General features: G+C 39.4%; 2 protein-coding genes across 6 annotated transcripts in view; both read left to right on the top strand.

Annotated features, from left to right (window-relative positions):
• Positions 1-19,337: 19,337 nt before the first annotated feature.
• Positions 19,338-146,023, top strand: KCNK2 (potassium two pore domain channel subfamily K member 2). Of its 3 annotated transcripts, XM_059841052.1 has the most exons (9): positions 19,338-19,591; positions 38,852-38,926; positions 39,588-39,769; positions 71,031-71,341; positions 84,634-84,751; positions 118,303-118,463; positions 120,881-121,067; positions 129,388-129,527; positions 143,647-146,023. In XM_059841052.1, exons 3-9 carry the CDS (start codon positions 39,736-39,738, stop codon positions 143,962-143,964), a joined length of 1,269 nt encoding a protein of 422 aa, XP_059697035.1. In that variant the 5' UTR covers positions 19,338-19,591; positions 38,852-38,926; positions 39,588-39,735; the 3' UTR covers positions 143,965-146,023. The 3 variants fall into 3 exon arrangements, with proteins under 3 accessions (XP_059697035.1, XP_059697037.1, XP_059697036.1); XM_059841054.1 differs by lacking the exons at positions 19,338-19,591; positions 38,852-38,926; positions 39,588-39,769 and adding exons at positions 68,488-68,632; positions 69,247-69,304; XM_059841053.1 differs by lacking the exons at positions 19,338-19,591; positions 38,852-38,926; positions 39,588-39,769 and adding an exon at positions 68,860-69,304.
• Positions 146,024-228,611: 82,588 nt separating this feature from the next.
• Positions 228,612-252,107, top strand: part of KCTD3 (potassium channel tetramerization domain containing 3) — a 25,323-nt gene continuing 1,827 nt past the window's right edge. The window contains exons 1-17 of one of the 3 annotated variants that reach the window (XM_059841051.1): positions 228,754-228,999; positions 229,265-229,365; positions 232,495-232,548; positions 233,996-234,041; positions 234,914-234,987; positions 235,420-235,478; positions 235,631-235,750; positions 236,334-236,468; positions 237,319-237,409; positions 239,508-239,698; positions 243,490-243,605; positions 246,785-246,872; positions 246,998-247,114; positions 248,083-248,253; positions 249,407-249,562; positions 250,538-250,634; positions 251,911-252,095. In XM_059841051.1, coding sequence (XP_059697034.1) covers positions 232,520-232,548; positions 233,996-234,041; positions 234,914-234,987; positions 235,420-235,478; positions 235,631-235,750; positions 236,334-236,468; positions 237,319-237,409; positions 239,508-239,698; positions 243,490-243,605; positions 246,785-246,872; positions 246,998-247,114; positions 248,083-248,253; positions 249,407-249,562; positions 250,538-250,634; positions 251,911-252,095 — 1,675 coding nt within the window. In that variant the 5' untranslated portion in view covers positions 228,754-228,999; positions 229,265-229,365; positions 232,495-232,519. Of the gene's footprint in view, positions 229,000-229,264; positions 229,366-232,494; positions 232,549-233,995; positions 234,042-234,913; positions 234,988-235,419; positions 235,479-235,630; positions 235,751-236,333; positions 236,469-237,318; positions 237,410-239,507; positions 239,699-243,489; positions 243,606-246,784; positions 246,873-246,997; positions 247,115-248,082; positions 248,254-249,406; positions 249,563-250,537; positions 250,635-251,910; positions 252,096-252,107 lie in introns of all 3 variants that reach the window. The other 2 variants (XM_059841049.1, XM_059841050.1) reach the window with 2 other exon arrangements.

Genomic DNA, 252,107 nt, shown 5'->3' with positions numbered 1-252,107 from the left:
TAAAAGCAATGAAATGGGGAGACTTAGGGGGTGTACAACTAAGTATTTCCCACCGTTACAGAGGGCCATCTTATTTGAGCTGACTGGAAAGTTTACACTTTCAAACAATTTTTCTTATGCTTTCTTTGAGCAACTTCAAATTGAAGGAAATGAGAAATTGAAATCTACTGGGAATTTTAAGTATCCCTGTTAAGAGGCTCTGTTGATGGTGCAAACACACGTCAAGTCAAATTGAAACAGCCCTTTTGTGTGCTGTAAAGACAGGCAATGTTCTTAAGCCCATTTTTGAACAGAATCCAAGTTCTGTATTTTCTGCTGCTTTATACAGATCTCATTTGCTGCAACATTCAGCAAATTGCTTGATCCAAGTTTTCAGCGTTTCAGAGTTTCAACATTTCCTATATACGAGCACAGATCTATCTAGCAAAAATTGCCTGCTTTTGAAAATCTTTCCAAACTCAGAGGACTATTGTACTTCTAATACATTTATATTTTGTTTCTACATATGAGGAAAGACCTCCAGGAAACCAGGACCCAAGAAGGAATAATAAAGAACAGTGACAAGCCTCTCAACAGTGACTCTTTTTTATTTCCAACTTTAGAATGACTTTCCTAGCAATTTATTATAGCTCTGGATGTGTACTTGTGTGATGACTAATTTACCTAGTTTCCACTGATTGAATTGCAAGAGATTACCTCTGCAGATGATGTCTGGAGAATACATCATGTCTAGAGGTATAATGTCATACCATAAATCCAGTTGTAGCCGTGTTAAAGTTTGACCGATACACAATGACAGTGATAAAACATGTATTTTCCATGTACTGAAAACCAAAAATAGGCTTCTGAAAAACAGGAGGTGATTTAGCTTCTCACCAGACTGCTGATTCAAAGCCACTGCTCTTTTCTTCTTACTGGGGTAGAAGTCTGTTCTCTGTAACATGTCAATTATTTTACCCTTTAAAGACTAACATAACTGCAGACCTGCTATACTGAAAGGAGCTTATACCACTGCTAACTGTTAATTCCTACAGGTGGGAATATGGACTTGGAGAAGGTGCAGTGGAACAGCATTTCTGAAAAGGGAAGTTTAAGGCAGAACAGCTCTCCAGCAGTTCTTCCACAGGTGCTTGGCAAACATCCTGGACAGGAATGCTGTTTGTCTAAATTAAGACAGTGAGATATAGAGCAGATACTAGAAGGACTTATCTACTTTACATTATTTCAATAATAAAATATGTATTTTTAATAGTGTCATAATATTTTAGCTGCTATTCCAAAATCGGAGCACTTAGTCACTTTTCAAGTAATAATGTGAATACTTATGGCTACTTTTGAGACCCATGTGTACTCTGAAAGGTCTCATCAAGGAGTATGTAGGCACCATGGTTATCTGGGACTCTTGGCAAGGAAGGAAAATGTATTGGTTATGTATTAATGAAAACATTATGAATTATGATTATCTTTCTGCAGGTCCTTATGGGAATAACTGAAGAATTGTCTCCTGGCCAGAATGCCACATTGCAACTGATACAGGTATGGATAAGCTGGAACTTTGGAATTTACTTTCCCTGCCAGATTTCTTCTGTTTGCTTTAATCCCTCTCAGCTAATAGGACCCTTTAGACCAGATCCTTTGAGAGAAAATTCTCTGTTACAACAGCATTAGCAGGGCAATTTTCTACAGGCCACAGAAATGAGCCATGGCATTGTGCAAAGGTCACATATTTTGCAATCCGAAAGATCATCTCTGCTAAACATCTTCAAGGCAAAAGAAGGAGCAGCTCAGTCTGTTACTGTGCTGCATGTGCCCAAGGGAAGCAGTGAGGAAAAAAGCACAGCAGTGAAGATTTTCTACAGATACTCCACAAAATAGTATAGGCTCAGGTCACAAAAGCCAGACCCAACATAGCAAAGAAAAGCCAGACCCAACACAGCAAAAAAGCAAACAAGTCCCGCTCATTTTGAATTAAGGATGGGTTGCAAGAACACAAATTCTACATACACAGAATTCCACCTACTTTATGAAGAAATCTTGCACTGCTGACTGATGAATTTATCTCAGACAAGTAGCAGGGTAAATTTTACAGCTAACAGGTAAAATTTAACAGCTGAAAGGGCCAAGTCCCAATTTCCAAAGCCGCATAAGTTCACAGGAACCAGACTGACACAGACTCATAGGAAATCCAGAAGATTTCAGTCCCTACATGTCCAGTGGTATGGTTTTCAACCCAACAACGTTTCTAACTCCCACTACAATCAAGGAAAAGCCGGTACCTTAATTTGCAAGTCTGATCATGGAGACTAAACTTCAGTCCTCATTTTTAACTTGCTTTCATCTTAGTGAAACTATTTGTCTAGATGTAAAAGTTCCAGCAATAATTTTAACTCTAATTTAAATAGACTGTCTTCAGTTTAAAGGCTGATTTTGATTCATCTTAAACCTACTCCTTGTTAATGTGAAGTAAGCCAGTAGCACTGCAGTGTGCATACATAATCTTCTCCACCAGATAAATCTTATCACTTTAAACCCACACATAAAATTCCATGCTTCCTAAGCAGATAAGTCAACTGCCATACAGGAACCTTATGCTCAGTAGCTTTATACTCCAAAGGGTTGTCTGGCAGCAGAAGTTGCTTAATTGTGAGCTTGGATTCACCTGATTTGATTTGACAGTTGTAAAGGAAATATCTCCTTAGAGATGATCCTGAATGTCAAAGGACACACCAAGTGTCATCGGAACCGGAAAAATCAATACCATTCTTTCTTTGGTTTCAAGGCAATGTTGTAATTTTGGGGAGGAACCAGGGGTGTCTGTCTCTTAAACAATGAAACCTTTTATTTTGTCCTCATATACATATTTCAGAATACCTTTGGTTTCAAAGGCATTGCTGCAAGTTCACAAACCATGTGTTTACACCTTTAAGCAAAATCTAAAAGCAGAGAATTTAATCGGGTTTTAGACCTTTTTTGATGACATCTGAAAAAGAGGCTGTTTCTTTCTGAGATTGCACTTTCAACTGGTTCTGAAATTCAGGGCTCACACTGGGAGCTTAGTTTTTAACAAAATCACCTGTCTGGAATGGTCTTCTTAAAGATAAAAGGATGCAGGTAACAGAGAGCATTAGGCAGTGTTCTGAGAAAACAAAGGCTGGAAAGATTATAAGCAGTGGGGTTTTTTTTCTTTTTTTTTCCTATCAGATTCTCTGCCACCTTAGACATAAAATAAAAATGCTATTAAATAAATGAGAGCAGAGTAAACTTAATTACTTTTCCTCTATACTCATATTTCTAATTGTCATGGGTCCCTAAGTTAATAAAATCATCAAAAGGTCAGTTTTTTGGTTTTTTTTTTTTTTTTTTGTCTTTTGAAAACATCCTTCTGTAGTCACAACAGGATATGGGCAAAGGAAGTTACTGCTCTCAAATCCAAGGTAACACATCAAAATATTTGAGGTTTTTTAATGCTATTTATTTAGTTGTATTCCTTAAGTATTTTTAGCAATGTTTTGGAAAATAGTGGAACTTAATCATGGCTTCATATATACTCGCTAAAGATTTAAAAACAAATTAATCTAGCTGCATCTCATATATTGCTAATAATAATTTTGATTCTTTATTTTGAAATATAAATTATGTCTGGCTTAATCTTCACTTCTTTTGGCTTTCTTTTTAATGTCAAATATCTTTGAAAAGCATGGAAGATAGAAGGATATTCTATTGAAAAGAGGTCTTATCCATGTCCAACTTTAGGACAAAGTAATTCTTTATCTTTTTGTGCCCAATCCTACCACTTCAACTCTACAATTATTTGAAGCGGAAAAACATCAGTGGGAAACTGCTCTGAGTGAGGACAGATAAAATGGAAGAAGCATGTATAAAAAATTGTAACTCTTTGGCAAAAGTACCTTTAATTTAATAAGTGCATGCTACACATAACCCATGATTCAGGCACTAAACAGATGTTGTGATTGAACAAAGTCACAGTAATGGCAGACCTTTAATTAACAAGTCCCTTACAGGAGCATTTTCAGCAGTTGACTCATAGCAGAATGTTACTGCTGTTGTTTGAACTCTGGTGACTTCCTGAAGGCTCAATCAGATCACTGTCCCAGGCTCTGTACAAACAGTCAGGCACTCATTAACAGACCCAAGAAGTTTATAACTGAAGTTTGCAAACAAGATAAATAGCAGTTAGGGGGAAGAATACTTCTTCTACAAGAAAAAGTATTGTCTTTGTTGTGGCTGTGTTGGAGGCTGAAAAAGCTGGTTTTGTTCATTGTAATGAGATGAAAAGATTTAATGGCAAAGAAATGCAACTTGATTTTTTGTGTATCAGACCTGTGAATAAACCTCAGGACATCTACTTTTAACTTTGTTGAAATATGCAGAATTTTCATTCTAATGAGAAGAAACACTGCATAGATTTTGTAGCTGCAGCCACGTCTGATTTAGGGAGCCCTACAATCTCCAAGGAATGGTGTGTTTCCCAATAGAATGCCATGAAAAAAAGGAAATTGTTTTGGCAAGAAGTATTTTGAAAACTGATCAGACGATAGTTCAGGTTCTGAAGATTCACTGGGATGATCAACACCACACAGTGAGGCAGAGTGAAGGCAAGGTGATGCCACTGGCAACATCCTCCAGTTAACTGCAAGATCAGGCCTTGAAGGATGAACACCCTTTTCCAGAGCAAAATGTCTGATAGTGTAACAAGGGAACTGTCTGGTAGAGTTTCTGAATGTGAAAGCTTCAGTCTCTTAACAACAGTTATTTGTTAATGTTCCTTGCAAGCCAAAGTCCTGTGGGCTTTACACACAGACTTTTTAAAACCATGCCTTAGCATTATCTTTATCTATTCAGATGCTATTATTTCTGCCTTCTCCTAGAATGAAAAGAAGTAGTCTGCAGCATTTGAAAAGATGGTGTTAATTTTTATGAAGTTTTTAATTTGAGCCATAGCAGACTGAGATAGAGCAAAGCTTCTACCTCACCTCTGCTTAAAATTAGGTACAGCAACAGAAAATGTTGTGTTTTGGGATAGTTTCAGAATGGAGGAATTTTTTAATCTATCATGATCACCTCTGTTAAATCTGTGTAAGGCATAGTAGGGAATCTATACCACACACTCACTTCTTACTTACCCAACTATAAATTAAGTCCTGATCTTTGTAGTCATTAGGTGAGGGAACAAGACCCAGATATAGCAGGGGCTCATTTCTATTTAATGGTTTGTTTTGTTGTCAACACAGTCTCTTCAATTTCTTTGTGTTTTCTGCATGTCTGTAACACCTTAATCTGTCTCCCTACAGAAACACTGCAGCAGTAACTTTCATTTGTGCCAAACTACTTTAATTTTACTGGATTATAATAAATCAGTGTAATTGGTTAGCATTATACTTTGCTATTTTACATCCATGCACAGTTCTTTCAAGAGGAGACACAGACTGTAAATTACATATGAGAAAAATCAGGTCTTTTTGTAGCAGACAGATAGATGCTAAAATGCTTTAACTATTGGTTTGTATTCTACAGCAATCATACCTATTGAATATAAACCACATCACACCTAAAAAGGTGACAGTAAAAGTGCTGCATGGAAGTTAGAAGAAAAAGAGATGCTTTTTTTCCACATTTTCAATAATTACAATGCACAGATAAGAAATGACCTTGCTATTGGTATTCACAGAAAACATAAGACCAACTCTTCCTGAATATTTTAAATGCTCTACAATGAAATAGATTCAAACATACAGCTAAGGATTTGCTGCTGTGAGAGGATCATTCTCCAAAACCAAGGGATTTGATTCTGAAGCTTTGTACTAGTCTCCAGTAAGCTGCTGAGCAGCATCAGCTCCTGGATTTGAGGGCTCTGTGTGTTGAAAAATTTGGCTCTCAGTACAAAAGTTAGTGACAAGTGAGGTTTTGAAGAACGTTCCAAACATCACTCTAGTCTCCTGTGTGCTATTATCCTCTACTGACAAAATATCCTCTTTCACATAGTCATATTTTAGGATTCATCTCCACATACTACAGTGGGCTAGAAATTTGGGCATATATGAGGCCATTCCAATTGATGAGAATGTGGAAAGTTTAGAATAGTTCTGAAACAGAAACAAATTTGATCATACCTATTAAGCAATGGCATTTATGCTTGAAATCAGGGTTTTCTATTGATAGAGAAAGTTAGGGTAAAAAGGAGTGGACCTTTATCTGCAGGAATGCAGAGCTACAATGTCTAAGATATGCATTTGGCATTCAGACCTGACTAATAGACATGCATTATTTTTCTTCATCCTAAACCCCACATTAATTTCCTAGTGGAATGGAATTACTCTGGGTCCATGTCCCAATAACTGCAGAAGCCTGGATCTCTTCTCAGGCATCAGCTATGGAAAGTAGCATTTACAAACTTTATCCAGAACATTAAAACAAACCCAGCTTGACTATTGTTTGTGCAGGACTTTAAAGCTGATCCAAAGATTTCCAGAAAAATAGGATTTTTTTGTGACATTGTTTTTTGGTTTGTCAAAACAGAAATATGGTGCAGAGAAAGAACAGGGTTTCTCTAAATTCATAACTACAGTCTGCAAGGAATCCTGCCAGCTGCGGGAGAGCAGAGGCTTCCAGGACTCAGTCACACCCCATGGTCTCCCCTCTGTTGGGTCCACATCCAGTCCAACATTTGCTGTTTCCAGGCCCACCAGCTTTGTGGAAGTAGCAGTACCATCCTCTCTTATGAACCCCAAAACTACATTTGGCCTTCCTGCTGAGAAGCATGAAACCTGAGATCTTTGAGAACTCAGCTGATGCCCAATCTCTGAGTCTTGGCGCTGGGAGACCCTCCCCTGGGCTTCTTGGCACTCACTCTGGAACAAATTGCTAAAAAATGTGAAAATCTGAAAGCTCTGGAACCTGGGAATCGAGACAGACCCTCCAGATTCAACCAATTAAAAAAGAAAAAAGAATGTAAAGGCACAAGCAGAGGGGTTCTAATATTTATTCTAATAAGGCACCATTTATTTTTCTCAGTTTTGGAACTTCCTGGGGAACAGTCCTGTCACTCAACTGCCTCTACTAAAGCTTATCATACTTGTATGGGATGAACACAGTGATATTTGTATTTTGTGGTATTTATTTATCTGATTTCACAAACCACATGATTAACTGTTAAGAGCTGGAGGCACATTAAGCAAATGCTACAGTTACGTAAGTGATACCCTAGCAAGCCCCTGTGAAGATATGGATGAACCCAAACCCAGGCCGCCCTCCCACTGATCATGAGATCCAATTTTAGCAGCGTGCCTGTCAGCTGCAAGGACCCTCAACAGAGCAAAGACACTCCTTTTCAAATGCCTTTGCTGTCACTGGGTGGCATCCACCCAGCTACAGAGAAAACACGGAGAAGCAATGAGAGACAGATGAAAGGAAGAAAGATCAAGGCAGTCCTTCATCAAATTTCTTTGATGTATAAGGGAGGTGCTACAGTTAGGGTGTTGATACAGCAGAAAAATAAGAACAGGAGACAAATAATAAGAAAACAATAAAAGCATGTGGAAAAATTATTACTCTGCTCTTTATTTTCTATCTCTGGTCATTAGCAAAACAGAACATGGCAATGTATATTAGGAGGATGTCTTTCTTTTTATAAGTGCTCAGACATTTTCACCCCTGCATGTCATTTCTGCACACAGATCAATTATTTCTTCTCATCCAGGACAGATACGTAATTTCCTAGTAATGCCTTCAAGATTCTGAAATAAATAGAAAGAGCACCTTAATTGTATCAGTCCTTTTATCTCAATTAAACATCTGTGGGCTGCTCAAGTACTGATTAGCCTATACTCTCACCCTGCAGGATAAAGAATGACTCCTATTGGGCTTCTCATGGGCCAGAGCTCATCTGCAAATTGTTATCATTTACACAGCTTCCAAATGAAAGAACCTGACAGCAAGGAGCCTATTCATTAATAAAAAAACTGTAGTTGATGAAGCACAAATTACATGATTGCCCAAGAAAGTAACTGAGCTACCTCTCAAGTACACAGCCATGCTGTGGAAGCTCATGGATTTCAGCGCAGCACAGTCAAGTACTTATTTTAATAAAGGCAGGAACACTTTTTTGGGTTTCTAAAATAAGCACAATGTAAGTGAAACACTTCACATTTATCAACAAGAAAAATGGCCCCTTCCTGGGCAGGTAAAATCAAGATGGAAATAAATTTATGCTGTCTCTGCTGATGGATATGAACTTGCAGCTGGCACTTTGCTTCAGTTATTTTAGACTCCTTTGAAAATTCAAACCCTGAAATCACATCTACCCCCATCTCCCCCGTTTCTTCCAAAAATCTGTTTTTAGAGAGAACATTGATTTTAGAACTTTGACTGCAATAGTCTCTTCCTTCTACCAACGCCCAAGACTCACCTGGACATGGTCTAGACCTTGGAGTATCCCTTTCTCTACTGTCTGGGAGGTTTGTGGCAGCATCCAGACAAGGATGTGCAGCCTACTCCATCAACATGCTCTGCTCTCCCCCAGAGCAAGCAAATGTTTTCTCTCTATTCCCTGTGAAGAAGGTCGAGTGCTGTGGCAATGGAAATTTCCTTGAGCTTCAAATTGCTATGAAGGGTTTTGCTGTCGTGACTGTGCAGCAATGTACTATCTGTCAGATTTTAGGAATGTGTTTATAATTAGTGCCTAACTTAGAGAATCAAAGACCATGATGTGTGCCTTTTCCTCTTCCAATCTGTTTTGTCTAGTTAAACCAGAGGTTTAATGTTTCTCAGTGCAATAGCTGTCCTTCACTCTGTGCAGACATGTCCCTCACAAAATGATCTTGATCTGCCTCATTTAAGCCCTAGCCCAGCACAGCCAGCAAGTCACGAGAAACAATTTAAGTACAAATAAGCACTGAAACATGAGATGGGTGCAGTTGGAAAACCCTGAGGTTTATGTGTACACCACACTGGTCAGCCAAAGATTGAAGGCCATTTTTTTCCAAAAGGCTGAGAAAGGAAAAAGGGAAAGTATTGTTTTCTTGTCATGTTCTTAGACTTTCCCAGACCTCTACTTATGGCCAGTACTGGAGACATATCTGACCAAATGAACTTCTAGTCAGATGCAGGGCCACACTGGTAAAGTGTTTTGTCATTTTACAGCCTTCCTATAAACAATATTATTTACAATGTAAGTTATAAATGAGAAAAAACTATTCAGACTTAGTTTCTTCTGTCATTATAGCTTGGCTGATAACTCGTCCCCATTGTTTTAACCAATATAAAGGCACAGGCTGCATCAGGGCCATTACCTACAAGCAGAAGAAACCCCAACTCTACTAGTCTTGTATACTTTCTTTACTATTTGCTCTCCTCCTGCCTATAACGGCTGAAACTGGAAATAATGCCTAGTAGGAAAAAAACCCCTACCACAGAACTGGGCAAATTCACTGTTAATTAATAGGCCTTCACACAACCTATTCCATTAATTTTATTCTAGTGTTTACAGGCCAAGGTATGGCAGCACATGTATGAACTACTTTAATTTAGAATTAAGAATATACCTTAAAAAAGAAAGTAAATTGAAAGATTGAAGGGGAGCGCAGAAAGAAATATTTAACTAGAGCAGCTGGTAATTGCTGTCTCTTCTCCCCTGAGTTTTAGATTTTTTTTCCATTACTTGACTGGATTTTCTCTGCTCATGCACATGCTTTGACTTTTTCTACATGACATGACATTGGAATATTATTGCCTGACAAAGCAAGAAATTTTGAAGCCAACTTCCATTCTATACAGTGACAAATTGCTAAATTTACCCTTTTTTTGTCAGGTATAAAGCATTGTAAGATAAAACCAGTGTTCAGAACAGTTGCTGAAACTACAATATTGCATGAATGAAATACATGAATAAGTCTATCATTTATTTTGTTAGGATTTCAACAAGAAAATAATTTCATCCCTTTAAATCGTCATGCTGTTTAGTTTAATAGTATTATTTCTATTTTCCATTTTTCAACTTCCAGAACTGTAAACCATTCCTGATGTGCCATGTGGTAGGTCAAAGGTGACCATCTTGAACATAAGATCTTCACAAGGAACTGCAGTTCCCATTTGAAACCTGCTGGCTCACAGCAGTAAGCTACAAGTTTCTGCACTTCACAGAGGTAGTACGGCCTCTTCCTGCAGCAGCTGCACCAGAGAGAAATAACAGACTGATGGCTGAAGAGGGAAAAGAAAAAACTGGGAACTTCTTATTTTCTTTATGTCACATCAGGGGCCTGCTGTGCACTTGGCAGGGTGGCCAGGAAGCTCAGTCCAGCACCTTCAGCGCTGGTGAGGCATAAGCAGTGTCAGGTGTCACAAAGCAAAGTCACCATCAGCCACAAGTGTGGCCACAGCAGTGACACTGGAGGGTGAAGCACTGGCAATTCCAGTGAACTGGAAATTTCTTCAGAACATGCAAAAAGCTCCTGGTGGCCAAAAGCCAATAAAACAGTTCTGCTCCATCTAGTCATAAAGCCTCTAGCACAAGGATAGCAGGAACAGTGATGCTTCTGTTCCTAAATGCCAAGGAAAAAAACCCATATCAGGCTGTAAGAAGCACGATTCAGGGGATAACTGCAGAGCCTGTACAAGGCACTGAGGGTACGAGCTCTGCCTGTTCAAGAAGCTGAGCCTTCTGTGACATATGTCAATAAAATAATGTTCCTTTGTATCAGAACTGCAGTCCATCTAGTTCAGCATCCTACCACCAGGATACTGCCTTTGAAGTACATGAAAAAACCCCTTCAGCAAGTGAATTCATAACTCAATCTGTTCTTGTCCTCATGCTACATCTTCTAACACCCAGAAGTTACCTTTGAATACAAGAAGAGATTAATTATTCTTCCCAGTAAGTCTATTAGAATTGGCTATGGAGTAGTTGATACATCAGTTTCTGTCGTCTTTAAACACAATTAAAAGGATGAGAAACAAGATCTCAGTATTTATAAATACATTTTCTACTAGCAAACACTTCAGCAGCTGCCTTGAAAGTTTCTATTGCTCTGAAGTGGCAAGTAGTATTAACTCAGCATTTTAAAATTTTCCAAATACTTCTGTGAACTGTATGCTGTGACACTTCAACTAATGAGGCCAAATTAACAACTTCAAAGTTTTAAATTAAACAACTAAAGACAGCCACTGATGTCTAAATGTGCTGAGATAAAATTAAACCTGTGATTTACAGACAAATTATCTAAAGATACACTGTCAGAAAATTAATGTGGAATTGGAGGACAGGGGAAAATATGTTATCAGCTATTAATGCTGACTCCAGCAAAATTTTGGGAGAATTATACATAGTAAAGTTATCACCATATGTTTGTGAGATCTTGGCTTAATCAGCTATTGAAGGATGAAAAGGATGATATTTTTATGTGTCTTTCCTGAGTGAGAAACCTAAAAGCTTTCAGTAGGAATTCACTTCCCATGCAGAATGGGGCCAAACAGTTGTAAATAACTAAAAGAATTAAGACTTTGTCATTATCCTAACAGATCAGGCTGCCAGCATCAGCCAGATCCTGAAGTCTCTATTCACCTAGATGTACCTGCATATTCCTTGGTGTGTCCTAAAAGATCTTTGGACTCTACATTTTTGGGCAACAACAGCTCTTCGTGTATGAATGAGCATGTTTCTATAACTTCATAACCATTTCATTTATTTAGATTGGAACTTTATATTGTTGCAATTTCTTAATATTTTCATGCTATGCTAGTCCAGAAGTATCAGGACATCTTTTTTGCAATTTTTTAATTTCTTCGTAATTCATTTAGGAAAAAAAAATAATAGGGGAAAAAACACCCCATAAAACCTGTTTCCCATTTTTATCCTTTACAACCAGCCCAATAAAGAACTTTAAAAATATATAATGATTGTAAATGGGCAAGTGCATTTTACATGTGATTTTTAATCACAATTGTAAATTTCGTTCCTATTCCAGCCCCACTAAACTCCACAATGATATTGACATTGGCCTCAATAAACTCACAATTTGATCTTTTAGAAGCCCACCAGTGTTTCCAAGCAGAAGGTATGAAGAAATATGGGCAGGTATGTGCATGTCTGTGAAAGCAACAGAGAGGCCACACCTCTATCTTGTATTCCAAAACTGTGCACTCAAGTAGTTTCTTCGAATAACATGAGGGCTTGGCTGTAGGGGCTTTGTTGACTGCTAAAGACTTAACAAAATGAACTCTTCAAAATGTGCAGCTGTACTGGACCTTTGCTAGGCACTTTTTGCTAGCAGTTAATTAAAAAAAAAAAAACCAAACCAAAACCAACCAAAGTATCTGATTACAATGAATCCCTATGAAGGAGGTACCTTCAGATGCATGAACATTTGCGAGGTGGTGCTGACTGACTGCTACAGCAAAACACTGGCTTCACCATGGAGACTCAGCTCTTCTTCTCAGTAAATGACCTACAGTGGTGTGGGAAAATTTTTCTGATTCTTATGTGCTCTCTTATCTTCTCAAATGGTGCCAGGCACAGGTGAGAGCAGAAAGCAAGAGAGCATTCAGTAGGAGAGAACAACAATGTTTAAAACTACAGCACTATGAAGCTAAAAGGCTTTACTGACACGGGATTTTTATTTCTTTTTATTATTATTTTCACCGCGCAAGCAAGAGCATTCCTGTTACAAGGCGAAATTAGTTAACTGAGTAAGATCATACAGCATGGTAGGGGAGCCCTGCTGTTCCTTGCAGAAAGAACGTCAGAAGTGAAAGGAGGAGGTATTAAATGCAATTCCCCGCTGCTCGCTCTCTTAAGGCACTGGCAGCTCTCCACTGGAGGCCTGCTAGCTGCAATCAAAGCTTGCCCTAAGAGACCTTCACCTCAAACCCATCAGCACCAGCAACACACCAGACTAGAAAGCTCTTACAAAATTTTAGTGCAGTCCTGGAAGCCTTACGTGAAGAAGAATCCTCAGTTTTGCTTTTACAGGATTTCACAGGATCACAGGGCACTGGAGGTGGGAAGGGAACTCTGGATGTAATTTGTTCCAGCCCCTTGGTCAGGCAGGGCCACCCTGAGCAGGAGGCCCCGAGCCGTGCCCGGGCGGCTTTCAGTGCCTCCTAGGAGGGCGGACAGCTCACCGGGCAACCTGTGCCGGAGCTCTGTCAGGCATTCCCGGTGCTCATTCCGGGAGTGCCCGCTGTGTCCCCGTGGTGTCACTGGGCTCCCCTTGGAAGGGCTCTGCTCCTGGCTCCGCGCCCCCCGCTGCCTTCCCGCAGGCCGAGAGAGGCAGGGGAGGGGGGAAGGAGGGAAGGAGGGAGGGAAGGAGGGAGGGAGTCCTCCGATGTGGCGCGGCCCCGGCCCCACACAGCAGCACCCGCGGACCCGCCCGTGCCCGCGGCCGCCCGGGGAGGAGCGCCGTGCCCTGCCCCGGCCGTGCCCTCGCCCGGCTCGCTGCCCCGCGGCCGGCCATCCATCCATCCATCCATCCATCCATCCATCCATCCATCCATCCATCCATCCATCCATCCATCCATCCATCCATCCATCCATCCATCCATCCATCCATCCTCCCTCCCCTCGCCTCCCCTTCCCCTCGGGGCCCTTCCCGAGGGGGCTCTCCTCCCGCAGCAGCAGCAGCAGCAGCGGCGGCGTTGGCGGCGTTGGCGGGGGCACTCCGGAGCTGCTCCAGGCGCTGCTATTTATAGCTCAGCCGCGCTATTTTTAGAGGCGAGCGCGGGTCTGGCTCGGCAGCCGGGGCTGGCGAAGCATGTGCGGCTGGGAGCGGCGCGGCCCCGCAGCGCTGGCACACGGGCGGCCGGGGGGACGCACGGAAGGGTCCGCCTGGCACATCCAACATTTAGGGCTCCAGCGCGGGGGGGTTCAGCCTCTGGGGAGGCCCAGAGGGGCACCTGCACCAAAATTCTGAGGTGTGAGCAAAGCTAAAGTGACCAGAAGAGCAATATTGGCCGTCAGCAGGCCCTGTGAGGGCTGTGCCTCGGTGCCTTTCAGAACCAGGCATCTCTTTGAAGGTGGCACAAAAAACTAGGCCCAAAAGCAGGAATGCTCCCCACACATCTGATGTTCAGAGTGATGTTAATGATGTAAAGAGCTGCTGGTTGAGATGAACACTTGAAGCATAAGTATCGGTCATAAAAGTGCTTAGTTTTCAATATTCAGTCTTTGGAGCAATCTTAGAAACAGGCACTATTGTGGGAGTTCATTAGCTGTTTTGAGAGCATGCAATCACCCTGAAGGGTATGTCCTCTCTTTCCTTGGTACGTTAAATTCACATTAAACTTAAAGGGAGCCACGTGTGTGTAATGAACCAGGGTTTAGCCCAGGGCACGCACTCTCTATCACCGGCCTCCATTATCTGCATTAAGTGACCAGAGGATAAATTAGACCTCATGTCAGCACTACCCTGATATTTCCTGCAGTTTTTAAAAAATGTGTTTATTCAGAACTCTGCATCCACTCCCTGTCAGATTGTGCAGCTCCCCAAGAAGCTGTTGAGAAGCTGTGTGGCAGTGCAGAGCTGGAACTGAAGAAACCTCAGTGGAAGAATACAGGTCATACGATTAGGCAAAAACTTTATACCAAAGGAAAGCATAGGCTCATGTAAATTTGAAGCAAATTCTTCATGGGATTGTTACCAGGGATAAAATCAAGCATTTTCAGAGCCCAGATAGTGTCTTAGCACTTCAACTGAAGGAGTATTTCAATTAACAGGCAGTTGTAGCACACTCTTACTTATTGTACCTGAGCCACTGCAGAGGAGCAGCATTGTTTTAGCCCGTGGGTTTCACCAGAATAAGAGATGAGGAAGGGCACTCTGAGTAGAATATACTGATCATTTATGCTCCTTGTGATTACTTAAAGAGGTTTAAACATCAACACCCTGCTCCAGAAAAGAGTATAAGTTGTAGTACAGAAATTGTTGCAGCGCCTTGCCATTTTTTATGTAGAAAGGGACCTGCTCTTCCAGAGTCATCCTAGAAGTCCCTTCTCTGAAAGCCATCTTCAGCCCAAGTGGCATATAGGGCAAGAATGGATCTAGAATGAAGCAGTAGTTGTACAGCAGGGAGGTTAAACTTTCAGCTTCAGAGAATTGTTCAGTGTTTTCAATCACTTCCAAAAGTATGCCCATGTGGCAAGTGGAAGACAGACTCTCTACATTGAAGTCTCCAGATTAATTAAATTGGGCAACTAAACATTTTTGTATGCTAACTTGTCTTCCAGCAGATCTCTACAAGTGACAAATGTTCTGAAGAGCCAGCTATGTTTTAAATTTCACCTAGGCAGTTAATTTGCATAGAAATAACTGAGTAGTCCTTTAATTATCCCATAGTTCTGTTGAAGATAGACAAGAGCTATAGCTCATACTCTCTCAGTTATGTTGGTGTAGCAAGAATAACAAGTAGCTAGAAAAAAAGCGTTTTTGTTACTGAAGTCAGGGCACGCATGTCTGAATTCACACAGGGAACGGATGTCATAAGTAAGAAGATACCATTTATCCACACTCGCTGTTTGGGGTTGAACCAAGAGAAAGTTGCGTAGATCACATGCCTGCAATGAAGAAAAGTTTCTCTTAATGTGCTGTTTCTTTTACAATCAAGACAAAGCTTAAAACACCTGCTTTTCCCCCACCAGTGATTGTTTTGATTAAAGAGGAGGAAGACCAAAACAAACATCTTCTGTAGAAGATACAGAGCTGTTTTGAAGAGCTTCCTTTACAAGCACTCCTCTTGAGACCCCGTCTCTCTCATAGAGTGGATCTATAGTCTGAGCTACCTTTCTCTGTCAACAGGTATGTTTGTGTGCTTTTATTGCCTTTTCATGTAGGGCCAGTCTGTGGCTTGTATTTAATTGGCATATCTTATGCTGGCACTCTTGAAAATGAAAAACAAAGGTTAGTTGAAAGCAAACTATTAAAGAAATTCAGAATGCTGGGGAATAAGCAAAAGAGAAAGATCATCAAACAGCAAATTGCTGTTTATCCTCATAAAGAGAAAATAAGCTGTCTGCAGTTCTTCCTTTTCTTTAATTAGACTTAGCAGCTTGTTTTCATGCTGACCATGATAGAGTTTTGCTCACAGCCTTACTTTTGTTAAAGTCAGTAACAAGATTTTTTTGAAGACCTAATTTTGCAAGAATAAGGCAATCTCAGTCTTGCTTTATATAACTTCTGATTTGATATGTTTCTGGACAATGTTTGTCTCATACCTAAAGAAAGAAATACAACTCTTTCAAAGTGTTTTGGTGAAGTTATACTTAGTGTTTGGGTTTGCAAACATTTCAGATTAAGCAACTTTTTTATTTTAATTCACAAGGGGGAATAAGAAGCTTTGAACTTTAAACTTGATCATTGTGACATGTCAGTTATGTTGTTATTTTCAGTTTTTCTGATACAATTTGGTCAGGAGACAACATAAAATGAAGTAATAATAAATATTGGTCTGGTTCTGTAACCTTTTATTTGAGTGAGTAATAGCACTGAGACTGGAGGGACTGCTACTTCTACAGGTAGAAGAACAGTGATGGGAACATTTTGTTTCCCAAAGATTCAATTAATTAATAAAGTACAAGAAGGATGTATAAAAATTCAGTGTTGCTGGACTTTTCAAGAGGCACAGCAACTAAACAAACAGTTGAATGATGTAGCAGCAGCAGGAGACCTGCTAATGCAAATACTTAGTGGTGTGACTCATAGAAAACAAGCTGAAAGAAAAACATTAACCAGCTTGCCCTTTCTCCCTCTGTCCTTCCCTCCCTCCTTTCCTCCTATCTGCTTTCCTCTTCTCCCATCCTCTATCTTAAAAGCACAAACAGATCAACACCACAGAATTTTTCTCTATTTGCAGGTCGTATACACAAAAGAATTGGTAAGGAATGCAAAAGCGTGATGTCATTCCATTTTTAATTGTAAACCAATCTATGCCAGTCTCCCTCTTGCTGAATCCCCAAAAGAGGTCTATAGAGCATTTCTATCTGTCTTACTACATTTGTTAGTCACCATCTCGGTGGATAGGGCAAATCCAAACATGGAGAGCAATCCTGGAGTAAAAAAAGCCATCAAGTCTAAGACTTCAAATGTAGTGGTGCTGCAAAATCTCCTTAGAGGCTTTAGAACCTAATTTTCAGAACCATAACTATCAGACATAACTGTATAATCCCAACCTTTAACAATCTTAATCCATCTGGAATTTTCATATGAATTAATGTTATCCTTTGGTTCTCTGCTTTCTTTCTCTCTGTGTTTCTTTTAGTGGATACTGTTAAAAGCTGGGTGTACTGTGATATGTTTGGAGTTTTCTCTGCAGTTGTCTGTGGCTTTATTCTAAATTTTCTTTCCAGGAAGCTGCAGTCACATGAGTTTAACCAACATACCTCTCTCACATTGTGAAGTGGTCACATTTGCAAAGGGTTGCGTTTGAGTCAATGTGAGATTCAAATGATTAAAATTGAAAAGTATTTCTTGATTGCAGTTGCCATATTCAATTATCACTCAGGGAGGACACCGTTCTTTTAAGGGGGTCCCTGAAGCCTAGGTCTTACTTCTTTAGAGAAATTACCAACTGTCAATACTTACATTACCCTGTGAACATCAGGGGAGATTGTGCATATTGCAACTCCAAGCACACCACAAAGACTGCAGAATTAAGATGCTGCTGAGATTATTCCAGCATCTTTTTTTTTTTATATATATATATATGGAATGTAAAAAATCTCACTCACCCCCAAGCTCAACTGATGGGTACTTAGAAATGTACTTACATCTATTCATTTTTCTCCAGACTGCATCTTAATGGCACAGTTATAAGTTACTTTTGGTTTTGCTGATATTTATAAAGTAAAATCTATCCTTACCATTTCTCATATAATATATAAATAGCCTGATTTGTTTCTTGGAAACCTGAATTCTCACTGAAGTAAACTGGTAGAGGAACAAGTTTCTAAAATACATGTTTCCAGGTACTGGGAGGAAGTCTATCTTACTAGTGTATTTATCATTAATCTGCAATAATGATCCAGAAACTCAAACCAGCAGGAAGGATAAAAATATAAAGGCAGGCCTTAAATAACCTGTTGACAGAGAAGATTTAGAAGTAAATTTAGCCTCAATCTCAGCTACAGTGACCACTTGTCACTCTGGTTTTGCATAGCATTTTATTCTATGCTTTTTACTGGTTCATCAAACATCCGTAAAGCAGACACTGTGCCTTGAGCTTTCAAAGAAAATTACACAGCTGAATTCAGCACCATAAGAGAAGGCAGGATTTGGGAATGGTGCAAGAAGTCTATTCTCTAAGTCTCTTTGAGGGTACACCATCAGTACCTTCAGATCGTGATATGGACTTTGTAGGTAGGGCTGGGTGATTCTACAGGTCCTGAAGTCATGGAGCTAATTAGGCATTACAGTGATGAAGTTCCTCAGCCTGGATGAACCCATCCATGAGCCATATGGAGCACTGCAGGAATTCTGTGTCTGGGGTGGCACTCAAGATAGAAATGTTCAATCCAATATAGGAGAGTGTCTTAAGGCCATGCGTCAAGTTAGGCTTGGAGTGGAGGAGTTAACATCTTCACCTGAGACTCTGCTGAGTATTGCTTTTCTGTGTTTACTGCAGAGGATGCATCTGCACAGTGAAAGGAAAGATGAACTCAGATTCAGTCTGTTTAAAAAAAAAAAAACAAGATCAAATATAGGTTTGCAGACTGAGCTTCATTTTTCCAAAATAAAACTCATGACCCAGTGATTCCAAGCCCTTCACAATCAAAGGAAAAACAATATAAATGCTGATGGACATGCATAAGATTTAATTTATGGTATGAGTCAGAATTCAAATTATTACTGTCATTGTTAGTAATGCAATTATTTCATTAACAAGTTTAAAAATAATTAGATGAATCTGTTTTATAATATTTTCAACAGATCTCAATCCAGATATAGATGAATGATCCTTGTTGAAATGCAGGGATATCTGCTGAAATATTCAATATTTGTTACAAGGGCACATTCCATGGCATTGCCATGTCATGTGTTACCTTGGCTGTAACATTATATTGCCTAAATCACTATGAAAGCATAGTTCAATGCATTGTGCAAGAGACCTGGTGACTGCTTCCCAGCAATGGTGAGAATGAGTTATGAGCCTCTCTGCTTCTTCCTAAAATAACAGGGAATGAATTTCATGTGGGCAAACACTTGACTCATTTTTCTTGGAACTGATAGCTTACCACACAGGACTTGGAGGCTGCTCAGTGAACCAGTCCACGGTTCACAGGAAGAAGAAGCCTCCAGAGGAGCTCAGACACTCAAAGAATAGCATTCTTGGCCAAAAATAACTCTGAGCACTGAAAACAAATTGAAAAAAAGTGTTGGTCTACTTGTAAATCTGTTGCAGCAACATGTACCTCCAGTCATATTTGAGAGATGAATGGTACATCCATCTTTGTCTCTTCGCTCTTCTGTTTCCAACCAAAGCTTCTTCCCAACCTAACCAGCACTACATAGGATACACATAGGCTTGTGACCGTGAGTCACAGGATCTATGTCAGCTGCTGCTGGTGAGGACCCTGGTGCAAGATGTGAAGGTAAGAACGGCTGCCTTGGGGCAATTGCAATGATACAGAGATATCGGCACAGGGGCTGAGAAAAGCAGGAGGGCTGAGGACAGGCTGGAACTGTGGTAATGGCAGTGCAAGAGAGGGACAGTCTTACATAGGATGCTGTACAAGTAGGATGGATAGGCATCATTCTTGGAGTGTCCTGAATGAATGTGCAAAGGATGGAGTGCACCACATTGTGTTGGGGGTTTCAGCAATGTTTCATACGGATGTGTGTGAACGTGGGTGTTGGGGTGAGATGTACCCAGAATAGCAGAATCAATACATCTTTCCTATCTGTTCACACCCGCTGGTGAACTGGAGGTCACCTTTCCTCCTGTATCCTCCACAGATGCTGTCTGGCTTGCTCTTGGGTCTGTAGCAGACTGTGAGGAATGGCATGGCCAAGTTTTTGAGTCTATGTGTTTTGTCTTGACTGACAGACTTCTGCAGACACTTTGGCACAAAGTAGAAAATGGCTCACTGACAGCAGAAGGAATATGTCCTTCTTGGATATGTGAATTCTTCCTTGGATGGAGGAGCTGCTGTGTACTGCCAGCCAGCATTCTTGCTGAATGTTAAGTTTCCAAATTAAAAAAATGATATAACTGTACACAAGGCAATATGTACTATGAAATGCTGCAGTGCCATTAATCTTTATGGACTATTGTGTAGATAGGGAACCAAGCCCAAACCTACCTACGTACCCTTTTTCCTACATTTGTGTTCACTTCTCTACTCCCTGTGTAACCACTCCTTCATGACAGTAATAAAACATTCATTCCTTGCTCACGAGTTTAAATAGGGGGATAAAGAGAGTGATCAGCCTGACAAGAGCAGGGAAAAGGGTCTGGAAATGTTTGGTGATAGTAAGAAGGAGAAAAATTGATCACTTTGCAAAGTGTGGTCACTCCTCATTCCTTTGCTTCTGAAAATACATAGTTTCAGTACTGGTATCAGGAAAAGTGTAATCTTTGCTATCCCTGGGAAAATTTCAGGTATGCCTGCTTCAAGAAGTGCACTTGACATCCTTGTTTCTAAGCTGCTAAATCAGCCTTCATTCCAGAAATGGCACGCGTCTCCAAGGGAAGAATAACTTTTCTTTTCCAGAGTACTCATGGCCTGAGGCTGATCTCTGTAAGCTGTCTACAACTGAGGTTTCTCTGCACTGGGAAATTATATTCGTGTTGGAACAAGAATGCAGGAAATTAATGTGGTAACAAACACTGTGATAAACACAACCATCTATATTTGGACACTCCTTTGTGCTTAATCCTGCCTACCTATACAGGAAGCTATAAAAGTATCTGGAAGTGGACAAAATTATTAGAATCACAGCTTTTAAACAATACATGGAATATACCAATTTGAAAGACATGTTTAAACACAACTTACTGGTGTAAAGAGAGCATAAAAAAAGTAATCTAAAGGATTACTTAATTACTTAATCTAAAGGATTATCATTGTCTAAATTGGTCATAGCAGCTTCATGCTGAAGTTGAGTTTGTACTTGGTAACAGAGATAAATAAAATAAAAACCCCTGTGAATATCTTTATAGACTCAATGAGGATCATGTTTTTATTTTAGTATGCTAGAAGAAATATGATTGACATGGTTATGTTCTCCTGAAGACACACGTGTCAAAAAAACCTAGGAGGCATCCAACACCATTTGCCCATTCTTGCAGAGGGTTAGGAGGTACCATTTAAAAACAGCAGGCCCAGATTGATGTGAAAATCACATTTGTTAAATGTGTTTTAGGACCAAACTGCCTCTATTGTATTCAGTTGCTGGTTTTGTTAGGACCTGTGCATCACTAGGAGTGTTCCCTGTTAAAATATGTTAGTTTTGAACAAAGATAGGTTTCTCTTGCCATATGTTAGTACATGTATTGGGTTTGAACAAATCATAATAAGACTGGAAACAGACAGTAACTACTTAATCCTGCAATGCTTTTATTAATTTTGTCTGTGTTACAAAGGTAGTAAAAATAATTGAAATGTTAATCTAGAATATTTACGAGGGCATTATGTCTACTATATATTCAATTCATGTTTCAGTGCTGGGGATTAAAGACAGAATAACTACTAGAAAAAATATGAAATTCTTGGATCTCTGCACTTTTGACTTAAGGGATTGAGCTGCATTAATTATACTTGTTTTCTGCCCACAAGGTGTGAAGTGATGATCAAACAGTTGGCAAGCCTTATATGGCTTTGATATTGTTGTATCCTAACAACAATGGATCTACAAATACAGGAATTTCTCCAGAAGTCAGCCTATAGGGTAACTATTTTTGCAGGCAGTGTAGTGCAGGTGTAAAAAAGCTAGTGAGGGTGTGACCTTGGGGAGTTCTATACTTGGTGCATTCAGATTCAGATCATGGGTTCTTTTTGTTGAGCTTGGATAGAGTTACACGAAATGTTTTTGAAATTAAGGGATATACATAGTACAAGGTGGAAAATGCTGTTGTTATTTTAAGTCTGTTTTCATGCAGCATAGAAAGTGACACAGCGTTTTGGATATTGTCCTGAGAAGAAAAGCCAAGAAATTCTGTTTTTAAATCCTGATACTGACACTTACTCATAGCCAGAAAGAATGAGGTAGCTCCTGAGGCACAGTTACCCTACTTTTTCTGGAGGATTGCTAATTCCCTGTAGTTACTGTATTTTCAAAATGTTGAAACAATTCTTATATTGTGAAGGTTAAACAGATTGTGTATGACAAATTGTATTGAAGAAATTGCATACTTTTAAATCGGGCTCAGAATTTAATAACCTATCAGATAGCTGGCTCCTGCTCCCTCTCCCTTGCAACAATTTTGCAATTTGTTTTAATGACAGTAGAGTGACCTCCAGAGTTGCTACAGTTTTCATCCACATTTTATTTGAAGACTGCAATGCCTCTTCTAAATGATTCTTGGTGTTGTCTCCAACTTCAGCTCCATGTAGCACTTTTAGTCCTGTGATGATTCAGGAGACAAAACAGCTACTTAACCCATAAGATCCTTTAGCATTTGAGATATTTTATCATGTGTCCAAATTCCAACATTATGTCAGATGCAGATTTGCTCTACTTTCATCGCTCATTATCCACTATTCAAAAAGAAAGGCAGTGGTTCCATCAGCTGAGTACTTCAGTATATAGATGTGATCAAAGCGAAATCATGACAAATAAACAGCATAAGAAAAGCATAATTGTACAATTGCAGGCAGAAGAATCAAGCATGCACCCACTTATTCTATTTGGACTGGAGAGAACTATTGTTTTATAAGGATAATTTCCTGGCTATGGGAAAATAAAATTTCTGGCATATCTCTTAATCTGAAAATTCAGGGGAATTTAGAGCTGCATGTGAAATTTTTGGTTAAGACCCAGCTCTGGGGAAAGTAGAAGTGCTGATGAAGTAAGTCGTGGTAAAATGATGACAGATAAGTCTGTGAGATAAATGGTGTGATAAATCTGTGAGGGTCTGCCAAGCGAGATGATTTTTGTTTATGCTGCTCTAGTAATCTGTTCTGTGTGTGTACGTGTGTCAATTCTCAGACAGGTGCTCAGGTGCTGAGCTGACTGTCTCATTAGTCTGGGTGGATATGGAGGTTGTTGGAAGTTGCACCAGTTCTCCTCTGCACATGGGAATAGGCAATGATGTATGCCACTCTTCCACATCCTTGACCTGATGGCTTCACTTCAGGAGTGGAGAACAGCAGAGGTGGCCTCAGGTGCTTCTAGCCTGGTCCTGAGCCCCTGGCCTTGTGCCACTGGCATTTTGGTGATTTGTAGCTCCTGCTCACTCTTCTCTACTCCCCAGCTCATTCCAAACACCAGGGTTGGATTCTGGCTTTACACTCTCGCACAAGAGCTTCTCTCATATCTCAGCTGTTGGGAGAATGAAGAGAGAACATGATGCAGGTTTCTTAACGTGCCAGAGCCCCACACAACAGGCAGGCAGAGCGTTATGTGACCATAGCCTTGCTGATGGACGCAGGGCTATGCAGGATAGATCTCTCCTACCAGTGCAGACATCCAGATACATTTTAGTGGGAATTCCTCACTGTAGCCACAGAAACTTACAGGGCTATGGTAGCACTTGAAAGTTCAGGGCTGCTCAAACCTCTGGAACAGAATTTGGTCTGTACTAAGTAAATAGTATTGAATTTAGAATTTGTTGTTGACTTCCAGTTAAATCAACAATTATGAATGAGAAGCAATTAAATGCATTGCTTGCTAACTGCACAGAAGATGTATGTGTTCTATTAGATCTCATTCTGTTATTTTTGTCCTTTGGTTAATAAATATAATAAACATGTCCAACCTAAATACATTACTGCAGGATGCTAATATACTGAGGATATTGAATATAATAGTTGTCCTGGAGAAATCGTCCAACAGAACAAATAAGAAAATACACAAACAATTTTATATGATTTGATGTGATTATTCTGTCCTAAATTTCTAAGGACAAAAATTATCACTCTAATTACTTTCTCAGAAGTCCTAAATAGCAAGATAGAGGAACAAAGGATAACCACCAGAGCCACAGATCAGTAACAGACTTAGACCATCCATAGTGAATTTCACTCTAGTTTATTTTAAACAGTTGATTGTGCAGCATATGCATACCTAAGGGAGTCCTACCTAAGAGAAGTAAAAATAGTAATGAATAACATATTTGTACTTTATAAAGGTATATATTCATGAGCATAATTTATCTGACCTTGGACAAGCTTTGTTTATGTCAGAAGACTTCTCATCTTTTATGAAAAATGTATTTTCTGATAAATAAATTATTTCGGAGCAAACCAGCTACATTTTTTCAGTGAAACAAACAAAATTCCCAGATTCAGAGCTTTCAAGCACACAAGAATGTTGAACTAGTCACTCAGTACTATTTTGTGTTCTTTTGTAAAGGTTTCAACACTGTAATTTAAACCAGCAGGCTACCTGTTCAACATGATTTTCAGAGAGATTCCAACTGAGCCCTGGTCTGTAAAAGTATATACTTTAAAAAGGTTCTTATTTTTGTAGAGCAAGTACTCAAGGATTGAATGAAAGAGTGAAATCAAGGTGTGTGTGAAGGCCTATTTTTAGTTTTGCATTTTCCATAGCTGGGTCGGTTACAAATAGGATGTGTGAACTCTGGAATAAGAATTGAAATGCAGAACACAACCATGTATTTCTTGAAATAGCACATGCTTAAATAGATATGGATACTTTTACTTCTGCATGAACAATGCTCCATGGATTTCTTCAATAAATAAAAAACCTCAGGAAACTGATGCTTTGAGCCTTCAGAATCTTCACACATCCTTGCAAGACTAGTGCAAGAAATCCACTTACTCTTTCTGTCATTTTTCTGTTATCAATCATGTAATTCATATCAAAGAAGTCGAATCAGAGCCTCTTATACATATACATGGAGTAGATAGCTCTGAAACCAGCTGCCTTGAAATACAAAGTTGTTCTTCGCAGGGAACAGCTCTAGTCTTGTCTGTGTTGAAGATATTCCCATATAAGTAGTATTCCCTGAGTTTTCCAGTGGTTTTCCTTAAACTTGACAGGCTTGGTTGGTTTTGGGGTTTTAGGCTGTCATTGTGTTCCATTTCCAAAATGTGACTGAAAGAGGCCTGTGCTTTAATATCCATGTGACTGCTGGATTTTTATGTTCCAAACACCCACCATCCCAACTGCATGTATCTAAAATATGTTCTATAGCTTCCTGCAAATCTCCATAAATGTTCACAAATATTAGTCATTTTGAGGAATGATGCTCTTTTTAATACCAACAACCATTATGTGCCAAATACTTTGTGACTTCCTTACCTGTTCACTTGTATTGGTAAACAATTGTTTGTATCATGCAGAATTGCAGAGCAGCATGGATGAGTCCTTGTATGGCCTCATATCACTTTAAGTTTACTGCTTGAAGGCTGTGCATCAAAGCATTTTGTGCATCGTTAGCTTGTTCCTTGCCAGATGACGTGGTACCCACACAAATATTACCATCTGGTAACTTCTGCTTAAAGCAGCTGTTGTCAGAATATTCCAGAATTTTAATCATTTTCTAGATTTCTAAATGTCCAAGTCAAGATACCTTAGATCTCCCTGCAGGAAGAAGAGCTTCTTGGATGACAGGGCTGCACTGAAACGTGCTGATCTCCTCCTTGAGCTGTATCCATGCACAAAAGGGCCATGTTCCAGGTGTAAGTCCTTAGATGACAACTGACTTGCTCTAGGATAACTTCCCGTGGGATCATCTTCCAGGTCATACTGAAAGAACTAAGGACTACAGAATGCATGACAACAAGAGATGTCCGCCAAATTGTGATGGTCTAAAAGTTGCTTTATCTCTTGAGTGTTAAGGTAGGATGCAACAGAAAGTGTGTTGTTTATTTTTGTGTGATGCTTCTTAATGACTGTGCTTTGATAAAAACATCTACATTTAGGTTTTGGGATATTTGGGTCGGATAAAAATAAAACACTGAAACAGCCTGGGCTAAAAAGGAAAGGAATCTTCTATACAGCTTTGCAAATGGGAAAATCCTAAAGAGCAAATATTCAGTGTGGGGTTTTTTCACAGGGATTTATGTATAATTTCAGAAGGACACAGCAGTGGAAAGATATTGATCAAAAAACTAGCAAAAATAGGTCTTGGATTGCTAACATATAACAGTTGTGAAAACTTATCATCCATTTCCTTGAGTCACCATAAAGTTTACATTTTAAGACACAGGAATTACTTGCAGACATTTCTGTGTAATATAGGAGCAAGGATTAGTATTGATTTAGCTACTGACACTGGACGTAATTATGTCTTCATCAACACAAAGGTGAATTTTTGTCCAGTGAATTTTGTTTTCCAGTCAGCGGACTTTTGTCATTAAAGCATCATGTAATTAGTATGACCCATGGTTGTATCTGTAGAAAACAATTATGTGTTGCTGAAAATTATGATTCTGTCTTGGAATTTTTGCAGGAGAGAAAACTGGGAGAATTATCACTATAAGAGAGGATAAAATGAAGTCCTCTACAGAAGAATTTCATTGTGATGGGATTGCTATGAAACAGCAGAATGTAGGTAAAAAGTCAGTGGGTACTTTCTTTAAAAGTTTACCACAAAAGAGTTCAAATATAAATTTTCCATCATCTGATTTTACGAGTTACCAAGACCAGCAAACAACCAAAACCCTGCTCCCTCCCCCCACCCTACATAATTCTGTAATATTTTATTTCACTGAACCTTAAAAATCTGTGTGCTGTTGTTTTTCACATCCCCTTCTTATACTGGTCAAAATTTGTGTTCATATTTGCCATGGAGCCCTTAAAAAAACTCCACCAGCTGCAAAGACTGAGCTACCCTTCTAGAAAGTGCAGATACTAGTGTTGTTTCTGGGGAATGCTCTGTGGAAGTGTTTTCCAGTCCAGATACTGGTGTATACAGATATTACAAATACAGAGAAGTGTTTTACCGTGGTTCTTATGTTCTGCAGATTCTCAAAGCTCTCCTTTCCTGCTGAATTCTTCTTAAATTTTTTCCACATTTGTGGCAGCTGAAGTAGTGTGGGATTGATGTCTGTCTGTCCCATGAAGACTAGGAAAAGGTGGAGTACTAGCCTCAGCAATGTCACAGAGTTGCGGATAGGTGGTTGGTGCCTCCTGCCATTGGCACTGCACATTTTCTGCTATTTGTGGTGAACTTCCTGCTCAGTTCTGGCAGAGTGGCTGGATACCCTTTCACCTGACATTGCCACTTCTCCTGTGATTAAGGGACTGTATCTCCTAGTTTTTCACAGTTATTGTCACTGGTTTGCTTCATGTCAGAGCACAAGTCAAGAGCAAGCCACATTTTTTTCCGTGTTAAATGGCTGCACAGAAATAGCACAGGAGATTAATTTGGATGAATATGCTGAAACTGAGTATATATGAGGACATATACTTCCTGCATTCCACTCACTCATGTTTAATGCATATTCTTTATTTTGTATGCATATCAGTCCAGGCAAGAGAGTGGGTTTCTGCAAAGCACTTTGTTTTTCCTTTTCCCTGGCTTCTCTGAAGGCAGAGACACGCTCGAGGCACCCACACTCTTTCATGCATATCTGCTGCTGTTCATCAATCAGAGAGCCACAGTCAGATCATCAAGGCACTTTGCAACCTTTGTCATGTGCGGTTGCTGGTGTATTTTTTCCCCCTTGTAGCGTATAATTGTTCAGTCCCTACTTTATTATAGATTTAATAAGATGTGTTTCTCAACCATTCAAGTGCTGTAGTTAAAGTACAATTATAGCAATTATATTAAGGAAAGTTTTGAGCTGAAAAAATGTACAAAGACTTATTTTGAAATGAGGTAATATTAGCAACAAAAATGACATGAAGCTTGGAATTTGACCAAGATAGAGCAGATTAAAGAAGACTAGCTTTTGTACCATCATATTTTTTGAAGATCATAGATGTGTTGAAAGAACTGGGAGTATCACAACAATGCTGATTTGTAAAAGACAAATGAATTAAATTGTTTTGTTCTCACACTTGACTAGATCAAGAGTGATTCCATTCAAGCAAATATAATTCTGCCAATAGAAAAACCAAATAAAATAGGAGGAGAACTGACTTAGAGAATCCTTTGAAAGCGTTATGCACAAGCCAACTCCAACATTTTCTAATTACTGTCTTGAAAATAATCAAAACAAAAAGGACTTGTCTTTGTTTACTTTTGTGTCCCAAGCAACACAGGAAAGTGTGGATGACAAATGTCATTTCAGTATGAATTACTGCATGCACTCTACTGGTACAGAAATCACGGCACTTTGTAGGGCATTCTGCTGCCTTCTACTCCTCCAGTATGACAAATTAAACTTCATAATAAATAGTCATCCAGAAAAAGGGAGCCTGCAAAGCCATAGCATTTCATCAGTGCTTGGCTTCCCTTAACAAAACTCTCCATAGGCAGAACACAAACAACAAGCTGTACATCTTGAGGACCATCTGATATGATTGAATTTCTGCTTGGTATACCAGCAGTGGTCTGCCTTGTGCATTTAGAACAGACCATGAGAGTAGTCTGATTTTATCAAGCCTCCTCGTGCAACACTAATATTTCTATGAGTTTTAGAGGATGTAGGGACATATGACTTTCTGAAAAAATTTTGCCTTTTGACGGATCAGGTCAGATATTCTGCTTTCTGCAATGGTCATGACCTAATACTTTACACTTGCAAATAGCAACTTTACACTTGCAAATAGCAACTACAAGATGTTGCCAGTTTGAAGACAGAAAGAAACTTCTGTCTGCTCCTGTCACAGCTTCAAGAATTTAAACTAATTATCCATATTCCTTAATCAATAGCTAACATTGTTTTAAAGCCAGCTCTATGTACTGCCTGAACTTATATACTTCTGTTATCACAACAAAATAATGTTATAGAAGAGTCTCTTCTTATAAAGCAAAAAGGGATCTATTGTCTTAGAACTCCAAGTTAGAAAAATGTAATTCCTCTTCTCCCCCGTCTTATGTAAGCATGATAATAAGATCTTAGCTGAGTGTATCTCAAAAATGAGAGAAGGAGAAACTGCAGCTTGCACTGCAACTCTACTGATGGAACTATTTCTGGTACGAAATTTTGTTCGGTTGTAAATCTGTGTTGGCTTGAGCCCTCAGCCACCAGCTATGGATTTAATCAATGTTTGGAGCTGGATGAATAATTCAGTATGATCTATTCTCTTTCAGCTTGTGAAATCCATCTTCAGGTTTCATCTCTCATGTATTTTTCCAGCTACTACCTGAATCCTTTGAAAGTTGCTCTTTTCTCCCTTTAGGATAATGATTCAAATAACATGAGCCGTCTCTCAAGTACTGCAAGGAGTTCTGCTTAAACAGCAACAAATAAAAAATGTTGTGCAAGAACAAATCTGCAAAATTCAGCCTTGTTGTTTTAGTCTCTGAGTTCAATGGGAACATAGGTGGTGTTCTAACATGGGTGAAGTGAATGGTACGGTTCCCATGGACTTGTAAAAGAGACTGGCTTCAGATTAGGTCCCAGTTCCTGCACGTGAGAATGTGAAATTCAGAGTTGTGAACACAGTTTTGAAATGTGCTTTCCATGTTCAGCTCTATGGAATATCTCTTGTTGGTTTAAAGAAAGAGAATACAAAGATAACTGCAATTGTTGAATCGTAAAAATTTGTACGAATGCTTATTCAAACTCCTTTATATAAGTTTTATGCCAAAAAATTCAGGTTGGCATGATTGAAATATGACATTCTTACATTAAGGAGGTCAGGTTAAGTTTTCTATTTTGAATGACCTGGTGTAAAATAATAACAGGTGATTCATTCCCCCTTCCAAAAACATGGCCTGACTTCGTAGATGAAATATAAACTTGGTGGAAAATGCTGAGATTTAGGGGTGGGGATAGTCATTTGCAAGTTTAGAATGTCTTTGCTGGAGAAACTGTTCAATAGTAGTCCTATGCCTGGACTAAATGACCATCCTGCTTCTGGTTTTCTTTGTATTTTGGGCTTCTGGTTTTGCTAGACCCCCCGTGGCATTATCTGCTTGAGTTGATGTACTTCATGTCTTTCATTGTCCATTAGTAGAAGCCAAGGTGCAGTACTCAATACAACTTATTTCTAACAGCTAACTAATGTTTCTTTTTTTTTTTCCTGTTTCTATGGACATTCCACCCAGAACCTACTCTTTTCAGTGAACACTTTTAGCTACTTACATCAAGAAAACAAAATTATACATTTTTAAAACAATCAAGGTGTGACAGTTAATGGTGTTATGTTGAAATAGGCATAATGTGGTGATATCATGGGCAGCAGTTTGATGTTCTTAATTATTCATTTTCATGCTTTTAGGCGCTTGGATTTTTAATGTAATATAATTGGTATCATTTTATCACACTGTAACATTTAGTGCCTTCATCTGGATTTAGGGATATGTGTGATGATTTGTATTTTTCTTCTGGTAACTGGCAACATTCAGATGAAATGCAGAAACAACATGTAAAATGATAGGTTGGTGAGAAGAAAGGTCAGAGAGATCTAATTCCCACATCACAGGGAAGATAGAGGCTAAACAAGGTTGTCAAACAGCTTTTCTCTTGCTACTTGTGTTGTGACTGAGCTGCTGCAAAGATTTCCAGCAATGTGGGAAGGAAAATTTTTTTCTGTTGCAAAAGTTAATGTTTGAGGCTAAGACTGGAATTGGGTTAACTGCTTCTTGTCATGATTATAAGTGGTGGCAAGGAAATTGAGTTTGCTTACTTACATTGCCCTGTTGACTTATTCCTCAGCTTTCCCTGGGATAGTTGAAAACATCTTAGCTTAGAAAGGATTTGGGAGGAACAAAAGGTGTGAAAGTTTCTGCAGTTTTCCTGTTCCTGTCTTTGACTTGCTTTTCCAAGTCGCTACAGTCCACACAGTAGAGATGGAGTCCTCTCCTGTATTCATCCTAGCCTGTATTTTTTTCCCCATCTAGTATGATTATTGCTGACCTTGAAATTTAAATTTATTTGTCACAGGAGTGGAAGAACACCTCTGTATCCCCATAAGGCTTTTTCTTTACTGTGGAACTAACACTACAGGATCCATTTTTGGTATGACTCTTCCCTCACCTGGTGAATTGGCAAAGAGTAAATTCCCTTCCTCAAGCACACCAGTTACCAGCATCTCCCTGTATTGCTGTAGGAGGAAGTGCATGCTTTCAACTATCTATTTATAGAACCCAAATATCTGTAAGTCCATGGAAGAACAATAGAGTTTCTTGTTATGGAGTACAGCAACTTTGGAGCTCCTTGTCCTTGGGAATATTTTGGGTACAGGTTTAAACAGATTCACTTTTTAGCAGTGATTCTCTATACTTTGTATAGAAATATTCCTGTTTACTCCTTTTGCTTGCTGGTTAGGAGATTATATTATGTTCCATGACCTGAAAATATCTAATACCTTTTGTTTCAGTGCAATGGAGAACACTTTGATTTTCATGGATGCTAGTTTGGATTTAGCAGTTCAGTACTTATTCGTCTTTCAGACCATTAAATCTGACATATGTACTCCATGGGAAATAGAAATAATTTTGTTCCTCGTGGTTATGAAATCATTAGAAAGGATGAGGTACATCTGTAATGGATGTCCATTAATATAATTATTGTATTTAATACGCAACCTGCAGGCTTGGATTTTCTTAACGCTGTTACGGAGAGAATTACTAATATTGACCTTTTCAAAGGACCATGGAGCTTTTGCCTTCCTTCAGATGAAGGCAAAGGGAGAGGTGCACAGCACCCACACCGTCTGGAATACACTGCCCAACAGCACTGAAAGAGAAATACAGCTATTAGACAGGCTCTTGGTTTAACCCATTTAAGTGTTGATGTTTCTCGGGTAAGATTTTTTTACCTCTCTGCTATAACAATGTAGATTTGAGACTTACACCAGAAATTCTGAGTGGGTGGTGGGGATATGAACAACTTAGGAAGCTAGTCGTGCTCCAGAGATGCTACTTGGATGGCAGTCAGACTCCTCAGAAAGGCTCATTACAATTTCCTAATATCACATTGCCATCATCCAATGCAACAGCTTAATTGAATGCAAACGACATGCGTGAAATGTTTGAGTGTCTGGCATTACCTATTTTACGTATAAATATTTAAATATTGTCTTATGGGGTATTGTTTTTCTAACATGAAGCTCTGTTTTTCTAAGACAGAGCAGCCATCCATCTGCCTCAAATATACAAAAGCACCCATTTTTTCTATAACTGAAAAGTACTCTTGTATAATTGAAACAAAGTTTTAGTCAGTTTCTGAAAAGCGACAGTAAATAACTCCTTTTTCATGCTAGGGATGTGGATTTATGCTGTCTCTTTCTAGTGATACAGTCTCACAGTCTTCAAATTAATCCTGGCTCCACAGATCTGTTGGGCATAGCAAGTTACTGCAGATCTAGCTGCAGACAGCATCCATCTGATTCTGTTCATCCAGCAGGAACAGAATCCAGCTTTCAAAATCCATCCTTGGCTGGGCTGAAATTGGGAGTTTGTGAGCATGTATGAAGAGATCATCTGCTTAAGGAAAGGCTGTTTCTCTCTTCTTTGGAGGAGGATGATCTTACAAGAAAAAAAGAATGCAGTAAATAGTTGAAAGCTGTGCCAGGTTAAAACAGGACAGAATTGGATTGTTGGTTACCCAGATTTCTTTTTTTGTACTCCATTCTCTCCTCCAAATTGGCAGCCTTTTCATGAGCACTCATTCCTTCCCCTAACTGTTGGCTAAGAGGCCATATCTAAAGCTGCTGCAGTATCATTCATGATGAGAGTGCTTTTCTTAGAAACACAAGTTGTCATACTCCTATCCTTTCCCTTAAAAGCCAAATACATTCTCATGCCACACTTTTCCATGTGAAATGGCTGAAATGGTTCGTTTTTCCTTCCAAGACTTTAATGGCCAAAGCATAAATATTAATTTTACAGCAACCTGGTGACTGCCATTAACTTACCTCACAGGTACATAGATTTTTCCACGGAGACATGGGGTGTTTTATTCTTGGGGGGAACTCCAGCTTGGTAAGGTGAGTAGGATGATGTTAATTGCACAGTTTTCCTTATTTTGTTAGAATTAAACCTTTTTGGAGACATCTATTGTTTCCTTTTTCCCTTGTGGAGTAACGAGTCCTTAGTTTTTTACTGAATTTTGAAGTATTAATTGAACCTCCCCTTGGTTGCTTTTTTTTTTTCTTTATCAATTGTTGCTTTTAAAACTCATTTTGCTCCTTAATCTTTCTGATTCTGTTATTGTATTCTAATGCTATTTCCTCATATTCATTCTTCTGTTCTTTTTCCATATCCATCCTTCGACCTGTGTCTTTCTTGCACGTTTTGCATGATTTATAATCCTAAATTTCAATAAATATTTAAATTAAGAAAGAGAACTTTTATTAAGATGATATTAATTTCTTCTGCACCTTTCATGACAAGTACGTAATTCTGGATCTTCTTCTACATAAAAAATAATCGCATAAATACTTGCAGTCATCTGGATCTTTTAAATTATTGTCACACTGAGTGAAAAGAAATTTCTCTTTAATTTTGGGTTCATCACCTTTTACTTTCACTGCAGCTGTGGTTTTGTGTCAGTACAATATGTAATATGAAAACAAAAAATTCCTGTTGTTTAATAATACTTTTTGTGCCGACAGGTGCATATGCCTTTAAAAAATATGATTTTGCATCTAAAATTCACAATTTGGTTCCTGTGGATCTGTTTCTTATTCCTTAGATGAAAACAAAATCATCATTGCACATAATTTAATTATACCTGAAATAAATGGTGCTGATACTACAGTTTTACCTGTGGTGCTACTGAAGGTGCATAGGTTCAAACCCTTATCTTCCAACAGTTTCAGTAGATCAGAATTTTGTAGGCATTACAGGACTTTTCTGTAATTGCAGTGTAATTGAGGGACTGAAGAATTATGCAGGAGCAGTTTTTAACCCTAATTTTTCCAGGTCTGGCACAGTCAAAGTACCTTATTTTGTCCAATGATTTGTATTTCTACAGTAGAATACAGTCAGTATTGCTCCAGTAAAATGAGATTGTATACAGAAGCATTATTAGAGAACCTGTATATAGAGGACTGGTTATTTAGGCTCCATATATCTTTGACAGAGGACAAATTTTTATTTGGAAAATTAGTTTACATTTCTAACTCTAAAGAGTTGTACATGGGATTTTCCAAAGTGCTCTTTGTCATTGATTTCTAAAGGAATTCAATTCATCTGATAAGATTTGATAAGAAAAATCCTTGCTTTGAATATTTTATTCATGACATAATAATGTCACTCTTTCAGTAGTGCAGTTTATCCCCATAAATGGCATATCTGGTATGTATCTATAAAACAATACACTTTTAGGAAAGTTGTATCTTCACAGGGCAATATAGCCAATGTCTTTATTTAAATAAGGAAAGCACTTGTCATTTCAATGAAGGCAGTCACAGATTCAATAAAAGAGTGCACTCCTGGCTAATTTACCCACTCTCATTTAGGGCTTGCTTGCTGAAATGCTAAACTTGCCTTTTCAAGGGTTAGCAGGTTTACAGCCTAGCTGTGGGACAATTTTCAGGCATTGTGGCTGATGTGAGAAGTAATAGCTAGAAGCTAAGAGGCAGCAAACAACAGCTCAATAAAAGCTGATTACTGTAAGGCAGCATGTGAGTCACACAAACTGTGAGTTTGGTTAAAATCAACACCTGCAATTCCTGAAACTCAGCTGGTTTTGGTCAAGAGGAAAGGGCATAACTTCAGGTACCAGAGAGAGAGAGAGAGAGGAAAATGTTGATGTTTAGGAAGATGTTGAGGTCTGATTATTGGGTTTTCATCCCCTTGAAAAGGATTAAATGTGCTCATGGGATGAAACTTTGAGGGAGTAACTTTCCCGTGTGCTCAGGTGTCTCTGTGCACTGTCTTTGAACCTGGGCTGTGTTTGGAATTGGCCCAATTTCTCACATACTGGGCACTGAGGCCAGTTACTCCAGATGATGAATATCTTTAGCCTAGTACTTTTAGTAACTGGCTGGTGTGAATTGTCTTGTGGGACATTCAAGTGTTTCCTCTGTCTTTTTTGGTAGTTTTCCATGTCTTAGGTGAGAGGGAACCGTCTGAACTTTGCTGAACTTTGTCAGCAGTGAAGTCTTTCATTAGCTTCTTCAGAGTAGGGCAATTTGAGTAATTGGTTTTGTTACAATACGTCAACAGGTTTATACCTCATGGTAGAAACTTCGAATGCTTTCTGACTTCTATTAGCTGATACAGCACAGTAAAAAATTCTCTGTACATTAGAGAAAAGGGTTGTGGGGTCAATTTCAAGGCTGGCTGTAGGTACATGCTTTGTGGTCGTTGGGAGTGGGGCTGTGGCTGAGCCTCATCCTCAAAGGGCTACAGCTGTGAGGAGCAGGTGAGCAGCATTGAAAGCAATGAGCCATGGAGTGCCCAGGTGTGCTGACCAGCCACCAAAGGGAGCAGAGGGCACACAGGTGCCATGCATGAGCATGAGGGGTGTAAAAGGTTGGGCTAAAGAAGCAGGAGGGTGGATGCTTGCAGCCTTTTGGTGTGGTGTTATTTTGTATGGGTTGATGCTTTCTGAGCTTTTATGATGATGCTGTGTGTATTGTGGCTGTCTCGACTGTGACACATGCTGCAACAGTTAGGTGTGTTTTGCTGCTGTGCTCCAAAGCCTAGGTTGCTGTGTGTATGCATTGTGTATGGTTGTGGTCCACCAGTCAAACTGTGTGTTTTCATGTGCTGAAATTCTGCCAAGAGGAACTTGGAATTAATTCATGGAGTTTTTGATGGAAAAAGAGAGACATGTAAAGTGATTTTGAGGGGTTAAGAATGTTCTTGAAGTCTACTGAAATGCATAATTTGAAACTTTAAGGGGAAATACATTCGCAGCTGCAAATTGCGATCACCACAGGAAAAAAATATAGATAAATGGACAAAAATACAGAATAAATTTTAAAAAAGGCAAAAACCTTTTCATAAAGCAGAAAAACTTATGGAACTAATTTTTGTGTGTTTTCTAAACATAATTTTCTCTATCTGAGGTGAAAATCTTGTGGACCATCTAAGTGTACTCTACAGATGAGATTAAAAAGATCCCTGAAAAAATGTTTTTGGTGACAGGGTTGGGGAGAAAAGAGTAGGGAAAGAAAGGGGGGAAACAGACTGCAAGGACCAGATTGAAATCAATATAGGCTCTATTACTGTATATTACTAGCTGTAATATTTTTTTCAGTTTCTAGAAAATGCAAATTACTAAAATTGAAGATCATGAAGAGACTTGAAATCAGAGTTATGACTGCATAGTCTTAGATTACGAATGAGATTTGCAATATTTAATCAATGAAAAGATAATTTGATCTCCCCTAATTCTCAGTGGAAAACCAGCAGAGATCCCATTCCCTTAGGAATTCCAAGAAAACTTGTCAATTAGCCTCTTTTTCATAGAGTCTAACTCTTCTCCTATTCTGGATTTACACGTGAAGATTTTCATTAACTGTCTCATATGAAGTGAACGTAATTCGTACTTTCCTAATTATTGTCAGTCCCTAAGTGCAGGCACACAAGATTTACAGGGAGTTGTGGCAGTTGCTCACAGAACTGAGATACACAATTTAACAGAAATGAGACCAGGCAATTTGTGTGCTTCAGTAATAACAAAATGATCAAAAATAGCTTCAATAAAGAGAATCGATCATCTGAAAGCATTTTCATAAATCTGCACCCCAGACAAATGAGTTTGCCTGTAGAATAAAAGAAAAAAAGACAAGCAATCAAAACAGAATTAGAGCAGAAACACAAGTTATGTGGAAAATCTCTAATGATCATTTATGCTTTTAGGCTAGCTTTGACCACCTTTGGTGGTTCTTGCAATTCTAAGAATTTTGTATTTGTTTTTTACCCAAAATTCCTGGGGCTTGGTTTTCTGTGGTATTGATTTTGGTTGGTTCTTAGGTGGTAGCATGTACAGGTTTATTTTCACAGAGACTGAAGGATGGATCAAAAGATCTGTATCACTTCAAATTAAATGGGAGCAGAAGAGCATTGTCTATCAGAACAGTTGAGTTACTTACAGAATAGCTGGGACTCTGCATTGTAAATGTGCAAAAGTAGAAAGTATTATTCTGTAATTTAAAGTTCTTACACTAGTGATTAGTACCAACACATAAATAAGTCTTGCTGCAAGACAGATTTTCCTTGAATTTGTATGTCCATCTCCACCATAGCTATATGGCTCTTGGTAAGAACAAAGTTTCAAAGTCAATAAAAAATACTGCCGTGTTCCTGTTTTGTTTGGTCTTCGGCAACTACTACTCATACTTCCAACTTTTAACTACAAAGAAAAAGACTGATAATCAAAGATAAAAACCAAAACTCTAGTGGTCTAAAATGTTTGCCTGACTCCAGGGCTTTAAGCAAAATATTAGAGCTCCTGGTGGAAAGTTGTGAAATTTAGGTGTGTGAAACAATTGCAGTATCTATCACAGGGACTCACACATGGTGCTTGTCCCTGTTAAGAAGTTCTATGAAAATCTTAAGAAATGACATCATATTACTGAATATGAGCACTATGTTTTAATTCTATCGCTTGTGGTTCTGTTTCTGGAGTCTGGGTCCAGATTGGCAACCTATGAAATTAATGAGAAAAAGTTCATTTTTCATTGACTAGGAGTGGGAATGGGTTCTCTGTGACACAGTCTTCAGAAACAGGTGCTTTTTTTTTCTGATTGTATTATTTTGAGTTTATCACTTGATCAAAAAGACTTTGATATTAAATAGTGGCTTGAAAATGAAGCATGCATAGTTGTTTGGTTACGTTTTAGAATCCCTGAGGTCAAGCTAGACTTTCTTTTGCTGATGAAGATATTCCTTTGCTTGTGCCTGCATATATTTACAAATGGATTATATAGAATATTTAAGAGAGAGGGAAAGATGATTACAGGCATTCTCTTAATCCCCTGTGACATCTTCAAGTATTTCAAATTGTGTGAGAAGTTTAAGAATAAGGCTATGTGACTGCCATATTACCACATTACTTAAAATGCTCTTCTTTGTCTACTTTGTCACGTGACTGTAGTGGCAATTATATTTTCAGAAATATTGTGACTAACAGACCAGATTTTCTATGTAAGATTGCTCTGTTATTGATTGCACTGCTGGGGATATTTCTCCTCAGAGACACCTTTAGCTCGCTGGCAGCTGCAGGCAGGCACTCGGGATAGACCCATACGAAGTAGGAACTCGGTTTACCTCTAGTGAAAAAAGTTCAGGCGATGGTGAAGAGAAAAGGAGCGGGTTCTGCCGGAGAGTTAAATCCAGAGTTTATTCCAAGGTGACACAGTTCTGAATCTCAGTACAGCTCTGACAGACCCCGACCACATGGTTCCAGCACCTTTTAAACTCACATGGAGGTGGGAGGGAGAGGATGGGTGAGCCACAAACCAGGTGGGAGGAGGAAGGTCTCAGGGGACAATGACACCTGGACAGGCCAATGACTCCAGGTCTGAAAAGCATCTTTTGAACTTCTGCCAATCACATGATGCTCTAGCTGGCATGTGAAACTTGACAGACAGCCATTAGGAAGAGGGCAGGGGGGGCAAGGAGGAAGCAGAGCTTCACACCACAACACTCTGTGATATGATTTTCTAGAATATGGAATAATTGCAACACATTATTTTCTTTTTAGGAATTCAATGAAACGATAAGAAATATGCCTCAAATTAATGACATCTGAACTTGGCAAGTCTGTGGACAGCTGAAGGTAAGGAGCTAAATGAATCAGGATCCTTTTTCAAAATGTGTCTCTGACATATTCATAATATTGCAGCACATGGGAGGGGATGGGAAAGACAAATTAAAAAAAAAAAAAAAAGAAAACAGAAGTCTAAAGATTGTTATTCCCTCCTGAAAACCACTAACTCCTCGTCAGCATCCTGATCAGTAACTATTGATACAGTTGAGAAAAGATGCTTAACAGCCTATTTTGTGACTGCTCCTTAGGAAAATAAATAAAAAAAGTAATTGTACCAATGCCCATCTTCCTTCAAGAAACAATGAAACAAATTTTCACCTTGGAGGCACACCTGACATCCTGGGGACCTTTAGCAACAATTGGACTACATGCTGCATATGGTTCATGTGAATGATGCTTAAGAAAGAAAGAGTTATTGGGAATGCTAGTTTTCATTTACTAATTTAAAGAAGGTATGTTCCTTCAAACCTTCTGGAACATTTCAGGTACAATTATTCAATCGTTTGAGACCCGAGTAATTTTGGTGTCGGTCTGTAGGCACTTCCTAACATGTTGTATCCGTTACCATCTGTAAAGTACTATGAAAATTTACAACATTATATAGGTGCCATGTGTCCTAATTACTAACTTGTCACTTTACCTTTATTTGTACATTTACTATTTTGGACAGGAAATACAAAGAGAGGAAATAACTGTGCTTCAAAAGAGAATATGTTATGAAGAGATGACTTGTTTAGAAGGTTTCTTAAACACAGCAATAAAGAAAATGCTTTATCTTAGAACAAAAGCATGGTGACTCCAGAATATTGCTTCACCAAATGAGGAACCCACAAGCAAGACATAACTTTTACTGTAAGTACTGCTACTAAAGACAAATACACTGTTTAGTTAAGCATTAACAGTTTTAATCACTCTCAATTACAGATTTTCTGGATACTTCACCTTCATTTTTTTAATGACAATATATTCTTTCTGGAATGTTTGCTCAACTCTGTCCTCCTCAAGATTTCATTCCCTTTCCTGAAAGGAAGAATTTCCTTTTAGGAAAGGGATTAAATCCAGCAATTTCAATGAGGAAATGAGGGTCAACTGAACAAGCTTTGGTCCATATTCCTGCATTTAAGGTCATCCCATTGACTTTCCCAGTTTATCTGTCCAATTAAAGTGTTTTTTTTTTTTTTTTTTAAGTTTCAATTCTTCTGTTTCACGTCTGTCTTGTTGCTTTTTGTTTCTATCCCAGATTTTAGGGATTTCAGTTTGAGTGATTTTTGGCAAGTTTTGGTCCTTCTCACTTCACCACATTTGATCTCAGTACCCTTAGTTGTAGTCACTCCATTTCAAATTTTCAGGATTTTTCAATTTTATTTTTGAATGACCATATCACCTTTCCTTATTTAACTCTGTCTTCTGATTTCAAGATTTCATTCCCTTTTAGGAGAGGGAATGAAATCCAGCAATTTCAATGAGGATTACTTGGGCAAGCTTTGGTCCATATTCCTGCACTTCTTTTCATCCCATTGGCTTTTCTTGTCTATATGCCCTCTAAGCTTTTATTCTGTTTTTTATTTTCAAATTTCAATTCTTGTGTTTATCTTCTGTTGCTTTGTTTCCCTTTCTTACCAGATTTTAGGGATTTCAATGGGAATAATTTTAGCAAGTTTTGGTCTTTCTCACTTCACCACATTTCATCTCAGTACCATTGGCTGTAGTCACTTCATGTCAAACTTCCAGGATTTTTCAAGTTCATTTTTGAATGCCGATATCTCTTTTCTGGAGTGTTTGTTCAGTCCTGTCTTTTGATTTCAGGATTTGATTCCCTTTCCTGGAAGGAAGGATTTCTTTTCAGGGGAGGGAATGAAATCTTGCAATTTCAATGAGAATCAGTTGGGCAAGTTTTGGTCCATATTCCTGCACTTTAGGTCCTCTCATTGGCTTTTCCAGTTTACCTGTCCTATCAATTTTTTTTTTTTTAATTTCAATTATTTTGTTTCACATCTGTCTCTTTGTTTCCCCTTCTTCCCAGAGTTTAGGGATGTCAGTTGGATTAGTTTTGGCAAGTTTTGGTCCTTCTCACTGCACCACATTTCTTCACAGTACCATTGGCTGTAGTCACTCAGTTTCAAATTTTCTGTATTTTTCAGTTTCCTTTTTGAATGATACTACCTCCTTTTTGGAGCGTTTGTTCAACTCTGTCCTCTGATTTCAAGATTTCAATGTGGATAAATTGGTCAAGCTTTTGTACATATTCTTGGCCATCATGTCATCCCTTTGGCTTTTCTTGTTTTCTCGTTGTTTCTGTTTGGTTTTCTTTTAATATTTCAGTTCTTCTGTTTCTCTTCTGTCTCTTTTTTGCTTTTCTTTACAGATTTTAAGGGTTTCAAATGGAAGAATTTTGACATGTTTTTGGCTATTTCCCTACAACCAATTTCATCTCAGTAATTGTTGAGTAGATGTTGAACCCTCTTCCGATGGTGAACTAGAATGCAGAATTAGATAATTGATTAAGAATTAAATTTGACGAAATGCTGGAAAGACATATATATGCATTTTAAATATGTGTGTCCTATTTTTGTTGGTGGGTTTCCTTTGAAATGTCAGTTTTGTAGGAAGGTCTTTTTCGTCACAACTCTTGTGTATGTATGTTATGTTTCCTATATCTGCATGGTATTTAGGAAAATTAGACCAATTATCCAGTGTATGATTCTTGAGAGTGCTTATTTGGGAAGCTGGAGAGATCTGTAACTTCACCCTGATCACAAATATCACTTTTATACTACGTATATGTTATGTGTAGCAGTGTGATGATCAATTTGGAGCTTGGAAATTAAGAAACTGATGAATAGAGTGATTGTTTCCTAGAAAATGACACTTTAAACAATGCTTTCATTTAAATGCCTTAACATGAATAGTTCCTATTGCAGTCATATATTGGAAGTCTGTGTTTTTATGTGGGAATTAACAGCAAGTATGTAAGTTTGGACTACAAAGTTTTCTCAGGCCCCGAGGACATCTCAGTCGAAATCTTAGAAAAAAATTAATGCTTCAGTGCTTAGACCACAGGAAACAGGAAAACCTGTTTGCAGATTTCTATCAGACAAGGAATGATGATTTGTACTGTAGTTTCTGAATTAGACATGAGTCTTATGAGCTACTAGAAGAAGGAGGTGGGTTCAGACTACTTCCCTTACTTTTCTGAGGACTTTTTTTTGCCTTTTTTCCTCCCCAAAAATTTAGAAAATGTCTGCTTTTTCCAGTGTTATGTATGTGGCTTTTGTTTGTAAACAGGAATTTTCTCCTCCTGCTTGTTTGTCCTCAGTCCTCACACAAGACTAAACACAATTTGAGTAATAAATAGTCTTGGATTGGACATAAAGAACTTACTACCTTCACAGTGGAACCTTTAGTGCCACGCAACAGAACTCTGTTCTCTGATGCAGTTCTGTTGATTGCAGAGTTTTGTGTCTTCTTTTGCATCACAGTCTGCTGTTCAAAATTTCTGAAAGTGAGCTAGAATTTGTCTTTCCTTTATATGTTTAATCATGCTGAAGTGATGCCTTCCAAAATTCTTAACCCTCTTAACTGAAGGATCACTTCTCCTTGAAATAATAGAACTGTAACCTTAGACTAATTTTACTGCTTTAAGGAGTATACTGCAGAGATGGTTGTTCACTTTGGAGTTACTGATTAAAAAGTCACAGCCTGTTGGTGATTTCTCCTTGTTATACTTCCTTTCTGAACTGTTGTCTCTGAGTTATGAGTGATTACATATTTTTCTCTAGATTTATTTTAACACTGCTTTCTCAAGCAATGTCAGAGGCTTTAGATAGACTATCAATCATGAGCATTAAAGCTGAAGAATGAGCAGTTTTACTTCTTTAGGAAGATAAAGCACTCAGTCATTCATTTTTAAATACTGAAACCAGTTGTTTTCTATAAGTTTTTTCCCCATGATCAGTTTTTTTTTCCCATGAATCTAGAAAGTATGGAAAACAGCGGAGGTAAATTATACTGAAGTACCAAGATTGCTGTGGCATCCAAGTGTAGCTGTTCCACTGCTTGAGGCACCACTGTAAAATCATGACAAATGAAGAATACATTTGCAATGTCTAAAGGAGACCTCAGGCAGGTTGAATGTAATTACATAGCTAGAATTCAAGTAAGGCCCCACAACCACCTGGGAAGGAAAGAGTTTTTCACTGCTAGTAGGGTGCCAGGCAGGAATTGTGTTTATTTACTAGAGAGAGTAACCTACAGTGCAGCCATAATTTAGAATGATAGAGTACTGAAGAGAAAAACATACTGTGTGAGTAATTTCCAACCTAGTAATGAAGCATAATGGAATAGAGCCATCATGCTGTATTATGCAAGCTGCATTTTATAGAATGTGTGAATATAAATTCAGTTATTTGCTGCCCATTGGGAGAGATTGCACCAACTTAATGTTCAAAACCAAAAAGTATATTTTAAAAGTAAAGGGAAGGAAGCAGCACCTCTGTCTTCTCTGAAATAGAAGTTTCATATAGGAGCTTGGATTAGTGGAACATAGGCCTTTTCTTTAACTTATCTGGGGCACTAAATCTATTCTTAGATTTATTAATAATTAAAATATGAGACTAAATCTCAAAAGGAAGTAGCTGCACCATGGGAGTGTGGGGGTAAATATCATAAAACCCTTTAAATATGAAAAACAAAGCATAATCCAAACAAGCCAACAAGATCAGATGGGATTTGAAAGCTGTGTGTAATGAGCATTTAATATGTACATCCTTAGGATTATTGGTGCTATTTTAGTATTTACATGATAGTTGTTTCCAGAAAAGACATATTCTAAAATGAGAAAGGTGAACCAAGAATAGAAATAAGGAAAAATCATAAATAGTCTAATAGCACAAACTGCAACTCAACATCTTTCTCTGAGGATGTTGGAAAAGCTGACGTAAAAGTCTTTTAGGAGAATGGAAGGAAAAAATATTTCTGGAACTTCTAAATGCCTTAGAAAAAAGATATTATGTTGGAAAGTGGAGGAAAAAGAGTAAAAGACTGACCTAGAACTGGCAGTCATTCTAATTTTTCACCTTGCAAATATTTTTTTGAACACCCTAGATCATGCTCCAGCCAAATGAATGATGTTTTGTTCCTGTTTTTGTTCCTGATGTTTTGTTCATTGGTTTTCAGCCTTTCTAGTTTTCTAGATTAGCTAAGGAGCTGCATCAATACATACAGCAATGCATTTGTCAGCCCCCTACAGCTGTACTTAGTTTTCAAAGACTATTTAAATTTATGTATGCTTACTATATGTGTTGGACGTTTCTCCTGGACCTTGGTGAGAATTCCACTTGGTCAAGATCTTGAATTTGGAAGTATACCAAGTGCAGGAACAAGGGAAAGCTGAAAAATGATAATGTGTCAGGGTTTGGTAAAGATTGAGCAAAAAACCTGATGGAAATTAATTCCCAATACCTGTCAAGTATTGAGAAGTCAAAAGGATCTGCACTACCGACAAAGCATGTTTGAGGATTGAGAGGCATCATGTTGAGATTAAGCAGACTTTTCACACTTTTATTTTAATATGATTGATTGACATAGACAAAATAGATGGTAGTTTAACTTTCTTGTTTGTATAACCACTTCCCATCTAAACTAATCTGCAATTGAAAGAGTGGATTTACTTCCTACATCCACTTTTGGGAGAGAAAGGAACCACTCTCTGCTGGCAGGCAAATTGACATAACGTTCAACACGGTATAATGCTGAAATCTTCAGTATGATGTGGTAAGCCACAAAATAACATGAAGACAAATACCTTTTCGGCTTCCTTCCACTGTTTTATTTATTACATACTTCTTTATTTTTCACTAGTGGAGAGGAAAAAGAAGTACATGATTTAAAAGAGGTATGACCACTTCTAAGCAGTTTCAAGTTTTGAGACAATACTTTTCTACATGAAACATGACAGTGCATAGAGCTGTCCATCTATAATTTTCTGACTTACTCAAAGAGAGCCTGTCTTTCTAAAGGGAGGTCAGAGTGAGTTGGGAGAGGGATATTTTTATTGCTGCAGCATTTCCTGTTAAGATAAAATGCATGTTCAAGGTGCAATGTAGTCCAGGTTTCCGCAGCACAACTTTGCTTGGTTTTTTCTCCTTCCTCATTCAGAGCCCCAAGAGTTTAGGCCAGGAACTAAGAATTCTTTTCCTAACTGTTCTGCCAGCTCATGTTGCCTAATAAAACCCAAAAAGTTTGGGCAGGATATTTCCTATTGATACAAACAATCCAAAATCTTGAGGCAAAATTGTCCAACGTGATTTTTCAGAAGAAGCACTGAGTAAAAATTGCCTGTGACTTTTGAGTTTTGGCCTTCAAAGCATTGCTGCATTAGCACTCTCCTAACCCAAAATCAGTGGTAACATTTGTGGGACACCAGCCTACCTTCAGTGTTCAGCTTCAGGTCCAGTGCTTTGGAAGGAGATGGAGTTTGGCTTTATTTGGCCACTGTTTATTGTTTGAAATGGCCTGAGCAGGACTGAGTGGATAAGCAGATGCTCTATTCTCCATAAATGACTGCAACTGTGATAGACAAAGTGCTGCCCTGCAGGTGTGTGATGATACAGTATCAAAGCAAGGGGTTCTGGTGGTGGGAGCAAGGTGTCCCAATGCACCAGCAGTGGCTGTGATGTTCCTTATAAATTCTCATCAGGCTAACCAAAGACATTGGACCACATGTCTGGGAGCTCTTGTGCTTTGTTGTGCAGTCACCATAACTCCAGCACCCAGCCCACTGTGTAAACACAAAAGCTGTCGGCTCACTAGCTCTTAAATTCTACAGTAGACTTCCCCAAGCCCTTGGATTTTGTACAGTACATTTCAATAAGCTCTCAAGTCCCACAGCAACCTTCTCAGAGGTCCTGGCTCACAAGCCACAGCACACTGCCACAATCTCCCCACTCCCACAACAAACTTCAGTTTGGAGCTTGGGGTAGAACGTGACAGCCATGTGTGGCCCAGGCAAAGCAAAGGAGGAGAGAAAAAAAGACAGAAAAGGGAGGAAAAACAAAGAATATCAGCAGTCCTTAGATCCAGTGTTGATCCTGCTCTGATGGTCTGGAGCTGGGGGTGGGAGGCAGAAGTGAAAGAGAGGAAGGGGGCCCAATCACCTTTCTTTTGCACACCTTGTATGCAAACCAGATACTTCATGCATTTTATTCACCTGTACAAAGCCAGCCCTTAGAGCCCTCCTCCAGGAAGTGAGTTGAGCGGGATGGGCTGAGCAAGGGTCTCAAGATGAGCAGTCTCAGGGCAGGGCAAAACCACCTCTGTGGGACCCCCTCCTCCCATTACATCTTTCCTGCCACAACAGTCAGAAGGTTTGACCCAAAACACACTTATTTCTGGTTCTTTCCACCAGGTGAGTGGCCCAGACCAGCAGTGACAAGGCTGTGACATTTAGTGCTCAGTCTGTATGGTCTGGGGAAAAAGAGAGGAGAATGGAGAACTTATCTAGGCAGGCTAATCTGTCAATAAGAGACAGAGCTTTCTACAGGGAGCTCTTCAACTCCTGCTTCTGTCAAACTACACCAAACTGACCTTTGTACAACTCTCTAACTTTTGACTTCCGTATACTTTCTGTGCTTAAAGTAAAGCAACCCCACTTCACTAAAATAGGAGGAAGTTGTGGCAGAAAAAGTCTGGATTTTTTGCTTTAATATTTTTCTGGATTTTTACTTTAATCTTTTTGCTGAAACACTGATAATTTACAAAGCATCATTAACAGTAAGCTTTTTTTTTTTTTTATTTATTAAAGTTTAGTGAAACCAGCATTCCAAAAGGGAAACTGTATTTTAATTCTTGAAATAAATCCATTGCATTGCAAGGACACTGCAATCTAAGTAATCAATGGTTTTTAATTTTTTTTTTTTTTTAAGAAAGACTCGTGTTCTATGTCATGTAACACTGAAAGAGGTTTTGATAATTGCAGTCTAAAATATGCTTTAACACACATCCTTCCAGAATCTGGACTCAGAACAATAAAGACAGGCTGTTCTTACACATAAAAGCAAAATTCCTTTGCCAGTCGATAATGTTTCAAGCAGAAATCCATTTTCATGGCTACATTCACTTCAGAAAAAATATGAAATTAAAGAGAGTACTCAGGATGCATGAAACAGAAGAATCATTAAATTACCAACTAGTGAGCTTGAAACATCAAATTTTGCAAATTTCAAGTTGAAATAAATTTTAAAAAATTTCCCAATATGTTTTTTAAAAGAAAAAGAACATCACTCCTTTGTTCCACAATGTCTAAAATGCTTTAACTAATGTTTAAGTTAAAAGGAAGATGTTTTTACCCCTACCTAGCATATATAATAAATACCAAGGTACATGGAGTACCTCTTTTCTCCTTGAATTAATGCTAAGACTGTAGAGTTTTTTTATTTTCCTGAAAGAATAGACCTTTTGTAGCAGACAACTTCACATTTTGTGGCCAGGGGCCACAAAGTTGAATTTCCAGGCAGCTTTCTTGTTTTAGGTGTGGAGTCACATCTTCAATTCTGGCTTATGAAATGGATTTACAAACAAGTGACAATGGCAAAAGTCTACTTTGAAGTCTGCTTCCAGCAGGCAGGAAACTGTGCTCTGGAAATGTGTTTTCTGTGTAGGGCTGTGCTCTAGAAGTGTGGTGTCTATGTAGGGCTCTGTGCAAATGTGAGGCCACAGGGCTGGTAAATCTCTGCCAGAGAGTGCAAACAGCAAAAGCGTGTCTGTGTAAAACTGGTTCATATGCTCTGCCTGTTTTCAGTAAAAATTAGGATACTTTAAGTTTTGATTTTAAACAAATTATATCATGCATTTATAGACCCACAAACATCACTTTCCAACTAAGGGAAACTCCTTTGAAATGTGTTAAAATTTGTCACATAGGATCAAAGGTTGGTTTCATTGCTACAGGGTATTTGTTCTTTGAAACAATACCCAAAAGAATTTTGATGCCTGGAAATTACATATACGTTAGTGAAATGTTATCAAGACCTAGAGGTTTGGGGTCAAATTAAAGGCTATTACCATCATTTGGAGTATCCTTGATAAAGGGAATTTCTGGGAGATCCCACACAACTTGTTTAAACATTTACCTGGCTCTGTTCGATGAAGAATGCCTATTGCTGGTTACATGTAACAAAACCCCCAGAATTTCCCTTTAATACTGAGCACGACTATGAAGCAATTTAAAAGCCCCAAATATATCCTAACAGCTCTTTGCATCTTGATTAAGTTTTTGTCTTAATCTTGGACTCTTCACAAGTTAAAAGAGTCACTTATTTAAAAGCTTGATGGCTAAACTAGGAAAGTATTTTATTTACTTTGGAATCAGAATTCAGATTAAAATATAATGCTTTTTACTGATGGCATGTGGTGAGAAGAGAAGCCCAGAGAAGAACAACATTTTTTCCACAAAATGAATTGGTAGTTTTAGTTGATGTTGTTGTACTGGGACGATGTATTGGACACAAATAGATCAGCTGGAAAACAACTTAGGGAAGATCATATGTTAATTTTGTGTGTTTATACTAAAAAAAATGGTATCCGTAGGTTATTAAAGAGAAATATTATTTTGTCTCATTCTCTCCCTCACAGCTTTGGACTAATATATGGTGTATGATATTATAAACTGAGTGTCTGTTAATACTAGGAAAAAAAATGTTTCTTAACAATCATTTGAATAATGGAGTGTTGCTAGCTGTACTGATCATTTGAAAATTCATTGAGTTGCAAAGTAATCACAGAATCTCCAGCTTTATTATCCTTTATGTCACTGAAAAATGCTTGCTGTTGTGTTGTTATCTTTTCATTTTCATCATGTTCCAAACCAGAAATGTTTCACTGTCTGAAAGGTATGTTGGTAGGTAATAGAGAAAGGCAAGTGAAAGGTCAAATCTCTTGCAAACTGGTGAAATTAATAACTTAAATTTAAATAGAAACCACATAGCATGACCAGAGATATAGACTATATGTGTTGTAATATGATTTATAAAATTAAGAATGTTGTCATTAAGAGTGCTTGGAACTATGGCATTCATACATAAGGCAAAATTCCCACTGACTTGGCTTTAGATGTGTGCTGGATTCTTGGTTGGTTGAGTTAAGAACATCTGCTTGGATTTCCTCTCCTCTATATCTAATATCTCCTTCATTTGTTCCTACTCTGAACAAAAATACATGTACAAAACAAAAACTCCTCACTGGGAGACATGCCTACATAATGATTTTATCTTGCTGATATTGCCATAATTCCCTCAAATAGATCTTTCAATTTTCCCACCTCCCATTTGCTTTAAATTTTCTCACAAAACAACTTATCTTATTGTGAGCACTCATGTACTCACGGGAAAGTTGGTGGAATGGTAAAGCAAGTGTTGGCACCACGCTTTGTTTCCTCAGGCTTGCAACTCTACCTCTAAAGAACTCTCTGGAGGCTGCTGCAGGATCCCTTCAAAATCTTGTTCTGCCCCCATTCCTCGGTTGACAAGGATACATTCAGGGATGTTAGAACCAGCCCTGAAGTGGCAGGAGGGATGCAGGGACTGTACCAGAAGTTGTGCGGGTTGATCTTTGTCACGCAGAAGACAAGAGCTCAGGTCATACCCCCAGCCATAAACACATGGCTTGAGGCTGTGCAGCCTCAATAGCTCTGAGGGTTGAATCTTCCCCTCCTTTGGGAGAGCTCTCATGGTGTGAGTCATGGATAGGTTCACAGGTAAGACAAGCAGTGGCAGCTGCTTGTGTACCTGTGAACCTATCCATGGGGCAGAACAGATCTGCCTTCACTCCAGTACTCCTCTCATGTGAACAAGGCAGAACCTTGAACTTGTGGTTACATCTTTGTATGAGATTCTATTTGGTTATTGCCACACCACAGCTGCCCAAACTGCCTCTGGCCAGCTCTCCAGAAGAAAGGCAGGCAGATCAGCAGGGTCTATCTGTAACATGCATGTTACTGGCTGAGCCTTGGGTACACAGTCTGATCTCTCCCAGAACAAGTATTTGCTTCTGAAGCAGTCTAGGTAGGCAGAAACGCTGGAGCTGAGTGCAATATTTTGAAAATCGCTATTAACTATATTACAAAATTTTGGTAAAGATGTACTTACAGAGTAACCTTGGCTATTGCAAAGAACAAAATAGAATTTGCAGATTTAGAGAGGTGATTCTGTCCCTCCACTACTCTCAGCTGAGACCCCACCTGGTATGTTGCACCGAGCTCTGGGGTCCCCAGCACAGGAAGGACATGGACCTGTTGGAGCAAGTCCGGAGGAGGCCATCAAGGTGATAAGAGGGAAAGGAAAGGAAAGGAAAGTCTGAGAGAACTTGATTTCTTCAGCCTGGAGATGGCTTTGGAGTGACCTGATTACAACCTGAACCTGAAGGGAACCCACAAGAAAGATGGACAGAGTCTTTTTACAGCAGTATGTAGAGACAGAAGAAAGAGGAATGGCTTCAACCTGAGAGAGAATAGGTTTAGATTAGATGATAGGAAGAAATTCTTTACTATGAGGGTGGTGAGGCACTGGAACAGGTTGCCAAGAGAAGCTGTGGATGCCCTATCCCTGGAAGCATTCAAGGCCAGGCTGGATGGAGCTCTTAGCAGCCTGGTCTAGTGGGAGGTGTCCCTGCCCATGGCAGGGGGGTTGGAACTATGTGGTCTTTAAGGTCCCTTCCAATGCAAACCATTCTATGACTCTATGAAGTGGTATCTACTACTACTAAACTTTTCCTGAGGCCTTTTGTAGGATGCTCTGGTGCTTCAGGTAAGACATTGACTACTTTCAAATGTAATTGTAATAATTTTAAGGAATTTTGAAAGCCATCAGTCATGAAGAGTATAAAAAAACCCACAATTGCATACATAATCCGAAGTGGAAAGGTGTATATATAGAAATAATGTGATGAAAAATGGTAAGCATTCTCATACTTTTGCCACAATTGGGTATCTTCAGACCATCAGCAAACACAGACAAGACACTCAGGAGATATCACATGCTACTGCTTCCCTTGTTCTTTGTCTGTGTTGCTTGTGGTTGAGTCCTTTTTGAGCCTGTGAAATTGCTACCTGAAGGGACAGCTGTGGCTTTACAGTGGTTCTGTGAGTTACTGAGAAAGGGCCACTCTCAGCCTCTGAAATTAAGGCCACAAAACCAAAGGAGAAAGTGACAGTATTTATCCTTTTCGAGGTGGGGCAGAATTATTGCCTTTGCCGAAGTGTATGGTACAAAGTAAAATTAATTGTAAAACTCACTTGAGATTAGTGCTGAAGCTTAGTGAAACCAGTATTTCACTGCAGGTGTTTAAAAAGACAGTCCTGGGCCCTGCACATGAACTGTGATGCAATTTGCCTATACAGCAAGTATTCTGGGAATCTTGCTTACAACTGCTGCAAGAGCATTGGTTCTTTTACTGAATGAATACAGCCTGATATTAAAATTCAAAAATAAGGTGAATATAACCTCTGCCTTTTTGCCAAAGGTAATAAAGGATTAATTTAAAGAAAAAGGAATTTGTAGCAATCCATATATTTCTGGTATTCATCAACAATACATAATATATTAAAAAAATGCATCTGAAAATCCTATTCTTTATATGAATAAGAAGAAAAAACTGTTTTAGCATAAGTAAAATCCTCAGTGAGAAGAAGCCATATGTTACCCACTTTGCAAAATATACATCTTTGGTCTTTTATGTGCTTCATTCCATTAATCTTGCCTTTATGTAGCCTGTAAGGAGGCTGGGATACTTGTATTCAAGAATCTAATTCAGGTTTCTATGCAACTGAGATAAGTATCCAGCTGAAGGGGACAGCCCCATGAAAAGCTCACCCAGACTGCTATTGTGTGGTAAAAAGAAGGCACACAGATGAGGAATGAAGTCCTGTGTAGAAGTCTTCTATAAGTTACAGATGCTACAGCTTCCACAGAAAACTGAACCCTTGTGCAAGGACCGGAACATCCTCTTCACAAGTGTAAAGGCATGGAGTAGGGTGGCTTAAAAGATCATTTTTAAAGCAGGTAGATGTGAAATGTCTCTCAATAGAGATATAGTGACAGGAAAGAAAAATGCTTCTATATCTGGGAAATATTCTTATCAACAAGCTTTGCTAAAGTATTTGGGATTCCTAATAAAAACTCTCCAGAAATTCTGGGTTCAGGTGTGGGTGGAGAATAGCTTCTCCAAAAACTCAAGTGTATTCAAAGGTATAGGCAAACAGAACCGTGGATGCCTCCACTCACTAGAGAGTGTTGTAAAGCAGGCTCTATGACAGATCTCTAGGCAAAAAAATCACCAGCTCTTTAGCAGAGAAAAACTTAACCTTCCTTGCACAGGTTAAGAATGGGGGGAAAGTCTATTGTTTTCTTTACTTAACTCTCAAACATTCTTTCAAAATACTACAGCTAGGTAGGCTTTTATCTGGAAACCTCTGTTTTGGCTTCTCAAAAATATATTTACTGATCTGTTGGGCACTGTTCACTTTTAAGCTATCATTAAAATGGGCATCAGAAATCTATTTCCTATAATCTGTGGGAAAAACCATGAGATGGGAACTTTTCTTTTACTGAGCTTATTCAACCTTTCAGAGAGCCTTAGCCATGCATGGTTTTTCTGCATGGATGTAATTATACGCTGTACTTTAGCTATGGGTGTCTATTAGCCTCTCTGCAGAGAGAGCACATGGGGATTTACAACACTCATGAAAGACCAGTGCCCTCATCCAGGCTGGTGGCAGAGAGAGCAAGGCATCAGGATGCACATCTGGCAGAGTGGGAACAAGGCTCTATTTCTATTCTTTGCTGCCTTAAGTTGGAGATGGTGAGAAATTTTTTGAGGTGTATTAAAATATCTTTGATGACAGAAGCCAGTTCTTCAAGGAAAAAAACTTTGCTCACAGAAAAGCACTGGTCTAACTGAAGCTTCCCATGGGAACCTGCATTTCAGCTCCACCTTGAAGATAATAGGGCAATGACTTGATACTGCCAGGCTAGCTAAGGTGCTGGATCAAGCAGAGTAAAACTGTCTCTTGTCTGTTCAATATTCCAGGTGACCTGCAGCAATCCATCTTCTGACCACCCGTGCAGTCAGTGCACACACTTCCTTACTTTAGTGCCAGCAGTTGCCTTCCTTTTTTTCCCTCTTCATCAGCATCGGCCTCTGATAACCTTTGATGAAAGAAAAAAAGGGTATTATTTATCCAAAGTGAGAAAAATAACTCTAAACAGCAGAGAAAATAGAGATGGAAAAGTCCTGAAAAGAAAATATTTAGATAACCAAGCAACTAACAGTCAGCCCATACCCACTTTCCCGATTCATTTTCCTTGCTCTATCCATAAACATCTATTTTGTTCCCTGTGGCTGCCCCAGAAAGGGTTGTCCTTCCATTCCCAATTATTTTTTTTTTCATTTTCACATGGGACAAAGCACAACCTCTTCTGAAGTTTACGAGCACATACTATAAACAGAAATATATTGTAGCAGAAAGTAACCTTGCTAACACATGCAAATAGCAGAGAAGAATGTGAGGATTAGATTAGAAAGGGTAAAAATGGTTTAGTAATATGAAGAAGCAGCAAAAGCAGAAGAAGGGTGTTCCCACTGCTTTTTAAATCTGTCTTTAAATTATTTACTTGGCACTTTGACAGCTCACAATTTAAATTATTTCATTCATCTTAATATTTAATCACAGTTTTTAATTATACTAGTAACTTGAGGCTACTGCTTAATTCAGCAATAGCTTCATCTTCTATTAATAAATGGCACATACCCTGGCCTTGACACTTACTTGCTGAGAGTGTTTCAGCTTTGGTAGAACATGCAGTTCAGGACACTGTTATTGCATCTTAAAGCTCAAATCTTCTTAAATTATCAGTACAGCATTTAACCCTGATGATAATAATTTAGCATAAAAATGTTCACTCTTCACTGTAGTTCTTAATGCTACTGCTGCTAAAATTGCAGAAGATCAGAGAACAAGTACTTATAAAAAAATCTTACTCCAAAAATTATTCTTCCAGATGATTTTCTTCTCAGTCTGGAGAAGAGACAGTCTGGTACCTGAGAGCTGTGGGTTGGAAGAATGTTACATCTCTATGTGTGGCTGGCAGGGTTTGGGATGAAGGACTTGGGTTTTTTTTTGAGCTGCATGCCAGATGAACTCCCTTGCTGGGATTACAGCTCTCGTGTGGCACTGAGCTGCATTGGTTTGGAGGCTGCTGGGGAACAGGGGCCATCCAGCCCAAACCCACCAGGGAACACTAAAAGATCTGGAGCTTGCTGAGCTATGTCTCCCCCCACAGCTCTCTGACGTCTGTGTGGTTCTGTGATGACTAGGGAATGTGATTTATGGGTTCAAGAAAGCTGACCATCTTTCCCCTGAGCCTCTGAGACCAAACTCCTGTTTTTGCAGGCAGCATGTCAGATAAATATTTTTTCTATAAATTGGCCACCCTCTATTTTACAATGTTAAGTTTTCGTTCTAATCCTCCTTATTGAGAGATTGCTCCAAAAGTTGGCTCTTCTCTTGCTTTTTTGTGATTCCCAGCCAAAATTTATTCACAGAATAAATTCCAGTTTTGTTGCCAACATGATTCCTTAGCTCAAAAAAGACTCTTTGATTGATCTACGCACAGCAATCAAAGCCTTCTCAACATTCATTTTGCCAGACTAAGTGAGCTGAGCTCTTCCAGTTTCTTTTGATATGGTTCATCTAGAAATCTTTACTGTTCCTCTTTGGATTAATTTTTGTGGATCACCAATGATTAAAATTAGGTGCATCTTCCCTCTGACACTTCACCAGGGCTGGCAAACAGCACTCTGATAGCACTTGCTGGCCAAACCTCACCTCCTATGTACTGTTGATACTAACAAAAATAATCAGTATGAGCAAAATGATGGATTTAACAGAACCTCTAATAAATTTGGTAAAATCAGACTACAAGGGCTGAGATTATTATGTGGCATATCTTTGTGTTTATACAGTGGCAACATGAGGATCAGGAACCAGGACACAGTGGCCCACATGGGCAGTGCTATTTGTAGGTCATCTGAAAGGATCACTACCACAAATGTGTGATGTTTGGTGGCTTTTTGCTCAAGGAGCTGGCCACTTTGGGTTCTTTCCATTGTGTACTGAACCTCCCCATCCACTTATTGGAGACTTACTGCCTGTAAAAATTTCTTTCCTGTCACCTGGGGCCACGAAGATTATCTTAGATTCAGGCTGAAGCAAGGGTTTAAGCTCAGCTAGACCCTGAATAATCTAAGTCAGAAGTGTAACATTCCCTTTGCAATGTGTTGCTTTGAACCAGAACAGATAAACACCAAGAGGAAGAACAGAAGCATCAGCTTCCCTTTCTTCCAAGCTCCAGTGTTAAATATCCATGCTAAATATTTGTTAGTTTACCCGTTAACCACTAGAAAGATTCATCAGGGTTATAAGATCCAACTCAGGCACTTGCAATAATTACCCCTAAGAGCACTCTGTGGTATCTGAAGAAGAAACAGGAAAAAGAACATATATTTGGTGTCAGAACAGCAAAAGAAAATGTGAAGGATGAAGGAATTGGAATAGCAGGTAACAACTATAGCTATTGCCTCTGGGCTTCTTATGAAATTGATCAGACAGGAATCAAAGAAGTGGTTTTTACCCTTCAAAACAAAAAGTTTCTAAAGAGTGAGGTGGGCAAAAGCTAGCTACTCTTCTTTTTCCATTAACCTTAAGCCAGAGGCAGTGGATGTAATTTAATAACCTACAATTAAAGAAGAGCAGTCTAATTACAAGTTTGTGATAAAAAAAAATGTCAGGAGAATCACACTCTTTGAAAAATGAAATTCTGAGAGGATTAATTGCAAGTGAAATACCCCAAAGAGAAATGTATATAATATTGTAAAAAAAAAAAAAACCAAATTTTTCTGTTTATGGGATCCTAATTTTGAGATCAGATTGCAGTAGAGAGATCAAAATTGAGAGAGAAATATGGAATGAGATTCTGACTCACATTTTGAAGCAGCTGTGTCAGTGTGCCAGTCTGGAGAACACTTTTGCATGGGAATGCAAGTTTTAGAAAGAAAACAGGTGATGCTACAGAAGATTGGGCTGACAAATCTTAAAAAAAAAAAAAAAAAGGGTTGACAAAATAATTAAAAACTCCTTCAGTGATTAACTTCTCATATGGAGCAAATTTATAAGAAGTAATGTGAAAGTTTCAGCTTGTCAGATCAAATGGAACAAAGCAATGCCTGGCCTTTGACTGAGCTACTATTTTGCAAGAAACAAAGCAATCTGTAGGAAGCCGTACCTAAAAGGAAAATAAGTAAAAGTATTCTTCACAGCAAAGAAGCTTTTCCCATGGAGGTTGCTTAGATTGAGCTCTATATGAGATGACTGAAACGTGCCCTTGAACATGAGTGGTATTGTTGCTTACAAACTAGATATTGATACTCAGATCAATATGAAACTTTAAATCAATTTGGATACAGAAAAAAAAGCCCAGGTTGTACAATGACAAAGTCAGTTCAATAACAGCTGTATACAAACTAAATGCAATTTCAAGGCCGTGAAAACAGAATTTTACTTATTATTGAGAAAGATAGAAGCTGGAAATATGTGTGGTGCTTCCTCTCCTAGGGGGAATATATAAGCTAGAAAGCCAGAGGAATCTGGAGATAGAAAGAAAAACAGATTAGAAAACTCTAAAATAATATATAGGCAGCAAAGGAAAAATTAGGGGGGAAATTTCACATGCACACACACAAAAAAGAAAATTAAAGTTGTCATTATGGTTGCAAAAGAACACTGAGGAAAATGTAGAATGGAAATCGTAAATATTTAAAGATGTGCATGATGAAAGAAATTTTCTATCTATGATCATGATATCCTTTATATGTTTTGGAGATATTAGAAACAAATGTCTGTTACAAAGGGAAAAAATGGCCCAGTTTTCTCAGTGCACATTTACCACACAAAGAGATAAACCCCAACCTTTCAAAGGAAATTCCTTATATAGTGCTCTCAAGTCACTGTTTTCTAGATCCCCTAGATAAAAATGGACATAACAGTACTTTTTCACCTCAAAGAATTACTGAAGCAGAGAGCACTTCACAATGTTTAGCATATATATGCTATTGTAATGAGGCCAGTGCACACATCTTGCTACCTAAACTTGGTAGTCTGTACTAGGGAGAAAACTTAAGTTAAGGAATAAATTAATAACTCACTTTGAATAATTGGCATTCTAAGTTAATATGTGACTGTGTATTGGCTTGATTCATACACTGATTTTAAATAGAAAGGATAAGTGGTTTCTGCCATAGTTCTGCTTTATCCAAACCCAGGATGCATACACTTTTTTCAGGCACAGTTTATATTACTGTTTGCCTTTTGTGCTTTCCTGCAGCAAGTATTTTCTAAGACCTGTGCTCTGCTGAATACCCATGGAAACTTCTGAAGTGTGCAGGCTGCTCCTGTGCCACGGTGTGTGCAAGTGCTTCCCGTTTCCTGGTGCTCAGAAGCAGGTGCAGGCTGACTGTCACTGCTGAGTACAGTGGGGCAAGACCCAAGTGTGCACCAATCCTTTGTCCCTGAATCCTGCAGACCCAGTTCCCATGGCAAGGGAAGCCCAGGCCCAGCTGGAAGATGAGCCACAGCACGCTGTAGCTGGGCGTTGGTCTGCAGGATCCGTGCAGCAGGACCCTGGGGCGTGCCAAGGCATGCAGGGCAGCGTAAGCACAGGCACTGACACTCCGAATGTGAGAAACGACTGCTCCAAGTTTCCAGGCTTCCTTTGAAGTCGATGGGAACTCGCCTGAGTAAAGTACACATGAAAATGGAATAGAAGTGTTCAGTTTTGGCCTGTTAGGACATGGGTGCCGATAGAAAATGCTTCATTGCTGAAATCATAAGCAGCTGGCTAAATATTTGGGGCTTAAGAATACTCCACCCAACGGCTTGCTGGTTAGAGTGTTCACAGGGAGGTAGAAGATGTGAGCGTAGATCTCCTCTCCTGCCTCCTGAGTGGGTGTTTCAGCCACTGGCTTGCACCAAGTAGTGACTTTTTTGTCTCCCTTTTTCCTCCATTTCTTTCCATTTTTTACTCTGTCCTTGTTAAGCACTTTAAAAAAGCCCACCAAAACAACACCTGGAGTCTGAAGTGTGGACATTTCCTCCCTTGGGTGATTTAAATGCCAGAACCTAACAGGGTTTATTGCACTTGCTTTCCTTGGTGTTGCTCAGTGCCTACCTGTTAGCAGTTCCTGGAAGACCACTGTGAGTTTCTCTCGTGGGTGACTGACTTTGCCCACACAGGGAACACAGGAACTCAGGAACTTTGGTCTGCATCTGCTGTGTTTAACTAAGACTAAATGCATCAGTGCAGAGCATGGTGACTCTTAATTTATGTGTTGACTAAGCCCAAAGCCCAGAAGAGCTGAAGTGAAATCACAAGAGATAATGACCATAAGAGAGAGATAATGATGGCTGATTTTATTTTAGTGATGTAAATAAAATGTGCTGCATCAATACACAGTAACTGATGAGATGTGAGTCTGGACTGGAAGAAAGACAGGGTCAGTTACCCTTGTCCTCCCTTATTGATGGCAACTAGACCATGTAATTCCTTTCACAAGCTGGTGACCCTCCAGCCTGACATTATACATTCTGTATAAGTAATAACTAGAGCTTATAGCTTGGGTGTAAGTGCAGTTATATGTAGATAAATATGCAGATGAAACTGATGTCTTGTATGTGCAAGAGGTATATTGAGCGTGCATTGCAGTTAAGACATCAGTAATTGATACATGCAGATTCAATGTTACTTACTTTGAGAGAAACATGGCTGGCTGGGACTCTTGAAGTCTAAGTTGTGTTTTTCCATATATAGCTTCCTGTTAAATATTCTACACAGCAGCCACTATGCTTAGCTTCTTCCCTAAGTGGTCATTTTGAATGGCAAGCGGTTCAGCACTTATTGACAGGTTGTTTTCTTGTTTAAAAATAGAAGAATGTGTGGATCCTTGTACCCAGCAGGTAGCCAAGTAATAATGAAAATGATTGATGATAAAAAACTTGCTTTCTACTCTCCTGTCATCAACAACCTATTGGGATCAAGAGAACACTAGGATAGAAATTAATCTTCCTTGAGTTATTCTGAAGAGTCAACTGATAGGAGATTTCTTTGATCTCATTCAATTGAAATTGATTAATTCTGTTAATTACTCTGTTTGAACTGAGTTAGCAGGAATTTTCTGCGTGTTGCAGCATCCTTGATGGTTTGCCTTCTTGCATGCCAAACAAGAAAACTTGGTAGAGAATGTGAAAGGAGATGATGTCAACCTAGTGTTTGCTGACTTAGACTGATCATGACTATCAGTGATAAATATCTGTAGAAATGATCAGATGTAATTTGTTTCTGTCCTTTGATTCTTTACTGAAACTGTCATTGTTTAAAATACATAAAGAGTCCTTGGGGAAGGAACTCATGAATTCTTCTGCCAAGGAAATGCATAATCACTAAGATAGGAATATTTTCCCTCTTTCTCCCTCTGTCCATTTCGTACCTCATGAATCTTTAATCCTATAGGAAGAACTGGGGTTACATTAGAGTTCTTTAACACCTGCTGGACTATGGGATTGCTGCAAATCTAGGGTGTTCCCCCAAGTTTTCTGCCATCTCCTTATTCCTGGTGCCTGCTGGGAAGGTTCAGATTAACATTAATAGTGCAGGACTAACTTCCTATCTGGAATCTATTTTTTCTGGTTAGCAAACTGAATCTTAAGAGCTAGAGGAGATGATTGGAGTGCTTGGAAATGTACAAATAGACTGATATACTGAAGGATTTGCCACATACTGAGGACATGGCTGCTTCAGGTTTGTCAGCCATCCTGAGATCTGTCTTTGCTCTATCTAGCCTTCAGTCAAAAAGGAAACTAATTTACTAAAATGCTATTATTAAAAAAATTATCAGTGATTATTTCTGGAGAGAGGTATAAGAAATCAAACAATAAAACACAGGTGCATCTTATTCTAGCTAAGCTTCAAACTGGTTTGTCTTTCCCATGTGGCTAGTAGGGACTTGAGCCAAAATAACTTCCAAAATACCTGCCACAGCTCTCTGGTTCTGGGATCCAGTTCTCTTGCATCCTGCCTGATACAGGTTAGTCTCTGCTCTATAAAGATGGAGTGCCCTTGGGAGTGCCCTTCTGTGACACTGTAGCTCAGCTGGCAGTCAGCAGCTAATTGACTCTGAAGAAACCCTTTATGCAATAGGATGGCAAAACATCCTGACAAGCTCAGTACTTGCTCTGGGGGTAAACAGGTCATTTACCTGTTTTCAGTAAAATTCTTTCTGCTGATGGCAGGGGAAACTTGCTAAGTGAAACTTGCTAAGCACCCATGTGAGTGTATTGCTATTTATAAAACTCAAGTGTAAAACCTCCCAAACATATAAGTGAGAACAACAAATATAGCTCAGTAATATTTCCTAGAGATCAGATAAAATCACAGGACAGTGCCCTGGAGTCCAGTAAAGCACTAGGCTCAGTGATCTCTGTGTGTGACTTGCTTGAACTGGGCTTGCTTAAACACTGGAGTCATAGGCTCTTTCCAGGAAGGTTAAAGATGTGGATTTAAATGCCTTTATGCAGAAGAAATGTCTTTATGCAGAAGAAATAATAAAGTTCTTTTTGTTTATCCTGAGAACGTCTTGCAATCACTGCACTATTATGTAAAATCTGGAGGCTTTTCTTCTGTTTATGTTTTCAAAGAGAGCAGTAACCATATCTACTGTTTGCATAAAGTTTGTTCTGCTAGCTTTCCAACCAAGCCAAATGAAGGGCTATTTTCTGGCTCAATTGGGCATAAGAATTGGGCATAATGCTGAGCAGCATGGTGGGAAGTGTGTTTGTGTCCAGAAGCAGAAAGCTTGTTCAAGAACACCAGTGGTGAAAACTGAGCCACACAGAAATTAAAATAAATTGCTTTCTTTGGGGGTCACTATTTTGCTTCTAGACACCTCCACGTCAGATGTTACATATTTTATCTGCAAAATTATATAAAACCTCCAAAAGTAGCTGACAAAAAGATAACTCCAGAAATGGAGGCAACACTTACATGCCATGGAAGTACCATAATTAAGGGAGTTTGCCATGCTGAGGGGTCAGAGTTCCCAGTTTGAATGTGCTGCTGGGAAGATTATTTCCAGAAGCTGGAAATACTTTTTTGTTATGCTGCACAATCCTTTGCATGCAGCAGCTGCCTTTAAATTCCCACACAGCTCTTTATGTGGGGTTCTGCTCTGATGTACAGCAGATATATCCAAGATATCTGAAATCCATCACATCTGGATTGCATGCATTTTTTGTGGATTTGCTAGCAGGATGAAGGACCCACTCCCTGTGACCCTGTAAGTTAGGAACAAGGGATGGGGTTTTTTTCCCCACAAATCTAGTTTACTAGTCATAATATTGTGATCAGAGCTAACTTTTCAAAATATTCTAGGCAATTTTTATGAGTTAGTAAAATCACCAGATCTTCTCTCTAAAATAACGAAATTGCCATTAAGTCCCCAAGAATCTGGTGCAAATATTCAGCCTGAGGCTTCTTTACTCACTGCTTTTGTTGTATGTCTTTCATTGAGATACTCTTACTGGATAAAGCCTTAGGTAAATTTTTTGAGTCATAATCCCCTTAATATCCGAAGTTGTTATGAGAGAACATGAAAAGCTAAGAAAGCAATACTTTCAGAAATTGGTTCCTTTGTGGATTTTCTATTAACTTTTTCCTGGCAATCATGCTCATTAATTTGGTATACTCCCCTTTTTAGCACACAACACTCACAAAATCACCGAAAGTTTACAGAAATTATTATAGGAGGTCACTTATGCTGTGTTTGTTGCCAATATAAATAATTTAGAAAAATTATTATTTTTATTGAAGAGTACCTTTTACACTAACATAATGATTTTTTTGCAATTTTACTCACCCTTTTTTGTGATGGGGCAATTAATCTTTTAGGGCAAATGATTCCAAAAATATTAATCTGCTGAGAATTTTAGAAATAGAACAGCTTTTATGTCCAGGCTGCTAAAATGTAATGGAAATTTCATAATATTAATTTTAGCTGTTTTATGTGAAAGGATCATACAAAATAACTTTCTCACCAGTCACAGCCCTGAGCGCATCTGGTTCTATTTGTTGCCTGGGGTATTACATCTGGGGTATATTTATATTTGCTGTGCAAAGAGGAAAATAAGGGCCAATCTTGCCCTGTATTTTCTACCTATATTTTCCTTGGAGCCAGAGTCCAGCTTTTAATGTTCCCTCTACCAAGAGAAAATAAAATATAAGACTGTACAAGCCCATGGCTGAGTTTCCTTGCATGCTTAACATCAGTGGCAGGACACAACAGAAACACCTTTCTTCCAGCAAAAGTACATAGATTAGAAGCCACTTCAAAGCTAAAGAGATGAGTATGAGTAGCCTGTTCTCCTGCCAACACAGTCCATAACTGCCAGTCAAAGATTAAACCACTAAGCCCTCAATTTCAAGATCACACTTTAAAGAAAATAGAATGAAGTGCCTTCAAGGATGGAGGTGCTGAGCAATGCCAATGCATGATGCATCTGAATGGCAGGGATTTATGTTTCTTACTGCCCAAATACCTTATGAAAACTGGGCTCTGCTCACCCAGCTTTCTGCCTGCATGGTGTTAGTGACATCTTTGTCACAGCAGAAAGAACAAGCACTAGAACAATCTGCTGAACTTAAAAAAAAAAAAAAATACTACCAAATGCTATCTTTCTTTAAAAAACATGTAACATCCTTTCCAGACATCTCTCTAAGTAGCTGAACATAGAGTTTGCCAGAAAATAGTCTCTTGTGCATATTTGAAAATAATTCATTGATTTCATTACACTTTATGGCTAAAGCCAGGTAGAGTAGAGTCTGGTGGTTTTAAAACATAGATACTTAATGTTCTCCTTTTTCATCACCTCATTTGTATTCTTTATTTCTGCTAGCAAGTTCTTTCATTAGCCCTGCATGATACTTATTTAGTATTGCCAGGGCTATTTTCTCTTGTTTTCTCTTTGTCTGTTTTGTTTTGTTTCTTCCAAATTTGATTTGTGGATTACTTGAAAAGAAAAGCACTAATGCTATTTTAGGTGATTTCCAGTGTCCCTGTCTGTATTTTATTTTATTTTCAGATTGCTGTGTCATAGGTCTGTGTCACTAATTCCAGAGTTCCCTAAAAAGTGGATATAGTACTTTACAAATACAGAAAGTCCTCAGCTCCTCAAGGCATGATTTAAAAGTAAGCTTACTGACTCAAGGAAAACCCCCTTTAGAGTCAGCACAAACTCTGGCAATTCTCATCAGGCCTGAGGTGTGCAGTCATACATATGTTTTTTTCTTTCAAAATATTCCCTGCTTTTTTCCAGTCTGCAAAGACAATATGGAGATTAGGTTTCCATCTCATCTCATCCAGTAGCACCATGAAAATCAGTTGCACGGTTGGTACTACTGGGTGTGGAGAGACAGATATGAATTCTAGTTATTCCCATTGTCAGCCTCCTTATTTGAAGAGACCACAATGGCAAAAATGGAAAACAAATTACAAACCAGCAATTTTGTAGAACATTTTGGTGATTACAGAAAAGCATTTTGTAATCATCCCAAAGCACTACTAGCTGTCCATCAAGGACATCAGTAATTCAAAGTAGTGGTAAGTTTTTCTGTTCATAAATAATCCATAATAATGGTGACATACGGCAATTCACATTTATCATTGATAAAAATGGCACTGTAAGTTAGTTATAATCATTGCTTCTGAAGCACTCCAAGCATAATAGATTTTGGAAACAAATATGAAAAAAAACAGTGGCAGAACATGTGATAAATAAATCCCATTAGGTCTGATAATACGACATAGGCAGGAGGAAACCCACTGGGAGATTTGCAAGTCAGTAAAGAAAAATACACATTCACAATATTAATTACAACAGTCAGTGCTTTACAGGTTCTAAAACAACTTCCCTCTTGCTGCAAGTGGATAAATAGATAAGGCTTGCTAGCAATGGAAAGAATTAGAACATAATTAAGACTGACAACTGAGCTGTATAAAAATAGATGAGCACATGTAAACATTTTTTCTAGTAATTGATGAGGTGAGAAACAATGGCTTTTCTACTGAATAAATAATTTGTCACACTGTAGGACAGACGCTCCTGGTAGGTGTAATAACTTGTTAGTGAGGTAGAACTCATTAATATTGCGTGGTGCAGTCGACACTCTGGAGGGAAGGGATGCCATCCAGAGGGACCCTGACATGCCTGGGAGGTGTCACTCAACATGAGCTAGCAATGTGCCCTCACAGCCCAGAAACCCTAACCAAATCCTGGGCTGCATCCAAAGGAACATGGGCAGCAGGTCAAAGGAGGTGATTCTCCCCCTCTTACTCTGCTCTGGTGAGTCCTCACCTGCAGTGCTGCATCCAGATCTGGGGACCCCAACATAAAAAGGACATGGAACTGTTGGAGCAAGTCCAGAGGGGTAATGAAGTTGATAACAGGACTGGAGAACCTGCCCCACAAAGAGAGGCTGAAAAATTTGGGGCTGTTCAGCTCAGAGAAGAGAATGCTGCATGGAGAACACATAGCAACCTTCCAGTATCTGAAGGGCCCCGCAGGGAAGCAGGAGAGGGACTCTTTGTCAGGAACTGCAGTGATAGGACAAGAGGGAATGGGTATAACTTAGAAAGAGGGGAATTTTAATTTAGGTATTAGGAAGAAATCCTTTACTCTGGGGGTAGTGAGGCACTAGAACAGGTGTCCCAGAGAGGTTGTGGATGCCAAACCCTGGAGCTGTCCAAGGCCAGGTTGGATACAGCTTTGAGCAACTTGGTCTAGTAGGAGGTGTCCCTGCTCATGGCAGGTGGGTTGGGACCAGATGGTCTTTAGGGTCGCTGCCAACCCTTAACATTCTATGATTCTGTGATTCTGCAGTACATATTCTAGTTGCCCTATGTATGCTTAATTCATTTCAAAATTTGAATTAGATGAGATCATGTATTTTTCAATGGGTCTGTTTTAGGGCTTTACCATTTTCAGAGGCAGAGGAGGGCTGAGTACCACTCAGCTGCAAGTGTCTCTGGCCTATTGCCTTCTCCCCAGTGCTGGGAGGTGTGTTTTCAGCATAGTCACTCGAAGCAGCTTGGCATCCTTGCTGCTGTGAAGAACATGGTCTGCCTTCTCCTTAGCTCCACAGAGGAGCAGGCTGTGTGCCATTAGTCCCTCATTTAGTTTAAATTCCCATAGCAGGATACAACTAATGGTTTATGGTGAAATACAGTGGCATGGCATGGCCTTAATGTCATAATTATCCATAAAGAACTGACAGAGATCTTTTAATGTCTCCAAAGAAGTCAAGAGACAAGTAATTTGTAAGTCCTGCTGAATAAGTAAAATGAACCTTAAAATTGCCTTATTATGTAAGTCCAGTAGTGTTTCTGCAAAGCTTTCTGGTAATACAACCTAGCAGTAGCAGAGGTTTATCCTTGACTTTAACTGGGTGTACAGTTTGGCCAAATTCTGAAGAGAGGCAGATAGCAATTCCTGCTATCATGTGATGAGGAAGAGGGGATGCTGTGTTCAGGAGGTCCCAAAGCCTAGAGCAGTACACTGTTTGATCAGAGGCACAGGTTCCCTGGGGTCAATTACCCAGGTGCCCACATGAATAAGCTGCTGTTGAAGACAGCGAGGCAAGTGCCCTCACTGGAACCCTTGTCACAGTAATCCCTTGGGAGTGCAGAAATTCTCAGCCACTAAATAAGACTGAAGAAGGCTGGAACCTGTGGTGCCTCCCATTACACAACTCCTTAAAGGAGAAGAGCATTTATTGCTCACAGAGGTGGGGGCTTAGCAGAAGCCTCTTGTTCTGGGCACAGAGCAAGTGTTCTTCATGACCTCCCAGGGAAGGGATGGCCCCTGAATTAGGAAGAGGAAAATAAACTGTTAGTGACAGGTAAGAGTACTTTTTACTTGAGCCTTTCAAATTGGTCTTTATAGGGTAATACTTCTCTGGAATTACTATTTCCCTGCGAGTGACCTTGTGTCCTATCAAAGCTATGTTTAGGTCATCTGTAGCTGTTATTTCCATGAATATGGGATTGCTGTGTTTATCATGCAATTTCAACTTCCTATGCATGCTGCATGCCTGTCTATCTTGGCAGTGCCTACTGTTAACATTTCAAAGAGTTGAGCAGCTTCCAGCACCCACCGTCTGTGAGTATTGTGGTCATCCCAAACTCATGCCAGTACATTTTTAGACAGCATTTGACAGTCCTGTACATTGTTTTTCTCATGTTAGCATGAAATACACAAACCCGCTTATACTTAATCTTAGAAATTTTTTTTCCAGTTTGTTCAGATAAATCTCCTTGGCTCAGCAGCAAATCCATTTGCTTGCAAGGCTGGAGCTCTGTGTTTTAGCCCCTTTTATTACTTAATTTGCCTGTGTTGGTTAGTGGAAAGTTTTGTCAGCACTGCATTTAAGTGCATTTGTTTAGCAAAGTTCAGGCCTGATGTGTCAAGCTGGTCGAATGTCAGTTCCAAATTTGAGGGCAAAGTGGTCAAACACAATATTCAAACAATGTGTGGTGTACATTGCAAAAAAAAGAATTGATGGGCATGACTCCATAGAGTAAAGGCTAGTGCTGTAAAGGGCCTCCTGAAAATAGGACTTGCTGTACACAATGTTTTTTTTTTTTGTAGACTACAAAAAGAATTACTGGTTTTCTTGCTGAATTCGAAGATCAATGTTGTATGTGGAGTGTTTATATCCCTGCTAGAAATGAGAATGCACAGCTCAAGTCCACTCAAAGTAAGATGAGGATCCAGCTGAGGATTGCATCTGAGATCACAATAGGTGGAAAATATCAGCCAACTGAAAGTAGACATTGGAGATGTTTACTAGGTAATTGATGGAAATAACTGCTTCCCCAGAGACAGCTCTTCAGGTCTTAAGGTTATGGCAGCAATGCAGTCATTCCCGGAGCAGATCTCATAATGGTTTCTTCCCATTGGGTGGAATCCCTAAATTTAAGGCCTGCTCCAAACCCTCCTGAAGCTATTGGAAAGCTTCCCATAGGTTTCAATTTGTAGACAATAAATATGAGCCTTTTAAAGCTTTTAATAATAATTCCTTCACTCAAAGGAAAACAAAATCTCATTCCAAATATTTAGTTTGCTAAAGAAAGGCATGTAGTATTTTCCACAGTATTTTATGGAGACACAGGTCAGCATGGGGAAAAATGTTCACGCCTGTTTTTCCATAGGATGTTCAAAGAAATCCTGCAAAATTATTCTTTTCCATGAGATAGGAGCAGCCAGCGTTTACATAGGCTAATGATTAAGAAATCTGCTGGAAAGAAAGGAGAAAATATGATTATTTTGGGGAGAGTATTTTATATTAAAAATATTCAGGTGTGAGAATCTTACATCTTTGAGAATTCCTTGAATGAGGGAGTATCAGCAGTCAGAAGCAGACATTTCTCTTTGTGTTTGAGTATTGGGTCAGTGTTGATGAAGCCAACCCTGTGACCAAAGATCTGCTTGCAGGGGGTTGTTGGACTGGGCCCAGAGGCTCTCGTTACTCGACAAGGGCTCTGCTGGTTCCCAGGCATGGGCAGCAATGAGCTACAGCTCTCCCTGAAATAGCAGGGGCAGCTTCCTGCCCTGTGCAGCATCTTCTGGAGACATGTGGACACGCAGGGCGAGAGTGGTGTGATTGATGTTGCTGAAATTGGAGTCCTAAGGAACTCAATATTACACTCATTTGTATTATGTCACATTGATATGGAGAAGCGTTAAAATAAGTGACTTCTCAAGTGTTTGCTGATGGTGCTGCTGATTTAAGTGGGATTATAGCCCATTAAACACCCGATGTATGACTGTCTTTGGCCATTTTACAGATACAGCCTCTGGCTTTAAATGCTTGAGACTTATACCCATTTTTTATAGTCACTAAGTTTTCAGACTTTTTAGAGAGTGTCTCTGGGGGCAGTTTTTGGTTTCTCTTGGTAAATCCTCTTCTAGGATTTGTCTTCATGCTCTTCACCTCACTGTGAACAACTGACCCATGGATAGTGTCAGAGGTGAGAGATGACTGGGAAATAGGGGAGCTAGCCCACGGCAAAGATAGCAAGGATAATTTCAGGCTTTTTAGTGGCAGAAAGCGCAGTTGAAGCAGCATTTCTGATGTATCTATCAGACAGATATGGAAGAAGGCGGTGCGCAGGCGGCGCGTGCGATAGGAGAGCAGCTACCATCCCTGACTCCCAGATCCCATCTAGTTAACTCCTTGCAGCAGCACACCAGAGCTGCCAAGCACCGGGTTAAAATCAGAGCGATCCGGGAAGGACGGAACCGCCTGGCCCTTCAGCCTCGCGCCGTTCTCCGGGGAGGGCCGAGGTGTCCCCGCTTGTCCCCCTTCTCCTGCTAATTGGGTGACATTTCGGACAGTTCAAAAGTTCACGGGGAGGCTCTGGCGAGGCGACCGGTTTGTGGGGCCGGAGCGGGAACCGCCGGCAGGTCCAGCCTCGCCGGCGGTGTTGGCCGGTGCCTTCTCCTCCTCCCTCTCTCCCTCCTCTCTCCTCGCTTGTTTCCAGGCGAGACCTTGCTCTCCGCAGGTACCGCTCTGCCTCCCCCCCCCCCCGGCTCCCCTTCCATCTTACGCCCGGGCGCCCCTGCAGCTTCTGCTGGCCGCCCAGCCGGGCAGGCTGCGCGGAGGGGCGCGGAGCCCCGGCGGGCCGGGAGCGGCGCGGAGCGGCTGCCCCCCCGCCGGCGGGGGGCGCGGAAGGGGGCGCGGAAGGGCGGGGGGGGGCGAGCAGCGGTGCGGCTGCTCGCCGCCCCACAAAAGGCACCGCCGGGCTCGGGCTGCTCCGCACGCCCGGCGCACCGGAGCGCGCACGGACACGCACATACACACACACACACACACACACACAGACAGACAGACACACGGGCACTCGCGCACACACGGACACACTCGCACGCACTCGCACACACGGAGCGCCGCGATGTGCGATGCGCGATGCGCGACGTGAGGCACCTCGCACGCCGCGGGGCCGGGGAGAGCCGGCGGGATCCGCGTTGCCAGCCCGCCCGCCCCTGCCGCTCCCTCTCCTCCAGACCCATCCATCAGTCTCATCCTATCGGTCTGCTCCTGCCTTTCTTTTCTTTTCCTTTTTTTTTTTTTTAAATATTTTTTTTTTTTAATTTGCTCTAACTGTATCTATCCAAGCATAGAAAAAATGCCTGCCCGTGGAGCGAGGAGAGGGCACCGGGTCGGTAAATAAGAAGTGAGTACGAGCACAATGGCGTGCCTCCCCGCTCCCAGCCCTGCGGATGCTGCATGCGCCCCTGCTTCCCCCGCACCGGACACCGGGATGCTCCTCGCGGCGGCCCGGGGCTCCTTTGTACCTTGCCTGGCTCCTTTCCCCTCCCTTCCCGGCCCCGCTCGCGCCGCGCCCCGGCTCCGCCGCCGGCCGCCTCGCCCCCGCGCCTCTCCCCGCGGCGGAGCATCCCAGCTGGCCGCAGCTTCCCGGGGGTTACCGGGGCTGCACCCCGCAGGGGCGGCGGCGTCCCCCGGCGCATTGCACCGGCCGCGGGGAGGGGGCTGCGGGGCCGGCGGCGGAGCGGCGGTGCCCGGTGCCCGCTCCTTTGTTCGCCGCCGGCGGCCGCGGCGGGTCGGCGCTGCTCCCGGCGGGCTCGGCGGCCCCGGCCGCGCTGAGAGCGCTCCCCGGCACCGGCCCTGGGGGATCGGGAGGGCTCGGGGGCTGCCGCAGGAGAGAAGGCGGAGGCGGGAAAGGGGCTCCCCCGGCAAGGCGCGGGACGGGGGGGCCGTGCCCCAGCCGCCGGTGCCCGTGGGGCGGGGGCCGGAGCTGTGGGAGGCGTGACCGCGGCGCGCGTGGAGCGCCCGGCGCCCACCCCGCGGGCTGCCAGGCGTGCCCCGGGTCCCCGCCCGGCCCGGCCCGGGGCTGCCACTCTGCCCCGACCCCTTCTCCCGGAGCAGCGGTGTGTGCCAGAGCCCGGCGGGTTCCCAGGCGGTGACTCTGCCAAGTACCACCGCCTTCCTTGCAGGGAGTCATCCCATCTCCGCCGTCCTGTGGGAGACTTTTCCTCTAGATTTAGATCTGAGCTTTTCCCACCAGCGGCTGGAAGAACTGTCTTGGCCATTTAAAACGTACTGGTTATTCAAAACAATTTAAATATAGCTTGTGTGGTTACTGCCGTGACCATCTTCCTGCAGGAGACCTTTATCTGGACTTGATGTGGAGGATTTTTTTTAGTGCCCATGTAGTTACTGGTAGTCACATGAGTTATCCAAGTACTTGATTAATACACTCAGCCACCCTTTTCCTAACCCGATGGGGGTTTTGTAGCTGTAAATAAAAGTACCTGCTGTAACAAATGCACGACTCTTCCAGTAAGCACACATGTGTTGTGCCACTCTTTTCTGAAAGGTGTAATCAATAAACAATCAGCCCGTTAAGACCAGTATGATGAGCAATGTCTTATGTCTGGAGAGTTTAGAAATGATCACACAGCTGTTCTCTGAGAGCATTTGTTGGACCATAGGACAAAATAGCTGAAAGAGATGAGGTTTTGTATTTTCCTGATACTTCTATAAAGCTGAGGTAGAGCACAGCTGGAAGGCTGCTTAGCAGTGCTTGAGAGAACAGCAGACGTAAAAAATCTCTGCAGCAAAATACTACCTTAGAGTAATTTAATGAAATGCAAGGATGTAGGGGAAGTATGCTTTTGGAAATGATTCAATATCATATGGGGACAGGCATAGAAAATGTTGCAAATGTGCTTATACATGTAAGATGGACACTACTACTCATAGCAACAGATCTGAGTAAGATCTGAGTTGTAAGGTGTTATGGGATTAAGAGAAAGAAGCAGCAGTTTAAGAATTCCATTTAGAAGCAGCAGAATTTGTGTAATCTCTTGGCAAGAAGTTGAGTTAGTGAAATCTGAGTGGCACTGTAAACATTAACTTTCTTTCTCTATTTTTATCAGTGGCGGCACCTGACTTGCTGGATCCCAAATCGGCCACTCAGAACTCCAAACCAAGATTATCATTTTCCACCAAGCCTACCGTGCTCACTTCACGGGAGGAAAACGATTCAGCCATTAATGTTATGAAATGGAAGACAGTCTCAACAATTTTTCTGGTGGTAGTCGTGTATTTAATAATTGGAGCAACAGTATTTAAAGCCCTGGAGCAGCCTCATGAGACCTCCCAGAGAACCACCATTGTGATTCAGAAGCAGACGTTTGTATCTCAGCATTCCTGTGTGAATGCAACAGAGCTTGATGAACTGATTCAGGTAATCCATACCAAACCCCTTATCACCTTGCCTTAGAGGAACAAATTATACATGGCAGCACTGCAGTGATAAGGGGCAAAACCTTTATAGGCAGAGCTCTGTATTGGCCGAGCGATGTAACAAGTGTTAAGACCAGAAGCTGAGCATTTGCATTTTCATGCAAAGCGTCATGGTTGAAAAGCTATTGCTATTTTTAGGTCCAGTATGCTTGATAGAGGGCCTTTTCACTGAAGCCTCCCATTATGCTAATTAAATGATTATTCATCAGCAATATATATAATTAATAGTTCACAAAGGAATTGGTATATTGATTGTGCTTTGCAAGATCTGTCAATATTTGAAGTGCCTAATTCTGAGGAAGAAGCTACACCATCCATTGCCTTAAAGGACTCCTAATTTACTGTGATTTTATCAAGCTAGCATTCCTTCCAGCTGTATGTTTCTTTATATTGATTTCGTTTTAAGTACAGGAAAGCACCATGGACTTCCTACTTGATCTTAAATCTCAATTTTCTCTGCTTCTTAAAGGCACATCCGCAAACGATGTACATTGGTGTGTTCCTATTAACATGACTTTACCCTTGCAGGTCGCCTGCCTCAGAACCGTGGGAGATACTTATTTGCAGTAGTACAGAACTAGATCTGGAGCCTCATAAATCCCCTTCCAACTTAACTCCCATGTTCTTGTGAATATCCAGTGGCACTGGAAGGAATCGCAGAGGGCTGCCAAATCACGTTGGTTCTGGGCATGGGACAATGAAATGGGAGTCAAGTGAACAGTCAAGAGTTGGCAAGGATTGACTCCTTCCTTTGCAGTGGCTGTGGGGCTGTCTGGGTCTACAGAGCCCAAGATGGGACAGGGAGAGCAGGAGAGGGTGTTGGGCACCCAGACTATGGCGAGCAGGAACTCTGGAGTATGCCAGATGCATGGGCAGAAAAAAATTCTGAAAGTGCTTTTTGTCAGCAGATATGGCTGGGAGTTTAGAAGCTGATTTTACCTCTGTAGACCAATCTGCCTTGAGCATCAGCATGGACTTGTTTTCTTTTTTCAGTTTTAAATATAGAGTTCTGATGTACTGAGTTATTTTTATGGTACACTACTTCTGAATTTTAAAGGTAAGCTGGGAAAATGTCTTGTATTTTGTGGTTTCTCCCCTACCTTGTTGCTAAAACATATTCCAAAACTGCTACCCTTAAAATGCCTGTCAGACAGTTCCTCTCTCAACGAGTCCAACCAGGCATGCCTGAGGAGATGCTGCTGATAGTGATTTAGATGCTGTGTAATAACTGTGTTCCAGTGGTTTGACCAGCAGAATGTGAGACAATCTTTCAGAGAAATACACAAGCACATTCTGATGAAAAATAACTCTTGTAGCTACTATAAATATCCTCCTATGAAATTTTTAGGTCAGATACTGTACTTGTGAAGATAAAAAAAGAAATTTTGAAGCAATATTATCTTACATCATATGCGAGATGGACCTTAAGGCAAAAACTGTTGAAATCTGCTCTGGAGTACTTAGATATTTTAGCATTTATGATTCTCTGCCCAGAAGCACAGATTGATAATAAAAAACCACTTCATCAGCATTCAACGCCCATTTGATGTTCTGTGTAAAATAAATGAGTTTCAGTACAACCATCAGAGAACAGATAACCATATCAGCATTAGCTTCCATCTCCACTAATGATCTTGCCACAACCAGAAAAACACAGGCATGTGAAGCATGGGGAGGTGACACAGCCTCCCATGGCACATGGATGAGAGAGAATTGTGGAAAGAGTTTGCTCTGCTTGCTATTGGGGTAGATGGAAAACTTAATTTGGCCTTGATCCCATTTGCTTCTCTGTAAAGAGCACCATGAGGTGGAGGTAGGAATGGGATGTTCCACTCCTTTCACAGGAGCAGAGCTGGGGCACAGGGACCCTGCTTGCGTGCCTTGCCTTATGCAGAGTGTGTTAGTCAATGACATCAAGTCAGTGACATTAAGGGTTGGGAAATTCTGCTTTCCCAAAGTAAAATGGAAAAGCAATGGTAAAAAAGAGTCTCAAATTAATTTTTCCTGGTCTAGGCTACTATCTTACTCACTGGCATTATATATCTTCCCTTGTTGCCACTTTGCCACAAAAACTAAGTTAGTGAAATACATTTTGTCTCCCTGGGATTATGTCTGACTGCTATTACAATATAATGCAGTGTTTCTTCAGTTTTTGTTGGATTTCTGTATGAATAAAAATAAATAGTGTGTGCAAGGAAAAAGTAAACATTTAAGAATTTACTGAAAGCTATAAAACTGAAAATTAATATGTACTAGAGTAGAGGGGAGCTGGAATAATTAGTTTGTGTGAAGAAAATTACAGAGCTTACAGACTAATGTCTCCTTTAATCAAGTATTTACCTTGAGTCAAACTATAATGAAATTCACTGCAACTTTTCTTTTTGAACTTTGAATTCTGGGAATCCAGATACTGTTTTGGCTCTTTCATGCTAGTCATTGCTGAAGGTGCTTGTCATACCAAGCTTTTTCAATCTTCACAAACTTCTGCTCTGTAGTTTAATCCTTACTCTGAAGCAGGCTTGGCTACCCGAAGGCTGTCCACAGGCAGTACAATATGTGGTAGCTTAATCAGGTGAGCACATCAGAGAGACTAGTTGGAGAGTACAAATTCAGCTAAAAAAAAAAGAAGTACAAGTGGAATGACAGTCCAGTTTCCAGCACCCAGGAGTCATGGAGTTTCCAGCACCTTGGCTAAAATATTCCTTATGTCACAAAGCTGTTTAAAACGTTGTTGTGTGTTTCTGTATATACATACAGGATAGGGATTTTTCCCTTCCTGTTTTCTCAATCCTTATTTTATCTCACCAATCCCCAGAACTTGTCCTGGTACAACAATATATACTGTTGCCAGCTCTTCAGCAGGCACAAGTTTATTCCCTGGGTTTTGAATTCCTGAAACTTTGTATTGTCACATTGATTATGTGGCTCCTCTGGGTGTACTAGGTGAGAATTATACTTTTACAGACATCATGTATTTTATATAGATGTAAAATATGGGGCAACAGAGAGCTGCTATGCAGCCTAGAAAACGTGCAAAGGTAATGGAATAGAGTGCTTTGAGGATGGCAGTGAGGTAAATTCAGCTGCCTCAGAAAAAGGACCTGTATTTTCCTCATAACTTTTCAGCCCTGTCCAGTCCAGCAGCATTATTCCGGTACTGACAAAAAAAAAAAAAAAAAAAAAAAAGGCATGGTCTTTATGACTTCTTCTGTCTCAGACTTCCATGGTCCAGTATTGCAAATCTTTCAGTTGAAAGCACTTCAGTTACTTGTTGCCTCACTGTCACAGAATATACCTGAAATGAGCAACAGCAATGCATGACCTTGAGAGGTATCTCCAGGTACATAATTTGATATTTTGTGAGCACTTCCATTTAGTGGCATATTAAAAATGTGCACAAGTCATGTAGATCGTATCTGTACACCCAAGAGACCAGTTTTTCCAGGCAATTCCAACTCCTTTTGCTGTAGCCTGAAGCCAGCATTAACAAGAGCATTAAGTGGATCACTGGATGCTGTCCCCAGTGGTGCTGAGGTGGGATATGCACAGCACTCAGTGGTGGTATTTCTAAATTTACAACTAGGGAAATAGCCCAGGAGGGAGGCTTGTAAAAATACAAACACTACCTGGGTGAGTAATGAGAATACAACAGAGCAGCAAGCTGTGCATGGTCTGATGCTAAACTTCACTTTTAAACAGTTTCAGTTGGAAGGTCTTGCAAGGATCTCATTTGGTAACAGATGAGAAAACATTTGTTTGGTAAGGGTTATTTATTTGTGATATCTAATACATTACAAAGCTGCAGAAAGGAATGTGGCCAGGTTCTTTCCTACTTTTTCTTCTTTTGGATTAGAGCTCTCTACAATTCATCATGAATGGTGGTTTGGTTTCTCTATCTGTGCCTGCTCTAAACTTGGCCCTGCCATGCAGTGCTAAGTGACTGTCAAGTGACAGAAAAAAAGAGTAAATGTAGTTCAGACTGTGTGGATTTAATGAATGTGTGACAAAATATGTAAACCTGATCTTCATTTACACTAAGGATTTTTTATGTCTTGTGTCCAACAATTTTTCTCTCTCCACTGAGCTTTTTGTTGGTAGAAGCTGATAGAAACCTGGGAGTACTCCAGCTATACAGACAAATAACAATAAGCATTAAAGAATGAAATAATTCTCTAACTGGAGCTCTTGTATCTAATTATTTCGATCTAATTCTAATTTTCTTTTAATTTATTGACTATTTCCTATAGCAAGCTTGCCACTAAGCATTTAAAATGTTACAGACCTCCTCCAAATTCAGATGCACAAAATGTAATGCAAATAACTTAAAAAAAAAAATCCTGCTATATCTATGCACCTGTGAATGGTGGCAAATGGTAAAGTCACCTTAGGTTACACTGCTGATGTTCTGGTGGCACTCATGTCCTCGTGCAGTGCTGTGCAGCCACGAGACACTTGTGTCTTCCTTCATGGCATCTCCTGGGGTTGTCTCTGGGAACAGGTGAGCCTGACTGAATTTGGTATTCAGCAATGTCATAAAATTGTCATTACTGTCATTTCATACACCTCATTCCCTCTAGAGGATCCCAAAGATCCTATGGAGGAAATAAGGTGCATGAAAAAACAGTCAATTTGCTTTCTCCTCACCCAGAACTCATGTTGTTCCTAGGACGTAGGGATGTGGCCAGTATTTTGTGTTGTGGGATGTCTTGGCAATTAGAAGCAACTGTTTGTCCCCCTGCCAAAGAAAAAAAAAAATAGGAAAAAAAGGAGAACAACTTTTTATGTAAATACCACCTAATTATATATTGCTCAGTAGTTATTTGTTCACATTGACCTTTTTCAACCAAAATGGAAAAAAAAATCCTTTTAATATCCAAGCAAGGTATTTAATCCATTATTTTTGCATACAAAAAAGAGAAATAAGAAAAATTTTAGTTCTATTATTTTAAATATCTAAAATGTCCCAGCAAGCTGGTGTGAATTATTATAATTATTTTAGTGAGTTAATTCTGAAAATTAATAAAGTGTTTTCAAGTAAAGGTACAATGGAACATAAGTTAATAATAGAACATCGTTAATTTCCTGTTCCTTTAGCAGAAAGTTCCTTCAAATATATTTATTCTGAAACCCTAACAAGTGGAAAAAATAGTCTTACACTAAAAAGCACAATCTTTTAGTGTGTTCCAAGTGCTATGTGTGGTAATTCTTGTCTTATAAAACCTCCATTTTGAAATCTGAACAAGTTTGCAGGGTGGTGCACCAAGCTGTCTCAGCAGTAATACTTTGTAGTTTTAAATCCAGCCCCTTTCAGAGCTTGTGGCTTCTTCTGAAAACCAAATGCCCACAAAAATGTGCTTGCATTTAAAACAAACAAACCAAAAGAGTTAATGAGCCACCAGGATTAGCTGAACTGACGTGGATCCCACAAGTTGATCTCCTTGGGTTCTGTGCAGGTTTGTGGCTAACATGGGGAGAGCAGCTCTCTGTGCAGGGATCCAGACTTCTGTGCCATTCCTGTTTTCATCTCACATTTGTGTCAGCTGCATTACCCCTTTTCTTTCCATTCATCTCTTAGATTATGAATGAGACCAAGATGGGGATTTTTTTTTTAATCTCCCTTGAGGACAAATGCTTTTTTTTCCTCTTTCTCTCTCTCTCTCGGGAAGTCTGACATAATTATGAATGACATGGGAGCAATGTTTCTTTTTTCAAACTGGCATCACCAGAAAGTCATCATGGCTTCTTCTGTGATTAATTTCTTGCAAAAATATTTTCCTTTAAAATAAGCATTTGCTGTGGTTCCATTTTTATAGTTGAAGGTAGTTAACTACATTAAGTTGCACCTCCATCAGTAACTGATTTTGTCTGTTTCACAGCCTTCTTTACAATTTGCATTGGAGACACAAGAAAATTATATTTGCCTGAAAATAGTTTTTCAGGTATATATTTAATTTCAATCAGATAAGCTCTTTGAGCCCTGATTATGTAGAAAACTGTTAAAATAAAGAAGTGTAAATCCTTTCTCTCCAAGAGATTATAAGGTATTTGAGTATGCTGTATAATTTTTTAAGATAGGAAAACGCAGAGATGCAAAGATCTCGTTTTCAGACAAATACTACATTTATTTAGACAAGATTAAAACTTATTAACTAAACCTATTAAGCTTGAAACAAATTTTATTAATTCTTTGAATCACAGCATTTGTAGATGTTTCCAGTCCTGTGAGCTGTAGCTTACAGGTACTCTAAGCAGAAACTTTTTGAGATAATTTGAACATACCAGTTTAAACCCTAAATATTCTTAGTCTCTCTTTTTGTAACTCCTTCCAGCTCTCCAAAAGAAAACAGAAACTATCCCATGTCATGATCCTAACCTGGAAGCAGCATTTATAAATGCTTTGTAAAACTTAAAGCCTTGAAAAGACTGATAGACCAGCATAGAAGAAATTGAGGCTGCATTCTAATTTATTTATTTATCTGAGGATCCCAAGTAAGATTGCATCAGTTTTTTTAATGTGCCATCTGCATTTCAGTTATGAAGCTTATGACAAATTGCAAATATCAGTAGCAGAGCTGCCTATTGATGTTTTCAAAGCAATGAAAGAAGAAATGAAGGACTTCCAAAGCAGTTAAAACATGGGGTACAGGAGCTGTAGTTTGAGTTGTTGGCCTGTGCATGTGTCTGTCCTTGGTGCGATGTCTGCCCATCAGAGCAGTTGGGCTTTATGTACTCTTAGTCCAAGTGTCCTGGCAGTCCTAACTTGTACAGTAACATCCTGTGTCTCTTTCTCTCTTGCTGTGTCTGTCTCTTTTCTGCTTCACTCTGTCAGAAATAAATGTTCAAATGCAGTTTGAACCCCTCCCCCCTTCCCCCAGTTCTACCTGAATCTCAAGATCAGAGAAATATTTATTAAAGATTTCTGTGAAAGACCTTTGACCACACCCTCAGCCAGACCTGTACTTCACACAGACACCCACCTGCTGTGGTTGTGTGTGCATGGGTTGCAGCAGCCCCTGGACTGTGTGCACTCCTTGCTTAGGCTCCTGCTGTTCTCTCTCAGAACAGCAGGTTCTGTACTCAGCTCCTGGAAGGATTTTTTTTTGCCAAACTTTCTCTTACCTGAGAGCATTTTCTCCAGGGACAGGACAGGTCCCTAAGCCAAAAGGATTTTTTTAAACAGTTTTTATCCTTCACAAGCATTATCTGGGGGGAGGATAACAAACAAATTCCAACTGCCCTTGTCACTTCTTTGTTCAAGCAGATTGGTCTCCAACTTTTATTGCTGCTTCCGGTGTTGAGACCCGTAAAGATTACATTTCCTTCACATGAACAGTTTTATGGATCTAGAACTTAGCTCAGCCTGATTGCATCTGAATGCCAGCTTTTGTCTTAGAAAGGGTGGCAGATATGACTCATTAGTAAGTCAGTTCTGCAGAACAGCTGTTTGCATAATTCTTCCAGTCTGTAATCTCAAGGAGCAAAGAAAAGCCTTCTTCCCTGAATGTGCATGTGTATGTACATGCATATATGTGTGTATGTACACACAGAGAATATGTACACATAGAAACCCATGGGGTTTGTAATGCATATTTAGAAGTAGAAATGTTCTTCAATATGTTTCTGCATGTTTTTAGTTTAAGTGGCTGTGAAAGAGAGTGCAAAGAATCCTTCAGTTCTTCAGTATGTGGGGTACGAATCTCCAGTGTAGAACACACTCGTATGTTATACAAACTAAAAAGAAAAGCAAGGAGTCACAGAATTATAATACAAATAATATGGCAATCTCTTTCAACATCAAGGCCCAAAACCATGTGTTTTGAGGCTGAAGAGTTGTTTGTTAAGTGTTAAAAGCATCCTGGTGTGCCTTTGAACTGAGAACTAGGATTTCCACGCTTAGTACACCAAAGCTGAAATAAAACCACTGGACTTGTGCAGTAGCTAGGCCATATGAGGTGGAAAGGGAGAGTGCCCTTGTCAAATGGCAGTAGAACTTTAGCAGTGAAGGAAGAAATCCAGGCTGAGAAATGGTTTTCAGAAACTTTGAGGCACATCTGACTTTTTGACACTGCTTGTCAAGTGACTGCCAGGAAGCACAAGCTAACTCCTGACAAGCTGGGTAACGAAAGAAAGCTCTGGATCTTATCAGAAGCATAATTTGAGGTGATTCTATTTTAATCTTTCAGTAGGAGAGCTGAGAGTAATGAACTGTTGTGTTACATCATTTCATAGAAGTGAAGTGACTGGAAGATGGTTCAAAAACATGTATTCAGAGCCTGGTGTGGAACAAGGAGATGAGAATTGGAGTGACTGGTTTGACACATACTTATTTCTGCCTGATTTCCATGTGAGACAACAGTTGACTACCAGAGGCCAGCCTTCATACTTTATAAACTCTCCTCATTTTCCTGTGTCTCTGCATCCACTTACTGGATGTAGCTCTCTGGCCAGCAGGCTGCCTTTTCTCAGTCAATGCCATTGACTCCTTGCAGGGTCAGAGCACCAGGATGAAATCCCTGACCTAGAATTTTCTTCTGTTCTCAGAAAATGACTGTGCTGTTCAAAGGACTGTTTTATCTCTTGTTTTGACAGGAGAAAAGTCACAGTATTCTATGTCTTAATCTGCAAAGTAAAGTTCAGCATGGCCTCTACAGAGAGATGCCTGCATGACCACAGGAATAAGACAAAACTGCACAATGTATTTATTAGAAAGTGTTTCTAAATTATATAGGAAATGAAATACTGACATTCAATTAAAATGTGATTTGTGTTCTCAAGCTCCTTTTCCCAGTGTTCTGATTTCAAAAAGTGTGTGCTGTGAAAGCAATGCTTATGTGCTTTTGGAGTTCTGGTCATGCCTGGCCTGTCCACTCTGGGCTCAATCATCTCTGCCTCTTTTCTCTGATACTCTGCTAAAGCTTGTTCCCAAATGTGCCTGCAAAGCAAACTAGTTGGGATGTGTAGGTGTAGTGCAAGTGAGGACTTGATCTCAGACACACTTCATACCTGTCCTAAGATACAGTAAAAGGCAGCCTAAGAATTCACCTAACTCAAATAATGGGAATTTTCTAAAATTTTAAAATGTGTCAAAATTTTATCTCAATTCTCTTCACTACCAAAAAAGAGGCCTGATTTTTTTCACCATTATAAAGATAATTAAAGAAAAAAACATATTACTGTAAGTGTAACTTATATACTATCATTTTAAAAATCATTGTGAATAGGAGCCTTGATTGGGTGCTATGTGCTGGGTGACCCACCCCCTGCTCAGTCCTCTGTCACCTTATATGAAACAAGCACTAGGCAAAGACTCTGGAAGAAGGTAAGGCAAGTGAAATAGTCTGCATAATTTAAGAATTTAATCTGTCCACATCCCTGTTCTAATGCCGACCAATTCTGTAGTGTTGAAACAACACTGATTTTTAAAACTATTTATTTTGTATATGGAATAAAATAGTAGAAAAATTCCCACTGAGGAGGTCAGTTAACTTTAATAATGGAAAATAATTTTTATAAGTCAAGAAGTTCCCATGTTAAACTCACACAAAGTGTCTAAAGGCTGCAGCATGTGATGACTGTACAAATAATAGAGTTTCCATGATTCTGCTTTTAGATTCAAAATGCACAGAGTTACTGTCACTACTGTTTCAGTTAGGATAAACCAAAAGTCTCAGGTGACAGCAAGAACTTAAGGAAGGAAGGAAGTGGCGGAAAGAAGGAAGGAAGTGGCGTAAGGAAGTGGCAGAAGGAAGGAATTAAGGTGGCAGACAGTTCTGACAGCAAATAAAAAGCCTTTTATTTGAAGGCTAAGGCTGAGATCCTGTCCCTTAGTGAAGTTAGTGGAGCCCAGGTTTTCATTCAGGGCTAGAGAAGTGTTACTATCCAATCCTCATGGTAAGTTTGTGTGGTGGACATGTCATGAAAATGCTGCCCTAAAATTATTACTCCGAAATGTACAAGTGTTAGGAGATATGCAATATATTATTTTCTTCCTAAATTTTCTTGGGAATAGTCTTAGATGATGATCTTCTTATGATTGCTGACCAGACTAAGAAGAAAAGTCATTCTCTGATCCGAAGAACTGAAAATGCAGCCATCCTTCCTGAAAAATCTGCAGGCAACATTCAAAGACTTTATGAGTCTGTAGTGTTAACCTCAGCAGACCAGTAACATTACCCACCTGTCACCCCTGTTAGTCAGGAAGACCCTCACAGATGACTCTGAAGGAATGAAATGCAGCAGCTTTGTTGGTATCTAGTCTAGCTTCTCCCAAACATGGTCACAGCCCAGAAGAAAGCATAACACTGTGTGTTTGGAAACAACAGCCCAGTGATGAACAAGGCATCATCTGGCCCTTTATGACTAAAACTATGCTGAAAACAATCAACAAATTTACAAATGTGAATCAGTAAATGTACAAAGAAAGTCAATGAGAAATACTGGCAGTAAAAAAAACCTTATTTAAAAAACACTTATATATGTTCTTTTCTTCTTAAATTATATGTGATGTACAACAGATTTGTTTAAAGAGGTGACTATATTATTTCATAAGAAAGAATTTTCAGTTTGGAAAGAAAGAGGAAGCTGAGTGGTCTGTAAGATCATTAATTTCTTGAAGGAGACAAATCAGAAATTGCTATTCAAGGGTTCCTCATAACATAAGAAATTAAAAAATTACTTTGAAGTACATACAAACTCTCAAAAGGGAAATATGCTTTAAATGATCCACAAGTAATTTGAAGATCTTACTGCCTCAGAACGACTTGGCTCCCAAAAAACAAGTGAGCTCCAAAAGTAATTAGATAAATAAGTGGCAAAGCAATTCACCCAAGCCAATCTGAACACCACGATGCAGATGCAGCCTCCTACTCAGAAAGTCCCTAAAAGTGTGCATAGTCAGAACTTAGGAGACTGTACAAAAAGGAAGCATCTCTGAAAGCAGCCCTGATTATTTTTCTGATTAGCAGTTGGATAAAATCAGAGACATAATAATAGCTGCTAATTGTCTTTTGTGCCATCTGTTGTGCCTTGGGCAGTTTTGGGTTAAGCTGTATTTTTTTTTTTTCCAGGAAAAATGTAGGTGTGGTAGATGAAGTCAGGAAATGCATAGCTGTAGTGGCTCGTTGAGATTGGAGCACCTTTCATATGAAAGGCCTTGAGGTACAGATGGCTTTAAAAATGTGCAGTGATGGTAAAAGCTCTAAATTTTACAAATCCATTTTACATCTGGATTTGTATAAAACTTGGTCTTGCTGGACTGTCTGAAGAGGTGCATTGCTCTGGGGGCGCCTTCATCCAGTACAAGAAACTGTAATGAAACAAGAATGGTTCCAAAATATTACCTTGACCCAGTGCTATATCACAGAATGTCCTCCCTGGAGAGTGTGCTCCCATGTGCAGGTACCAGGGCTTAGCACTTCTTAGTCCCCTGAAATGTAGCAGCACTCAGGCTGTACTCAGTGAGCCCTGCGTAACACAGCACACTTCCTTGTAAATCAAAGGAATATCTGTGTTGTGTAAATTACAAAATCAATTCTGCTGATGATTTTCACATGCCTCTTAGTCTGGTGTGTCCCTTCCTACACGGGTGGAAACACCTGTCAGTGCAGTATCAGTGCTGCTCTATTTGCTTCTGCCAAGCTGGACATCATATACTAATGCAGAAGATTTATCCTTCCAACACAAAGGAAAATTAAACTCTCATCCCCATCACTTTCCCTATCCTTTTTCCTTCCTCAGTATGATTGAAAATTCCACTTCTTTGATGTCTGTCTCTCTGTTAAAAAAAAAAAAAAGTTTAAAGTTTGTGTAAAGATACCCCAGCTGGTTTTCTGTTGACAACCCTGGATGGTGGAAATGGTTTAGGTTTGGCAGGAAGATCCCTGTGGCTGCAGAGGTGCAGCAGGGGACTTCAGAATGGTTACTTTTGTGCATCTGAGCTGTGAAAATGGCAAACTGGAAATGCTGGATTTAAGCTGGATTTCATGTTGGATTTAAGTCCCATAATAAAAAAAATATATGTCCTAGTTAGTCCCACATTGTTACTTCATAATCTCTGCCCAGATCAAGTGACTTCTGTGGGGACAGTTTAGTAACAGAAATGTTTTAATTTCCAAATAATCATTGTAATTTGGAACTGAAAGAATTCTTACTACTGTACAACACTGCTCCTCTGCAACAGACTGCCTAAAGGGAAGATGGCTCTGGTCTGTTCTATCACTGAATATATTTATGTACCTAATTATTGTTGTACGTCTTGCCAAGCAGGAACTACTAGTCAGTTGAAATGCTTATTTTCCCTTTGTGATATTCCTTCACTTGTTTTTCTTTGGTTAGACACCAATTATGACAAGTATCATACTTAGAAATAAATCCTGTTTTAAAGTTTGAGAATTAAACTAAAACTTATATTTTTTAAAAATATTTATCACAAGTTTAAAAATACTTTTTTTTAAACTCAACTACCAGTATATATCTGCAACTGTGATATAACAAAACAGTAATATGTTTTGTAATAAGAATTCACAGTAGTTGATACAGCTGAAAGAAGAAAAGTGTCCAATTTCTTGAGACCATAAAGATGTCACTAATGGCAAGCTTGTTGATTTTATTTGCTAGGACTGAATGTTTCAAGAACAACATTTCTGAAGTATATAGTTGTATAGAGATACATGTTTGATATTTGACTCAATTTTTGCTGCAATCGTGAAAGTTCTATAATTGTATGTGTAATTGCTTTATTTATTGAAATGTCTGTTTTATAAAAGTGTTTTCTTTCTTTGGAATTAATTTGATACAGAACAATGCATGGACATTTTTCCTTGATTTCTTAAAATGACTGTTTTTTAGAAGTCCATTTCCTTGCCTAACACAACATAGGAACATTGTGGGAAACTCTCATTATAAATTTTGTCTAATGCATGTTTTTCTTCACCAGATAGTTACAGCAGTAAAAATAATTGTGTTTGTCTTCTAACTAAGATAGTAATAGCACAGATTTTATATTCTCCCCAATGGTCTGGACTTTACAGCTCTTCTGAATTGCCTGGGGTGGTTGCTGAAGAATAAATTGTAGCCTGACAGAGTGAAAATCTCAAGTAAAGCAACAGAGATCCTTTTCTGGTTTAGTGGTTGCATCAAATGAATGATTTAATCAGTTTACTGTATAATATATATATATATATATATGAATACAATTGTTTCATGAATATTGACAAAATCTTTTTAAACTTGCAGCAAGTAGTGGCAGCAATAAATGCAGGAATCATACCTTTAGGAAACACATCTGCCCAGAACAGTCACTGGGACTTGGGAAGTTCCTTCTTCTTTGCTGGCACTGTTATTACCACCATAGGTAGGACACAGCTTATTATCTTTTTATATTCAATGAACTGAAACTCTTGATTTCCAGTGTGTGCATATATTTGTTGATGGTAAATCTTCCAAATCTTCTGTTTTAAGTAGAGAGTTATTTTCCAGCTGCAGGGGCAGAAATAATAGCTGTCTGTAAAGGAGCCCTAGCTGAGTGATTTTTCTGTAAAAAAAAAAAAATGTTGCTCTACATTTCTCTCAAGTAACTGGAAGAGGTTGTGGAAATATTTTCTGGGGAAAATTTGGTCAACTGTACAGTCACAAGTGTTAAATAGGGCATGATTTAAAGCACATGTGCATTAAACCATGACTGAGATGTATGGAATTAAAAGCCTGTGTTCTCCCATTCGATATTCTTATTTTATCTAAATTCTGAAAGAGTCACTGTGCCTCTGAGCAGGTGCAAAAAGAAACAGTGTTTGGTATTTCAGTTTCTTCCCTTTGACTACAATATTGTACCATGGTATGGAGTTAAAAAATTTTATGTAGCTCATAGCTCACAAAAGGGTATCCACAAAAATAGATTGAAACCAGGAGATGAAATCATGAGAAAAAAAATTGAGAGTAATATATAAGGAATCGTAGCAATAATTATCACTACATGATATTTATATGCATATTGTGGTGGAAGAGGTTGTTCTTTTCAAGTGTTGTCTGCACCTTTTTTCTTTTTTTATGTAGAAGTGCATAAATACAATTTTTTTGTGTGTTTGAGTATAAACATGTCTACATTTATTTGTAGGAATTTTGTGCCTATGTGATGTTTTCCACATCTAGAGTAACTGAAGCACAGGTTTAGTGAAACCAGAGAAATTCTTACCTCCTTGATTTGCAGCAAGCTTACTGATTTTATAGAAGGTGATAAAAACCCTCAAGTATTGAAAAATCTGATTAAAATTAAAGATTATAACCAAAATTTGAAAGGGCAGGTTTGTGATCAGTCTTATGTTATCCTCTTTGGGCAGTACTAAACTTTATGTTGTGAGCCTCCCTGGTCCTATAGAAAATGCAGAATAGTTGTTTCACTTCCTAATAAGGACAAAAGTTAACTTATGAAAAGTGTTCAAGGAATTAAAAGTTCAAAAATTATTTCAAAGCAGTGGAACATTTTGACTCACCATCTTTTTGTCTAAGTAAAACTAAGGCTTTTCTAAATCAAAATGTTTTCTGATTTAATTTACTGACCTGATTCTGCCAAGCCACGTCTAAGTCCAGCTTAGGAGAAAGCAGAGATCTGCAAAGGTATCCAGGCCTGTGATCCTCTGTTCCCAAGAGGAAAGATAACCCAATAGGAAATACATTTGAAAATTAATATTTCAGGTGGTTTCTGCAAACCAGGGTTGTCAGAAGCAGGTCAAACTGGGCAACAGTAAATATTTGTTTCAAGTTTTGTGATAGCAGCCTGAGAAAAAAATGGGGGAAAAAAGTCTTCCATAAAATATTTTGGCTTTGGAGTGGCTGGGTTTCTTTCATCATGGTCCCTTTCTGGTGAGAAGCTCCCAGCCAGTTGCACTTTTGAGCTTTCCTCAGGATCCAAGATTATATGGAAGCTGTAGTGTGTTGGCATTGTCTTAATGCTGTGAGCCACCTTACCCACGGCTCACAGGGCTTGTGGTGGGACAGAAGGTGGTGCTGGGGTGAAAAGCACTTGGAAAAGTGAATTACCTGGGAAAAGGGTGGTGAGCAGCACAGCTGGGTGTGCTTTCCCTTGATCTTTGGGTGATTACGTGCCAGCAAGTGATTTTGTGTTCAGAACAGTACCTTTGAGTGCATGGGTATATATATGAGTATATGTATGTATACTCCTGTATATGTATATGAGTATACATATAGGAGTCTATGAGTAACTTTTTGAACATGAAGGCATTCCTTCCAGCTAGAGGGCATATAGTAATAATAACTTGATTTCTCAAGAGAGTCAAAATGTGGTTTAGGAGCATCTCCAGAGAGCTGCCGTAGGTTTCAGACAAACACTACTGATATTCTCTGTGGACAAAGACAGGACTGTATAAATTCATAGAACAACTTTACAGATAGAGTTTGTAAATGAGGTTTGATCAATATGACTAAAATTTGTAAATATTACATCCTTTAGTCTGTATACCTTAAGAAGTACTTGCAGATGAGAAAAGGGATTACTAACATTTAGGGACAATGATGGCTTTCCAGCAGGTTCTGTTGCAACAGATTTTGTAGCTTTCCAAACCACGTATTACTATTAATTTTACCATCTCACTTAGCCCACACTCTTCCTGGTGGTATGTAAGAATTTTAGACATTCAAATGGAACCAGTAGTCTATGAATAGAATTTTTCAAACCTTCCTTTAATGAGAGCAAAGTTTTTTCTTACTGGCAGTAGCACTTGCATCCCACAAATATTTGGTTTCTGGGGAGAGGATAATAAATACAGCCTTTAGCATCTGCCTAAGCAATAAATAACTGCTTTGCAGTTACTGTTCTTGTTGTATCCCAGTGGTGAACACTGACATGAAAAATACTGGCTATCTGTTTCGGTGGCTGCTGGAGCAGACTAGAACCACCTTCTGGATCTCCTGTAGGTTTCTGAAAGGCACTCATATGGTGTCATTATGTCTCTAGAGTTCCAAAGCCAACTCACACAGAGGCAACACTTCAGAAAATGTGGCTTAGTATTTATGTAACATTTTTTGAAATCTGTTATAATCCTTCATGCAACTCAATAAATGTTACAGTGCCTCATATAAAATTAGCAAAATCGGTTTGAAAGAATAGGATGTGATACTGCTACTAGATCTATTCTAAAACGTGGATTTAGTTGAGAGTCATGATCAAACAGTGTCACAAGCCTTCCTTTAGAACAGGACCTTGGTTTTAGCTTTGAATTTACTACTGTGCTACAGCACAGAACTTGTTTCAGGAAGGGTTATGGTTTTGGCTGGCTTAGTTAGGTGTTCTTGCTTGTGAATATGTTTCCAGAACAAATATACCTCATCTCAACAAAGAGATGTGAAATTGCATGGTTATTAGTCTGTGCATATGGAATGGTTTCAGACAGTCTCTTAGAGGGAAAAGGGTAACAGAGGTAAATAGGAATATGAAATTATCTATGAAAAATATTGTTGCATTGTTCCCTGGGATACGGTGCCTGCTTCAAAGTACAAAAGAACCTCTTTTTGTCTACCTGAAAATGTCATTATCCAGTCAGTCCTTCTCCAAGACCACATGACCAAAGAAAAGAAAAAAGAGGGTTGAGGAGAAAAGCAAGAAAAATGGTAACTTAATCATAAAGCTGGAGATAGTGCTGAGGAGGAAGGGAAAACAACCTTTATACCTTTTTTTTTTTTTTTTTTTTTTTTGCTTCTCTTCATTCTGAGTTCATTGCTGGTACTGTGCATGGTTTGTAACCTCTGGTTCATTTCCTTCAATAGGTAGCTGAACTCAGAAATGGGCATACAGACACAACCTGTACACACCCCAATTTCCCCCTGATTTATGTTTTAGGAGTGAGGAAAGTTTTATATTGGCAGCAGGGTAAAAAAGCAGACCTGTCATTTTGAAGCTTGGGACCTGTGTCTAGTAAAATGAAAAAACAAAGGCATGCCAAGGCCTTGAGCTCAGCAAGTTGTTTTCCCAAATGTCTGGTGTCCCAGCACATAAAAAGTTACAGTGTCTTCTGTAATATAAGAAACTGCATCAGGAGCACCTCTGCTAGCCTGCTATGGATCTTCATCAAAAAGAGCTGCATTATTTCCACTCTTATTCCAGACAGCCTTATTCCAGTCATGATTTTTTCAAGCACTGCAAGGTAGACATATGGGAAGAGTGTTTATTGAGACACCTGGAAGATGGAGTGCCTTGGGATGGCGGTTGAGAGCACGGTGGCAGTGCCAGCAGCCTCGCTGGTAGCTGTGGTTTGCTGGAGTGCATCCTTTCAAACAGAGCTCCTTTAGTGCCTCAGCACTTGAGGATGCATCACAGCCCTATGGATGTCCAAATCCAACAGTTGCCAAAAACTGGGTCCAGCCAATCCAAAAAGGAAGAACACATAATTTCTTCTTGTCCTCTTCCACTTTCGTTGTCACCAGCCCTTGACTTTTGAACCCAACATCTCGTGTTCACTGGACACTGAACGTCTTGAGAAGTTCACCCATGACTAAAGTCTTTAATTTAGGTTCATGAAGCTAGCTATGGGTATATGGGGTTTTGGGGTCCAAAAGTGTAGCAACCATTATTATAGTGTGCAAAAGAATGTGAATTCAAAAAAAAACCCAAAAACCCCCCCAAACGAACAAAAAAAACCCCAAACCAAACCACAAAAGAAATAGGTAAAGAAAATATATTTGTAAATATTTACATTTTAGGGAACAGATGTGAATAGCAAGCGGCTAAGATACTGAAAAATAGTTATGTTTTTGACTAGAAATTTCAACCTGATTTGTCATTTTTAAAGCTGCAATTAGTTATGTAGCTTTAAATGCAATTTCACTTTGAGGAACCATTCCTTCTGTCATTTTCCCACTGGCTGGACAAAAGATTTGCTTGTGAAGGCAGGGTATTTTAGAAAGTCTTATTACATTGCTGGTTGATTTGAAACAATAATAAAATCCTGCTGCTAAAACTGTCCCTTCTGGCATCATTCCACTGCATTTTTGAAATACAAGTAACAGAATAATGTGCTGACAACTAAAATATACAAAACACTTTCGACGTTGCAAAAAGACAAATATTGTTCATATGAGATGTGTTACCTATTATGTCAGATAATCATAAAGCTAAAAATGTGCAAATGACATTGAAAAATTTGTTCCCCTAGTTCCAAAAAGTAAGAAACATCACGTGCTTATCTTAGAACATGTTACATTTTTTGTTTGTTTGTGCCACCAAAGAAGAAACAAGGATTTTGAGGATGAACATTAAAGCTTCATTTTACAAGATTGCAGCTTATTAGAGTGTAAATACTTGGATTTCTGTTTATATAATTGTAAGGGAAGAGAGAAGAAGCAAGCAAAAGAAAATGAAGTGCAAATCGAGTGAGTGCTGAGGTGATTGAGGAGGGGATTTGAGAAAAACTCCTGAAATTAAAAAACATAAAATACATTTGTCTGAAAAATATTCCTGTATGTGACTTTTCTCCATCATATCAGCAATTAAATCTGCATTTGCGTCCATTACTTAAATGAACTTAACTCTTGGTGGACATTTGACTATAGGGCTTCCAAGGACCTGTTTCTTTCAGGGCTCCTCTACTAGAAATAATCTTCATCAAAGCAAGATCAAGGATCTCAGCCTCTGCTGATAGCCTGGCTGCACAGGTCCAGACTTTATAAAGCTTCTTGCAGGAGTTTGTGGGTGGCAAGGCTCAGTATAACCAGCTGATAAGACCAGCTGCAGAGCAATGCAGAAAAAAAAAAGTGGTTAAAATTTATGGTCTGTGAAAATGTGGTAGTAAGGGACATGCTACAGAGGTCACTGGGGAATGAAGTGGAAATGCTCCTTCCATCTCTTGCTCTGCAGAGGACTCCATTGAAAACTCCTGCTGCTCTCCTGAGAGTCATGTTGACTCTGAAAATGTGTTAAACATGTATATCTCATCTGATAAGATGTCAACAGAAAGAATTTTTAGGTTTAAAAAGATCCCCCTGAGATCTCTTCAGAACTCATTCTTTCCTCCAGGTTAGCGTTGTGCTTACCTTCCCGTCCCTGTGCTGCTGTCCTTAATCATTGTTGGAACTAAATTAGGTTTTTAGTCTCTCTTTGCTCCATTCTAATTTATTTCCTTTGCTTCTTTTGTTGCACTTTTGAAGAAGTGTCTGAATTTGACCCAGTTATTGGCTGTTGACAAATAGTGCTTCAATTGTGCTCTGGAGGGACCTGTTAGGATTTGGCAAAACAATCCTCCAAATATTTCATCTGAACTGAGCATACTCTCTCCCAGGGCAGTAGTGACTAAACAAGATTTCCCCTGTAATTATTTCTCCCAGGAAGAGTGAGTTGAAAATGTATTACCACTATGGCCTCAATTTCCCCCTGCATTTGCTCAGGCAGTGGGAAAGAGAGCTTATCTGACTTGAATGCCAAAGAACTAATACGTGGACTGTACAAGATGCAGGAGCAATAATTAGGATAAGACTGCTGAGAGCTAGGGAACCTGGGACAGTGGTGGAGAAAGGATGATGTTGAAGAGCTGAAAGGAAATTATATTAGATTAAGAGATCAGTTAGAGACATTGAGGGCTTGTATATCAGAAAAATTGAATTAAATTGAATGAGCAAATAACAGAAAACAAATTGAGCCTTGCTGACCAATATGATTGGGACTAAGAAAATACTCAAAATTGCCAAGGGTAGCTCTGAAATTGAAAAAGTGCAAGTTTATGGAATAATACACAGCTTTAATTATACAGAGAAGTGATTTTTTTTTCCCCTACCAGCTCTGATTTGACACACAGGAATCTGATGTGCAGGCCAATGGTAAATTGCAAGCACTTGCATGTTCTGTGGGCCATAATCAGGGTCTGATATTTCTGGTGATATTGTTACTTTAGTTATCAGCTATATTAGAACAGGTTAGAGTGATGCAGCCTCTCAGTTGTGTGAACATACAAAGAAGGTTTTTTTATCTGCTAACTTATGAATTCTGGGCAAGAAATTTGGCAATGGATGGTATGAAGGGATGCTGTTTTTAGGGAAGGTTGTGGCTTCAGTGACATTTCTTATATTTTTTGGCCTGATCTTTCTTTATAAATTTTTATTCTTTTAGAACTTAGATTCAGAGCTCTAACTACTTTCTTTGCTTGTAACACTTTCTGACTGCATTTATGTTCTGGAATATTTTTTCTGACCACCTGGAATGTTCTTCTACACTGATGTGACTTCATTAGAACTAGTTTTTCATAAAAAAGTCTTTTAAATGTCTTTGATAAGCTTCCTGCTCGGCAGCACTGACAGTTTTTTTTTTGGTGTGGTGTCTATTTATTGCTGGATCTTGCCAAGCAAGAAAGCAGACGTACCAATTTTGCAGTTTGATGTCTTGCACTTTTTGAGCTTTTATCTTTTTTTTTTTTTTTTTGCTCAAAACCTGAAAATAGTTGTGTTAAAACAAATTGCCAGGTTTGCAGCTTTCCATCACTCCATTACCTTTGGTAATTTCCTAAACAACAGACTATGCTTAAAGCTGTTCTGCTTAGAACTTCAAGTCATGTTGTGGAGTGAAAATGTCAATTTGTCAGTTGTGACAGTCCCCAATTCACACTGCAAATGAGCAGTGAAGTTTTCACAGCTTGCTCTGTTAATTCCAGTGTGCTAATGAAATTGAATTTTGTTTTCTTTATTCATATTTCTCATCACTGGCTGATTAGAAAAGGGTTTCTGAGCCTCCTGATCATGTCCATTTCCATTCCCAGGTTACAAAAGCTTGTTGCTATCAATAAAGGAAAGGATGCAAGGAAGAATTGCCAAGTAGGGTTACACTGTGTGCAGAATGCTAGGATGAATGGCATTATTTTCTGCTCCCTTTTTGTTTATTTTTGTAATTGGATAAGGAGTGGTGTAACCAACCATGAGAAAAACCTCAAATCCTATAAGTGAACAGTGGCACAGGATTTTGGAAAACACTGAAAAAAAGAAAATGTTTTGTGCTTTCCCTCTACATTGGGGTCACTGAGTGGGTAAGATTTAGAGGCCAAAATAAAAGCACCTGTTCACAGTGTGTATCTCCCCCCCCCCCCCCCACCCCTCAGGATGGTCTGTTGGTAAGTTTTGACCATGTTAAGCTGTTTATCTTTATCTGCTGCTTCATTCACAGCTGTTTCCAGTTTGAGTATTGAGCTGCTAAGCAGAAGTAGCTTTTAAAGAGGGAAAGGCAGCTGTAATCCATCACAGATGTGTTAGTTTGTTTTTTGGTTTGGGTTTGTTGTTGTTGTTGTTGTTTTGGGTGGGGACTCATGGTGTAAGACTAGCATGGGGCATGTAAGCTCTCCTGAAAGCAAAGCTCACTATCAGCTGGAATTTCTGCCTACTGATCACCATGGAAAGTAGACACTTTTTAGGTACTCCTAGCATGGTTCTGGATGTTGAGCAGTTTTTGTAGATCTGGCTGAACTGCATGTGCTTTTTATACCAGTGAGTACCTACCTAATATAAATCACACTCTATTTGCCTATTGTGTTAATCTGAGTGTAGGATGAGGTGGTTTATCTCCCTGGAAATTAGGATCTGAAGAAGGTTTCTTGTGTTGTATTGAGGCTTTGGTTGATGTACACATCACCTGTACAATTCCCAAGTGCCAGGAATGTCCCTTGGCATTCTGGCTGGTCAGAGCAGGGTAGGCTCTAGTGCTCATGGGGCATAGCTGGGCCTGGATATTCCAGTGGTGTGCTGAATTGAAGAGCTAAGATCTGCTTAAGGAAAGGGGCTAGGTAGACCCTTTAACCTGTATTCACCCAAATGCTTTCAGGCACCCTTGGTCAGGGTTACCAGCTGATTCTATTTCAATGATTCAGAAAGATAACCTTTCCCCCCCCCCTCAAGAATATAGATAGGATGTAGTACTGACAGTGTAAAAGACCTTAAAGATGTCTTGAACTGCAGCAGTTTAAAATCTGCTGCCGTGTGCCAACAGCATTATGGAGTAAAATATCATTCAAGTATCACTGCAGCAAATGGGAATATCCATTAGCATTTCATGAAAGTGTTTCCTTTTTATACAATGAGAGCTCTCTATACTTTATAGATTTCTCATTACTGCCAGCAGCTTGATTCCATTAAAAAAAACCTTGAAAAACCAGAAGGGAAGCTGGGTAGAAATACAGGCAAAGGGGAAATTAACAAAATCCATTAACATTTTTCAGTGATTTTTGTCTGCATTGAATCCTCTTGTGCTTTGGAGAATCTCCCTCTCTGGTGTCATCTTTTTGCAAGAGCTGTATGAGTTGGTATGACTGCAAGCAAAGTTGTAGTTTGCATCTCAGTGTGTGTTAAAAATCCATATTTTTCAAGAGTAAAAGTTGATTTCTACAGCAACAAGCATTGCATAAGCAGATATATCACAAGATCAAGAGGATAAAAATTGATACATTTTGATTTATCTGATTTGAACTGCTAGTGCAAATATAATTGTTCAGTATAACATTACAGTCTGATGACTCCAATTTTTCATTTGGCAGAAGCAGATGGTTACAGAAGGCATGTTAATTACAAATTAAAAGTAAGCTAGGTAGCAAGGAGCACTTGAGGGATGCATAAATTAGGTGATGGTGTAGAAAAGTCCTATATGTGCTTATGTACCTTCTGGTCATGCTGAGTTTTACCAATGTATAGAGGCTTTTCCAGGTGTGAAAAAATGTGGTGTAAGCTAAAGGGAGGATAATTGTCAACCTTATATCAGCTAAAAGCAAATAAATTGTGTGGTAGTACAGCTATTAGCCTGTAAAATATATGATGAGTTACTTTCTTGCTCAAGGTGTTCTTAATATTGAGTATTACTGGTTAAAATTTTAGTCTGGGCTTGCACAGCAGGACTGGGGAGAACAACATCTTTGTCCTTCTAGATAATGTACTTTGTGAAAATCATTCTCTTCTAGGTGAGACAATTTTTGTTTGGTTTTTTTTTTTAAATTTGTTTTTGTTTGGTTGGCTTTTTTTTTAATGCAGTTAGAAATACTTTGTAAGAAATTAGTATCTTAAGTGTTCTGATTTTTTATTCTGTGGGGACAAATCTGCAGATTGTTGCTCCTTCATGGCTTCACTGGAGGTGTGATTTCCTCCCTTTCCTGCACTTGTGTGGGATTCTGATGAGTTTTGCTGAACCAGTAACCAGAACAGGGGGAAAGTCAAGTGTAATTAAAGACAAGGCACTACTTCATTTGGACATCTTTGCTGTGGTTGCTTCATAGCAACAACACAAACTGTGCGAATTCAAGTCTCCCTGGGCAGAAATTGGTTCATGTTTTCAGTTAGCCTACCTTACCTGCAGGGATCCTTATCCAAAACCAGTTGTCTGTCTGAAATCAGTAATTAAATATGCTCAGATACTGTGGGTATGGGAGTATCACTCTAATATTTAGAGGGATAATAATGAAAGTATTTAGCAATGTGAGCACGAAAAAGAACTGCAGTCTTGAAAACTTAAATGCTTTACAAAATCCAGCTATGCTGAGGTGGCTTTTAGTGCTTTGAATGTAAGCACTGTTTCCGTTTCACAGAACTTGGTATTCTTTATAAATTGTGTGTTTTAAGTTCTAGAATCCAGTTTTAAATCTCTATCTGGTTAAAGATGATCTGATTTGAAAACACTGGTGGTATTTTGTACCTGCTAGAATGTCATGAGGATTTCTGAGGTTGTAACCAAAAGGAATAACTCGATATGTTGGCTTAGCTCTTCCTTTTTTCTGATAGCCAGGCTCCAACTGTGACTTCTGAATAATTGCTTCCTTGCTGTCATCCCATGTTGCTGTACAGATTTTTCATCTCATTTCCTTTCTCCAGGCTTATAATCTGAATTAAATACCTCTCCAGAATGGATGGACAACACTTGCTACTTCTGGGCATAACAAATAAAATCTTCTGTCACTGGCATTAGTTGTGGAGTTTATTTTAGTTCAGGAAGGATTTTTCTTTTTGGTAAAGATAGATACTTGAAGGATCAAGTTGCTTTTAGTATTTGTTAGCATTTTGTCAACCTATGATAACTTCTTCTGCCTGAAGAGGCTGCATAGGAAGGAAATTCTCCTCTTTTCTACTTTTCCAAATTCAGAATATTTTAGGTGTCTTTTTTAACTTCTCAACCACCATCATTAGCCATAGTGAGGATTATTCATTCACCTGTGAATTCTGCAGACTTTGATTCTAAAGTCATGTTATTGGATCATGTATTAGTGGGGACTTGATCAGTTTAGCTGAATTCTTTGGAGAGTGTGGCACCAAACTGGTACTGGGGAAAGCATGGATGGATGGATGGATGACTTTGGCTCTCAGGTCCTTGAGGCTTTCTTGCTGTGATGCATGGTGGTTGCCATCTGCTGTGCTGGTCTCTGTGCTGTTGTTTTCTGTCTTGTTTATTTTGATAGCAAACTCTTGGAAGCAATTATTTTGGGTCATAAAGGTAACAACAGAGCCAAGCACCCCAGGTGTCTGTATTGCTTAGTTTAACTGATGATGTGTTAGAGAGGTATCTTGTATTTTGTAGTTAAAACTGCTGATTTTTATCTCCTTGCTCTGCAAAAAAATATTTTGGCATCAAAGTTCTCTCAGATTAAGGAGCTGTACTACTTTTAATTTACATAACCTATATTTGTGATATTTCAATACTATTTTAAAAATTCCACAACACACTAACTTAAAAAGACTGGAACTTTTTTCCTACTGTAGTGACAAATCTTTCATTCTTACTCTACAATCTTTTAGTTAAATAAGATGAAGTAATGTCAGGGGCTATTAAAGCTTCTCATTTCAATTTTTAAGTAGGTAACATCCTCTATAGGCAAGAATTCCCTTTATTTTAATTGCTTATAAAGGTCTTTGATTATACATTTTTGGCACCCATTCCAAATTCTGTTGGCAGTCTGAATATAGTCTTAGGTTTGGACATAAATATAGAATCATATAATTATAGAACAGTTAAGGTTGGAAGAAATGTAGTTCAACTGTTAACCAACTAAACTGTGTCCTCAAGTGCCACATTTACATGTTTTTTAAACACTTCCAGGGGCAGTAATTCCCCTGGGTGGCCTGTTCCAGTTCTTGATTGGAATATGCTGAAATCATCAAATGCTGATATCATCAAATGCTTTTGGAAATCTGCCAGCATCATTGTTGGCTTAAATTGTTTTTTCTCTTCAGACTGGCCTGCAGATACCAATTCATGCATTTATTGCACCACAGATTGATGAATCCCTCTGGTCAGAAAAGCACAGATTACTTGCAATTTGGCACGTGTTAGGGCACCAAGAGTTGTGGCAATGAGCCCTGTGAAGGCCAAGAAACTTTTTGTCTCTATCTTGCTCTATTTTTTCCTTGTCGGAAGAAAGAATGGTTGATAAGAAAGGACATGGACTAGGGACTGTTAACTTTGTTCCATGATTTTACAGCACAACTGGAAAGTGAAATTCAACAGCCTGAGAAAGAACTTCTCTGACCATATATCTGTCTACTGTCTTGTTAAAAACTGGCCAGAGAAAATGTTCTCACCAGAACAAGAATCCATTATCTGATTCACTGCTCCATTATAGATCATCCAGACTGAGAAATTTTTAATTTTTGTCTCCTTATGGGATTGATTGAGCTTCATCTGAGCCCTGAAGTGATGTTTTCTTAGGCTACATAAAAATGTAATTTAGGTTTGCACTTGCCTAAAATGCCTTATTTTGCTATGAGATGGTTTGTAGATCATCTGTGTGAAGAGACACTTCTATAAATTTGTAATGACTTATGATGAATATACTTTTCACCTTAGTCAATAGCTTTCAAATCTGTACTTGGGAGCATTTCATGCTCTTGTCTGAACTTTTGACTGCTAATTAGTCATTGTTGTTACATTGTTCAGAATTTTCACATCTACAGACAAATATGAAAGGTAGATTTGATTTTCCAGCTAAACCCATAGACCCTTTGTCCACTATAGGTCAATGGAGACTTGGAGAGGTTATTTGGTACCCTCTGGTCTGTGGTTTTATCTTGCAATTTTCAAGCTGTGCTGTAGCTATAATTGGGGTAAAAGGAGCAGTAGCCAGTGTGCTTCTGCAGCAGTAATTAGAGAAGAAATGAGTCAGTGCTATCAGAAGTGCACACATGTTATAACTGAGCAATTGCTGCAAGTAGAGTATTAAGATCAAGATAGTTTTCAGATGGGAGGGAAGATACTGAAATGCAAGAATTAAAGATTTCATTGCTAGGTGTCTTGTTAAATATGGAGATTCACAGGTAATTCTGAAGCTGCAGAGTGGTTTTGGTAGGTCTCACAGGAAAAAAAATGCTGGCATCACTGCTGATTTTTGGGTTAGTGTACAGCATAAGATATCAACTTTTTCTTCTTTATTTTAGTTTTCTTTGAATTATTTTAGGAGAAAGCAGTGTTTGCGTAAAGTACCCCACTGCTGTGGTGAGAAAGCTGAATTGCTTTTATGTGCAAGTGTACACTGTCAGTTTGTCTAGAGCTTGGTGCAGAAGGGATTTTTTTGTATTAAAGACCACCAGTGAACTGCAGAAACCAAGAATTGTGCTCTGTATTTTATGTTGTGTTCTGCCACCCTTCAGGTTAACCAGCCCTGGCAGTTGCCCCAGTGGTAGTGAGCTTGATGAACCCACATGATGATTTAATATAGAGAATGTTCAATCCCATACAGAGAGAGATTTATGGAGTTTAAAACACCTTTGGAGATCAATGGCAACAATAGCAAAGGAGAGATAGGCAGGAAAGAAACTGATAATTTAAAACATTAATTTAAACTTAATTTTTTAAATTATCTATAAAATTAAGACTTCTCAGATGAGTCCAGTGAAGGCAGTTTGTAAGTGTGGGGATGGTTGTATGCAGGAATAGATTGCAGTAGAGTAAGATCACTATTACTCTGTGATGTATTAACAGTTTGGAAGAATGTGGTTTTTAGGGATTTGTGCTTTTATGAGCAAGTCTTGCTACATACTGATAAAAACCATAGCAAATTATGATTGAGAAAAATGGCTGTAATATGACTTGAATTCAGTAACAGGTGATTATTTTTGTCAGAAGAGGTATGATTTGTAAAAAAGAAGGACTATCTTTTACTAGAGCCACTCAAAACAGCTGGAAGAAAAGATAAGCTTTTTGGGCTTGGCTGAGGAAGGCCTAATTTACACAAAATACTGTTGTTTTTCTAATTCTATCCAATGTTCTACTCAAAGACACTTTGCTCTCCTATCATTTTACTCCACTTATGTTCTTCTACCATCCTGATAATAAGAGGGCTCCCTAGGAATTGTTTGAACCATCTTGCAGGTATTAAGAGGCTTATGCCTCCACTCTTACAACAAAACATTTTAAAATATGCATTGTTCTCATTTAATTTTAAAAAATCAGATCTCCATAATGACATGCTACTGCATCATCATAAAAATAGCAAGTACAGAACTGACAGTGGAAGTGTAAAGACCCATCTGTGCTACTCTTTTTCTCCCACCATGTTTTATATTTAATATTTAGAGCACCCCAACCTTATATATTAATTATCTAATGCTTCTCTGAGTGGTAACTCATGGAGACTAATTAAAGCAATCATCCTTTCTGTAATTTGCTGAAAATAAGAGATCAGAATAAGAATAAATTAATTTGGAGATATCATAGGTAATGAAGCATTCATAATTACTTGTCAGTCAAGAACATATTTTGTAGCACTTTGGTTTCATTTTAGTGATATCCCCTCTCCAGGCTCCACCTAGCTGAACAAGTCCTGTCCTGTGCTCTGCCGCCTTGAGAGAGCAATAGAGGTGGGAATCAAAGAAATGCAGAGACATTCCCCTAGAACTAGAAATTAGATGTTGATGGCAGGATGAGAGCCATATTCAGCTCTCATTAGCATTGAGAAATTTTGTATCTGACTTTTAGAGAAACCAACCCCTCATGAGTTGGTGGGAGTGGGAGGCTTTACACTGCGGTGCTCTGTAAACCCTACGTTTGACAGACATCTGAATGCGTGTGCATGGATATAAATATAAAAAGTTATCCACTTTGGAAGTGGCCTGTCAGTCCCAGGCATGGTGTGCTCCCTGCCAGCAGAGGTGCTTGCAGCAGTGAGCAGCATGTCCCTGCTGAGGACACGTGCTGGGCTGTGTTTCAGAGGAGTGACAAATATGTCATAGCATTGTCCCTGTCTCTCACAACTCCTGAGGTTGTAGGATGGTTCATTCACTGGAAGCAAAGACTGAACTGCTTCATTCTCCCCCTCATCCAAAAGATAATTTTTTGTGATCTACTTAAAGCACCTGTTTAATGATGGGCCAGAGGAAGGAAGTACTGAAAGCTGTTGGAAGACGTGAAAGATTGCCAGATGCCTGCTAGAACAGCGTGTTGCTAAGTAGTCACACAGAGAGATGATGGAAACTTCAACTGCAGCCCCTGTGAAAATGCTCCCACAGAGATCTGCTTATTAACTAACACCAAAAATTCATAACAAAGGAAGCCAAGAAAGCAGCTGGGATGGTGAATGCTTCATTGACAAGGGACCATCGGACACAGAGTGGTGCAAAGTGAGTTCTGTCTCTGGGGGTGCTGTGCCTCTGTCCGGCATATGGCTTCTGGAAAAATTGTATAGAGGATACACGTACAAAAGTGGGATGTTCCTCTGAGTTATCTGGAAGCCCAAATGGGTGTTCATGATCCTGTGCTGGCGGCTTATTCCAGCCTCTTTCCTTCTCTCCCCAGCTTTTGATATCTTTTGATAACATCATTTTTGTGTTGGTACCTTGTTGGTTCAAGGTACCCACCTTGTCTTTTTTTCTGTCAGTTCCCCCCTCTGAACTCACTTGGAAAAGTCACCACAGATGTAACAGAACCACCTTATCAGGGAAGGCTACAGCCTACATCTGAATGAGGAGGGAGCCTGGAGACAGCAGGGCCACCATCTGGGGATGGTTCATTTTATCACTTTTATCACCTACTTTTTGGGCTAGTCCAGTGATGAGCGCCTAGTAATAAATCTGTCACATAATACATTGTATATGGCACTATCATTAAATATAGCTAGATACTAAATCACAAAGAAGTTTCTAGAGAAGTTATAATCTAAACATTCCAGAGAGAAAAGCAGATTTAACATCTGACAATATTGATACATGCAGCTAGTAAATCTAAACATGAGTCAGATAGAATCATATCCAACCATGGAAATTTAAAAATAATGCCTGTGTGACATGTGCTATAGTTAAAATGCTGGGTCCTGAGCCTACAAACATCTGTGTGTATGCCCAGTTTGAGAGGCATGAGGGAGTTCTTTGTGAGTCACAGCCTTGGCAGACTCTTGTGGAAAAGGGATGATTTTGAGGCTAGAAGAAAACATGTGCATGGAAGTATACCTGGAGTTCAATATTTATGAGTTCAGTAATGCCTAACCCCAGAGTTCTTCACTCTCCTGTTTTGATCTGTGGTAGAGACATATGCTTCTCAAGGCTTTCTGTAGTTATGACATTTTGTTCTTGCTGTGAGGCACTCTAGGAATATTAATACAAATTAATTCAAATATGCTGGAAAAAATAGTATCATTTTTTTTCCTTCAATCTGGGGAATACTACCAGGGTCGAGAGTAAATGTACTTTTACTGAAACTACTTCTAGGTTTCTTGGCTATATATATTCTTAATTTCTTCAACTCTATGCCATTTTAGTTTTCTGTTGTTTATACTTTAGATTTTCATTATTTTATTTTGATGCTGCTAAAGTATTCTCTGACATTCTGTCCTTTCATGTAGAAAGATTTCAAGTCCAATGCAATGTCTCTGAGGGATTTTTCAAATCCAACCAAAAGCTTCCTCAGAGCTAATGAGGTATTAGAACAACTTAAATGGAGCAGTGAAAGATCTTCAGAAAATGTCTTTGTATGTAGGAATATGAAGACTTCTGGTATTTGACTACAATAGCATGGATCATCTATGCCATAGGAAGAACAGTATGACACAATCTGTGTACAATAAAATTCTTTATTTCCTGATGGCACAAATAATATATATTTAAAGGTACAAACATATGTTTATATACATATATGTTTGCATCAAGATCTTTTAAATATATGTATGTGTTGGCATCTCTCCAAGAAATATTTGGTTTTACCTTTTAATGGTCCCTTACACTTACTTGTCCGGAGGTGGCTACAGTATGTTAACAGCTTCTGTTCAAACAGAAATTTCTCTTCAAATTGGTTGCTCCCCTGCAAACAGGAGAGAGGCTGAACAGCTGTGAAAAATCAGAGCTCTCTTACATGCATTTTGTGCCTAAGATCATGTTCTAGATGAAGTTTTTTGTGTTAGTTCCACGCACCTGATACACCTTGGTAGTTGCTGTATTAAGTCTACTGAATGTATTTGTCTCTGGGATGCAAAGACAAAAATGATCCCCTCAGCTGGTGTGTATATATAAGTAGACACTGATTTGAAACCTCTGGTACCTGAGTTCCAGTCTGAACTGGGGCGACAGATGATTTCATAGCCAAATGGCTTCACCAATTCTGACCTGTGACTTGCAGTGTTGATGTGGTGATATTTTGGTCTTCTCTTTACCCTGATACTTCCCTGGGTGGTGGGAGGGTGAAAGCACTTCATGCTCTGCAGTTTTGTCCTTCTGAAGCTCTCAGCTGACAGGTGAGCTTGAGTTTCTGATTTATGGTTTTGAGTGATAGCAGCAGTGATCTTGGATGTATGTCATCGGTCCCTTTGAGAACAGCCTAGTGTTATGCAACGTCTCTGAGAGATTTTTCAAGAGTCTTGGGAGGCCTAGAAAGGATCTAGTTTATGCAGGTCTAATCTCTGGTAGAAAAACAAATTCTGGAAGATAATGTCTTAGCAACTTTGCTGAGGTTTCATACTATGGTCAGTGCCTCTGGCTGAGCCCTGGATCCTGGTCTTGGTTTTGGTCAGGGGGGTTTTATTGGAGCTAAATTCTGTGGGGTTCAAGAGTTTGTCAGACTTCTCTGCAGGGGGTGTTATGAAAGAAGTGTGGGAGAAAAGAAAAGAAAATTAACTCGGTAACTGTAGGTGAAAAAGAATTTTCTGCCTTTTTTTTTCCTGCTCTTTGTGTTCTGAGGTTTCAAGGCTCTTCAGCTGGGACATCTCATGTCACTTCTATAAAAGATGCAATTTCTCATCCATTTTATAGAAGATAACAAGCAGCACAGTGGTAGCTGGTAGCTGATGCCAGAAACAGTTGTGGGGAGTAACATCTGAGGATGGTGGGTGAGCAGATGTAGCCTTTGTACCAGCTTAGAAATGCAGTGGGGCAGAAGGACACCACTCGTGGCTTCCCTGAAAAAGAGGAATTGAGTTAGCAGCATGTCTGGCTTACTTTTTGTCACAAGGAACCTGGAGAAATTTTGAATAGCTGATTTTGTTCATCAGGGAGCTCTTACAGGAAGAAGTTGCGTTATAATTTATATTCTTAATTTTATTACACGACAGTCCAAAGGCCAGGGTATACATTCAGTTTCAAGGTCTGTATTTTTCATATGCATGACATTAACTTTGCAGGGTGATACTTGTTCTTGAATCAGCTTGAGAGTGGTAGGATTTAAAATGAGTGATAGAAAAAGGGAAACATTAGCCGCTTAAAGAAGTGTGTAGCTTTTAGTTCATCTTAAAAAATTGATTTGAAGTTCCTTCTCTCTCAAGCTGGTTTGGGAGCAAAGTTTCTCCTAGTCTTGCACCATTGTTACAGGCAAGCCTGCATCCAAGAATATTGATGCCAAGTAAGAAATTAATTTTTTGTTGGCTAAATGCAGCCATGTGCAAAGACTAGATACTGAATAGAGAAAACTTTGGGTTTGGGGATATTTTTATGTGGAAACCTGCATTTCCTAATCTAAATTGTGTGGTAATTTGTAGATTCTCAGTTGACCAAAATGATGGTTAACAGTGGGAAGCAGTAGGGAAGACTGGCAGTGCTCTGGATGTTTATTAGGACTCTGTAGTGGGTACCAAGGCTTTATGAGCACAGGGCTGAGCAGTGCAGCTGAGGCACACCATGGAGTTTTCAGCTGAAGAGGGCTCCATGGAAAGCTTGATTCCGGCCTCTGTATTTCTCCACTGCAGACATCACAGTTATGATATATATTTTTTTTTCCCTCCAGTTCTACTGATATATGAAAATGAGCATCTGGAGGCTATTGTTCAGGATAGAGGAGGTAGCATCAAGTGGCTTAGTCATATCCAGTAGCCTTTTTAAAGATGTGCAGGGAAATAATTTTGGTATATAGAGCCAGTTACTCCCTCTCTAGAATTGCATACACTTATTTTCAGGTCACTGTGTTCTTTGCTTGAATTGGAAGAAGCATTGCCTATTTAGAAAGAGATAAATATATAATTTAAATGATCCTAAGTTTTTTTTTGTTTTGTTTTTGTGGGGTTTTTTTGTCAATACTTACCGGAAAATATATTTAACCTCAAAGGCAGATTATTTTTTTTCAGAGATATTTGTTGAAAATGATTATTCTGGTAGTTGATTTACATTTTAATTGGCAAAAGTCTTCTCAAGATAACGAAGGCAGTTTGTGTTTCATCATCAACATATTGTGATGTCTAAGTTCTGAGGCATCTCATCAGCACAGGCAACCTGAAATGTCACTTTCAGAGCTGTGTCCAGTACATGTTGGTGGTTTTTTGAGGGGTTTTACATACCATTGAAGATTCTGATCTTTAAATTTGATTCCTCTTTTTCACTGCAACAGATAGGAGACTGACTCTTTTTATGGAGTCTCATGATTTGTTCTGTTTTCATTATAGTGTGCATGAATTTGTGACCTGTATAAGTGAATACTGAGGGCAAGAGTGCTCAAAGCTTAGTCTTACTATCTTTTTGGAAGGGCATTTCTTGTTTGCTTCTATAAATGCAGCAATATGGATTCATAAGAGCTACTGTTACTGTATTTCTGGAACACTTTGATTTAGCTTGAGCTAATTTCTGGAGCAATTTTCTTGGCACAAGTAACAAGGAGAGGCACATCTGTTGCACCTAATTAATTTTTCTGTGTGGATGCTACATTAGTATAATTGAAGACATGAAAAGAATATGATACTATTATGTAGAATCTTTTTATGTCCTCTCTGTTTCCCGAGTATGGTTGTATGCCAGTCCTATGTCTACATGTTCTCATAATGGCTGTTTCAATTTGAGGCAGCTTTGGATCATTCAGTTTTACTTGTGTGCCTTCCTACAGAAAGCATCCTCACCCATTTTATTCTACTGAAGGATGAATTTGAGAACAGTATTTCTTTTGAGAATAGGTTCCATCTGTAGGTATTTAATTAAGGATTTATTTAGCTTAAAAACTTTATCTATATTGATCCTTCTAAATCATAGAACTATGTATAAATTAAATATGAATTGTTTAGAAAAACTATCTCTAGTCTGTTTGTTTATAATTTTAATGTGTGTAGTGCTTTAGGCTTCAGGTACCAAGGAACCCAAATTACTAGCAGTCCCTCCTGGAAGAAATATTATGGCCATTCAAGCATTTATAATTCTTACAGTGTGGGATGTTATCCTCTTTGTTTTCTTTCTTTTGTTATGTTCTGAATACAAAAACACTACTTCAGATTGATTTTAGAAACTACAGTATGGGAAAACCTTTAGGTCTCAGGGATTCATCCTTTTGCTTGGGGCTAGCATATGTTGGACCACAGAAACACAGGACAGTAATTTTGAGGCCTTATTTCGGGAAGAAAAATTTGTTGCTTAAATTATTTTAACTTAAATACCTAGGATGCAGTAGGGGTTTGATTAATGTCTTGGTAGCCAGCTGAGAGCCTCAAGATATTTTGATTTTGGAGTGGAAAAATTTAAAATGTGATATGAGAAATATCGTAATGTTTGTACATGATCACTTAAAGAAAGAAGGCAGAGGATTTACACTGCTGAATCCCACATTGGGGATATGAATAGACATATAATTTATAGACTCATAGAATGGCCTGAGTTGGAAAGGACCTTAAAGATCATCTGATTCCTTCCAACATCACCCCCATGGGCAGGAACACGTTCCACTAGACCAGGTTGCTCAAAGCCCCATCCAACCTGGCCTTGAACACTTCCAAGGATGGGGTATCCACAGCTTCTCTGGACAACCTGCTCCAGTGCCTCACCACTCTCCCAGCAAAAAACATCTTCCTAATACCCAATCTAAACCTGCCCTCTGTTAGCTTAAACCCATTCTCCCTTATCCTATTCCTGCAAGCCCTTGTAAAACATCCCTCTCCAGCTCTCTTGTAGCCCCCTTTGGGTACCAAAGGTGCTGTAAGGTCTCCTCAGGCCTTCTCTTCTCCAGACTGAACAATTCCAGTTCTCTCAGCCTGTTTGCATTGGAGAGGTGCTCCAGCCCTCTGATCATGGCCTCCTTAGACTTGCACCAGCACTTTCACATCCCCCTTTTGGAGACCCCCAGGCTGGATGCAGCAATCCATGTGAGGTCTCACCAGAGCAGAGTAGAGGGGGACGATCACTCTGGTGCTGGTCACACTTCTTTTGATGCAGCCCAGGATATGGTTGGCTTTCTGGGCTGCCAGCACATATTGCTTGGTCATTTAGCTTCCATCTGTTGGTGTGTAAACATAAATAATTCATTTGATGGCTCTTTTCCTGCCAAGAGTCACAGAACCATCCTGAAAAAGCAAAATGGCAACACACATTCCCCCCCTGCCCCCCGTTTTTGTGTTGACTGATTAGGCTGCAAGCTATACCTAACTAGCTGACACAAAATGCTCTCACAAATACTTCTGGTCCCCAAAAAAAAGTCCTGGTTAAAGTGGGCTAAACATTTTTAGGCTTCATATCTTCATTCCTTGCTGGAAAATTAATTCTTATAATCTGAGGATTATGGTATTCTCTTGATGAATAGTCTCCAGTAGAATCAGCCAATTGCAGCATAAACAAATTAATGTAGGCATTGGGTGGGATATTTTTAAAACAGTAACTGTTTTCCCAGTTATACCAGTTAGGTTCCATTCTGGCTGCTTGAGGAAAATGAGATCCCATAAGTAAAAGCAGCTGGAGTTGCAAAATGTTTTGAGCAGTATCTTTCCATGCTAATTCTGTTTAGGAGTCACATTTAAAATAGGAGACTATTTTGTTCTCATATTTGGACACTAGCTAGTAACTCTAACTTCCCTGTTCTAGCTGAGTATAAAGCAAGTCATATTGGGGAAGTATATATTGCACTGTTTTCTCTGTTTGCAGTTGTTAAGCAGGCTTCTGCAAAATCAGCTGTTGCTATTTGCCAAAAAAAAAAAAGAGAAGAAACTAATTTGCAGCATTTGACTTCTTAGAAACCCTTTGGATAGACATTCTTGCTTATGTTGGTTTGATTTGCAAGATCACATACTCCTAAAAAGATGTGAATCTTTGGAGGGAGAAGACAACATCTAAATTTTTTTGTTCTGGCAAATAGCTTCTAAGTGAAAATACAAAGGCATTTAAAGAAAATGAGTGCAGATTTCTTTCTCTAGACAGATTTTTTCCCCCTTAAATATATAGTGGGAAATTTTAAATTCTATGCATTTTCTTTCCCAAACTGACCCTTTATGGAATTCACAGCAGCTACAATGTTGATGAAGCTTCCCCTATAATTAAGGATGAGCCTGATCTGCTATTTGCTTATTCTGGTAGTAGTAAAATAGTAGTGACCTTCAGTGGGTCTAATTGGCAGATGTTATTTTCTGAAACACATTTCAGAGTGTGATAATAACAATAGAAAAATTAACATCAATATATGCTATCTGCTGAAAATGCTATTAATGCTCTTCATATTAGAATATAGATAAATATTACAGTTCTTACCTCCTCTTTTAAATCCACCTTAAAAGGCTGAAAAAGAGCATAGGGTATGCTTTAATTAATGTGTCTTCTCAGTGCAGGGACAATTCTAATTAAAAGTCATTAAGATTTATTGTCCTCAGCTGGAATAATTGCTGTGCTGTCCATATCTCCATATGTACTTTCATGTTTTAGGGGAAGAGAAACAATATTATTTTATATTCAGGAAAATGCTTAACTTGTTTTTCAGTTCAAAGAGATATTGTGCTTTTGATGAAAAGGGAGCTGTGGATTTCAGAACATGTACTGACACTTAAGGAGAGACAGAAAAAAGTAAATGGAGGCTTTTGTGATTTAAAATTGGCAGAACTATTTATTCAAAGTAGGAGCTAGATCAAACCTTCATCCATTAAACTTAAAACTTTTATGTTGAACAGCATCAATATGTACTCCTCAAAGGCCATTCCTTCTCCTTTTCTGCCTTCGTTTTACTGTTTGGCTGTGGTAATGCAATCCAGGACTTCATTAGCTTCTGGGATCTTCCCTGGGTCGTCATTTGCTCTCAGGTGCTGTCAGACTCTGCACAAAACACCCTCAAGGATTTCAGATTTAAATAGGACAGAAGGCTGAGAGTCTCCACTGGGATCTAAAGCCAGGCTTGGGGGAACACCTGGAGGTTTTTGGAAAGACCAGGGAAGAGATAGGTTGTACCTTGTGCCTCACAGCCATGAGGGTGAGAAACAATAAATATGTGAGCTGGTGATCTGAGGTCAGATGCTTAACTTGTTTTCCATTTGATTTTCCCTTTGCTTGATTTTTTTTTTTTTTTTTTTTTTTTTTTTTTTTTTTTTTTTTTTTTTTTTTTTTTTTTTTACTCTAGGTTGGTGTGATTGGTCTGAGACCATATTCCACACAGGTCTAGAGGAGGGTGAATACATATCCCATAGTCCAAAGAAGCCCCAAAGCTGTGTTTGTAGAGGCAGATGGCTCAGTCCACACTAGCTTAGCTATTTATATTCCAGCTGAGGGCTTTGGAGGGTAGGAAAAGAAGGTTAGAATAATGCTTGGGAAGTATCTTTACATGTAAACTTTTTTTTAATCTTTACAGGCAACTTTTATATATTGTTGTTTTAGTGTTTCTTTCCCTCATAAACTGGAATAGAAGATTTTATAAATATAAGATCTTTAGCTGAAAGCCTTCTTCTCTGTCTCATGAAGCACTCTATCCCTATTTGAACTACTTTCATATGTGCAGGTGAGGTGATTAGAGACTTCTAAAAGATTCCACTTGCTTTGTAAAACAAAAATCACAGCCTATATACTTAAAAAAAAGGTGTGAAGGTAATAATTGCTCACAATTTTGCTGTGTGCTGAAATTCCTGTAAATCTACTGTAAATCATCCTGGCTTTTTTCAAAAGCAAGCAGGGAATATAAACAAAATACTTCAGTGTACTAAAAGCAAAAACATTTGGAATTTATTTTGCACCGCCTGACAATAATAATTTAAATGGCTTTACAACATGCACAGGGAAAATTTTACATTCAATTACTTCTCTGCTAGAAACTTCTGTTTAGAATCATAAACTTTTATAAGAAACTTCTTTTCTGTAGATCCCTATCTTTAGAGTGCTCTCTTTGCCAAAGAATCAATGAGAATGTCTAGAGCGGCAGCTCACTGAGTGTCTTGGATGGAGGCATGGCAGAGGCATGGCAAGACCCTTCTCTCAGTGAAAGAGGCATTGCTAGGGTGCTGGTGAGGCTCAGAGGGCTCATCCTCCACTGCCTTTTGGAGCACTCTCACTGCAGAGGAAAATCCCACACACCTGCATCGTTTAAAGTCACTAAAAACTGAAAGCTCTGGAAGCAGAAATTAATTCTTGTTCCTCAGAATATTTCTGCAGTCTTGTAATTGCTCTTTCTTGAATTCCTTGGATAATGACATTTTATCAAAAATCGTTTGTTGCATGGTGTAGAATTCTGTGAAATTAAAGAGCTGGTGATAGTGTGATTTCTCTCATGGCAGTGTTGAAAAATCAGTTGAAAATTTGCTAAGAGTTTCCTTTGACAAACTATGTGTTGTTCATCTTTGCAGATGTATATGCTAAAAGAATGTGTATGCTCATGCTCAGTTATTTAACCTCAATAGAGATAAATTTAAACATTTTTAAAGTTAAACATGTCACTTGCTTTGCTGAATCAGGCATGTACCACATAACTACTTGGAAGTCAAAGGAGAAATTCCATGGAAGTTACTTAGGCTTCATTTTTTTCTGTTTGTAAGATTCTGTATTAGTTCTAATTCCAAAGATTATTGGAGGAGAAAAAAGAGAATAACAAGGAAGAAGAGGCTCCTTCACACCTTCATGCGCTGGTGAACCTCACTGGCAAAATATTAATTTTCTTTTTAAAGAAAATAATAATATGAGTAAAAATCTTCAGAGCCTTTTATTTTAGAAACTTGGTAATATTCCTCCTTTTTTAACCTTAACCTTTTTTGTTTTATAATATGCTGGTAGGACTGTGTAGAGAAGCATTTTTGCTAGTAAAATAAAATACTCAGCTATTTGACATTATGCACAATATAATGTGTGTGTATATATTTTCTCTTGGAGACATATATTCTCTTTCTTATTATTTGTCTTATAAATATTAAGCAAGTCTGTATCAAATATGTGCAAATGAGGAATTTTTCTATCCTGGTATAGATACCTCTATAGGTATTTCTATCATTGCTGCCCACCTCCCCTGGACTGCTGTTTTTGCCAGGATTTCCCTGGATACATGGGCTGTATATGTGTGGCTTACAAGAAAGGATAGATACAGGAAGAAAAACTGATGAGGCAAAATAATAATGCATTTTTGAACACTGACCTGGGGAAAGGCCTTTTGAAGTGAGACAGGGTGTGTGAATAGTTTAAAACCAGAGAGAGGATTGTAGCTTACCTAGCAGGTCAGGGTACCTGCAGTCATTTTGACCACTTGTATCAGCTTGTCATGGTCTGATCCAAGTCTGCTGAGTGCAGGATTATGGGATCTGCAGTTCTTGTTTGAAATCTGTGACTTCACTGGCACCAAGGTGTCTTTACAGTTTGTTGCTTTAGGTCTGGCATAGCTTGATTTGTGAGTGCTTCTACCACATTTTATTTTTTTGTAGAGAAGATAGAAACATGTACAGGCAGGGTCTTTTTCTGTTCTGCGGGGCAGCATATGGATTGCCTTGCCCCTAGGATGGAGAGGCCAGCAAGAGCCTGTTTTACCCAGCACTCACTGAGAATTGATTTACTTGTAAACAAAGATGCTAACTTGTTTCTAGGAAACAAAAGGATTGTAAGAAAGCCAGCAAAAACTAGAAAAAAGTAATTTCAGATTTCCATTAAAGTTGCAGCACCAGGTTGTTTTTGTCACTACATGTAAAATTCACCATTTTTATTTTTCTGTGGATCAACTGGAACAATGTATTTTATCCCACATCAGTATATTGCTAATGAAGCTTTTTGCAGAATGAATGTTGCTTTACCATATTTGATATGTGTTTACACTTGATAAGAATATATGCCTAGTAAAAGTTTCACAAAATGGTGGAATATCAACTTTTCACTTTAAAGTGCATCATGTTTTTGCTAGCTGTGTTACCCTGGCATCTTGCTCCCATGAAGCAATCTCAGAGGAAATAAGCAAGTGGGAATTTCTGGTCTTTGGAGCTGATTCAATTTTGTTAGAATCAGAATTAGAGGTAAAATTAATGCAAACAATAATGACAACAACAAAAAGGAAAAAAGCACAGAAGTTCTACTACTGATGAGATGTAGATACTCTTTACTAGGCAAAGTGACAGCTGAATGAAATGCAGAATCTGTGCTGGGAGGCAGAGCCATCTGAGTTGATGTTTTAGCTTCTAAGAATATTTTAATAATCATTACCCAGTTCCTTTAGAAATTGCCTTAGCAACTCATTGTGAGCTATTGAATACTGCCATATCCATACAGAGACCTTTCTTGGAATACACCTTCACCTCTCCAGTACAGCACTTTGACTTGAAGGAAACTTACTTTCTATGAATATTTATAGCCTGTTCTTTTACAAAAAGTTTTATTGATTTGATTAGTGCTCCCACAGAACACAGATGAAAAGAAACCACTGAAAGGAGATCAACCTCTGTCTTGTCAGTTCTTGAATATTGCACACTTTATTAATGTCAGTCTAGGCTTTCCTGTTATTTTTCCTAGTTATAAGAGAAGTGTTGGTAATGTCTTTTTTTTAGACAGATTAAAAGTCAGTATTTTTAATGTATTTTATTTTTGAGACAGAACATCAAAACCCTCTAAATAATCTATTTGCAGTTTTGTGACACAGAATTATGGGCTAGTGCTAAAAATCAGAATCTTGTAGTTTGGGATCCAGAGAATACCAAACACTCAATAAACAGCAGCAATTTGTGACAACATGGTTCCCAAATCCCTGACTAAAACTGTGAGAATTGGCTTCTGGAAGCTGGAGTGGGTGAGTGAAGTGGTTGAGTCACCAACCCTGGAGGCATATAAATGATGTGTGGAAGTGGCACCTAGGGACAGGGTTTAATGATGGGCTTGGTGGTGTTAGGTTAATGGCTGGACTCAGTCTTCAAAGGTCTTTCCCTCCCTCCCTAAACAATTCTATGAAGAAATTACACCAAACTTCTGAAAAGCAAAGATTTTTGGTTTCTTAGCAGACCATGGTCTAAAATAGAGAGAGTTTCATCTCTTCTTTGCACAGAGCTCTTTCATCAGGAGGATTCTTGCAGGAATTTCTTAAATGGAAAAGTCAAATTATTTTCTGTACATGCAGTTGATGAATTAACTTGAAGGAGGAGCACTGTCTGCTCATGGTGGGATTCCACAGGCAGCAGCTTGTGAACAGGGGCTGTGACACACAGTATGTGCATGGGTGAAAGAATTCATGTGTATATACAGCACAGAAATGTACTTTCAAAGCAAAAGTACTTGTATTCAATTCATTTGGGGTTTAGATTTTACAGTAATCCTTGTACTTGTTCAACCTTCAGATTCTCCTGCTCTATGTTCAGGAATGTATGTGCATGCTCATGTGTTGGCCCTGACAGGAGGGGAATCCAGAGTTTTTAGCTATTGGCAACACCTATCTCTGAGTATCTCTAGTTTGAGCAAGCCTGGGGGTCTTTGAGGGCTTCAGATGACAAACTTTCACTAATTAAAGGTCAGTGTAATGCATAGTGCTCAGCCATTGATTTGGTGTGAGTTATGGACCTAAATGATACAGAGAATTTTGGACTTTCCTTCCTTCTGTGCTTCAGTTACCTACCTATAAAAAGGGGAATAGGAATATTCTACCAACTTGGTGATGTTGGGAGGGAAGTAACATGGAGAACTGGGAAAGCCCTTATACTTGTACTATCCAAAGCCATAAAACCTCATGGAATATGTGTTTATAAATATGCAAATATATAGCACAGGCATACACAAGCATGTCAAACTGGAAGTGTAGGAAAGAGTCAAGAGAAGGAGAGGAAAAGGGATCAGTGTAAAATGGGGATTTTTTTTCACACAATGAGCACAAACATGGAAGTTTTGCTATTTCTGCAGTGTATGCAGGGATTTCCCCATAGTCAGTATGGGTACAAACATTGCCTTTTTGTTTAATCATTATGTCTAGACCATTATTTATGCTAAAAAGAATATTTTATTCATCTGTGATTAAGTGCATATCTCTGCTTTGGCACTGTTGGGTGGGGGTGTGTTTAATGCCAATCTCCTGAGCCCAAGTGCAGATCCAAAGGGAAGAAAGCATTTTATCTTCTAGAAATTCAGTAAGGTACTTTTTATGAAGATTTTACCAGATAGCTCCTCTGGGCCTGGAGAAAGCATCTTTTGATCTCTTAAAATCAGTTTGACATTCAGTATCAAAAGCCACGTGTGCCCTTTGAGAAGGGCAGTCACTGTGGTTGAGCGGGGTGGTCAGGGTGCGTGTGAACCATGGAAACACCTCTGGCAGTGGCACACAGAGTTTGGTGGCTGAGGCCAAGGCCATGGCAGCTGCTTCCTGTGGCTCCAGCCTCCTGGCAGTCAGCAGCCAGGAGCTCTGCCTTTTCTCTGACTCTGTGAAATCTCAGTATCAACTTTCCATAATCCACTTTTGTGTAATTAAGAGTGTGCCTGTCATTTATCCTCAGTATTGAACTCTTCCACCAATGGGCTGCATATGCAAACTTACTGCTGAGAGTAGTTTCTCATACCTTAAAATATACAGCATTAACTTGAGATAATTTAAAATTTATTTATTTTTGATAGCTCATGAATGATGCCTTGTTTAATCTGAGGTTTGTCATAAACATGGAGAAAACATTTGCTTGTACTTGAATTTACATTTCCTTGTATAGAAAAAAAATGTTTCAGAACTTCCCCAGAACTTTCAATCCCACCTGAGGTACTTGAAATAAATGAATCTTAGGGGGTAGCACTTTCTTCCAGTCAATTTAGCAAGTAAAATCAAAAGCACCCAGCATCTATCACGTGAGAAATACTGAATTGCAGCTAGAGTTTCAGTAAGTTCCCTGCTTTGTCTAGGAATTTTATGTAAAAAAAACATGCTCATTTGGAGTCTCTATATTTCTAACTCCACTTTGAAAATGTGCATCCACAGGAGTTTTCTGAAGATATTGGTTAACTAGAAAGCAAAGGAATTGCTCTCTCTAGTTATAACAGAAAAAAAATGAAATTAGTTTTCAGTCTTCCTTTTTATGAAGGTTTGAATAAAAGGATGCCTGCCACCTACAAAAGTATCATGTCAATTGTATGAGAATTTATAGCATTTCAAGCTTTTTCATATTTGCAATATAATCTATTGTTTGTCATGAGGGAAGACTCAAGTAGAATTTGAAACTTCAAACATTGTTTTGCTCAAAAGCAGTGATATATAGTTATTAAAGTTACTTATATCTGCTTAACAGCAAATCTGCTTCTCATGGGAAAGTTACAGCTGCTTTCATTCTCCCAGAAATATGTCATAAAAGACTATATGAAATTAAAGAATCCTATAAAATATTTCTTTGTTTGGGTGTTTTTGGGTTTGTTTTTTTTTTTAAAATCCTTTTCATTTTGCATACCCCTGCTTCCACCTCTATAGCTGACCAAAGGGATACAGATTTCCTTTGAACCTGATTTGAATCTCAGAGACTCCTAGGAGTTTGGAGCTGAAACCCTGGAATATGTTACTTTTTTTGAGTGGAGCAATTAGTTACAATCTACTTACAATGGGCTTTTATTCTTAATTCACACAGAATCAAAGAATCAGAATTCACTCAAGGGTTACTGGAAGCTCCTTGTAAAATGCATTTCTTGTCCACAGCTGCTTGTCAGAGACAAATCCTTTGTTCATTAAAAGCATACTGAGAATTTAGCAGAACATGAAAAGGATTTTGTGAAATTAGGAGGCAAATAATCCTCCTGGTTATGGAAGTGAAGTGGGGAGGGTGCAATTGGGAAGGACAGTCTGAAAAGGATGCTGACAGTATTTTGGATGAAACAGATCCCATTTAGCAAGTTAAATTTTGTACTCTGCACTGCTCATGGCAGATAGCACTGATTAAAAGCTTTGAGAGAAGCTTTCCAATGAATTTAGAAGTTTAAATGAAGCAGCTCGTCAAATTTCCACAGTCAAATCCAAGTATATTGGGTTGAAGTGGGGAATGGACCAGTTCTAGGAATTTCTCCCTTAGAAACAGGGGAAGGGATGAGCTGCACAGGACTGAAAATGTGAAGAATAGCAAGGCACTGAGGCTGCCTGTGCAGTTGCAGTGGGCACATCCTGTCCCCATCCCATCCAAGCAAGGAGCTCCAAGGCAGGGAAGAGCCAGCAGACCATGTTGTCATCTGGCTGATTCCCCAAGGTTTGTCTGTGAGCAAGGCAGTCCTAGCCAGACTTTATGCTGCCTCTTGAGTGGAAAGGGGAACTCTGAAGTGAAAATATGCCAGGGAGCTACTGCACTGCTACTGGGGCAAGACATTCCTGCCCTCCACATGCAGGAGCTCTGTGGTACACAGGGATGTGCAGCAGAATTCCTGTGACCATGTTCTCTTCTCCCAGCACAGTGCCCAAAATTAAGGTTTCCTTGGTTTTTACCTAGCAACAGAATCCTTCTTTTTGGTCTTTATTATAATTATATAAAGAAAGAAATAATACTTTTCTGACACAAACCTCTTGGGAATTACATCAACCATATGAAATATAAATACGTTTTCTCTGCCGTTGTATAAATAATGGATTAGGTTTTCACTGGAGAAGCTGAGAGTAGGATTTAAGGACAACTTGTGTAACTCTCAAAGTAGGCTGTGGTGTACAGCAGCAGACTGTTATAAAACATGACACAGTAGGAAATGTGATTAATGTGTGATGGAAACCCCTTGGTAGATCAGGTCACTAAAGTATGTGGCCCTACCCATGGTTTGTGTTATGCTCAGTGAGCATCTGGACAGAAATGAACTGCTACCTGGTGGAGTGCTGTTTTATCCAGTAATGTGTGATTTAATCACACAATTATCACACAAAACCTTTTCTGTGTTTATGGAAGGAAAGCATTTGGCAGTTTTTAGGATAAAAAACAAGAATTTGAGCATAAAAGTGAGCTACCATCCTTCCTTTAAGGAAGATATGAATCTGATTTAGGGAGAACACCCAGAGCTGAATGTGAACTTGGTGTCCTCGTACCAATTAGCAGCAGATGAGAAGCGTGCTGCAGAGCAGCAGCCTCTGTAAGAGCTCTGGGATGCTCACAGTGTGCCTGCTTGTTTTATGGGATCAGCCAAGCAAAACTGCCTGGCTGGCATGTGCTCCACTGGGCTGGTGTTTTGTCACCATTGCAAGACATTGCTTTTGCAGAGAAGTAAATAAAACGTGACTGCCAAATCCCCTAGCATGAGTTTTCTAAATCTGGTGTATCCAGACCCCTGATTCTGAATTGCATTAAGACCTCCCAGGAATTATAACCTGGAACAATTCAAGCTTCTGTTGATGCATAAACAGGCATGTTTTTGAAAACAGAGTGGCTTGGATCTGTTTGTCCCTTTTTTGATTGGTGATGAGCTAATTTTATTTTAAAACTTTGCTCCTTGGTGCACGAAGGGACAGAGTGAACTCAGTGGAGCTGAAATTTCCTGAATTATAATTTTAACCCTGACTCTGGTTTAAGGAAGCATATTGGGTTGGTCTAAAGTTGCTGTGACTTTTTCTCGGTTTTCTGAGTCAGGTTTTCTTTCACATATTAGTGCAGGGAACATTTGCAAGATTTTAGGACTCTGCAACCTGTAATTGGTATTTCCTGTGATTTTGTTCCCTTTTTTTTCTTTTTTTTTTTCTTTTTTTTTTTTTTTTTTGACAAGGTATATGAGGCAAGATTTAGGGAAAATTTAAATATCAACTTTCTTTTCTCTGACTGAATTCTATCAATATTGCATTTGTTGTTTACAGAAGTGCAATCTGAAAACTCATTTCAGAGAGAATTATCTAGGAGTAAAATATACTCCCATGGTCATTTAATTTTATGGTAATGAATCATAAAGTGGCCTGGGTTGGAAGGGATCTTAAAGATCATCTAGTTCTTACTTCCCTGCCATGGGCAGGGACACCTTGCACTAGACCAGGTTGCTCAGAGCTCCATCCAACCTGGCCTTGAACACTTCCAGGGCTGATGCATCTGCAACTTCTCTGAGCATTCCATTCCAAGTTAAGTGAGGGACAGTTTTGTCTTGTGTGTTCTGAAAAGAAAAAGTAGTTTTAGCAACAGAGCTTTGGTGTAGCTTACCTACATAAGAACAGAACCAGAAATTAAGATAATAAGTTTCATTAAGAAAATCTACATTTTAAACCTTCATGCTCAGAATCTTTGGTTACAAATGCTGATAAATAGTTAGGACATTCATTAAATGTGTTTTATATTGTAGGAATTTTTGTCAGGTAGTAAAAAAATGTTAAGCTACTTTAAAAATAAAATTTGTCAGATTGTTTCCAGAAAAATAGATTTTCTTTGAGAGATTTGTGTACCTATGATATTTTTCTTATGAAAAATTTAGGACGCTAAGACAAATTTCTCAACTACATGTCAAACCACTTTGCTTTTTATTTGCAAGTTATTTTTCTAGCAAGAAGGTAATGTTAAAAGAAGATTTTGTCTAATTTCTAAAGATAAGCCTTTTTATGACAAGTTTTCCCTTTTGCCTCCTTTGAAGAGCATATTGTCCTGCTAAAAGGTGAAATAATGTCAGAAAATCTGGAGTGTTACTGCTACTGCTCCCTCAAAACTTGTCTGATCCTTTGGAGGAGAAAAACATTTAAATTAAAAATCAGGGCTTAAGCTTGTGAAACTTTTTTGTAGGGTTCTGCCTGTGTGACCCTGTCCAAATCATTAAATACTGATCCTGGGAGATGTACTGAGGGCATTCCACAGGTGCTGGGCCTTGTGCTCTCTGTATTTCACTTTCTCTGTTCTGAGTGGGCCAGCAGCAATCCAGCCATCAGAGGAATTTGGGGTGCTCTTTTACACAGGCCTGTGAAGACAAAATGATTTCCACTTTCACATGGACAGAGCCATGAGCTGTATCTCTAACTTTGTTTGAGGGAACCAAAGCCTTTAATAATGAAGAATCTAGGCAGTCCATTTATGGTAGAAATCCCTCTTTTGCTCATCCAAGTGGTTTGGGCTTTTTTAAAGCTGCTTCACTTTGGAACTTGGCCCATGGAAAGGAAAATTGTGCTGCTTACAGGTGCTGTGTTGTGTTTACACCTGTGTAATTTAGAGGTGCTGCAGCCTGTTAAATGCCCAGTGCCAAACACTGGCAGTCGCAGGCATAGATCAATCAATTGCTCTTAACTACATGTAGCAGATGATGAGAGAGTAAATCGGAGGGGATTGTACAACCTACATTTTCATCTAATTTCTCACAATGTTTGCTGTGTTATATGGTTAACCTGGTTAGCCTGTTTTTAACTGTTCTCTTCCCACAGTTCTTTTAAAACTTATAATGTATTATGTGTAACCTATTAAACATCTCAAGTTGTTTGTAATTTAGGCTTTGGAAACATCTCCCCGCGCACACAAGGTGGAAAGATATTCTGTATCATCTATGCCTTATTGGGAATTCCTCTGTTTGGTTTTCTGTTGGCTGGTGTTGGAGATCAACTAGGGACAATCTTTGGAAAAGGAATTGCCAAAGTAGAAGATACCTTTGTTGTGAGTATTCTGACTGCCTCATTTTGTTCTTTTGCTGCTTGTTCTGACTCTCACAAGTGAAATGAAAAGCCTGAAAAACAGGGTATAGCTCATTGTTGCAATCAGATGTACAGGAAAAGGTAGGAAGGACTTGGCACAGTCTGAACTTGCTAATGAACACCTCTGAGAATTGGGTGAAGACATATTCCCTACTGTTGTTATGGCTGGGAGGAGGAATAAGACCCAAAGAATTTTGGTTTTGCTCTGTCCTTGTTACTCGTAGGCTTGCTGTGATGCTTACTCTTCAAGGTTTTTAGCTAGACTGTGATAAGAAATGTATTCACTGAGATTTTTGAAGCAATTTATGCTTAGTAACCATTCTTTTAGCTGTTTGCATCAGCACTGCAAGAGTTAGGACTGGTTTTCCTCACCAAGCCCTACCCTTGCATGCAGGGCACCTTTTCTTTATGGAAAAGGTCTGACATGGCTTTGTTTTTGATGCAAAGCAAACTGGGCCTGTGCTAAGTAGTCTTATGTAATAGGCAAACACAAGCTTGAAAGCTTCTTAAGAGAAGGCATGCATTTTCAGCTTTGAAACATCAGTTTGTGTCCAGACAAGGTACTGGTGAACAGCATAGATTTCCATTGAGATTTGTCTGCAAAAGGCAAGAACATTCCATAAGAACATATTATAATTTCTGGTTTTTTCATAGCTGATTTTTTTTTTTCTTTAAAGGTATACAAGTTCTGAGATCAATTTGTGCCTCTCTTTTGCTTGTAGAGATAATGATTTTCCTTTTTTTTATTCTGGGTGTATCCCTACAAAAAGAATGCCCCAAGATAAAAAGCAGTATCATTCCCTCCTATGACAATATCTGAGTGAAAACATTGATCTAGATATTGCAGTCTGGAACACTCTCTAATTCTGTTTATTAGCTTGGCTAAAGAACTGGGAGATGCTGATGGGTCAGAGCAGGTGTAATAGCTTGTGTTGCCATAACACAAGCTATTACTCTGTTTTGGGTTACAAAAGCTCGACCTTGGTCATGCTGACTGTAAACACAGTTCCCACTGAAACTTACTTAAAAACAAAAAAACATCCATTGTGAACAGCATGATTTCATTTTCAGTCGATTTCTGTGGAAGTTTCTTGTATAATCCTTTCTTTTTAGGTTGAACTGACATGCATTGGATGGATGAAAAATGTCAAATTGTCTGGGCATGCAAAATGGAATTTTGCAGGGGTCTGTTCTAGCTGTAGTGCAGTTTAGAAAAATGTTAATAGCATACACAACAGCTAAATGACGTGGTTCATTAAATCTGCAGATGGTCTCAAGCTGGGGAGACAACTAAAACTTGGAGGATCGAAATGATCTCAATTTTTGAAAAGCAGTCTGACTAGACAGGATTAAATTTAAGCAGGACAAATTCAAAGTAATATATGAAGGAATAATAAAATATGCAGATGCATGTCAGGAAACAGCTGTCTAGGTGTAATTTTGTGGAAATGCTCTGTGGACTCTAGAAGTTAACATGCTATCATGGGTTAATGTCATGCTGCCATGAAAAATAGGCTAAGCATAAGAAAGGCTCATTCCATTCAATTTTGTGCTATTTTTTCATGTCTACTTTTGAGTACAACACGTAGTGAAACATGGGCTAGTTTGCTGGTGCCAAGGGATTGCAAAAAAAATAGGAAGGGGAAGAAAAGAGAATAAATAAATTAGGTTTAAAGAACATGTAACTGAAAGAGAACATGTGAAAATTTGCTGGAAAGAGAAAATTAACAATTTCTGTATTTGTCTTGGATAAGATCATAAACAGTACACTTAAACAGAAGGAGTTGAGATGTAGGTTAAGCATTAGGAAAATTATCAGATTACAAGAGTATGATCACAGGTTGTCTGGCCAGTAATAAATTTGCAGTGGCCTAGGCAGGTTTATTTTGTCCTTGGACAGGTTTGGCTCTCTTACATCCCTTCCGGCTCTGCTTTGTAGGATACGGTTTAGCTGATTATTTGATTGCAGAGAACTGTATGATTAAAATTCACCTTATTTAGTTGATTATTTGTGGATGTACAAAATAAGAGAAATTGCAGGTGCATGCACTACTTGTAACTCACTCAAATATCTAGACAGCCCTCAAAACTTTTACATCATCAGCTGCTGGTGTTACTGAATGCTACACATCCTGCTCCCCTGTGAAGAGTCCAGCCCTGCTCTGCATTTACTGCTGGCAAATGTTTCCTAGGATAGTCATGCTTGCTTTGAAACCCTTTCCAGAATAAAATCCTGCTTGAGTTTTCCTGTTTGTTTGAGAATTATAATGCAGTGTCCTCTAGGGCTGTGTAGTGCACACTGGGGGGTGATGGGTGCTGATGTGCATGGGTGCAGTTTTATTATCAATGGGTTTCTTCTCTTTCCCCTTTCCTTTCCAGAAATGGAATGTGAGTCAGACAAAGATTCGCATCATTTCAACAATAATATTCATTCTGTTTGGCTGCGTGCTGTTTGTTGCCCTTCCTGCAGTTATATTCAAGCACATAGAAGGCTGGAACACATTAGATGCAATTTACTTTGTGGTTATCACTTTAACTACCATTGGATTTGGCGACTATGTTGCAGGTAAGATTTTTTTTCATAACTCCGTCTTATAATGTTTTGCACAGTGATATTTATTCTGCCTTTTTTTTCTTAGCTTTTGGACAGATGAATCTCTCTTGTGGTACCCCTCTCCTAGTTTTATCCTTCATCTTTCATGTGATGGGGCCTGTCCTCATTTTGGTTGATGTGACAGCGTAGAGACAGGAGGTGGGACAGTGAAATTCATGGTGCATTCCTCTGCCTCCTGTTTTTTTCTCTCCCTGTATTATTAAAAATTAAGTAGATTATCATTTAGGTAAGGATTTTGTTTTATTTTTCTTACAGGTTACAGAGTGCAAGCACTAATAGAGCATTTTAATCTGAATGCATTTTTCAGCTGGACTTGTTTGAAATGCCTCACCCTGTGAAGTGATTTAAGTTTTGTGTGCATCCATTACTTTCAAAAGAGCTTTCCAGAGCTCTTTTTCTGCCATTGAAATGTCTGTATTCTGTAGGATCTGCTGCATCCTCCTCTGTGACTCTGTCAGTACACATTTGCCCATGTGTTTTTTGTAATGTCAGAAGTTTTAGCACAACCCATATATAACATGTCCAATTCTTATAGTTCCATTAAGCTGAATTATCTGTAAATAACTTTGATATACTGAGCTAAAAAAAAGTCTGGGCCAGTTCTCTGTGTCAACTTTTTTCTTGAAAATATGTCAGAGGTGTTAGTTCACCTCTCAGATTTGTGTAAGTATTTGCTGTTTGTGCTGAGAAAGCACATTGGTCCAAGTCAGCGATGGGTAGAGGTGAGGATGAGGAACTCAGAGCCTCGTGCTCCAAACCTGAGACTCACTTTCCTTGGCCTTCTGCTGATACAGAACCATCATTTCTCTCTTGAAATGCCTCTCTCCCACCTCTGAACTCTGTGCAAGGCAGAGGTGGCTCACAAGGCCTTTTCTGCTGGTCTGCTCTCAGTGAGACACTCTGCTGGAGGGAATTGTTTTCAGCAGAGCCTCTCAGGGCTTCTCATGTGTCTTGTCTGTGCCTGTGGCTGTTTTGTGAGTCCAGGTGTGCCAAGCTGAGGTTCTCAGGTTGGGTAACTCCTCTTGTAGATGTGCCTGAATTTTTGCCTTGATGGCAGAAAAGGGTCTTGTCACTGGCAGAGGTTTTTCAGGTTGATGAGGTCCAACAAGGACCTCTGAAGTGTTGGAACTGCTTGACATATTTATAAATGATGTGGGAAAAATGGGGGTAAAATTAGTTGTTGTTGAAGATACTAAGCAACTCAGGCAGCCTTCATTTTTAGACTGCTTGCAAACTTGCCAAAGATTCTTGTAAATTATAGAGCCGAACTGTAAAATAGCAAATCAGATTTCTTTTGACTTTTACATAGTTATTTGTGATGTTTCCAAATGTCTTTGTATTTGTCTTGACTTCTGCCTTTCCATTTTTTTTAACCTATTCTTTTTCTTATTTTCCATTTTGCCTTCAGAATTTGTGATTCTGGTCAGATAACAACTAGCATGACATGAAAAATTTATGCTGTTTCTAAGTCAAGAATCTGGGTGTTTTAGACTTTCATTCCTGAAGGGTATGTGTATGACAGGGAATAAAAATGATAGTGTTACAAAGGCCTGGTTATATTTACTGTAAAGCATTATGTGAAATGGCCCACTTGGCTCTAACTAGAACACTGAGTACATTCATCATTACTCCCATTATAAATTTCCATAGACTTTTCTATTTGTAGACCATTTGATAGCATAATTTTTTCCCTACATTGTCTGCTTTTTAATTCTACCAGGAAACACTTTCTCTTTCTACAGAATGTCCTTGAATTACATTGTTCTATAGCTGATGGTCTTTTATGGTTCACTTGAATGATGTTCTTTATTTAATTTCAAATCCTACTGTAAGTCCATTATTTCAATGCATCTGAAATGTTGTCTAGTTTCTTTGAGCAATGTGCATAAGACTTGTGGTTGAACTGCAATGTGTTATTGACTTAAAGGGCCAATGGGATTTGTACTTGCAGAGCCAATGCTCAAAAGAACAGGGTTAAATGGCTGTCTCCATCACAGCCTCCCATGGGAGGTTAACATTCCCATGGGAATATATTCTGACAGGGATGAAGCCAATAATATCTTTGGGTGAACTAAAATACTCTGGTTTTGGCCGGGGACTTGAAGGATTTTTCAGAAATTTGTTTTCTTTGCAGTATATAATTGGCCAGTTAAATAAAATTTTGAAAAATAGGTAAGGTATTAATTGATTGAGCTTTGCATAGTGGAAGTTTTCAGTCATTGGTGTGTGTATATAAGTAAAAAATTATTTGAAGGAAACTGACATTGCAATTCTCAATAGAGCTGATAGAATTTGTACTAAGAGCTTGGCTTCCTTATTAATTTTGAGGAAGTATGCAGAATTTTTTTGCACCCCAACAAATTAGTGCCTTTTCTTCATGATTTTTTGGTTTGCTTGTTTCTCTTTTAAGTAAGTCATAACTACAGAGTGGACAGTGAAGGCCACTGATATTTTAGTGGTAGGCTTTGTCTGGATAACTCTCCTTGAAGTTTAGGAAAACTGGGTATCACAAAAAAGAGAGAAACATGAAGAGTTAAGACCTGTAATTCTCCATAAGGCTGTAAAAGAGGTGGTCATGATAGAATATTGTGGTTCTAGAGCATGTTGGTCTTGGTTCTGGTTTGCTATGGTAAGGCAAAAACCAGCAGACAGAATCGTGCTTCAGTCTGTTTGGTGCCTAGATGCAGCACATTCTGAAAAACTCCTCACACTGGCATTAATTCATTTGTTTTTCTGACTTTTTTTCCTGAAACAACACTTACAGTGAAAATTACCTTCTTCCAATTAGCATTATAGTCAAAAATAAAAGCATAATGGTGGGCAGTGATGTTCTGATTTGCAATTATATCAGACTGTACTTCTTGTAATAAAAGTCAAATTGATAATTCTTTTAGCACTCTGGAGGCCCACGTGATAATCCCTATATGTGTGTCAGTTTTCATCCATAAAGTTCTCTCAAAACCCTCAAATTCCTATCTATTCAAAAACTTTCAAAAATTTTTTTCTGGGAACTGCCATCTCAGAGAAAAAACTCATGATTTTACAAGCCCCAGATTATCCCATGATTGTGTTTACATTTGTGTTGGTGTGTGGGGAAAAATTTCCAAAATACCCATCCTTTTTCACTAACATGAAACATTCTGCTTTCTGGTGCCACTGCAAGCAAGAGCTGTAAAAAAGCCCTGAAGAACTTTCAGGAGGTAAAGAACAGAGAGTTACTCAACAGCTGTACCAAAAGGGAGCCAACAGCTGAACATGGGATTCAGGAATGTAATGGTATCCCTGGCTGTAGTACAGGCTGTCATATTAGAAATTCTTTCAGTTCTCCAGGATTTTTTTTTTAGAACTTTCTTTTTTGTCCTGCAGACCATGTACTCTATTCACAGAAACCAGAAAGAGGAAAGGTTGCCTTTGTTAGTCAGAGTCTAAGGTGTTATTTGGAGCCTGTGGAAACTTCAGCTGGGGTTTCCATCAGCAAGAAAAGCCCTAAGGAAAACATAATAGACTGATCACTCCTGGTGCATGCAAGAAAGGAAAAGATGAAAAGCCCTTGCAATTCATGTTCCAGAAAATATATGAACAGTATTCCAAAAAATTTGACTGCTTCTCTGTCGTATAAAATTACTTGATTTTTCAAGTTTTTAGAATGGTTTCAGTTTTTTGGAGGGAGAGAAATATTTTTTTTATTTGAAGAAAGATTATTGTAGCTTTTTGCAAAAAAAGAAGAAAAACTGTGCTACAGCCTGCACTGCCTTATGAATATTAGGACATAGTCAAACATCTCTTTTCTGGTTTTCAAGAGAAAACATCAACTTTCACATGACAGAAGAAAATCCAAACAAAACTATTAATATCTTGTGAAAGAGAAAAAGAAATCTTCTCATGTTGAATGTGTCATGATTTCAGTACAATGAAATACATTTCTGGATGCTAAGGTTTGCACTGAGGCACATGAATTTATCTGTATAATTGGCAATATTTGGTCATATGCACAGATAAGTTCTTTAACTTGCAGTGCAGTTTGGAAAGTATATTCAAATATTTATAATTGCATTAATCTAACAGGTTTCAAATCCAAATTAGGTGACATGTCCCAGACTTGACTAAATTAAGTAGAAGGCAAAAATATAAATAACATATCAGTAGGCTGTTTCACAGTGGAGCGTAATGATGATTGTCTCAACTGGTTTGGGGAAACAGATCACAGAATTCTGAAAATGTACTTTAAAAATGTATTCCAACTCTTGTTGCTTTTGTGGGAGTTTTTGGTTTGTTTTTTTTTTTATTTTTTTTAAATTTTTTTCTTGGTTTATTTTCCATGTTTAAACCCTGATTTTTAACTTACTGTTTTTCACTGTTGCATTCTGTAATCAACTCTGCTGTATTGCCACTGTGATACACATACCTGGCTCTGCACTGAGTTGCTTGGCCTGAGACCCAGTTTGTAGAGAAATGAGATATTTTAGTCTCATTTAATGTCACCAAACTGGGGCACTTGACCTGGTGGTCATAGCAGCCCAGTTGATCTGCTGGCACTGTGTGATACCACGCCCCAGCAGAGAGAAATTGCTGTCACGCTGAGCCAGGGGTGCGTCCAGCATCCTGGAAGAGAGCTCTGTGCTCTTCCCAAGACTCTGAGTCCCTTTTGGCTTTCGGAGGAGCTCTTTGCCCCCTGGGGGCTCAGTGTCTGTAATAGGGACTCTCTGCTGTGAGCTGTGCTTTCAGCTGAAGATGCAGCACTGACTTGCCTGATGTCAGTGCAGGACAGCGTGTGAGGAGTGTTTTAGGTCTGTGCTTTGTTTTTGAAGTAGCTCTCCATTTTCCACTGAGTGGCATCAAGTGGCTTCTCTGGCCTACTTTTCATCTCTGGCAGTGCAGTACTGCCTTGGCCCCAGCCTTCTGTGTTTCCACATTGCCACAGGAGCTAGTCTTTCTCTGTCCTCCCCTTTTTTTGCAGTCCTCAGAGGTAATTCCTTTCAAGCTGCAGGGCAGAACCTCCATGTGTCTTTGGAGTGGGACAAATTGCATTTCTGGATTAAACATGTTTGTCAGGTTTGTCACAGCAGGGATGGTGGACAGCTACTTGTTATTCTGCAATGAAAACTGGATTATATAATTTTTCTGTATCCAGAGTAATTTTTACTGCTGATGAAAAATTATGGACATTTCCTTGTTTGCAGTGCCAACTTTTGAATAACCCAGAAATTTTTGCTGGTATGGAACTAAGATACTCAATATTGACAGCATTTCTATTCTCTCCTTCTAATTTTGAAGTAAAAATGCAAAGCCAACCAACTTTATAGAAATAATTGCATGTTTCTATTTTGAGCCAGTTACTGTAGAAAGAATGGGGAAAATGAATGGCAAAAAGAAGACAATTATTTACTTTCAAAGGACTTGTTTTACATAAATAAATAAGTAAAAAATATATACTTGAAACCCTGATCTCTTACCTGAGAACCAGAATCTGTCCTAAAGCATGCCTGAGATATTCACTAATGCCTTTCTTCACTGAAACAGAGTTCTTGACCTTAGTAAGGAATATGTTTGGGCCATAGAACAACTTATATCTTCCTAAGTGTTGAAAATCCCAAATAAAATTTATTTGGCATTTGGCAGATGTGAGAATGGTGGCAGCAGCAATACAGTAGCCTGTGATGTTGATGGATGGGAAAACTGTTTTTGTCGTAGTCTTCAAGCAACTTTAGATCAAATCTTTACCAGAAAACACCTTGGCAGTAAACTGTGGCTGCTCTTGGTAACAGATGATGGCAGTGAGACTGCTAGATTTCTTCTTCATTGTGGTTTTAACCCATTTTGGGTAGAGGCTAAAGAAGGCTGGGAAAAGCTTTGTCCCTCAGCCCACAAAACTGTGTTTTCCAAACAAGCAGCAAACTTCATCTTCTGCCTTCTCAGCATTTTGCTTCCTAGAGGGCTGCATGAACCAATTTGCTTTGCAAGAGAAACATGATAGTGTATCATACTGATATGCTTTTTACCATGTTGCCCCTAAAATCATTAGATTATCTCATACTCCAGTAAAAGTACATTTAGCTATGCATACTCATACCCAAATGCATTTATATTCATTGAAGTGAATTTGGTAGTTAATGAATTCCTGTAGTTTAAATTCAGTACAGTTGAGTTGTGATCACATTTCTCTATGAAATCCTGTTTAATGACATTCCCAGGTAACTTCATTGTGGCAGTTTGATCATCACAAGAGACAGTTATGTCAGGACAAACATCCTCAGGTACGTCTCTCTCTCCCTTAAGATTTGATTAAATTGCAAAATCATCCAAGGAGTCCTTGAAATTCAGAAGCTCAACAGCCAATAAAGGTTCTGGCTTCAAAGCCTTATCCTAGAGTATTTCCTTGGATACCTGTTGTCCTTTCAGCTTCAGGAGAGCTGAGCTTCTTTGGGCATGGCTAGATGGAGCCATCTCCTGGCCAGACAGCACAGAAAACTTGGCTGAACATGAATATGTCCTAACTCTTGCCCCAGTGATTAACTTTGCTGTAAATAAAATAATTGTAAACTGTGAAGGAAGTGCTTCCTGTAGACTGGCAGAGTTAGGTTCCAGTTTCAGTTTATAAAAATAATGTGCCAAAAATTAAGAACCAACCCTAGGGGTGCTTTCTATGATACTTTTTTGTGCATTGTATGAACAGCTGGAGAAGAGGATGAACCACCAAGAGTGGCCCATTACTATAGCAATGACATTGTGGTAATCAACCATTTTTCTGAGTTACAATGAATTTGGGGTGATTCATCCCTAAAATACTGTTTTACTGGATTGACATGAGATGGATGTTGATAACAAATGATTTGGTGTTTTGTTTGCCTTGTGTTGTGACAAACTCAGCCCCTTTGGCTGGATGTCTTCTGTCCTAAGCAGAGCCCTGTCTTCTACCTCTGCTCAAGACTACAAAGGCATCAAAGGATATCTGCTTTCACAATGTGGATTCATCTCTTGGATAGCTGAGCAAACCATTGCAGCTCAATGCTTTTTAAAATTTTTTTTTATGAAAAGTTATAATTGACATGAAAATAAAATTTCTCTCTGGGAGGGGTTCCATACAAAGCTAGCCATCAGTAAAATTCTTTGTTATTTGCATGAAATCTCAGTCATAATAAAGCTAAATAAAAACATTATTCTCTATGAGAGTCAATCTCAGTACCATGAAAGGTTTTTGATATTTTGGGGACAATTTTCCTTTGATTTGTTTCAGTACAGGATGCAGATACATAAAACAAAGTACTGTGTACCTGCACAGGCTACTTTATTGTGCCTGAGAAGGTTTTACTGCAGAGTCTCTTCAATTATGGGCTGATACACACATCAAACTTCTTGCAGCAGTCCAAACTAGAAGTCTGGTTTCTTTTGTTGTAACACAGCTGAATTACAAGTTTATGGCTTCTGTTTATTGCATGGCAAGATGTGAAATGTGAGTAATTTGGTGTTGTCAAGAGCTCTGGATGAACATAACTTATATTTGTGTGGAAATAAGACATCTGTTCCTTATAGCTGTATTATACCTGAAAGCTCTACTACAGACACCTCTGAAATTTATACTTTTTTATACTTTAACACTGAAAAGATGTGACTGGTGCTTATGGCAGTGGGATTCGAAAAACTTGCCTTCAGCACACTTCTTTTATCCACACTTCTTTTTTTGGGGGGGTGGGGGGGGGGTGGGATGGTGGTATGATCAGTTCAATCAAGTCCCTGCACTCTGGTTTCCTTCTGCAGAATGGAGAAGATAATGCTTGCCTACCCACCAGGGACATTTGTTAATGCAGGTGTTACTCTTTCTTCACTGAGGCTAAAGGTTTTATATAAGTATTGAGATGTTTTAAAGTTCTTGCATAAACAGATTTCTCAGGATATGAACACATTGTATTCTTTGGAACAATACTTTAAACTCTGGTACAGCATCATTTTTTGGAGCAGGTGGCAAGTCATTTCATTCAAGCTGTCTTCAGTGACCTCTATCTTAAATGATAGTGTATCAGAAGTTGAATCAGTTTGTGTTCATCCAATAGTTATTATGAATCATTAACAATCTTTGTCTAAAATTTGCAAACTCCAGATTGTACTGTAAAGAGTGAGCTAATTTATATAATTTGTTCAAATTCTATTAAATATTTTGCATGGGTAAAAATACAGAAGGTATAACAAACTTTTTTTTCTTGGAAAATTGATTTAAAAACATCTTTGCATCTATAGCTATTAAGTGTGAATTAATTTTTACTGTATTGTTTTTCAGGGGGATCAGATATTGAATACCTAGATTTTTATAAGCCAGTGGTGTGGTTCTGGATCCTTGTTGGGCTGGCTTACTTTGCAGCTGTCCTCAGCATGATTGGAGACTGGCTAAGGGTCATATCAAAAAAGACAAAGGAAGAGGTAAGAATATTTTGAAAAGGGAAGAAATATTCCTTTTTAAAAACTTTGACTAGAAGCCAGGTGAGCTTATGGCTGCTTTTGCTCTTAGGGTGCATAGGTCAAAGCTGTTTGTGTATGAACTGTAATGCTGCAGCTCAAACTACAGGAAACTAGGTAGCAGTCAATTTAAATGTAGTGTTTTATTTTCATATGTCTGCATAGAAAATGACATTAAATGTATAATGAAGTGTATATGAATAGTTGCACTTGATTTATGTGGAAAAAATCCTAAACTACTGTTCTAGGTAGTAGAATGTAGGCCTTAATTTTTCAGGTAAAAAAAATTCTGTTTTGTTTCTCTAAGTGATGCAGGTATGTAAAGAAAGTACTTAAGTAGTTATATTTGAGATACCATGCTCTATAGTGGTAAGAAAATAAATTTTTCATATCATGCACGGTATTGGAATGAATTGTTTAACTATCCCTAGGTGTATTTTACCATAATATCTTCCACATAATTGTTCAATATTTGTAGTCAAGTATGTTGCTTTCAATTGAAATAAGTTTTCACTTGTAAATTTCACTTGTTTTCTCTTGTTCTCACTTGTATTTATAATCCCAATGATACAACGTTTTACCTTTTGTCATTTAATAAAATGTCCTGGTTTTGAAAATGTTTGAGTGTAAATAAAATTTCCTTCAATTGTAGCGTGCATGGTTCAGGTTTTACTGGAAGTCTGAGAAATTAATTTTGTTTGAAGTAACATATTATTTCCCTCTAATTTAGCTTCAGTTCTCTTGCACGCTTCAGTTGATTTATGCTACTCAAACATAAAAACACTAATTTGTTTTTGATGGAAGGAATATGTTGGCTACTGTGCAGTGGCCTGCTACTTACATTGTTTTGAATAGTTTTCCTAGCTGCAGGGCATGGCATCAATGCCTGGATGTATTCCTGGCAATCCTGGAGTTCCCAAAGCCTTTGCTCTGAAGGGTAGCTTCCCCCTGCTTGCTTTCACTGGCTGCAGTCCCTCGGGGTGCCTGCCACCTTCTGAGCAGGAGCAGGGGTGCTGCTGGCAGCAGGCAGGAGGGTGGGAGCTGGGATCTTGGGCAGGATTAAGCTGACTTGGTAAGGAACGTGGGGGAAGGGGAAGCGCTTTTCCATTGCCCTCGTTGTGCTCATGGTTAGAGACAGCACTGTGACAGGTCTGCTCTAAGTGCACTTTTAGCAGGCAATTCATAACCACTTAGCCCTGATGCAGAGGACAATATTTATTCAAACAGTTTCAGTTCAAGAGTGCCATCTTTTGCCACTTGCTGTAAATTTGAAAGGGTATTTATGACTTCCCTTCCACAATGAGCTTTACTAGTGCCCTCCACAGATAGGGAGCAGCAGGTATCAGCTGAGTGTTCTCATTTGCAGGTTGAACAGCTGACGGGATCACAGGATTTCTGTTTTCTAGAAAAGCACTTTAACAGCCAGCCTTACCTGGCTTACTCTGGCTGCAGGGAAACCAGTGCATCTCCTCAAATGCCAGTAACCTGCATGGTTGTATTTGGTTATTTTGAAATTCAGAATTACGCTGGTCTCGCCCATTTTCCCCTCTGCAATAGGAAGAAGTAGGAGAACCCTGTCACAGGCTCCCCAGGGAAGAGGTCACAGCACCAAGCCTGCCAGGGTTCACAAAGCATTTGGACAATGCTCTCAGGCACACCTTGGAATTTTTGTGCAGAACCAAGAGTTAGATTTCAATTATCCTTGTGGGTCCCTTTGAGCTCAGGATATTCCATGATTCTTAGAGTGGTGTTTCCTCTGGGCAGTCTCCTGGTGTCTAACTCTTCTCAGCTTGGGGCAATTCTTAAGTTGTCTTTAGCTTCCCTGGGTTACTTGTGTCTGGATGTTTTGGAACAAATACGATGTGACTGAGGCACTGTGACTTCAGACTATGCAAAAATATTCTCCAGGCTTGTTTTTGCTGTGTTTTCTCATACACTGTTGGCACATTTTAGTTCTTCACACTACTTCCTAGAATTAGTCTGATCTTTAACCTCAGTTTTCTCATATTCTTTTCTGTTATCCAGAGATCTTAGTATCTTAACCATATAGTTGAATATATAACAAGTGGAGGTATTAATCTTATAATGATGATAATATATAAAAAATGTTTGAAATTTGTAGCTCTTTGTGAAGCCATTTCAATATAGACTAATTCTGGAAAGGATTTAAAGACACATAAATTGAAGAAACCCAAGAAAACCTCTAACACAACAAAAGCATTCCTATTTTTATCAGGGAAAACTCTGCCAGGTTATGCAGTGCTGAACTTTCTTTTCTCAGGCACTGGGAATGTGTAACCTAGTCCATCTTTTCATTCTTTCTCACCTTTATAGCCTAAACAAGCATATTGATTTTGTCTACAGCAAGGAAAGCTTCATTCTTCAGATATATCAGAGTTCTCTTGGCTGAAGCAGGTATTGGGAATTCTGCTGTATACGAGTCTCAAGTGTGTTAGGTTAGATTAAAGACAGACATAACATAATTGGTGCCATTTGTTCAATTAATCATATCTCTGATGGTCAGAAATCTCCCTCCCTACTTCTTAAGCCGTTGCCCAGGCATGTGTGAGAATTCATAGCAGGAAAAAAATGCTTCAGCAGTTTAAAATTCAATAGTTTTAACAATGGCAGAGACCAGTCTGAGAATTGAATTACGACTTACCTTAAGTTGTGTGGTAGTTAGAAAATACAAAAAAGTATTCCATCTTCTATCCGGATGATACTCTGTAGGAAGAAAGTAATACAAATATGTTGCATTTTGTTATAAGATTGGCTATAAGCATTTTACAAATATTCACTTTTCTACAGGTTTCATTTGATGATAAAAACTGCTTAGCCCATTCTTGCCATCTTCCTGGGAAAATCTGAGGGAAGATGCTGAAGGAGTTTAGTGGAGATGCAGTTATCAACTTTCTTCTGTGCCAGCAGAAGCCAGATGAGACTGAATGTCTTGTCTTTTCTCCAGTTAAACCTAAATTTACAGTGGGCTGTTCCAGCTTCTATGGATGCAGATTATAGCAGAGGAACCTCTCTAGAGTTCTAATCTCCATGTGTGCAATGAAAAAACCTAGTTCAAAGTATGGAGTGTATTTTTTAACTGTCAGTCCTTGGGGAAATAACGCCTTATACCTAAAAGTGGCCTTTTAAGTGGGAAACAATGTTATATATTAAAACCTACTGAGATAGAGAGCCCATGAAAAAATCTACAGAACTGTGATCAGTGCACTCTGAAAGCTGAAGCAATTTAATGTATTTCCTAGGAGATAGGATGCTGAAAACTTTCCTGAAAATGATGGGTATTGTTATGGGTATCAACAAATAAACAAGGTTTTAATAGGACTTATAGCCTGCTTTCCTAGAGAAGAGTGATCTAACATGTTTTATATACAGGAAGGAGCAGATCATTCAGTAGTGATCAATTGTGCTGGTTTCAGCAGTCTAAGTAGCAAAATCTAAAGAATGTTACCTGAGTCCAGAGTGAGACAGAGAGGTTGCAAGTGTTCTTCTTTACTTCCCCCCAACAACCAAAACTAGCTGTCATCAGAGGTACATCTCTTTTGGTAGGCAGATGTAATCTCTTTTTTGCCTTTTCCTGTAGTCTAAAGTAAAATGTATCAATAAATACCATCATATTTAGGGCATGAAGGGAAATTCTCCTTAATCCAGGGAGGAACCATGCTCTTAATGGATATCACCTAAAATCTGTATATTCATCTATTTTAATGTAGTGGTGTTGTTATTAGAAGCAGTTTACATAAGACTTAGAGGTAATAATGCATTTCATGGTTTCAACAAAATAAAACATCTATAGTCTTTTTGGTATTCTAGCAGGAAAGTTTGCCATATGCAAGTAGATCTGAGACAAAAAAAAAAAATCTGATCAGAAATGCACTCATGCACAGAACTGCTATATTTTGTTATTTAAATCCAGATAACCAGAATGTCAGTCAGTTGCTCTGGTGGCTTTTGTTTCCTGAAACACTCTGGAGAACTTTGAATGCATCAAATGGGGAGGGAAGTGAAAGACAAGTAGAGACAGAAGTGGGAGTTTTAGAAGGATAGATCTGGAAGCAGCTGATACAGTAAGATAGATGAAATGTCAGAAAGTCACTGGAACATGCTGTGTGCTGTAATCTTAAGTAGGCGATCTGTCTCTGAAGTTCAGCCTCAGCTACACTAACTTGCCTTAAACTCCCTCCTCTTCATTATTCTCTACGCTCTGATTACTCAGAGCACTTTTAAAGTCTCCTGATTTTAGTCTCTTTGAAAGGTAAATTTTCAGCAGGATTTTTTTCCTTGTCATATTTTTTCTTTTACTTCTGTATGCAGAGCTTCTGAGTTCCAGAATTTTCAGCAAAAAATGCCTACCCAACCAAAAATCTTGGGCATTTGGGCTATAGATCCTGGAGGATCCTGTTCCCTTTTCTGTGTATCAGGAGTCCAGGTGACAGACTAATGTTAAATATCAGCTCAGTTTGGACAAGTGATTTTTTTCATGCTGCCTATCTGTCTTTTGAATTGAGTAACATGCAGCCAGCTTTAAAGACCAAGCCTGAAATTTCATGAGAAGTAGAACACTCACTTCTTGTGGAATTCAAGAGGCAGCTGCTATATTTGATATTTATAAACAAATTCAACAAATTTGACTCATCTGAATCATCATTCAGTTGAATCTTCATGGCACCAGTGACAGAGCTGTCACTCAAGTCTGTCAAAACAGAATTAGACTTGTCATGATGATGCTGTGGAGGTTATTGCACTCCCTATATAATTTGTTGCCTTTTTATTAGCTTTAGGCTGAAGGCACTCACCCAGCATAAGGGACCCAGCGTAAAGAGAACTTGAGCTTGTTTCTCATAGCCCCCAAAGAGAGACCCTAGATGTAGGCTTGTAGGCATGAAAAAATGAAAAAAACATTAGTGGACTCAAGTGAGAAACAGTTTTGAAGGGTTTTCACTCTCCATGCAAAGAGATTCTCTTCAGAGGCTGAGTAGTGAGGGTGTATGACCAAAGAGGAGGAGGAAGTTGTCCAGTTGTTCAAGGAACTCTTGAGCTGGCTCTCCTTGTTTCAAGAAACAATATCTGTTCACTTAGAAATGAAGATGGTAGAGAATAACTCTTTAGGCTAGTGATCAGAGTCACTTGCTGGTCCATTTTACATTGTTTCAAGTGAGATGGGTCAGCTTCTGTTGAATAAAACAACTATTTGGACTTTTCATATATCCACTCTCCCCAACCAACCAACCCTCCCACCTCCTGGCAAAAGAAAATAGACAAACAATCCAAAACATAAAAGAAAAATAGGCAAAAACATAAAAAAAAGTCAAAACAAATCCCAACAAAAAAGCCCAAAACCCTTACCAACCAAAACTCAAAAAACCAAACCAAACTGCAGCAGTTTTGCAAATTTTATATCCACAAGTTCACTGCATTGGTCAGGCTGATGTGATGGAAGTCTGTTCCTAGAAAGCACTGAATTGGAAATATTTGTGGGAGACAAATACAGTGTCAAAGCCATGGCATACAAAGTAATTTTGCAAAGCAAAATTAATAGATTAATAAGGGTAACAATTCTAAGATGTGCAAGCAGGAATTAATCAAGTTTCTGTAGGAAAGTGGTGGTACTGCTGCAGATGTTGTTAAAAGGTATATTACTGGAAAACAGCCACCAGATTTGTGGTCTAAACTTCAGGAAGAATGCAGAGAGCTACAAAAATGGCAAGGGAAGCATCTGAAGAGAAATCTGTTTTGCATTAAGAGGTTTTTTTTTCCAGCACATCCAAGATGTGGAGAAAAGTCTGTTTGGGAAGGAGCAGCCATGTTTGAAAATGTGATTGTTTTTAATAATTTCTATGAGATGGGGAGAAATATAAAATCTTTCTCCAGTCAAAACAACTGCATGTCTCCAGTCAAATTTGACTAGCAACAGGACAAAAAATGCAACCAAAACAAACCCAAACTAAAAGGTGGGAGTACAGCCTCTCTGTAGCAGCCCAGAATCTCAGGGATGCATAAAGAGTGGTTTTGGTGTAAGGAGGAGATGGAAATGACTGGTCTGGTTCTGAATGCAATTTCTTCTCTTCCTTTCTATGAGTTTAGGTTATCCTGGTGATGTTCCTGAATCTGCCCTAGCAACAGTCTGTAATACTGACTTTCTATATTGATCAGTCTTTTAGAAGTCTGCTGTGGCAATGTGTACAATAATGGATAGGAGAGAACATCTTGTTCTGAGAATTCCAGGAAAACTAAACAGCTGATGGCTTTTGACACCTTTTTGAGATCTTTCCTCGTAGTTTTGTGTACTTTGGACATGTGATGCCTGCTTCACTTCAGATTCAGCATGCACACAGATAACATCTCCACAATTTTGCTGTGGTTATATTTCTATTTGTATCATGCCTATTAACTGGGCATACCAGGCATTTAGAGACTGCTGTTTTGTTACTGCATATTGAGTACCAGGTCCTGCTGGGGTGCTGATTACAGGAGATGTGCTGCCAAGGAATCTTCCATGAGATGCAGCATGGCCCAGGGCATGGGAACACTGTCAGTGTCTCTCATGCCAGCCCCTGTGCCTGGCCCTGCTCTCCCACAGTGTTCAGGGAGGAATTACTCCAGTGAAGGCTCCATGCAGCAAGGGACCGAAGGCAAGAGCTATTGAATTTGCAAAATAAAACTAGAGCAAGAGACTTACACTTCATTATAAGAGAAATTGATTAAAGCGAGATCAGTTATAACAATGGAATTTCTTGGCATTAATTACCCATGAAGATTCCCAGAATGTATATTATGATGATCTACATTGAGAAATCTTATTTTTTGGAGATAAGATGTAATTGATCCTTTGTTACAGCAAAAAATATGTCTGTGGTTTACTTTATTGTGGGCTAGAAATATTCCGAGTTACATATCACTAGTATTTTCATGATTAATATTCCTGAAAACCTTACTTTTTTCTTTTTTAGGATAATCTCAGTGCTTGGATGTTGTTAGGAAAATTCTCCAGAATGTTACTAATGCTGAGTGTATGAATCTGATAGCTGTCTTGAGGATGAGTTCCCAGACAAAGCAAGTTCAGCAGAATGCCCTTGCAAGTAGGTGTGTTGATGCTGAGGAAAATGCTCTGCAATTGCAGATAAAAGGGACGAAAAAAGCTACAGAATGCTGCCTTTCACAAGGGATAGGTGCAGTTGTAATACTAGTGTTGAACAGCAAAATTGGAGCTTAAATATTTCACGCAAATACCACTCCAGATATTGACACTAGAAAGTTAAGAAATAAACAGTTCTTTCTGGGACTTGACCAAGTAGTTAATATAACCATTCCTTATTACCAAGTAAGAATCAAAATTCCTTTTTTATGTTTGTTGTTTTTTAGCATATCTTTGTAAGCTAAAAAAAGTCCAGTGAGTTTATGAAACAATTGTTGTCTCTTTCCTCTGGGAGAAAGTTTAGGCAGTCTTTCAACTGCCTGTGGCTTCGGTTTCATTATGTTTCTAGTACAGTTCTTAAAATGTTTGCTATTGCTGGCTGCAGCCAAGTCGTTGGCTGTATAGCACAGGCAGAGGAGACACACTGTTCCCCTGAATCACCTCAGGCTCAGCTGGTAGAGCTTTATGCACACCTAAGTAGTTTCTTGTGGCTAATACAGGTGCATGGCATTCACTCTCACCAGGCTGAAAGAGGGGTTGGATGGCTCTCTGAGGCAGCTGAAACCATGAAATAGAACTGATTTTTAAAGGAAAATTTAATCATCTTTTTCTATTTTTTTATCTTTACCATTGGAAGCTAATAATAAAGCAGAACAATAGAGAGTGAGATAATCAGGCCCATAACTTGTCTACACTACTGAGGCTACACATATGCAGGTCTATAAAAAGACATATCTGATGGGCAACACTCAATAATAGCTCTGAGGAAATACCTAGCATAGCAGTCTTCATATTTATGGAAAAAACAAAAGGTGAAACAAAATGACTGTGTTGACTCTTAGTATATCTGCTTCTGTTTTGTAAGCATGATTTTTTAGGTTGTTTTTATTTTGTTGAATCGAACCGTGATAGAGGAAAAGGCCATTTCTTGCATCTGCCATCTGTTACATCTCCACAAAACATATTCCCACAGCTGCCACTAAAAATGTTCCTCCACAAATAAAAGAATCAAAATTCATGGAGTCTCTGCATTCCCATTGGAGAATGTGGTTTATTTCATCCAAGACATCAGATGTGTTCGTGGAAGTTAGGTGGGTGAAACCAAACAATCATTGCTCACCAGAATGAGCTCACAATCATTGCTTATTATGGGACTCAACAATCCAGTTTCTATCAGGAGAGCTGTTTGTTCCCAATTGTTCCCAAAAATTTCTGACCGCCGTGGCTACAAAAATGCAATTGTCTATGTAACTGAAGCCTTACCCCAGAAGATAACAATTTCACAGAAGAGAGTCTTTTCCCCACTGATACTTATCTGAAAAACAGAGGGATGTGTATACCAGTGAGTGGAGCCAAAGAAGGCATCACTTACTGCTTCGTGTGTGCCATTCATCTTGAAATCAAGGTCTGGTACCTTGAAGACCTGATGAAGGAGATTTGCCTGCTACAGAACCGAGGTCCTGACAGGATGAAGGCATAGAAGAGGGTGGTTCATCATAGAGCATGGTGGACCTGGGAAAGCTCAGCATAGGTCTCTCATTAATGCCTGTGGTATTTCTTGCTTTTGGTGGCTGTTTACCTTTAAAGACAAGTAGAGCACGCTCTTCTCTAAACACCCCTCCACAGGTATTTTGGGTATGTACTAATAACACTATAATAGCAGAAATACTGAAAGCCAGATCGTTGGGTTGGGAATTTTAGGTGGAACATAAATGAGATTCCCTTCATGTGCAGCAAATGCACAGGTTGCACTAAAAATTTTTGTGAAGCTTCTCTTTTTCTCTTCTGCTCTTCTCTAGCCTATAGAAACTGAGGTGGTAAATAGAAATTTTTGTCCAGTAGCAACTTGTATGGGAAAAGGCAGCATATGCCTGCCCAGAACTGCAGAAAAGTGACATGGCAGGTAGGAAACTCCTCTGATGCACTCAGGGATAAACACACCCAGCAGCTGAGTTGTTAAATCCCATCACCCCTCTCTTTACCTAGATTTTTTAAAATTAACTTTGTGAACAATTTCTGCGAACACTGGCTGAATTTCCTGTGAACTAAGACAAAATGTTATGCTCTGTATTCTGCTGCCTGCATAATTTGACATGTAACGCACTTTCTAGTTTTGTCTGAGTAGCATATCATAGAGAGGTTAATTGGATGTGTTATTTTTAAGTAGCAGGATAAAGTACACTGGAGAGGAAAAATGCAGCTATGAAAATTTGGAGAATGCATTAAGGATAAATGCGAGAAATTATATACTGGGCGACATCTAGACCATTAAGAATATCTGTAAGGAAGGGCACCTGTTTTTCACCCTAAAATGTAGTCAAATGGGTACCTCCAGCTCATCTACTTGCTTTTTAAATTCCATTTTTTGGCTTGCACTAACATGCTCATCATAAAATGTATGAGCCCTGTATGCCAAAGGGAAACAACATAATCAGCTATGACAGAAAAGGCTGCACACATTACTTTGAAATATATGTTTTCATTTTCTTGCATGACATATATATAATGCTATTTTTTTCTTATATTCTACTCAGTGGTATACCTCCTCCTGAGTATATCATAGCTTTCATGTCATATCTGAGCTCCATCCAAGCAGGATATATTTCTTCCCCCTCTGTAAGCAGAAGTAGATTAACTGATTTTACTGTGATGTTGGGGTTTTTCAAGAATATCCCTGTGAGAGTGGAGCAAAACTAAGGCAAAGTTAAGTTAGGCAAGTGCATTTGTCTTGGTCTATTTAAGGATGTCCTTAATTATGCTTTTGATTGTTTGTTTTCCTGCTAGAGCACAGATGTGGCTTAATTCAAAGTACAGATTACTTGTATATGGCTTCATGGCTTGTGCTTTCCAGATACTTAATCGGATGAGTGGTTTTCCTGGATGGTGGTAAGTTTTGAGTGCATTAGTATTTGGATAATTTTGTGAGTGTCCAGAAAGATTCTCAATACCTCAAACTCTTGACAAGTATAAGGAATTAGAGCAAATGTACTGAAGCATGAAGCAGGTGCTTCAGTGTTCAAATGTTTATTTAGTTTCAACCGTAGCATCCCCTTGGCCATTCTTACATTCTGGTTTATGCTGTTGGCCTTTACCCAAGCGTGGAGCTTGGCTAGACAGAAAGCTAAAACACTGTAGCAATGAAACTGCATAGGAACTTTTGACCCTACTAGAGATATTGACTGAGAGCCAGTTCTAGGGTATTATTCATTTAGATGGATTTTGGCAGGAGTAGGTGAAGGAGTGGTGGCTTAATGTCCATGTTTTTTTCTAGTTCTGTCAAATTCAGTCTATCTGTCTTCAAGTTATATTGGTGATCATGCAGCCTAGGAACTGTTTGGTCATTCAGGAAGTTCATGCAGTACTTCATTGATGTCTGCTTGTTTTTCACTCCCCCAAAAACCCAGTAGTGACTTTAACAAGAATGAGTAGAACATTCTCCACAAATGCTTCAGAGGCAATTTCTCATTATATCCTAAACAAGTAAATGTGACATCTCCACCACAGGTAGAGACACAAATTGGCACAGACACTGGCAGGTGTTATGGAGATGATCTGTGGCATTTGAGACATCCTCATAGGGTTGTTGGATATGGTGCAGATCATATGGGATACCCTGGCAGAGGTAGCTGGAGGCCAGGTGACCTGGGCTGGGCAAGGAATTGGGTCAATGCTGTTCATTTGTTGGAAAAATTGTGGGTGTCGGTTTTTGGTGGTTGTTTTGGTTTTTTGGTGTCTTCCTATTTTTTTTTTTTTTTGGTTTTGTTTTGTGTGAAGTGTGCTGTGTGGAATACTTAGTTGTGTTACTATATACCATAATTCTCGAGAACTTGTTATTTGAGACTTGTCTCCCCTGAAATCATAAGGCAGTAGGGTGCTGCTTCCTGCTTCTTAAATACATAATGCAGTTGCTTGCTGTTGATGTTCAGCCTAGCTAGGTTGATACTCCTTGTGAAATATGTCTAACACCTTGCAGTCTAATTTGGATTTTGATGTGGTGGAAGTCAATTCAGGAGCTGGGGTAGGGACCATGTCCCCATTACTAGTAGCATTTCTCTTCCCTGAAGGTTAAAGTGAGAAGCATCACCAAATTAGTGCTGCTTCTTGTGTGGCTGAGTCAGGTGCTATCACTGTGACATGTTTTTCCTATTGCTTCTGAAATATTCTTGACGTTCGGCCTTATGTTAAGTATGTAATTGTCAATAATTTCTGTGACTAAGAGGCCTTGTCCTCATGTCACACTGCCCCCAACTATGACAGCTGCAGAGTCGACAGAGCTGTGCTGTAATGAGGCAAGAGATCTGGAGAAAAGTAAATTTTTGTTACAGTATGTAGCTATGCCAAGAATTTAATTTCTTTTGAGCAGCACAGGCAACTGGCATTTCAGTTGCTCTGCATGAGACATGTTTTGGTTGTCAGAGCCCAGATGAAGAGGAGCTGTAATGCAGTGTGTTAAAATGTCATAACCTGAGGACAGAAAGAACCTGAACATATTACAGATATGTCCCTATGGATCAAGAAGGGATCCAATTATATAAGCAAGTTACTAATGTGCACTGGTAGTTCAAAACGCACATTTCTTTTCTTATAATCCTTTTCTTACAACCCTGCTTGAGTCTGTAAGTGCTATGGAATTGAGAGGTTTGTTTCAAATAGGTAATATTTTTGGATGCATTTCAGTTCACAGGAAAAGTAAGGGCCAAAGGCAGTGATTTGGGGCATGCTGGTTCTGAACTCCTGGTTCTTAATGTGTTCCAATTCTCTCTGTTTTTCTACTAATGCATCTTGATTCTACTTTACAATAGCATTAATAACAGCATATTTCAGTTTGTGTTTTTCTCCTACAATTTTAATATAAACCAGCACTACAGCTTTGATGTATGGGCAGGTAGAAGTGTGTATGGTAGTGCTCCACACCACCTTAATTGGGCTGAGCCTATCTCCAAAGGCACGGGTATTGATCCTCTTCAGCTGGCTGCATAAACTTGCTTCCCCAAACAAATCTCACTAGAATTCAGACATCAGATATCCCAGCAACAACAATTTTAAGATTCTCCTGAAAAGCCTGAATGCCCAAGAACAGCTTGCCCTGTGCAAGACAGGTCCATCACCAGGAACATTTTGAGCCTATTCTAGAGTTTATCACATGAACTTGCTTTCTTCAGAAGCGAGGCCAGTTGATTTTCTCTCCTGGACAAATATAAAATTATGTGGGAACTTAAAAAGAAAAAAAGAAAAAATTGAAATACTAATTTTAAATCCTGATAGCATCTCTTGAATGTGACCATATGCCAGATATGTGTGCCTGAGCAAAATCCCTGGTCTGTTAAATGCTTACACAACTGGTGAGGGATACGTATATACAGGAAAGAGGAAACCTGTGTACTGGCTCTTTGCTCCCCTAGACAGAGCCACTCTCCAGGGCCTGGGTAACCTGCCTTTAGTAAGGCTTAAGAAAAAGAAAAAACTGCCCCAGGGTGTGCACTGATACTATTTATCATTTTTTTTATTACTTGTTTTCTACAAGTAAAATATTGGACTAGCTGACATGTTTCAGCATTGCAGATTTCATTATTTTCAGACCTGAAGTTTAATGTGTCTGATCCTAGCTGCACAAATTAAATACTAATAATCATTCAGCTGAGTCCTCTGTGTATTGCAGATAAATATCCTTGTTTTAGAAAACAGACCTTTGCCCACATTTATCATCTGTGTAATTCACTGAAGTGGAGATGAATGTAATAAAATGACCCTCGGGTAAAGAGATCATCTTGTTTTGTTTCTGGAGGGGGGAAAGTTTTCCTGAAATTCTCTCACTCCTGGATGAGCTGATTAATTTTTACCTTCATTAAATTCCTGTTTTCCACTGCACTGCAAAGCATGAATAAACTTGTGGCTTTTTCTCTGATGGTTTGCCCTCTATGTTTTTCTCTGTAAATTCTTTTTTCATTTCTGTGCTTACCAAGTCAAAGTTTGCTTGCCAGCGATTGAAATTCTGGACTGAACAGTACCAATTAGACTAATTTCTGTGGTTTAAGTTCTCCTGGAATGCTTCACTTTTGGAGTTATACTTATGAGTAGTCTATATTCCCTGTGCTGTACCTTCCCAATATTAAGCTGTTGAGGGAGAAGAGATTTAAAAGGAAACAATCTATTTCCTTTTGAGTTACAACGATATAATATCAACAAAAGGTGCCTCCTTTAGTTACCTACATAACTTATTTAATGTAACAGTGGTTTGACTAAAATAGAAGTGCAAAAATATAAATAATAAATAAATGACAGGCCACAGTCTACCTCGGATTAGATCTGCTCAGTCTACCTTATACCATGTCTGAGGAAAAATAAGGATGATTTGGGATTCAGGCTGGGAAGCAGACATGCCACTGAGGTGACTTTTAACAGTTGTTGTGCTGGTGATATCTTTGAGCAGGTACAGGAAAGAGGGTGCAAACAGCTGATGGTTTCCTTTGAAAAAGCTTTTCTGTCTAAATTTAGAAAATTCTTTGCCAAGTCTCCCAAGGATCTTTCCAGAGACAGTGAAAGTGCTCATAAATAAACCCTCACCCTAGTAACAATACATAACACAGCCTGAATTGCTGGGATTTCAGCATCCCCTGACCAGCTGGGTATTGTGCAGCTGTCAAGCCTCTGCAGCTTCCCTGAATTGCTGACTGCCTATGATAACAATAATAAAAAAAAAAAACCAGCAGAAAAGGTTTTTGTGTTTTTGGAACTGTTGTTAACTCCTAGTAGTGAAACGTTTCTTCTTTAGCTGCTGTCAATAAAAGAGTGAGTCTTTGGCATGAGAAATTTGTGCCAGTGGCGGCGGCAGCTCTTTGGCAGCCCTGCATCTCTCCATGCTCCTGAAGATAAACAGTGTCTGAAGTCCTTGGTGCCATAATGCTTCCTTTTTCCTGCTGATTTTTGCTGCAGGTCGGGGAGTTCAGAGCCCACGCTGCAGAGTGGACAGCCAACGTCACCGCCGAGTTCAAGGAGACTCGAAGGCGCCTGAGCGTGGAGATCTATGACAAGTTCCAGCGGGCCACCTCCATCAAAAGGAAGCTCTCTGCAGAACTTGCTGTCAACCATAACCAAGACCTGACCCCCTGCAAGAGAACACTGTCAGTGAACCACCTGACCAGCGAGAAGGACCTCTTGCCAGCCCTGACAAAGACGGACAGCATTTACATGAATGGTTTGACGCCGCACTGTGCAGCAGAAGAGATAGCTGTGATCGAGAACATTAAGTAGCCGTGACTTTGGATCCCAGCCCTTGGGAAGCTCTTGGCTTAGACTAGCCATCCACCTTTTTTTTTCCACCCTGTCGATGACCAGTGCTAGCAGCATTTTATATGTGTGCATGAGTTCCACAGAAAAACTCCAGTCCCGAGTTACCATCGCATCTCTTCAGAGACACATAGATGAATGGCACTGCTCTTTCCGAAAGATGCTGGAACAAGCAATGTTTTCTGCCTTTATCTGCCCAGACTGTTTTTCTCTTCTAATGTGCCATATGGCCTCACAAATGAATCTCACTTGTTTATGGTAACAATGTAGCTTTGAGGGATCAGTCCTTAAAATTTCAGGGTCTACCTTACTGAGCCTAGGAATGGACAATTTCTGGACTACAACACATTTGTAAATGGCAAGAAATTCTTATGCAGCCTTTTACCTAAGAAATTTTGGTCAGTGCCTTATCTTTTGAAGAACCAGAACCTCTACAGTTCCTGTATGACTTTTGTTTGTTTGGTTTTTTGCATGAGAAGTGTATTTCATTTAAGCCTTTCTTTCTTCTTGAAATGGTGGTGTTTCAAAGGTGTCTGTTGTGAAGATACCAACCAGCATGAATGAATGCCAAAACTCAACAATCATCAATTGATGTTGTTAGCTCCAAATTTAAAGGCACTGCAGTTTCAAAAGTTGCAAACTTGTCCCCCAGAAGCATTTTGTTTTACTCAGGTCCAGCTGATACTCGTTCATGCTGACTTGTAGGATTTGCAGACCCTTTTCAGGTCTTAGTTTTCCAAGCAGTGTTCAGCAGTTGTTTTTCTCTGCATCAGATGTACCAAAAAAATCTGCGGCTTATCTATCACTAAATTATTTGGTAGATGACAAGAGCAAGTAAAAATTACTGTTTTGACGAGAGGCAGGGGGAGGCTTTAAATTGCTGTGTTCTAATAATCACGTCCAAAAAAACAATGCAGAAGAATACAGCTATTTTTAATAAACATAAATCTTCTGCCAGATATTTGGCATGAAAAGGATTCTTAATTTCCTTTTCAAGCCAAGTCACCCCAGAGGCTACATGATATTTTACCCAGGAATCCTGGTGGAGTGCTTTCCTGAATGTCACATGGGCTGCCTGTGCCAGAGCTGTGGCTAACGTGGGAATGCAATTGAAACTGGTATCACTGTGACTTTCTACATTTCAAATAGAAATGGCTCTGAATATCAATGCAGGCATGAAGAAGAGCTGATAAATAGCACAATCTGAATACCGATGATTGTTCAGACAGGATAGGCTGACAAGAAGCAGCTCTAAACCAGACTGTGGGTTTTCTTTATTGGTTTTAAAACACATTAATTTTGTACCTTCTGTTTTGCTTATAGGTTGAACATGAGATTCAGAAGAAATGCAGGATGGAATGGATAATTTTGCATTTTTTTCCTTATGTTAGTCTATTGTAACCTGGCTGTACATAAAATGAATAGAACAGGCCTTAAAGAAAAATTTAGGCTCTGTAAATCAAAAGTGAATGGGACTTTGCTGATTGGGCATGATTCAAGTGGCAAATCTTACAGCATCTCTGACCATTAGATAACATACAAGATATGAATGTTCATGTTTTTTGGATGCTTAGCTTGTTTTCTAATAAATATAAGTTAATATGTACATTCAGTGTAAATATCAGTCAATTAACATTTACAGAGAGTACGCTTTTAAAACTAAGAAAGTTCCATGACACAGCACCGAGCAATGCTCTTATAACAGAGACCCTTGTCCCCCCAGCACAGTGTTCTGAATGTCCACATGGCAAGGGTTCCTCTTGCCATGTATAAACTGTGAATTGTAATGAAAAATAAAGTTTTTAATTAAAGTAAGTTTTCCTGAATCTCCTGCTTGCTACAACTGGAATGCTAAGGAATAATTTGTGAAACTGATTTTCATGCTTTCATTGGTTACAGAGTATAGCAGTTTGCCACCTGCTTTAGTTTAAGCTGGTTTAGCAATAAAGGCTTGACTTACCCAGCACAGAAATTACTATTTTTTTTTCCTTGATATTAAAAAATATGCTCTTTGGTTGCCATACCTCAAGTTGTGTTTCTTGCTATTTTGTTTCAACAACTCATCAGGATTCCGTTCCTTCCATCATGTGCTCCGGAGCTCCTGGCAGCTGCTCCATCCTTGTCCTGGGGGAGGTGCAGGGGGCTCTTCCCCTCAGTGCTGCTGGACTCCGGGGGTTGCTGGTACCTTCCTGCAGAGAATGTGAGCAAGCACCTCGAAGGACAGCAGCCCTTCACACTGCAGTGGTTTTTTCTACAGTCAATGTTTTCCAGGGGCCTCTTTAATTTGGTCTTGGCCAAGGGAATGGGAGCCCACACCAGCCTGGTGGTAAGTGAGGAGGACTGGGGTTTTTGTATTGTTTCAACCTGATGTGTGCAGGGTGTGTTTTAGTGCCTTTTGGAGCTGATTTTTCAGAAAGGGACAGGTAATGTTCAAAGTTTATCGTCCTTGATTCCCTGAGATATCTTAGCTTAAAGCCTTGTTTCCTGTTACCAACCTCTAACCAGCTTGTTTCCAGTTACCATCCTATGGAAGTGCTGGGCTTTGTGGTTTCTTTCATTTAAAAGAGTCTCAGGACCTGCTGAAAGGACCATATTTTTTGGAGATCCTGTGGCAATGTTTGAGATACAAGCATGGATACTTAAACCCAGTCAGGTTTTATTTGCCTTGACTTTTGAATATGATCTCTGGGAAAAAATGCCTGTTAATTTATATATATTTATTTTTTTCACTTTTGTAACAGATCTAAATTATCTTTCCTTATCAAAATTGATTTACCTGTAGGGAACAAAGCATTAATAAATAAAATCCTTTATTTGGAAGTTTAATAATTGAAGGACAAAAGATACCACAGTCCAGATGGTATAGACAGGTAGAATTATCATGATCCTAACATGTCCAGTGTCAATAATAACTTTAATATTTTCTTCCCTCTCCACATACAGTAAGAGACCACAAAGTCTATGGATGGCTCAGTTAATTTATAATACTTTATGAACTCAAAGGTTTTTCTCTTTATTCCCATAAGAACAGATTTTTTGTATTAAAAACCCTGTCTTTCTTGCCTCAAGAAATTTTGCAGAGCTTATTTTGCCTTCCAGATATGGAGCTACCTAAGCATGAATAAGGATCCATTTTTTTCTGTCACCCATACATAGAAACATTTCAGACTGCTAATGTGCTTGGTACTTAAGCAAGCTTGTGAAAATGGTAAGGGGCTGTTTCCTTAATACTGAAAAAACCATAAAAAGGCATTGGAAAAATATCTTCTGAATGAGAGACAAATTGTGGCACATAAGAATCTATAAAGACACGTGCCACCTAACAGAACAATTTATTCCTCAGTATTACAGTAAACACTTCATTAAAAAAACCAATTTGAAATCTCTTGAAGTGGTAGCTAGAGGTGATCTGTATTGTTTGCTGTTGGCTGTGGTAATCTTGTAATTTTTTTTCTTTGTATGTTTTGGTGTGCTGTACCTGATGAAGTGTCTATGTTGATGAAAACCTCAATTTTTGGGTAGCCCTGCATGAAAGCCAGGGATATCAAGTTGCAGAGAATTTGTACCATGCCCCATTCTTGCTTGAGTACCTGGCAAGAACTTTCTTTGGCATTCCCTCCATGTGCTTTGTAGCCCTAAGCTGTCTCTTCCCCTTTTTCCAATATTTTGGGAGCTTGAGGTGCTACTGTCAGAGCAGTGAAAAGCATGGAAGGATCAAATCCAGAAGCTCGCAGAATCTCATGAGCATCCCAGCCAAGTCTCTCTCTCTCTCTCTCTCTCTCTTTCTCTACCTCTTCCCAGTTCCCTGGAAGGAAAGCTTGAGGGTAAGAGAAACCCACAGAAAAGTTAAACCTCTAAATTCCCACCCTTGACCTGAAGTGGACCTTCCTTAGGTCACACTGTGAGACCAGGATGGCAGATGGGAGATCTGAACATTTGTTTGGAGTTCTTCCTCCTCCAACATTATTCCTACACCAATGACCTCTAAAGAGGAGCCCAACACACCCTGCAGAAGAAGAAAGGAGGCTGCTCTACTTTCAAAAGCAAAGTCAAATCTACATGCACATCAAAAGTAGATGTACATTTAGAACTGATTCCTGGGAAGGAGATTTTCTTGTCAGGGAAACTACCTGCAGTGTTGAAATACAGCAGTAATGCTTCTAATAAATTCCTGTCATACAGTTCAGTGATAATTAACTTTTCTTTCCTACCCTGCAGTACTGTTTGAAAGGATTTTATGCATATGGAGAAATGCACATTTTGCATGACTTCCACAGTTAATTATTTCATCACTAAAAGATTTTTTTTCTGTTGCCCTGCAGATTTAAATGAGCAGCATAACCTTGTAGTGAATAAAGTGCTCCTTTTGGGAAAAGTAGAAAAAATGCTGATTTAATGTTATTGGAAATAACAAGCTGTTGAGCTACATGGAAATTAAAAATGTCAGCTTTTTCATTTGAGCAAGCATTCTCTGCTTTGCCAAATTATTGTTACAATTGTAAAGAGCCTTTGTGAGAATCGATAGGTAAAATTTTATTGCACTTGGAAAACTTGAGTTTTTCACTTTTAGGCCATTGTTTATCATGCTTTTATGAACTTCCAGAGGAGTATATTGAATAGGCTTGTAAACAAGTACATTACTTATTGTAGAACAAGAAGTCCCCTTCATGCAGAACAACTGATTTAGTAGCACATGCAACTTTATGTTCAGAACACAGATATATTTGTGCCTTTAATATGTATTGACATTATTGCATCTTAAATTGTCTAAAAAACCCACTTTGGTATAATGACTATAGTTTCATGTAAACTCAGTGATTTGAAAATATAGCTCAATTTCAAGCCGGTATCTTAGAAAATCAATAAACTTCACAACTTTTTATGAATTATAACAGTCTTTCAGCACTGGTGATGTAATAAATAATATCTTATTGATTGCCTGTTTAACTTATTGCTGAATATTAGCTTTTTTTCCCACCACAGTTCTGGAGACAGATCATTGTGAAGAAAGCAACTCATCTCCATGGTTTGTGATCAATATACAATGACTGGGCTGCTGGTATGAGAATTCTTAGTGGTTAAAGCTAAGATATTCTGTTCTGCCTGCACTGTTACTAATTATCAGTAGTAGCATTCATTAAATTCTCTGGGTACACTGGTTTTTCTGGGAATGTCACAAGAGTGTTTATATAGACCTCTCTAGTTTGACTTTGGCAAATGAATGGACTTAGTGAGAAACTGCTGTAGAAGACTGTGTTAATTCAATTGTTAATAATAGCTAATTCTCAAGACACTATATGCAGCCAGATCTTCATCCTCCAGAGAAAGGCATACAACACATGTATAAAGAGATCCTGATGGGAACATACTATTTGTCTTTAACAATAAATAACAATATTCTTCAGAAGATAATCAAAAGCCTGAAATGACTCCTCAAAGAGCAGTTTAGTGTTGGCTCCATTTCTTTTTCTTTCCCTATTAATTTGATCCTTCACATTAAACAGGGTGTTCTGAGAAGTTTTTCTGAAGCAATACACTTGCTGTGAAAGATGTATTTTAGTCTTGTTTGGCTCAGGGGATACTGAGTGACTAGAAAAGTGAACACATATGTTGAAAACTTTCTTAGACATGAGAGAATACATCCCTGTACTGTTGATTTTGACTTTGATACCAGTGACAGATCTGCTTCTGTTTTGTGTGGATTTTGCTTTCTCTGCAAAATTATAGTATTCAGTATTAATGTGCTCAAGCATGCAAAGCCCACTAGATGTGGTATGAAATGTGATAAAGAGAGGTTCTGCTTTAACTATCCCAGCTGTAGATAGCATATCCTTCTCTGTAATGTATTGGCATTCAGAACCATTTGTCACCTTGCTTGTTCTGTAACAGAAGAGAAGGAATTTACAGATTTGAAGGCATCCTGTGGCACATTTGGACAGCATAATAGCCCAAGATCTGCAGGCTGGGCCCTTCTGAATTGCAGACTGATAAGCCTCAAAGTCTGAATGATCTTTTAGTAGAGAATACCACAGTGTCTTGTAGCAAAAAGAAGCATAAAAAATTAGGCTCTGCTGTGAGAAGTGAAAGTGGGAGTAACGTGTCACGTACCATTGTACTTCATAAAGTGGAGGTGGTACAGACACAAAGACCTTTTCATTTCTCAGTGTCCTCAGGGACTGTCAGGAGAGAGTCAGAGTGTAGCCTGCATTATATCACTGTGCTTTTCCTCTTTGGCACACTCTGAACATGCCCCAGCTGTAGAGGCACTGCACCCACTGTACTTTCCTGGGTGCCACTAGGCTGGCAGTGGTGGGGTAGCTTCACTTTCTCTTGCTTGTGCAGCACAGGTGGAGTAAGAAGAGATGGGTTGGGCTGTTGTAGGAATAACTTGGCCTTTGAAAAGAGGCAGGACACAGCTGAACGCTGGACCAATTTCACTTTCGCTAATATGAAGTCCTTAAAACTGTTTTATGTAAAGAAATGTTTGTTTTTGGAAAAATGGATTCCTATTTGCTCTACCAAGATCAGAGCAGAAGCTGCAGTTTTGTTTATCACTGCAGCTGCATGCTACTTTTGAGCTTGGCTTGTCTCTAAATGAGCAAGACTAGCACAGTACTAGCACTGGAAGTGGTTTCTGCTTGTGTAGGCAGAAACTACAAAAAAACTGTTCCTTAAGAGTTAGAAATTAAAATATTCCTCCAAATTCAAGCTGCTGGTTGGTGATCATGGAATCAGGTTTAGAAAAGAAACTTTTATTGTCAGTATAGAAGGGCTGCATTTGCACGTTGCTCCATACTTACTGTCCTTCAACAGAGCTGCCTGCTCCAAGAGTAAAGGATTACAATGGAGAACATGTAAAGCCTTTAACTACAGAGCACACCATAAACCTTTCTTCCTTTCTGTTACAAATCCAAAGACAGTTTCCTGCACAGTGCAGAAATGCACCCCTGGCTACAAAGATAGGGCAGGATATTTTCCTTTCGTTATTTTTCTTGTTGTTTCTGTTTGTCTGTGGGCTAGAGTTAAAAGACTTCATACATTTTAATGTGGCATCTTGCATATTAAATGTAACTCATTGAAGCAAATTTATGTGCTGTTTGCCTCTGGTTTGCACATTTTGGTCCTTTTAGAAGTTAGAAAACATTCTCCAGGGTAGGGGGGAAAGGGCTATTTGTGAAAATGTGTGAAAAATGGTTAAGAAGGAATAAGCATCTGACTAGTGTTTTCCCAATTAATATGCCAAAATTTAAAAAAAAAAAAAAGTCTGTTATTGTGGAGGCCACAGCATGACATGATCACGTGCAGATCAGCATGGGGCTGCCATGCCTTGCAGGACCTAAGGGAGCTGTGGGAATTGCATGCAACAAGCATAAAGCTGCCTTCCTACCTCTTCCAGCTTGTCTGCCTGTCAGTTTGGTAATTCGGCAGCAAAAAAGCCCTTTTTTGAAGCCAGTTAGAAGCAGAGGAAGGCAGGGTATACTAACCTGAACAATGGGGACAGCTGTGGTGATTATACCAAGTTCTCAAGTGTCCTTTTCTCCACCTGTGCTATCTGGGAGCTGTGTGAGAGACATACCTTGACAATTGAAGTGCTGTCTCATCTCTGCAGATATATAGCTTGGGTTTGAAACTGTCTGTAAGCCTCCACTGACTCAGAAATAAAGAAACTAAAAATGATTTCAAAGAAATAATAGCAATTTTTTGGAGATGGTTATTACCTTGGGGGCTTTTGATGGTCTGTCTGTATTTGAGCTATACCTGAGGTAAGGGATTATTACAAATTGGCATGAAAAATCAGGGTACTCTAAAGTCAGATTATTTACACCGGACTTTGTATTTCTTTGACATCTTAGGGATAATGATAAAAACTAGAATTAAAAATCACTAGCCTGAAAATTCCTCACAAAAATCCCTGAAGAACAAAACCCAAAACTAAAATAGTCCAACAGTGGCAAATTCATTCTTTCCTCAGTATTTTCCAGCAATATCCCCCCACCCTAATGTGACTTTTTCTATCTTTCCCTTTTTCCCATTTTATTTTACTTTTTCTTGCGTTGTTGAGCATTCAGAGAGGAAGTTGAGAGTTAGGTTTGTGTACTCTATTCCAGTTTGGGACTTACTCAGGGAGACGGAAGATTAACTTTTGTAGCATAGGTAACAATTGCATTGGGATATCTTAAAACAAACAAACAAACAAAACAAAAACAAACCAAAAAACAATCAACCAAAAAAAAACCTAACATGGAAAGCATTCTGGATTTGCTTTTTTGTTTTCTTTTTATTGTTGCAGAATATTCTGAGTTGGAAGGGACCCTCAAGGACCATCAAGGTCATCTCCTAAATGGGTGTTCCATCTGGTGATGGAACCCACTACTGTGTGTGCTATTAGCAGCATGGTCCAACCAACTGAGCTGATCTCAGGGTCTGAGTTCCAGCATATTCTTCCCTTTGTGCTTGAGAAAAACTCTCTAGAAGCATTTTATCCCCTTTTCTTCAATCTCTAAAAAATTGCCTTTTACAGTGGTAAAAAGAAAGAGTCCTTTATGACTGCTGGCATGCCCAGAGCAAATTTCTTGTGGTCACTCATTTTGTTTTGTTTCTGTTTTGCTGAGATATTCCATATCTCTGAATCCTTTTCTTGTCCTGGGATTTGGAGACAAGAGTCACCTCTTTGCTCTCTGCTCCACTCTCTGGCCTGCCCAAAGAGGTTCTCTGTTCATGGCTGGTTCATGCTGTAGAAATGCAGATTCATGATGGGATCATACAGTTGTTATCTTTTCACTGGCTTAGATACCAAAGTGTCTCATTCCTCTCTTGTGGCAAGGCAAAGGAGTCATTTTGAATACCCCCATCATGCAGACTCCCAGGAACTTCTCATATTCACTTAATTCCTTGGTTTGTTTCTCGCCTTGGACATCTAGTGAAGAGCAGGGTGACTCTAAAAAAAGGAAAATTGTTGCTTATTGAAGAAATCTTTTTGAATGAGGATACTAAAAAGAATTGCTGTGTGTTCATGGAATTAGTATGATGCTATAATTCTTGACTAATGCAGTTTACTGGGAAAGATTTGTGCCTATGTAATAAATAAATAGTAGTGAGAAGTATGGGAACTAGAGATAAGTGTGTAAATTCTGTTTGTAAGGTTTATTTGAGAGCACTCCAAACATCTGTCTAGTCATCATAATGACAGGCATGTATAATTAAAACCAGCACTTGGGGTTTGGACTTTTCCCCTGAGGAGAACTGCTGGCTCACTGCAACTTCCTAGTGCTAGCCTGGAAACCAGCACTCATTAAATTTCCTAATTTTTCTTCAGAATAGGCAAACCTTTGAGTACAGACTCCTAAAAAGTGCATGAAGGGGAATAGACCTTGGACCCATGCTTTAGGCTGGAGCAATGGTTACCTTCATATTCCCTTTCATGGGAGATGACAGCAATTATTAATTTACCAAAAGCTGTGCTGCCAAATTTCAGCTAAATACTGGACAGGACATGAATCTGCTTTGATACATGAGGTAGCCAGATTGGTGGAATGCTTCAGGGGTGAAAAATCTGAGTCCATTGGCAGGTACATGAAATAAAAAAAAATATACAAGAGAAAATATAAAAGGAGAGTCTTACTTTGCGTGTTGCCTCCAAGAATCAAAAGCCCAAGAGGCAGAGTCCTGTTTTTCATGTCAAATAAGCTGTCACTGAAGGCAACATGAGATTCTTCTCACAGGAAGCAGTTATTTAAATGGATGTCTTTTCATCTGAGCAGAATATGAGGCCACAATCTCATTTCTATACCTCTTTGACTAACTCTGTCCCCCAGTCTCCTCCTGGGGTAGGGTAAAACAGGGTGGTTACTACCCAAAGGAACGGAAGGATTGGGCAAAAAATAGGAACACAATGATTGTGGAGAGAATTTCAATGCTGTGTGCCTCTCCAGGGTTCTAAAATTTGGATGAAAAGTGTTGTTAAAATGTCTTTCCAACCATTTTCTTTGATCCTGTTTTTGAAATTATGCTATTGTGTAGTTTCTGAATAAGGACAATACAAACAAAAGACTTTTTCTTGCAGTTTCTTCTCACTTGCTTGCGCAGTTGAGCTGTGCATATAAATATCACAGCTGCTTCTGCTCCAATAACCCACAGAGAGATATTGTCCTCAGAAAATAGTGGGAGACTGAGGACATTGCAGGAAAGGCTTTGCTCTAACCCAATAACAAGGCTTAATAATTGCAAAAGCACAATTTATGCAGTGAGTGGGAGCTTAATACCAGTGCATTTAATTGTAATGACATCACTAATCTGCCCAAATGTTCATTCAGCTTCAAATCTACAAACCCAAGTCACTTTCAGGTTGGTGGGGGACAGGCAGCCACCTCAGCTCACTGTCCCTGTGGCTGAGTGGCAGAAGGGCCAAAAGCTGCTGTGGACAGCATCCTTGTGGTGATGAGGGGCGCTGAACTGGAGCTGTCCTAAGCTGTGCAACCTCTGTTCCCTTCAGACCTCTTCTGCTGGCTCTGTACGGGAAAGATGCACCCTGTGTATCACAGTGACAAACATGAACTCAGGCTGGGAGCAGAATAGTCACCTTACTGTGTCACCTCCAATCCCCTGAGCTTCTGGGACATTTGCTGGTTCAGCTGCAGATTTCTGAATGAGTGACAGTGAGTGTCCTGAGCTGCCTCAAAGTGCTTTTGAGTTGCTTCATTCTGCAGAGCAGCCAAAACACCTGAAGATGTTTTTCCCACCCAAGGGAGTGCTTGTCCTGTCTTTGTCACTCTTGGTTTATTCCATATGTAGGAGCATAGATGGGCTGACAGATGAGGGGTTTGCTGTTGTTGTTGTTTTTTTGGTTTTTTTGGTTTTGTTTTTTAAACAAGTTAGGCTAGGAAAAGGAAGCAGATGAAGGGGAGGAACTCAGCTTTATCTTCATCCTTCTCCAATGTCACTCCTCAAACCACCTGAAAATGTTGTCAAACCTTCAGGCCCATAGAGGGAAAAAAAAGGTCATGGTATCACTTGACTAAAAGAAAAAAAATAAATCACCCACTCTGAGAAAACACTTTCTGAGGCAATCTTTATGTATCTAAGATTCATAAAGGAAAGGACACAGTATGTCTAAATTTTGCTTTGCAAGTCACATGGAGATGATGAGCACAAGAAATGAGGCTGGAATATCATGTGGTGGGACTGATCTATTTAGTCTTGCCCCATTTTTGAGTGACCTCTGTGCAGCTGAATTCTTACAGTATGTAAAAGCACCTGCCAACTACTGGTTTGGGGTTTTTTGTGGAATAAAATATACAGTTAATTAGCATACATTAGAATAACTTTTAGCCCTCACTTTCATTATATTAAAGAACATTTTCCTTCCAATTCATAAGTCCTCGAGTTTAAAAGATCAAGCTTGACATAAATAAATCTGAAATGACAGAGACAGAGACCTCTGATCAAATGAGGGAATGCTAAGCTTTTCAGCTAACATGAAAGACTAATTACTGAAGCGAGACTTAATAATTGATGCCTTCATTCAGTATAGCTCTGAGATTTAGGTCCAATAAAGGATTTATGTACCTAAAAATAGTAAATACCGAACCTAATTTTCCATCATTTGCTCCCCAGATAGGGACCCAGAACCCTGTGCATATTATTGAGGCCCTAGAGCAACAAAGCAGTCAAGAGAATCTCTCAGCTCATCAGATGGGGGCTAAGCTTGGTGCCCTCAGCCTGCCCACAATTAGCCAGGCTAAAGGTGACAGGGCCCATGATGTGGGGATGTGGCTCTGAGGGGTGGCTGAGCAGCAGCTCAGCTCTCCTCCCCCCGGTAAGAAACATCAGGGTTTGCTGAATTGCCATCTCCTTTAGCTCCCCATTTAATCCTCATGTCTAGACCTGGTTTAAACAACAGAGATGCCAAAAAAGCAGAAGGAAGCCTTATATGCAAGATGTGTCTGAGGATGCTGGGACATGCTGCTTCACAGTCCTTGAACTAATGCGCTGCTGAGGTTTTTGCCCCCTCAAAGCCCTTGGCAGGACTTTTTACTGTGCAGCCACAGAAGGCTGAAGTGGGTTTTGCTGCTGTCTCTTTTTACACAATGTCTCTTACCCTGGAGCTCTCTGAGAGATTGAACTTCGTTAGCTGGAGTGGATGATTAGCTTCTGCTTGAAACTGAAGTGGAAGATGGCAAAGGATGGAGCTGAGAGGTTGGAGGACCTGCAGCTCAGGTGCAAGGCAGTGAGTCCCACACAGCTGAGCCCCGTGGCTGACTCCCTGCCCGTGTAAATGAAGTGATGCAGAGTTCACCAGCTCTCGGGACAGAGATTGCCTGACAGCCTCCAGCCTGAGAGACGTCCCTGGGTACCGGCCTAAGGAGTCAGGCTGCCCCTGGAAAACAGCCTAATCCCAAAAATACAGCTCTCCAGGATGGAAAGGATTGACCCAAGTCTTCTGCTAAACACGGTGGGATTGGGACCTGCAGCAAGGCCTCAACAGCCTCTGCTCTGGGAGCTGTGCTGGGGGAGGTGACACCAGCTGGTGCAGGTGTTGGTGGTGCTGGAACTGATTGTGGTGGTAGAGGTGATGTCAGGGGCTGAGGGTGGCTGTGGAGGCATTTCAGTCACTGGGTTGCATGGAGAGCCTGAGCCTGCACAGGGAAGTGTGAGGATTTGAAACGCCCTTGGATCATCACTGGTGCATCCCAACAAAGGGTGGTGAGTGAGCTATAACTAGGGGGAGGGTTGTGTGTGGTCCCTTGCTCCTGTTTTGAGAGGGCCCTGACTTCAGGCCATGCTGGAGAAAGGGGAGGAAGGTCTGTCTTGACTATTGCTGTTTTGCTTTGGTTTTCCTGTTTGTTTGTTTGCTTGCTTTTATTTTAAGTAGAAGGATGAGGGTTTGCTGCTGTTTTGCTTCTCACTAAGATTGCCCATGACTGGAGGGACTGGAGGTTTATGTGCCTGCCAAGTAGAGGGGCCTCTGCACAGGTGAGCTGTATCCAGGCTGGGAATCAAGGGACAGGTGGTGGGGAGCTATACTGTTCCACAATTCAAGAAACTAATATTTTCTAACACACCATGTTGCTGCTTTTCTCCCAACCTAGAAGTGAGAATTTTGTTAAGTCTGATGTTGTTTTGTACTTGAGCCAAGTTAGTGATGCCTGCTGCAGAAAATATTATGACTGGTGGTGACAAGTTAATATTCTTCCTACAATTATGGCATTCCTGGAGAGCTATAGGAAATGTCCCAACGATATTAAGTAAACTAGATGGTAGGGAATCCAGCAGCAACCCTGCTGCAGAGAGAGAAATTGAGCAGAAGCAGCATATTAATCAAATGCTTAGGGGAAAAGAAAATGTGCTGTGCAAAATCAGATGAGTTGCCTGTTACAGTTCTTCATGGTTTTTATGTTGATAGCTGGCTGAAAAAAAATGCTTTTTCAAGTTTATTGCTGAAGGTTACTTAATGAATGTGGGGTTTTGCTAGATATAATTACAATAACAAAGTAATTATCATTGTGTGCTACTGCTTCTCAGAAGAGGAGTCAAGCAAGTCCACATTTCAGTCCATTTTCCTAGAGGAAGATGTTCTGTGCAAGTTGGCTTTTCTGTAAATTCCCTCTATGGCTCTTTGTTGTCTATTCTCCTCTGACTTTGGTCCAAATTCTGACGCAGTGTGAAGATGATACCTAAAAATACATAATTATTCCCAGGAATATTTTTATGTCTCCGTTTGCACGTTTTGGGTTTTCAGGGGAGTTTTTTTTTTTTATGGTTTTATGTGTGTGTTTGTTTTCTAAATAAATAAAAACTGTAGGGCTGTCAGGTGAATTTATCAAACTAGGAAAAGCTAAATGTGGTTCTGAAAAAAGTGACACTGGGTTTGGGTATACAGAAACAATACTGAGATAATTCAGGGACAATCACTATCAACAACCAAAATATTAGATGGCTTTGTTGCTCTAGCTCTCAAAAAAACCCACACTGCAAGCCTCCCTTTTTGGGCTGTGGAGGGCTGGCTCTGGCTGGATGCCCAGTGCCTACCAAATTCACACTATCCTAAGCTGGAGAGAAAGAATGTTGAAAGGCTTGTGGGTCAAGATTAGAAAGGGCAGGGAGGGATCTGTCTGCAATTACTGTCCCAGACAAAACAGACTCAAGGGAAACTTCATGTAATTTATTGCCAATCAAATTGGAGCAGGATAATGAAAAATAAAAGATAAGTATTAAAACATTTTCATCCCATGCTTCCCTTCTTACTGGCCTCAACCTTACTCCTGATTTTCTCTACCTTCTCCCCACCAGGATCTCTGGGGAAGGGGGGTTGTGATCAGTTCATCACTCGTCTCTGTTGCACTTTCCTCCTCAGGGGGAGTACTGAGTACTCCTCCCACCCTTCCCCTGCTCCACAAGAGACCCCACAAACTTCTCCAGCATGTGTCATTCCCACAGGCTACAGTTCTTTGTGAACTGCTCCAGTGTGGGTCCCTTCCACAGGGTCCTCAGGAGCAGGCTGTGCCTCTGTGGGCCTCCCACAGAGTCATAAGTCCTGCCAGAAAACCTGCTTTAAAACAGGCTTCCTACTGGGTTGCAGCCCTCTTTCAGGCATCCACCTGCTCCAGAGTGGGACTCCTGCATGGGCAGGGGAAGAGCCCATGGATCTTCACGGGCTCAGGGCCACAGCTGCCTCACTGTGGTCTTCATCACCAGAATCTCTGCTCTGGTGCCTGGAGCACCCCCTCCCCCTCCTTCACTGACCTCAGCCTTGGCAGGTCTGTTCCTCTCATTTATTCTCACTCCTCTCTCCAGATCCTCTTGGTGTTGCACAGGTTTTTTTTCCTCCCTTCCTAAATACAGAATCCCCAAAGTGCCAGAGCTGATGGGCTCAGGCTTGGCCAGTGGTGTGTCCATCTTGGAGCTGGCTGGCTGTATGGGACGCAAGACAAGATCTTAGAAGCATCTCACAGAAGCCACCCCTTGTCACCTCCCTGCTACCAAAACCTAGCCTTGAAAACCCAGTACCTGGTCATAATAAACAAATACATAGATTTAGTTTTGAAACTTCCCCCCAGACAACTGTTGTTTATCCCTTTGTCCTTCTGTGTTGGTTCAATCCCCTGGTTCTGACCCACATCCCTCTGGGAAAGGCTGTGTTTCCTCCTCACTCAGAGCACTCCAGCTCTCACTTTCATGTTTGCACGAAGGTTCCAGTCCTGGCTTTGAACTGACTGTTTATTGACATTGATGCCAGGCTATGGCAACAGGACACAGAAAGCCATGTGCAGGAGACCACAGTGTCTGGAATCAAGGGCTTTTGGATGGCCACATGGCAATGTCAGCTGAGATACTGTGGGCTGATAGAGTTAGAAATGTTTGTTTGCTTTTCCTGCAGAGAAATGGATTAAAAAGCAAACATTGCTAGGTTCTGGTTTGCATCTGCCAGACGCGTGTGCTTGATTATAAAATCTTCCTTTTTGCATTCGGGGGGAACAGACACTTCCTCTTCCCTTATTCTGTCCTACCTCAGCCTGCTTCCACTCTGGTGCTCTCTTTGTACTGACTCCCCTGCAGTTTGAGGTTGCTTTGGGAACTGCAAATGCTCTCCCCTTGCCCCAGGCAGATCCCTCTCTGAGGGCCTCCCCCTGTGCAAATCCGTCTGCTCTGGCATGTGTATGACTGGGCTTATCCCTCTCCATCCCTGGCATGAGCAGAGGGAGCCAGGAGTTGTGGGAATGCCCTTGGAGAGTCTGGGAATCTTTTTTCTGTGTGTGTCACCCACTGGCAACTTCACATTTATGTCAACGTGCAAAATATTTCTAGGGTCACTACTCGCTGTTGTCTGACCTTGTTCTAATCTCTGCCTGTAGAGGTTTGTAAGAAATTTTGCATTTTTGAGAGTGAAATCAGGATTGAAGCATGTCTCTCAAAGGCCTGGAAGAGGCATCAGACCAAGGACTAAAAGAATGGCCTGTGCCCAAGAAGAAGCATGCTGCTGCCAGGTTGCTGCTCCCAAAAGTAAAATTGAGAAATGAGGTTTTTATGTTGCGACTGTGCTGGCAAAATGACAGCACAGATGACTCCTTGGTGAAATATCCTAACAACAGGAGGCATGTGGCATTCTTTTCCATGACAGCTAAACAATAAAACAAGCACTTCCCCACCCTTGCTGCCTTGTTTTTTTTCTTCACCTCCTTTTCTTTTTATTTTTTCTTTTTTTTCCCCTTTTTTTCTTCTTTTTTATTTTTTCTATTTTATTTTTTTTTATTCATTTCTATATCCCTCTCTCCCCTTACGAGGAAAACCCGTGAGCAGTAAATTTTGCTGGTTTTTGTGGCATGGTCCTTTCCCCTCATTCCAGAGAGGACCATTCCAGGGCAGATGTAAAATGCTTGACTGCACCACTGAGCCACTGTCACATGCCAAAATCTCTTCTGCATTTAATCAAAAGCATCTTGCAGTAGACTTCTTACCAGAAATATGCAAATATTTTTAAAATATTTATAAACTTAGCAGGTGTTTATGCGTTTCTCTGGTAAATTTTAGAAGAAGTGAGGGTTTTTGTTATTGTTGATTTTGGCTAGTTGGTCTTAGTCTACAATACTCCTTCAGGCAATTTTCTTGATCTTATATTATATATGTATTTATATTTCTTACTCCTGTGGTCTACTCCCAGCCAGCAACTAAGTACCATGCAACCACTTGCTCACTCCTGTGCCCCTGGTGGGATGGGGAGCGGAATTAGGGAAGAAAGATAAAACTGATGTGTTGAGATGAGAAAAACTTAATGATTGAAATAAAGTAAAATATAGTAATAATAATGAAAAGGTGATAAAGAGAGTAAAAAAACTCAAGACAAAAAAGTGGGGCACAACCCAGTTGCTCACCACCCCCTGACTGATGCCTAGCCTGCCCCCAAACAGCAGTCAATGACTCCTGGCCAGCTCCCTCAAGTTTATACAATGGGACTGTCTCACAGAGGAGTAGTTAGACTGTTTAAAGAATCACCATCAAAAGCATTGGCAAAAAGCAGGTTCTAATATGAATTTATGAATCCATGGCCAGGCTCACTCTATTACTTACTACACAGGGGAAGGACACATAAGAAAATTGAATTAGAATCGATTTGGAATTATTTACACAAGGACCAGGGAGGCAAGAGGGAAAGGGTGCAAAGAATATGGGTACAAAAGGGATTACCAACACTTAATCATCAGTTATTTAAAAAAGCAATTCTATAGGATTTGCTACAGTTATAACCATGACTTCATTATGGATTCACAATAACAGCACTCATACCACAATCAAATCCTAGGCAGAGAGGTGTGTATACATCTATGTAAAGGCTCCTATCCAAAACTCCCCTAGGGCTCAGGGAATACTCACATCCAATCCCTTGGTGTTTCTCACCAGGCATGAGCTGCACTTGGAGCAGTCTCTGTGGGGCAGGGGTATCAGCCTATGCCTTGTGTCAGTGGTGGTCCTTTGAGTGTGGCAGACTAGAGGGCTCCCAGGCTCTGGGAGTGTTCCAGTCAAGGGGAGGTGCTGGCACAGCCAGCTGCAATCCAGGAGATCTCCACGGGCCTCATTTGGGACTGCTGTTAATAAGATGTCAAGATGATTAGCTTCAGTCATCAGTAAGTTTCCAGCCTGACTGTATCCCAAGTGTTGGGAACTACTGGAAACAACGCTCCTGTTTCACTTGGGCTGTGATTTGGGTAGGGAATGTCCCAAGGCTGCCAGGGGATATCTGATTATTATCCTTCGTTCCCCACCTTGGTCCAGCAGCTGATGTTCCTGTTATGGTCAGGGCTGTTTCCTGCACTATCTGTATCCTGCAGGAGCTCCTTGTTATGGGCAGGGATACCCTGCTGCCCAGCTGGTCTGGTAAAGGGGAACTTCAGTGCTCAGATGGTTCAGTCAAGGCCTGCCAGGGCTCCTGTAGTGCTGTAGGCACGGGGGGAAGGATGCACCACCTCAGTGTGACACTCTATGGCATGGAATATCCCCTCGGTGAGTTTGGGTTGCTGGCAGAGCATGGGGAGATGAAAGTGCCTGGATTTAGACTATTTCTACAAGTATTTCAGGAACTCTTTTTTAGCATTACTCAGCCACAACTAAACCATCAGGGTGTTACCAGCATTAGTCTCATCCTAAATCCGAAACACAGCTCTGCTCCAGCTACTAAGAAAATTAACTCCATCCTAGTGGAAAGCAGGACACGTATATTAGGCTTAATATGTAGTCAAACTGCTGGCAAACAGGACTTCGAAATTAAATCAAGATTGTTTAGAATAGGCTATGCAGAGCTGCACTCTGTAAAGAAATTAAACTGTGTGTTGACTCTGTCCTTCTGTAGCAATGGCCTGAGGAAATCCCCCGCCTTCATCTTTCTGATATCCATAGGGCTGCTTTGCCCCCAACCCTCTATCAGGTAGTTAAATATTTTTAGACTGTGTGGTCATATAGACCTTAGTTTTAGAATCAAGAGAGTTTAATTTCTGCATATTACTTGCACAGCCTGATTGGCAAATCATTTAACAGGGCCAGGTTAAACAATAAAACCTGAATTTTTGCATTTGTTGGTTCTTGCAGTTAATGATTTTGGGATTCCAAGCAACAGGCTCTAGAACTAAAATGTGCGTTGTAGAAAAGATTGTAGTTTATTTTCAAATTGTGCTGTAATCTTGATGTTAACGAAGAAAAAGAGGGGTGGATTTTGAAGACCTGCACAGTTTTCCCTTGGTCTTTGATTATGTGTAAGTGTTAGCATCTCAGGATAAAAATACAGCAGTGTTCAGGCCAGCTCTGAAGGATGTTAGCACATTTAAAGATATAATATTTGTTGAGAGAAGAGAATAAAAGAGGAAACACCACCAGCAAAATGTCCATATGGTCTCAATAACAGCACAGCTCCAAAAGGAGCTGCAGCTGTGCTCAGTGTATCTGCTTTGCACAGACTCTCACAGTAACTAGAATTCAGTGTAACTGAACTACCTAAGAGGGTAATTGTACTCGTTGGATTTTCAGCAGACAGTCTCCCTAAATGTAGCTTTATATAGTTCTATTTCTGCCAATAGCAAGGAGGGTATTAAAGACTGAAATACTGAAGCTTTTAGTAAACAGCATCCTCTATGGTCTCTTCATTTTCTAAACTATATCCAGCTAATTCTTTATTTGTATAACCTGAAGCTTGGCAGAGTTTCATCCAAATCTCAGTGACACTCTTATGCTCTGCAGTAATTATCCTGTGGAACTCACTACAAGTAATGATGAAAACTGAAAACCTACTCTGCTTGCTGCTGTCCTGGCATGCTGAGTCTGGTTTGCAATTTTTGTCTTTATTAGCAGACAAGTTGGTAGGAATTAAATGTGAGGTCAGTTACATAATGCATTTCTGGGTATTCAAAAGTGCTGATAAAATCTATTATGAATTATGTGGGTCAAATGTCAATAGGTGCCAGCCATCTTTCAGGTCTGTGAGCTTTACATCAGCTTTTGGAAATCTGCAATGCCTTTGAGAAATCTGCACCTTCATTTGGAGCTACTTTTAGGTTAACCAGTACCAGAAAAGGACTCTTGAAAAGCAGCAGTCTGTTTGCTGGCAAGTCATGCCTTTATTCACCCACTTAGCTCAGTCTGAAATGGCAAATGCTTGGATGGAACACCAATTAGAGAGATATCTGATCATTTCATCCCACCTTTATAGATTAGATGAAACCCAAACTAAGGTTATTAACAGTCACTTCTATCTTTACCTAGTCTTAATTTTGTTGTTTCTGAATGATGTGAAAATATCTAGATACACTGGTCATTTTTTTGTAGTGAAGGCTCTCAGATCTACTAAATCTGCTTGGCCTCTGGATATCATTTATAACTGTCAGAGAAACTTCTGAAGCTAGATGAGAGAGCAAATCTGTTCATGGGACATCCACAGCCGAAGCAAGTGGCTAGAGAGACAGTCAAGCCTTATCATGTCCCACAGTGCTCTTGGAGCTGCTTTCTAAAACAATTAAACATTTCTGAATACAGAAGTACTGGAATACAGAACACTGACTACAGACATTTAACTGTTATACTACTTTTCTCAGTCTTACTTACCTGAAGAGAAGACTTCTTAAAAATTAAGGGCTATACAGGAAATTCTTAAGGTTTAGTAGAGCTGATCTGAGGATATCAAGCATTTCAAGCAAAAGTTTCATACCTCTGAAATCACCACCAAAATTTCTCTTAATGATGTGTTTGACTATAAACCCTGTGTCTACCCTTCTTAGTCCCTTACTAGGAAGAGATCTTTGAGCCAGGAAAGACAAAGAAATTGGTGTTTGGGAACAGGAGTACTGTTCTATGATTTATTACTGTCTATAGTGCTTTGGAAATGGAGGATACATTATCTTTATTATCATCATCATCATCATTATTTGGAATGTCATATTGGGCATTCCAGATTCATTTGAGTGGGGAGAGGATGAAGTTGAAATCTTCAACTGGAATTAATAAACAATGTGGTTTTCAAAGTTGTTTGCTGTTTCAGTATTTTCTGAGGGGTAGGACAACACAGGAAGCTTCCAGTGCTTGTCTGTGCTCCAAGGCTATTCTTGCCCTCTGGATAAAATGAGGCTTTTCATCTCTCTGAGTATCAGTATTCTGTCAGGGTAGAAACTAAAGTTATTCTTCAAACTTGCTTTTTATTCTTTGAATCTTCAACTCCTTCCAGGAGGGGATGGTAATGTACGTGTGTAGGCACCTGTTTGATCTGAAAAGGAGCCTGGGTAGTTAGTGAGAGTTGAATCATGTTCCCAGTGCTTCTGGACATAGCCAGCCTAAAAATATATCCTTTACTTGCAAAGCCAGAGTTTTTGTGAAACAACGGGAAAGATCTTGCAAGAGAAAACAAATTCTGTTGTCAAACAACAAAAAATTAGGATTATTTTGTTTCCTTTCTAATGACCAATACTCCTCAATGTGTTTTCATAGTTCTATCTTCAAAGTGGCAGCACCCATCCCCTTGTAGCTGGGTTTGGTTTGCTCTTGTGGTAGCAAAGAATCTCAATGTTCACCTTGTGCTGCAGATAGAGGTGTCTTCCTACAGCTTGGTCTAAGCCAGCCAAACTTGTCTCATTTGAAAATCATGCTGAAGTGACAATGGGTTTTTGCTGTTGTTGACTGGTTATGCCTTTGCATTTCCCTGATTAATGCCAAGATATTATCCTTTGAACCAAAGAGGTAGAAGTTCAGCTGAGAGTATGTGCTTTTCTCTGTGGCATGGGTGGCTGTCTGTTTTAATCAAGGATAAAGCCCAGAACATATGTGGTCTTTTAGAAAGGTTAAGAGAGTTTTGATGCCTGCATTTTTTTTTTTTCCTTTTTGCTTTGGGTATTTTCCCTGACAATTAAAAAATAAGTTTGGAGAACATTTCTGTTGCTATTGAGATGGGAAATAATTTGCTGCCTCCTAATGATCATCTCTGACTAAACTTAGGGACTTTATGTCATTGGATTTACCGATTCAGTGTCTAATTCTGCTTTTAATTTAATTGTAGGGAAAATCAGTACAATTTAAATTTGGGGTATTTTTTGTTTTTCTGTTTATGGTTGGTAATGTTAAGAGCTGGATTCTCCAAGGATATGCAGGCCTTTTCTTCATCATTTGTAGTCTAAATTAAAGTGGGTATTGACAATTTTATGTGTGACTTATTTTTTCTGTTGGCTTCCATTAGTAGCCAGTAGAATAATTTATATGTTTGTTAAAAAATTAGTTTGAGTTATAGAAGTGTGTGTCCTGGAGATAAATTTCATGTAAACTGCGCATCTTCTCATTTTTCTTTAAGTAAGGAAACACCTTATTTGCCTTTCAAAGAAATCCAATTATTCCAGCCATTTTTTGGAGTGGGAGATGCTCTAAACTTTCTAAATCAGTGCTATGGATCCTAGATACATGATTTAGTTCTTTCTAGAAATAATTTTAAGCAAGTGTACTTTTAGCTGTTTATTTCTGAAAACTGAAGTTTAGTTAGCAAAGGTTTCATTTTGTGGAAATTGTATTTTCAATTGCTGTTTGTGGTACAAATTTAGAGAACAGATCCATAATGTCAAGAGTCTGCCCATGTGAGATTTGAGATGGAAATGGCAAGAGGAAGAGGTAAGTGTCCCACCCTGTTAGGAATCAGGGGGTTTTGGTATCTGAGCTGGCTAAGGCCATTTGTGCACTGTGGACCTCATTGAAGGATCTGTGGCACAAAGAGGGCTTCACTTTCAGGTGTGCATATGAAGACAGAAGTTTTCCAGCAATTCTCTAAAATTAGATCAAGGTTTATCTAACAGTAAATGAGGCTACACTATTGATCTTATATGGAAGTACTATAAAAAATGAAGTTTTTGAAGATTTATTGTGTATTTTGAAGTAAGGACTTAAGAAAGCCTTGTGCTCTTCTTCACAGAGGGAAAAGAATCTGAAATAAAGCAGGGAAAAAACTCTTCTCAGGAAGACAATGCCATTTATTTGGCCTGTATTTATTACATCAGGTAGAGTTTACCTCTTAACTGTTCTAATCTAAAGTTACATGGTTTTCTTTTTAAATGCTGGAGAGGAGAGGCTTATTTTGAATCACCCATCAAATTGGCTTGGGTGCAAATTTTACGTATACCATATGTTAAAACGTTGATTTAGGTTTTTTTTTAATAGTACATTACATGCACAACATACAATTCATTATATAGTTATAATAAAGTATGTAATAATAATGTAAGGTACATAGAAATAAAACACAAGACATTCTACTTTGCTCAAGAAGAGAAGAATTCTCTCCCCTTCCCATAGTTAAAATTCCTGTCCTTTACAGTTGTCCTGTGGGAAAAGGTCATGCTTTGTTTAGATAGATAACTTTTATCTGGATGTGTCTGGATTTAAATTGGAATTCTGCTGAATTTTGAAACAGTATAAATAGGAAAATGTGTTTCAGATCTAGTTCTAGAGCTCTTCTTGAAATACAAAACACTTTTAAAGGTGGAATAACTGCTTCTAATTAAAGCTTTTCTAATGGTTGGCCTGGGTTGTTTCAGGCTGCTTTTTTGCTAAAGTAGTATTTCTTGAGGTCCTTCAGGGATGACCACTTAATCAAGCTGGTTATTTCCCTTGTTGAATTGCCAAAAACCCTCCAGACAGTTTACCAACTTAGTTGCTGACTACTCATTGCAAACCAGTAAGCCTAGCTCTTTTGCAGTCAACCATAACTTCTGCTGATTGTCATCTGAGGAACTAAACACACTATGTTTAGATAGGAAAGATATAAATAAAGCTGCAGATTTATATATTTTGTTTGTATTACGTTGTTCTTCAACAATTAAGGATTTACTAAAAGGCATTCTGTACTTGCCTTTTTTAGTGTATGAACAGAGAATGTGCAGCTCTCCAGGGCTTCATGAACCTACTGTCTTACATAATTTTCAGTTCTTGAAATTTTCATTTTTTTGAGGTTTGCTGGCATTTAGTTGAGATCAAAACATAAAAATATCACCAGCATAACCCCACACCTTTGCTTGAGGGTAGCTAAAACATTTTCTTACTTTTTGTCTTCTAACCCAGAAAGGAAAGAATGATGAAGAAGGGTTAATTATTTCTGAAAGTAGATTTGTTTTCAAAACTCATTTACAGAATTTTACACCCACAAATATGCAGATATTTTACAGATGGTGGTGATCTTATCCTTAGGGGTAAAAGTTAAGGTGTAATTTCAAGCAACTCGCTTCAGAATTTTTCCTGGAATAGAATGCCTAATAATTGTCCTCTTTTTCTGCCACATGCAGTGGTGAAAAGGGAGCAATAGAAGTGCTCTAGTTATTCTATCTGAGATTAAATTGGAAATTAAATGTTCCCTCCTCAAAGAAAGCTTCCCTTAGGAGCAGGTTTCTTACCATTCAGTTCCTATTTTTTTTGATAAGCCAAAAAGCACTGTCTGTAGTCACTATACCTGTTTAGCCATTGGCCATCCCAAAAAGAACCATCAGAGCAGTGGTGACCGTAAACTTTGAAATGTCTGATTGAAAACACTCCACCTTATGCAAAAGAATAAAAAGCAAGGGATATGCACTGAAGGAGGTTATTATTACCAGTAGTGGTGTACCAACATTTCTGGAGTGATGCTTCTTGAAATGAGTGGCTGTAATGCCAGAATTTCATATTCATTTGTGAAAGTGCCAATCATAACAACTGATTTTTGGTACAAGTGGTACAAAATGAGGGCCTGAGTTTTGTGGGCAAAAGGCGTTTTCCTCAAAGCCTTAGCAAATAAAAGTGCTGTCAACTGTGCCATTTGGGAGTCTGAGCTGCTGTGCTTGCAATCCCCTCTGGATGGCTCAGGGGAGGAGATGGAGATGAAAAAATGTGCTTGGAAAGCTGCAAACTTGGAGCTTTCCAGAGAACCAGTTTACCTACATTTGTTTTTTATTGCACATCTATACGACGAGGCATGTCTAAAGTTAATTTAAGAAGCCTGAAAACTGTACAAACATTTCACTGCTCTGGGAAGAGCCCATGAAGGGGTTGTAAAGAGTTAGGGCATGCTCAGCTTTGGTTTTAACCTAATGAATGTGTGAGCTCTTCAACAGGAAGGACTGTATGGTCACTCTACACTCAGCAAGGTTTATAAACATTGTAGCTGTCAAAGGCCAGCAAGTCTCTAGTAATTACCTGCAAACAAATGATTATCAAAGGTACTATTAATAGGATCTAGGGAGCCTGCCTCCTTGACACAAAATCCATAGAGTGATTAGGGCTTTTCAAAGTCATAACTAACCAAAAGAAGGGTCTCAGGAAGGTTTTCTGACACTTTCCATTATAACAGCTAGAGCTGTGCAATTCCATTAGCGGTTTGGGTTAGGAGGCTTGTAAAATAAAACCTACAGTGCTAAGGACTGGAGAAAGATTGTTTGAAGAAGTTAAAATATATAATGTTCTGAGAAATTGTTTGCCTGTTTTATTTTAGTTAAGTCTCAGTTGAGGAAATTGCCATTATTTTGCCTCATTAGTAATTCTGTTTTTGATCCCTCACTTCTGTCTGTGGTCACCAGAGAAGACAGCAGCAGTGGTGGTGCTGGAGGGGAGCAAGGTCTTGCTGTGGGGCTGGGCTTGAAGCTATTGCCTTCCAAAACTTAGACCTGACTTATCCAAGACATATCTTTGAGAAACACTCGAGGTAGGTGGGGATGGAAGGCTAAGCTCAGTTTCCCACCTTCTATCAAATTGCCCTTCCCTACACGGATGTGTGAAATGCTGGCTGTGAGCTACTGCTTGAAGGTATCACTGTATTCTGTACATTTTACATTATATTTTAAGTAATAATAGTCTGTAAAAGTAACTGATACATTATTTAAATTACATGTAACTCTAAGCAAAATTGTGTGCAAGCAAATACACTATTTCTTCCCAGGTGTTGATGAAAGGAAAAGACTACCTCTTGCACGTGTAGAAGGGCAAGAGAACTGAATCCAACACACTCTCATTAAGTGTAGGACAAGTAATATCTTTTTACTGAAAGAGATTTGGTTACTTGGGGCTACAGTAATAATCATTCAAAAACCCCACAAATATGCTCACATTCTTGGTCCTTTTCTGAGTTCCATTGTATAGTGGAGGGATATTTTCAAGGTATGTGCTTCAGACCAAAATATTTAGTGGTCATTCATTGCATCAGCCTTGCTTTTAGGCCCTCTTATCCTGTGGATATGGATACTGACCATCCCTAGATCCAAGCTGGCAGGATCCTTGCTCATTGTAGTAATTCAGGAGTTAAAGCTGTTGTGGTATAAAAATCTGGCCTAAATGTATAAGGACCATTTAACTTTCTTCCCAATTCTATAGTTTCTCTGATTGCTTGCTTGTTTGGTTTGATTTTGGCTTCAATGCTGATTTCCTGCTCTTCAGACAATGAACTGAGTTATGTAAAAAAGCACCAAGTAAAGGCAGAGGTGCTTTACATAAACACCTGCACACACACAAACCATGTTAAGCAGAATGAGGACTGAAACTGATGTTTGAACTCCCTCAACTGTCTCCTCTCCAAAACTAATATTATCTCTCCAGGGAAAGCTTAGACACCTCTTCTCTGCTATTAAGGCATACTGGTCAGAATAACAGTGATATCAGACGTAGCTGTTTTGGTTCCTTGCTGTAATTTGCAAATTAGAGGAGAAGGAGGAAAAAAGGAAGGAACCAGCACCTTCTTTCTTAGCTGATTTGTTTTTTTTCTGAAGTGCTAAAAAGATGAGGGGAAAACATTAAAAACTTAGAAGAGGGACAGATTTAGCTTCATTCTGAAGGAGTCAGGCAGTAGAGGAAAAAGGTGTAAAATGTGTTTGTGAGCTACCCTGACTTATGATATTTAGATGTGTGTGATTGCTCTATTGACGTCAGCTGGCAGGGTGGGGTGGTGTTCTTCCAGAGCACTTATTTTTTTTTCCTCATTAGCAAGGAAGAGCTATTAACCTTTTTTTTGGTATTATGTCTAATTGAAGCCACAGCTTCTGCACCATGTTTTCATTTCCAGCTACTTGAAAGGATCAAGGACAAACTAAACAGCCTCCTGTGACCTGCAGAACATTCAAGCTTATAACCTCTGGGACTGATCTGAGAACAGGATAGGGTTTGGTGGAGATTTTTTTTCTCTCAAAATATCTTAATGCTTTACAGAAAAGTGTTTCAGGATCCAAGCTGATGAGCCCTGTCTCTTTTCTATCCTACTTTTTTTTTTTTGTGGTTCATTTTTTTTCCTGATCAAAGCATCTCAGCAGAGCTTCTTTGATGTCTCCCTAGCTCTAGCTGTATCATAAGCAGTTTGACACAGTAAAAAGGAAAAAAGCCTTTGTGAAAAAATAATTTTCCAAACAAGACAATTTTTCACTCAACCAAGTAAGAAGCTAACAGAAGGAAAGGTTTATACAATTGATGTTGTTTTGATTCTATGCTCAGCCTTCAAGAAACGGAGCACTTAGCCAAGATAATTTTTTATATTTCTGCTGGCTTTTCTTCTGGAGGTTCTTGTATGGCACGTCTCAGGCCCTCCCCTTGCACTGACCACAGAAAGCCTCCTTGTTCTATCCCAGCTGGGACCTAAACCAGCATGAAGCCTTTTGTGTGGGAGAGGAAAATCAGGCCAAGTGTGTTTATATTGTAAGCTGTTAACAACAACAACAACTCTTGGCTTTTGTGAAGCACACATCAGGCAAGGAAGGTAAAGTGTTTTTAAAACAGGCATTAATTAAGGTTGACAACCTTCACCTTCCCTCTTCCCTCGCCATGAAATCAGTAATGAGCCAGGAATGCTTATTGTCTTTAAATCTCCCTCCCCAAATGGTGACCTGCCCCTTGCCTGGCGTGGTTACTGAGCCAGGGCAATGTGAGGGAGGAGATGGAACTTTTCCCTCTGTTGCTCTGGTGTAGCAAACACGTGCCCTGCCCAGTTTTCCCCTGCCCAGAGGGGCTTCTGGCACCCAAAAGTCTTGCACAACCTGAGACCTAAAGTGGCTTTGAGGGAAAGGTGTCTGAGATGTGTTTTGGACTGTCTGTAGAAATGGCTGCTCTTCCTTAAATCAGTTTGCCCTTGCTAAGTTACTCATGATGGGAAACAACAGGTTGCTCACGTGGTAATGGGAATGGTGAGGGAAAATGGTTGAGCAGCTGCTCCTCCCTAATGGATTTCACCATCCTCTCATTTCACTTAGTGATAAAAATCTTCAAGCCAAGTTGGAATCACAAAAAAACCCAACCAAAACTGCCACAAACAACAATCAAACACTTCCCCTTCCCCAAACCCCCAAATCATATATCCCCACCAAACCAGTCACAAAACCTCCCACCTTTTTGGACTAGCAGTGCTAGAATTTAAAAATACTGATATAGGGGAGCTAAAACCCATTCAAACTATTTATTGTATCCCCTTTCTGTAACTGCAGAGGGAATTTTGTTCATGTACACTTAGAGAAATGTAGAGTGACTGCTTTGCAGGTTACCTGTTGATGCCCTGTGATTATGATGCTCTAATCTTCATATATAAAATTATGACAAAGTTGGCTGTAGATTCCAGCAGCCTTTGAATTGGACTGAGATTTCACAAACTGACCTCAGAACACTTCTCTCTATGCACAATCCATGTGCTTTTCCATGGACCTAAGCTTTCCCTAAAGCTGCTTGGACAAGTTGAACCAGGTAACAAATCCAGCAGAAAACTGTGCTGCATTTGTCTGATTCTTTTTCTGCTGAAACTTTGACCTGAAATGACTTGAGCAGGATCTAGAGAAACTATATTTTGATGCATAAATAACAAAAAGAGGTTGTACCCATTTGTTTACAAACAAAAGGGTCCCTTGAGGTATGGTGGCATTCACCAAAGTGTATTTAGTTTTGCATGCTGCCAGTTTTCCCACATTTTCACATTGTTTCACTCATTCTTCTCTTTACTCAACAGCTGTTCCTTCATAAAAATCAGCTTGTTGAAAAAATATGTAATTTAAAACCTGTTTTGAAAGCCTGCTCAGTGAAACATCAGCACATGGGGGTTTAAGTGTCTCTCAACCAGATAATCTTTTGAAAGGCCATTTGTCACAGGGTTTCGGTTTTAAACACACAAGAAGAAGTTACCTTGTAATAAGTAGCTAAAAATACATACCCACACAGAAATACAAATCCCTGGATTTATTGTCTTAAATCCCTCACTAGAAATTCTTATTGAATTGAGAAAATCTGTGAAGTGTGGTAATGGAATGCAAAATATATTAAATTAAATTCCACCCTAATCAGGAGGTTCTTTGCTAAATAGTCTGTAAATATTTTAGCTGGAGAGCTGGAGCAGTCCATCACTGCAGAAATGGCTTTTTTTTTCCTATGCCATGAACATAAACAATAGTATGCTGCAATTCCTGGCTCCAAGTCTAAAATCTGATTCTATATCTCTACTCATTTCATCTAACTCCGAGGGAGACTTATTTAATAATATCAGAGTTATAATTGATAGACTAAATGTCTCTACCATTTTATGACAGAAAATTATCTCAAATATAATTTTAGCATCTTTTGTTCTAAAAGGTCTTTGAAAGTATCTTTTTACAGCCTAATGTAAAATTAGTACTATATAAACTTCCAGATTAATTCAAATTTTCTAATATGGCAATTATTTTAACATAGTTATGAATAATATACAAGGGTGTATAATTGTTAATCTTCCAAGCAGGTAAGGATCCAAACCATGGCTTATAAATTAATGGCTTCCTTGGGAAAGGAAAATATCCTGTTCAATGGCATGAACATTAGGCCACTGCTTTACTAAACAGAAAGGACAAGGAATTAGTAAGAGCTACATTTGACAAAACCAAACTGATGTGAAAACATAAGGCATGGATATTTAGCATTGCTGGTCATGTCCTGGTCTTCTCTTACAACTGTGTTCATGTTGCAGCCTTTTGCTGATATGTAATTTTGTAGTCAGAATGCTCAAGATCCATTTGTCCTGCATCCTCTCCCTGAGATGGGCCATTGCTTCTTTCTTCCAAGCAGAGTGTTCCAGTATAGAAAAGGATTTTCTTCTGTCTTTAATCTATAACAACATTACAATCCATAGCTATCCTGGGGCTTGGAGTTCCAAGCTTTAGTAGCTATGACTGATTTACCTTTCAGTAAAAACAGTTGATTCTTTCTACTGCAACTGAATTATAGATGCAGTGTTTGTGAAGTATTTTTTATTGCTAATTATCTGAATTGCCACATTACCTATATGAACCAGTTCTGGACCAGATCTTTGCTGTGTTAGGAGCTTTGTAAACATCAAATAAAGTGGGTTTTTCTGCCCCAGAAAGCTTGATATTTCTATAAAAGATAGGCAGGAGATGCTGATTGACAGGTGTAAGTTGCAGTGATGTGTGGGGACACACACAATCCACAGCTGGGAAAAAAACACTAAAAATACACAAAGGATTCACATATGAACAGTGCAGGAACTTAATGACTTGATGAAAGAAGGCATGACTCCTGGAGCAGACTTTCACTGGCTTGGCTTACTGTCATGAATTTCTTTCCTCCAAAGTAACTTTAGAGTGCCACTGGCTAACTCCAGTAACTCTGGAGTTGCTCTGTTGAGCAGCCTCCCCATTTCATATTTCTTATGTGTGGTACCTGAGAAAACAGAATTTTTATTGAATTGTCAAAAATAGCAAACATGCTAACAGTGAAGGATAAAGTCCCTGTGGCTTATTTTCTGTCATTTACTGAGTAGCAAACTACAATTCACAAACCCATTTCTCTGCTCTCCGTGCACAGTGCCCCATGTTACTAAAATCATTTGGTTTCTCAAATCTGATTATGTTCATACTATTTCTGAAACAGGACATTTCCCTTTCTGTTATCTTGGATAATATAATTTCCAGCACGCATTTAGAAGATCAGAGAACATCAATGACTGCAGATGCTCCTATTTTTATGGCACATATTGGTCATAGTTCTCCACAGCCAGAGATGACTTAGTTATGGGCTTCTGATTATTAAACCTTATAATAACATGAGGCATGCTATACAATCAATTACAATAAATGTCTTAATTGCCAATATCTACCAATTTCCTGGTATTCTTATCTCAATTATTTCAAAAAGAACAAGTTGCCTAAGGGCGATTATGGGTGTTTTATGAGCAGAGCTGCATGATTTGAAGGCTGCAGGGGCAATGCATGAAAAGGGGCAGAGGGAGCCTTGAGGATCCTCAGTCGTACTTACTCATTATTGTATCTCACTGTGGAAAGTGTGAAAGGTCCCCAGCTTGGCTGTGCACATCATGGTCCTGAGCCCCTCTGTTTCTGTGCTGGCTGATTGGCAGCCTCTGGTGGTCAAGGAGAGAAGATGATGATGGTGGTGACAGTAGTGTCTGCTAAACACCTTTGGGTTGACTCATAAATCATTAAATGAAAAAAACATTCAATATTCAGTCTTTCTTTTTTAGCCTTCTGATCCTTTAATTGTTCCTCCATAGCAATGCCAGCTAGAACAGTCTTTGAGAGAGGACTGAGATTCCTCTGCAAACACCCTGTGAAACAGCAAGTACAAAAGATCACAGGGATGACAGTGAAATAATGCAACCATTTGGCAATACCTCCTGCATTTCTGGCTCTGAAGAAACGGGCTGAAGTCACAGAAGCATGCTCTGAAAGACCATCTTGTAAATGCGGGGAGAATATGTAATCTGAACTGAAACTGACAAACGATGACATTTATTCCATGAAAGAAATTAAAGTGAAGAGCAATGGAAAAAAAAACTGGTGCAAATCTTGTATACAGCAGGAATTAGAGCAGAGCCCAAATGTCTTTATTTCAAGTACAGAGAATTAACTAAAAAATAATCTTGTTTTGTCTTTGACATGTGCTCAAGAACATGGAGAGCATAGCTCTAGGGATCTTCCTGACACTCACAAATCCACCCCAGTTTGTGACTTCCACATGTTTTCTCTGTTTGTGTCCCCCTCCTTCCCATGTTCATGTGTTGCTGTTGTGATCTTCACATGTGAACAATTCAAGGTGTTTTCTCCCTCCTGCACATTACCAGCTTCCACTGGTATGGGATGTAGCCACTGAGTTTAGTTGATAAACAATCTTTGCACAAGATATTAAACAAGTCAGAGATCCAGAAATAATTGAATTCAGACCAGATTTTCAGATTCATATCCAAAGTAAATAACACTTGCTACTCTCCATAAGGAGCAACACTGTCCTCAGTAGATTATTCACAATAAAACATGAGTATTTGGGAAAAAAATTATTGGACAGGGATTAGCATAGCATTTGCTATAGAGAAAAATAATATAAACACCAAGGATATCTTTGAAGCTACCCAGCTTTTAATTTGTTGTCAGAAAACAGGACACATAAATCAATGAATTGTTACTATAAGGAAGAGTTACTCAAGCTTTCCTGCTTATTATTAGAATTCTTCAACTGGCTCCTGTGCTATAGAAAAATAATTAATTAATCAATTAGTGTGACAGGTCTTATTGTGGAAACTTGCTAGGTTTTTATAGAGTGATGACTGAGGACTAAAAATACAGTACAAAGCATATTTGGGCAGGTTTGAACAGGTTTGGAAAATATTCCCCAAGAATATAGGACAAGCTGACTAGAAAGTACAGAGGAAATGATTTTTTATTCTTCTAGAAAGATGAAGAAATTATGTTTCCATTGGTAAAAAGTGGAGCGATAAAATTATTAAATGAAGCAGGAGACAGTAATGCAGTTTGAAAGTAAGCAATTTTAGTGACAGAGGGAAAATTATTGTTTACTTTCAGTTTTCTGATACAGTTTTCAAAATTGAATCAAAAGTCCATTCATAGGAAGCTTTTTCCTCAATTAGGAGCTACCTAAATGGGTGAAATATTTAAGTTCAAAGTGTGTTTTTTGAGTTGTTGTGGGTTTTTTTTTTTTAAATGTTATTTCTTCGCATGAATAAAGTTTGTGTCATATAATAGCATTTGGTGTTCTGAAAATTGAAGCAGAGAGCAGGCAGGCTTTATTTTTTTCTTTGGCAGAATAAATCATAATGAAAAAGTATTGAAATATTATTTAGTTGGAAGGCTGCATAAGTCAGGAATCACATCCTGGCTTGTGTATTTGGTTAAAAGTTCATTCTACTGTCCTGAGGGCCCGAGTTCTTTAGGCTGTGATTGACAGAGAGATGCTGGGTGGGATAAGTGGTGCTGAGCAAGCTGTTCCCACTGGCTCTGGAAGCTATCTCAGCAAATGGGTCTTGGGCAACAGAGGCCTGAGCCACAGGCTTCAAAGACCAAGGACCAACTCTGAGAAGTCCTGATTCTCCCATGTTATCTTTAAATAGGAAGCTCCAGTGATTTAAAATTTGAAAATAACTTTAAAAGTTATGGTATTCACGCATAAAATTCGAGTTGGAATTATTTTCTGAGGCTGTGGCTTTATGGAAGTCTTAGGCTTGTTCTGTTCTTCTACACAGACGGCAAGTTAATAAAGGGCTCGTGATAAAGAGTTTCTGAAACTCTCTCCTTTTCCCTTAGGGGTTTCTATGCTCAGACTGATCTGGTAAGTGGAAGTTCTTGCATGTGAGTAATGACAGGAGTTCTTTATTCCTCCATGTAGGTCTCTTGCCCCCTTTATACAATTTCTTGCTCATCAGGATGCATCCTTCTTCTGAAGGATGTGATCCTTGAATATCAACCAGCTCTCTTTCTTCCATGAAGGACTTTTTCTCATGGGATTACACCAAGAGGATTCTTGAGGAGGCTAAAGTTAACTCTCCTGAAATCCATGGTTACATTCTCATTACCCTCCTCACCCAATACTGATCTCCATGACCTCATGGTCACTACAGCCAAGGACTCCCCCAACCTTCACATCTTCAACAAGACCCTGAGTGTTTGTTAATATGAAGTTAAGAGGCACACCATTCCTTGTGGGATCCTTCCCTACTAGTGTCAGGAAGTTCTCATCAGTGCTTTCCATGAATGACCTGGACTGTTTGTGCTTCTCCAGTGGATGTCAGGGTAGTGAAATTTCCCCACAAGAACCCGGGTTTGTGGCTGTGAGGCTGCTTGAAGTTGCCTGTAGATGTTCTCACCCACTTCCTCCTTGTGCTTGGGTGGCCTGGAGCAGATACCCACACCAGTGTCACCCTTCCAAGCCAGCTCTTTTGTCCTGACCCATAAGCTCTCATCTTGCTCATCACCCACCCTGAGACAGAGCCCAGCACACTCCAAGTGTTGCCTCATGAAGAGGGCAAATGCACCTCTGAGTGTTCCTGGTCTATCCCTCCTCAGAGATGTGCAGCCCTTCGTGACAACATTCCAGTCACGGGAGCTGTCCCATCACACCTCTGTAATCACTGTGAGGCCAGAGCCCTGTGACTGCAAACAAATCTCCTGTTCCTCCTGTTTGTTCCACCTACCACATGTGCTGGTGTACAGGAACTTCACAGAAGCATTGCACTGTTTGTTTCCCAGTAAGGTTGCAAAGGAATGTCCCATGGTCCTGTCATGTGGCAACATTTTTGGGTGCTTGTACTCACTGAAGGTGTCCTCTCCAAAGCCTCCTTTTGCTGCTTGGGTGGTCACTGTGATTCTCCCCTTTGCACAGTTTATCTCTGTCAGGTCTGGTTACTTGTCTCTGTCATGGTTACATCCCCAACCCCCTTCAAATCTTGTTTAATGCTCTCTCAATGAGCCCTGCTACAAATTTTTCCAAGCCAATTTCTTTATACGGCTCCTGACCTTTTTTTCTGGTAGGCAATAATAAAAAAAAAATCCAACTTGCCAGGAGCTCTCTCTGAGGTCAAAGAAAAAGGGAAAGTGGATTGCTAACAATAGACCATCCCCTAGCTAAACAGGTTTAAATTTTGATTAGGTGTAAGATGGGGATATATTTTTGACACATGGTTCTATGCCAGACCTTGAGCATTTTGAAGGACCAAGAGTCCTTGAAAGTATTTCTGTGTATGAACAGGAAGGAAGTTTTGTCTCACTCAAAATCATGTTATTTAGTCGTGTATTAATATTGACAAAGTTCTGAAGCAGCAAAAGCATGAATATATTGATTGCTCAAAACATATGGATGTAGCAATGAACATAACCACTTGCTTAACACTAAATGTTGAATGAGGCTTATTTCTTTGCTTTAAATTAACTCCCTTCCAAATATTTTGTTTATTTTGGGCCTCAAATTTTCTGTTATGCTTGAATATAGGGTGAGCCTGATTAGGGAAATACTAATTTCATAGTCTCCTGATGTAACCTGTCTTTGTAAGATCCTGCTTCCTTGAAATATGTTTCCTGTGTACTATTTTTGAGAGCTCTTGCCTAGCAATTTCGTCAGTTCTTTTCCTCAGGTGTGCTGGATGATGACAATACGTTTACCATGTGGATAGATCAGTGTAGCTGTACCTGCTGTGAAATCCTGTAGGACTCAGTCTGCCACGTTTGTATGTGACAATCTCCAAGAGGACCCCAGGAAAACTTCTTAACTGCTCTCCCATCACTGAACTGCCTGCTTGCCTCAATACCTTCATGGTCTAAAACTGCTGTTACTGCTTGTGGGAGAGCTCAGTGGAAAATGTGTTTTACCAACACTTACTTTACCAGGAGGAAATGTAATCCATGACACTCTGGTCTTTGGCTTGTAGGGTCCAGGATATGAATGCTTTATCTGAAATTTTCCAAACAGGAAGGTACTTGTCGACCATTATCAAGCTCCTCAGTGATAAAGTAGAAAAATGTGGGAGTATTTCACTCTAAGAGTTGCACCTGGACATTGAGAACTCATAAACAGATGGGGGTTTTTTTCCCATTTTGTAACTGGCAGTCCTTATTAATCCAGTTTAGACATCCGGGACACCTGGTATGGGAACAGCAGAAGTGCAAGTGGGTCAGCTTGGATATATCAGGACAATTACATTCTCTGTTGGCAAGTTGGATTTTTTTGGTGTTGGCTATCTGGTGTTTATTAATGTCTCATGCTGCTGTCTTTAAAAGCAGTGAGAAAAGCTCATAGGAGATCAAGCAATTTTGCATTCCTGGGAAAGCGGTGCATCCAGTGTTAATATAATTGGACATCTGCAATACAGAATTGAAGCTGCATAGGACGTAAGAGCAATGAAAATACATTCATACAAGTTCAGAACCTTTTAGTCACTTCCTTTTTAACTCAGTGATCTCACTGAGCCTTAAGAGAGAGAACCCACCCAGGTTTTCCTGAGTTAAAGTCCACTTAGACCTTGAGTATTCTATTTTGGCATTGTTTCTGTTTTATATCCATATAAATGTGGTTTTTTGTAGAGATGATATGCAGGCACCTTTTCATAACACTTAAGAAACCTGGGACTTAACTCTGGTAGGAAACAAACACAGCTATGATAAAGCATGCTTTGTGCAGTCTTTGTAGCAATAAATAATGAATCTTAAAATTAAGGGATGCTCACCACCCCTTCAAGAGTAGTCAGCTGACAATACTGTAGCTGATAAAATTATGGAGTGGGTATATTGGTGATAACATAATAAACTTGATTACTTCTCAACCTCTAATTTTTCATGTGGGTTCCAGCACAAATCTCATTTTCTTAACTGCTCTCCTTGCACCAATATATGCATCACTTAATACTTGGCCACGGTTGTGTTGGCAGTTCTTTACATTCTTTACAATTAATAAAATGTAAATCATAACAATTGTTGGATGAGCCCTGTGGCCCAGGATAGCTTGCATACACTTATTAATTATTAAACATGACCTATGGTCATGCATAATAACATCCATTGATGGATTAATAGCATCTATCCTTGGCCCACCGGGTGGCCATGAGTGACTTCCACGGTAAATGTCCCAGAATAGGGAAAATGTCCCCAGATGACACCTTGCAATCCCATCTGTTCTTGAGGTACTGTGCATGTATTGTTACCATGAAAACAGCACAGTTCTACTTTCTGATTTAGCAAACCCCGAGAACTACTTGGGCTTAGCTGCTTAACTTTCAAGTGTTTTCATATTTCATATTGTGCTAAGGGAACAGAATTGGTGCCAACAAACAAGTGTAAAGGGGGCTGTCAGCACAGACAAAGCCCCCAGCTCCACGTGAAACCTTTTCCATAGAAATATCTGAAATAATGAATTCTTTTCTCCAAATCAGCAGCAGAATTTCTACTTTTACATGCATAAAAGAGTGTAATCACGTGGAATTTAAATATATTTAAATTCTTACCCCCAAATCAATGTTTTGGTCCAGTTTCTATGAATTTAGGAAGGAGTTACCAGAAAATAAATCAGTCTTTCAGTGTGATAGCCAGCAGTGATACACAGGCCGTGAAAGTGTCCCCAAGTGTACCACGGTGTAATCAAGAATATTCCATTCACTGGCAGCATATCAAGTGAAATCCTCACCTTTCTGAGACTATTGCAGGTTTTGCAGTCAATCACAGAGATTCATCCACCAGACTGCCTCAAACCCAATAATGAAATACTTTTCATTAATAACTGCTGGGTAGAGAACTGTATTCAAAGGCCATACACTGCAGTTTTCAAAATTAAGTTATTCAACAGGAACAAGTACATTTCTGTTGGAAGAGTCTCAGAGATGAAAGCGGTTTCTTTGGATTTTATATGCATTTTATGAGCCAAAATTTTGTGCTAATTTTCAGTAAGCAGCCTGACTTTCACATCATAACTAGAAACCATTGGGTTCTTTTAAAATGGTGTTGCAAGGCAGTCTGAAGATCTCATCTGGTTTACATCCCTGGAGGCTGAAAGCAGGAAACTTTGGAGCCTGTGAAGGATATCTGGAGGATCCATAATCTGTAGACAAAATTCACAGAGAATTCCTGTTTCAGGAAAATGTAGGACATGCCTTTTTCTTCAGTGAAAGAAGGTTTCTGGAAGCAGGAAGGCATTTGTGTATATTCCCAGGTTCTTGATGTGGAAAGTAAAAGGAGTCTTGTGCAGCTGAGTTGGTGTGCAGTTTTAAAAAGGGAAACTGAAAGCCTAGGTGAAATGCTAGACTTCCCATTCTTATGTAGGAGAAAAATTCATGAGTCAGTCACTAGTAGATGGTAAACTTCCATAACTCATCAGTAAGGTTTTGCATTGCTCACATTTCACTGTAGTTGGCTTCAAAACACACATTAGAGCCTGAAGTTAAGGCAGTAGTATTATAAATATCTATCATCTTCTTCTGTATTTCGGTAGCAAACATTCATCTTTTGAGTCATGGTGTGGTTTTGCACATTTTCCTGGCTTGATATCAGCCTCAGGGTGTGATGGGAGGACCCAGTGCTGCTCTGCTGCCTTGTGTGGTGAGGTGTGTTGCTCCACCTCCATCTCAACCACACACAACCTGTGCTGGGAAAGGAGAGAGATGGGAAGTCCTACCCAGGAAACACCACTCTATTCTGATCTTGAAGGTGGCACTAAAACTAACAAATATTATGCAGTTTCAGGGCACCATTGCATCCCTCAGAAATGAATTCAAGGTAAAGTCTTACTTTTTTGAGAGAGGGCAAAGAAAACAAACTTTTTAATGTTGTCGTGCACCAGCAGGACAAGACAAAGCAAATACAAAGCAGAGATTGTATCTGGAGGGCAGTTTTAAACCAACTCTGTATTAGCATGTCCACCAGAAAACCCCGGTGAATATGATGGCAAATGTGGGCAGATTAAAATGTCTGTCTTCAGGAAAAATCCTCTTCACATTAAGCATGAAGGAGAATAAAAACATAATGAAATTTTTGAAATTTGGATGAGAATGAAATAAAATTATGTTGCTTTTGTAATCCTTGAAATCAAATCCAGAACACTCCAAGACAAAACTAAGGAAACAGGTCAAAGCAGAAGCAATTTGGGCAAAAATGGGCTGTTACTGTTAATAATGTGTGTTATTTCTGATTTCGAGTTCATTTTTATCTGAAGTAGGATTTTTTACTTTGATATACGCTGTGATATTTGTGGATTGTTACTCTTAAGTTACATATACTGATTGAGAAGCTGTGGATCCAGCAACAGATGTTGGATCTGCATTGTTACAGATGGAACGCAGAAGGTACTTCTATTTATTTAAACTTTTATTCTATGTTTACAAATGTGCAATTAGGATAGTATTGGGACTTCCTACTGTACAGGTACATAGGAAACAAGCTGATATTTAGCCAGTTTTTAGTGAGTGATTGTATCTTTGACAAATAACAGAAAGGTTTCAACAGTTACTTACCAGGGAGGCTGAATAAAGTCAAACTGGGAGAAGTCTGTACCAGGCATGGCTGAGGCAAAAGGTGAAAAGTATATTTCACTTGTTCTTTAATTCTTTCCTGGAAATGAAAAGGACTTTTCTATCCACAGTGATTAATTAGTCTTCCTTCTCATGGGTTTAAAACAAAAACAAGTAAGATCTTTAGAGGCAAGCGTGTCCATAAATTGTCAGCAGCAATTTGCATTGTTGATGTATTTTGTCTCACAGAAAATGATGGGTGAGAGGCTGACCATGTGCTAGAAGGAACTTCAAGACATAATGATAATTTATTTGAAGAGAGGAGAATAATAATTAAAATACAACCAAAAAACCCCCAACCCCCTACAACCTGAAAATAGCTGTAATGACAGCACAAGAGGTAACAGAATATGCAGTACGTGAGAGTTTTAATGCAATAAATCCAGGACCCTTAGCCATGTCCTTAAATGTGCTGCTTTCAAGTTTCAATCCTCCTGATTGCTGGGAGAACCTTGAAGCACAGAATATGAATGAGTGGTATCTTTTCAGTTTAGCTGTTCCAAATGGAAAACAATAGAGCAATACAATTTCAAGTACCTATCAAGTTGCAATCTCTGTAAAAGGAAGAATTAGCCCCTTTTCAGAGCCTGAGGCTAGCTGCTATTCTATGTTTAGAGGGCCAAAGTCTGATTAATCCTGGCAGAGGTAGTGTGGGAGGGAATGAATGTTCTGAATACCTCATTTGGCCTTTTCTGGCCTTCTGTACAAGCGTGTATCAAAAATGTGCAAATTCCAACTCTTAATGCTTGATCATATTTATTTGTGAGTGAAATAAAAATGGGGTCCAAGTGTAAATGAGGATCAGTTCTGTCGACACTTACAATTCAGGTTTTTTAGCATAACAGTGATATAACTGCTTTTATTTTCTCACTCCCATGGACCGTTGAGAAAGCAAAGAGCGCTTTCCATCAGCGCAGAAAGATAACACCACCCTAAAGGGAGTCAGACAGACTCTCCTTGAATGTCTCTTGCCATCAATTTCCTTCAAAATCCCAGTGTTTCATTTGTTCAGTTTGCAAACGGATGCTTCTATCTCTCCCCAGATAACGGGATAATTTAGAGTGAAATTCCATTTGGATGTGATGGTGCCCCTTGAAGGTTTATGCAGGTCCAGGTTCAAGAATGCAGTATCTCAGAGCTGAGGGAAAGATATAGCAGACAACAATCCTGTCCATAAAATGGTCCTCAAGAGACAGCCATAAACTTTAAATGGTTGTCTGCAGGGATGGGCATTCTCAATCTCTATGAGGCATCTTTCAAGGCTGAACCAAAACCTTTTCTTTTTATGTCCATATGGAATTTCTCTTGCTGCACTATCCAAAAATTGCCACTCATTCTTTCTCTTTGTGCCACCAAGAGGTGTTCTGCCTTCTGGATATCTCCCATTCAGCAGCAGTTTGCTCCTAAACCTCTCTACAACTAAGGCAAAGTCCAAATTATGTAATGATTTAGATAGATACTTACTTAGTGTCTCTTTATCTCCACAAACATTTTAATTAATTTATAAAGTAATTATGCACAAATTTTGTGTATTGTTAAGCAGGCTAGTATAAACCGGGTACAAAGAAGAGTTGTGCCAGATTACCTGTTCAGAGTGATTTTCATTATTTTCATCTTTAAAGTTTAAATTCACAAGGGTCTCCAAGAAAGATATATTATTGCATACAAAGTTCAAGTATCTTCTGAAAATGTAGTGTTTGCACTCCATTCAGATGAAAGTCTGGAATAAGTATGAGTAAGGGGTAAAAATTTGCAGTAAAATTGCTCCATACTCTATCACTCCAATTTTGGATGGATTCCGACCTCTGTGTAATCTGTGATTGCAGGTTTTTTTAGTCCTCTAGACCTTAAGACTTCCATCAAAAATGTAAGTTCCAAATTATGATTAAATCACATCAAAATGAAATATTACATAAAGCTACACTTCAAGCCCATATTTCATTGAAGTTGTCTGGGCTTCTCGGGCAGCACCAGCAAACAGGCAGGGGCTGTGCTGTTGCCTGTGCTTTATGGGGCCCCGTGATTTAGTGAGCAGGCTGCTGCAGCCAGTCAGCAGAACCCTGCTGGAGGATGCCCAACGCCATGAGATGATGTGTTTATATTGACATGCCTAATCATTTGGGGCATGTGAAGCTGCTCTGTGTGGGTGGCCCTGCTGCTGGATCACACGGGAGCCCTGGGGACAAAAAGGATCCTCCCTGCTTTTGTCTGTACCCTGCTCTTTCTGGTCCCTTTGCCCAGGGGCTGGGCTGGGTGAGGGATGCAGGACAGGAAGGTCAGTCAGGGAGCCCTGAGGCAGTGGCCGTGCTCAGTGCCATGGGAGCAGGCAAAGTGCACAAGTGGGGTGCCATGGGAAATGGCCATGTGAGGCCACTGCCATTGTCACTGTGAGGCCACTGCCATTGTCCTAGGTGGGTTGTAGCAGTCAGGAGAGGTTTCCCATCACCGGAAAAGAACAACCATATTCAAAAAAGAGGAAGAAGGAAAAAAAATGTAGAACTGCCAGCTGATCCCTGGGAAGATCATAGAGCAAATCCTCCCCTTTTAAAGGGAGAAATTGTCTGGGAACAGCCTGTGTGGGTTTGCTAAGGAAAATGTTGCTTGTCAAACCTCATTGCCTTCTATCTTGACGTGTCTGTTCCAGTGGATGAGGCAGGAGCAGTGGGCAAGCTCCACTTTAGTCCAGCTTCTCCCATGGTTTCAGTGTACTTGGACAGGATGGGTGAACAGCCAGGCCAGTGACAAATGGCTGGATTGCTGGGCTTCAGAAGGAATGGTCTGCAGCTGTTGCCTGGATACTAGGGATACTCTAGGTTTTAGGGGAAGCAGCAGCAATGTGCATTGTCTTTGTTTCTAGATGGTGGGACAGAGCCAACTTTAACAAGCTCACCAATGACACTAAGCTGGGGAAAGGGCAAGGAGACTCCAAACCTGGAGATGCTCAGGATCCTCTGGTTGAGGATCTAAACAACCTAATCAAACTCTGGAGGAAGCCCTGGGGAGCAGGGTTTGGACCAGATGATTTACAGAGGACCCTTTATTATCCCACATTTCTATATATTCTGTGAAAGAAGCACATGTGGTATATACACACAATATATCAGGTTTTTTTTAGTTAAGGAATGTTCAGTTTTATTGTAGGGACAGAGCTGCAGAAAGCCCTTCATTGACTGAAACTGTGCTCCTATGTGAGCAGATGTATAAGATTTATCATTTTAAACAGGCTTACTCTATATGTGCAGAATCTCCTTGTCTTTAAATTATAAAGTAATTTTGTTCCTCTCAGAAGTAATGAACCACAAGAGATGTCATTAATAATGCCCCCTTTCAGATGTCCTAGATTAGAAACAGTATGCTAAAACAATATTTTTACCTATCGATCATCCTGGAGGCAAGAATTTATCATACTTTTACAAGTAGTCCCCTTTGGCATTGCAGCTCTGTCTAATATAAAGTCCAATATAAATTTGCCACCTCTGTCAGCTTCTACCTTCTCCATGGCAAAATTTACTTTTATTTGATGCCAATTTTGGCCATGGACTTTGTAGACAAAAGTTCAAAGTGGTCAGATACAGCTTGTGCTAGTCTAGAAAACTGAAAACACTAGTGGGGAAACTTTGCCCAAACAAGCACAAGAGAAATTGGGGGAGATTTCAATCAGGTGTGACCAAATCTAGCATTTAGTCACCAAGGCAAGTAGCTCTGGAAAAGAAAAAAAAAAAAAAAAAACAAACTAATATAGTAACAAACCCCCCAAAGGAGTTTCCCTCAGCTGGTTACTGAGCACTGTTGGTCAAAAGTGTTTGAAAACTGGGAAAAAAGAGCTCCTGAGAGATGTGTGGAAAGTGTCCAGGGGAAAACCCAGCCTTAAGTACTGCAAGTTCCTGAAACCATGATGGTAACATGAGGCCTCAATGTAAATGGAGAAGTGAGGTTTTGTTTGGTCGCTTTTTTGGGTGAGGTGAGCTTTTCTCTGGTTGCTGTATTTCCCTCTCCAAAAGGTAAAAGCTGAATGAGTCCACCCTATTTCATATTTAAGAAGGGTGGAAGGGCAGCAGTCGGGAGCCTGCCCACATGCCTGGCAGCACCTTTTAGTGACCCCAGCTGCAGACCAGGACTTCCTGGTGGGCTGGGAATGGCAGAGGCAGAAGAAGGTGAGGGTAGGAGATGGGACCTGTTTCAGTCTGCCCAGGGAATGAGCAGCCCCTGGCTGCTGAAGGCAGTTTCCACTGATGATTTAGAGCTGAGGGGAGAGTCAGAGGGCTCTCACCCCCTTCCCTTCTGCCCAGCCCAGAGAGCTGACAGCTCTGTGGTTGTGTTAGATGCTGTTTCCTGTGTGCAGGGGATGAGAAAAGGACCAGAAAGCAGACAGGTGGTGAAGCTGCCTTGCATGGTTTTGATGGATGTGAGCTGTGAGCACGTTGTGTGCTACCAGGAGGCCTCACACTCTTGGTTACTGACAAAGAAGTACTGGGTAATCTGCTGAACTTCGATTACTGCTAATTAGGTATCCATACTCTGATTCATTTGGAAGCATTTCTGCTCCTTAATTCCTACAAAAATAAAATGAGAAGCTCTAAACCAAATTATTTTGTTCATAATGCAGTTACCACTAATGAACAGCTGCCAAAAAGACAATTTTGTCTAAATAGTACAATAACAATTTGCCAAAGGGCAGCAATGTAAATGAGCTGTCCGTCATGCAGCACTATCTTAAATTGAAAACAAAAGAAGGAGATCTCTTCCTTCTCTTGATTTTGTTCTTACATAGACTGAATTTGACAGGTTGTGGAAAAAAATCACTGCAAGCTTAAACAAAATGTTGTGACTGATATATGACTTGGGAAAGGGCCCAGAGATCAGAGTATGTAACTACTCAAAATTGTCTATGTGCTTTATCCTACAACTTGCTTATAACTCACAGTAAAGGAGGTGACAAACAGCTCTCCCCACCAATGATTGTACAGAGTTTGAAGCTTGAATAGCTTCTCAAAAATGCTTGCAAGCCTATGCCAGAGGAGAGAATGAGAACAATGAAAGCAGACACAGGGCTCTTGCTTAGTGCCATAAGCCAGTTCCCAGCTAGTCCTCTTGACCCTGAAACAAAATGCCTAAATTCCTATCCCTAAACCCAAGCATGGGAGGCAGGTAATTGGCTGCAAAAATTGAGTGGTAACATGCTACATTTCAGATATTTGTTATGTAATTACTTTAGAATTGATTTAATCTGAATTTTAAAAAAATCTTCTCTATGAATGGATCTGCTGCAGGGCTGATTTCACATTTTTCACATATTTCTTTCTCTGCCTCAAATGCATCAGCTGTGTTGCCAGTATGCTTGTCTGCATATTCTGCTGGTAGCATATGTTTGAGAAAGTCTCAATAACAATCCACAAACAACCAGAGAAGAAATTGGCTCTTCAGAAGATCCTGTGCTACTGTTCAGCTGTCATTTGGCAAAGGGGAGATGACAGAACTTCAAGGTGGTATAGAGCTGAGAGATGTTGAGATGCTAGATCAAAGTACTTTAAAAAAGAAAAAAAACTAAGAGCGAGCGAATAAATCCCCACAAACCAAACCAAACCCTCTGAGTTATTTGAACTCCATTATTTTGACTCTGGGATTTCTGTGTGTGGGTGTTTCTGATCACAGTTAACATTTGCAGAGGTGGTGGTTTCCTGCATGCTGCCAGCAGCCGTGCCTGGTCTCCCCAGTGCTGGGGTGCCCCTCCAGCTTGCTGCTGACCCCCCTTGCACTGCAGAGCTTGCAGCCTTGCCAGGGCACAGCTCGAGGGCAGCTGCCAGCCTGTCCTTCTTTATTTTGGGTGGGATGGGACAGAAGCAGTGAGTGTGCATTAGCTCATCCCTGATGCTGCTGCACCAGCGGTGTCAAAATAAACATTGCTGCCCCTGCAGGAGTTTGGCAGCTGGCTTGCTCTGTCCTTCCCTCGGAGAGCAGGACATCCAGAATGTCTTTCCCAGGCTAAGCAGAGGCAGATACACTGTAGCAGTGCAAGGAGATAGATTTATGTGATTGCAAAGGACAAAACACAAAGAAAGCAGTACCTTTAAAATAAAATGTAGGGGAATGCGTGCATGTTTCTTGTCCCTGTGATTTCCACCATGGTTACAGCAAGCAGTGTGGCAGGAGGCAGGGACAGCAGAATGGGGTTGAGGGGAGACTCCTGCTTGCAAAAAAGTGCTGCTTGCTGGTGCAGGACTAATGCCAGTTCTTAGGGCTGTTTTATTCAGCATATTAGCAGCAGGACTCCTCTTTACAAGTAGATCCTTTTAATAATGTCCAGTATATGAAAATTTAAACTTTCTAATAGAGTCCAGACAGTGCTCTACATATACTTTCTGCTGCTATAATGTAATAACATTTTGCACTTATTGATTTACCGTGCTATCCTTTAAAGAAGACAAAATGCTTGTCTGTGTAAAAATGCTTAGTTCAAATAATCTACATAGCAAATGTTTTGGCTTGATAGCTCATATTGCCACCAGATCCAAACTGTCATATGATCTTTGGGAATCCTGCACTGAAGTCCCCCTGGTATAACCAGGGACAGAAGCAAAGGGGTGTGAAGTGGGACCTGGACAGCAGAGGATGTCTGTGCATTTAAAAATTTCTGGGTGCTTTTCTACATGATATGATGAGGATGACCTAATTCATTTGATGTTGTGTTATTTTTATTCTACCAGTCTTGAGGGTTTTTTCTTTTCTTTTTCTTTTTTATCTTCCTCACTCTGAGAGGTAGGAGGCTTATCTATGCCTTAACCATGCTGTGCAGGACTGATAGGCTTCTCTGTGCCTCCATTCCTTTCTGAGAAGCTCTTTTAGCTTCTTTCAGTACAATTCAGTTGCAATTTCAGTACATGAGTTACTTTCTGTACAATTTAATAGCGAGGTTGCTCTAAGGCCCTTGAAAACAGGCAGGCAGATAAAGATGCAGAGTAACTGTGGTTCTCTTACTGCTTAGTTGGAGCTCTCTCTTCATTAGGGAGTCCAGACAGGAGAGACCTCACAAAAACCCCCCTGGTAGTGATAGGTTCAGTCAGAACTTGTAGCCAAGGCAGCAAGCAGGAGACAGAAATCAATAAGAAAGCTGCCTTCATTAGCTCCCCTGCTCTGCAGCTCTTTGTTTTTCCTCCACATGTTGCACCTAGGCATATTTACACCACTGTTTCCTAGCAAGTCTTGACTTCACATTGACCTCATTTTGTCTCCCCCTTTTTTTTTTTTTTTTTTTTTTTTTTTTTTTTTTTTTTTTTTTTGATAAAGGGTCCTTTCTCCTCCATCATTCACTCTAAGTTATTTTCTAGTCTCCTGGAGTATTTTCTACCTTGCCTCTTGTTATAGAGCTAATTCTGATTATGATTTGGTGCACATAAACAACTTATTTTCTGTGTAAATTAGTTAAACTGGTTTCTAGTGCCTAAAGAAAAGTTCCTTCTAACAGGCTGATGGAAAGAGGAAAAGAGCCTTGAAAAGCAGGTAGACATGAGAGACAAGCAAGACAAATGGCCCTGATTTTGTTCACAAGCTGTATGGGATTTGAGGGAAGGCAAATTAACTCTCTCCTCATTTAGTTAAGGGTTCTCAGTGATGGCAACAGGAGTGTTTTTCTCATCAAATGAGGAATGAGTGAAAACACAAGATGATTTGAACTGAACATATTTGCAGTTGTTTATGTTTTTGTCTAGCCAGATACTTCAACATTCACTATAATTTTTTCCTACAAGCTTAAATTATGAATTATTTAAGGTAGAGAAAATAATTTTCATTCCATTAGTGCAGTTCATAGTACAATGTAATGCTGATCATGGCTGTGGCTTGTACATTGCACAGATGCAAAATAAAGGAAGAAAGCAGAAATTTTGGGGTTTCTTCTTCTTTTCTTTTTTCTTCAAAAAGCAAATTATATATTGGGAAGTGCACGCACATGCACAAGAGTCTGGGCGCTGAAAGACATTAGCTTGCAAAACCAGAAAGTTTCCCCAGTGGCTTCGTGAGTTAAGAACTGCTTTTCATTTTTTTGCTATTTCTTTAGAAATTGGCATTTCCAGCTTAACATGTGCTAAACTCTACAACATGCAAAATACATCTTGTGTCAGCCAGGAAACAAGTCCCCGGGTAGTTGTTAAAATAGGAACCATGTAAAAAGGGGAGCTTTTTGATCTTATATTTGGCCTGGGAAGGTTTTTCACATGTGAATTGCCCTAGCACTACCTACTGCATGAGTGTTCATCCAGTAGAAGACTTTAAGAGGGTTCAATACAGTTATGCAAACCCCTGCTTTGTGGGTTACTTGTAGATAAACCAATCCCAAAGCTAGTGGTAGATGAAATTATTTAGGACGCAGCAATAACATAGGAGTATGGTGTACAAAAAATTAGCTTTCCTCATTGGAAGGGCACTAGATTACTCTGTTTTAACTATATTTTTATTATTCTAATCCTCTGTTTACAGCTGGTCTTGTTTGGAGGTAGGGTGAGAATGGTTGTGCATGAGGAACATTCTCCTCTCGATCCAGCATTCAGCTGACTTTTTGTGATCTACTGCAGACCCACCACAGATAAAACAAGAAAGGGTGTTCCCACATTCTTGTGGCACCACAGGCTAGAGTTTTGCTTATATGTTAATGGTTAAACTGATTTAGGGCCAAGATCAAACTGTCTCCCCAGACACCCCTAAGAGCTGAGCAAAGATTGTGAGAAGGTTTTTGCTTCTTTTTAACTCTTCTTTAGATGCCATGGTGCCATCTGTTCCCAATGTCCTCCTGGAACTCTACTTGGGAAACCTGAGGGGGTCTGAAGTGTGGCAGTGCCCTTGACATGGTTGTAGCAGATGACTTTCTGCAGTTAAAGCATTTGGTAAAATGTGCTGGGAAGGTGCTGTATATTGAGAAATGCTCCAAGGCTCAAACTGTGCTACTTTCAGCTCTGTTACATTTGAGGGGGCTGCAGCAGCTCTGTGTGACAGTATGGTCGTGTATGTAAGTGTGTAATCTTGTTTGGATCTAGATCCAGGATATTTAAAACAGCATTTTGTTCTGTTCTGTGAACAGACCCTGAGTTTAGCACTGTTTTAGTTGGGGCCTTTTGTTTGTTTGGTTTGGTTTTTTAATTGATTTATATTTTAACTGAAGTGGAAACAGTTTAGCAAACCCAGATCCTTGCAAACAGATTGTGCTGACTATGAGGATAAGTTTGTGGGCTGAGTTTTGTATCTGCTGAAACTATAGAAAAATCTTAGCGTGAACTGCAAGCTAAGACGACGCTGTTGCTCAATTTGCTTTAACTGAAAGTGTCTGCAAAAGATCAGACTAATTAAGGCTGTCTCTGAGGTCCTAAAAAATGCACATTCTTATTAAAATACCCTTGAGCTTTTAATTATTTTCAGGTGGAAATGCAATAAAGGATTGTGCCTGGATTTTTCTATCTGAAACCAGGTGGGTCCCTCAGAGACCTGGCTGGCAAAAGCGCAGCTGGTTCTAGAGGACAGAGACAAGAGTTTAAGCAGAAGCTGGGGCATAGCATGAACATCCAAACATACACTGTCTCTCTTCTTGCAGGAGATGCTCCACTTTGTATAAATAAAATCTAACTGAAGACTTTTCTGGAGCTCCACTGGGCCCAGCCTGTCTTGGTGGCCCTTTCTGCTGCCCTCCATCCAGTGCCCTGGGGAACCCACAGCTAGACAAGCACACAAGGTAAATCTGGTGCTTTCTCTTTCCAGTGAGTATTTAAATTCTTTCAGCAAAGACTTTATTTCTGTCACCCCCTCTGCATTTTTATTTCATTTGGGTCCATATAATGTGATTTGCAATATTTTTTTTCAGCCCTGAAGTATAGATTTATGAGGAGTACAAACAAAACTATTTGTCAACACTTATTTGGGTTCAATGCCTGAGAAAAGAAACCAAAATCTGCTCTTCTTTGGTCTGTGTGATCAAATAGGATTTGGGCACAAACAATTCCTGTAAGGGAATGCTATGCTGATTCTTCAAGAGTAATTTCCAGCTGGAAATAACAACAATCATGAATAGCTGTCAATGCAGAATGTGTGTTTTTTCTCTGTGATTCACTGCCCAGTCTCTTACTAGTCTGGAATCTATGCAGCTCTAATCACCTTATTTTATGAATTTGGGTGATTCAGAAGACATACATGTCATCTTTTCAAGGTGCTAAAACATAGTTTGTATAAACCCCCCATAATCTTTAATAATAATCTTGATTATTCAGACAATTTGCAAATATCTTTTATTTTTGGCACTTCAGAGGTGTCAAAGTGATATTGAACTAATGAAAATTTATTGAACTTCTAAGAAAACATGAGGAAATGGACTTCTATTTTGATGGACTCTGATCTCTTCTAAAACATAAAAGAAAATCTCTAGACTTTTAATGTTGCTTTACATGCATTCTCACAGAAAATGTACAAATATGAAAAGGAAGAATTAGCAGAACTCCAGTTCTGCTGATCAGATCAGGAGGTCTGATTTTGGTGGTGTTTAGGCTGAAAAACAAACCTGAGGTGGTCAATGATGGGAGACTGACACGGCAGAGAGTGCAGTAAGCCTGGGGTGCCCCAGAGCTGGGCAGCTCAAACACGAGGCTGGAGAGCAGCTCTGCTTCTCCAGGGCTCACAGAGTTCTGTCAAAATTCAACTCTTCTCTTTCATGAAACCTCAAAGGGCTGATACTTCTGATCTGAGATGAATTCCTCTGTGATATTACCTGGTCTTGATGATGCAAGAACTGGAGCACTTCTCCTATGGAGACAGGCTGAGAAGAGAAGGCTCTGGGGACACTTTACAGCACCCTCCAGTGCCTAAAGGGCTACAAGAGAGCTGGAGAGGGACTTCCTATAAGGACATGTTGTGATAGGACCAGGGGGAATGGTCTCAAACTGGGCTAGAGTAGGTTTAGATGTAGAGAAGGGTGGTGAGGCCCTGGAAAAGGCTGCCCATAGAAATGGTGGATGCCCTGCCCCTGGTTCAAGACCAGGCTGGACGAAGCTTTGAGCAGCTAGGTCTAGTGAAAGTTGTTCCTGCCCATGCCAGGAGGCTTGGACCTAGATGATCTTTAAGGTTCCTCCCAACCCAAACCATTCCATGATTCTATCATTTAGAGGACTGCAGATTAAACATTATTGGTATTTTCAAGCTTCTAGAAACTTAGGCTGTCTTACTTTGCTTGTCTTAGCTGATCTCAGCTGATGAAATACAAAGATAAAACAACCAATGAAAATAACTTGTTCAGCATGGATTAGACTTGAAATTAACTTTCATGCTAGCTGTATTTGAAAGTTTTATAGCATCTGCTAGGAGCTGGCATTCAGCAGCTAGCCTAAATTATGACTAATCATAAGGATTTAATGGTGTGGCTTCTGTGCTCGTCGTGAGTGAGATGAAACCTGTATCTTATGGCAGATTTGCCAGCTCTGCAGCTCTAGAAAACATTTCTAATTTTCATGTGATAACCCGAACAAAGTCCTTTGCTCTCTTAGAGTGTGAATCCAGCTGTAATCCTTTAGGACTACTAGAAAAATACTCCAAGCCAGAGTGCTTGTCCTGCATGTAGAATCCAGACAGAGTTTGTAGCATCAAATCTGTATCTCCTGAGCATGAAATGCTCCAAAGTCCATCAGGCAATCTGCCCTGTTTTTACTACCTGCTGAGTGGTACATGCAAACATTTCATCTCACAAATTACTATACTAATATGTAAATTTGACAAAGCTGGCCAAAAAAAATCAGGAACCTTGTAGCTTCCATAGGCTTTCCTGAGTGCCTGCTGGTACTGCAGATAGACATCAGTGTTAAAATTCAGCACCCTGTAGTGCTCTCTGGGTGCAAATTTCTGCCAGGATTAGCAAGTTACTGTGATCTTTTGGACATTCTGGGAAATGGTTTTAGGAATGGCCAAGAATAAATATGCACGAGGGTCTGAAGCCCTGCAAATAAAGGCCTGCATGGTGGTGTGTGCTTGACTGAATGCAGATGGATGTTTCCTGATGGCTTTGCAGACATACCTGGGTTATGATTGATACATGATTTTGTCTCTCAGAGGCTGCTGAAACTGAGACTTATTTGTAATAAGGCTGCCTAATTTCACATATAAGTGGACTCTCAGCATAAATAAAACCATTGAGGTAGGACAGAATCAGAGAAAGACCAGATTTGGAATTGCACTAAACTAGGTGTCCTGATTTTAGCTGGGACAATTTTGCTCTTAGAAGCTGGTACATTGCTGTGTTTTGGATTTAGCATGAGGATAATGTTGATAACACACTGATGTTTGGGTTCTTGCTGAGTAGTGCTTGCTCTGTGTCAAGGGCTTTTCAGTTTCCCATGCTCTGCCAGTGCAGAGGTGCACAAGAAGCTGGGAGGGAGCACAGCCAGGACAGCTGATCTGAATCTGTTTGATCTGAACAAAGGGATATTCCAAACCACAGAGCATCGTGCCCTGTATCTAAACTGGGGGAGCTGGGTGCACAACTGTGCTGCGCATCACTTGTTTGTCCTGGGGGTGAATTCTCTCCCTCTCTCTGTCTCCTGGCATTGCAATTATTCATGTTGTTGCTGTTGTAGGAGTAGGGGTTTATTTTACTTTATTTCCATAATTTAGTTGTTATTTTACCTTGTTTACCTTTTTTCCCCCCCAGTTCTCCTTCACATCCTACATGGGGGTGAGGGGAGGTGAGACAGCAGCTGTGTGGTAGTTAGGTGCCTCCTGTGCTTACACCACAACACAAAATTACGGAAGAATCCCATTCTTTTAGTCAGGAAGTTCAGACAGCTCATGCCTCTGATCTTCACAGAAGTTGAATTACGATTATTATAATTTTGGTCCTTGATTTATTGCGTAACTTTTAGCATTTCAAGGTGTAGCATGTTGCCTTTTAATCTAGCAGAGAAATAAATAAAATCATTCTGGCCTACCTGTTGATCTGTAGATTACAGTGATGAAATACATTAAGATGTTTTAGTATATGTTGTTGAACTCTGAAGAAAATGGCAAGTAGAATTTTAAAAAAATCAATCAAACAAGAAACTACCATTTTTTATGGCCTTTTTTTTTTTAGTGACAAATCATTTCAATAATAATATACAGTAAATTAACAGTCTAGGGGTTTTTTTCCCCAAGTCTGTAGGAAAAAAGTGGGTGCTGTTAGGCCTTATCAGAGGACAAAATAGTGCTGACAGTAGGCTTGTGTGGGTGAAATCAGAGCTGAGGCAGAGAAGTCAGATATAAAAACTGCAGATTTTGTCTGTTGTTTTATCTTCTACTGCTTTGTTATGCCGATAAAAGAAGCACCCTGTATTGGGGGGGGGAGGAGGATGATATCAGTGTTTTCTCAGAAACACAGACTTTAAGGTTAAATATCAGCAGAACACCAATCCAAGACATTATTATTCCTTGCAGACTTGAAAAAATTCAACAGCCCTGACTGTAGGGAATGCCACAGTAACAGAGAGCTACGGCAGGAATTTGGCCTATAAAAATGCAGAACATAAAACCATCAGCATTCTGAGTGAGCAATTCACAGGGTTATTATGAAAGCTTTAGTTCTCCTCCTATAAGGGAAAATAGCTAAGTTTTTAAGAGGAAATGGAGGCAAATGTATTTTGAATGAATTATTTAACTAAAAAAATTTGCTGTAAGTGGGGAGAGATTTGTCTTCATACTTTTATAATCGTTTATATTACTGGTTTTAGTAAAGCATTTTTTGACTACAGTCTGTTGTCTTCAAGTCTTCTGGCTAACTAGGTAATACTTACTAAGAGGAAAATAGTTAAACATGAGAAATGTGCGGATAAAATCCATTAATAATGTGCTAAATGATATTTAGCATCAGAGTGACTTTTCTTCAGATTAGAGAAAAAAATTGTGTATTTTAGATTAGAGTAGAAATGCTGTTAGCACCCTTGGGAAGGCTTCACTGAAAAACCTGATAATTAAGAGTGCAGAATTTCTGATTTCTGTTTGATAGTCATTTTAACCTGTCTGCTCACTTCAAAGTAAATCTGCAAGCAGGTGTCAATAGGTGAGCATTGACTGACAGCCAGTCGTTGTTGAAATGCCACCAGCTACTCTCTAAAGCTATCAGGGCCTGTCACATCTTGACTGTGGACTGAAAATGGCTGAACAGGGAAAATATTTTTCATCAGAGTGAGCATTTTCCAGTAACATTCGTGATTAGACCTCCAAAGAAATAAATACTAAAGCCCTGCATGAAGGACAGGCGCTCCTGTTTCGTGATGCGAGCTCTGCTGCCCAGGAGATGTGAGCAGGCTGCTCCTCCCAGTGAAACAGGGTCTTTAAAGCTCTCTTTGAAAGCTCTGCTGTGCAGCCAGGGAAGCGACGTGCCATGGATTATAATAAAACCTGCCCCCACCCCCCTCCACCCAGAACATGGTCAGCACAGCAGATTTTTTATTTTTTAAATTAAATCAATCTGGATAGTTCAGGCACTTGAACCATGTATTTGTTAGATAAACATTTGTGGTAGATTAGAACACAAAGTATTTTATTTCTTGTTATTTCTCGCGGCGCTGTTTGTTGTTTTACTGCTCTGGCAAAAAAGCCTGCTCCGTGGGAAGGCATGCCTTGCATTTATGCTGACTTCACCCAGGAACCCTCCCTGGCTCCAGTGTTTACCTCGTGCCCAAATAAAGCATATCCAGATTTGAACTCTTGTCACTTGGATTCGGCCGAAAAGGGAAAAAAAAAGGGGCTTGGGCCTGCTCCTGCTCAGAGCTTTGGCTTATTTAGGCTCTTGAGCTGTGTGCAGTGTATTTTCTGGAAGGTGTTGTCAGGTTGTCTCAGTTATAAAAAGCGGAAGAGGCCCCACATTATGCTGTTTGTCTACTTTGCAGTTTGAGAATTGTCACCTGTGCTTGCTGCTCCTTTTTTCCCCGTGATCTGCTTTGTCTTGCGTTTTCTTTTGGCTTTGCTTGAGTTTTGGTTTCTGATCTGCAGGTGCAGGAAGCAGAAAATATCCATGCAGTGGGCTTGCCATGAAGGGATGCACTTTTGCACACGATGGACAATGTCCTAGTGGCACTCGTTACCGTGGGATGTTGAAGAGGTCTAACATCTAAATGGATTCAAAAGGTTACAGAGGGTACGTCCACTCAGGGTGATTATATGCAGAAATAAGGTGACTTGACGTCACCTTGTCTCAGATGTTTCTATATCTATATGCTTTCAGAAGTAAGAAAAAAAATCTTTCGATATGTGCTGGTTTTGGAATGCTTTTCTGAACATCTATTGTTTGTCACGGAAGGAGACAAAATAATGGGCTGGCATGACTCTCTGCTCTGTCCCAGTGTGCCTCTTCCCATGGCATAAGCAGTAAGAACTACAGGAGTACCTACCTGTTTTCTATGTCTCTTTTCCTAATAATTCCCTGTGGTCTGCATGGGATAGCTTCTAACAGAACATGCTGCCCTGTGTAAATGCTCTCCATTAAGTGCTCAGTTTCTGGCTCAAAGCTCAAGATTTAGGTGTAAAGAAACCAAATGTCAGCAAGAGCTTCAAGAGAAAGAATGATCTGGGGGCCAAGGTTGGCACAAGAGGGCAGTCCCAAAAGATCAGGGAACATGGATGGGTTGCTCTTAGGGTCTATTAAGAGTTCCAGTCATGGTGAGGTAAGCAAAATAAATCCAGTGTCCATTGATGGAAGCCAGTCAGGGGCAACAGGCGACGAGGCTGGACATACAACATAGAGCTTGAGGTTAATCCAGGAAATCCAGTCAGCAAGACAGGACAGTGAAGGACAAGGACAGGTGTGGGGGCACCTACAGCACAGTTCTGGGGCTCAAATAAACACGAGAAGCTGGCTAGGAGTAAGATCAAGGTGAAGGTGGTCATAATCAAGGTCAAGTGGTGGCCTAAGGTTGTTCACAGATTTAGTTCTTGGTGTCAGGTACTGTTTGGGTTTGGGTTTTCTGGGGTGAGGGTTAACTATATTTTCTAATTGCCCGTAGGTTGCTAATATAAGTAGAGGTGACACACAAATCTTCGGTAAGATTTAGTGAAATAGATCACAAACTAAGTAGAAATTTCAGGGGTTGTGCAACAGTTTAGAAAGAGAAACAGGAGAATCCAAGCTCCCTGTGCTATTTTAGCAGACCAAGTTACTAGAGTCTCATTAATCAATAAAAGTTTACAGGCATTGTTAGGATAACAGGCAGAAGGAAGTCTGTAGTAAACAAATAATTTTACTCCCTGTGACTTTGAAGTCAACAACTGTGGCAAAAATAGGCAAACACTATTAAAAAATGGAAGAAATAAACCAATGAAAACTGTAATCAATGCAGAGGGAGTGTGCTAAGCCAAGTTCTACCCTTATTTGCAGTCAATGTGTTTTCAGGAAAGTACATTAGCTTAAATCAGAGTAAATTTGGCTTGTGTTTCAAAGATAGAACATTGCTGCATATTTTGACATAAATTTTAACACCCCACTTACCACCTAATAGAATAAGATGAACTTCTTTGTAATGAACAGAATGGTTTATCCATCTGCTGTAAAGCAAAAATAAGCTTCTGTCAGGTCCACTAGATGATTATTGATCTTTAAAATTTGTTTTAAAAAACTCATTTGCAAATTTCTGCCAGTTTCAAAGTCATGGTAACTGTGTAACTGCTCGGATTTAAATCTTGATTGATTATGTCATCTGCACTGTATGCAGATCCTCTAAAATTCTTGTTTACTTATAAATATGAATTTGGCCCTGTAAGATGTAGGATTGCCCTGCAGAGGGAGATTGTGATGTGGGGGATTTAGATACAAGACTGGGACCTTTCTCTGGACCAGGCTGGCCTAAAATCCAGCTGCTGCTTCACCAATACCTCAGCAAAGATGCATTGAATATAGTAGTGCTATAGAAACACAGAACTGTGTTTCTGACATTTATCCAGAAAATCTAAAATTCTTCTGAAATGGAAATGCTGCAAATCTTGAGTTAATATTTTTTACAAATTGACTGTTTATTTTTATAGGAATTGATATTATGCTTTTCAGTCACATAGGAATGTTGTGTTTACTATGCAAGGGAATAATAGCAACCCTTTGGACAAAATGAGTTCTGAGAATGGGCTAAGAATGAGGCATCCTTCTGGCAGAGAAACTGATCTTCTCATGAATAATACTAAGCAGCATCCTTTTTTGAGTACTTTTAAGTTCATTTGCAATTTTTCTGTTATTTTTTTCTTTATAATGTGCAATTTAATCCTGACTCTTCATGATGCTTGGGCAAAAATGCAGATACCATAGCACCAGTGTAATGAAGGAAATCAGAAAAAATAACAGTTTAATCATGATGTGCATCTTTCACATGATATATAAAATAATAGGAAACCAACCATAAATTGACTTAAAGAGTAGGAATTAACTGCCAATTTAAAAGCCCTGCCCCAGCGCAGACACGAGGGTTAGCTCCATTACTGCAGGCTGAGCAGAGAGGATGAAAAGGCAGATAGAAGCTGAGAATTGCCTTCTTTATTTTTGGAGATGCTGATGGAGGAAATGGGAATATAAATTAGTTTTATCAGTATTAGTGTATCAAAATTTGTATCTCTGTCTTAAATATATGGCATATTCAATAGTATTGGAGAAGGCCAGTTAGCTTGTCTTGCTTGCTCAATCTTGTTTCTCAGAAGATATGAATAATGGCTCAAATATATAGTTTATGAAGATGCCCTGATGCAATTTTCTTGTTCCACATAAACATCCTTCAATTTCCTGCTCCACTTTAGTTCTAAAACATTATATTTCAAAGACTTTTCATATATTTTTGATAATATCATGATCAAGACTGGCTTAAAAGATGAGATGTATTGACTGGCTACGTGTGGAAAAAATCCCACAGCTGGTATCATACACCAACTCTATTGCAGACTTTTCATCTTGCATGAATAATAACAATTAATGATTATCTATGCCAAGAGAAAGCATATATTGTCAGTTTATGTAATAATCCAAATTCCTGACAATTGACATGACTCCAAATTTTTGCATCTATAGGTATTCTCTCTTCCCCTTTGTTATCCACATACAAGACAGTTTCTCTTTTCCTCCATCATGCTAATACGCCCAAATAAACTATCCAAATGGAAAGTGACACTTTTTGTCTAATAGAAAAATAGGCATTCAAAGTTTTCTTTGAGAATTTATACCCTGAAAATTGAATAGTAACACTTTATTGGAGAAAGGAAGAAAAATCTATTTCATAAGGCATGCATTTTATGATAAAATTGAAAATTTTCAAGAGAATTTTTCTGGTGGGTGAAGAAAAGGAGAAAAGTGGTTCCTTTTTTCAATGTCAAGTTGTGGTTACCTCTGAATTTTTCATACCCCAGAGATTTTTGTGGAGTTTCTTTAGCTTCATCCCAAAACCACAGCCCCCAGTGATGCTGTGTGTGGGATGGAATAACAATTTAGATGCACCTACACCACACTAAGCTCCTCCCCCACCCCCACAACCAGGACACTGAGTGACTTAGAACTCAACATATAAAAATACATAATAGGCCCCAACATTCTCACTGGATTTCTTTAGGACCATGTGCTGAAATATCTCTGGAGACCTGCCCTCTATTACCAATTCCTGCAGGGGTTTGAAATGAGCTAAAGCTGTGAACACTTAATTCCCTCACCCTCAGGTTGAGCCAGCACCTTTGAGCTCGGTATTTGGGTGGTTCATTAAGAAAACTAGGCAACAAAACTATGATTTTTTAAAAGTCAGGATGCTCAGCAACCACCTAAACTAATCAACAGAAACTGCTTAAGTAAAATGTATCTTCCATCACTTAAATACCACTGGCCTATCAGGAAATGACTGGTCCTTCTGCTTTTCATTACCGACTTCTTTTGCTGATATTGCCTTCCTTTTTGTTTTATAGATGCAGATCCATTATTGATCCTTCTTTTCTGCCCCATCACCTGTTTTTGTCACCACAACCTCCCTTCTCCAGAAAGGAATGAAACTAAGGGGGAGCGCCCAGTCACAGGTCTGACCTGCATCATGGTTGGGCATTTCATCAATGATTTGGCTGAGTGCAATGATCCTCACAAAGCTCAGTGGCTGCTGCTTTTATGTCTCCTTGGTTAAAAGGCTGCATGTGGGTTCACCAGCAGAAATGTTTTAGTCCTAAAGAAAGTTCCCCGATGTCACCAAATGAAGCATATTCCTTGTGGGGACCTTGGTTTGGGGAGATTTTATAGCTGATTATGTGAAGCACGTTCCTCACTTAACAGGGAAATTTTGACTGCAACTAAACAATGCCAGATAGAGTTTTATTCAGAAATGTGAATTTTAACAATTTCTATAACAATTTTTTTTCCAAACAAGCAAATAGTTTGTTTCAAGCTCTGGGTATTATTTTAAACTCCAAACACACTGCAATGTCAGATCCTATCTTGTATGTCTTCTACTTCATGGCAGAATAACCAAGCCTTGCCAAGAACTCACAAGCAGAACTGAGATCTGAGCAGAGAGCTGGGGGTTTGGATGGCTCTGACCCTGACCACAAGGGCATCAAAAGCAGCACTAGCAAACAAGAGGATAGAGGCAGAGCACTGATAATTTAATCTGAAGAAATATGTCTTTTATATTAGGTATGTCAGTCTTTGTGTTAAAAAAAGAAGAAAAAAGAATCAGAACTGAGGGAGTAATACTTTCTTTAACAAAGGTGTCCTCATGGTGGGAAAGAGAAGAGCAGAAGACTGTCATCCCCTTGTTTGCCTTGATGCCTGCTACAAAGAACTTGTCTATTGTCTCCTACACAAATTTAGAAAGAAGAAACCCTTCTCAAGAATATATTTTTTTACAGTCTCAAGTCTATAACTTTGCTAAAAACCTTTTGGATCTGTGTAGAGCTTCATCCCAAACTTTCTTTCTCCAGCAATTCTTTTCCAAATGCAACTGAGACATCTGTGGCATTTTCTGCTGACAATAATCACAGCAAATTATACAAAAACTTCTGCATAAAACCTTTATTTCTGAAGGCGATCGAATGTTGGCAGCTCAACCTCAGATTTTTGTATTTAAATCAGCCTTCAAAGAGTAATTTCATTACTAACATCAAGCCTTGGAACAGATTTGAAGGAAGAATAGCACTTCAGTGTGTGGAAGATGCCAGCAATTCAATTCTGTGCTATTATCCATGGGATAAGGTAAAAGAGTGGTCCTTTGAGTAGGGTCTAATGCCTAATGAGTAACCAGATGGGAGCTTGAAGGCTGTTTTCTTCATGAGGGGTTTCTACTTTCTGTGCCTTGATTTAGACATGCAGTGATCATCTGGTACCACAGGACTCTTAAAAGTATGACTCTGTGTGTCTGAAAGTAAAACTTTTAGGTGTTGAGGATATTTTAAGGACAAATATCTGCAAGAGCAGGATCAGAATGATTCTGGGTTAGACATCCAGGTGGACTGGAGACTGCAGGACAGTAACTCCAACTTTGTCTAAAATCTACTTCAGGCCCTGTTTAGACACCTACCTCTCCTTTTTAAGCTCAGATTTTGATATTTTTTGCTTACTTTCCACACTAGGGAAATAAGCATACAGGGATTCTTTTCTACATATATTTTATAGTGTAAATTCTTTAATGTAATTCTGTATTTGTATGACCTTAGATTTCAGTAGTAGGCAGTGGGTGTACTTCTGGCATATTAATATGCTATAAAGCAACAGCACATAAAATGAGAATAATTAACATTTTCCACCAATTATTAAATTTCTTCTAAATTAAATACAGTTTTAACAATGAAATACTATTTCACCTTATCCATATTTTAATATAATTATGAAATATTAGGATCCCCAAGGCAAAGCAGCTCCTGTAATTTAAGCCACTCAGAAAAAAAAAAAAAAACCTGCTAAAATATTCTTCCAGGGTAATTTCCTAGATTAAAAATATGCAGTTATAACTTATCTATAGCACTGTGCATTAAAGGAAATATATTGCTAATGAAACAAACACCACTGCTTTTACAAGCACCGCTCCTGCTCCTGTTAGAGCTGGCTCCCGTGGTCCACGGATGAGTATCTCAGGGTGACGCTGTTGAAGCACAGGGTCAGGGTTAAGGCTGGGAGAGAGAGCAAACCTACAGCTCCAAGTGGTGCTGGATTACACAGGGGTGACAAAGGATGCTGTGGCCTGCAAAAGCAATGCTCCTCAGACAGCTTGTTGGTGCAGACCATGATGCTGTTCTTTGCTAAGTCTTGGTCAAAGCCTAGCCCGTTTCTGAGGAAACAATTGGGCAGCTGCAAAGTCAAGATCTTCAGGAGGTGTAGGGCTGGAAGGAGCCTGGCAAAGGAGAGCACAGGCTCCTGTGAGAGCTCTCCCCTGAAGCTGGGCTTTGTTTGTCACTGCTGACGATCCTGGGGCAAGGCTGTCCAAGAGACACTGAGCACTTCAGGTGGCAGCTGGGGGCTGCTGAAAGACAGAGAAAGCTGCAAGGTTTGCTCACTGAGGGCTTGTTTGTGCCCTTGGCACAGCCTCTGACATGGCCAAGAGTTTGGGCTGGTGTTGTGGCTGGGGTGCAGGGCTGGCCCAGGCTGCTGTGGGAGCTGGGCTGCAAAAGGGGCTGCCAAAGAATGTTTAGGTGACAGAAGGATTTCCCCCCAGGAGCTGGTCATGTAGACCATGGCTGGGTGTTCTGAGATAAGCCAAGGCCAAGGGTGTTTGTTAGGGTTTAGAACTGGAACAAGGACAAAGCTGAGAGTTTCAGGTAGTGTGGGGCTGCCAGAGTTCTTCCCATAATTCCAATGCACCCTTGCTGGGCTATAGTAAATTTCTACCAGGAAAGTGCTTAAAATAATAATTATTTAAGTTGGTGGGGAAATGTAGAAATTTGTTATTATATGGCGTTGGTTTGTTGGTATTTTGTTGGGTTTTTATCTTTTCTGTTTTGGTTAGGTTTGGTTTCCTGGGGGTAGGTTATTTTGTTGTGGTTTCTTTTGTGTGTTTGGAAGGTTTTCTGGGTGTTTTTTTTTTTTTTTTGTTCTGTGTGGTGGTGGTTTTTTTTTTTTTTTTTTTTTTTGGTTTTTTTTGAAAATAACACAAGTACTCCAATAGTTGAAAACATATTTTTCGATTCCTGGTTTTTTGAGGCAGAAGACTCTAGAGAAGGGAAAAAAAATATGGATATTGCAAAATAGTATCTTTCTTTCTGGAACTGAAGTATTAAACAATGAAACCCATAGTAAAAGGCGACCAAAGGCCCTTTGATTTTCGTAACTTAGCTGCATGGTATTCTGTGGTATTCAACATCTATATAGTTGAAAAATTTATAAAAATATTTTCAATAAAATATAAAGTCTTAAGTTGCACCAGTCTACTTCTGAGTGTGGAGTCAGGGGGAAGAAAAGTGATAGTAAATAAAAATTTCAAAAGTTATTGAAGGGCCTGTCACTTCTCAATTTGTATAAACTCCTCTACAGAGAAGCATGCACCACAGTAATATCCCACACCACAGTAATATCCCTTAACTCCATCCTTTTCCGTCTTGTCTAAAGCCAAGTCAGTTGCTGGAAATTATAGAGAAGGACTTAGCAAAGTGAGTACTGATGATGCATTTCGTAGGTTTGGAAGTGGATTTACTTCTTTAAATCTCCTGTCCAAAGCAAGTATTTTATTAGGAATTGGGTCCCCTGTAAGAGGATCAAAACCATCAGTTCATCTGTCTGCATTTCTCGTGACAATACTTGATGTCTAATGAGTGAAATAAGAGTTTGACCTTCAGTATGGGCTTGGCCACCAGAGGCACAGAAAGGCTGTGGAGTGGCTGCTGTAGCTAACTTACTCTGTGCGACAAGAGGCAGCATGGCCAGAGATACAATTTTTTGTCTCTATCTTTTCCCAAGTGTAACCCCTCCCTCCTGGCCCCAGGATAAAGAGACAAGGATTCCAGTCCACCTTAAGTGAACAGTTCATGGACAAGTCCTTAATCTGTGTTCTTGTGTCCAAACATAAAGTCTTGTTTTGACATTCTGAAACTTCAGGGCGAGACCTGAAGACCAAAATTAGCTTCAGTTCATGTGCTTTTCTTGAATGACAAGAAAGAAAGGTGAAGGAAAGAGGAGGCACAGGCAGGATTAATTACATTTTTCATTCGTTGTAATTCATTGCCTGGGAGAAACTTATCAAGCCAAGTATTCAATGCATTTTTCAGACACAACACAGGCTTGCAAACAGCATGTCCTCTTGGCTACTATTCCCTCTCAGTTCCCCTTCTCCTTTCTGAAGCCCAGAGGCAAGTAAAAGTAAAAATACTTGTAAATAACAAATTCACACAGTGTGAATCCACCTTCCAGTAATGCCAGCAATCCTTCATTATTTTATAAGGATGTATCTTATCAAAATAGCTGGTATGTGTTTAAATTCTACCAGAATTTTTACAGACCAGCACACTGTGGAGAGAAAAGAGGGAGCACTTTTTTGCACACTGACAGTGTGTGTTATCAGCTGACATTTGGGCAGTTTAATCCTTGACCAGCTATGGATGCAGACACAAATTGCTTTATCCCCAAGCCAAAACAGACTTTGTCTTCAGTCACTAAAAGGCATGTCTGTGTAGACATAGCAAGCAGGTTTAAAAGGAATATAGGCTAAAGCCAAGGAGATTCCCAGGCTTGTGCTGCTATCTGGTGGAGCTGTCTACCTCAGGGTAGCAGACTGGAAACAAGGGCTTCCTACCCTGCCCAGTGCAGTAGGTATGCTCACTCCTGCTATCCCAAAGGCAGAATCCATCACAATAGTCATAATATCATGTTAGATTACATCTGATCCTTGGTTGTGTGTGTAGTGGTCAGCAGCCTCAAGGCTGAGATGCGAGCTTTCAATCAGAAGCACAGATTTTTCCTCTTGCCTTGGTGTGGTGTTATGAGAAAAAATTCCTGAAGCCTTCAGATAATCTTTGGTGAGTAGAGGGCTCCAAAGCCACATCAGAAATGCAATCTTTCCTGCCTTCTTCCACTCCTCTCAGTCTAGCACATGAGACTGTGCAGCTGTGCACTGATCCCTGCTCCTCAGTGGCCAGCACAAATGTGATTTTTGTGTGCCTGGTGCCTCTTAGGTGCGCTGCCCATGGCAACTTCTGGCCTGGCTGGGTGTAAATCTCTGCTGTGCCCCCAGGTTGGGTGTTTCCTCTCCTCAGACTCTTTCATTTCAAAGTGTAAGAAATGTCTGTTGTAGCAGGTGTCCCTTCACTAGAGCTGTGGGAGAAAAGAAGGAAATAAAGAGTTTTGAAAGTTAATTTCTGTGCCAGCGTACTCAAAAACACTAAGAATCACTTGGAACAGGGAAGGGGAGGATTGAAGAGTCAGGATCTAAAATAACATCAAGCAGATACCCTGAGAAGCAAGGAGGACATGGGCTGTCACTCAGAAGATCAGGCAGCAAAAAGGCATCCTGCCTTGATGTTACAAAAGCCAGATGGCTTCCCATGAATGTCATACACATTACTTAAACTCAGCTTCCTCAACTGATGAACTGCTTTAATACAGAGTAGCTACTCTAATGATATTTTTGAGGATGGAAGTGTGATAAAAATTATGAGCATGTAAACTCCTAGATTGGTTCAAATTATTTATAACTTTTCACAGTCTAAGCTTCTGTCAAGTTTAGTTTCATTGCTTCTAAAAATGATATTCTAGACTGGAGTGCTAAAATGGGGAAAGCTGTCAGGGAAGGAGAAATTTCTGCTATTCTGTTCCCTATTCTCTTCTAAACAAGTTTTATTTATTCTGCTGGAGCTCAGGTCACTTCATTTTGAGGGTCTGTGGCATACATTTGTTATGATACTGAAAACACCTCATATATAATGAAAAACTCCCTCTAGATTCCCCAAATATCTTGAATAATGGGGTTTTTTTGTTATGAATCTTCCCTCAAACTGAAAAGCTCATGGTAAATTCATAAAGAACTGTTTCCTGTTTTCTGAATTTACGTAGATATAAATCTAATAAGAGCCACAATAAAAAAAGAAACATTACTTTCATTTTATTAATTGTGATATTTGGGGAGTATGTTCTCATGTTTTGAGTTTTCAGCATTTATGCTACATTGCATGAGATCATTTGGTGGAATGGCTACTTTAACAGGAAAAAGCTCAGACAGAAATTCAAGACCCAGCAATGAGAGAGAAATTGTTAAAAATAGTCAATGATTGACAACTACTGACAGTCTTGTAGGCTCAAGCAGATGTTTCAGAATATCTTCTTGTAAAAATTTTGCCTTTTTGGATGGACAGATGACTACATGAAAATAAGAGCTCCTTTTGAACTTGCTAAAGTCACCAAAAACAGTCCCATGCTTTCAGTATCTGCTGAAGCAGCCCATGGTTGAGGCACTTCAGAAGAGACACAGCATTTCATTCTTCTACTGCAAACAGAGATTTATGCCTCTTCTTCCTTTGCATTCTGCAGCCGCCTTATTGCAACAGTGGTTTCATCTTGCTGGAAAATAATTACTAAATGTATCAAAGTTAGATCAAATATTAATGTATGCTCTTCATTGTATTTATAGGCATATTCTTACTTTGCTCAGAGTGAATAAATCTTTAAGTTTCACTCCTCATCCCCTTTTGAATGAAAATTTTTATGATGTAACTTGAGGAATCTGGCTCCAAAATATGTATGGATGCATGTATGTTTAAACGGAGATTTGAACCAGTTAACTCATTTAGGAATTAGTGGTTTTGAATGTAAAAATAAAATCTCAGGTGTTTTAAACTACATCTATTATTTTCATGAGAGCTTTTATTTATGTACTTCTATAGAAATATTGCTTATGCTTTTATGCAATGGATATTCTTTTAAGAGGTAATCCTTCATTTGCCTGTGTAATTGGAAAGGGAAATATTTGCTAGCAAAAGAGTCATTACTTTGGTTCTTAATTTCCTGTTTATGTTTGAATTGATAGGTGTTTCCTCATTACCATCAAGAAAGAAAAAGTTGATCATCTATGCATAACTCATTTACACTGTAATCACAAAGCTGCAGCAGATTGCAACTCATGATCAAAAATCAAAAGGTACCCATAAGTCTCAGCAAACTGGATGGCCCAAATCTTGCCCATAAACTCAAGTCAGAATGAACCAAAGAGCAAGCCAGCAATCTGTGTGAGATAATCAAGACTTGGCTGGGTATTCAATAAAGGGTAAGTTGTTTACTGTAGCATTATTGTTTCATTTTGTAATCTCATTATTTCCTACCAGAATTCACTGACAGAAGAGAGAATACAGTCAGCTTTATGTGATGCTGTATCTAAGCAGAATCTTGACTTTCATTTAAATATTCACGTTAAAGTGTCATTCTTTTTTGCTGTAATTTGCTTTAATTTTTATTTGGTTGTACACTTGTTTTGCCAAAGATAGTATTTTAAATGAAAGGTATTTGAGCACCTCATTCTCATTGATTTGTAAGGAAGAAAGTAGGCAGGGATGTTGGAGAATTTGGCCAGAAGCCCTTTACATGTTTACAGAAGACTTAGAAAAGCATTGACGAGAAATTCAGTTCTTGTCATAGCCGTGCTGTGGCAGCAAGTCTGTATTGAGCAGACCATGTCTTTAAAAAAAAAAAAAAGCAGTTTCATCTACATGCTAATTTTGTATTTAGCTTTTAATTATTGTTTTGCATTGGTGTCACAAGTAAGAACCAAGATTTCTTTGATGAGTCAAAAGACCATTCATTAGCAATCAGATTCAACTACATTCAGTAAATCCTATACTCCAGTCATCAAGACTGATACAGCTTTCAGGATAGAACTGAAGCTTTTCATAATTTTTTAAAACCTCTCTTCTTTTTTACAGTAGGATAAACCTGATAGTTTAACAGATCAGCAGTTCTCTGAGAATCTTCTACCCAAAAGGCAACTTTGAAAAAACGTGACATCTAGTTAGTACAAAGTGTCACCTGAATCATTTATGTAACATTCCTCCCACCATACTGCTCATAATATCTTCAAAAAAGTGGGTGAAGAGCTACAACAAAAGTGATAATGGAAGAGAAAAGCCTGAGATGTGAAATGACAGCACAAGAGGTACAATTTATACTTCACCTTGTCTAAAGGATAAAGCCAAGGCATTTTCAGGCCGTAAGCAAGTCAGAAATTTTTATGTAACACAAAGAGCATCACTGTGGTTTTATAATGTAGAAATTATGCATTTACACTGTTGTACACATATATGCATTAGTCAAATAACCATGGTGTTTACACACAAATAGTATTGGACAAAACCAAGCTGGGTTCATGTTCATGAGAAATTTTTTGGTCATCATGTTTAGTAGCAAAATGATGGCATTTGGAAAAGGTAAATTTGTTCTATTTGTCAGCTTCACAGAGGAGGAAATAGACATGAGTGATTGGTTCTCTGTTAGTGTTATGGTCACCATATTAATGGGAGCTGGGGTGTCACTGGGTCTTATAGAAAGCTCAAATGCTGTTCTGTGTTAGTTATCATTCTGCCAAAGAAGCTTTCACTGTGCCCTGCATATTTAATTACATGTGCTTGTGCAATACTGGGCTTACTTAGATTGAAACAGGAATTAATCATAAGTAATCTCAAGACAACTGAAAATTAAATTTAGGCACCTAAATCTTATCTGTCTTCATATTCATATAAATTGAGATTAATACCTTGAAAGTCAACATACTCAAGGAAAGAATGTACCTTTTAGAGGTCTGCACAAGAGCAAACTGAGAGTTGATTTTGCACTTTGGAAATGCCTGTGCTGCAATATCCATGTCATTGAAGGCACAGATTTTGAACAAAAAAAGCATCAGTTTCTCTGCACTGTTTTTCAATGGGTATTGTTGTTATGTCTTCTCCATCCCAGTGGAGATAGCTTTTTCCATTCTTAGAAAAAATCTCAAAGACCTCCACCACAGGACTGGTGCTCTCACTCTGCACATTCAGCATGGAGGCTCTTTTCAGAGACCTCACCTGCCACACACCACAGGTCAGCCAACCTAAGATGTCCTGAATGAATTTGCCACACAGAGCTGGGGACACATTTAATCTAGAGCAATACTTCAATAAAAGCCATTTTGCTCAGCAAGAGTCTGAAGCTACAGGGCCTCTCCATCATGCCACTCATGACTGCATCTTTGGTTGATGCTGATTTTGATGCCTGTGGGCATTTATTGCTAGGGACCTTTCAATCCTGGACCCCACCTCTGCCTGAGCCCAGCCCTGAGCTGCTGACCTGTCTCTTGGTTAAGGTGATTGCTACCCTTATTTTTAGCCCTCTCTCCTGCTGCCTCCGGCTGGCAGAGTCCTAGGGTGCTTGGGCTCCCTGAATGACCCCTGGACTTGATTCATCCCCATATGTGCCTGGGTCTACAGCACATGGCTTTGTTTGTCCAGCTGAGCCCCTGTGGGACTGTACTCTGCTGGGTGAGGACACTGCCCTGCTAGGGTCACCCTCAGCTCCTGCCTCATTCTCCTTCGTGGAGCAGCCCTGCTTCTGCTGCTCCTTGGAAGAAGCAATGTATGTTATAAGTTTCTCCCCTCTTTCCACAATAAGCTCTCTTCAGAAAGAGATGGTAGAAGCCAGAATGTTTTAAAGTTATTTCTTTGATATATGGCAGCATTACGATGCTGTTGTGATATATGTTTTACATTACATGATGGGGTGGAAAACAAAATAATAAAACGCAGCTGGCATGTTTTAGTGTGCACTATTGTGATCCATGGTTTGCTGACGAAATAAGACCTCAGGGTGAGGTGTTTATATTAATTTAGCTTTAATTCCCTTTTGTGCTTTACCGTTTTGCTTTATTTTCCTCAGTTAAGTTTTGTGCTTTGTCATAATGTTCCTTGTCTTCCTCCAGGAGTTCTAGTCAGGGCTTCATAACAAGCAGGTTTTTCTCCTGCAATTTTGCTGTTCTGCTCCAGCATTGTAAAACTAGGAAATAACTTATAGCAAAACAGCATTTTTCTGTATGCCACATACTAACTCAGTCTACAATTAACAGAGGAATGGGTTTCCATGGTCTCCCCTATAAATAAGAGCTATTCATCCCAGTAAGGATTTTCAAGAAATTCCCTATTCATACCCATATAAAAATATTTTTCACAAACATCCAGCACAGATTAGAGGATTCAGAATGTCTGGACAAGATTGAATGTGAGAGTAAATATACCTGACCTGCTGAACAACATGGATGTAGGGGCATTAAACCTTTCTAGCACTGAAGAGACAGCTGTTTGTCATCAAGAGGCATTGTGTAGCTCATGGCATTGACTGCCCTCCTGCATCTGTCACAATTTGCTTCACAGCCGGCATGACACTTGCAATGGTGTGTTTTCTAGCTACTGATATACTAGCTATTGAAAATAATGTATTTACTTCAAAGCAATCATTCAGTGCAAAGTATGCAGGCAGGGTACTATGTGTGCTGACAATGATACCTCATCCTGTCACAGACCAGGAATCTGGTTTTGCCTTATGATTTGTAATGCAGTATGATGTACTCAATAAAACTACTTGTTGTTACATCCTTGTTTTCCTAACAGATGAATCATTAATATCTATCCATACTCAGATATAAAACTCCCATTTTATGTGACAGACATCATTAATAGTGAGCATTCAGTATAAAGAAGGACTGCATTATATGTCAGAAAGGTCTGAGCTTTACATATTAAAACTACAGTTGTTTCAAGCATGTTTTCACAGTTTAACAACAATTTTAAAAAAAGACTCCACTTTTCCTTACTGTGAGTTTGTCTTGGTGATCAATCTCTTTTATTACATGTTGGTTACAATCTCAAATTTAGAAACTGAAATAAAGTACAAACTTTGGCTGCTCTGTGTTTAATAAAAGGCATAGAATATTCTTGAGTGGGATATGGACAGTTGGCATTTCCGGTGAAGGATTTTTGCTAATTAAGAAAAATTTTTTCTGGTACTTTATGGCTTGGATTTACAGACACCATGCAGAAGTCTCACTCTTGTCAGCTCTTTTCTGATAACAGCTCTGAAGTGAGAAGTAGATTACAAGAGATTCTTCTTATAGTCACTGGTCTGCTTTCTGTTGGTTATTGGGATTTTCCAATCTTTTACATACTTCACTTTTTAAGAAATCTGACACAGTAAAAGACAATGCACAGTCCATTCAAATGTCACTGTCATCTTGCTCTTTTCAAGCCTGTGTTGTAAAAGGCATTGAGGAAACCTTATTGCTTGCTTATAAATTTATCTCACAGATTTTCTTTTTAAATACACTTGTATATATACCTCAGAAATTTTATAACTATGAAAAATTGATATTATTTCAATATTTTAATGATCAAAGTCATGAATCCCTTTGGTTAAGAGAATGGCTATTATGTCATCATAATCTATACCATGCTGATGTGCTTTCCTTTTTCTTTTCACATTTTTGCCCTTAACTTTCAGCTTATTTTAAGCTGCAGCACTGACAGGTATAATGTTGATTACTAGAATTTTATACTGCTTCAACACCAAGAGCTGTGAAGTTGTACTGTATTTTGGGGTCTGCTCTGCATGGGCTGCTTTATTCTCTTATTTTAATTAGAAACAGAAATGTATTATAATACTACACTAAGGTCCTTGTGAAAGTTAGGAACATAGAAAAGTGAAGAAATTATTCTAAGTGTACATTAGAAATAAATACATATTGCAACTAAAAAAGACCCCAAATGATTAAGCATTAGAGTTGTTGGGTTTTTTTCCCCTGATGTTACTTGCCTCTTTTCATTTTCAGATATCAAGGCTGGGCCAAACCACTTTGAGTACAGGTATCCCTGAAGTAACCGGATTTAACTTACAGATATATCATTAATTTTGGCTATGGTAGATTTGACATTTGATTCTGCATTTTCTAATTTATTGTAAGTAATATACACTCTAGTTAGATGTGCATAGATGTGTGATTAACGCTTTCAAAAGGGGTTGGTTTTGTATGAATTGTTATTTAACTGTGTGAGAAGGTAGTATATGAACTGCCTGTGTTTGATCAGAACAGAGGGTGTTTCCTGTTCCAGCTTTCCAAGGAGAGCACTAAACAAAAGTTTGCTGAAATTATTTCCGTAAGCCAAGGATAGAAATGTTAAAGAGACCTTCGGCTCCAGTTGCCTGGGACCACGATATTGCTTTTGAAGTTATTCACCCAAAGTCAATATTTAACTGTTACAGTACTTATGTGAGTAATCAAGTATCACTGCCCTAATTTATTTCTTTGCTATAGGCAAATTTCATTAACTATTCTGAAGTTGAACAGACAATCTAAGAAAGTTTCTACAAGTTGCAAGATCCTGCAAACAAAGTGTAATTCTCTAACTTCATAAAAACACATGTCTAACATTGAGAACAATAGCACAGAAGCTAAACTAATTCTGGGGTTTTAGCAGCACTTGACTCTGACAAACAAGGGAACAGTAATTTGGTGCAGGAAAAACTGTAAAACAGAACTTGTCATACTTCAGGAACAGGAAAAACACTTCTGTGAGATTTTTTTGTAGAATCATTTAGTCTGGAAAAGACCTTTAGGGTCATCATGTCCAACCATTAACCTAACACTCAAGTCCGCCACTAAACCATTTCTCTAAGTACAACCTGCACACCTTTTAAATACCTCCACGGATGGTGACTCAACAACTCCTGCTGGTTCCAGTTCTTGCCAACACTTTATCCAATCTAAATGTCCCCTGGTGCAGCTTGAAGCCATTCCCTATTCTTGTTTCTCGAGAGAAGAGACAGACCCTATCTGGATACACCCTCCTTTCTGGGAGTTGTAGAGAGTGATGAGGTCTCCCCTGAACCTCTTTTTCTCCAGGCTGCACACCCCCAGCTCACTGTCATTCCTCACAGGACTTGTACTCCAGACCCTTCAACAGCTTCATTGCCTTCTCTGGACATTTTCCAGCCTCTCCTAGACAAAAAGATGTTCTCCAACACTTCCACTTTCTATAGTGATTCTGCTCTCTAATGACCTCTCTTCCTACATAGGTTTCTTCCTGATCCTTACCCATGTAGCATGGCTTGCACAGTCCAGAATGAAAAGCAAGGTATGGTTCAGCTGGGACTTTACTATTTTGAGCCAATGATCAAATTGGTTTTTACAAACTGAGCAATATCAGACCTCATCATGTGGCTAGAAGAGTGCCAAGAAACACATAACATTACAGCAGTGGTTTTAGTGACTCAGTAGCTGGGACCTGCTACTTTCATGTCAGTAGGAACCTGCAGCACTACTGCAGGTAGGGGCCTGGCAGCACAGCTATTGTACACCATTTTGTTTCAAGAGGTCTGTCTGTATTCTGTCTCTCTTAACATATTTTATAATGCTCATGACCAGCAGATACGACTTGAAAGGATTTATTTCTTCATAAAATTGTTCCCAGAGTCAAAAATGTTTTGCTTTCATATTTTTTTCTCCAGAAGTTTGTGTGCTCATCTGTAAAGAACAAAACTCCCAAACTATTATTGAGTTTAAAATTAGCAACTTTTTGTCTTATAGCAATGAAAAAAAAGGGTATTTTTGTTCATGTGGATTTTTATGCAGGCCCCTTAAATTTAGCAAACACAGGAGTTTTCTACCAAATTTTATGTTACATAAAAGAGGTTTTAAATTAATCATTTTGGCCATAAGAGCTCAGACAAGGTGTCTATATGGAGGAATAAAATTGATTGTGCTTCCAAAGAGTAACAGTCTAAATCAAAAATGCTTTAGCTTCAGGGCCTTTTCTCAAGACTGTTAATAAAAATGCTGATGGAACTGTGACCATTGAGAATAAAGGACATCCTGCCTCTAGATGGTGGGTTAGTAAATCCAAATAGAACTTTGATGTGTAAGATCATTATAATCTACCATTTCCTTCTCAGGGTTTCAGAGTATGACTCTCTGTTTCTCTTGAGGTTACCCAATTGCTAAACACATGCTCTCATAAAGCTTAGTTATAGTTTTATTAATGTTTTTTGTGTTATTGTTCGTCCTGCTTAGGATCAACACTATGGAGCATAGACAGTAATACTTCTAAAAGCAAAGAATGGTAGGAAAGAGCCATGCTTTTATCTCATTTAAAAACCCCAGAAGAGATCTGAAAACTCAATCAATTTTTGGACAAGTAAAAGAGTCTGCTTTAAAACCCAAGGGGGTACTCTCAGGGGTATGTGTTCAGCATCACTTTCAGTAATGCTAATATTCAGGTGACACAGAGGTAAAAGATTCAGATATTTTATCCTAAGTTGCATGGAATTCCAAGTTTGAAGTTATGGTTTACTTGAAGCAAAGGTAGGGAGTGGGGACCAACACTTCTAAAACACAAGGTTATTTTTGTGCAATGCTTTAAATATGATTATCTCTCAATCCATATAGAAATACTACTGCCTTTTTGTCCACATTTTGCTTTCTATGTGCATTGAGCTTGAAGAGCTTTTCTAACAGAAATCAAATACTGTGACCCTTGCTTGGTTTACAGTGGTAGTTTTTGGACCTTTAAAAGGTAAACCACAATCCATACTGGATAGATAATAGTGGGGAAAGTTTTCCCTATGAATAGATACCTTAATCTGTTCCTGGAGAGTTCAATCCTAAAAGCTGACTTTTTTTCTTAAGAAACATCATGTTTTATGTTTTTGCTTTTAAAGAGCATTTTCTGGGGAAACACATATTTGAATATTCCAATTTTTTTAATTTATTAAACCAGTAGAATAGAATGCAGAGTTTCTTCCCTGTTTTTTAGGCAGAATAACTTAAACTGCTTGCTTCTCCTTCAATTTGAGACTGATGGCCCAAAGTACTAATCATTGCTAATATAAGAATACAAACTTTGGCAATATTTGGAAGTCAAAGCCAATAATTTTTCTTCAGTGGTGAATAAACTGAAAGAGGAGATTTCTTTCTCTGCTCTTCCTCATGGAGGGGCATTTCACTGCTTGTTGGCTGCCAAAACTAAGAAAGGGAGGCTTTTCTAAGACTGTCCTAACATTTTATAAAGAATCACAGCTGATTTTCACTACAAGAGAAAGTCAAGCTGAGTGAATTAGATCTGTCTAGTTCTATGATTTGCCCTAATCTCCAGGAAGGGCACAGTTGAGTATCACTTATTTTAAAATGCTTTCTCATTTACTATGGATTGTGATCAGGAGAGGATCTCACTTTCTGGTGAACTTTGAAGAAAGGTTTATAAATTAAAGGTGCACCCTTCGTTAGCTGCAAATTGGCATCTCTGTGGATTTGCATTTGAAGGGCATCAGCGAGAAACAAGTATGATCATCCCTATAGGATTACATATACCTTAAAAAGCATTTAAGATTATAGGTTAATACTACCTAACAATAAGGAAAATCCCTACATTTTACACTTACTATATTCTTATCAGTCTCTGGGATTTAGTTGTGAGGCTGTTTTTTTTTTCCTGTTTGAATACATAACTCTGTAATATCTCTTGCTACCTGCAATATGTTAACATAAATCACTACAGGCACGAAGACTTAGATAAGGAGCAGTGTCACAAATCTGGAAATACTCGTCTATATATAGAAAAAGAATGAGAAGCTATTTTTTTCATCAGGTACTCCTATAGAGAATACATTTCCATGGTCTCAGGATATTAAAGTACCAATTCTCAAGCATTTTGAATTCTTTTTTTTAAGGCAGAATGATATGAAATGCCACGTAAACAGTAGCAAAACAGCCCTTTTTAAACTTTGAAAACAGCTTTATGATTTGTCAGTTTCATGAGAGAATAATAGGGTAAATGCCTGAAAAGTAGATAGAAAATCCAATTTAAATAGAATGTATGCAGTTTTTTTGGAAATCCAACAAACAATAATTTTGTTTACAGTCTTATACAACGTTCTAATGAGGACATTTTCTCCTTTTTAAAAGGAGAAAAGAACAGTATTAATATTTTATTATTTAGAGTGAAGTACATTAAAAACATTACAGTCAATGCTATAGCCAAACACTCAAAGCCCCTGAAAATCACAGAATTTAAGTAAAACTGTTGTTCAGTTTTTGGCTAGTCTCAATATAACTAATGAGATAGAAGAAAAGTGCACTCAACTCCCCACATCCTCTTTTATCAGCCTCTTGAGTTAAACACTTTCGTTTTCCAGGTTTCCAAAGAGCACACTCAAAGCGTGTAGAGCTTTTACTTTCCATTAGATTTAATTTTTTTCCTAGGGACTAAAGAGAAAACCCACCTCAATGTCATATTGCTCTCAGATGAATACTTAATCGTTCTCTCCATATCCATTTAGATGGATCATAAATGCTGCCTATTTTCATGTTACAGCCGGTCCATTAAAAAGGGTTTATCTTTTGACTGGTTTAAGTTGATCATCCTTTTTGCTTTAACGTATATATCCTTTTTACTTTGAACAGAGTAGCTCTTAAATAGCAATATATTGGTCATGGCATAAAAAATAAATTCAACTATGAATTCGTAAGATTTGGTTTAAGTAACATCAGCATTCAGCAAGTATGCAGTACTTCAATATTATTAGGTAACTTTCACTTTTTTTTGCTGTATTTTCAAGAAAAAAACCCCACTATTATAAATATATAAAAAATTAAAGATACTATAAATTTCGTTTTTTCACATATTACTTATTCTGTAAAGGTTTTAATGTACTGTGGTTTAAAGAATTCCCAATTTCAAGTTTCTTTTCAATTTTAAGAGACTTTAGCACAATAAGAAATAGCTGTGAGTTTTCTGTAAGATAATTCATCATCACAAAATGTTGTTAATGAAATTAGAACAGTGCTTTAAGTAGGCATCAAATTCGGATCTTTACTAAACAACAAACAATATCTTAGAGTTTATATTGCTTCTATCATGAAGCAATTTATCACGCATTTACCACACACAGGATGAAGAATTTTATGTCTTCCCTTGATAGTTAGCATGCATTTCATTGGGTTTGACTGAAAAAGAGGAAAAAAACCTCTTGATGCCACTAAATTATGTAACTCATAGAAAAGGAAGCTCCACAGGAATTAGACATGAAGAAAAAAACCCCAAACCAGCACATTTATTTTACATAGGACAAAGTTTGGTTGTGCTTCCAGGCATAAGATATCCAGTGAGTGACAAAGTTTAGGAAGACACATTTTTATTGTTTAACTGTGGTCACTACAGCCTGAATATAAAGAAGGACCATGACAATGACCATTGTCATCAGCAGCGTGACAATGAGATATTGTGGTCTTTAGGGAGGCCTAAAAAATTATCAAAATACCTGCACTGTGCTGTTAGCAAACCCACTATAACCATGACATTAAGTCCAGATCAGACTTAACAGTATCACTCTACTCCAGCTTGGGCCCCAAGTTCAGCTCTGTGATCCTGAATAGGAAAGAAATTATCATTTCATTGGTTGGAAACTGGATTCTTTCTCTAGAACACAACCTGGTGGCCACAGGAAACAGCAACTTGAATGTCTGTTTGTGGCATAAGCCAGTAAGAGGTTTGGAGTGGTTGCTGACTGCCTTCTGAGAGGGGAGCCTGTGCTGGATGGGTGGCTGGAGATAAAGAGGTGGTCTGATAAATAGGCTAGCACAGGGTAAATGGAGAAACACAGAGGTGCAAGCCTGGAGAAAGGCAATGAACTTTTTTTGTTGTTGTTTAAAATATAATGTTTCTCAGATTAGAAATATGTTAATATATTAAGTGCTCAATTAATCAGTTTCAAGATTTACAAACTGGAAATGTCACCCTCAGCTGTTTGAAAACAAAAGTACATTTCATAGTCCTGTGAATTAAGGATGAAAACAAATAGACACAAATGTAGATAACATTGGGTGAAGATATAGTTTATGTATTATTTATTTATATATTATTACATTAAACCATTTTAAATTTAAGTATTTTCCATATCAGGTGTGAATTTCATTTAAACAGGACTAGATTACTGAATGGCATTAAGGAACACAGTTCTATGAAGAAGTTTGGAGGGAAACCACACTGCTGCTATTACTCCCAGTGAGCTGCTACTGGCATTTTATCTGATGTAGTGTTGACTGTCTTTTCACATCTTGTGTTATTAAACTGACAATTTAACAAAAATCAGAAAAGCCCATGATTCATAAACTGGCATGTATATTGTAGTATGTGAAGCATTTTTCTGGAAATGTAGAATATCAAAGATAGAAAGCTAAAGTATCCATTTAAATGAGAAAGGAATAAGTAGAAACATTACTCACTAAACACATTTTATAAAAGAAATGTCTCATTATCCTTTTGTGTGACTCAGGAAGTCACCATCAACCAGCTTGTAACCTGTAATTATACAGCATTTCTCTGCCAACCTGGGGGTGAAAAATCCATAGCGAGAATTTTATTAACTCTGACTTGGGACACTGCTAAAGGATATTGGACTTTATGGTCATGATTTTGAAAATAACATACCAGTTTGCATAACTAAATATTTGGATTTTCAGATATTTTCAAGCCAAATTTAGAAACAGCAAGGTTCCCACCTGTTGAAAGTGAGTCCCTTTTAAGCCAGTTCAATGATTTCCAATGTCCTAAAGTAAATCTATCATAGAACAATTCAGAAATCCTGTATTGGAAATCTATTGAACAGAATTATGCATTTTTTTACCACCATGATGTGGCATTTTGCTCATAATAAACATGTAGTGTAACTATGGGCATTTCCATCATGCACATGCATGGCTAATTTTGTTTAAAAGCAGGATATATTAATCTGACATGAAAAAGAATTTTATATTTTTTGTTATATTTCAGATGCATTTTCTTCTGTTTACTTGGGTCATAGACTGCAAATGAGAACAGTCATCTTTTCTTCTATTTGCTAATTTATGTCTCTGTATTCTTATTGCTATCACCAAAGTTTGAGAGATCCCCTCAGTTGTTTTTTTTTAATACTGACTTAAACCAAGGAGCTTTCAATATTATCAGTTTTACTTTCTCCCAAATGTGGCTTCCACTCTTTCACAAGTCATTCCCTCAAACATCTTCTCTAAATTACTTCCTCTGCCTCCCTAAACCATACCCCCAAGGAAATCTTCCACATTTCTATTTCAATATCTGATGGCAAGTTGAAAAGCAGTACGCAAGGTAAGGATAGAACACTAATTGATATAAATGTGAAATGACAGTAATGGTCTCTGTCTGAGCCATGGCTGGAGACTTCTGTGTAATGAAAAACCTTCCATAGTTAATATTTTTTGTCCCTCTAGTAATATTAGCTAAGATAATGTTTTAATAGATTTTTAAACAGAAATCTTAATTCTGCTGTGCAATGTTGAAATACGCTATGGAAGACTCTTTTAATCTTTGCAGCATTTCTAGGGATTTACTTTTTCCAGAAACATGAAAAGAAAAAAATATTGGCAATCTTCATTGTAATGAGTCCATTTCAAGAAGTGGTGAATTGTTTCTTTATTATTCATTTCTAGCTTCTCAAGAGATTTCAGAAGTTTTATTTAAAATTAGAACTTTCTTCCATGAATATGACTTCATGTGTGTATGTAATGGTAACACAGAAAACAGAAAATTACCTTTCCTGAGTCAAGCACTCTGACTGTAATATGAAAAGAAAGATGATACAACACAAATTGCTTCTGTGGTAAGAAAAAATTGTTCTGGCAAGGTGTGAAAATAATGCAGTTTTGCCTTTTACTTTATGTATTGTACGAAGTGGATTTTGTATTTTACATTCTTGTTGTTTGACAGACTGCTAATGTACCATGCCAAAATAACAGCGGTTCTGCCAGGCAACTCTGAGATATGAGAGACAAAGGAAATCATATCACACAACATAATCATAACCTCACCACTGGAAATCATCATCAGTGAAGATGAGAATAGGAAGAACACATAAAGAAAAGGTAAAATTGTCAGTAGTCTTCCAGGTGGCCTGCAAAAGTTTGGCTCTCCCTCCTCTTTACTCTGGGTCTTTTTACTTCTTATGGACCAGTCAGGCCAGTTTGGAAGAAGCAGCTGTGTTGCACAGCAGCTGGGGATCAAGGTTCTCTCTACCTGCCTGTATAGGCCTAATCACTGCTTCCCATTTCCTCCCTGGAAGACTCTTAATTATACTTTATTTCAGGAGGAAGAAAGGGATAGCTGCTTCATGAATGGAAGTTTGTTTAAAATGCATTGAAATATCTATTGGTCCAATAATAATGTGCTAAGGACGTTTTAAAATTTGACAAGTCTTTCCAAGTGATGTTTCTCCAAGTATGCTTTAAAAGTTTAGGTTGGTTTTTGAACAGCTTGGATTTAAGTTTTTACCTTGGTCAAATTTCAATTGCTGTTCATTAGATTATATTCCCTCACATTAAAAGAAGATTATCTTGACAAATTTGAAGTCATGCTTAAATATTTCAAGTAAACCCAAGAACTGTTAGCCTCTTTAAAATGAGATCTTGCCTCCCTATTTTAGATATCCAGAACAATTTTCAGTGTTCTCAGTTTCCAAACAGAGACCATGGAAGAAACACAACCTGGAAAATTTCAGCCTAAATGCCTGAAGACCAGCGATGTGATAAGCAACTAGAGAACATCATCCTGCAAGGAACAGAATCTAGTAAAGTGAAATTAGGGGTGCTGTACCTCGACTGGCTACTACAGAAAAAGCCACATTCTTTTTTTAAATATATGGAAGGTTTTACTAGTGTCAACATTACCTAAAGCTCATTACTTAGGATAATGATTTTAAAATGTGTGTTAGGAAGATGCATTGTCATAAAGAATGGTGAGGAAGTCCACTAGCCACCACCAAAGGAAGCTCTGAAACCACATTTCTCTGTGGTTTGAAAAGCCAAAGCCGTTCTTAAAATACACAGCCATATTCAGAGAATCACAGAGTGGTTGAGGTTGGAAGAGACCTCTCGAGATCATCTGGTCCAGCCCCCCTGTTCAGGGCCAGCTATGGATAGTTGCCCTGGGACATATCCAAATGTCTTTTGAATTGGTCTTCAATCAGACTTCATGCCACTGATCACCATCCCCTGGGCTTGGCTGCTCAGCCAGCTGTCAGCCCACCTCCCTGTCTGCTCACGCAGCCTATGCATCAACAGCAAGGACGGTCGTGCTGTGTAAGCTCATTGGTGTCCTCCAGCTTCACTGCTCTGCTCAAACTCTTTTTGGTAAAACAGCCATAAGCATAAATTTGCTTTTTTTTCAGAGGTTTATTCTGCTAGAGTGATGTAAATCAAAGAACCTGTCACTGAACTCACCTTTGAAAAAGGAAATTAAGTAATATTTGTTCACTCAAGGAAAAGCATAATATGCAGGTGGCAGCCAACATAATTAAAAAGCTCTCATGAAGAAATATACAGAGAGTACAAACAATCCTCCTCCTCTAACAATTTTGGGCAGAACAGGTAAGAGTAGTCTTCCACTCCAGAGACAAAAAATTCAGGCACTAAATTAGCTATTAAAATTATTGTAAATAAAATCTTGGGTGAAATTACTTTTTCTTACCCATCTAGAAACAAGCATGAATTGTATATATATATATATATAAAAATACACTCACATGTCTTTTGCTAAGTGTTGGTTGACAGTCACTTAGGCAAGGTGCTGACATTATAAGTGTTACCATATAAAATATTAACAGTGATGAAGAATAGATAGGTATTGATGTTTAAATTTGTGTTTTGAGCCCCCAAAAGCTTCACCAAGGTGTTCACACAGATTTGAGTAATTTCAAAAAATCAGTGAGTAAAAATGGAAGCAGCACAGTTTTGAACTCTTTGCAGTAAATGAGGCAAGATAAGTTCAGGGCACCTTGCTCACAGGTGAGCTTTCTGGATATCTGTGTTTAAGTACCCATCAACTTGATGAGTATACAGAGGATCAAGATGGAAGGACTTCTAGGAATTAGCAGGTATCTCTTCCTTCAAGCAGAGCCAGCAATGAAAACCAAACAACAAGAAAATATTTTGAAAACTCGTGCCCCTTTGTGCTGTTGCATGATATGAGACTTTGGTTTTCAAATAGCAGTGAGCAGATCAGCCCACAAATACCCAGCTGAACACCCACTTCAACATTTCTTCTTTAGGAGGAAATCTGACAGCTGTAAAATGAATGTGGACAGGAAGGTATCCCAGAGATGGCATGAATTTCAGGTGGAGAGGTAATTAAATGCTAGATAGGTCACCTGCTGATGCAGTGGCTTGCATTCCAATGGCTGCCATCAGCCTTTCAGAAAGACATCCAGATCTATTACAAACACAGGCTAAGAGTCAAACTGAGGAAGAAGGTGTTACATAGAGTTACTTTGTTGGTAGTTTAGACCAAATGACAGCAGTTCTTTTAGCTCACAGAAGGCAAAAAGCTTTTTGGTGTTCCAGTACCAACTTCACATACAGAATATGAAGTGTCTGTCTCTAACACTTCCACTGTTGCACTTGAAACAAGGAACAAAACAAGTGTTAAAATGCTTGAGCATAATCGACCTTGATGGGCTGAAAAATGACAGAAGGAGCATAAAGAGAACAACATAACTGAGTTTATCAAAGTTTTTCACAGATATATATGATATATTTATATTCAACTTTTGTGTTTTGCTCTTTAGAAAGTCTCATGTTGTTCAGTCCTCTCTGTGACTCTTACAAACTCAGACTGAAGAACTGGGATGCTTAATGCAAAGCAGTGCAACATAAATGAAGCTCTGCTCCTTTACTACAATCTAAACCTGTCTGTGTAGGATAGACTGCAGTCTTGGGGAAGATATTTGATTACTAACTACATCCAGATCATAAACAGAATACAACTCCATACAGAAATGTAGAAAACTGAAGCTGAATGACTTAAATGATGAACACAGATGCATCCATTGCACACAAACTTCAAGGGGTTTTCCAATTAAACCAGAGTCTGCAGCAGTGGTGTTCTTCCACTGCCCTGAAAGCAAAAAACCCGGGCTTTCACAACAGACATGTACTAGCAAACAGCCCCACGCTGTGGACACTGCATGTACTAGGAAAATCACTTGTGAATTCACTGTACTTAACCTGTCTCAGCTCACCCAGCCCCACCAGAATATACTGAAAATTATTAGGTTGTGATTAAATTAACACTTACTTGCATACTAAATTTGTGTAGACTACTATAAAGAAGAGGAACTTTTCAAAAAGATGGTAGACTTGAATTTTTTTTTTTTATTTAGCAGAGGAACATATCAAACGCAGAAAAGCTGTTGAGTGGCATGTAGTCTTGGCAGTCAGATGGAGAGCAGAACACAGTAGTGCTCTGTAGCAGGAGTATTGGACATCCCACACCTGGTAACTGAGAACAAATCCTGTGTGGGGCCAAAATAAAAATCTCCCCTAGAATTACTGAACCCAAAGATATTGTCTTTTTTTTTTCTTTTTTCTTTTTTTTTTTTTTTTCTGAAAAAGAAGGTTCTAATATTTTTCCAGGGATCCAGCACAGTCAGATACATAGTTCTTTACAGAACATTGATAAATCTTTCTTCCTCTTCTAGGAAGCTGCTTCTGACCTGATTCTGGATCATCTCCTTCCTTTCATTCTATTTTAAGATGGGAAAAGGAGGCCTTTATAGACACTTCTGCTAACATCCCTTTTATTCAGCTGTGGGGTGGAACTGCTCTGGGCAAAGGGAACGTCCTTGGTAGCCACCCACTGAGCAGCACTGCATCTGGATGCTGAAAATAAAGGTTGTTTCCTAATTTGCAAGCAACAACCATATGTTCAGGAATGAAGAAATGCCTACTCCACCTAATCCCATGAGCTTCCTCTCTCCCCTGTGGCCTATTTAAAGTTATTCTAGCACTCCTTACTGGATGCAGCTACTAAGTGAATTACCTTCAAACTTTAGGCCCTTCAAGCAAAGGGATTGTAAGCAAAGCTGAGGAAAAACTGAGCATGCATGAACCATTGTTCCTAGTGACTCATGGCATCATTTTCCAGAGTGACTCTGCTAGGGAGGTTCCAAGGCTCCTCCCTTTAGAGCAGATGGTAGAAATGTTTTTATTTGGCATTGTTACTGTGTAACACCAGCAATCAAGACTGACCATTTACAGGAAGCTATAGAGACAAGATCCCTGTCACAAAGGTCTCAGGTTCCGTGAGAAAATCTCTCACTCTACTTAGGAGGCAGAGAAGGAATTTACTACCAAATTTCCCTTGGCTTCTTGGGGAGCCACATTGCTTCTCAGTTAATAACTAAGCAAAACAGGTACCTGGCAAGCTTGCCAAAGAGTAGCAATTCCTCCCAAGCCTTTTATTTTAAGGAGCTTTAAGGGCATGGATACCACTGGGGGAGGTGTGTCTTAATCCAATTTATACATCAGAATTTGCCTTCTTTTTAACAGAATAACTAGCTTCTTAGCCAGGATACAGGATGTTCCACAAGAAAACTGCACTAACACCCAAGTGAAAAAAAGAGGGTAAGAAATCCTTCCTTATACTCTTAGCTTGAATTATTGCTATTAAAGAAATTGAATTTCAGTGTGCACCACCACAGAGCAAATAACCCATTGCACGGGCCTCCTTATTTCCAAAACTGTACAATCATTACTCAGAAGTATATATATATTATTCTGATGTCTACTTTTTGCATATGGGTCCATGTGTGACCCTTCTATGCCAGGTTGCTGGGAGCGGGTTATGAATGAATTAGAAGATCACAGTTGTTTTGTATATTAATATTGTATAAAGCTGATGTGATGTGTGCTTTAAAATAGGTTTGAGGATTTTTTTAGTGATTGCAAATCATGCACTTGAGCTGCAATATCAAGAGAAAAGGTCTTGATAACATGCCCTGAATGGTTAGACTAAACAGGAATTAAATTTTGGAAGTTTAATAACAATAGAGGCATCTAGTGGAAGCGTTGGAGGACTGCAGCTGTCAGAGAATGCATCAATGCACAGCAGATTTTCTTGCATTACTTCTTGCCAGATGGACTTTCATTAACTGAGTGACAAATGTCAGTGATGGTTAAATTTTATTTAAGAAAAAGCAAAACTAAAATTTCATGGTATTTAGACATTGTGAGGCAACCATGGTTTAGGAGCCAAGCTGAGGGCTTGAAGTAGGGAGTGTCAGTCTTCCTCTCAGCAACAAGAAAAGAAATATCCCATCCCACTCTTTAATCCAGTATTTTAATATGTCCACCAGGATGTAAGAGAAGTTCAATCTCCTTCTGTGCCTGATAGCACACCAGAACATTTATTACTTCCTATTATTATAATTTCCATGAAAGAAGAAGACAATTCAGCAGTAATCTGAACAAATGTCTTTTCTTGAGCTCAAGAAGAAATGCAAGCTACAGCCAGACTCCAAAGCATACAGAAAGCATGAAGGCCTAGAGCTTGGTGACACATTCAGCTGCTTTTTAATTTTCCTTTTCTCTTGGGCTGTAGGGCAAAACACACCACAGCAGCAGCTGTGCTAACATATTCAGAACATATTCAGAATGCAGTACAGAAGTATTTGACTTTTACACACTATGCTGGTTAGACACTTGGCTCCAGACAGCCAGCACAGCTTGTTGCTCTGTGACAGCGATAGGGTCTTGTGGAAGAGAAGTCATTCCTTCAAAAAATTTCCGTGTCTGACAAGGGCATCTTCATAGCCTTCATCAAATTGGCTCTATAATATGACTAGAGGAACAAACTTTTAATTTCCAAGGTATGCAAGTGAGGAAGCAGCCAGGTAACTTCAAGCAGTTTACTCCTAGGCTAACAGTGTTTTCAAAACACAATTTTTGAGCATGCTTGAAGTCTATCCATTCAGTCCCATGGAAAAACATTAGGTTTAAACAGAGCCTGGATCCTCCTTGTGGGTTTTCAATGTCTAGGGCAAATTTCACTAAAAATTTAGGCTCGTGTTTGCTTATTCTTTTCCCTGTTTGAGTTTAGGAATTGATCATAAAGCATGCCCTCAAAAATATAAACCATGATTTTATTACTTCCTTTACTAACCACACTATCATTTATTTCCACCTCAATTTTTCTTTATGGGGTGACGTGATGGATTTTTTTTTTCCTGAAAAGCCTGCATTGTGGGCTTGGATATGTCATGTCTAATATTTTTGTCCTTTAATTGGTGAATTTGATTAATGATTGCAGGCTGCAACCTAGGCTTTAAACTCCACAGTCTGCTCACTGCCTTCTCATTGAGTTTTCTAGGAACTTTCCTTTTCCATGCCTGTCTCACACAGAATTGACATTTACCAGGGGCCTGAGCTCCTAAGCCTGGCGTGCCTGTGGGTAGGTGGATGCAAGGGCCGAGTAAAACCTCACTCTAGTCATGGCATTCACAAAATTAGGTTGGAAAAGACCTCTAAAGTCCAACTCGTGACTGAGCACCACAACAAAAGCAAGGCACCAAGTGCCACATCCAGTCTTTCCTTAAACACCTTGGGCGATGGTGACTCCACCACCTCCCTGAACAGTCCAGTCTGATCACCCTTTCTGTGATGGAATTCCTCCTAAGGTCCAACTTCAACCTCCCCTGCTGCAGCCTGAGGCTGGGGCCTCTTCTCCTGTCACTGGTTGCCTGAAGGAGACCGACGCCCACCTGGCTACGCCCTCCTTTCAGGGACTTGCACAGAGCCATCAGGTCACCCCTGAACCTCCTTTTCCCCAGGCTAACCCCCCCCCGCTCCCTCAGCTGCTCCTCACAGGACTTGCGCTCCCAGATCCTTCACCGGCTCCGTTGCCCTTCTCTTTATTCTAGGCGGGGGTCACTGGCGGCTCCCCGTTCCTTTAAAACCGCACCAGACGACGGCGCCGGTGCCGCAGCTACCGTGCCCCGGGCGTGACGCGGCTCCCGGGGCGGGCGGGCCCCGCCGGCCCCTTCCGGGCGCGTCTCTGCCGCGGGCGCCGCCGGCTCCTCCCGCCGCAGCCGGGCCGGCCCCGCCTCCCGCACCGGCCGCCTTCCGCCCCCGCTCCGCGGCCCTTCGGCCCGCGCCGGCCCCGCTCCTCCTGCCGGTGCTGCCATGGCCCGTTCCGCCCCTGGCCGGGCCTGAGCGCCGGGAGCCCGTGGGGCCGCAGCCCGGCCGGCCGCCGACCCTGCCCCGGCCGCCGCTGGGCGATCCCCCGCCGCCTCCTTCCCCGCCGCCTTCGCCCGGCTCCGCCGCTGCTTCCCCCGACCGCGAGGTCCCGGCGGGAGGCGGCGGCGGGCGCCGGCTGGAGCAGGCGGCGGGGAAGATGGCGGGGAACGGCGGCGGCTTCGCCGGCGCCGGGAGCGGGGAGATCATCCAGCTCAACGTGGGCGGCACCAGGTGAGCGGGCGGGCCGGGCCGGCGGTGGCGGGCGAGGGGCAGCGCCCAGCGGCCCTGCCGGGGCCCGCCGGCCGCAGCGGGGTTCGGCCGCCCCTGGGACTGCCCCGCGGGGCTCTGCGCGCCGGCGCTGCCCCCGGCACGGCCGGGATGAGCCTTTGAGCCTTCACCCAGCGCTCTGCGGGGCCGGGGGTACCCGAGGCGGACACGGGGGTGTTGGCAGCTCCGCGTGGTGTCTGCCCGCGATGACAGCCTGCTTTACATACAGCTTAGAGACTCCGGGAATCCTGCTTCTTCGGGGATAGAAGCTTTGCTTTGCCGTCACATCCGTAGGCTTCTAGTGAACAGTCCCTGTAGCAGCCTCAGAGAGTAAGATATTAAAATCGCTGATGTGATACTGCTGGTGTCAACGAGAATAAAGAGCTGTATTGTTTTCAGATGTACGCTGAAGTGTGGAAGCTGGCAGATTAGAGGTTTTGGCAGGCTGAGGCAGAGAATTGTGGGACAGCTATAGTCGGAATCTGCGTGATAACCAGTGCAAACATTCCTGTCAAAATGCTCAGGCATGAAATCATTCAGATTACTGTAGCTCGTGGAAACTGAAGTAATGTGTTTTCCCAAGTATCGTGCACAACGTGGAGACAGCTATAAGTAGGAGGAACTACTACTGCTATTTTAAGAATTTTCTTGCATTACTCAGACATGGACTTGATCTGATAACTAAGTTGTGTGTTGCAGCCTTTCTTGAACCGGAGTGCCATAGAAATCGATGCAGAATTCCTTTGCTTTAGTAAGACTTTAAGAACCTGGTTTAACCCAGAGAAACTGCTTGTAACTTGCACAGGCGAAACTCACCTGAAATGATACTTTCAAGATAACTTTGATGTAGGCTTGGACCAGATGTCATGTTATGCTGCATAAGGTTCTTCAGTGAACTCTGTACCTGAAATGACAGACCAGTTTAACTTTTAGGATTTTATTACCCGTGCAATCTTAAAGCTGCTTTCCTTATTAAATGCCTCTGCAGAGAAGAGAGAAATATGGAAAGGGCACTAATCAGGGAAGAAATACACACCCTCAGAGGGCTTGCCTTCACAGAGAGGTGGGAAGAATGAGGCAAATCAGTCAACATTTGGAGGGAAGCAATAGGACGTGTGCATGGATATTTCCCCTTTAATAGAGAGACTCTGCCCTGTAGTACTTCTGTGTGAGAAGTTTTGGTCTTTTGCAAGCTCAGCTTCCCTTGTAGTGCCCATGTCCTTTGAAAACTACACCTGAGCCATGTTTTTCAGTTTGCAAAGGCAGGTGACTCTTAGCTGATAGTGGAGTGGATGATGTGCACAGCAAGTGGGTAAGAGTAGGATATTGTACATGTTTCCTCCTCTTCAGTAGTTCTCATTACTCTCACTAGAAACCTGAAACTCTAAGTGTTGTTTGTAGAATTGTATGAGGAGGAAATGAGCGCTCCCCTCTATTTCTGACACAAGTTATGCTGTGGAGCCCGTAATACAGAGACCCCAGCTTTTCCATGCTCAGACACGAGGTCCCCACTGCTCCCTGGAACAGTCAGGACTTCTCTGTTGTGTGTGATGGCTCTGTCACTTCCTGGTCACAACTTCAGTGAGTTCCTTTACTGTGAACAAAAGTCTCTTTCAAGTTAATGTTCACAGAAATTACTGTATCAAATTGGGTGAATTCTTTTGACTCTGTATCTCCCTCTGGTTATAATGTAACTCTGCAAGGAAAATTGACTTTGAAAATGGTTGTTTTGTAGCTTTCACTTGTCACACCTGTTTCCAGATGCCTATATTTTGTTTCAAATAACTTTAAACTGGCATATGGTAAGGGTCTTTTGAGGATTTTGCCCTGGGTTTGCCTAGTTTTCCTTTTATGAGGCCTGTCTGACCGCTGCATGGAGCTGCAGATACGCCAGTGCATGTAAATGTTGTTGGCTAAGCTTCTTTCTGCATCTGGAAAGGAGGACTCTGTCTGCGTGTTTACATAGATTAATGCCTATGTATTAAAAGTTCTAAAGTATATGTTAGTATGGGCTATTGCTTAGTAAACTGGTACCATAGTGCTAAATTACAGACAGGAAATCCTGGGGCTGTCTGAACACGCTGATAAAATTGAAAGAGGATGATGGTGATGCTGCATCAATCCCTATAGTAACAAGCAGTGTCTGGATTAATTCTGGATAAAATTAATGTAATTCATTGTTTTCACATGCTATAATATAGTTAAATTAATCATCTCTTAGACAAAGGTAGTGACCTGTATTACTGATGAGAAAAGCTGAGCAAAACTACTTTGAAGTATATTAGAGAAGTGTTTTGTTTTGTTTTTTTTAAAGGCTTTGCTTTAAAAAGCATGCCTGTGCTTAGAATGCTGATGCTGTAGCTTTTCTGTTAAGAACAGATTTGCCATTGTTTGCAGTGAGCAGATGCACAATCCATGTTTTATATAGTTCCACATAGCTTCTGTGTTTCTGCCTCTGGGGGCATAAAGTAATGGTGTTTGTTTACTTTTTTTCCCCCCTTCAAACCTGGAAAATACTAGCAGTAAAAGTTACATAAATTATGACTAAGTATTTTTATTCAAAAAATATTTTGTATTTTGTAATCCCATACTAGATGTTAAGTTGCAATGGAATTTTACTTTCGCATATCCTTTTTGTTTTCCATTAATGAAGAGGTCACCAGAGGTTTTTTTAGTCATGGCACTAGTAAGAGGATATGTACAGCCAGTGAGTGATGCAGAGCATGAGCTCATTGTCCAAGCTGCCAGTTCATTTGTCTTCCTTCATGTTAAATCAAAACCAGAAGTAGTATAAAATATTCCACAGTTATTTATTATGTAAAGTATTGTCTGGCATCATAAGTAATATTATAATTTGTATTATTTCACAATATGATTAAGAGTAAATAATGGTTTTTTCTTTTAACTGTTATTGTTATTGCCCCTCCCTCCTCCCCAAGAGGGGCCCAAATACGAAAATGGCAAATAATTCATGTTCCTATGAAATATTAAGTTGAAGCTCACTGTAGTCTTTTGCAGTGCATAATGTAGCACCCTTTCAGTCCTAAGAAAGAGGAGCAGAGTAACATGCAGTTAATGACAAGTGCAGCACACTGATGATAAATATATATTTTACTGTTAGGGTTTTGTGTGTGGAGCAGTGTTTGGGCTTTGTGGAAGGTTTTCTGCAAGCATTAATGTTGAAGTGTGGGAACCAGGAAATACAGGATGTTTGGGACAGTGTGTTACAAGCATATAAAGAATGTTACTTTTGTGGTCTCCAGATGGTCCTGCTTCATGCTTAAGGATAATCTGTGCAAAGAATCTGCAACTTCTGACTTGTTGCAGGTGTTTTAAACATCTCAAACTTACCCAATCTGTTTGATATTAGCTTTGTAGAACAAATCATGTAATTTTAGATAAAGCAGTCTTGCTTCCAATTTTACAGTTGATTCTGAACTTATAACTTTGTTTTCATAGGTTCAGCACATCAAGACAAACACTGATGTGGATTCCAGACTCATTTTTTTCCAGGTATTTGTAATATATCATCACATTCAGCAAACACTTAAAAAAAAAAATATGTTCTCAGTTCTTAATTTATGTTGTAAATAGTATTAGTGCTTTCCCCCCCATCTCAAGCAATGGGACAGATTCATTTGAGGTAAGCTGTTACCCAAGAGGCATCTTCTTGCTTGAATGTAGCCATGGCAGCTTATATGTGCTGAGGAGCTGTCACTTTTTAGATGGAGTATTGTGGAACCTCCAGTTCTGCAGGAAAGGGGCATGCCACTGGCTGTGATTCGGTTACCACTTGTGATCTTACTGGCCATATGCATTAGCAGTGCCTTTAACATTTTTGGTTTTGTTTGGGCTGGGGTTTTTTCAAGTTATTGCTTCACTCTGAATTACCTCAAAGTTTTGAGGGTTTTAACTTGTGATGCAGAAGCTGTTGAATTATTGAATATTCTCTATTTATATCAGTGCCATTACTAGTTCTGCAGGTTTAGATTTTGTTCTGCAGCTGCTGTACCTCTATGACCCCAGTTAATCCTAAAGCCACAGAGGAAGACCTAAATGCTGGCAATTTTTCTTCCTTACATTTAATTTTTACATTCAAGATGCCTTTTCCAATGAAAGCCTTGCTGCTGACATATGCAACATTTCCTGTTCCTATTTTATTGAGATATTCAGATAAAAGAAATGCCAGGGAAATGTCACCTTCTTTGAGGCATGCAAGGAAAGGCACAAGGAGGAACTCTCCTGCTGCTCCCCAGTCTCTCAACACAAAATATGCTAAGGAGGTTGTTCTGAAAGTTATCCAATACTGGAAAACCTCAGATAGTCATCATCCAGAATCAAGTGAAAGCTGTTGGTGTCCATCTTACCTGTAAAATGAGATTTTGACATTGTATTTTATAGGGTCTGGAGAAAAAGTAGTTTGATCTGATGGGAGAAAAACTTTGAAGTAGAATTGTGTAAAAATGAACTCATGCCACTTTTGTCCTTACAGACTGAGTTGTTTACTCATCATTTTTGCTTCAGCAGCTTTTACCAATTTAACTAGATTTTAAAAAACTACATAGCCCTCTAAGGGCCTGGGAAAACTTTTACCTCCTTTCAGGCTAGGTCTTGTGTCTATTTTCTTTGGAAATCTGAAGGTCCTTATGGTGCAGCTCTGAGACTGTCCTGGCCTGGGAAAACTTTTACCTCCTTTCAGGCTAGGTCTTGTGTCTATTTTCTTTGGAAATCTGAAGGTCCTTATGGTGCAGCTCTGAGACTGTCCTTAGGTGTGCATACACTTCTCCATTGTCCAGGAGAGATATTTCACTCCTCCAGCATTCTGGCTGTTTTGTTTGCTCTGATAAACTGTGTTAGCAAAAAGTAACCACGGAGAGCTAACTGACCCAGAGTGTTCCTACCCTACATTTGTGTCAGTACATTTCTGGGGGACATCTAATGAAGATTTCCTGTTTTTCAGTTTGCTGAGCGGAAGAATTTCAACACTAAAGGATGAAACTGGTGCTGTGAGTAATGAAAGTGCTGTAACTCATTAATTCTGTGTTATGCTTTTGGTTAGGTTCTCTCCCAAAGCATTTCCACTGTGGGTGCTAATGGAATTACACTGCCTGAGTCAGGCTAAACTTTCACTGAAAATGAGTGACAACTCTGGCTTTCTTGCTTCTCATCTTTTTTCAGTTTCCCTTAGCTTGAAACAATGTTCATACTTCTATGCTAATTATGCATTATACAGGTAATGCAGAAACAGCAACTCTGCTTTTCTTAAACAGAGCAGATGCTAATTGCTATATTGCAGCGAGGTGTGATTTTCATTAGACGGGCATCACATGTGTGGTTGAGTAATCCACCCTGGAAATGTCACTCTTTTTTTTTTTTTTTTTTTTTTTTTTTTTGGCAAAAACATGTAGCCACTTCAGTCTGTGGGTATGATATTCTTAAACAGGAAACTATAGTTACAGTACTCTTGTTCAGCAGTAGTAAGGCACACAGTACTTTGCTACAAGTGTAGAGGTAGTTTTGATGGCAATTGAATTTAAAAACGTCAAAACCTGTCTTGAGAGCTTATTACGGTTACTGCATATTGAACACATGCTAGAATGTGAAAGCATCCATTGTCCTTTGTGGAGACTAGAACCCAAAGAACAGATTTATTAAGTGCCATCTATTTGCAACAGTGTTTGTGTATATGTCCTATAGGAATGTTTAATTAGTGGGCAGTAGAATAATGAGAACAAAGAAGAGGCTCAAAAACTTTGAGTTTTGTTTGTCTGCTCACTTCCTTATCTTCAACTCCTCTTTCCCACATTCAGCATAAAATAGCATTTTAGTTGATGGTTGTTCCATAGCACTACTTAAGGACAGACATTTTTCTTTGCAGATATTTATTGATCGAGATCCAGCAGCATTTGCACCCATTTTAAATTTTCTTCGCACAAAGGAGTTAGACTTACGGTAAGAAGTTCATTTCAATCCAAAGTGTGTGTTCAAGTGATGAATATTTCATCTTACTCATCTAGTTGTGTGCCTGGTATGTGGCTCAGCTCCCTCACAGATGTTGGGCCAGGCCTAGAGTATATGTATGTCATGGTGGAAACAGAAATGGTGACATTCTGTTTTGTTAGTAGATTCTTGTAATGTAGACCACTCCTTGCAGTGTATTTCTTTATTGTTTCTGTATCTTTATTTTAATGAAAATTGATTCAAATTAAGACCACTTTGAAATCTCAAACATCAGCATGTTGAATGCATTTTGTGGTAATTCTATAAACTGTTAGGTAGCTTGATAATTAGATTTGTATTATCCAGTTGTATGCAAGCATTTATATTCAAAGTATTGGCTCATTTTGTGCTTGTTGGTTTTTGGTTTTTTTCCTGTTTCTGTAGGGGAGTGAGTATTAATGTTCTCAGGCACGAAGCTGAATTCTATGGAATCACTCCTTTAGGTAACTTTTTTTTTCTTAATGTGAACTCATCTTATAATTATTATTGTAGTAATGCTCTACTGACAAATCCTGGGCAGTTGTAACCCTGAAGATTTTCAAAGTAAGAGTTTTTTAAAAAGGAAGGATATTTGAGATAATGTAATGTTTTCAAGGAAGTGAAAGCTGCGGTCATATCTGGGTTTCCTCCTTAGTGAGAAGATTGCTACTATGTGAAGAACTGGAACGCTCATCTTGTGGCAGTGTCCTTTTTCATGGCTACCTACCTCCTCCAGGTATTCTTGTATTCATGGTCTGATGTTGTTTGCTGTCACTTGTGATTTAAACCTAGGACTTTGATCTCTGTGCTGTAACAAACAGCATGTTTAGAATACTGGGCAGGGGTATGGCAAGCTGTGTTTGGTTGTACATTAGAGCAGAGGTTCTTCAGGAGCCTTTCACTTTAGTGTCATCAGCATGGGCTGCTTTCTTCTTTCTGAATGTAGAGTTACCTTGGGCGTCCTATTGCCTAGTGACAAATCACCACTAATGAGCTTTCCTTTACCAACATGAGTACCTGTTGTACTTTTTAAATTCCCTGTAGAGATGAACACATTTCATGTATTAACCTGAAGTCTAAAGGATATCTTGCCAATTATTGACAAGTTTTCTGAAGATAATTCCTTAGATGGTGAATGTCAATGTAGAGAGCAAAAGCATTTCCTGTTTCAGTGTTACAGTATTGCCTGTTTCTTGTAGCAGATAAATTAAATTTTCATCAAAATGCTCAAGTGTTAACCTGTATTTCTGAAGTGAACTAATATCTGTTATATTGCTGAAATATAAAGAGGGACACAAACAATTTTTTTTTTTTAATAGGTATTCCCAGCCGTAAGATAAATAATACTACTGGGCCACTGACTGACATCAGAACAGGTCAGAACGAGAGTGAGATGCACGGAGGTGGTGTCCAGCCTACTCTTGCTGGTACGGGGGAAGGTACAGTCAGACTAGGTGAGGAGTGTCACTTTTAACATCAAAGCGAATTGCAAAGATGCTTGTCTCTGGGAAATAAGAACTGTGTGGCTGTATCTGGTTTAAATCTGCTACTCTGTGTTTGCCTGGTTAAAATTGCTGACTACTTAGTTTAAGATTACTCCCCATACAGTATTGAAGGCTCACTGCTTCACAGTCCAGGTGTGAGAGAAAGGCAAATCAAAGTTCTTCATGCAGTCTTAGCATGGCCCCTTAGACAAATGCCTTATACTGTACTAAAACCATAATAAAAACCAGAGTGGCCACTGTCTCTTTGGTCTTTTTTCAGGGCCTAATTCCTGCTCTTCTACCTCTTCCTTGTTCTTGGTGCCTCACTTGCCCTGAAAGAGTCAAGTTTTTAGAGTAAAGGTAGTCTGCACATAAAAATTGTAAGTGAGATAGATCTGAATTCTGTCATTTTCCAGCTTTTGACTTTGCAAGCAAAATGATACTGTTAGAAGTGTCGTATTTCTGTCATAATCCTGTAAATCGTAGCAGTGTTAGGAAAATCCAGACTATGTTAAAGGGAAATCTATGTAATATAAAAAAAGAATATGAATTGCTCATTCTTAGTGAGCTGCTAGAGGTTTGGAAGCAGGCAGTCCTGGCTAAAAGGAGGTAAATTGTGCATTCTTCAAGCATTAATTCTGTAGCATACCAAGGCTGTGAGGAGCAATACTGTGAACTAGAATCTTGCTGAAAATTATTCTTGAAAACCTAATTATCAAAGTTTCTGTTGCACATCCTAGCAGAGAGCTCTATCCTGTTGAGGATGTCTCTGCTCATCTAATACTTATCACTTTCCTGACTTCAGCTTTGTTGTTTTTAGGATTTCCTGTGGACCCACGCAAAGTCCTAATAGTAGCTGGCCACCACAATTGGATAGTAGCTGCCTATGCCCATTTTGCTGTTTGCTACAGGTAGGAATAGAGTTGCCTATCAGTTTATAGGAAGCTAAAAAACAAATCATTATTATTGGCTAAGAGCAAAGCAAAATTCTTACTCTGAAATAGCAGTAGATAAATGCATTCAGTCTCTTCCTATGAATATGAGTTGCTGCTCTTTTTTTTGGTGAAAATAAAAAGCATGATAGGAACTCAAATTTTGCTTTAAGGTCAGTTATTGATACTGTTGGAAAATTTGCAAATTGACTCCAATACAACTGTTTTAAAGCAGGCTTTTCAACAGAAAATTAATTTTAAAAATTTTCCTGCTGTGAGTTTGGAAACAGTCTGTGATGTTACACTGTCAAGGAAGCTGCAGCAGCTGAAGTTGATTTGAATGAATTTTTTGCTACAAAATTTTTTTATCAGCTGAAAATTAATGAATTTTTGCTACATAATTTTGCTACCTTGTCTTCAGTTTTTTTTAGCTGAGCAGATCTGTTAAACACTTGCTGCTTCACTTGGATGGCTGAAAAATGTCTTCAACGTCTTGAAAACAAACTGGCTATTTTTTTAAGATCAGGTGAAGATAAGCAACACCTCCACGTTACAGAAGCTGTCTTTAGTTCAAATCTCATAGTCTTGATTTAATTGGTGGCTGTCTTTTGGATGGAAAGAAATGTTTTAACAAGAGCTGTTGCCCAGACCAATCTAACATGGCTGTCATACTGTGGTTCAGAAAAAGAGGGGAGAAGAACATAATGTGAACAGCTTCTTTCTGCTTACTGCCAAGCTAAAGCCAAACTTTGCTGCTTATTCACTCTCTAGAATACTAACTCAGTTGCTTAAACTTTGTACCTTTAATCACATCTAACTTACATTCCCCACTGCACTTTTTTGGCTTTAATTTGTATTAAATGTGGATTCCCTTGCTCTGCTTAATGCCTTTGTCTGACAAAGAGGCAATGATTGGCAATTGGTTTTGTGCTAACTGTCCCCTTTTTAGGATTTTATCTCTGACTGCTTTCCTTGGTTGCTAACTCACTTTTGAAAGATTCTGCCTCTTTCCTGTTTGGTAAACTACTTAACAAGACTTTTTGCCATTGAAATTATGTCATTAGTGATGCTTTTGATAAACCATGTCAGACTTGAATGGCTGGTGACAGAGGGTGCAGGTCAACATGCCAGTTTTAAGTGCTGCTTTTCTTCACAGAGACTCAAGGTAGCAGTCTTGCATTCTTTTTCTTCCAAAACTTGAAGGAGCTCTAGGAATACAGTGGTGGAATTTTCCCTCCTCCATTCTTCTAGAACAAAGTACAGGGCATCTTAAAGATAATATTTTTTTTTTAAATTTTGAAGTATGATAAAAGTCTTTTAAAATTTGATCATAAGGTTTGTGAGAATGTCTTGGTTGCATTCAGAGTCTTGCTGCTGCAATTGTGCTCTTAAATCTATTCACTACAACTTCTGCATGTTGCGTGGGTGGGTGCTTCAGCTCCAGGCAGGATGCAACATTGAAGTGAAATAATGGCAACAATGCTAAAAAGTCTTTTTGCTTTTAATTTTCTATAACTTGACTGCAGAGATCTAGTCTGCTGTAGCTCCATTGCAAAGTATCTAAATTATTGCCTGAATTTAAGTAAGATAAATTGCTCCTACAGCATGTAAATCTTAAAAATGCACAGGGGAGTTATTCTTTAAAAATAAAGCTTACAGTCAGTTCAGTATTATCTGCTTACAGTACACCATATATAGAAAATGTGTCTGGAGAGGAGATTTTTATGCTAAAGCATGATTTGGTTTCTTGCATGGAGTTTTCTCCTAAAGTCTTACCCTGAACCTCGTTATCTAGTGTTTTTTAGCCCAAGCTTTTGGCTTCATCTTATAACTTTCATATCAGATGTGCTTATATTAAGAAAAAGACCAGCAGCTGCAAAGCACTGAAATAATATGCAATATCAGACTTCAAAATTGGAAAAAATGCAGCTCTTGTAGACTGTAGTTCTTAACTAGAATTTGAAGTTTGTGGCTTAGACTGTAAGACTGAATCATCCACACTGGTTCAGGATTAGCCTGGGCTATCTGTACATGAGTCACTGACATCTGCTCCCTGTTCTCCCCTTTGCCCTTCCAGAATCAAAGAGTCATCTGGGTGGCAGCAGGTGTTCACCAGTCCCTATCTGGACTGGACCATTGAGCGGGTGGCTCTCAATGCCAAGGTGGTTGGAGGACCTCATGGAGACAAGGACAAGATGGTTGCAGTTGCCTCGGAGAGTAGCATTATCTTGTGGAGCATTCAAGATGGTGGTAGTGGCAGTGAAATTGGTACCTATCATTACCTGTTTTGTTTTTTCTCTTGTGTGTGTGTGTTTAACTAGAAGGAAGTCTGAGACCTTGTTCTGAGGTATGTGTGATTACTGGTGTTCGGTATTCACTTTCACAGGTTGAAAAAACAAGCTATAGTGCAGCAACCTGTTAATGTTTTAACTTCCTTCAGTTCTGCACCAGGAATCTTGTCTCAAAGTCAAAGAGATGGAGAATAAAAGAGCACTGAGTAACCAATACTTACTGTTCAGTTTGAGGTTTTTGTGTATAAATTCAAATTAAGAGTTTAAGATTTCCCTAGACTTGCATTTGCATCTAGGCTGTAACACAATGGAACTAAGCTTTGGAGGTGGAAACCTACAGATACAAAGTGATTCTGCTCTTTCCTTTCCTTTGTGTTGTTAAAGCCACATTTTTGCATAGAGAAATGTGGCTCATAAATGGAGTGTGGAAGATGAAAATTTCTTGAGTTTATAACTTGAGTGTCAGGGTAGAAAAAAAGCCCACACTATTCCTTTAAGCATACAGGATTTACTCCTTATACACCTTGGCACTGAAGGACACAATTGTAAGCTTTAGAAACAGCAAGAAGACATTTCCTGAAGTAAATATTCCCTGGTACCATCTGATGGCTTGTCTGAGTCATTGCTGTTCAAATATAGGGCAAATTTGGGAGGTACTGAGGGGAACAGTATTTGGAGCTTCCTCTAGCCTAATCCCTGGTGTTTGAATAACCACTGCTATGCCAGTAATGTCTGTTTCCTCTGGCAGTGGATACTGCTAGCAAAGTATGACAGCAGTCTGGTTATGTGAGCACTTTTCTCTGAAACTTAATGCTGAGCTAATTTATTATTAGATGCATTTCCAGAGCTGAAGCCTTGAGAATTATAGTAGCCATTAATTAAAGTCAAAATTACTGAATTCAAGTTTTGACTCATGTGCCTTTAAAGAAGAACTTATTTGACAGATTTTCAGGCAATTTCTAGCTGTGTTAATGGATGTTGCATATTTTTTTCCTGCATGAATGTGTGAAAACACTAAGTCATATTTGAAGATGGGGAAAGGCAAAGGTCTTGTGTGAGCTGTGTACTGCTCTTTTGCTTGTGACTCTTAGCGTTCTTATATATAATCATGGTCAGCAAAATGGAAAAGGAGATTCCATTGTATTTTTAAAAAAATACAAAAGGTGTGTATAAGAGTTGACTATGAAATTATCAGATCTGAGAAGCCTTTTCTTCTCCTTTGCTCCTGTTGACTGAATCTTAAGGACAGGGAAGAGTTGGTGTGAGAGCTGTACTCCTGTAACAGGCATAGCTTTAAGCACGCTACCATTACATTCCTCCTGCATTTTCTAGTTTCAATTAGCTACTTGTGTTACCTTGGGATTTGCAGTAAGATACAAGAAGCAGCATCTTATATATATTTTTTTTTTAAAGCAAGTGCAAAGAGACACAAAAAACCATAAGTGGACTTTTAGCTCAAATAAAAACTCTAAAATATGCCAGTATCATAAAATTCTGATAGCTTAGACCATGACTGAAAATGGCAACAAAACTGAAGCAAGGACTTTTGCTAGCCAAGCTGTACTGCATTCAAGTGACACTGTGAAACAGAGTAATTCCACTTGGGGCAGGAGGAGGGGGGAAACAGACAGAAAGTGCCTGCAGGATGAAATTCTCAGTCAGACTGACATTGACCAAAATGTATTGCTGTTCTTTTGGATAATAGGTCATGTTGATTGGTTTAAAAAAATGCTTGTGTTTAACAGTTATAACTTGAACGTAGCTGTTTTGTTTCCTTGTAGAGACAAATGCTCGCAGTGCTGCTTTGTGTTAGAGATACAGTACATTGCTGTCATCTTGTGAAAGAGACTACTTGTTCCAAACAGTTGCTGGAGCCTGGCAACACCATCCCCAGCAAACTGTGTGGGCTGGCATCTCTGTGATAGAGCTCTCCCAGAGCGCTTTCTTCCCTTTCCATATTACTTACATAAGACATTGCTGCTGGCTTGCTGCTGTAAGCACTATTTTACTGAGAGGGACCCTTAGGACAAGAGCCTGTCATTACATATACTGTTGTCTCCCCTGTGGACAAGTCTCAAGATTGTTGAGCCTAAGCAGGACTGACACTTCAAATTCCTCCAGACCTTTCAAGCTGTCTTCCTTGATTTCCTTGAACCTCATCCTTCTCCGGAGTAATCAATTCTAGTTCTTTCTGTGGATTTTTTGTTATTGCCTTTTTCATGTGTCCTGTACTGCTGAATCTTATCTGCATTGAATGATTGTACTTTGCCCTGGAAAATGGTTTAGCACCATAATTAAAACAACTTCCTCAGATTCCTTCTTTGATGTTACAGAGGGCTGATACTTGTGTGGGAATGGCAGTCTGTTCATTTGAATTTGTCTTAAACAATGTTGAGGAATTTTCCAGCTATAGGATACTCTTGTTCTGACAACATCTATCTGCTGCAGTTAAGGTATATTAGTGAGCAGTAATATAAATATATAGAGTGAGCAGGATGCAATAGGAAATTTGTGAGTGAAGCTTGACACTTTGGTGTTGTAATGTATCCCTAGTATTTTTGTACTTACCAGGCAGAAAAACATAGCCCAGAATTATTTACAACCCAATTAATTACAGGGCCAGTTTGCTGGACTTCATAGCTGGCAAACTTGGAAATTACCTCAGCCCTTTTGAGTACGCTGTAACTTTTAAATGCGTGGCCAATAAGTAGCACAAAATGTGGAATGCTATCCAAGTCCACGTTCAATTAAAGTTATTAATATTGGATCTATGATGAGACTTGGAAGCTCAAAGGATCAATTTTGTGGAAGGCCTCACATGTTAAGGTTGACCACAACCACAGCCATCAATGCCTGTCAAGAGCTGCACTGTGCTGATTTCTATCAAGTGAAATGTTCTTGATGACATATTTCCTTTACTTGGAAGGCCAGCATTTATTTGCTGGTAAGTTTCATCTTCCACATTTGAATAGTATGTGATGATTGGTGAAACTGCTTCCCTGTATAGCTTCAAGTTTTAAGAGCCTGTTAGCCTGTACTCTCTGCTTATGGACTGCAATGAAATAAAAGATCTGGGAATGAAAAGAAATAAGTAGGCTTTTGACGGCTGCTTATTTTTCTGAGTTCAAGTATTTCTACTAAAAGAGAAATTAGAGTGCATTCAAATATGGTCACATTTGAGTTGTTCAGCCTTTTCCAAAGAATAAGGCTGAAGCCTTGCAGTCATATTTAGTTCCTGAAATCCGTTTTCAAAATATTTTTACTTGACCGCACTTACAAAAAAAAGTCATCTAGAATTTGTACTATTTTAACAGGTAATTGCAAACTAGTATGGCACAAATTTGCAAAACCCATGAAATTATTGTTTCTTAAATGATGCTTCATAGTCACAGCTAAATAAAACCCCACAAAACAACAAAAATTCCTATCTGCTGTAATATAATTTTTTATTTATTTTAAAACCATTTGAGAACTTGATGGCTGTAGGAAAATGTCTGTATATTTCAATAGGGCTCTTTTAACTTCTCTTGCCTCTTTTCTCCTTTCCAAACAATGATGGTATTAGCAGAGATGACATCATACTGCCATTCAGGGGAACCCAGTTTGCTGCATGCATGCTGCCTCACCTAGCACACTGCAAACCCAGTTTTGGCTGTTCTTTACTTGCTACTGGACTAAATGTGATTTGATAATAATGGAGAGATTCCATTGTTACTGTGTTTTTCTCTTTATTTTAGATGAGCTTCACAGCCTCTTTACTTTTTGCAGGAGTGTTCAGTCTTGGAGTGCCTGTAGATGCTCTCTTCTTCATTGGCAACCAGTTGGTGGCTACAAGCCATACAGGGAAAGTTGGAGTGTGGAATGCTGTGACTCAGCACTGGCAGGTCTGTTCAATGTTCCACATCACTTTTTACAAGCTGCAATGCCTTTCTAGTAAAAAGAGAATAAATTCATTTAAAAGCACGTGGGAGATGCTTAACACAGGGTTTTCAGCCTGAACTAGTGTTATGGAGTTTATCACCTGGGTATTGTGCCTGTGAGCAGAATGTTGCCTTGTTTGGTGTTGCTAAGAAGCATGCTTTTTAAGCTTTCAAATGATGTGGTGTGATTTGGTAATAAGTGTCAAGTACCAGTGTATTTAAACTTCTTTATGGATTACTAAGTTTGTAAAAAGTTCATTAGCATCATAGGAAATAAAATTGTGGGGAATGTGTGACAGCAATTTCTGGACCATCTGAAAGAAAACAAGAAGGCAGTCTGTTATCTGGGGATCTTCAAAGCTGCTTTACAATAGGAGACTCTTTGTCAACAGAAATACATGACTCTACTTTAATGATGCCTGTCTTGTGTGTAGATGCTTCTGGCTGCACTGATTCCTGTTGTCAGAATGCACATTAAATAGATAGATCCATGGAGTCAGTATGAGTCTGAGAAACAGCTGAGCATTCAAATAACAAAGCTTGTAATGCAGCTGGATGTACACCTTTGTGACACAAAACCTGGATGCACTGAAAATCCCAAAAATGTCTTGCAAATCTCAAGAGGCAGAACTGACCTGAGGCTGCTGCACTATTTGCTGACTAAGTTCTGATTTGACTCTTAAGTGACAGTACTGGTAACAAATAAGAGATAATAGGTGTGGGATAACTCTTCTTCTGCATCAGAGACAGACAGGTTAGTATGGCCTTGAATTAAACAAAACATTATTTAAAGTTCTACTGATGCCTTTCAAAATCTTCTGTTAAGGAACAACTTAATGCTATGTGGCAAGCTGGTGTTTAACAGTATTTTCTAAAGGAGCAAGTCATAAGAAATAAAATCTGATGTCTCATTCATCATCTTTGTTTCTGGAGAAGCCACAGAAATCTTTCTGATCACCTGAATGGTTCCTCAGTTTGACTGACTATTCCTTTGGTGGAAGCATTTCTTATGGAAGAGTACGAAATCTTTGAGAGGCTTATATTGTCTATATATATACCAGTCTATATATATATACCAGTTTATATTGTCTATAAAACATTTTGGATGGGTTTTTTTCAAGGGGATGACAATAGCTCCTTTTATAAACAAACAAGCAAAGTCAACAAAACACAAAACTAACAAAACCCACCCACATAAAACCAAATCAACAAACAAAAAACCCAAACCAATACCATTTCAAGGTGCCTTCTGTATCTTGGGCTCTTTTGCTAGTAAGAAAAAAACAACCCACAAATGTCTTCCTGTAGATCTTAATATCCCTTTAGACCATATTCTTTTCCTGAAGAACTCCATAAAGATGTAAAGTGGCAGGGTTGGTCTTGAAATTGCTAATGAGAATATCTGATATTTGACTGACTGCTTTCTATGAGTTGCCCACAGCTCTGGACCTAGGATGCAATCATACTTGCTTCAGTGAGAGGTTTTTGTAGAACAGTGTGCTGATGCTCCATTTCAGAGTACAACTTCATCTTCTTTCAGGCTGATGTCTTCCTAAGTTCTACTTTTATTTGTGCAAATCTATTCTTCCTTGTGTTGTGATCTCTGATGTATTACACCCTGAAGATGGAATTCTCATCTCTGCATCTTATTGGTTCTTGCATATTCCCTTCTTGGAGATTTGGGCGGACTAGTGGTGTGGTTTCCCTAGTGCTTATTCCTCTGGCAGTGTTTCAGTTGCATGCTAAAAGGAGAAGGAGGTGTGGGTGCTAGATAAATTAGTAATGGAATTCTTAGCAAAGGAGAGCTTAAAGGAAGCAGATTATTAAGTGCTATAGAGTAAAAGGTAATGTAAAGCAGTAGAGTGTGACAGAAAATCCTACTAGGCAAAGTGAGGATTCTCACTGGCTATTCTTTACCAGTGGCTGTTGTACAGGATTGCTCTGTTTCCTAATGAAAGTTCACATCTTGGCAGATGGCAGCTGCTGAGTCACCTCTGGAGTTCCTATCTAGGAACACTAAGCAATTCTTTTTGTTGCAGAAGAAAAGAAGATAAAATCCTCTAGGGACTTACAGACCATCCTAAAGTTAGGAAGGGATACTGGTTTAGAGTCCAAGCTCTTTGGGATGTGGGGAAGTTTCTTTGGTTGGTATGTTTTGCTTTTATCCAGCTGATTCATTGCAAGTATTTTGCAAATGATTTTTCAAGTCTCTGTAGCAATCGGAAGGACGATGCTGGTCAGAGAGAAATGAGAACTTAGACTGAAATGTCCATTAATTAGTATTCAAGGTCTAGTAAGTGAACTGACTGAAACATAGAGTACAGGACGAATACCATGACACTGTACATGTTTGAGTGCTCTGGATAAAATGGCTTTTGGCTTTTCCCTCCTCAGTGCTGAAGCAAAAAATAATTGTTTGAAATAGGACACTTTACCTCGGAGAAGCTAAACTTTTTCTTTGCTTGAAATCTCTGTCCCACTTGGAGGAATCCTAGGGGGATTCCTTTTAATCCTTTAATAAGGAGGACACTCCTTTTAAACCTCACCTTGAGTTGTAGTTCAGTAGGTAAAATATGACAGGGCTGTCTTCCAGTTTGGTTGGTGTCATTGTATGTTGGAAGTGAGAAAGTGTAATGGAACAAGAATTTTTAGCCCTCATTATATATCTCCTAGAGGCAGAGATTTCCTTAGTTTGGCAGAGGGATAAAATTTGGGATAAAAGAAGGCATAAAGAGGTAACATCTAGTTCCTTGGTCCAAAAATCTCTTAAAGACTTGTCAGAAATGGAAAAAGGGAGGGGACAGAAAGGGTGAAAGACACTCACTCGCTTATGGGAAAAAATCTACTTTTGAAGACGTGGTTTAGGAGCAACTCTCAAAGCTTTGTTCCTTCACACAGAGAAGGATCTTCCAGAGCAGTTGTGCTAATTTGTCTGCTGAACTCCAGGACTTCAGATACAGTTTGGTAGAGGAATATGCAGTACTTCAAGAATGCCATTGTACATGCAAGTGTGTGCACAATGGCTTCTGTCCAGTATCAAACTCAAGTGATGTTTGACAAAATACATCAAAAATGTCTGAAAACTGAGGAAGTAACAACCTAAATTCTTGATTTGATTATTTTTTCCTTTCTGTTTCTGCTAGGTTCAGGATGTTGTTCCTATCACAAGCTATGATACTGCTGGGTCTTTCCTGCTGCTGGGCTGCAACAATGGTTCTATCTACTATATAGGTAAGAAATGGGAGCAAGGTGGAATAAATAGGAGGTGCTTCTGGTTTTTTTGTTACACTCTTTAGTTGACTTAAGATGCATCAGAACAACTCTGCCTAATGAGAGTAAATATTTCCTCCCCACAGACATGCAGAAATTCCCACTTCGAATGAAAGACAATGATCTTCTTGTGACAGAATTGTACCATGATCCCTCCAATGATGCTATAACAGCTCTCAGTGTCTACCTCACACCTAAAACAAGTCAGTATTCTACCACTGTCTCTTCACTGAGAGTTTGTTAGAAATGTGCTTTCCTGTTTTCTAAATGGACTTTTCCTATTTCCTTTTCCTGGATGCTTAGCAGGGTTAAAGGTAGGCCTTCACATAAAGAATGAATTTTTCTTCATTTATCATCTTCAAATGACTGATGAATACTAGGCATAGCTGTTTTCCCTTACACCTGTAATCTGTATAAATAGGTACATGTATTCCTATATTAATGCTTGTGCCTAATGTATCTTGGTAGGTTTTAAGTTTTTTGCACCAGAGAGGCACTTAGGTTATGAATTGTATTTGCTGAAATAGTTTGTGCTGAACTGGGCAAGGGGGAGACACAACCCTGATGTTGTGTCTGACTTTATAACCAATAAGCTAAGAAACATTTCCAGCAGCTTGATGATGCTTTTTTAATTATGGTGCAGTTATCTTTTAAATTAAAAAGAGAAACAATAGCAACAACAAAAACCCAAAGCAAAGTAAAACTCAAAAGAGCCCAGACTGGAAGAAAGTGGTTACTTTCACATAAAATTATGGATACCACAGTGACCTATTAAACTGTAATTCTTTCTGTTTTGCTTTGCTTTCCCATTTGTCTCCAACTAAAGCAGAAAAATAAATGTTGCATGGCACCTATAGACCATAATAGCACTGTGAGGAATGCCAAAATATCCTGACTATATGACTTCATCCATTTATTTTTTCAGAAGGGAGAATGTGAAAAAAGGTTTTTGTTAAGACACTGTTGAAGCATGTAGTATGGAATCAAACAAACCTGAAATCATTTTAGTGGCAAAGTGTTTATGGGAAAATAATGAGTAAACAGTATTTAAAAAATATAGCTTTCTTACTGTGGAAGCTTGGAAATACTGTTTTCTGCTGTCTCCTTCCCAGGCCCCCAGTATGCCTAGCTTTTATTCCTGGGGGAACAACTGTGCTCTTGCTTGTTGTAGGTGTAAGTGGCAATTGGATTGAGATTGCATATGGCACCAGCTCTGGAGCAGTGAGGGTGATTGTGCAGCACCCTGAGACTGTCGGATCTGGCCCTCAGCTCTTTCAGACCTTCACGGTTCATCGAAGCCCTGTCACCAAGATCATGCTCTCAGAGAAACACCTCGTGTCAGGTAAGGTGTGCACAGATTGGTGCTTCTCCCCTCCTCCTGAGCAATGCAGTATTTGTATGCTATGCTGTAGAACTTGCATCATTCCCACATGTAATGGAAATGGGTTGGACAGATCTGGGGATAAGGGAAGGGCTAGATTTGCTTGGGTCCTCTTTCTTAAAGTAAGCTTCCTTCAAAGCCTTTAGCAGTTGAAAGGCCCGAGTTTTATTTGACCACATACTAGAACAACTCACTCTTTCATTTGTGACTTATTCCAAGGTTGCCGTTTGTAGAAATAAAAGGGTTTGTAAACAAATGTATCTATGTCAACTTTTATTGTTGTGTGCAGGTCCTTCAGCACTAGTTTTCTTTTAACAGCCTTTAAGGAGCTTTCTGGGCTGCAGCAAAATGTGCACCATCTCCTCCTGGGCCCTAGAAAAAGCCTTCCCGTGACTTCAGAGGGCCGTCTCTGTTTCTTTTCTCTGCAGTCTCCCAGTGGCTCTTGTGCTATTCTTCTTGTCCTGGTCTTATGCTTAGGAACGTGTCTTACTTGCAGAGAAGATGCAGTCACTCCTTCCTCTGTAAAAACCTATTTCATCTGGAATCCAGCAGCCAGGGTATGGCAGAGAACTGGTTTACATCCTGCTGCTATCCCGTTATTTAAGAAAAAGGAACAGGAACATGATATCCAATTATACTGCAAATAAACAGCCCAGAGGTCATCTGTTCCCCTGCAAGTTGCTGCTAAACCCTCAATACCAGGAGAAGGCACATCTCTATGTACAAAACTGAGTTAATGAATAAATTCAATGGAATAGGGCTGTTGTGTGAGGAGGGTTCTGCTGCCAGCCTGCTCTCATGAAATCTTGTCCTAGCATCTGCACACAGGGGATTGAAAGGGGCTGTAGGCTATTGCTGCTAGACCAGACCTTAGTTTGGTGTTGCACCTATCTCAGTTTTTTGAATTTCTGAGTGAAGAAACAAAACTATTAGAAAATAGGACATCAGCAAGAATTTGTAGACTGTTAGAAAATTGTATGGAGATGCTGTGTGACCTCACATTGACTAAATTGCTGATCGCTCAGTCTTGAAAAACTATCATATAGATGATCATTAGAGAAGTTTATCTAAATGTTTTGTCATCCCTTGTAAATGCACATCTTTTCCTTTCTAGTTTGTGCTGATAACAACCATGTCAGGACATGGACTGTGACTCGGTTCCGGGGTATGATTTCCACTCAGCCAGGCTCAACCCCTCTTGCATCATTCAAAATCTTATCCCTGGAGGAAGCAGAGAGTCATGGCAGTTACTGCTCTGGAAATGACATTGGTAGGATGTCTCTGGTTTGTGCTGTGCCTGTACCTTCACTAGTCTGATAATGGTTTAACAGACCTTCAGCCCTATAACATGCAAGACGATGGGTGTAAGCTCTTGTACACTGCTCTCCCTTTGAAACGATGGCAAGTATCTGTAAGATTCACTTGGAGTTATTATTTAGGCTGTAGAGAATGAGTACACTTAAAGGACTTACTCTGAATGACAGAAAAAGAGACAAAAAAGTCTTTGGAACACAGATACTATACCTCTCCCTTGAACGAACTGATGTAACATTTCAATTCTGATTTAACTAGAGAATGAGAGAAAGCACAGAAGACTGTATTAAGCAGATGAGCATAGCAAACATTTGGTCTACTGGAAATTCTAGTTCACTGTTTAGCTGGAGTTAAACAAAGCATGGAAAAAATTCTTAAATGACTTTGAAGTGGTGACAAAGTTCACTGAAGCCTTGCAACTGCAGAGGCAAAGGGTGCTAGCACATTGCTCTAGCAAGGTACTGAAGGAATGTGTGTTGGTAAATATGGGTAGGCAGGTAGTTTAGATTACTTGGTGGTCTGAGCCTTTCAAATGAACCTTTGATGAATAGGGTGCCCTGTGAACACAGGCTGGAGTCAGTTGCAAGAAATCTGATTAAGCATTTAGACATGTAGGAGCTGCAAAATAACAAATTACTTACTGTTATTATAGAGACCTAACCTAGCGTTTGTGCTGACATAGTAATTCCTCCAGGAACACACAGCAAACTTAAGAATGCGTGTCCCTTAGAACAACAAAAACTGATTTGGATCTGTAGAGAGTGCTAACCACTGGATGGCTTTTGCTAGCTACATCTTTGGCTTCCTGCTCCTGATACTTTAAAATTGCAGTGGTCATACTCATAGGAGTCTGGGTCTTCAGAACTGTTTGGGAAAAAAGTTGAGGGGATTGAAACAAACAAACAAGTAATCTTTCCTTTTTTTCTTCTAGGACCCTTTGGTGAACGTGATGATCAACAGGTGTTTATCCAAAAAGTTGTTCCCATTACAAATAAGCTGTTTGTAAGGCTGTCTTCAACTGGGAAAAGGTACATCCATGTTTTAAGGGGGAAAGAAGCAGGACGAGGCCTGTTCAGGTGGTGACGTCTCCCTGCTCCATGCTCAGTGCATGCAGTTGCACATAACAGCCTTCTACTATGCTTGACAGCTCTGGCTGAACTCTGTGTGCCAGTAACAGAACTGTTACTTAACAATTACTATAACCTCAAAGGCTTTTTGAGAAGTCTGATATCAGAGACTCACTTCATGATGGAGCTCACAAAACAAACATTTCTGTGCCTCTACAGAATATGTGACTCTCAACCATGGTACCATGCTAACAGTTAATTTCAAAACTAATGCTGAAGTTGCTGGTGGCAGGGATTAGGCTGCTCACAAATGGGTTTCTCTCTTACTTTGCACTTGGCCTTGAAGATATTAGAACCTTTAAAATGGAGGTACTGTTTTCTAGGTCATCTATTCAATTATTTTCTTAGGCTTGACTTCATAATATTCTGCTGACATTGCTGCCAACATAGTAAAAAAAATGTTGTCAAATCCGCAGCTGCTTTTCTTCCTGTTAGGCTAGGAAGATGACAAGAGATCAGAAAAGACAATGCATCTCAGTTCTATGCTTCGTTTTTGCAACTCTTGCCTAATAACTTTGAATCTGGATGAAAACATTAATGCCTCAACACCATGACTTATTTTGGCTCTGCTTGGGTGAAAAGTTCACTATAAAGGGCCAGTAAAACAAATTACCCAGAGCATGAGCAGCTTAGTTTTGGGAGTCCTTTTCTTCTCATCACTCCTCATAAGCTTCTAAAATAAAGGGGAAAAAAGCAATGGAAGTCTGCCATGACAAGTGAAATTGAAATTGTGATATCACAAAAGTTATCTTCATAGATAACATCTACATTATATATAATCTTTGGATTTTTTGTATATCTTTTTTGTATAACTTTTTGTGGTTTAATGGCCTGTTTCTGCAGGTTAGTTTCCTAGAGTGTCTAGCCTGTGAAGGGGCTGGTTTCTGTCATTGTTGTGAGAGCCTTAGCTTTCTTATTACTGCAAATAGCAAATGGACATAGAACATGTGGGAGCTGCCTAATAAGCAAGCAGTTAGAGTGCAGATGGACTGGGGGTGGGAAGGGATTGTTTGCAGCTGAGCAGTGTGCCAGCCATGCAGGGAAGGAATTCCATCAGGAGAAAATGTCTTTTTCTGATGGCAAGTTTGGTGCCTTCTCAGAAAATGAATGAGCCAGTACTGACTTCAGTGGCCAAACTCTGCCAGGTGCAAGTAACTTGGGATTTCTCTTCCTGTAGGATCTGTGAGATCCAGGCAGTTGACTGCACTACCATCTCGTCATTTACTGTGCGAGAATGTGAAGGATCCAGCAGGATGGGCTCCCGGCCACGCCGCTACCTCTTCACTGGACATTCCAATGGCAGCATCCAGATGTGGGACCTGACCACAGCTATGGACATGGTTAATAAGAGTGAAGACAAAGGTAGGTTGTGTT

This window comes from Haemorhous mexicanus, chromosome 3 (genome assembly GCF_027477595.1).
Source record: "Haemorhous mexicanus isolate bHaeMex1 chromosome 3, bHaeMex1.pri, whole genome shotgun sequence".
Lineage (NCBI taxonomy): Eukaryota > Metazoa > Chordata > Aves > Passeriformes > Fringillidae > Haemorhous > Haemorhous mexicanus.
Note: the sequence above shows the minus strand (reverse complement) of the source record. Positions and strands in the feature narration are given on the sequence as shown.

What these genes read in the sequence shown, in the direction of transcription:
- KCNK2 (XM_059841052.1), top strand. Translation starts at nt 39,736, where the DNA reads ATGAGGAACCCACAAGCAAGACATAACTTTTACT. An exon ending in AGCAAGACATAACTTTTACT is followed by an intron (nt 39,770 to 71,030) that starts GTAAGTACTGCT and finishes TATTTTTATCAG; the next exon opens with TGGCGGCACCTGACTTGCTG. An exon ending in AGCTTGATGAACTGATTCAG is followed by an intron (nt 71,342 to 84,633) that starts GTAATCCATACC and finishes TTAAACTTGCAG; the next exon opens with CAAGTAGTGGCAGCAATAAA.